At 41.7% G+C, this 207,767-nt stretch overlaps 2 protein-coding genes across 11 annotated transcripts in view; one reads left to right on the top strand and one right to left on the bottom strand.

Annotated features, from left to right (window-relative positions):
• Positions 1–19,921: 19,921 nt before the first annotated feature.
• On the bottom strand, positions 19,922–149,255 carry ETV6 (ETS variant transcription factor 6). Of its 8 annotated transcripts, none has more exons than XM_085233415.1 (8): positions 148,879–149,255; positions 105,939–106,068; positions 50,233–50,419; positions 46,461–46,595; positions 44,973–45,515; positions 30,068–30,210; positions 27,231–27,331; positions 19,922–23,881 (listed from the first exon to the last, which is right to left on the bottom strand). In XM_085233415.1, the coding sequence occupies exons 2-8, from the start codon at positions 105,999–106,001 to the stop codon at positions 23,776–23,778; spliced, it is 1,278 nt and encodes a 425-aa protein (XP_085089541.1). In that variant the 5' UTR covers positions 106,002–106,068; positions 148,879–149,255; the 3' UTR covers positions 19,922–23,775. The 8 variants fall into 8 exon arrangements, with proteins under 8 accessions (XP_085089541.1, XP_010714392.1, XP_085089514.1 ...); XM_010716090.4 differs by having other exon boundaries at positions 50,233–50,397; positions 148,879–149,253; XM_085233388.1 differs by lacking the exon at positions 148,879–149,255 and adding an exon at positions 147,978–148,378.
• A 45,913-nt stretch (positions 149,256–195,168) lies between these two features.
• The window catches only part of LOC100543750 (protein mono-ADP-ribosyltransferase PARP12-like), a 25,102-nt gene continuing 12,503 nt past the window's right edge, over positions 195,169–207,767 (top strand). The window contains exons 1-7 of one of the 3 annotated variants that reach the window (XM_010716069.4): positions 195,170–195,552; positions 198,074–198,206; positions 202,481–202,724; positions 202,807–202,938; positions 203,290–203,358; positions 203,939–204,040; positions 206,489–206,612. In XM_010716069.4, coding sequence (XP_010714371.1) covers positions 195,263–195,552; positions 198,074–198,206; positions 202,481–202,724; positions 202,807–202,938; positions 203,290–203,358; positions 203,939–204,040; positions 206,489–206,612 — 1,094 coding nt within the window. In that variant the 5' untranslated portion in view covers positions 195,170–195,262. Of the gene's footprint in view, positions 195,553–195,730; positions 195,904–198,073; positions 198,207–202,480; positions 202,725–202,806; positions 202,939–203,289; positions 203,359–203,938; positions 204,041–206,488; positions 206,613–207,767 lie in introns of those variants that run through there. The other 2 variants (XM_085233382.1, XM_085233377.1) reach the window with 2 other exon arrangements.

Here is a 207,767-nt window from a genome sequence, read left to right as displayed (position 1 = left end):
GCTCATGGTACTCCCTAAACAGGCCTATGAAAGACAAAGCAATGCAGCAAAGGAACCCCTTGCTTGCTGGCCAAGGAAGCAATGTTCTGATGCCTGTGTCTTTTTTATATGCATACTTTTAATTTTTTACAAAAAATGAAAGACACAGCATTGCTGCACTGGAAAAGGTTATGAACATCCAACAGACAGGAGACTGATATGAATTAGTTAAAGAGAGATTAAAGAGTGGGTGGAAAACAACAATACAAGCTCAAACTTGGAAAAATGCAAAATATGCAACGGGAATAAATAACACTGAAAAGATCTAGGAATGATAATGGCTAGATGATTGGAAGTGGTATTTCTCAACCTGCAGAAGTGGGCAATGTGTGGGCTGGCACCCTCTTACATGTGGGGAGACAGAGTGTGTGGCAGGCTGCCCTGAGTTTTGTGCACTGTACTTCTAGCCAGGCAGAGGCATACTGGTGGGGATTCAAGAACAACAACCCCCCAAAAAGAGAGGGGGAGTTTGCTTGTGAATACATTAGCCCATATTTTTTCTCTATAAAGTAGTCAAATGATGCATAAGAGAGAATGTGGTAACTGTCACCAATTAGAAAAAATGCAAATGCTTAAACGTATTCATTTAAGACTGTATACAGTGGATAATAAAGAATAATGGTAGTGCAATGAGAAAGGAAACTTTTAACTGAATATCAAGAATCTCCTTAATGGAGGGATGTGCAGTGCCTTGCAAGGAAGTGGTGAAAACTTCATCCTTTGGGGAAAACTAACACTTGACCACACAAAGCACTAGGAAGTTTATTAGAGGAAATGACTACACTGGATAGACGGGGGAAGTATGATACAAAAGATCACTTTCAATTTATCTGAATGTATGATACAAATGCAAAAATATGTATCAGAATGTTTGTGATTTCCACATTCAACATCTTCAAGCTGCCTTCCATTTATAGTGATGATAGACTGTTCTTTTTCCATTCCACTAACTTTACCTTTCCCATTCATGCTGTGGAGCTGTAACCTTAGAGTACAGAGGGCATGGGAGGGTTTTTCTCAGAATAACTAACAGTTTCGGTGGAAACTCTACCTTTCTACTTGGCTAATATCAAAAAACAGGGAAGAAATCCCCTTGGATTTGTGGGTGTCATCTGGTGGGATTCTCCTTTACTGTCCAGGAAGGAAGATCAGTGTTTTCCTTGGAGCATATGACTTTCGTAAGTTCCTTCATGGGTTATGTGAACCACTTTGATGAATTGCCATGGTTATTTAATAGGAATGCTTAAAAGCACTGGTGTTTGTACAAAAAGGCAACAAAAAGATGAGCATTCCCCAAAAACTTTCACAAATGCAATGTTTCTAAAAGCACTCATCTGCCACCACACCAGTGCTTTACTGGACTTTTCTGGCTGGTGGGGCTACAGCAAGCAAAGCAATCCTGCAGGCTCAGGGGACTTCTATTTCTGCCTAGATATTCTGAGATTAGGTGGTCACATCATAGTTTCAGAGCAACAGGAACTAATGAGAGAGGGGGAGAAAACAGATGTAAACATGTATATGTGCTGGAAATTCAGCCCAGTGCTAAGCAGCTCCTTGAGCAGTGTACTATTGCTGCAGCACTGGTCTAACCCTGTGCTCATTAGCCTTGACAGGCTCTCTTGACAGTCTGCCCTCACTATAATCTAAAGCTGTGCTTAGAAGATAAGGGCTTTGTGTACTGGTTATAAACAGCAAGATTGGAGTGGAAATTCACAGGGCTGGAAGTCAGGGAGCAGCTTTGCAGCTATACTGAGAAAACTTCATAAAGTATAAGGTCTCCCTCTCTCTGTGCACTAAGAGCAGCTTTTCCTCAAGTCTCTTCTGGGGTTTTGATACATTTTTGTTCTGCCTCCACTCCTGGATGACCTTGTGTTGAATGGGTCTTGTCATTTTATTATGGAATCACTTCAGATGCTGTACTCTGAGAAATGCTTTGTGCTTTTGACAAAGAGAGGTATCTGTACCCCATGACCAAGGTAGAGGGAAGACAGTAGGTGGGGAGGTGAAACACTTACTCTGGGAAACTTTTAAGGATCTTTATGTGTGTTTTTTGTTGTTGATGGTGGTTTTGTATTTATTTTTTTTTTTTCTTGGAGTAAATACTGATTTCACTGACTGTCATAGTTTCCATGATCTTTGTCTTCTTGCACCTCTTGACTCTTAATTGGTTTGGAAAATTCCAATGTTTATTTACTAGTGGAATACTCAGAGCCTTCCCAGCACCCTTCTTATTCTGTATGTTATAGGATATTGGAGAAAATCTGAACTCCAGCATTCTTTTTCATTAAAAAAAAAGAAAAAAATAGAGAAAGGAAAAAAAAGGTAAATCTACTCACTCCTTAGAAATCTCTTCCATATGGGTGGTATGGTGAGATGAAAAGAGCTGCAAGGGATAATGCACAAGTGGTGATGTTGGCCATTTACAAAAATTGTTTAGATTTGGTGAAAGAATATCATCTAGTAGTCTTAGTTTTCTACAAAAACTGCAATGAAGCTATCAAGCGTGAAAGAGTGCACAGTCTTTGAGCTTCCTACCCTTTTGTCCTCTAGCCTTAGTTTTGTCCCAGATTAATATTCCTTTACACTCACCCAAATGCTTGGGTATTTCAGTGGGCAAACTGTGAAAAATACGGGAATATAGAGAATAAGTTCCCAAGAAATCTCCTGTTTGGAGCAATATCTTATGGCCCTGAAGCAGATGCAGTGTATCTCTGCTCAGTTCTATCCTAGTGAACACATACCAAGTTTTTCAAAAGCAGCTGTAGCCCAGCACCTGGTGGGACATAGGAAACGAATCTGAGGAAATATTAGAGGTGTACCCAGGTGCACAAATGGCCTGGGGATGTCACCAGAGAGGGAATTTAAGTAGCAAGCTGTTTGCCTTTGGTTCAGCTTTCTTGACAGGTTCTACATTCAGACTGTTTTCCATTCTTGGGGTTTCTGCTGGCATTATCTCTCAAACTCAGCATCTCCTTTGTCTATATGCCAACACAACGAAAATCTAAGCTTGATATTGTCACCCTTTACTACTACAGTCTCTCTTGCTGAGAGACCTGTTCTCTAGTGGGAGCAGACTGGCATTTGGAGCATTCAAAATTACTCCTACACAGAACTTTATCCAAAAACCATTCTAACAACACTTCTGTAAAATTTATACACCTTCAAAAGCCAGCAGTGTGTCCTTGTGACCAAGAAGGCCAAGGGTATCCTGGGGTGCATTACAAAGAGTGTAGCTAGCAGATTAAGAGAGGCTATCCTCCCCCTCTGCCCTGGTATCATGATTTTGCCTGGTTCAGTCTAGAATCCATGACAAGGGGGTAAAGTGACCCACAGATCCACATCCTGGGAAAGTGCAGGGGGAAAGGTAGGGAGATAGGCCTAGACTAGGAGAACATCTGCAACAAGATAAGGGAAAAAAGCTTAGTTTACTACATATAGTAATGGAATGCGAGATAATACAGTATAATACAATATGATTGGATCTAATAAATCAAATAAAATGAGGAAGAGAGAGTTTGCAAAACCAAATTCCTTACTCTGCTGCTGTAGGCAAAGCAGCCAGGAAAGGCAGAGGGAAATCTTGTGACTCCCAGTCACTTTTATCTTTCCCTCCAAAGGGAAAATGGAAACGGAAAAACAAAGTCTTCTGGGAGTTGTAGTTCATTCTTCTCTTCTGAGAAGTGGAAACTGGAAATGTCGACAATTCATGGAGCTGTAGCATTAACTCTTTAACTCCCAGTGAACTGCATGATGTTATGATGCAAAATATCTATAAAAAACCATGAAAATCTTGACAACCGATGAGGCCATATTTAGAATACTGTGTCCAGTTCTGGGCTCCCCAGTTGAGAAAAGAAAGAGATCTCCTAGAAGAAATCCAGGGGAGGGTCACAAAGATGATAAAGAGCTGGAGCATCTCCTGTATGCGGAAAGGCTAAGTAACCTGGGTCTGTTCAGCCTGGGGAAAAGAAGACTGAGAGGATATCAGATAAATGTTCATAAATATCTAAAGGGAAGTGGGAGGCAAATGGATGAGGCCAGGCTTTTCTCAGAGGTGTGTAGTGATAGGACAAGGAATAATGACCTAAAACTTGAACATACGAAATTCCATACTAACATATGGAAGAACTTCTTTAAGGTAAGGGTGATGGAGCACTGGAACAGGCTGTTCAGAGGGGTTGTGGAGTCTCCTTCTATGGGGTATTCAAAACCTGTCTGAACACCTACCTGTGAGACTTATTGTAGGACATCTGCTTTAGCGGAGGGGTTGGACTTGATCTCTTGAGGTCACTTCCAACCCCTGTGATTCTGTGATTCTGTGAAAACCATTCCAGAGATAGATATAGCTCCATCCCTGCCAATCCTCGCATTATAAAATCTTAGATGGTGGCAGTTTGGACTGACTTGGATTTGTGATCTCCAAGTACACAAACACTGAATGCCTGTGTTGTACTTTGCAAATACTGGTATCTCTGTGGACTTAGCTCCCAGTGAAATAAGTGTTGGGCAGGGTATCATGGAGCTAGCCTTTGGGGAATATCCTGCAGAAAGGTCCTCCATATGGTGTTCTTAGCATGCAGCATATTCCAGCTGTGCTTCTTTAATGATTGAGGTTTTGAATAGTGATTTTTGAAGGCTGTTACCTGCTGGATTGTTTTCATTCTTCCTTTCTTCCATCCAGTAGCACTCCTTCCTCCTAAAGAATGACCAGTGTGCCTCTAAAAGCAAAGAAAGCACAGGACAGGTCTGGCAGGACCTTTCAAAAGAAAAATATTCCCCATCCATCTGAGTGGTTGTGAATAATGATCTCTGCAGCACATTTAGTTCAGACTTCAAAGGCTTTGTCAAGGTTGTGTCAAAGCTGATTTGAAACACAAACTGACATCAGTGAAAGAACTCACAGCAAATACAGTTCTTGCCCAGAAGAGACTGTACCTGTAACCATCTGGTTTAAGCAGTTTTTTAGAAATGATTAATTTCCCTTTCTTAACACCGTCTCCTGGCCTTCTAGCTATTGTACCACCTCCAAAACAGCGCTTGTGCTTGTGCTATGGTTTTACTACCGTAGCACAAGCAAAAGGTGCAAAGATGACAAATAAAAACAGTGTGACCACAGCTCCTCCAGGCACCGCCATCCTAGTGCAATGCTGGCACTGACCCTGTGCTTCTGAGGGCTGCAGCAGACTTGCTTGCTTACTGAGCTGCATTTGATGAACATCAGAGTAGTAACAAGATGAGATGGAATCTGCTAGTTTCTGCACCCCACCCTCTGTGAAGCACTCACTCTTCCCCCTCCATGTAAGGAAGAAGCTGTTGTGGGTAAACCTTTGCTAAACCAAAGATGCAAATGTTCAGATGCCAGGGTGATGAACATGAAACAAAAAGCACATGAAAGCAACCACCCAGCAATCCTGCCACTGCTAGAGGGAGCCCAGTCCTTGTTGGGCTAACCACATGGGCATGGCATTGTCCTTTCCAAACTCTGGTAATGAATTTTCCTTGTCAGAGCCAAGCACAGCCACCTCTGTCTGAACACACCAAACAAAACCCCAAAGGGAAGTGTTGCAGAATAGTTCAGATTGTTCCGGAGACCACCTTGCTCCAAGAAAAGCTGTGTTATTAAATCTTTTTTATTTTTTCCCCACAGAATAATGGCACTGATGGCATGTGGACTAAAACACCTCTATTTGCTGCAGCTTCCCAGTGTGGGTTGGTGAGCACTTAGTCATGAGCAGCCCTGCATGCTGTGCATCAACAGAGCATCAACAAGCATAACTGTCAACGTAGACCTCATAGCATGATGGAAGTCCATGAGCATAATATGGGCCTTCTTGTTAAACTTTGGGGCAATCTGCTCTTGGCAAAACCTCATGATGGCTGCTGTAGGATGACTGATTTTGTACTTGTATATGTGTGTGCATGTAGAGATGGCCCACAGCAAATGTGGAGAACTTGAAGTACTTCTAAGTTGCCCAGAAAAGTTGTGGAGTCTCTATCTTTTGAGATTAAATGTTTGTACATTATCCTGCTCTAAGTGGCATTGATTGAGCAGCAGGGCTACCTCCAGAGGTCCCTGTCAACCTCAGCCAGTCCGTGATTCTAGACTCTAGGAAAAATGCCTCAAACCATGTGATAAATAAAGTACAAAAGAGAGAGCAAGAGGTCAACTGGAAGCCTTCAAAATTGTAGGAGGGGCTCAGATCTACATTTTTACATCTATAAGTTGAACTGGCTCCTACCAAAAGCTGTTGAGACTGAAACCTGCATTTGATTCAATGGCCACTCCTGATGAGGGATGCAGACCCAGATTTTTGAAAAATGCACAGAGTTTGCTTGCCTCCAGTTCTAGATGCCAGCAACCTGTTTTTGCAGAGGCACTGAGCTGTTTTTTTGATCTCAGTAGGAGTTCTGGGTGCATAATATTCATGCAAATCAGGCTGCAGGTATCTGAAGTCAAGCAGCCAAAAACACAGGCGCCCCAGATTTCCAGGCCTCTTAGTATGTAAATACAGCTCAAAAATCTTTCTGCATTTCAGTTTCCCATGTTGATAAAGCTGCACCTCCAAAGTATTTCTCAAATAGAGCCTGGGAAGATAGTGAAGAGATCATCTATCAGGAGAAAAAAGCATCCCAGTCAGAGCCATCCAGACCTATTGCATTATTGTCAAGAAAATGAGGATCAAAGACCTCGATTTACTTCTGGCTCTCCTTGTTCATCATAAGTCCCTGAACATATTGGGTATTTTTCTGTGGTCCCAGCTGTCCAGAACAAAAGTACACGCCTTGAAGAAGTGCTTTGAGCTGTCATAACGTTTGCAATTTTTTGTGATCAAATTTCTGCTGATGTGGCTAACTTGGCTAAAGGGAATATTCTGGGGAGAAGCAGTGGTTTAAGTCAAAGAAAATAGTTTTGTTTCCTCTGGAAAAATAATTAAAACAAACAAACAAGCAAAAAACAGTAAGAAATTCCCTACTTGATCCAGAATGATATATTCTCCTTACCTCCTTACTCCTGTTACTCAAAATTCTCCTTGTATGAATTCAGGTCAATTTTTGAATGTTCATTTCTACCCTGAAGTTTCCATTTGACATTTCTGTATCTGTATATCTGTATTTCATTTTCAAGTACACCAGACTAAAGTTTTTCAAGGCTACAAAAATCTCCCCTGCCTCTTTTTTCAGCTGGAACTATCTGCATCATTTGACCTGTATTTGCAACACTTGTGAGTATCTCTGAAATTCCTTTTTTTTTTTTTTTTTTTTCCCTAGAAAATATGCTATTACCAAAAATATTTCACTCAGCTGAACCAAGGCAGAAGATTTTAGTCTCATCTAGTTGATTAGCGATTTGCAAACTTGATGGCAGCTTACAGCCTGGCAGCCACGCTGCCCAATTGTACTTTATTTCTGCTGAGCAAGCTTCTAGAAACTGCAGTGAGTAAGCAGGGCCCTGCTTTGTTAGACACTACGCATATGTAAAGCTAAGACTGCCTGCACTGCAAAGAGTGTGCTTGTACCAAGTAACAAAGTAAGATGGAACAAAACGTTTTTTGTGGGACGCAAAGGAATGAGAAGTTTCTGCTGGAAAGGTAGTTAAGACAGGAAGTACCTTGTCCCAAGTCAGTGGAAGCAATGGAACAGTAAGGGGAGACTGGGGGTAATGTGAAATGGATGTGGGTCCTGGTTTGGTGTTTTATTATGCAGGCAATAGGCATCAAGAAATGCCAGCAAGTTTTTCTGCACCCCTCAAGAGGAATATCTTCCTGCCTTCTGAACAGCATTATTTTTTTCCTCAGATGCCTGCCTGGAAATTTGATTCTGGTGATAGAAAAGCATGGATGCTTTTCTAATTTAAAAATGGCCAATTTAAATGGCCTTTTTTGCAGTTTTGTTTCTGTGATGTTTCTGAAGCAGTAAATACAAAGGGATTTTGCTGGGTGGGGGAGATTTTCAAGTACTTTCTGGGATCCCACAGCATGTTTGTTGGAAGCCTGGGTACCCCCACGCAGCACATCATACTGTGGGCAGTGCTGGGCAGCATACCCAAAGCAGAGGGAGAAACCTGCTTCACGTCCTCTGAGATGCCACAAAAACTGTGGCAGTGCTGCAGAATGCTTCTTCAACCCCCCTTTGATGGAAATACTACCATGGAAAATCTCCATGGTATCTGGTGCTGGCAGGCAGGCACCCCATGGACCTGGGCATGGCAAATCTCTGTGGCATATATGGGTGAGGAAGGACCTGTTCTGGATGGCAACAGATAACAGATGCTTGCAAGCACCTCAGCTGCATAATTGTCCTCACCTGGGGTGAAACCCATCTCTAAGCAACCCATTCTCTACAGTGTGTGCTGGGTGGCATGGCCCTGGGTGGTCCCAGTCCCCTGGGATCTGATGGTGCCCAAGGGGCCCTTATCGAAAAGCACTAAGGAGCGGCAGGACAAACCAGAAGCTGCAGCTCCTCACAAGCATGGACCTGGCACAATGTGTTCCAGAAGAAAGGACATGTCATGCCAGGGAGAGGGTGGACTAGATTCTCAGTCTGCATACCACTTTGGAAGTTACAACATGGAGCTGGGCTATGAGGAAGCTAAGCTTACCATGGTGTGTCCTCTTGTGCCCTGTGATTCTGTCTGTTTCCCTCCAGGCATTGTGTGAGAAGTAAGCATGGCTTTAATTGCTGTGGAGGCACAACATCCAAATGGTTTGAATACTTGTGTGGATTCCTCCTTGTTTGTGATGTGGTTAGAGTTGCAGGCAGAGGTGTGGAGTGCTTTGCTTTGTGTCAGAGGGGAGAAAGTGATAACCTGCTTTGATAGAACGGTGCTTGCCACTCATTAAGCCATGCTGGGTGGGAGCATGCCAGTGTTGGAAGAACACAGATCCCAGAGGCTCCTTGGCAAGGTAGGGGCAGCAGCCCCAGGGTGAGGGATGCTGGCTTAATCCCAGTATGAGAAAAGGTGGAGATGGAGAGGCAGAGAGTGAGAGCTTCTGCCTTGCTCAGTTCTACTGCACCCAGATGTAGCTTCTGCATAAAAATCTTGCACATATTTAGTCTTGAACCAAACCTGACGTTTGTCAGGACACCAGAGGTGAATCTTCTGGGACTTCTCTGAGCACAGAGCTGAAGCTAAACAACACCTTTCCAGCCTCATTTCCAGCCTGCCCTAGGCAAAGAACCTCCCCACTCAGCCCATGGCATTTCACATCCAGCCCTCTGCCCCATGTTGCTGGTGGTACTGACTCTCATAGACCACAGGAGTACAAACTCCCAGCCTCACAATGGTGATTGAAACACCCTGGAGTCCTGCAGCATGTAGACAGGGCAGCAGGGGAAGCTAGCGTTTGCCTTTTGTAGTTGAGCAGGATAGGCCCAAGGATTAAACACCATTAAACAATGATCACATGAAATACAATTAAGCTCCTGTTCGAAATATTTGCTGCAGTTGTCAGACAAGTACCCTCATGCTTACATCTGTTGAATTTCTACTTCTGCTGCTATGGTAGTAATGGATGTTGTGGTTCCCTTCTTGGGTCAGATATTTGATTACTGTCAATTCAGTCTTGTTCTCTGCCTGTTTATCACACTGAGGTATAGGGTCCAGCTCCCTGGGAAGGTGCTTTGGGGAACAATATGACGATGCTTGCAGAAGCTGTTGCAGAAAGAATGTACTTTCCATAATCTGCTTCTGTAGTGAGTGTATATAGGTGCAACTTTCAAAAAAAGCTCTTTCTGGTTGTTTGTTTGTCTTCTTCACTAAATAAACAGCTCCAGAGAATCTTTTTCTCCCTTACTAGGCTTGGAAGAACAGCTTTGCTATAGCAATCACACCAGGAGGCTTCCTCACCTTATCAGCTGAATGAGTTCCCTGAAAATCAGATGAAAGATCATGCAAGAGGAGGTTTTTCTTGTTGTTCTAAGTTTTTTAAGCAGAAAAAAATATTTCTGTACTTCATACATCGTCTTAGAGCCCACACAAAGAAATATTTTCTAATTGTACTTGATGCAATATGTTTTGGCAGTGAGAAAAAAATGTGGGTGGGGAGCACACCTATAGCAATATCCTTCTCACCTCCTCATTGAGGGGCAGAAGAAAATGAGAACAATTTGTCTTTGGCAAGTATGTGTGTTTTTCTGTAGGGCTCAGAAGAGGAGACTGAAGAAGTTGAATGTAAATGAAAGCAAAAGTCTGCACACCTAACTATAACATCTGTGCAAGGGTGCAAAAAACCTAAGCAGCCTGCAGGGCTAAATTAAATTAACATGTGATGTAGTCAGGGAAGAAACAGAGCAGATCAGGAGCAAGGACTATTTGGTTGCCGTGTTTAACTGCAGTCTTGGCTAAGTCAAGCCCAGGAGGTTCTGGGTGCTCAGGCTGGAGGTGTCAGGGTAGTGCAGCTCAGCTGGCCATGCCCAAATGGTCATGCTCAGGGGAATTCTGGAGGAAGCTGTCACATGAGGTCCTGGCCACGGGAGCTACCCATGTGATGCTAGATGGCAGAACTGAACCCCTAAAATCCCCTTTCTGCTGTTCTTGGACTTCATCACCCCATAAAGAGTTGGGAGAGTTTAAGGCAAGGGGGAATTGCTCAGGGGCAGTCGGGGACATTAGGAAAGTACCCACTGCCTCTGTGAGCAGAGCTTGCAACATCCATCATCTTCCCTTCATTCATGTTCATGGAGGCTGTGAGGATCAAAACAGCTGGCAAATGAATGTCTCGGGGATTTTAGAGCCCAGGAATTATAGCAATCTTTTGTGGAGGTGGTTACTTCTGTGTCTAACCTCTGATCCAAGACGAAAGGGCTGATTTTCATAGCGTGCTGGAAGTGCACATTGCAGTGCCAACGCAGCAGCCTGGAGGCTGCGATGTGCATGGTGTTATCAAATAGAATGTGCACTGAAGTGAACTCTTTCTGGTGGATTTTGATCTTGTGAAGGATGGGGTTTCTCTTGACACTATGGTGGTCTTGAGGCAGGAAACCACCAGAGAGGGAAGCAGTGCTGACTGGAGAGATCCAGCGCTCCCCTTTGGGATGCATGTTCCTGCTGTCCACCTTGCAGCAGTAATAGGGTTTGCACAGTTGGCAGTGAGTCAGATCAGGGCATTGAAGTAGGCGAGAACCAGCCTGCATCTGTTTTTCTGTTTGGGTTATTTTTTCCCAGGTCAGTTTGCTTGGTGTCTGCCAAAGGGCTGGTGCTGGCACTGGGAGGGCATTGGGAATGAGGGAGAACCTGGGTTTACCAGAATAACATCTGTGGCTAAATATGCTTTAAGCCATGCTGCGTTGGTTAGTCCAGAGGATGGGTCACAGGAGTGGTCAGAACTGGGAAGCTGGTTCTTTGCAATATGTTCATGCTTTTTGTTTGCTTTTATAACCTCAGTTGCAGTTGTGCATGCATCTTGTAGCTGCAGTTGCTCCTGGAAGCAGCATGTTATCTCCTGCCACTTTACAACAGCTCTCACTTGGCTGGTTGGCTGCCACTTTCTTCTTCCCTGTTCAGGTACATCCATTCCTTCATTAGGATGGATTTACTATGCTGTGTTCTCAATTTGTTGCACATTAAGATGTACGGATGGGAAAGGTGGTCTACGTGCTAGAGACATTGCCTATGTCCCTTCTCCACAATTTATATTCCATTTTGGTTTTTTTTTCTGCATTTGTAAGATTTACTAACATCTTGTCTTGATTGGTCATATAATTACTACAGCAGCTGAGATGCTCTATGAAGCTGGAGTTAACACCTCCTGATTTGAGTCCCCATGAGGGATAGGGGGCAGATGTTACCTCTCAGTCCTTGGAGACTGTGAGTTAGATCATAGACCATAGATTGCAGACTGTAGAATCATTTGAATTGGAAAGGACTCTTAAATGTCATCTAGTCCAACTCCCCTGCAGTGAGCAGGGACATCTACAGCTAGATCAGGTGCTCAGAGCAGAGTTTCCCTGTTCATTGCAGGGGAGTTGGACCAGATGGCCTTTAAATGTTCCTTCCAACTCAGATCATTCTATGATTCTACGATTCTTAAAGACTCTCTTTAGATACTGAAAGGCTGCTCTCACATCTCCCCGGAGCCCTCTCTTCTCCAGGCCAAATAGCCTCAGCTCTTTAATTCTTTCAGGCTTAGCAACATTACTGGCCCTCAGTTGTAGCATAAAGCTTGTGAATTTTTTGTAGCTAGGGATCCTGGACACATGACTGGGAGGTGAGAGAGGGAGGAACAGAAGGTTATTTTGTGAGCTGGAAATTCTCACTTAATCCATACATATCCATGTGACTGGGACCTGCAGGAGGCTCCTGTCTTCAGTAACAAGTAGCAAAGTGGAAAAAATAGGAGTGAGCAGGAGATACTCGTTTTCTCAGACTAGGACTGCTTAAGTGGCTTTTGAAGAGATGGATCAATTGTTTTCCTCTTCACTTTTTCTGGCACTAAGAAACTCATTACAAAAAACCAACCTAGTGTTCATCCAAGAAGAGACAAAGGATCTCACTGCCCTCCATGCCACAGCTGTGGTTACAGCTGTTCAGGAAACCTTCACAACACTTTTTAAAAATTGTTATTATGAAAAATGACTTCTCAATTTGAGACACAGGACTTGGATGACATTTAATGGAGGATGAATGAAAAAGGGCAGAGCTGAGACTCTTCCTTTCTTTTTGTAAATAAAATCCAGGAGAAAAACAGTTGTTTTGAATTTGAAGAAAAAGTTTTCATTTGAAAAATGAATAATTTCCTGAACGAGTTACAACTAAATGAAAAATATCCCCTTCTTTCTAAAACTCTCTCAGATAAATATTTATCCTTTCCCCATCAGAGTCTCACTCTCACAGTCCTGATCTGTGGTCTGCCTCTCAGCAGGGACTCTTGCTTCACTCCTTCCTGCACTGTGCATGTTTCTGGCTTCAGTCAGAGATGCTGCAATTAAGGTACACTTCCAGCCCTCCTGACAATGGTCTGAAGCAGAAGTGCTGAGTGATGATGGTGGTGTAGGAGTCCAAAGCAACACACTACTTCTCTAAATGACACTTAAAACCATGTTGTACCTGTCATGAAGGTGAAAGCGTGCCTTTATCCTCTTACCAGTGTCACCTGTGCATGAGGAGCAGCTGAGGTCCTTTGATGTGCTCAGCCCAGAGCAGAGGAGCCGAGGGAAGGCCTGATGGCTGCAGCTCCTCACAGGGAGCGGAGGGGCAGCGCTGAGCTCTGCTCTGTGTGACAGCGACAGGGCCCGAGGGAACGGCATGGAGCTGTGTCAGGGGAGGGGCTGCTGGGGGTGAGGGACAGAGGCTGCGCCAGAGAGTGACTGGGCTTTGGAACAAGCTGCCCAGGGCAGGGGGCATGATATCAAGCTGCCAGAGTTCAAGGAGTATTTGGACAAAGCGCTCGAACATAGATTTTGAATTTTGGGTAGTCCTGTATACAACCGGAGGTTGGAGTTGATAATTCCTGTGGGTCCATTTCAACTTGGATATTCTATGGTTCTACAGCTCATAGAATCATAGAATCACAGAATGGCTTGGGTTGGAAGGGAACTCAAAGGTCATCTAGTTCTAGCCCCCCTGCTGTGTGCAGGGTTCTATTGTGTTTTATGTGAAAAGGAGCATATGTGGCTGTTTCTCTCGCTGGGCAGTCACTATCCCATTGGTGTTGGTTGAAGCAAAGGTTTGATACAGGAGAATAGCACTCATGCTGCGGGTGTTGGGCTCAGATGCACCCACTGGATGGAGAACCTTCCAACAGACACTGCTTTGGGCTGCTAAAATCCTCTCAAAATACCTTTCTGATATCCTGGCCAGATAGATCACCAGTGATGTTTGGGAAAGGGAGGCACTGTATCTGGTCCCTGGAAGGGCTTGGGCACGTCTGATAGGGACACTGCCAGCCCTTGCTGCAGCCAAGAGTGAGTGCCATCTGATAGTTTGCAGTTCCACAGCATGTAACCTTTTTATATAAGCAGCAGATAGATGCGCAGGAACCAAATAAACTTTCGGTGTGAGATTTAGTTTTGTGAACACAGGCGTCATAGTTCCTCACTCCTCCAGCCAGGCTTCTGCAAAGAAATCTGCATGTGCATGTCACAGGGACTTTACGCTGGTCAGTGACAATTTTGGAAAACAATTTAGAAAGTATAATACAAGGTATGGCTAAGAAAGTGCACAAATCAAGAATCAGTGGATTTAGGAGACTAGATGAACAGCCAGATTTCCAAATGAATGGTAGCTTCTGTTGGCTTCAGTGAAGACTGAATAGTTAGTTCTTTTGTAAATTGGCCCTCATATTTTTCTGTTTTGAGTTGAACTTGGCTTGATTTTACAAAGGCTTTCTTTTTTGCACATCAAAATTACCCTTCAGTGTGAAAACATTTCTAATGAAACCCTTCTAAATAGAAATACATGGATTGACAACCCTGGGCACACGAGTCCTTGATAATTGGGTTTGAATCTGATTTTATGCTGTCAGTTCATCTGTGTTGGGAGCTCATGGATGTCAGTACAGAATCCAGATCTCTGCAAATAACCATCAAAACAAGTTGTTGTGGTTTTGACTCCAGGGTGGTAACTGGTATGGTTGAAAAGGTTGCTGTGGGAGTTAAGTGAGTTCTAATTTTGTAGCAAACCCTCAGGTTTCTTGTGTAGGCTATTTTCTGGATACTGCTCAGACCTCTGTATTGCACAGATTTTATACAGTCCTAATTTCCATTGGCTTTAGCAAAGGAAAGTTGTCTCTTCATGCATGAAATTGTTGTCGTTGGAACAGCATATCTATCTAGCCTGTTTTCTCCCTGTTCTGTGCAATGGTGAGGAAATTTCAGCATTGGCTTGGAGGATTTGAACTGAATGTTGGGTGAAGTCTTGGATACGTGAAATTCAGTTGCCTGATAATTCTTTCTGCTTGCTGATTTCCCTAATTTTTGAGATTGAACTGGTATATGAGATGAGGAAGAATGAGAAGAGGAAGAAACCTTCATCTTTGAGTCAGCGTGTTCCCAAAAGAATTTACAAACACTAAGAACGTTTTGAAGAGAAATAAGGAAACAGACGCTCTCCTGTGCTGATGTATTTGATACTCTGTTTTCAGGCATTCTCTCCAGCGTTGTTCTTGGATGGGAAGAAAACCTCACATCTCAGGTGAAGGTTTGGAAGAAGTGTGTTTTTTGGGTTACCTGAGCTCCTCGGGAATTAAATGGACCTGTGTGGACTTCCCTTTTGCCTTTCTATTCCATGTCAGCCTGCTCCAAGGAGATGAACTGTGCAGCCCTTCCAGCAGGAGCAGCTCCATCAGCACCCAAAGAAGCAAGTGTAGCTGCATTCTGTAGCTCTGTGTGTTGGGTGGAGCCCTCTGGGAAGCAGTGTTGTGATTGAGCTTCAGTTCTTTCCATGCATTTCAAGCATATTTAGTTGAAAAATGTGAATATGAATTGAGCTGATTGCAGTTGGTAAGAATCTTAATGTATGGATGGGAATACTACAGTTCTCAAGAAGCATAAGCAAGAATAATACAGGAAGAATAAGAAAGAAAAGCACTATCATGGAATCAAAGAGTTGGAAGGGACACTTACATCTAGTCTAACTCCTCTTAAAGAACAGGGAAATCTACAGCTAGATCAGTTTGTTCAGAGCCCTGTTTGGCCTGACCTTGAATGTCCTCAAGGAGAGGGCATCCACCACCTCTGGGCAACCCGTTCCAATGCTCACCAATATAACTGCAAAAACTTGTTCCTCATATCCAGTCCAAACCTCCCCTCTTTTAGTTTGAAACCATTTCCCCTCGTGCTATCACAACAGACCTTGCTAAAAAGTCTGTCCTCTTCTTCCTTATTGCCCTGCTTTAGATACTGAAAGGCTGACATCAACTTTCCCAGCAGCTTTCTCTACTCCAGGCTGATCAGACCCAGCTGTGAGAGCTAGGAAGCAGAGTTGAGAAACAGTTAAATAGAAAGGAAGGCACAGATTTGAACCCTGGGGATGATTAACTCCATTTCCTTCATTGGGGCTGGAGTCCTTATTCTTCAACTCTTTGAATGGAGGCTGGTTCAGGTCCTGCAAGAATGCACGGGCCAAGCAGAAGCTTCTGTCCTTGGCCCTGACCTTGGGAAGGAGAGACTGAACATACTGGTTTCTGGTGCACAAGGCATATGGTGACCACTCTCAGGTTTCAGCTTTGTGCTGGTCCAAACTGCCCCCCTTCTTGCCTCAGCTTTCATCTACCTATCTGCTTCTTTTCCTCACCTTCCTCTGAGGGGTTATGCATTCACATCCTTATGGAGCCCAGGGAAACAATACCTGCTTTGTTCAAGCTGTCTTTGCTCTGGTTCCTTCCTTTTACCTTGTCAAACACTGGGAAGGGTTCACCTGAAAACTTCGTCCATTTAGCAGAGCTTGGCTTCACACCAACAACCCCAGGCTAGTAGTGTTTATCAGGCGGCACAAGATCAATTCTAATTCCTGAACTGTTATCGCTCTTCCTGTTGCGGCTGTTCTCCAACACTTTGAGATGCTGGGAAACTTTATGCACAGGTGTTTGCAGGAGGCGGAAAGATTGATGTGTCCCTGCAGGTTTTACAACTGATCGTATCGGTCATAATGACCTCTATTGTCCTACATGAGGTCTCTATGTGTTCTTTTTAACCTAAATGTTGGCTGTAGTCTTCAGGTGCTGAATGCGTCACAGACACCGGGTCTGCCTGGTTGTACCTTGATGTCCCTTTCTGATTTCTGTGCTCTGCAGAGGCTGGCAGAGCTACACACAGTCTCTTTCACTGGCAAAGGGACAACATTGAAGCAAACATGCACTGCCATAAGTCTCTGTAGCAGCTGCTCAGCTTAAGGTGATCAGCAGTGGAAAAAAGTCATTAAGTAACATTTGTGTTGTACTTTTGGGCTAATGAGGACAGTTACATCAAGGATAGAAGATTATTGTCACAAGGGAAGAAGAAAAAAGCTATTTCATTGACAGACCCAGCTCCAGCAGAACGAGCAGATGACTATTCATCATCCCCCCTCTAATTTTATTAAGGCAGAGAGGTGAGGAAAGTGTGAACTGGAAGGAAGAAGGTGGGAAGACAGACTCTTTCTCCTTTTCTTCCACTTTGCCTGCAAAACAATGTAATTTTTGAGTAGTTTTGGAAAAACAGGTAGGAGGAACATCATGAATGAAGAAAGTTTGATGCAATTTTGTTGATCGAACCACTCCACTACTGGGGTTGGCAGTGATTTTTTGGGCACCTCATGCTCTTGCTTCTTTTGAAGGTAGGTGCTGGGAAGCTCAGCCTCCATCATCACCGTGCGCTCTTTTGGGCCCCTCAGAGGCCTCTTGGTGAGAGGAAAGCTTCAACTGGTCTTCATCCCTTTCCTTACTCCCTCCCCACCCTCTTCCTCCTTGCTGTGTCTGGCAGGATGGCGGCATGTCTGCAGCAGTTTCTTCTAAATGCTTTGTGAAGGAAGATGGCTTTCAGAGCCATCCATGCTCCTGCAACATAGCAAATATTTTGTCCCCATGCCCTCCAACATTTTCCTCTCCATTTTTTAGATCAAGAGAGGTTCTCCTCTCCCACCACTCGGCCCTGGTGAGACTGCAGCTGGAATATTGTGTCCAGTTCTGGGCCCTTCCATTCAAGAAGGACAGGGAACTGCTTGAGAGAGTGCAGGACAGAGCCACAAAGATGATTAAGGGAGTGGAGCATCTCCTTATGAGGAAAGTTTGAGGGAACTGGGTCTCTTGAGCTTGGAGGAGGCTGAGGGGTGACAAACATTCATTAATGTTTGTAAATACGTAAAGGGTGAGCATGAGGAGGATGGAGCCAGGCCCTTCTCAGTGACACCCAACGATAGGACAAGGGGCAGTGGGCGCAGACTGGAACACAGGAGGTTCCACATAAATATGAGAAAAAAATTCTTCATAGTGAGGGTGACAGAATATTGCAGTGGGCTGCCCAGAAACGTTGGCTCTCCTTCTCTGGAGACATTCAAAACCTACCTGGACGCGTTCCTGTGTGACCTAATATAGGTGTTCCTGCTCTGGCAGTCCAGGGAGATTGGACTAGGTGATCTTTCGAGGTCCTTTCCAGCCAGTGACATTCTATGATTCTGTGATTCCAAGTATTGGTGAAGGTGACTTTTTCTCCAGTCCATCTGAACAGACACACCTCTCTGTGCTGCAGCAAGCAAGCATAACACATGTGCACACTACCACTGACACTTCAGGATCTTTCTGGGGAAAGAATAATGTCCTTGCTTGCATGGGCCTCACAGGTGGAGCCTCATATGAGAGAAGTAAAAAAGTTTCTGCAAAGTATTACTTCAGTATAGATTTCTAATAATTAAGTGCTGAAGTTAGTACTTCACTGGTAGCCCCACTAAGTCCTGGGGTGCATGGGCTGTAACCAAAGGACTACTTTGCCACCCTTGCCACTTCTCTTCTGGTCATCACTGTGGAGTCTGTTGCAGCTATGGTCTGCAAGCACGTGTACCAGCTATCATCCTGGTGGTGGTACTGGCACAGGAGCTCTAGAGCTGAATTAATGCTAGAAAGGAGAGGTAAAGATGTACTGAGCACCTGCTTTTAGAGTGTTCCTTTGCTGCAGCCCAGAAAGCATATTCTCTAAGGTCTCTGAGTTCAAGAGGTAGCTCTGAAACTGTTGCTCAAGGCAGTGACAGCCAAAAGCACCAAAAAATTCCTCCATACACTTTCACCCTGCAATGTTAGCTGTTGTTTAGAGTGCACAGAAAGCTGCAATAGTATGTAGGATACATTTATTTCCTCTTCTCAAATGAAGGGAAATAGCCTGGAGGGGCAGAGTTGTGGATCAAAACACATTGTTTCCTTCTCATGTGATGTCTTGGCTCAAAAAGGGGTTTGTTCAGTGCTTATTCTTTACCTTGTGGTTTAAAAACAACAGTGAAAGAAAAGCAAGAAAAAATACCAAGTGAGAAGCAGCTGGGCAGATAACTCCACAGATCAGCGAGGTTATCGTGGGTCCATCCCAAGCTGTAGTTGGAATCCGCATGACTTCACCCAGCACAGAGAGTGCCAGATGTGGCCTCACTGCTTGTTGTGACATGGAAGCGACTACTCTGCTGCTATACATGCTGATAGCTTGCTCAGCATGGGAAAGGGCTGTCCAGGGAATAACGGACAGCAGCAAGTGCCTGATGCCTTGCTGTGCTGTCCCCTTGCCACTGAGAACATGGTGTTACTGGGGTCCCTGCATTTTACCTGCTTCAAAGTGAAACAGGAAGATGAGGACTCCCTTTGTTGGAACAGCAGCATTTAGGGGCTTTGTTTCTAGACTGGCTTGCTGAAATGAAAGCTATGGAAATTGTTATTGTTCTCAAAATTGAGCTGGTCTGTTTAGCAGGATGCAATAGCTGCAACAGTTACCACACCTCCTCACTTCTATGCTTTCCCTCTGTACAATCTGCAAGACAAGGGGAGAGAAGCAGATGCTTCCATCTTGGCACTCATGCAGTACTCTGCTGATTGCTAAGGGTGAAGGCAAAGTAAATACTTCAAGGGACAGCATTAACTCTTCCAAACAAAGCTTCCCAGGGAAGATGCAGGCTTCACTCATACACGTTTGGGCATGGAAAGCCCGCAGGTTACTTTTCCTGACTGAAACCAGCTGCTGTGTACTGTACCTACTCAGCTACCAGAGTTCTTAAAAAGAAAGGATCTTTTTTAGCAATGATTGCACCAACAAAATTTGTTATTCCCATTTTTATATTAAATTTTTTATTGAGATGATGTAATTACAGGCATTTTAAAAATTATTTGCAACTCACTGGCCCTGAGATTAGGCTTTTTGTTTTTGTTTTGTTACATTCGATTCAGTCCCTTAAACCCACACCTTAAAAAAAAAAACAAAAAAAAATCACCATCGATGAAAGACTAGAATTTTATTGGGGAAAAAAAACAAAAACAAAAACAAACAAACAAACAAAAAAACAGAACCCAAAAAACCCACAAACTGATGCATTCTGGATTTGCACAGGGTTGCAGTTTGACAGAGATCTGGAGAATGCACACATGGATTTGTGGATTTGCAGTCTGGGCAAGAAGGTCACCGGTAGTGTTCTTTGGATGGAGAGGCCATCAAAAAACGTCCAACATCAATCATGAAACTCAAGAAAATATTTAGCCGTGGAGCTGCAGCACATCCTACTTGGCTGCTTGCAGGTCGTGCAGCCTTGCAGCACACTCAAGGCAATGATGGTCCCACTTAACTGCAGCGTGGAGATCCTTTGCTGAGTATTTCTTGAGCTTTGCTGGGTATTTCTTTTCCCACTTGCTGGAAGAAAAGATAGGAAGCTTGGTTGCCATGCTGCTAGCAATTTCTGTGCTGGGAAATCAGAAAGTGGGGAGGGGAGGTGATTTTCAGGGCTGGTGAAAAGACAGTGTTGCCTGTGGTAGCCTGCACATTCAACAAGTGTTTCTGTAGCTCTGAACATGAATGCAGTTTGCACTCCTCTGATCTGCCATTTGGAGGTGAGGTAGAGGGGAATCTGCTTACTGCAGCTGTTGTAGCCTGTTTCTATAGTTTTTAGCCACTGCTGATAACCTTGCTTACAAGACGCTAGGAACAGTTCATGTCTCGCAGGTCTCCACACAATGTCCCAAGACCCAGCAGTATGTCATCTATGCTACAGCCTGCAGCACGCAGACTGGCTGGAGGCTAGGCAGGGTCCATGGGAAAAGCCTGCTCCATGTTTGAAGGGAATTTTCTTTCTGGCTGGTCTGAGACTTGGGAGAATTTTATGACTGGGAGGGAGTAGTAGTTGTCCTGAGATGTCTTTACACACGAGCAGGTAGTTCCAACTTTTTTTTTTCCCTTTGACTTGATTCTGCAAGTGAAAACGATTGTATTTTTGGTAAAGGTGAACATTCTCTGTATTAAATTCCCTCTACAAATTTTCCCACTGGGACAACACATGGGATTTTAGGATTCCTTGCTTTCTCCTGCCTTACCAGTGCGGAAGACAAACTAATTGCTAGCTTACCTGGCAAGTGCATGGGCTTATGCTGGTGGACTGTCTCTACTTCCCCATTGTGCACCTTGACCATAACAAAATCTGGTGGCTCAGCAAAGCAAAATGCTTCAAATAGAAGGTACCTACTGTCTTTCTTCCCCATCATAACAGCAGTTGGAGCAGGGAAATGATGCAGTGCATGCAGTCATCACAGCCAGAGAAGTAAAGGATATCAACTGTGCTTTTTTTTTTTTCTACTGCTGTACATCCTAAGAAACAGAAGAAACTATCGAGAGACTTCCTTTACACTGACACTCACTTCATCTGTCACTCACCATCTTCTCTGAGTTATTCCTTTGACCTCTCCAGGAAGATGTATTCCAATGCTCTCTGTGCTCCAGGTTCAGTTGGAGGACGTATACCCAGTTTCCAAGGCACAGCTGCAACCCTTGGGTCAGTATCATTGCGGCCCCTACGTTTTGAGTTGGAATGATCGTGGCCCCTCTGGTTTCAGGCCTGTGAGCAGGGGACTTCTCCCTGTGCCTCCATCTCATGAGCTCTAAATATTTCAGAGCTGTGGCAGTGATGGATCATCTGCTCACCTTTCTGATGCACGTTCATGTGCCTTTTCTTCTGAGGCAGAAGTCAAGCACTTTGTGTGCTCAGACTTCTAACATACTATAATAAAAATATATGCCTGGGAAGAGCTCAGGGAGAGATGTACACCCTGTTGCTCCTCATCAGACAATGGCTTTGCAAAAATTCTTGTTGTATGATGCCTATCTTTACCCTTAACAAAGCCTTTCCTCCTGCAGTTGTGACTCAATAACGTCTTTTGTGAGACTGGACTATCTTTGTTTAAACATACAGGCCACTGTTCATTGCCAAGTGCTATTTTTTTCTGCGTAGAATAACCCTCTTGTTAAATATGTGCTAAGATCAAATGCAGTGCTGGTTTACAGCTAATAGAAGCGCTATCATAGGAATGTACCTTATTTTTTTGTTGAAGTTGATTAGATTAATCCTTTTTTTTTTTTTTTTTTTCCTATTTCTAGTATGCATTTTCCCATAAAAGAAGCTTTCTGTTTTTAATGGACTAGTGTGGACTTGTTTTTCTCCAGTAATCATGTGATTCCTGCACAGTTTCTCTGTACATCTTCACTCTTTGCAAGTATCATTTCTGCTGTTGCATTCTTTCCTCTACGTGGATCACTGTTGATGGATCATTGGATAACTGGACACCACAGACTTTCCTGTCATGGCAGACCAAGCAGTGTGAAATGCAAAGGGCCAGTAGTTCCTCCAGTACTGAGCATTAAGGACTACTGAGCTTCTCAGCCTGAGTAACCAAAATAGGCATGGCTCTTGCCTCCTGCAAAGCACCCTCATGCTGCAAACCAAATAGAATGTGTAAAAAATAGGGCACCTTGCAAAGAACAAAAACAAAACCAAGAAAACAACATAGACCTGGGATTTCTTTTTTTCTGGTCTTTTAAATCACATTAAGAACAGGCAAGCTGAGACAAGATTCCTAGATGGGAAAGCCATGAGGTGGGGAAGGGTTGGGAGGCAGGGAGAAAATCAACTCCAAAACAAAGACAAAATCAATTCCAAGGCATCACTATAGCTATTTGGTTTCTAGTTCTCTACCATTGGTTTTTATATTGGTGAATCATCTATCTCTCCAGGAGCACAAAATGACCCTGGAGTGATTTCTGAGCAGTACAAACCATGTGATGGGTCTCTCTGCATTCTCCTTAAGATGGAAAGTCCTTCACCCTCCACCCCACAATTGCTATCACACGTAAGAACAAAACCTTCCTTCTGTGATTTCAGATATTTTACCCTTTGCTTTTTTATCAAAGCCTTTGAGCTAAAATTCTGCATTGTGCATATGTTGTGGGGTTTACATATATACATATATATTTATACTTGCCCCTGTCCCTCTCCCCCCCACTCCATTCTATCACCCGTTTGCTAGAGGGAGGGAAAATGTCAACATCGGTCTATTGCAGAGGTTTGCCACATTTATTTCTCTCCTCCCTGGAGCACTTAGGTGATTGGTTTTGGTCCATATGCCCGAAGTTAATAGCCACTTAAGGATTCATGAGCCCAAGCTATGTTGGGATGCTATCCCAGCCTGCACATGAAGGGTGACTCCTCTTCGCTTGACAGATATGTGTGGCAAATTCTTTTGGTAGCTTCAGCACGTTTACCAAACACAGCACACAGAAATTGATCCAAGCAAACTGGAACCCTTGAGCAAATCCCTTCTGTGTCACTGTTGTTTCATGTGGTGTTATCTCATGAGACTTGGAAGTAAGAACACTCTGTTCCCAAAGGAAAGCCTTCCAAAGGAAAAAAAGCATAATCTCACGTTTTGCCCTATGTGAGAAAAGGGAAGTCAAACTACATGTTTATTAGGGGAAAAAAACAAAAACAAAAAACAAAAAACAACAACAACAACAAAAACCCAAAGAAACAAAAAACAAAAACTTAAACGAAAAAGAAAGAAAGAACTTGAGGGAGGCTTTGTAGGAACAGTGAAGTAGTGCGTAAGTCCAGGCTTTCTCCCATTTACTTTTCTGCCAGCACCACTTCTGCCTGTTAGTTTGTTTTGTTAAGGTGCTTCAGGTCCTGCATGGTCTTCAAGCTAAGCGGAGACCCCCACTACTGCTTCTGTAGGGTTGCTTCCCCTCCCAAACCGTGCCAGCCATCCGAGCAGATGTTTCTCACATAGACCCACAGAGGTGGTGCACCAATTCCCTTCAGCACTCATCTTCTTGGTATATTTGTTCATCCAGTGCCTGGGATTCAAGGTGCTCAAGGCGGTCTGTTCGGCCACTCATAATCTCATCTGGGGTTTTCATGAACCTGAAAAGCACAGAAACAAGAGTGATTTTCCAGTGCTCTCAGCCCTTCTCTTCATAAGGATGCTGAGGTCTCTGAGCTCTACAGCTCCCCAGAAATATCTTTTCTATATCCTCTGATATCACTTGCTATTTCCCAGTTTCTCCATAGCCCACTGGCTTCTTTCCTCCTCCATACATGGAGAAGAATTAAAAAAAAAAAATCACAAGCATTTCCTCCTGCTCCCCTTTTTTGAAGGTCCAAATTTTAACCAAATCCCACAGTCTTTTCCAAGGCATGATGTTTACTTCTTGCTCATACTGTTTGCTGTTGCCATGTAAGATGACGGTATGCCACATGTCCACTCACTTATGCAGTCTGGTGAAAGACATGTGAATGGTCTTTATTGCCAACACATTTCAAAGCAAAAGCACCTGCAAGACGTAGAGGCAAAAGACTACTAGTTTGTGCTGGCTTGCATGTAGGTGAGTGAAGGGGAATATGAAAATCTGAAGCAGGGCTGGAAAGGTTCAAGGATCGAGTCAGAACAAGCTCTGGGAAATGGAAAAAGCCTCAAGAGAAAAATCTTTTAGGCTAAACTTTAACTGAGAAAAGGGAACTGCGCGCAAAGACAGTCTTCTCCTGTGTGGTTAGAGGCAAGTGAAATTGTAAAATCGCAGTGTCCTCTGTAATTGAATGCCACAGCTCCCAGTACTGATGCCTTGCTGCAGTGAAGTCTGCAAAGGGCTAGAAACAGAAACTGCCTCTAGGGAGGCATGGCAATATAGGAAATGGGGAAGGATATTCACCAGCCTGCAGGTCAGGTCTGCAGTCTTGATCTTTGCCAGGGTGCTTTTGTGTACCACTGCAAAGAGGCAGCAAGGAAGATCTCTGCTTTTTCTTTCTGGATTTAACAGCATGGGAAGAGAATGGCACAGGAAGGATAAAATCATAGTCTAAACACAAATCACTTTCCTAATTCGTAAGTACTTCTCGAAAAATTAGAATGAGACATGTTTATACTGGAAGTGTTACAAAATGTTGTGTTTTTTTCATTAATGAGGTACTGTCTAACATTCAGCAGTACAAAATGTGTTAATCAGAGAAGTTGATTTTATTTCAGGCTGATGAGACCCTTGATATCCTGGCTCCAGTGAAAACAAAACAAACTGATATGAACCTTGTTACTATCAATCAGTGCTGAAGCTCATGGGTTAAGACTTGCCTCCCCCTTCTGCTTTTGAGGTTATGAAGCTTCAGGCTTTCAGTCTGAAAAATCCAGAGCCTCTTAGCAAACACACAGCACAGCCTGGAACTAACCTCTTGCCACCTCTTCTAATTTTGGAAATCATATGCACATATGCATTTAGGAAAAAGAAACTGTCTATGACTCACTGCTGTGTCACTCCCATTTATATGCTGGAAGAACTCTGCTGATATAAATGGTGTTATGGCACTGAAAAACTAGCATACAGAAGTGGTGAATCAGTCCGTGGCTATCCAGTAAAAGCTCATCAAAGCCTACAGGCCAGACTGTGCCCCGATTTAAACCCTGTGCTTGTCCAATTATCTTACATGAGGATGAAACCAAAAGAGAGAACAATCTCACTGTCTTCCCTATCTTCTGCTTGTTCTGTTTCCTAAACCATTTGGGAGATGGGCTGATAAGAACTGTACAGTAGAACTCTGAGTATTCCTTCTAGTCTGTGTATTAATTCACAGTGAGGAATGCCAAGTATGGATGTTTATTACAGCATCTGAATAAATTAAAAAAATAAACAACAAGCAGCCCAGAGCTTCATGCTAATGAAGAAATGGTATCTATAGTATCTATAACCTCTTCAGTTGCAGAAGGTATTCAGCCAAACTACTAGGAAACTTTCCTTCACTCCATTTTACATAAAGCTCTCTATAGATATCTGCACGAGACAACTGCCTGCATGTTTCTTAAAAAGTCACATTTCCTATTCTTTCTTTTATGAGAAATAGCCAAGAAAGGCACATTAATGGCTTGATTTTCTGCAGCTGTTCTTCTTTTTCTCTACAGATATAAATTGGTCTAAGAAAACAACATCAGTAAGTTTTTATTGGGAATTGTGCAAAAAATGCTTTGTTTTGTTTCCCCCTCCAGTTTCCAAAGGAAATGAAGTTTATATGCTCATGTTTTTTGCTGCTCCGTGACCTTTGAATCCATTGGTCAGTTTTGGGCAAATCTGACAGAGGAACTGAGGTCTCCAAAGGTAATAAGTTTCTACAATTTAGAGAAAATAGGCAGCCTGGTCAAGGAGAGTTGGACTCCTGCTTTATTTGTGCTCCCACCAAAGAAAAGTTTCCAAGATAAGTACATGCATTATTCAGCATCACAGAATTCCCCCAGGAAGTGTAATCTTCACAGAAGGCCACACCAATCCAGGCTCCTTTGGTACCACTCCTTAGGGAGCAACTCCAACTTTTTGCCAAAAAGAATTAAAATAACACAGTTGATTTTGCTTGCAATCTCCTCACTTGCTTTTTTTTTTAATTCTCTTTCTAAAATGAATATCAATAAGACATTCCACAGAAACCTCTTCAGCTATACATAGCCAATGCAATTTTGTTAGTTTCTTTTCTTAAAAAAAAACTCCAAGACTGCCTTTCTAATGATAGAATCTCCATGAACATTACTGGATCCAGACAAGCAATTCAGACTGAATCCAAAGCAGTCGTTGGGCTGAGTTCAGTGTTCTGTGGGTCAGGATTACACTAGATTCCATTGTCTTTCCTGCAGAGAAATGGAGTGCTTACACTCAGTTGTTCTGCCAGTTGTACCCAAGTTCATACAGTAACTCCCTGCTTTGTGTAGTTTAGGGACCTACTTCCTTACATTCTTGGTCATATCATCAAATTTGATGCTTCAGGCTTTATGAACAGCTCTTTCAGGTCCCTCTCGTCTTTGAAGGCACCTCTACTAAGATGTGTTCGTCGGCACGTCCCTTCTGCGATGTTGATGCTCCTGAGGAAATGCCAGATCCCTACTTAGCATTTGACAGCAGCTGTATCTGAGAAGTTGAATGTGGACTGGACTTTCCAGGGGTTTTGATGAGATCACAAATCATATAGCTAAAGTCTTAAAAAATAGCAGGGCCTGCTTAAAGTGAGTGAAAGACACTTCTATTGACTCCACTGATAACTGAAAAATGCCTGTATTTTCCTAAATTGGTGCAGTTACCTTGAAAGCTGGGAAGCACTGGTCTAAACAACTTTTACAAATCTGTGCCCATTGTCAATGATGTTCTGACTGTGGTAGTGAAATATCATACACACAATTCCATCTTCCACCTTCAAAATCTGATTGTCTTTCAAAAGGAACAGCAAAGATAACAACAAAGATTACCTGAACAAAAGCCTTTGTCCTGGCTCCTTCCGGATAATATTTAGTTTGTAGTAATGGCGTAGGGCTCTGGACATTTTCTCATAAGTCATATTTGTTCTGTTCTGTATTTTTCAAAAGAAAAGGGGAAAACGTGGTGAGATGACTCATTAAAACCTTCCTAAGCCCCCCAGTGAATTGCAGAACTATTACAAGCTAGCTAAAATAACCAGGTCAGTTCAAGAAATCACATGTTTCATTTTCTGCTGTTTGCAGGCCCATTCTGCGCCTCCAGCCCTCATCAGGAGAAATTTCTAGATCTCTTTTCATACAAGGCAATTTAAGTGAGAAAGTCTACCAAAAATTCCAAGTGACGTTTTTCTACACTTTCTTGGATTGCATGAACAAAAGGCTTCATCAACTACAAGAGACTCTAGGTGGAGATGCTCACTCTAAATGGATACGTGACAGGCCTGTTCTTAATGAAACCACCTTTTGTAAAATGTAAGAACAGTGGCTAATAGACTGCATTTGTCAGCAATCCTTGCTAAGAGCGTTGTTCCTCTGGGAATCCCCTCCATTAACTAGTTAATGCTTACAGAGTACAGAGTGGAGATTGAGAGCCTGTTTGTCCTCTCCTTACAGGGGTATAAATCAAGAAGTACATTAGGTTGTACATCTGCCACTGTGGCAGAGCTTCCCCTTCATTTTGGAAACTGTTGACCCCACAGCCAGAGCACTGCAGGGCGACTGAGGTACGGCTCTGCCCAAGGCAGCAGGGAACAGGCACAGGCAGAGCTGTAAGTGGGCAGCTGCCATCGTACCTGCCTGGCTACATCTGCATGAAGAGCATTTTTTTTGGTACAAAGAGCACTAGTTACCACACTGGCGAAGAAACTCCCAGTTGAGAGGGCACCATACTGTCAAAGCCATGTTTGCATGAGTATAGAGCAGCTGCCCTGCCGTAGGCAAAACAAGCCAAACTAGCAGAAGCATGCTTTTAGTCTGTGAGCCTTCATGTAAGAGTCTGGCTTGGCACAGCAGTGTTGGTCCAAGATCACCTGTGGTGTTCAGCTAGATTTATTAAATGAGTCTGAACTGCCTGTCTAAAACGGCCCTTAGGTCCTGCCCTAACCTCAGCTGCTCTGCTAAGGAAAGCCTTATTAAGAGTTCCTGTAGTAATTAAACATAAAGAATTGATTTCTCTGCAAAATCTAGACTGTGATCATTGGGAAGACCCCTGAAATTCTGTATGTGCTTTTCCCATTTTTGAACACTAAAAGCTACTACGTCCCAAGTGACTAGTAATTTAAGTGGCTTCAATTTTAGAATTTTAGAATTTAAAACAAAACCTGATGGCAAGACTTGATTATTGGCATGAAGGTAGAACTCTTCATTTCCAGTACCACAGCCCAAAACCTCTAAGAGAGATGTAAATCACGTCACAAGAGAAAATCTTGACCTTATCAACATTTTAGATTACGTACACTCGTATACAGAATCACAGAATGGTTGGTGTTGGAACGCATCTCTGAAGATCATCTAGTCCAGCCACTCAAAGAGGGGACAACCAGAGCTGGTCTTTGGACTAGTGTCTATTCTGGCTTTGAACACGTCCAAGAAACTCCAAGAATGGAGACTCCAGTCTACCTGAGCAACCTGTTCCAGCATCTAACCACCTTCCTGGCAAAAACATTCCAAATGTAGGGTCATTCCTCCCCAGATGTGAAACTCTGCATTTCCTCTTGTTAGGTTTCATGAGATTCTCATTAACCCTTCACTATGTGCAGGTCATGCACAGCAGCACAACTCTGTGGGGATATCAACCACTCTTCTCAGCTGCTGGTTTTTTTTTTGAAGTATCAACTGAAAACTTGCTGAGGGCGCATTCTGTCCCATCATCCATGTCATCAATGAAAATGTTAAGCAGTATTGGCTCCAGAATCAATCCTCTGCATAATACCACTAATAACTGGATTTTGTGCTGTTGATCACAACCCTTTCAGACAAGCAGTTCAGTCAGTTTTAATTTACTTTCCTGTTGTCTTTTCTAGTCTATACTTCATTTGTTTGTCTGAGGATATTATAGAAAGGATGGTCTCAAGAGCCTTTCTAAAGTTAAGATAACCAATATGTACTTTCTCCCTGCCTCCACTGAGCTAGTCATTTCATCATAGTTCATTAATCCCTCGTTGATCACATTGGTCAAGCAGTTCCTCTTTTATACGCCTGTGCTGACTGTACATATATGACTGTAATCGTATGCGTACATTCATAAAGGTATGAGCGTGTATCTGTATTCATACAGATATATCTGTACTTACTCAGCTCCAAACTGCAAATATCAGTAACTCTTTTCCAGTGAACAAAGCAGAATCAACCTCTTACAAAGAAATGCATAATCCTACAGCATTTGTTGTCAATCACAAGACAGAAGCCTTTCTTTTTGTGAAATCTGAGCAAAAAGAAACATAGAAAGGAAGCTCCTGCTGAGGTGTTGTACACAGCTCCTTGCAGATCACATCTTAACCAGAACATCCTTAGCATCAGGTTTCAGGAAGAAAAGAGATGCTTTGAGAGAGAAGGACCGTTAATTCATGCATTCGTCATAATTTTATAATTAAATGCATTTATAACTGAATGCCTTTGAACCAAAACAACAGGTTCTTCATGTGAAGGGTAAGTTTTAGTGCTTCAGGCTGGATGCTTTATACTTCTAACGTAAGTACAATGAAAGATTATAACCTTCCAGGAGTGGTTTATATGCACATGCTTCCTTCCTTTTCCCTTGTTTATAAGTGAATCCTCTGATGTTATAAAAGCTGCTGTACCATAGGAGGAAAAATACATTGCTCCCTTACCTTGTGGTTTCCCCACAGCCGGGCCAGCCCATTGGGATCCACTATCCGAAAAATTTTGGATTCTTTATCTTCCCATCGGATGAAATTTTCGTACCGGCTGTCAGAAAGCAGCTGATAAACATAATCCCAAAGCAACCTACAGTCTGTGAAAATAGAAGAAAGAAAATATTGTTTTTTTCTTGGGATTAATTCTGGGAAATTCTGAGTGGATATCTAGTGAAAGAACAGTGAGGGTTAGGGCTGAAACAGCTGCTGCAATCTGAAATGCAGATAGCTTGATTGGTATTGACTAATATCTGCAAAATGTATTGGAGTATATAGCTTCTTCTGATGCATCCTAGTCCTCCTGCCACTGACTGAGCATCTTTATCACATTATAATCTGTGCAAAATGACCTGCTGATCTTTGCTGGGTGTTTGCTATTGTAGTGACGCACATAAAACCACCACAGTTGGCCCTGATGCTGTTTCAGGCTGTTTCAGTGGGAAAATCAACAATCTGCAACCTGCTTTCCCTGCTTGAGGCTGCTCCTTTCTGTGTCAGCTACAGGGGTCTGAGGCATGGGCAATGCTGCAGCTTTCCTTTCAAACAGAGAATTTCATTGTTCCATGTCACATAAAAATGATGCCTCCTATCATTTTTCAATTTGATTTTCGTTTTTTACAGTTCCTGAAAAAAAACAACACAAGCATTATAATTACTTGAGTGCTATTGAGAGGTTAAATACTTTCTATTTGGATAACTGAATTCAAATTTCCTCTTGGCAAACACTCTTTAGGTCGCTAATTAAAGGTCTAACAGATACTTAGGTTATAGTTTAGTGTTTTTCAGTTTCATGGCAGTCTCTTGAGACAGGGGAAGACAAGAGCTGAGCTGCTCCTACTTCCTGCTTGCAACGTGCGTGTGCAGAAGTAACTATGAAATACAGAAAGCAAATTGCACAGAGTAAGAGGTTCTGCTGCTGTCAGAAACAACAGGGTTTTTATAGATGAACTGGCCAGATCACTCAGCTGGTGATGCATTTGTATTTCACTTTGAAAGTAAAATCCGAGACAAAATATCATAGACATGGCTTGTTGCAATAGTTAGAGGACTGGTAACCAAAAACATCTAGATTCCAGGTACTAAAATAGATTCTTGCCAGCCTACCTATTCCTGTCCATCTTGGTTTGGTATGTTTCACAATGGGGATATGATGATATGTTCAGTCTGAGAATGTAAAATGCTTTTTGAAAAGGCATATGAATAATACATTCAATGAGTGTACCTGAAGTGGTTAGATATATTAACATTATTGATGGCATTTCCCACTTTCAAACTGTTATTTCTGAAACCTGTATTGTCTCTAAAGAAGGCACAGGAAAGGAAGAAGACATTGAGGATTTTTGACTGGAAAGAAGTACTGCTAGCTAGGACCAGGACTGGATCTGAGAAATGATTCTTTCCCACTCATTCCCTGATGATCAGCCTAGACTGGCCCTTTCTCTGTGCAGAGATACATAGAAACTTTCCTCTCGCCCCAGCTTGCATACTTGGCCCAGGCACCTACATCAAGGCTGCAAATACAAAGAAGGTGGTTGGCTAAAACTAAATGCTGTAATGTTGAATGCTGTTGCTTCTAACAGCTTGTACAGCACTGGGAACAAGCAATCACAATCAGCTTTCCACTAATTTCACATAAATATATTTAATCTCTTAGACATGCATGCATTTGAAAAAAAACCCTATTTTCTAGATTTCATTTACAAGGAATGAGGGAAAGGAGATTATATTGCTGCAGTGGTTTGAGCCTTTTAATAATGTGGGAGGTGCTCGGGTAATATGGTAGGAAGAGTCCACATAAGTAGTTTCAGGACACACGTGCAATTCATTTCTGAACTCTTTCACTGAAAGGCTGTATAAGGAAAAAAAAAAAAAAGGATCAGGAATCTTAAGTAAGAAAAATAAAAATCTTTAAACACCACTTTTCCTTCTTCAATGCTACTGGCTCTGACTCCATATTTTGCCAAACGATCAGAGTTGCACTGTAATACTGTTACATTCAAAAATCTACAATTTTTTTTTCCCCTGAAGATCTCTATGTTTACTTCACTAAAATCACTTCTCATCTGCTGACCGGACACCAAACAGATGTACCTACCTCAGCAGCTGGGTAGCTAACAACTGTTACTGGAGTTGGATTTGAGGGGAGAAGGAATGGTGCTTTGGCCAAGAACAGTTTCTAGAGCTCAGGGGGGCTTAATTAAGGTGGAGCAGGGGACTCACGTGGATCACCAATAAACTAGGAGCTATGAAAATCCTCTCCATAGGCACGCTTCATGGCTTATTTCAGTCAGTTGACCAGGGATGTATACAAATAATTCTGGCTTCTGCTGAGGCTTACAAAGTGCAAACAGAGCTAAAAACCTGCAGTGCACTCAGTCACACCCCAACTCATCTCTACAGAGGTCTGTCTTGCTGGGAGCTGCTTCAAATTGGAAAACATTCACTTATATTAGTCAGATATTAGACTTATTAGATAGTAGACACAGTAAATATTAGACATAATATATTAGTCAGGGAAAAAAGAGACACCTTTTGGTCAAGCCATGAATTTATTAGAAACTTGTGGGGAGAGGAAGGATATGTAGCTCTGTGGCTGCAGCAGTGCTTTCAGACTGTGCTACGAGGTTGCTGAGGTGCTTGACTGGTACATAGCCCCAGCATAGAAGTGCTATATGGTGTCAGTGTCCCACTGTCAGTCATTTGGATTTGATGATGTCACTACTGCCAGTCCTAGGAGAGACCTTCATTGGTGCCACTAGAGGGATGGTACTCCCACACAAACATCTGAATGTCATATGCAACCTGTGGCAGAACATGCAACATGGTTGAATACGCAACCTGTGGCAGAAATCATCTGATTATATTAACTTATAAATAATACAGTTCTGCTGAGATATCATTTGCCTCAAACTTTACTTTCAGGTCATTATTTGCAATTTGCAATATTATTCATAATCAATAGAATATTGCAGTAACTACCTCAGAAGAGGACGAATTCAAGTGCAAATTTGTTTTTTGTTTTTCACTTAATTTTTACAATGGATTCAGGCTAAGCTTGAATATTAACATTCCTCAAATGAGAAGAACTCAGATTTGCATCTTGAGATCTTCACAAGAAAGTCCCAAGCAATCAAGGGCCTCATCCCATATTCAAAACCAACTGAGCTGCTCAGACTTGCAGAGGTATTTAGCAGGCTGATGAAATTTGCAAAAAAAAAAAAAACAACAAAACAACAGCAACAACAAAAAACCCACACCAAAAAGTACCTTAGGTCTTTAAATCTTTGTTTGCTTCAGTAAGAAAATTGAAAATTCTTGAAAATTCTGCTTGGCTCCTACGAGTTACAAACTAAAAGCTACACTTGTCAATCAAAAACCTATATAACTAAATTGCAATAATTTAAGGAGCTGGCATATATCAATTCAACAATGGCTATTATGTCTGCATACACTGCAAACAGGAAATAAAATGTAACACTAGTAGCTTGGTAGCACTTTGTGAAGTACTTGCACCAGTTTGCCTTAATACAGGTTTCAAACAGTAGACCTTTATTAATGTGAACACTTCAGTGTGGTTTTTTTTTTTTCTTTAATCATAAATTATTTACAGCCTGAATACCTTTCTCCACAGATTGCAAATTAAATAAAATAGGAGAGTTAGAAGGGGTCTGCCTGACTGAGGTGCAGCAAGTAAATCACAGAATCACAGAATCATTTGAGTTGGAAAGGAATTTTAGAGGTCAGCTAGCCCAACTTCCCTGCAATGAACAGGGACAGCTACAGCTAGACCAGGTTGCTCAGAGCCCTTGATCAGCCTGACCTTGAATATTTCCAAGTATGGGGCATCTACTACCTCTCTGGTGGCAATCTGTGTCACTAAGCAGCTATACAGAAGTACTCCTTTACACCCACTGCCTGTGGCCTGCCCAGTGCCTAACCTTTCCTGCCCTCTCTCCACTACCGACAGGAGTGCACTCCCCTTCAGCTCACTCCCAAACAACCCTAAGGCAAATGACTCCTGCCTGGCCAGGGGCTGCATGTGCTACCCACCCTGTGTCCTGCTTCTACCCACCCACAGTGAGGAACAGCTTCTTTGGGCTCCACCTCACTGCCGAGTGCACCACAGCCATGTGCTGCGTGCCAGGTTATAGGTGGAGTGGTGAGGGGCCAAGCAGTTCCTCCACCTCCTTCCACCACCCTGCCTTTGGTGGCCTGCCCCTGCATGGTGCTGCTGAGGAAGCTACCCACAACTATCTTTAGTAGATCAACAAAAACCATGGGTCAAAGACCATTTGATATCTCTTAGCCAGTGTAATGAATTTAGAGTAAACCAGAACCAAGTGGAGTAGACTGCAGCCTCTGAAATTCATGAAAATGCAAGAAAAGGCAATGCTGACAATTAAAAGGAGCTTCTCAGCTGAGATAAGAGACGCCTCCTCAGAAGGCCAGTAAAGACAATACCAAAAGCTGCAGTCCCCAGGAAGGTCAAAACTGTTAAGTGTATTTTCAGGAAGGATGAAGAAACCGAGAAAAGCAGTTGTTTGTGGATACTGTTTCCTAAGTTTTAACCACTTGCTTGAAGAAAGTCTGGATGCTGTGAATGCCTCTAGGAAGCCTAAATCACTTTTGGCTATCAGGAGGCTTCCAAATGAGCAGTTAAATGGCACGACTCTCCACAGGGTGTGTGTTAGCTAGTGAACTACAGCAAGAAAGCACAAGGATGTTTCTGAGGCCCAGCAACTTTAAAACTGTGTGAGACTCAATAAGGGAATTGAGTCAGGGCTGGTATCGAAATTGTTCGGGCATGCTGCAATTTCCCTGCCTTTTGGTTTATTACGGCTTACTTAAAAAGTATGTCTGTGTAGCACAAGGAAACATCATTTCCCCCTAACACACACTTACTTTTTGTTTAAGTGAACTCAGATGGTTGAAATTTGTACAATCTGAAACTAAAGGGATTTTGTTGAAGAGAGAACTGGGACTGAGAGGCTTAAAGGCAATGTAGTAACAAACAACCCAGCCAAAGTGGGAAGGTAGTGAACTGCTGTGGCCATGCAGCAGGGCTTCTGAAAGCAGATGTTTCCACATTCTGCCATTTTCTCAGCAGTACTCTTCGGCAAGACTGAGGTATGTAATTAGATAGGAATTAGAGCAAGCCATATCTTCAAATGGAGAGGAATGGCTGGAACTTTCTTCCTGTGGTTAATGCTTCTAGGGGGATTTTTATACTTATGCACAAAGAAGATATAAGTTGTAGTTAGTTGGCTCTCAAAACATCCTCCATAAAGACTGCCCTACTTGTGCAAGAGGCACTTAGGCTAGTAACAGCCATGTGTTGTAAAGCCCTAAGCTCAGCTGAGAAGCAGGAAAACCTGAGGGCTGCCAGACCATCCAGATCCTGGCTGCTGCTTGGCTACCAGGACTAAAAGGAGACACAGGAAAACAAAGCAGTGGCAGAGCCCTGGAGAGAGCAACTAAGAAGAGACAAGGAATTTTTGGGGCTTGAGGAATGGGACAAAATCTCTTTGATAGCAGCAAGTGTGCCTCCTCACTCCAGTTTTAAGACTCTCTTCCATGAGGCAGAAGCACCCAAGCCTCAGCCACTCCTCCTTGGCATAATAAAACTCAGTTTCTCCTTTCCAGTTTCTCAGCTCTTCTGGCTGAGAAGCTGTTTACTGCCCACATTTATAGCACTCCTTTCAGCAGTGTTACAAAAAAGAGTAGACATAGTATTGTTAAGAATCCCTTATGACAGTCAAATAGTCACTGTGTGACTGAAATCATGGATTACAAATTCTTCTTTTCAAATATCCTTAAAGTCTATGGGCACAGTCTTCTGAATACACACCTAAAGGAACTCCGGCATATAAATAATCCCTAATGGCTACATGATAGCAATACATATATTCCTCAGACTTAAAATACCATATCATCATGATCTATACATTCAACGTTATTGATTTTAGGTTCATAACATTTTGACACTGTTCAATCATTAAGAAATGACTTCTGCGGTACCAGTTTTCCAAGACAGACACACAACCAGGCAGTCTTGATATTGCATTGGTGAGATAATTCTTAAATCTGCACCCTCTTAGACTAAACAGTACTGCTAACAATATAGGCATGCATATGCTAAAGACCTTTTTTGTTCAGAATATCGTGCTCATCTGCAATGTAATATTCCCTAAAATATACACTACATCTAAGACCTTTGTTGTTTGTGAGGCCCATGACAAAGAAGTAGAGCTACCTCTCTTCACATATCAACAACAAAAACCATCTCTTAAACACAGAAACATTCTACAAGACCCATCCACAGTTTTCCCTGGAGATCATTATATAAGATGCATTAAATTTGACTATTGACTGACTTGGAAACAAACATAGCTTTAAGAAAAAGAGATTGTGCCAAAATAATCATACTCCCTCTGACATCAGCTGATGTTCTACTCCTTGCTGAGTAGGTTAGCCTAAAATTTCTCCAGCATATGATTATCATTTGACTTAAATGGTTCTGTGATTTCTACTAGCTGAAAAGTTTTCCCAAGCTCAACCCCCATTTTTTATAAGGTGGTATGTACTTCAACTGCATTTGTTCACAGAGAAGCAAACATCACATGAACAGCTGTTCACAACTGAGACTAATGGACAGAGCATATCCAGAATTAATTCTGTTATTCTGGTTTCTATAAGCACACCTGAAGTGCAGTTAAGATAGCTAACATGGTTATACTTATGGTATCAAAACTGTGAACTGGTAAATTTCAGTTGGCCATAGCTGCTAGGAGGAAAAAGTCTCATCTCCCTTCCATTTTTTTCTCCCTTCCTCCTGCTGTCTACCTCATGCTGGCTCCTATTTTGTTAGATTTCTGTATGCTTTGACTTAATTCGTTCAAACAGGAGAAAACAAACCCCCCAAAAAACACTGGCCTGCTTTCTGCTATTTGAGAGCTGAATCTGCTTGCAGGAAGATCTGGTGAATGCTCCTGCCAGCACAAAAGGAGGAGGCAAGACTACACTGGCAGAGTTGACAAGGTGGAGAGGAAAGAGGGAGAGGCCCCCCAGAAGGTGCCTGCAGATCTACAGTCTGTGATCATTCCCGTTGTTTGAGAAGAGGACACTACTTTGGAGCATCTGGATTTGTTTAAACTGTAGCCAGAAGCAAGAAATCATTAAGGTTAATGACTGTTCACTTGTATGAAAAAAATAAAGGTTGGGAGAGAACTCCTGAGTCATAGAATCATGGAATGTTCTGGGTTGAAAATGACCGTAACGATCATTTAATTTCAACCCTGCTGCCACGTGCAGGGCCACCAACCACTAGACCAGGCTGTCCAGAGCCACATCCAGCCTGGGAGCCACAGGAGTCCTGACTCCTGACTTGTTTTAGGCTCGCCTTAGAGTTAAGCTCCAACTGCATTTTAAGCACATCCTCAACTCTGCAACAGACAGAGCTTTCTGCATAAGCCAAATGGACCTTCAGGCTATCAAAGTGGTACATGATGCTCACCAGGTTGGCTGATATTATAATTCATTTCAGGAGTACAGTGACAATGATTTTATCAGCTTTCCTTTACCACACAAATAGAGAGGGATGAAATTTAAAGCTTGTGGTAAGGACAGGGAAGGCATATGGCTAGATCATATCAAATCATCTACTGTGTATTTTCTGAAAGGTTGTTTTTTTCTTTTTTTTTTTGTGGTGAAAGACAGTACAAGCAGAAAGAAAGAAATGCTACAGTAGGGTTACTGTTGTGCTGATACAGTTAGGAATAATACAGTCTCAGTATCTAAGAACATCACAAACTTATTTTAGAAGTCAAAACTACAAAAGAAAAAAAAAGGAAGTAAATAAATCTCACAAATAAGGCTTTAAATGGCTCTAAGGACTGTTGGGTGATAAGCACTAACACTATATGGTAAGTTCAGGTTACAAAGAGAGAAAGTGTCTCCTTTCCATTAAAGTTGGCTGCTGTTAGAAGCATGATGGTAAGCTGGTGCAGTAAAGTTGATGTTTCTATGTGGAGAAACCTCCTGACAGACAAATGTTTGTTCAGCTTTGTAAATTCAAGCTGGCGCTGGAGAAATAGGTTGCCAGATCACACAATGCAACGGTTGTATGTTGCTTCTGTCTTGTACCCAAATGCTGATCAGGCAGAAGCAGAGCAGAAACCTGAGATTATCATGCTGTCATGCATGTAGAAGTAACAGAGCAAGATAGGGCCAAGCTCTGTCTTTGGCAATAAAAATGTATGAGGAAGAGGAAGCTCCAAAAGGTTCATATTCCTCATATGGTTGTAGAAAGGAGCACTCAGATTCCAAAGGATATGTAATGAATGGGTCAGAGACTGAGAAAGGATAGTTTGATAGATGAGGATCTTGGAAGACAAAGACTATGTTATTAAGAAAGGTGATTTTTTCCCTGACCTATTCTTCTGTTCCATCTCCATCAAACAGACAAGCATTTTCAGTACTAAGTTTCAATTGTTCTTTATACCTGCTCCACCACAATGGCAGGGTTGAACCCTTCCATTTATTCTGATAACAAAATCTGCTTCTGATCCTCCCATGGCTTTTCCTCACCTTAATTGCTTATGAAGGGCAACAACATGAAAAAGGGGAAGAAATTCAACCTCTGCTTGTTCTCCTGTTCACTGATATCCTACAAACACCTCACATCTTGTTTGACACCAAAGAACTGACCAAACACTTCAATAAGGAGAATTAAAGATTAAGGATGAACATTCGTCTTCTGAATTCTACTTCATATAAGCAGGCAAAAGTGGAAGTGATTTTACTATGGTACTCAACCAGGGTAGTAATTTTTGACTTCACAATGTGAGAAGCTCCAGTATCCTTTGTCACAAGCTCAAGTGATCTTTGACTTGTGAAGTATTTGAGCTGTTTTGTTTTCTTTCTAACAGTGGAGAATCATTTTTAGCTGGAGACCACTGTCCAAGAAACTCACTTCTCTGCTCCGACCAAAAGCCAGAGCTCTTTCGTCAGTGTGAGCATAGCTGGAGGCTATGGCTTCAGGAATTTCCTGCTGAAAGGACTTCTTTATAAGTTGTAAACTTGTCTCTTCTGATGGGTCTGACTGAATAGTAGTGCAGGGTCTGAGTTGTTTCAGTTTTTAAATAGGTTAATTTATTTTTCAAATGAACTGGAATCTGCAAATGTGTGGCACTGTAGCATAACAGAAGGTGCTACTGGTAACTAGAATCTGGAAGTACCCTTAACTTATGATTCTGAGTAGGGGACTGGTCAGATATTGTCTACTGATAGATTTTATTTTGCTATACGGTATAGCTTTCTCTTCCACACTGCTTCCGATCAGTGCTGGAACTCTTGCAAACACCTTTCACCTTTGTGTGCCCTTACTTTTTTTTATTTACCTTCTCTGTTTGGACAGTAAACATTATGGGTAGGGACTTCAGCACAACAGAGCATATAGACACTACCATATAGCAAAGGAAACAGGAAACTGCATCCCTTATGTGAGGGCTAACAGTATTAGTTGCTGCAAAACTTTGAACTCATAAGTTGTGCTTAGTTGTAGGATTTTAATTCTATTATTAAACAGGTATAACTATTTTTTGTCTCCTTTCCCACTCCTTCCCTACTACACACCATAGGTTGTTCTATAGTAACCATGCCTGTAGAATCATTTTTGAACAGGAAGGAAAATAAACTGATGTTGCATAACTGCAAGAGATTTTGGTAAATTACTTGTTAAAAAAAAAAAAAAAAGGCATCATCTTACAACTTGTCAGATTGTGAATGCCACATTGACAAACATGGAGTAAACGTGAATGCTGGGACACCAAATCCCAGTGGATAAGTTGAGGAAGAATGACCATGCTGCAGTGTTTTGAAGTACAGTGACTTCCAATGTATAAGCTCTAAATGTCTAGTGTGATAAATCTAACAACTCAATCAGCTGAATTTTTCTTAATCTCCTTTAAAAGAAGCTTTCCAGCTCAACTCTGAAGTAAAAATAAATAAATAAATAAGCATTGATTAAATGATTTTTTAAGCACTCTGAGAAGATTCACTAAGTTAACTTCTCCAGTCTTTTTTACACAAATTTTTGGGCAGTGATTAAATTTTTCAAATAAAGGGAGAGGAGAATCCCTGATTCTTTTCCCCCTCCAACCTTTCTCCAGGCACCTCTGCAAAACTTCTGTATTTACAGGGCTTTGAGGTGGAAGACCTCCCTGTGGTCAGAACCATCACAAGGCCTATGCCCATCTTAAGCACTGTAGACTTTTGTACAACATGAGTCATTCATGACTGATGTGTTCTCAACAGAGGACTGCATTTTCAGCTTTGACTATTTATGCAGAGAAGTCAGGTACACAAATCTGTTGGGTTCAAGGCTATGCTCCTGCACTCTCTGGACTTTTGGCACACTGAGGGATGGGGCAGAAATCCCAAGTCAGAAGTTGAGTTGGAGGTGGATCTCTTTCATGATTTCAGTAGGGCAAGAATCTAGCTTGTTTTTCTTCCTATAGCGGTCGATTGTTTTATGGGCCAAACCAATACAGTAGTAGATAATGTGCCTCTGAGCTGTTTAAACATTACTTGGCTTTTCCTTATACTACTGATGGGGAAGAAACAAATCTGGCAGCTTACAAAGCTAAATACAGACTCGTTGCTAAGGTAACTCAGCTGATAAGAATAGCATGCTAATAGACAAAAGCAGGCACAAGAGACTTACCTGCCTTTGAATTCTTTTCCCTCCTAAGTGCAGAGCAGAATCAAAAGCAATGTGCAAGGTGGGATCTACAGCTATGCTTGTCCTACCAAGCTACTTGTACAAGGTGGATAGGTCTGCCTAAGGCATGCAAAGAGCGCCCTACAGATTCATGGTGTTCCTTGGTTTCCAGCTCCAACAGTATCTGGAACACCTGGGAGGAGTTGAGTCGCATCCACAGTCATTCTCTGGCACCTCATCCTTCCTATTTGCATAGTCATTTGGTTAGGTTCTGTACTGGACAAATGGCAATGCCAAAGCAAAGGGTAGCACAGTATGTAATACCCAAGTTTCACTGCCACAGATTGCCTGGATTCATGGACAAGCTTTTCTGTCCCAGAATTCTAGTAAAGAAAACCACTGGAGAACTGGAAATCTCAGAATCTCAGAAACCTGTTCAGCAAAATATTTCCTCTCACAAAATAAAAAGCTCAGAATTGTCCCAGTGAGTTTTAAGTGACTGAATTAAAAGCAAGGTATTTTGCAACACGTCATTACATTCTCACATTCCTAAGTCAACTTATACGTGATAAAAATAAGGGTGAAACCAAGCCTATTGTAACTGAATAATCCCTTAATTGCCTCTTGCAGGGATTCCCCTATCTCCCTTTAGGCAACTAACAGGTTTCTGGTTAGATCTGCTACGTCAAGTACCCATTTTCCTTCCCTCTAGCAAGCTGAAGAGTATCTGGCTATCTTAAAAAATATAGTTTTGACACCTAAACATAGGTGTATGTTGACAGCCAGCTGCAGTAGAAGTTGACAGCAGAGCACTCAGGGAAGCAATGGGGGCAGAACCTCAGCATGGCTGCAGAGAGAGTTTCTGGTGGCAGTTGTTCCACCACGGGTGCTGTGCATGTCTCAGCCCTGATGCATCCAGCAAACCTGCCAACACAGGAACACTCATCTGTCCTTGTACCTTGGGAAAGTACCTTAATGAGATATCAAAGTCCTAAAATGTTTGATAACAAAACCCCTCCTAGTCAGAGGTGCATAGAGAGTGGAATTTCCATTTTGCAGAAGAGCTAATTTCAAGCACCCTTCTTGATTAAAACTACAACCGAGTTTAAAAAAAGAGAGATGTGTTTTTCTATTTCCACAGGGTGGAATTCTTTGAGAGAATCTGGGTGAACCAAGAAGGACTGGTTTTTCAGTCAGCCAGGTGGAGTGTCTGCTTGCAAGAGTTCAAGTCAGAGGCTGTCTACCAACAAACACTGTCATTGCTTTGAATTTGCAGTTCCAAAGGGAAAATAGTCTGTTGCACTGCTTTATTAAACTCTCTTTTTAAATGACTTTTTATTTTTAAATGATGTCATAGCTATAGATGACTACTGATGCCTGAGTTAGGTAGCTTACATCTTGCCAGGAATACTTACAGGGATACAAGTCCACCTTTGGATCATCCAAGTCTAATGACTTCTAGTTCTGACAAAGTTACACTGAAGACTCATGCATATGGTGTTAAGATAGCTAAACGTGGGTTTTTAAAATCAGCTCAAGCCACTGATTAATAATAAATGGGACCTTAACAAGTAACATAAAGATACTTTATACCTCTTACCTGCAAAGAAGTGTAAAATGGCCTTAGAGTAAATGAAAGCAAGGCCTTCAGTTTTAAACTCTTTGCTGTAAAAGTGAGTTACCGGTAAAGTTAATATCTTAAGAAACGATATTACATGAAAAGGTAAGATTTATCTACTGGTAAGTAAAGATCATTATTTTGTCTGACAGCCAGAGCCTTTTTTTTTTTTTTTGGTGTCAGAAAGTCCACAGCTTTAGTGACTGACTTTCTGAAAACAGAGCACAATGGACAGCATGAAGTGAAAATATTGCTTTCTTTCTCAGCATCAAATAATTGCACACTGCATTTAAAAACAGACTCTATCTCCAAGTTAACAGGCTTATGAGTCTGTGAGGTATCTTGAGTCAAGGAAGAATTTCTTTTACAATTTAAAATATCTGATTTGGGAATAGAACATGTTTTTGAGCTCAGTGTTTTAGTCAGCAGCACATGAGGCTTCCCTAGTAGCTGTCCTTCATCACTGCTTCCCGTGAAAATCACTGGCATACAAATAGTTAACAGAAATCCAAGGTTCTCTTCTCACCCTTGTAAACTTAAATATTTAGCTCTGTGACTGAATTATTGATAAATCTTTGCATTACTCTACCCATCAGAATTTCTCGTTCAAAAAATGGAAATAATACCAATAATGCCAATAATTTCTAAAAAGCTATTTTCACCAATACATCTGTACTGATGTATACTTGCAGTGTTAAGAATGAAGTGTTATAATTTTTATGGATTCTCTTAAATCAAAGCAGTGAGCCATGGTTAGTCAAAAGCTTCCCTGTTAACTATAGCAGCATTAGTGAAGATAAGGACACTAACATCTGAAAAGATTTATACGGACACACAGAAGAAATGCTTATACAGTGAAAACATATAATGTCAAGATCTCTAAATGGAAGGCTATGAGATGGGGCAGGGAAGCAGGTAGAAAGGTATATGTTTTTTTGCTACTGGACCTAGCTATGCTGCCATTGAATTCAGAAGCACAAAGGTGACTTCAGGTATGAAATACAGCCTGTTTTCATTTTTGGCACTGATTCACATTTGGCTGCTTTTAAATAGGCCGTGAACCCCTTACAGGGTCCAGCTACAGTTCAGAAGCCATGAGAAGTCAACCAGAATAACACTAACTTGTGCTAGTGAATCCAGTGCATACAGAAACCAAAGATTCCTAATTATGTAAGAAGGCCCCTTGGTTTAAATTTGAAAACTGAAAAAAGAACAAAACCACATTTTTTTCTTATACTCTTTCCAGTCTAGGCTTCATTCTTGGAGAAAGTTTTTCTTCTAAAAAAAAAATTAACAACTCCCCTGATTATCCAACTCTACTTAAGAGAAGGAAAACTCCAGAGATGCAATCAGAACAGAGCCCCTCTGCCACAAAATTAGCTATAAATTTTAATTTGCTGAGATTAGTGGGCAATAAAAGTCAAAAGAAGAGAGACAAATGTCAGCCAGTCAAAAATTCCAAAAGATTAGTTTTCATAGCTCATGCCTCTATTACATGAAAGGATCACAGCCGTTTTTGTGCTTGACTGTCACTAGCCAGTGAGGCATGTAACTTTTGAATACAGAGGGATAAGTCTCAAAACAAAATCTTCCACATTAAAGTTGAGGCAGCACATCATCTGTAACAAGTTAAAGGCACATAAAGGACTGAAATGAACAAGGTGCTTGAAAATGTGCCCATGTAGACATGCATAACAGCCTACAGGAGCTGAGTATCACATTAGTTTGCTGCTGATGTAAATGTATGGAATGTTTTTGGGTGTGTTGTTTATGGTGTGCATTTACACTCCTCATGACATACTAGTTAGTGGGGCATTCAGCACATTTCTGAAGTGGTTCGATTCCCCTTCCCACTCTCCCTATCTATTTACAGTTCCCTTTCAAGTACAAAAAACATTTTCTGTAACCTCAGCTTCCTGATTCAGCTGTTGTGATGTCAGTTATTTACGATAACAAAAGTGAGACAATGACTGTGGTTTGTGTGGGACAAAGGCAACCTTGTTTCTGTAAAAAGGGACAATCCTAGCATGAGAAGACAGGAAAGCCTACAAAGCAGGACTCTGAGGTGAGATTTCATTAGTCCCACTGTCTCTGTAATAGCAATTTGACTGCACTGTCTCAAATACAACCGACAGAAGGCGCCTGCCTAGAACTCATAACTAAAGGGAATGCAATTCTTGGAAAATTATCTCTCTGCAGGACAAGGCTTTGGAGATAAGCATCTTGGGAAACAAATGGATTGCTAGTGGCTAGAGAGACAGCAAATGTCAGGACTTATACGTTTCAGTAGTAATTACGCATTCTGTGGTCACAAGCATGTCACTGCATCTTTGCTTACCCGTCATGAAACTGTTTTAATCATACTTAACTGCCTCAACTATAGATGTGGTGAAACTTGCAGAATGCCAATAATTGCTGAGGTCACCATGTGGCAAAAAGAAATGAGAAGCTACTAACACATGTCATGGTAAGTTATAAATGAAAAATTTCAAATCTGGTGCAGCCTAGAGAAGGTCACTTACCTGCTATTCTTCCAATTGGCATTGCATGGTCCTCAGGAGGGGATACAGACACCATGATGTGGTTCATATAAGCTAACTCTTCTCGGTGGGACAGGTTGATTGGCTTTACTTCCCTGTGCAGCCCATCCTCAGACAACCTCGGTGGTTTGAAATCAGAGTGCCTGGGGTTCAGTATCAAAGGATGCATGATAGGACTGGGCATCAGCTGGATGACCCTGGTGTTCTCCTGGCGAGGGCTGGAAGGCTTCTGAAGAACCTCAGGAGGAGGTGGGCAGTGGTTGTTTTCTATCGGGGACACTGAGAGAGGATAGGGCTCCTGGTGGTTGTTCTCTTGATGATACCTTGCCCCTGGCACCCTGTCAGCTGGGGAGAGGTGACGGACAGTGTTGTCCATAGGGGACTTCAGTGGCCGCTGATCGGAATCTGGTGATGGACGGTGGTTGTTGGTGATGGGTGATCTAGAACGATGCAACAGTTCAATGGTTGGGGTGCTGTGGTGGACTGCTTCTGTGGATGGTCTTGAAGGCCTCTGGACAAAGCTATCTGTGGAGAAAAAAAACAGATCGTCTGCACTGTGATCAAGCTGAAGGATCTAAATGTTAAACTCAAACTTGAGTGAAATCCTAATCTAATTCTGTTGCTTTCTACCTTAAAAAGAAAGGAGTAACACTACTTTTTCCTGTATTTTTTTCTATAAAAAAATCAACAACAGAATTATATTTGATGTTTTCATAGAAGAGATCTCTTAAAAATCTTAGGCGTTGTTTCTTTTCATTTGAAGGCAACATTTTGATCTGCACTGAAAAAAGAGAAGCCTAAATCTGCAATGCTACAAGCATATGTCTATTCTTTCTTTGGCACCTGTAACAGGCACGGTGTGTAAGTACACTACTAGGAGGCTAACTAATAACCTAAGCAAATACTTCTACTGATGGTAAAAATGGGAGAAAACTGCAAAAAAACCTTTTCTCAAAATGAGTTGCTTAACCAGTTAAAAAGCTGAGCAACAAGATGGCCTCAATGCCAGGAATGTTAGTACAGTGTGACAACACTGTCATTTGAAGTGACTCTGTGCTAAATATTCCTCTCTAACATTGCCTTTTCTCCAGCTCTGCAAACCATTGCATCAAGCTGCATCTCCAGGACACTAAAAGTCCATGAAGCACCTTTGTCTACCCAATTGATAGTGAGGAAAAACGAATCAACGCGGTCAATAAAACTTTCTGACTTTTTGTTTTTTTTAACTCTACATCTGTTATACCTTTTAAGGCAGCTTTGGAAGTAGGACAAAGCAATAGAAAATATATGGAGAGCAGACAGTCGGCTCCTTAGACCAACTGACTGTTAACAGCTACAGAGACAAATGGAGAACAGCAACTTTATTTAAGTAACTTTGGAGCCAGAAAATGACAACATTCAGTACAGCCTTATTCCAGTCACCCAGTCACCGTTCTATAATAATAGTTCCCATAAGAACAAGACAGTTACCTTCATCATGATTCTGATGTAATAAAACCTCTGACTGAGCATGGATAGAGTTCCCAGGATGGAAGAAAGGTGAGAACAGCATACGAGATTTCCTTTGCTTCAGGATATGCTGAAGGAGTTCATACAGAACATCACCTGAAAGACAAACAGTAGGACTCATTTAGCCATCTGATGCATTAATTCATGCTCCTGGCTGCTATTTTCATATCCAAACAGGCCTGTTGTAAAATTTTGCATTTCACTGTTTTGCAAGGTTCTTCTCTGAAAGGAAAAAAAAAGAAAAGCAGCATGTCACACCTCTGGAAGAATGGGAGAATGAAAAGAAGTGGCTGTTATTACACTGATACAGTTTTTCCAGGCTACACAAGTGTCTATTCAAAAGTTCACACCCTTTGTAAGCAATATTTCAGTGTTCCACCTTCTCTCATCACAGTCTTTTTAGAGAGACACCTCAGGACAGAGAATTCTTAAATGCACAGTATGTGATTATGCATTGAATCGCTGAGAGCAAACAAGGTGTATTCCTTAATTACTGAACAATTCAGGCTTTATGGGGCAAGGAGTAAGATCTTGCAAAGCCTCTCCATGCAGCACTAGTGCCCCAAGGGCAGAGGCAGTATGTTAATGTGATATTCCAATCTAGGAAATACATAGGAGGAAGAACTCTCACTTTGAGAAGCTATTTTGGGCTAAACTCAAAGACCTGCAAAGAATGAAGAGATGTAACCCCTGCTGTGGTGACAACTTCTGGAGATTCTTGAGTGCTATAGCTGCCATAGGATCTGCTGTCTATCACTTCTGGTGTCCTGAGACAGACTTCAGGAAAGCCCAAAAGGATCGCAAAGCTAATTATTTCTAGACACTAGGATCTGTAGAGAGCTCACTGCAACAGGTAGTATTAGAAGAGGGACATGATGCATACTAAAGAACTTAATGCAGTGGACTTGGTGATCTGTATGGGTAAATACAGTCTGTTAGTTGCTGCTGGATTGTTATTTTACAGAAATGTCTGCAGTGAATTGTACTGCACCACATTATCATGTTTTTGCATGACTCAATCCAAGGCTCATTTCTTTTTGGGGTAGCAAGCAGCCTGTACCTCACGTTTTCCTCCCAGTCCATGTTACCAGAATTGTTACATCCTTCCTTAGTGGAACATGTCACTTCAGTGACCACTGCAGATCAATATTAACTGCTTATTTTGTATCTTCTTATGTATTCCATCTTGTACTGATGACTTCCCTCCAAAATCTGCATTAAACATTTACGTACTTACATGTTTTGTGTGATGTAACTTGCTAGACATTTCAAAGTAAACAGGTACAATGCAGGGCACAAAGTCTCCCAGCTTCTAATTTTTTTTCCTCTCTTCTGTGTGTCTTACCTCATAATACAGAGGAACAAGCTACAGCAGCAGCATATTATCTGAAAAGAAACTTAACAGAGTTTCAACTAGGAAACCTTGGATTTTCCAGGAGAGTTTTCTCAAATGTGTGTGGGGTTAGTAGTTGTTCCTGTGAGATTGCAAGTTGTGTGCCATTCAGCTGCTGTTTCTATAACATACCAGTGTTCTACTTGCAGTGAAGTTTATTGTCTTAGTATGAAATAGTTAAAGCTATCCTGCTTCCCATAGTTCATCTTCCTTTATTTTTAGACTCTCAGCTGCTTTCACTGTCTCGGTAGTGACTTCAGGGCATTTTTAAGAAGTGACTGCAATACCTGAAAATCCAATTAAAAACAAAGCCTCAAGAACTCAGTTACCTTTTCCATGTTTACTACATGAAAGTCTAAAAAGTGATTTTACCTCATAATTTGCATCTTTGAATGCAATACTGCCATAATCATAACTAGTACTGTAACACTCCAAGCAATAAATTTTTTCTTTTTTCACCTAACAAAATATTTACACTTCTGCATCGCAAAGACAAAAATGTATTAGTTACAAAAAATAAAGTCTCTTCTCACTCTCTCTCTCCTCTGTCCTCTTCCTGGGCCAGTGCTAAAGCGGAGTATAGCAGGTGGCTGTGTACCCATTTTATTGGTACAATCACTGGGAGGAGTGGATGCTATTTACTGGTTTAATCAGGAGTGGAAAGGATAGAGCCTTTATATACCTACACACTTTGAAAAACTTAAACTCTGTAGCAAATATTATTTCACAGTTTTTACATTTCACGTGTAGTTATTTCCGGAAAACACTGAGGCACACTTTACCTATAGTCATTTACATTTACAGAGACTGACTGAGATATCTTCTAAAATGTTTATTATCAGTGAGGAATAATACCAGAGAGAGAGAGGAGAGAAAGAGCTGGGAAGAGGCCATTCTAACCATTTAGGTAAACAAGAGTTTAACCTTCTGCACAGTGTGGATTTGCAAACCAGAGGCTCTTCTCTGAGAACACTCTATCTCCAGACAACAAACATTTTAATCCTACTCATTTCAAGTGCCCTCACAACACAAAAGGGAAGAGTAGAGAAATAACTGGTAGGCAGCAAGGCACTGGTATGATAAGGGGAATAACAAACAAGGTACACAGAGTCCTTGCCCACTTTCAATACTTCTTTTGCCTTAAAGCAGGGCTAATTTTTGCAATGAAATAATTCAAAATGAGTACCAAAATAAAACAAAGGATGTTTCCAGGCATCAGTTTTCACTACTGTATTATACCAGTGATTATACCATAGATGTTTGGCTCTTCCTTTTATAAAAATTATTCTTGTTTTAAAGTACATGCTTTGAAAATTTTGTATAGAGTAAGCATAAGCCATAGCACGAGAGGCAGATTCTGCAGGAGGATGGTTGAGTGCATTCAAGGGAGTCACAAAGGAGCTAGAAGCAGAATTAGTGCCATTTCTTGTTTATCAGCCTGAGCTAAACTGCACCAGCTGTGCTTCTGCACTGAGTGAGCCTTGTGCTGCAAGCCTGGTAACAGCAGTTCTGTGACCACTTGGTCCAAACATCTTGATCATCTATTGTGATTGAGTAAACCTTTTTATTTAACAGAAAAACCATGTATGGTCATAAAAAAAAGCTCATTAACTCTTGTATAGAACCAATAACTCATATTTAGTTAAACATCCCCGACAAAAGAGGGCAGAGGCTTACTCTGACTGTAAAGCATAGCAGAAAGACTGCAGGGGATCTAAGTACAGGAAGACCACATAAGCATTTCTAAATCATTTGTGTGAATAAATGAAGACATAATTTGAGCAACTGGCCAACTGATTCACACCTATCTGTGTTGTACCTTGGGCCAGCCTCAAGCACATGAGAGAATATGGTAAAGTAAACCAAACCCCACAAGGGTTGTAAAAAAGAGAAAAGGTCCCCCAGGGATGAATTTTGCAGTCACTCTTAGCACGTCAGCCAAGCCAGCTGTGAGACAGAATGCTAATGTCAGCTTCTTAAGAGGTTCAAGCATTTGATTATCTTGCTGTTGTAGTTGGGTCTGCAAAAAGATAAGCCTTTATGGAGAAGAGCTGTAAGTCATGAAATGCTGCCAAAGAACCCTCCTTTCTGTGAGTTCAGCAAAGAGTTTTAATGAGAGACATGTTGCATCTTTGGGTTTGGAGTAACACCCAAATTTATCTACAACTTTTCCCTTCAGTCTTTTCTGTCTTTGCCTCGTATAAGAGTTTCTGTCTCTTCTCTGCTCCACTGCCCTGCCCACCCTAACAAACATGATTCTGTATCCTCCTTTGTCGTGCTTCAGACTTTCCTGCAGTTTCTTCTCTCCTTTCAACTGTAGCTTCCGTAAGAATTCCTCACCTGAATGAGGAGATCTGTATCGAAAGTCCTCTTTGGTCAGGAGCAACAGAGCCTTGCCATTCATCTCAAAAGTGTTGCTCTCGATGGGCCTCAGGGAAAACTCCTTCTCCGCCCACCTGAGCCACTGTGCGACATCATCTCTGCTCCAGTAAACGGGCTGCAGACCTGCACCAGGAAGAGACCAAGACTGCATTATAAAATTAGACAAGGCATGTGAATATAGGCAAATACCATAGAATCTCCATTTCTCCCCTCAGAGTAACATGCAAAGTCTCCAGACAAGGTGTGGGAGAGAGATGTCAGGATTACCCTAAATACTGGGCTGTGCAACACCTCATTAGTTTAGGTATCTTGGTTTATTTTGGACATCCCGAAAAACAAGATGCCTCAACATCCCTTCTATGATATTATTTCATTCCAGGTTTCCACTGCGGGATGGGGTTGTCCCCCAGCTACTCCTTCTGAGGTGTAGAGGAGACGAAGCTGTTGGCCCCCTCCATGCTCACTGTGCAACCTCTCACAGAAGCAAGGAGTGCCCTCCCTGCATGCCCCCTCCAGTCACCCTTACTGGGCCTGGGCGGAAAGACCTGGGAGGTGTGACAATTCAGTATCTGTTTTACAGATGAATTTAAAACAGCTTCCTTCCCCTGGAAGGAAGGTAGCATGGTGAAGAGTTGTTTATACCTAGGTAGGCAGATTATCTCCAGTCTGCTGGGAGATAAAAGCTTTCTTTCCTTTTCCCCCTTGTGGGATGACTCATTGTTTGACTTGTTACAATTGTTGCGTAGAAATGAAAGCTTCACGCTGCGCAGAGGAACGTAAAATTTGCCATATCTGATCATATCAGATCTCTGGTACACAGCCTCTGGCAGGGGCTAATACCTCAAGCTTCAGAGGAAGATGAACCTCCCTTCCTCATCTTGCACCTGGCTGATTGTATGCTGCACATGGAAAGAAATTTCCTTCCTGGCATACCATTCTATGAAATCTGATTACCCTTGTCTTACCAAGTCAGAAAAGAAACCCAGGAGATTTGTACTGTTTTGTTTTGCTTTTTTTACTTCTTCTGCAGATAGGCAATCTTGTTTTCTGTTTCAGCAAGAGGTCACATGCAGCGAATTGCATTCTGCTGCCACACCAGATTCCCAGGCAGCGGCTTTGGAAAGCCCCAGACCACAGCTGCACACAGAACTGAATCTGATCCTGAGTGAGAACTGAGATCAAGCTCAAGGAACAGTTGGGGCTGACCAAAGGAAGGGGCGTCTGCATGGCAACAGTAAGTCTCCATTGGCTTCAACTACCCCTGAAGCACTGTGCTACACTGACACAAGAAATAGCATTTATGAAGGACTTGAACTATCCTTCCTCCTATTGAATTAGGGGCTGAGGTCAGAGCTTTCTGTAGGTTCTTCCTTTTTGCAGAAAGTGCAGTCAGGTGAAGATCTTCTCAGAGACATGCAAACTGTAAGCTAAAATGCCAAAGTGAGGTTCACCTTTTGCTGAACACAGAATCACTCCTGCAGAAAACACACTGTGGACCCTAGGCTACTGCTGGGCAGGGTGCACATTGCAGCTAGGCAAAGGAGAACTAAGTGAGAGCCAGACCGCAACGTATAAAAAGGTTTAAAAAAAACATCTGAGGAGAGCTTGAAATGTTCACATTTGGCTTCTGTTCCCACCTTCCTCCCCATCTGCCACACCATACAAGCAGCAAGCTGCCCAGAAGAAAACTGTAATGTGGAAATTTAATTGGGAGTTTTGGTGTGTGCTTCACAGGATCAGGCAAGAAACAAAACATTACTGGGAAAATCAGGCCAAGGACAGAGCTGAGTGATAACTACACGTGTTCTGCATGCACCCTTACTGATAACAACACAATAAATAAATCACTCCCTGTATGAACACTGATCATAATTTCCTGTATGCTGTGTGACTATGTATTTTTGCTTTCTGTTAAATTAATATAAAAGTATCGTGTCTATAAAGTGCTTCTATTGATCAGCACTAGACTCAGAACAGCCAAATAAGCTACAGAAGCAGGGCTTAGCCAGGTGCGCCATGCTGGTGACTACCTTCACCATGCCCACCAGGTCTCTGCCGGGTATCAGCTTTTGAAAAGGAGAGACAGAGTCTTCAAGGAAAAGGAAAAAAAGCCAAAAAGCAGTATGATCTATGACAAACAGCATGTAGCCTTTCTTGTTCAGTTTGGCTAGTACTAAAGCGAGTGGGTGGAGGAGCCAGATCTCTCCACCCATGGGGTAATATCTTAATTCAATGCTTGCATTGTGTTTTGAAGATATAAAATGTTATAAAACACGTGAACCGCTTTTGTCTAGGTGGACTGCCTCTTCTCTCATTTCCCTGTCTCCCTGCCCTGTCATCTTCCCAGGAAGCTCATCTTCCCAAAAGCTCTCTGTAGTTGCCTATTCCCCCACCTGCTTTGTGAGGCTGAATCAGTTCTGTCACAGCTTTCCTGGGGGTGCAGAACAGTGCTGCTGAGAGTGCTTCAGAAACCGCTGTTCAAAAATAATTCTTTCATGTGCAGCACCGTGTTTGCTAAGCTTGTGTGCCACCTTCTTTGCCCTTTCTTAAAAAGAAGCTGTTGGGTTTATGAAAACAAGGGAATGAGAGGGTTGGCTCTGCAGCTGAACCGATTTTATAGCACAGCGTACACAGCTGTCAGTAGGTCCTCAAAATGCTCTTCTGTACTCTCAGTGAAAGAAAAGACTAATCCTGCTTATATAAATTTTCTTTTATTGGATACTGTTTTTTTTTATTTTCCCCTCTTCATCTTTTATTGTCATATTCACTGTGGAGGAAAATGGGCTCTTTTTATCTCTCCTGTTTTCTTCTCTGTGAAAGCTAACAGCATTGTCTTGAACTAACAAAGATATTTACCAATCAGAATAAAGTGAGGAAAATGAGTGCTGTGTAACAAAATGAGAACAGTGCTGTGCCGCCTGAGCGGCAGGAAGGTTTTGCTGTTTGCAGTAGATGCTGATGGAGCCACAGATCTTGGACGGTGACTTTTGACTTGAGAGTCCGATCTGACACTGTTCCCATTTCCATCATTGCTCTGCTGGCTGGAATCTGGAGAGAACTGCCACCCTCAATCTCTCTCTCTGCGTAAAAACAGACAACAACAAAAACTTCTAAACTTCCCAAGGCAAGCTAAATTTACGCTCACCTTTCTAATGCTGCAGGCTGGAGCACTGGTGTCTTAGCAGATTATAAGTTTCTGTTGCTTATTTCTCACCTGAAGTCCTGCTTCTAGTACCTGTTGCACCAGCCGGCTTATGAATGGGGAGAGTGATCAATTCTTACACTCCAGGGTACAGACTGGACCACAGAAGAAATCCACCCTCTGTTCCTTTATCTTCTTACAGAGCAAAAACAAGCACAAAGAAGAGGTGCTGGTGGAGTAATTTACATTTTCTACTTCAAGTAGGTAGTAAATTTTTTTACATGTGTTTAAGCACTCATGCATGCATGCACACAGCAGAATGCATTGGTACGTCGAAAAGGAGTTCAAGATGATTGCCTCCAAAGACTTCACTCCTGTTTTAACAGAGAGTCCTTCAGGTAAATCGGAGGCAAACTCGAATCTTGTGATGCACCCTTGTTTAACATCTCTTTCTTTCTTTTTGAACAGAGGGTATGCATTTTACAATATGTGTTGCTACGTCCAACAGATACAGCAGATATACGTAAGATGTGAAGTATACATAACGTACTGTGGGCTGTTTTCACCTTGACTCACTTTGGAAACAATCTGACGACATGAATCCAATGTACGGGGCGGTGTACAGTAAGTGAGAGCTGCTGTCATGTTTTAGTTTCGATATGAGGACGCAGCCGTACTGTAGCCCGCACAACGGAAACAGTGATCGCAGTGAGTGTTGTGAAAATTTTGTTCCACCTCAGCCCTCTGTGCATACACCTAGTTAGCTGTCAGGCAGGATAAGGTGAGAAGGGTTTCAGACAGCCCCCCACCCCTCCACCCACTTATTCCTGCTTCCTGGAGGCAGAGAAGATTGTTCTTGCTCCCATGCCAGAAGCTACTCAGCTCAGATGGGCAAACAACAGAGGCCAGAACATGCATATCAGCAGCTGGCTCTAAACACTCAGGGACAGATGTAGCATCACTGGCAGCAGCAGGCAGGCTGACTCCAACTGCAGGACAGTGCCTAAGTCTTTAGTGGAAAAATGATGCTGGGAAAGCTCAGAGGATTTGTATGTCTGCTACCAACTAATTCATTTGGAACTGAAACTCTCTTTTTTGTTATTAAATATATTATTCCATGTTATCCATAAAGTGTAACACATGCTGCTACATGAAAAACAAGATGGGGGCATGAGGTTCTGTTTTTCTATCCATTTCTGTGTAAAGGCAACATGGTCTGGAGGAAAGACATACAATTAGATTCAGATATTTCTCCCACGCTCTGCCCAAGAGACTTTTAGAGGTCCCCTCCTCCAGTCTTGCTGCTCCCTGAGATGGGCTGCAGCAGAGAGCTCAGCAGCCAAGAACCGATCATGCTGCAGGAAGTTTCAAGTTCAAGCACAATTTAGGCACCAAAGTCCTCCTGGGAGTGCAATTTCACACTGTCCCTGCTTGATCTTCCACCACAAGACCCTTCCCTTCAATACCAGCGCTACCAGGCTCCCACCACCAGGTGCTCTGCAGACTCTTAGCACTGCCTGTACTAAGGAAGGCAAAGACAGACAGACTAAGGACTCAAATTCCTCAGGGTTGGGGAATGAGCTACAGGATAGTGCTCAGCTACTTCCATGCATGTGGACAGCCTTAATAAGTGCCCCTAAGCCAGGACACATGTGAATGACACAGCGCAGCGGCAGAAACCATTTGGTGCTGCTGGCCCACAGAGATTGCTTCACCCTACAGTAGGAAGCTGGCTCTATTTTGGAGGCCAAGAGATAAGGAAAGGTAGAAAAGCATGGAAAGGTTAATCCTGGCTAATCCTTGAAGAGAATTACTGGGGAAGTGAGTACAAATCAGCACAAGGGAAACAGACGGCAGCAGACAAAAATGCGTCTTTATAGGCCTTGTTAAGGAAAAAAGTGATCAGATAGGGAACAGAGAAGTCGTGCGATGGGCAGGAAGACATACCTCAGTGGGTCCTGTACGTCTTTTTAAAAGATACAGAACTGCCTGTAATCAGAATGACAAGAAACTTCCCACACTTACAGAATCAGAGAGTGAAACAGTTTTTTAAGTAGTAATCTGAAATAAAAGGAGTAGCTGTCTCCTGCTGTCCTGTTGAACAGGGTATTGGAGATGGAGCAGGACTTGAGGCAATGCCTTGTGCACAGTGTCTGCTTTACAAACCCTGTGCACGAAGACATGCTACAGAAACAAGCCTGATGAGGCACGGGAACTGATTTCTACCATGCTGATCTTTCTAACATTGCTCCCCATGGCCCAGCCCTTCTTTTCTCACTGCCTGTACAGAAACTTACAAAGTTGACACACCCTAATCCCTTAGGGCTTCAGGGTCATAAAATAAATAAAATTGCTTTTCTAATGCAGCCTTTGGAAAGCCTGTAAGAAACATATTGATTGGAAAATGCTTGATTAGAATGATCAAGTGCTGAGCTCTCATATGGTGAAATAAATCTTTTCAAGTCCCCACACCCAGTGCCAAGCTCAGCTTCCTGGAAGCAACTATGGCCCTTTCTGGAACTGAAGTGAAAATCCCATGTTCCATCACCTTTTCTGACCTGCTGACATTACACATGGTTTGCATTTCTGATCAAATGCACAAGCAGTGCTCTAAATTAGCTTGCTGGGTTGAGATAGCTCACTGATTAATGATGGCAGATGAAGTCACTGGTGCAAAAACCCCACAAAATCTGAAGTCAATTTAAGTGTGAAAGGAGAATGGAAAAGCCACTCTCTGTGAGATTTAACATGAAAAACATATTCTTTCTCACTCCATAGCCAAACTTTTTCTTTGCAGATACAGGTTAGCAAATGAAGTAACTCTCCTACATGAAATTACTCAGCCACACCTAAGATCCCTTGCCCCAAGAGCAGACAGAAAAGTCGCTGAACAATGCAGACCAATTCCTTGAAGTCCTCAGAGTTGTAAATGATGTCAGAATAAAGCTTCAAGCACGGCCCCAGTCATTTAACATAGGTCAATCATGCTGCACTTCCTGTTACTGAAATCAATATTTGACCCAGTGTGGATGCCCACCTCCTTTCTGTTTCTACTGCATCATCTGGAGTTTACTTGCAAACAAATCAGCCCTTAGGATTTAGCCCTCTTTCCTCTGTGAGCTGCCCCTGTATGGGATCAGCTGCAGAAAGGTTGTACTGCAGGCACAATCCACATGTTCCTGACAGGCAGACCACAGTCTGAATGAAGAATTCTTGCAGGATACATCTCTTTCCTGGTGCAAATCAGTCCAGATAAATGGTGCTGATACATGTGCTAAAGTGGCCACTGTTTTAAGTTCTGGAAGGGAAAAGCTACCAGCCAAAAACGCAAGCAACTAGAGGTGATGAAAAGACCAGCCTGTTTTCTAGGCACTCATTCCATGAGCCATGTCCAAGAGTTTTCAAGAACCATGCAGAATGACTCCAGCTTCCTTTTGCAGTGTTTGCGAAAAACCTTCCTAGAAGCCCAGCAAGAGCACTCCTTCCAGGGGGGAATGAAGGCTGGCTTTTTTGCATCTGGGTACCACATTTGGGGAAGGCCGGAGCATGACAGAGTCAGCAAGATGCTGCCAGCACACTGTCAGCCAGCTGGCTGTGGCTGCTACCACAGTTGCCATACGCAGAAAAATTGCCTAAGTGCAGGATGACTCTTCTCCTCATTCTCATGGTGACCACAGTCAGAGGGCAGGTGACCATGGGATTCCTATCAGAGCAGCTCGTGCAACAGAAACAGCTGGCAGGGGGATGGGGAATGGGGAAATGTTGGTTTGGATCTGCTCCCAGTTATAGTCTTAATCCACTCCTGACTGCTTCTCACCCAGTTTTTGGCCATTTTCCATACAGCAGACATTGCTTTCTTACTGCTCCCTTCCAAAAGGATCTGAAAGAAATGTCTTCTGTAGCTTTTTTCCTTGTATGTGCAAAAACTGTATCCTAAACAAAACTAGCTGAGCCTTGACAATGACATGGGTTAGCTAGCTCAAATGATCGCGCTGCAAGAAACAAGAAATGTAGGGGATTTTTAAAAGTTTAATTTATTTATCAGCACCTCTTTATTGTTTCAAAACAATTAATTTTAATCTAGGTCAAAATTCAGACCTAAAAAGATTCTTTAAAGTTTTCCTATATTGACTACAGTAACTGTTTCATCCATGGGATACTACTACTACTAACACTTGTGTATTTACACTTTCAACTGAAGACAGATCAGATTACTGTATCTTTTTCTTATAGATGTGAGGCACAAAATCATTGGACATCTGCCCTTACACCAAATCTGTTACAGTAGGAATTGAATATAGGAACCATATTTTGCTTCTCTTTACAACTGGACAAATATAAAGCATCATTACACCCTTAGCTCAGAAAAACATTTCCTTCCTACTTCCTGTGGCACTTACTCAGGCAACAGTAATTTTAACTCCAAACCCTTGTCACTTAAAAATGTATTAGAATGCATTGTTAATACACTGGAGTCTGGTTGTTTTTTTTCTTTCTTTTTTTTTTTTCCCCTTCTTTTTTTTTTAACATAATACAGCCTGGATCCCTGGCTGGGGTGCTAAGGATTTGTAAGTAATTAGAAATAAATAGATCTTGCTAATTTTGGCCTACATATGGTTTTACTTAAGTATTTTGCTTGCTGCCTAACTGCTGTATGTGCCATGCTTAGAATATGGAGAAGTCATGCTGGTGATGGAACCGAAAGCCCTGATTTTTGTGCATCCTGTCAGCACTCCAGAAAGATATGAAAAACTGAAGAAGTAATTGCTAGTTACAATCAGTGCAGTTGCTAAAATTAAGATGTCTTTCTGTAATTCGTCAGTTTAACCTAATATCAGCAAGGTCACTTTGATCTTCCAGCAGCTGCAAACTTATAGGTGACTCTACAGTTTCAGAAGAGAGGTCAGGAAGTCCTTTTTGTATAGCTGAATCAAGCGGAAAGTTCTAAAATCTCAGTCTCACATGCTAGCAAAACACCACCACCAACACACCAAGACATCATAATCCTCCCGTATTAAGAAGCTGCTTTCTTCTCACAGGGAGATTTTGTTCTCAGAGGCTCACATCGTGATGAGGCTGGGTCCCATTCCCTTGAGGAATTTTGGCTGGGACTTTGTTTCTAACTCAACCATGATTGTGAGAGCTGGAGGGGGGGAGCGTATACACAAAGAGCATGTTTTCCAGGCTGTTTCCATGGAATGTGAGGCCAGCCTCACTACACAACAGCGTAAGCTGTGACAGCAAGATGTCACATGTTAGCTTCTCAGTACCAAGTCTTCAAGTCTCAAGAGCTGCAGTTGCATTTGTGGTACTACAGGAAAAGCAGATTTTGGCAGCGCAGACAGTCCTATGGCTTACTTAGCCTGTAGTCATTGAGCAAAGCAGCACAGCGAAAAATTTACCAACAGCATTTACTTCAACTGATTGCACTTTTGGACCTCTGTCTATGCAGGGTGTCTTCTGTCTCTTTCAGACTCCTAATCCAGGAGGGCTATAAAAGACTGCTTCAATCCACCAGTATATTAGTGCCTCTGTGCTTTACAGAAAGACCTGCCTTCAGGTAACATTAAATATTAAATAACTAAGGGAAACAGTGTAAATTTCAGCTCTAGAGACTGTATGCTGTACTCAGGTTTGAGCCATATCTCGGATTTTGCAGGTAAAAGCCTGCTCTTAGTGTGCTGCAGACACCTTCAGCTCCCAAGATGCTGCAAGCCAGAGTTTCGACATGGTTAAAAACACCCAGATTTAGCTTTACTTCTTGATGGTTCCTTAATGAAGCAAATCCCTGCAGCTCTCATGTACTGTCAGTCATATCTTCAAGAAGACACTGCTGTCCTAGAGGAAGGTCAAAAGCTTAAAACAACGGTTCTATATGCTAAAGATCCTTCTCCACATGCAGGGGGATAAGGAAGCCACTGAGATGGACTTCTCAATGCCCCATAACACATTTCCCATACAAAAGTAGCCTCACTGCATTTTCATGGGGCTCTTTATCTCTACCCTTCAAGTGTTGCCTGTGCATAGGCAGGCTTCTTGTACTAAGGTACTTGTGCTTGAAATACATTGATAATGAGAACAAATTAAGTGTGTGCTCTTTGATTATCAGATGATAAATTATCATGATTATCTTTGCTGCAGTTTAAGAATTGCTTCCTCTCCAGGGTTTAACTCCTGCTTGCTCTGAAGCTAGTCAGCACATTCACTAACTTTTCATATTAGCCCCCTCCAAAAACAGGCTTCTGTAGAAGTCACAGGAAGTTAAGACATTACTTCTATTTGGGACCACTTAAGAATACTGTTTAAGCAATCAGCAATCAGTATTAATTAGGATGGAATGCAAGACCTCGTTTGCTGGCTCATCAGACTGGAGCCAGGCTGCTGTACTGTTTGTCTCAAAGATGACTTAGAGCCATCTCTGGGATGTCCTCTAGGGTGCCAGTCACAAGGGCCTGAACATCTGCTGCATGCTCAGAACAGCCACTTGACCCCACAGTAGCTACTTCATGCGGAGGTCTGGGGGTAGCAAGGCTTCAGCAAGTTCTTGGGCACACCGGACACCTACGTGCCTGAGCCTGAGATTTCAGAAATACATGGAATCACAGAATCATAGAATATTCCAAGTTGGAAAGGGCCGGTAAGGATCATTGAGTCCAACTCCTAAAGAGAATTGGCCCCAAAATGGAGCCCTGGAGAACGCCGCTAGCGAATGGTCACCAGCCTTATGGAACCCCATTACTTATAGTGTTGGGTCTAACACATCAGTCAACTGCTCACCCATAACAGTGGAAGGACATACTTCAATTTCACCCCTCCAGCTTCACAGGTGTCTTGTATGAGTAGTGTGCTGGAGGGAAATACTGCTAGTCCTCAAGTAGGGATATCAGAACATTTTTTTGTTATTCTACCTAGTACAAAGGAGTTGGTACAAAGATGGTAATTTCTACCTCAACACTGGGATGTCAGCACTCACTACATTGTCCTTCAAGCAAGCTCCTTGCAGGCCACTGCTCAGTGGCAGCTCTTTGCCCACCTCCTCTGATGTACCAGTGAAATTGGTAAGATTATATTGTGGTTTTGATGAGAGATAAAATCTGTATGTAAGTAGACACGTACACTGGCATCTGCCAGATCAGCTTTCTGGGCTGATTAAGAGCACAACTGCAGTAACAGTCAAGACTGCACTACCAGGTCAACCAGTTGAGACAGTGACAAATCACAAAAAGAGTAACAGCTGGAAGTAGTGACTGAGAAGGGAGGAAATGCTTCAACCAATATTTCTACAGAACACAACATGTCACTGAAAAATGCATAGGCTCACTATATTATCTGAGTTTAATCTTGATGATGTCACTGAGAAAGGTTTGCTTTCAGGACTGGAAAAATTACAGCAATATCAACAGAGGCAAATAATTTACTTATGCACTTTCAGTAGAGGATCAAACTTAGAATGAAAACAAATGCGTAATTCACAAGAAGTTCTATCTCATCCTGCTTTTTGGTTTTCTTGCAAAGGTAAAGGTGCTGTGTGAGAAACTGCATATCCAGTAATTAAAGCAACTGATAGCACCACTGCTTCCCAACTGCTAATACTCCGTAAACCCTTTGTGCTAGTAGAGACAGCTCATGACTTCAATATCAGTGAAGCTATCTTTTGCTGCCCTTCTTTCCACCCTTCATTTCCCACAAAGAATGGCCATCCCTATGCTTGCTACCTCCAGAAACCCACTGCAGATGTGAGGGACAAAGAGACCCGTGTCACTCAAGAGGAGCACTCTGTGCCACAGTTCAGTGTCCCAGAGCCTCCAGCATGGGGACGTATGTCCCTAAGCACAAATCAGGGATCCAAACGAGGTCAGACCAACTAGTGACAGAAGGGAGAGGTATGAAAGTTACCCTTTGCAGTCCCATTAACAAGTGGGACTCCTTTGAAAGGAGAGGAGGGCGAACAGCATGATTATCTTTCCTACTCTAAGTATTGTGAAAGACTCTAATGACATCTGATGGTTTCTGTATATTGCTTACAGTTGTGCCTGCTAGCATTAAAAAGGAGAAATCCCTGCCTAGAGGACATAAAAATATAAATAGACAGGAGAGGAAAGGGATCAAATGCACAAGCAAAGGGAACAATATGATGGTGTGCAGACAATGCTGGTCCCCTTGGGAACCAACTGAAACTACTGGAATCCCCATGTGCTCTTATACTAAGTGGATATTGTGAAAATGTACCTGAATTACTCTTTCATCAACTTGTCTGATTACAATTTTCATAGTAGCACTTCCTCTTGTTTTGGCAAACTTAAGCCAGTTCTATGTTGGACGCTTGTCAAATTTCATATCTTACCTGATGTGGAAATCCAGATTTGTAGGTATATCTGTTCACACACAATTTCTATTCACAAAAACTCAAGACTTTCACAATCACATACTAAAGTCAGGAATGCAAAAGAAGTGTCTCTCTATAAGGTAGTAATTTCTCTTCTATTCTTCCAATCCTTCACAACTTGCTTGGTTTACAAAGTCCAAACCAGTTTAGCATCAGTACTAAGTTTGGAAGTTATGATACTTTCTTCAGTATCATAACTTCCAAATCATCTTAAGTTTCTGTTCTCCTGGGAAGGCTGATTCATAACCAACTTGCACAAGAGGAAACGTCTTATTAAAAAGCCACTGTTTGAATCTACTGGTCACGCATCTGGACATTCTGAATTTGGCCATCTCTGATGCAGTGTCTTCCGCATTACTAAGAAATGCTTGCCTCTATCTCCTCTCTCTGTGCCATAAACTAAGCACCCATGAAAGCTGCTTTTGCCAACCATACTAGCAAGAGCAATTTTTGGAAAAGTTCTTCCATATTAGATCAGCAGGATGGCAGTTTCTGGATACCCAGAAAACAGGAGTCAAATCCAGATTTCAACTGCTTATAAGCTTCTCAGACTGGGGATCAAAGCATGCATTTGTATGAGAAGGAGATGGCAGGGACCAAAGAGAGTAGAGAGACTTGAGAAGTTAAGAGGGTAAGAAGCAAACATGCATATTAGTGAAAGATAGAAAAGCATGTTTTAAAAACAGATGCCTTCTTACCTAACTTTTTAGGTTGCCCCAACTCCTCATGCCTGTCTCTACAATTTCTACATTACATAAGTTACTAAACTAATGTTATCAGTGCAAAGCAATATGATATTCCAGTCTTTTCCTTAGCAAGCTAGAAATGGAACACTACTTCTGTAAAATGCTTTGCTTATTAACGTGATTTTTATTATTTCATGTGACTGGGGTCAACTGCCTTAGCACTGACAGCATGGTACAGAAATGCAGACATGGGCACGCTGTCAATTTGGGGGAGGTAGAAGTCTCTCTTTCAGCAATTTCACACAGAATGATATTAGAGAACGCAAACTGCCAAAAAATTATCTGTGAAACCCTGAAAAAATCGGCAGACTCTAGATGTCTCACACTACTCTGGCAGATAATAAACATATAGCATATGGATTCAAATACTGTATGTTCATGAACACACTGTCCCCCATGTTTGATACCATACAGACTTTCTGAGGATATTAATGCAATTTCTGAAAGGATTTATGCCCTTGCTATCCAGGTGTTTGGACAGTCAAACAATGGAAATTCAGAACAAGGTTTCTATTCCATAGCAAATTATAGTATTTTTTTCTTATACATTCCTTAGAAGCAATTGCAATGGGCAGCTCCTGTCCAATATTGCCTCTTCCGCAGCCTAAACAAATTTTTGAATTTCCAGGTCCTGAAACACAACTTGACTTTATAATTAATCTTCAAAAGAAAGCGTGATGACTTTTTAATAGCATGTTTTGTTGATGTCTCGTTTAGAACTTTTTCCAGATTTTTTCTTCCCCCAGCCTGAACCTCTGAGGTGTGCATACAGTGTGAAGAGGAGCTTTCTTTTGCCAGGCCAACCTCACCCTTATTTATTTAGTGGTGTCACAGTCATGCTTTTGCAACTTGGCTGATGGAACCAGTAGGAGGAGGAGGTGGCTGATTCGGCAAGAGGAGCCTTTTGTTTGCACATAAATACCTTGGTGTTATCAGAAAGTAAACAAAAAGTGAGCAGCATGCTTGAATTAAAAAAAAAATAAAAAATCACAGCACTATTATTCTGTTTTTCCATTCTCTTCCAGAAATATATAAGCCTCTGTGTGCATGAGAGGGGCTGGTGTGCGTAACAAGTGCCGCTTCACTGCCTTCCCTGTAACTAAAAAGCATCCCTGTAGCAATTACAATTGCTAACATAGAAAAACGATACAGGGAAACAGGTTGTTCTCAGTAGGGAGCATTAAAAATTCCACATAGGAACTAGTTTTGAAGAAAAAAAGATTTTGAAAACTTAAGAACAAAGAAGGGATCTTAAAGAATGGACTTGGATATGCACTGATAAGGTCCAAGAGTCCACAATAGAGCACACTGAGATTTTTCTGTGTATGTGAGCATACTGTTGTCTCTTCAGTTTGGTGTCCAGAGAAGGGATTTTCACTGTTGAGGGCAAAGTTACATGAAATATCAGTGTTTTTGAGGCATAATTCCTTTTTTGTTATTTTTGCAGAAATTAGATAAGCACACCCCAGATATCACTGATAAGAAACGCAGCTGCAGCACTGACCCCAACAGGGACGGAGGGAGCACAGTTCCCCAGCACCAAATTTTCTCTGTTTAGTTCAGTTCACTGACCATCCTGCAAGATCTGTGTACAACCTTTTGCAACAAGATAGACCTTCAAGGTTGGAAGCTTTGGTTGTGTGCTTTCCTGAGGAATGCCTCTCTCAGAGCCTACTCCATCCTGGTAGTTCCAATGCACACACTGCTGCTGACTGTTAGCCCCACTAAATCTTACTCTTCCACTCAGGGCTCTATTGCTCTCCCTCCCACCATAGTGGCAAAAAGAAAAAGACAAAATGTTTGGGTTCCCACTCTGGCATGCAGTTCTGCTTCAAGCTGCAGAAAGACTGCACTATTTCTTTTTTCTTTTTCACCCTTTAACACTACTCAGATAGTCATCCTTTCTGTCTGAGGAGTAGTAACTAAATCAAACCAGCGCTAACATAGGAGGTGTTAACCACCCTTGAGGTGTGCATCCAATCCAGAATTAAGCTCTTGAGCACAAACTTTCAGGCTGCCTTCAGACAACTCAGGTACACAAAGAATCCTGACAGACACGTAATATCACAATGAACTTATTCCACTCAGCTGAATGATAAGTGAGAGTGGATTCAAACATAAAGGATGAGAAAAAGAGGACAGTACAGCTGGATGGGGTAGGTAGAGCTCGGCTATGCAGCAAGAAGTGTTCTTTCTCCCCTTCTGTTTTCAGAGGGGCAGTCAGAATGGAGAGATGCCAATATAGAATATTCTGTGAAGCCTTCAAGGAAATGTGGAATTATTTCTTTACCCTGTCAAAGCCTGGTGGTCCCTTTGCTCCTTTGGGTTGCTAAAATACAAATGAAATTGAAAAAATAGTACTGGGATATCATCACAGTGCTTGCCCTGTCCAGGATTCATTTAGCATCCCTGCCAACCTCTTTAAAAGAAATAAAATAAGAGAATTTTTAATCTCCTTTCACAAAGTGGTTGCCAACAATGCAGGCTAAAGCTGCATCTCCTCAGGAAGAGGGAGCTGCATATGTCCGTCACTGTTATTTCCTAATTGGCAGGCACAATGGAGAAGCCTTTTGGTTATCCTGATAAGCTCATTTGCATAACTGTACCCAAGTGGCTTTGCATATATTTTTTCTCTTATTTTTCCTCCTTTCTCCACTTCATCAGTTCTCAGAGACTTCTCTGTGTGTCAGAGAAATCCTAGGAAAACCTTATCTGTTGTTAATCCCAACATTCATTCAGTTATACATTCTAGATTTATTTTTATTTCTCGTAAAGAGCCAGTATATTAAGGTAACTATTCTTATTTGCACAGCATTAAATAAAGAAAATTGCAGTGTTGGTGTGAAAAGAATTCCTTTTTCTCTGCAAAGTATTTTTCAAATTCAATCAAAATGGTTGTGGTTTATCTTTCTACTTTAAAATGAAAGCCTCTTGATTGTGTTTAAATGAAACAATTGAAATTTATTCAAAGTTAAAGCAATTCTACGCAAAAACTTAATTGAGATTCATACCTGCAGTGAAAAATTGAAATAGATTTGAAATTATAAAGCAAATCATATAAATGCTTGAAAGGAAGATGAATACTTAAGTGCATCAGTTTAAGTAAATATGGCATTAAGATATTAAGGTTTGCACGTTTAACTCTCATTCCTGTGAGCTTTTACTTAGAAAAGCAGTTCAAGTTATTTTAGTGAAATGCCTCAGTTGGATTTCTGTTTTTCAAGGAAAGAAGTGGCTGAAAAATCTGTCTTTCTCTTATTTTTTTCCTAAAGTGTGTATCTTTAACCTGGGAGATTATCTTTAATTCCAAACTCTTTCTTCTGGAAAGCATTATGCTGACATTTTGACACATTCTGAAATTCTCACTAACAATGCAATCCCTTGCTTTGTTTTGTTTGTTTATTAGTTATTAAAGCAGCTTACAAATATCCAGTAGTTATAAATCAGTGGAATTGATGCCCTACTTGTACAGAAGGACAGAACAGTTATTTTACCAACGACAGCAGCTTGCAAAATGAGGCCCTGTTCCATGTGAAGGGCCAGAAGGTATTGTCCTAACAGAAATCAAATGATCCTCATCATCTAATTCAATATATCTGCATTATTATTCTGCATAATTGTAGTCTTTCAGTTGCAATCACAAACCAGAACACCAGTATACTTAGTAATGCACACAAACAGGAGAGAAACGATATTTTTGTCCAGAGAGTTTCCTTAGATTGTAATCTTTAAATAGAGCTATTAAGATGATGTAATTTACTGGTATTTTACAGAAATTTCTGTCTCATGAAAGCTAAACAAAACAGAAACGATGAAGTAGAAACATAGATTTTGCTACAGGAAGCAACATCTTGGTCTCTACCAATGGTGGTGGGAAAAATGAAAAAAAAAAAAAAGCTCATGGCACTCAGGAGACTGGTGAGCCCCTAACAATGTTTGTTTGAATATGCAAAGTCAGATCCACTGAAAAAATAAAAAGGTAAAAAATGAAATATTCCATGTCTGTGGTATTTATTTTGAATTTGGGGCTAAGCAGTAAAAAATTTATAATGATGACTTCTTCTAAGAAGAATTTTGTTTCAAAGACAGCTACTTGTACAGTATTACAAATTAATGCCAAGAAAGTTTACAGATATATAAGCACTCTTAATGGTTTCATTTCCAAACAGCACTATTTGTACTTACAAATTAGCAGTGTGAGTTCTCAGTTTACAAATCTACCAACTGGATCATATTTTACAGCCTTGAGCTGTTTCACCTTACTTCAGTGAAAATACTTAGTAGTCAAGCTGTAGTGAACTCTAATTTCCCCAAGACTTTATTATGTTTACACAATATACTACAAAACATTTTCGAGTGCATTATTAAGCATTATGAATTATTAAAACTAAATTAGATTTCTTGAATGAACAACACAGTGCTTTATCCTGGATTTTCTGTAGCACACTTCCTTGGTATATCCATGTACATAGGGAGGTTTATGTATTACCACTACAGCACAACAAAACTTTACAAACATACACCCTAACATACATACCTCTCAATCAAATATCTTAGGATCAAAAAGGGTTTAACCTAGAGCCTTCTACAGCCAGTGAAAGGGCCTCCACTTGATTTGAGTGATTTTAATGACAAGTCTTCTTGTGAGTGAATTTCCAGCTTGATAGTGCACGCGTATGTTCAGCAACCTTTGCACTACCTCAGTTAATTTAACTTATCAATCCTCCAGCTCTGGCCTGCAAAGTGCATATTGGTGGTCTCCTGTAAAGCTGGCTCTCCTTGTTTTTTTCCATTTGCTAAATTACATTACAAACTGCTAAAAATATAATAAATATTTTCCTCCTACTCTTACTCCCATGTAAATAGTTGGAATATTTGCCACAGTGATACTGATTATGAATGGAAGGGAAGGTAGGTCAGCACACTGCTGCAAAAGGAAGATGCTTCTTGCAAGGGCACTGGACAAGGGACCAGGAAAAGCTGAGTTCAGCCACAGGCCTCCACTTCTATCTAATAAACCCACAGATACAGAATACAATCAAGCAGAAACTCTTACATGCTTCAAAGACAACCATTCCAGCCCAGCTGTAGTTACCAAAGCAGACGTGGTTACGGATAGCCTGTGACCTCTAAGAGTGCTAATGACACTAGGTATCAGTGGGCAGACTCACGGTTCCTCCAGACTTAACAGCCTTCTCCTGCAATTATCTGCTCTACTGACTATACGGATGCCCTCTTTCCTCCTTTTGGTAATTGGTAAACTTGTCCATGCAGAAATTGGAGTCCCAACTTTACTAGATGCTGCATGTATTAATGCATATGCAAAGCTTGTGTAATTGAAGGATCAATGTACATACAATGCAATGTTAATCTTGACATTTCCACACCCTTATGATATCAGTATCTGTAGCACAGAATATACATAATGACGTGTAATTTTTTCCCTTGTTTTTAAAGTATCAGTAATGGGGGAAAAAACCCTCAGAAATTCCACTCTGGCATCATAATGAAACCTGCATGGGTCAGCAGCAGGCCTAATGCTTTCAGGTCTAACTTACAGATCTCTGCCAGGTTTTGCTAAGGAGGTAACTGACAGCAGCAGGAATGTGCCGTCATCTTCCCTGGGGTCCAAACTCTTCTAATTTTTTCCTCTAAATGAGCAGATTCCTCTCCCATTTACAGTCCCTGCTAAAGGGAGAAGGAGAGCACATGAGAGACTCTTCCTTCACGTGTGTTCAAATCTCAGGACACTAAACCTTTTGAGAGTTTAATACCAATGTATTCTTCTCCGTCCTGGCAAAGAAAATATCAACCACAACAGTCAAAATATGAAAAAAGCTGAAAAACAATTAAAAACAAGTTCTTACCACGGGAAGTTCCTGGGAACCTGAAAAACAAGTAGTACTGCCATTCACCCCATAAAAAGAGCTAGTCATTTTTCCTGGATGCCTTTGATATATAGCAGGTTAGGCAAGACGGGAACTGATGGCTACATATAGCCCTAAAGTCAATTCTTCTCACTACCTGAAAACCAGAAGCAGTGTCTCACTTCTGTCTGCCCCATATCTAGAAGCAGCACTTGGAAATCGGGGTCCCCTATCAGCCAAGAAAAGACAGAGAGTTGGGCTGTCTCACAAATCCAGTGGCTGGCTGGTCACCTGGCCAGCATACGTACATTTATGAGTCAAATCCATTAATCAAACAGAAACAGTTCCTGCTGGCTAAATTAGTGAAATTATGCCCTATTGGCAACTGAAAGTTTAAAACATCTGCCTTTCCTCATTTAAGGGAACTGGACCTAAAGAAGTTGCTTGAGGACTTCTTAATTTAATTTATCTCAACTTAAATTTCTAAAATAACCAGAAAAGCAAGGAGGCAAATTAAATGTCTTTGCTAGATTCAAGAAGTTGAGCTCTGAAGAGAAACAGGAAGATTCAGATAAAAATGCTTGGAAGATTATTCTCTTGCTCATTTTTTGGTGCAAAATTGCCACAGATAAACAAGAGTTACACGCAAACAACAAATCTTGCTGTGTAGACAATATTTTGGCAACTGATCACAAATGGAAATGAGAGTACTATAAAAAAGATGTGTAAGCATTGTTATCAGAAACCAGCAGCACTGTAAGAATTGTATGGTACAGATGAAGACAGAAAACAGCATGGAGAGTTGAGGTGTTGCAAAAACATTTTTAAAGAGTTGAAGGGGACACCGTGGAAGACAGAAAGTGATTTGTTAAGAGGGAAGCTCAAACTAGTGTTTATGGAGCAAGTGCACCTCTGTGCTGACAGAGTGACAACTCTGAAGTCTTACTCACTCAGTCACCACTAATATTGACAAAGGTCACCACTGACCTTGGCATGGGGACAGGAAGAAACACTAGCATCTGAGGAAGCTGAAGCACTCAGAGGTTAAACAGCAAGAGTTGTGGAAGGATGAAGCTCATTTGTTGGCCTCAGTGTTCCCCAAATTCCCATCTAACCACATAGGTGACGTGATGTCCACTGGCATTATGTGCCTTTTGCTAAAAAGCACACCAGGGTGCTTTTCCCAAATACATTTCACAATGTCAGCCTCGGACTAACTGAATCACTGTTGCAGGTCACAGTTCCTATGAAGTAATCAAGCTTCAGTTTTGCAGAGCCATATCCCATGCCTGAAATGACAGGATATCTCTGCTGGAGTCTATGGTGCCTTCCTTAGTAATAGTCATTTGATAGTCAGGCAAATATTTATTTATTTATTTATTTATTGCACCAATATAAGAGCAAATGGCAGTTAGTGATAAGAAATCATTCTCCACAGACTGCCAGGGACAGCCATAGGATCAAAAATAATTCAGCTGCAGGGCCATCTCTTCAGGAAAGCAATAGGAGACCAGCAACCTTTTTGAAAGGTGGTGTCTTTTCACAAGACAATGGCTTCCCTTACTTGGTTGTGCATTTTAGGGTACAACCTAAGTAAAACTGTGGTACCCAATTCGCAGAAGCAGTTACAGAGCTTCTTCGGAGCCTCAGCAATGCTGGACTAGCTGATCCACAAGGAGTCCCATATTTCAGTTCCCCTGTTCTACTGCCCCAGATCACTCAAGAAAGAGGCTGACTTATCTTGTGACCCAGCCTCCTCTGGCAAAAAACACCCGGTGGCAATGCCTCTTCAGCTGCTGTGGCTTGTGGGTTTATGCCTTGCTGTTATCTGCCCCTAGCAGCATCTTGTCTGACAGGAAGTTTCCCCAGAGTTTTCCATCACAGGAAATTTCCTGTGGGGAAGCACTTAGCAAGCAAACAAAGAGTTCCTTGGTACAAAAGAAAAGTGTGCACACATGCTGTAAAGAAAAAAAAAAAGACAAAAAAAAAAAAAAAGACCAAACAATCACCAGATGAGACCATTAAGCTCAAGTTTTGTTCACAAGGCTACAGTTCAAATGTTAGAATCAGCTGCTGTTTGACACTTCTGGAGAGTGCACAGATCACAACCCTGAGCACCATTTCAGTGGCTTTTTCTGTGGCATCTTCTCCATTAAGGCCAGTGCCTGGTACTGGCAGCATGTGTGATAACCTTCCCAGATGAAGTGGGGACTATATTCTAGGACAAACTGTCATGTGGAGATCACTCTACCATCACCCAATTATGGGTTTGACACCTTCTGCCCCCACACTGCACCAGACCCGCAGGCTGCCTTGAAAATCCACTTTCCAAAATATGCCCAGGTAGTTCTTCAACAAAAAAAGCTGGTACCTAATTGCCACTGACTTTTAGGTGTCTACGTTTAACATGGCTAGACAAAACAACCTCTAAGACAAAGACTTTTCTTTACCTCATGTAGGATTTAATCATGCTCTGCACATACTCTTAGAATAACTACTTTTGTTTCCAGAATGCCTATTTTCCCTTTTTATAAAACTTGTCTTCTTAACATCTTTTTCTTTACCTCTCTTCTCTTTCTACCCATTGAACTACACACATTTCCTACTATAGTCCACATTCTTCTTTTCGCTATTTCATGGTAGCACCCCATACTCCCCTTTGTTTCTGTACCCCCACTCCTCTCTCCAGAACCAGTCTCCCTGCCTGCTGCAAACGTCAACTGAGGGAGATGGGAAAAGAGATGCATGTTAACCAGAGAGAGGCAAAAATAAAAATGATCTAAAAATAAGGGTCTCCTGCACTGAACACCCGGCAATCAACACAAGCTTCTGACATCAGGCAGATTTAATACAATATGAGGGATATGGTTCATTTGAAGTCTTAAATTTGCCTGGGAATTTATGGGAAGCTTCATGCAAGGTGCAGGGACAGTACTGACATGGGAAAACCCTGCTGACGTATGCATGCTGATCAGTAAAGTCTCATCAGTCCTGTGAGGTATCAGGCCTGGTGGTCTACAAAACACAGAGACCAAGGTGAGACTTAATTCTCAGGTGTGAGACCAAGCTTGAAGAGGTCTCCTTCTGGTAGCACCAAACCTTGGGATATTCCCATGTACATCACATTAATCAGAACTGTATAAAGTGGGCATGAAGTGCAATGCAGAGGTGACCCGTAATTCTGTATCACTCTTATTTGCTCTTTCTTTGGTTATGAGAGCAATCTTCTGCAAACCCACAATTCTGATTTAACATTTGCTCACGCAATATTTTTGTAAGTCTAGTTCATACTCCTGGTTTGAACTGCAAAAGGCAATGCTGTTTTCTACCCTCTTCTAGTTAATTGCAGCTGTGGTAAAGGGATTTCTGCCAACAGACCCACAATGCTCTGCTCCACAGGAAGTTCCCAAGATCTCTTCCTGCACAGGAAATTTCCTGTGGTCCAACAGACATTCCTCTTGGCTTTTATCACTCACATACATTTGTTTTGGCAAATATCTGTTCTTAAGAACAACAAGAAACGGACAAAGCAAAAGCAAACAGTGCTGAGGAAAAAAAAAAAGGCAACTATGGTTAGGGTAACAAGTATGATAACATTAACCTCTGTCACACATAAAAATATATGCTGCTGGAGCCAATTTGTGAAGCTTTCTACTATGAATGCTATTCAGAAACAAGGCCTACATGATTTGCACCAATGTGCTCTTTTTAAGAACCCACACACAAGTTATCTTTGCCCTTTTCCAACATTTTTTTCTGATGCAGTTTCCTAGAACACTAGCCATTGCAAAAGGAACTCTGAATCTTACATTTCTTTCTATACTTCATGCACTTATGGCCCTAATTCTGATTTTACCTCGTAACTGTTAACATCAGCAAGGTTAAAAGAATGATAAGACTACCACTACCTCAAAAAAAAAAAAAAAAAAAAAAAAAGCTTCAGTTATGTTACATTTCAGTCTCACCTTCATGTACTCAAAGCCTCTACAGATTCTATATCATTGTTCATAACTATAGGAAAGATGATACTTTTGGAAAGGAAAGAAATGTTAGCTTCAAGCTTCCAAATTACTGAAGTTATGAAGCCTGGGTAACTTTTGGTAGGATTTTCAGATGCACTTTCACACTTGAAAACAAAGGTACGGGTCTAGGGGGACATCTTTTGCATACCTCCAAAGGTGGAGATTCCAAAACTTTTCTCAGTAACATGTTGCTCATCCTTTCAGTAAAGAAGTTTTTCTTATGTTTAAATGGAATATTTCGTATCTCAGTTTGTGCACAGTGTTAGTGTAAAACAATGAGAAAAGTTTGGCTCTATCTTTCTTATTATAAATCATCAAGAAGAAAGAATAAGTCAGCTTATTTTTAGAGGTGATTTGATTTTAAGGAGGTCTCTAAAAAAAAAAAAAGAGAGAGAGAGAGAACGAGAGAAAGAAAGGAAACAAGAAAGTAAAATCAAGAAATCCCCCCCCAGGGCAATGAAGAGAAGTTATAGCAAACCTTGCTACCTGACAAAGTCTCTCAATCAACCAAGCAAGCCCTGACAGACTGTGCAGGTATCAGCATAGCACATAGGCTTCAGCTACTCTCACCCATCAGGGTAATGGTTGTAGCTTACTCTGTAAATAAACAGCCATTCAGTGCCGTCAGGAGAAATGTCAGGCAGTTAAAATAGTAGGTACTACAAAACACGTTTTCAAGGAAGTCACCGTGACAGAAAACTGTCCAGCAGGATAGATTCAGCCAACAACTGCCATTTGGACAATTTCAGTCAGTTCAGTGCTGACTTATTGTCCTGAACATCTAATATGACTGTGAAAGCTTTAGAGATCTCCTTATTATTCTTTGAATACACAGTTGCACCATTTCCTGGAATATTTTGCTTTCTGGATCAGACAACTTGTTATGTTGAAAGTGCCAGTGTTACACCCCATCCAGTAAAAATTATTACAGTTCTGCATTTTGAAAAATCTGCCCTGAGCACAGTACAATGTACAGAGGACTTGGAATTTCATAGGCAGATCATTTGTACACATGCACGTACCTGGGATTAGTTTCCACTTGGAGTTCCAAAACGTTTAGGGACATTGAGATTCGTAACAAGATTTTGTTTTCCCCATTACATCTCTCTAAAAATGTGGATGGTTTCTCACTATTTCCATTCTTCTAGCTTTCAGACACTATTTCCTCACTGGCAGCTCCCTATCTTCCTCTCCCATTCTCAGACAGTGAGACATAAAGACAGTGTATTTTTAATAAATACTTAAACACACCCATCTACAAGTAAATACAGAGAAAGAAAAAGGAACAGAGTGCAAAGTATCATGAGGGTGGCTGCAGAGAGAATGTGGGCATGGTACATAGTACAGATAAAATGCATCAGGTAGCCAGAATATTTGACCAAGATCCACCTTGCAAAATCCATGGTAGCTAATATAAAATTCCTAAAAATCATCAATAGTCGACAGAGCAGACATATAGAATGAATGGCTTAATTCGATAAGCACATCCAACTACATACTGGGAACCTAGATGTATGTATTATCAGGTGTATATGCTGATAAATTCCATGTGCCTTCCCACTGAAAAAAAATTGCCAGCTGACTCTGAGACTTGCTGTGATCTACATCACAAACAAATCCTTCTCATTTATCTATCAGCCTCCAATAAACGCAATGGTAAGATGATCAATAAGTGAGAAGGGTTATTGGCAGGGTGATCTCATTCAGTGCCTCATTCTTGTTTCAGAAAAACAAGCATCCTATTGTTTGAGTGAAGTACCAGTGGTCAAAGCTTGTTATTAACAATCATAAGCATTTCTAAGAGCAGGCCCATAAGCATTTCTAAGAGCAGAAAAATTGAACAAATGTTGAGATGTAATTTAAATGTGCCAACAGCTGTGATCAGGAGTTATGTTGCAAGAAGCACTCCAAGATGGTGCGCAGTAAATCTAGAGAGACGTGCTCTGCTAAGAAAACCATCAGGCGACAAGCCCAGTAGCAGAATATCCTATATATTTTTTCTTCTCTGTTCTCAACAGCATTCTACCAGAGAACTGCATGTGCTTTATAGTGATAGAGTTAGAGGGGACAGACAGGTGAGACAGACAGGTCCTGACATTTTCAGACAGCAACATCCCAGAGCCTTCACTAGCTGTAAACCCCACATCTACTGAAGATAGCTCACAGAGGTTCTAATGGCACAGAGCAACTTGCCCTGCTGCAGCCTCTATTCCCTGACCACCTACCACTCACTGCAACACCTGAACTCCACATTGCAGTTTTCTGGGAGTCATGGATGAGTTTAGGAAAAATGCACATGTTCTCCAGCCTCTCCTGGGACTGACTCTCCTCAGGTGATGAGTTATGCTACAGAATGCCACTTGGGAGCAAGTTCCTTGCTGTAACCTCAAAGTAATCACCTCAGCTATCTATTCTTTGCTTTCTAAAATCTAAAAAGTTTTCATCCTACCTGAATCAAAAAGTGGCCATAAAGCACACTAGTGGAGTAAATGTACCACCTTCCTCATTATACGCAGAAGGGTAAAAGCCAGAACCCTTGGCATTCAAAGCACAAGGGCCAACTCTGCAGTTAAAAACCATAATGCTCCTCATTTAAGTGATAGATGCTTGGGTGAGATTGATTGTAAAGTGAGGTTTGTTGCAAAGACCAGCATCAGGGCTCTGAACTCCTGAATTTTGGAAGAGCTTCCTTTGGCAAGCAGCAGAGGACAACTTGACAACTTCCTACACTGGCAAGGTGTACGGTGTCTGCATCTGCATCCAAACCAGAGGGAAGCAATGTTATTCTCTTAACATTAGCAGCAAAAGCTGGAACATTCAAAGCCAACGACGCATATTCAAATATGCCCAAGCACACACTAGACCATTCATACTTGTACCAACTAATGCTTTTATAATGCAGCAGAACAAGGATCTTGCCCGTATACCTGTATAAAGAAATAAAGCAGTATTTCTTTCCTGCTGTACACATTCAAAAAAAAAAAAAAAAAAGGAAAAAAGCAGATGTTGGCCAGATACATTGTAAAAGAAATCACTGGCAGAGTTTATGGACACTTGACTACTTCTAACTCTCCATCATGATTCTAAGAAAGTGAAATTGCCTCACTCTCCTCAGCTGTGCACTTTATTGATAGCTGCTATTCAGCTGCTGAGACTAGGAGGGAGGATTTTACAATCATCCAGCGGCAGGAGACATCTTCCTGAAGAGCCCTTTCCAGATACGTAAATTCTAACTTCCTCTAGGTTGATCTCAGCTTCCATGATTTTGAAGATTAAAAATATTTTGGAAAGCAAGGGTAGGAATCACTAAGACTTAGGATTTTTTATGAGATCTGACACAGCCTCTCTCCTTTTCTATCTTTCCTCTTTGGGTGTATAGGGAATTGGGGATTTAATAGCAAGTTTCTCTGAGAGGACAGTGACCAACAGTCAGTGTGCCCTGTTATTTAGGCTAAGGCAAATGCTCAGAGAGGTAAATACGTAGGGCTTCTCTCTGCCCTGTACACCCTTACGAAGCTGAAAACTAGGCCTTGCTAGGAAGTAAGCTGCAGGAAAAGTTCTTCCATGTCCCCTTTTTCCCTGGCTGCCCTTACATGTGAGAACCAGAGGCTTCACACCTGTAAATCAGTTGCTTAACGGAAGTAAGTAAGTAAGTAAGTAAGTAAGTAAATAAATAAATAAATAAATAGAAAGGAGTAACATCAGAGCTGATTAAATGCTATTACCAAGGCTGTGGGGAGTATGTTTTTCCCTGCTTTGGGAACACAAATGAGGATTACTGGATTCTGCATCTTGCACAACTGACAACTGTCTCTGCATGCAGCGTCTCTGCTCAGCACTCACTGCTTTGACTGCAGTTGATATAGCCTACCTGGGCTGGCCACAATTCTCCAAAAAAAAACTCCATTTGACCCAGACCCTAGACTTAAGCTGACTTAGAGAAACTATGAGAGTGGTGTGAATAGCCCTTGAACAGGCTGTTTAATTGTACCTTGGGGCTTAACTTTATGAGCACTTCAGGTTGGCTTCAAGTGGCACTGCCACAGTAAATCACTCCTACCCGCTTCCATCTCACATTCCAGTTTTCATACCACTTCCTTGAAACACTGTTAGTGTTCAAGTAGTTGTACAACAGTGTGATCAAGAAAGAGATTTAGTTAAAATTAACTCTTTACTGCTGACATTTGTTTTAACTCAGAGGAACCTTTCAGTCTGAGTATTTGAAGTGTGGAAACAGAAATTCTGTTAGCAGCCAGTAATCAAGTGGGAAGATCAACCAGAGCAATAGGACTGGCATTTTACAGCTATGGCAGTACGTGACCCTAGTTTCCAGTAAAAACTGCAGCGTCTGATTCCACCTTCTGTGGGCAAAAGTATTAATAACAACAACAGCAACAATAATGCCTTCCTGAGGTGAACCTGTAAAGGGTTTTGGAAGACCCTTTGCAAAAATGGTATTTAAGGATCTTGGGATGAAGAACATCATTACTTTACAAATTCACATACTTCTATTAGCAGCCAAATTAAGGATTACGTTAGCAAATGATCTCCTGTGAATGCTGTTTTGTCAATAACACGGAGTATTAACAAGGCTTTAATACTGCTTCTATGCTAGGTATTGACAATTAGCATTGTCAGGGTCTCTGACTCCTTAATCCTGCAAAAACAATGTCAAACAAATTGCCTTTGGCATACTAAAAAATTTATTCATAAAAGGCACTTAATCTCGTAATGGTTATTTGTTGAAGAGTGTCTTGCTGTGTTGAAGAGAATTATGATTGTTGATGGTTGGACTCCTTGTACGTGTTTTGTTATTATTGTTTTACTGATGATTAAAAGTCCTAACTGGGAAGGAAATGCCAGGGGGTGAAGAACTGACAAAATGCTGAATTTGTGCTTATTTTTTAATTTGTTCAGCTGACAAGTGGGTTTTTCTTGGCTTCTCTCCACACTGATTCTACACCACGCAGTTAGGTTTTCTCTAATGCTTTCGAAGTCACTTCCACATCAGTAGGGAAGTCAGTGCTGTGGGAAATCATGGAGCATCAGCTCTGAAGAGTGACACAAACAACAGGCTCTCTACCCCAAAGGCTAGAGAAGAGCTAGCCCGTCTTGAGGTGAGAACCTGTTTCACTCTCTGGATGTGCACAGACAGTTCTTCACTGAGGACTGGACAAAGACCATCTTAAGTGTTTATTTACAATCACTGCTAGTAAGATTTGGACTCGAACCAAATCTACTAACATTTCCCTGATATACTTGTTCTCCCTTCTCACCTCTTCTCATTTTTCTCCATAGATTGATCCATGACTAGAATAAAAAAATTATGTGCAGTGAGTATGTGATGTTCATTACATGGTTTTCATTCCCCATTTGGTAGACTACCTTGTGGATTTTGGAGAATGGGAGTTAGTGAGGTCCTGAGAGAACAAAGCCTTTACCAATACGGAGAACAGAATTACAAAGTTGCTTCTTTAACCAGAAGACTAGGATATAAAGAATGCAATCTTTGAAATACATATGGATCTCAGTGTATTTGAAGATATGGAAGGAGGGAAGGGTATGTGATGAGTCAGAAAAAGCTGCTGAAGAGGCAGCTTCAGCTCTTGCAGCCAGTTTATTTAGCTGAGCATGTTTGCTATCCCTGATTATGGCTGCATGAGAGACTATTTGTCTCTCATGGATCAGCTCACTGGAACAATTTTCTCCAGCGCAGTCTGAGATTCCCCATCTACTTTAGTATCTTTGCAAAGGAGATTATGGCTTCTGTATTTAGTTTCTCTCAAAACAAACATAGAACATGATGAAGCAGGACCTGGTCCAGTTCAACCTGGAGATGAAGTCTCAGACTGAACTTCATAACTTCCTATAGCCTTAAGAAACATCAGACAGTCTCAAGAAAAAGAGCATACTGGAACTGCTTCCAGAGTCAGCAATACTCTATTTTCTATAGCTTCCAAAGCTATCTGGACTACAAAAAACTTATGTCCCCCACATACAATGAATTACTCAGGATGGATGTTTTTTGTCTGTTACCGGCCTGATTCTGCTGAGCCTCACTTAAAGCAACCAAACAGCTCTCAGCTATCAACAACTTTATGCCAGTTCTAAAGTTGAAAATATCTCTTTGGCCCTGTCAAGGAACTTGGTTTTTCGAGGACAGCTACTTCCTTTTAACAGCTATCTGTTTATACTTATGCATTTAGCAGTCATCTTTATATTTACCTGCAAAGTAAATAACTGGAAGTCTATGGTTGATAGAAACCACCAGGCCAGTAAACAGACAACAATGTGAGGGAACAAAAAGGAAGTAATTTAATGCAATACATGTCATGGCTTTTAAAATAAAACAAAAGATTAATATTGGTACTGGTCTCAAATATAAAAGCTTAATTTTCCTTTCCTTTTTACATAAGCTCTGCATTGCTGCAAGTTTGCTCAATTGCAGTCTTTCTGAAAAGACAACAGTAAGATCGAAATCATCTTTACATCACACATAGTCAAATAAGCGCCAGTTAAAATGAAATAGATTACATTGCCTTTCATCCTACAGAAACCCTACAGAAAATACAAAATCTGCATTTGTTTTTTACATGCATCAAGAGAAATTTGCAACCAAACCCCACACAGGAAACAATGTCAGAGCAGCTCCTTCTGAAGTTCCCAGCATATGCATTTACCACTATCACCACTAGAAGTTAGAAAAACAAACAAGCCAACAGGTTTTGCTTACAGTAATTGAGCCGAAACATTTTCCAAATTACAGCTATCGTTTTTTTCACTGTACTCAGACTACTGTGACACTTTGGGGATGAATTATGAAAATTATTATTCTGCCAATAACAATGTAGCCATACTCAAAATCTTGATTACTGCAAATGAGGAAAGATCTCCCTGCATAAAATTCTGCTCTCTGCTCCCTGCTGAGATATTGGATGCTACAGGCTAATCATCCACCCAGGGATGGACTCTGGAAACACAGATGTTCCAGAGTCTGAACATAGCACAGAGCTACCCTTCCTCAAGTGGTTGCATATCTTCCATGCTAAAGGCAGGCTTTTCTATCATATAAGCTTCTAATTGTCAATGCCGTTTGACCTATATTCCCTATTCTTCCATCTTCTTCAGACAGATTTATTGCTAATACTCTGGAGACAGTGGAAAGAAGTACAGTTTGTCAGCAAATTTCAAAATATTTTTTTAAGTATTAATTTGCTTATCCTTGCAAAGGACCTTTTTCTAGGTAGGGAAAGTGAGTAGCATTATGCAATAAATTGTCACAATCAGTAAAGTATTGCAGAAAACTTGATAAGCCGCAGATCATTAAGCACAGGAAATGGGACAGGTTTTTTTTTTTTATACCAACAATGCAAGCCTTGGGCAAACTCACATAAGTAAAAAATGACACAGACGCTATGTTTAACATTCAGATAAAGAAACCACATCCATCATTCCGCTGATGAGTCTCACCAGTTGATTATCACTCAATAAAATGTAAGAGTATGTTGATTCATTCATATTCATTTCCTAAACCTTCAGAAAATCTGCAACTTCTGCTGAAATAAAGTGTTTTGAAAGCATTTGCAAGTCACATGATGCCAAATACGCTACTGTTTTGTCCCACTGCACTACATCAGTACCTGGATTCCTATTTTTCCTTTTTCACAAGGCAGACTGTGTACTCATCATGATTTCACAGAAAACTCCTGTTGTTTAACTCCTGTAGTTAATTCTTTTGCATTTCACCTTTTTATTCTCTTCCATGTCTTGACTCTAAACCCTTCCACTACTATGCATACCTACAGTCTACATGGGACAAAGGTTTTTGAGGTATGTGATAACCCCAGGTAAGTCATTAAACCTCAGTTTTTTCACACATCTTAGGCATCCTTGCAGATCTTGACACGGAAGTTTTCACAGAGCGCTTAAGATCTGTGTGAGCAGTACATAGAGCTTTAAGGCCATGGGGCATTGGTTAGAAGGAATCTCTAAGTGGATCACTCTTCAGAAGGTATCACCAAATTGAATCCTCTCTATAATAATCCCATTTAAAACCACCTCCATCAGCTGCTTGGACTGTTGGAGTCATCAATTCTTCTGAATGGCTCTTCCAAAATTGCACTCCTCCAATAGCTATATACCTTGCATATCACAGATCAATTTGTTCATGGCCAATACTAGTTTTGGTTTTCATTCATTCAAAGGCTGGTATTGAGTTTTTACTTACTTTAATCACTTAATTATCCCAACTTCTGTAAGACTCCTCCCTGCCGTAGCTGAACACCCACATAATAATATATAGTACTGAGAGACAAGTAAGTCCTTCTGGATTTACAGGCATAATATGCCTGATGTGCAGTTGTTATACAGTGATAACACCAATGAAACAATACAGCCTCAATAAAACAATACAGTTCATGTATGGGAGCATACGTGGAAGGCTGACGGGCAAGCTTAAGGTTTCTAGATGAGGATATAATGTTATTTGATTTCAGTCTGGCATGCTGATGAAAGGTGAAATAATGACCATTGCTAGGCTGGTGTCTGTGTTGCATCTTTCATAGAAGCTTTTGGGTTGGAGTTGAAAATTGGTATTATACCCTCGAGTTAGTGGTCTTCATAGACCATGCAGAATCTTATGAAAGTACAGGAGAATATGCAATGCACTAGGAAACACTTCTGAATCTCACTGCATAACTTTAATGCTTATAGCAATACTGGTAGTATCTCATGCACCAGTCCTCAGAACAACCTCTATGATTTGGCAACACACACATACACATACACATACAGAGGTACTATTCATGCCCACCTGTGTGTTCAGTCAATGAACAGGGAAGAAGAAAAGTATATTTATTCTCTCTGCTCCAACAGCTGCAGAGAGTGCATGGACTTCAATGTTAAGGGATCAGCAGTCACATTTATTATGTGAGATTCTTTCTTGAAATTGTGCAATTCAGACCATGGAAATTTCCTTGTTTGCATAATTCTGTCCTGATGATATTGTTGGGTTTAAATTCAAAGTAAATTGTTGTATGATGATGATTTTAAAACTTAAAAAACTCTTCTGATAAAAGTAAAAGGGGATGCAAGGAGATTTTTTTCATGGTAATTTCCAGTAAGGCTTTGAGGTCATTTTGGATTGAATAAATTGCTGTCACAAGTCATGCTTTTCTAAGTATAAGCAGTACAATTCCCAGACCTAAACATAACAGCTGAAACAGTATTTAGAAGTTCTGGCTTGTCCACTCCCAGATTTCCTGGACATTGGTTTAACACACCCTAGAATGATCTGAAGACATAAGTTCAGTTTTGCTGCTCTTCTCTTTCCTGCCCAGGCTTAAACTCCATCCTTAGCCCACAGGTAGGGACTACAGAACCCTCTGAGGGATGCCACTTGCCAGTACTTAAAGTAGGCATGTCCAACTCACAGCTCATTGGCCCAGCCCAGCACGTTCTGCAGCTGCGCCATTAAGGCAGCAGCTCTTCTTGACAAGTGGTCTGGCCCAGCCCTGGGCATGCACCCATCACTCAACAACAACCAAACCATCATTGTGCCATTAACATTGTCTCAGTTAAAATCAGAGCAAAATAAATGTGCAATGCAGTGCTAACTCCACCTCTCCTGCCTGATACACACACACACACACACACACACACACAGTTGAATTGAAACGCATCGATTGTAAGTTATGCCATTTGGTGAGTCCCTGCATGTGACTACCTATAACAACATTTCAACCTATCCAATGACATCTTAAAAGAAAACAGAACCCAAAAAAAGAAAAATAATAGGTGAAGTAAGTTCAACAAAAAACGGACAGATTTGTCAAGACAAATAGTATAGCTTTATGCTTAATTTGTAAGAAAATTGTGCCAGTTTACAAAAACTACATTTTTGGAATGACGTTATATGCAAAAACATGCTGCAAAACTGAAAACGAAGTATCATTTCAACAATTTTATTTTTTAAAGTTACAACTCAAATGGATTCTATTATAAAAGCTAGTTATGTGGTATCTAATTGAAAAAAATCTGATTGAAAAAAAATCAAAACCATTTCTGCAAGGTGAGTTTGTTAAAATGTATGGAAAGCATGGCAGATATAATTTGTCCTGAATAATAAAAAAAAAAACAGATTTTTCTAAGATCAGATTATCCCACCAGACTATCACCAAGCAAGTATAAGAAATAGGAAAATCTACTGAAAGAAATTTTAGAATAAAGCTGATAATTTGAAGTTTTATGTTTTGGTGACAGATGAAAGGACTGGTACTATAGATACGGCTCAACTTGACATTTTTATATAAAGTCACTGAAGGAATGGCTTCTTTGGTGCCATTAAAAGACACAACTAAATCTTTTTATTTGTATGAGGCAGTAAAGATTACATTAACTTGATTCTCTTTAATCTCTGTCAACATAACTGGAATAGCTACTGGTGGCACCCTGGTGATGGTTGTTAAAAAAAAAAGGGATTTATAAAATCAATAGAAGACAATACAACTGACCCAGCAACTCATGCTTGATGAAATATCACTGCATCGTACATTAAGAAAATTTATGTTAGAAAGCTTTAAAAATTGATAACAACATCCAAATTGTCCTCAAAGCTGTGAATTCCACGAAGTCCAAAAGACTGAATCAACACCAATTCCAGGAGTTCCTTAAAAGTAGGAATGTGAGTTAGAGAGAAATAGTTCTGAAGAAAGGTAGCTAAGTTGAGGCAAAATGCTAAAAAGATCTTATGATTTGTGAAATGAAATCAAGTCATTTATGGAATCAAAAGGAAAATCTGTGCCAGAATATTAAGATTAAAAATGGCTCACAGATTTAGCATTTTTGGTGCATTTGACCACTCATGAGTTAAACATGCATCTTCAAGGTGAAAATCAACTTTTTTTTTTTTATGCTTCAAAATGTAACAGCATACAAAATGAAACTTAAATCATGGTAAGCTCAAGTTATGGAAAATAATTTTATGCATTTAGATGCATTGGCTAAATACAGCCCTGTGAACAGCAAAAAATATGCAGCCGTGCCTTATGTTTTGATTAAGGAATTTGAGAATAGGTTTCAAGATTGCTGAAAAAAAATCATCAGTTTGTAGTGTATTTGTGTCTCCACTTTCAGTCGACATTAAACATATTAGCTGCAGATTTTCAAATGGAAAGTAGGGTTGCAATTGATATATTCAACTGAAAAATTTGATCATGTCTCTTTACTAGAATTCTATAAGAGCTATCTTACCAGAGAAAAACATCCCTTGACTCACAATCATGCCTTATTGACGTCATAGCTTTTTTGCAGCATATACATTTGTGAACAACTATTGTCAAGGATGAAGTACAAGAAGAGTAAAATTTTATCAATAATCTCAGACAAATGCCTTGAGAACACCGTAAGAATCACAACCATTTCCATTCAGATCAGACTGATGCATTAGGCTTTGATTTTACATTTTCTTTTAACGTTTTATTTCTTCACATTAGAATACTTTAGTATTTATGGCAATGAGTCTATAGGTGCTAATGTTGTAAACAGGCCCTATGACAATGGGTTTAAAAAACAGAACTAGGAAATGTCTAAGCTCTGTACTTTTAAAATACTCTTTAAATAGTTAATAGAAAAAAGCTACTTCTAACAGGCAAATTTTCATTAGTCAATGGTACGTCACCAACAGCCTTTTCCAGGAAATGTGTAACCAGGGCACTCCCTCAACTACACTGGATTTAAAAATAATTATTATTATTTTATATGACTAACTTCCTTAGAAAGGAAATTTCCCTAAGAAAAATACCACTTAGTGTTTTTTATGCTGAGGAAAACTGTTAGAAAACACTAAGTGAAGAGAGATTACTTCTTTTCACCTGCTTCAGGAAGGTTAATTGTTTTGTTAAAACAAAACGGGAAAGGACAAATATTTCCTTTTCAGATTCTACTTTCTGTTCTTCAGAGTGTCTTTTGATCTATTTACAAGAAGAGTTTGGAAGATAACTAAAAAAGTAAACCCATAGTCAATAACGTTTCCTTAGCTATACAGGGGATGTCACATGCCTTGGAAGAAAAATTGCAAGGTTAGCGTTAAAGAAAACTACAAATTGTTAAAGACTATGAAAAGTCTGACTCGGTTCATCTTATCTGTGCCTTATACTGAATTCTAATCCAGGTCTTCACTACTGAAAAAACTAGCATACTGATTCACTCTACTATCCATGCTTTAGTAAAGTGAGGCACATGGGGAGCTGTATTGTTTTTCCACTCTTTCCCTTAATGTAACATTTGTTCAAATACTGGGAGGGAAATTTCCAGAAGAAAATCATTATATCCTCCAGTGGTTAATAAGTTAAGCATTTTTATATACAATCAGGCCTAACAACTGAAAATCCCTAAGTGGGGATTGTGCAAGAGAGGAAATTCATGTTCATAATTTTCACTTTCAAGCTTCAGGTTTTCCAGGAGAATCTACTTTCTCATGGGAAGCAAATACAGCTGGTGTAGAGCTGTCTCCAATGCCATGTTGAAATGCAAATATTGTTGAATAGTGAGAGCTTGGGCAACATACCAACTAGTATTGCTACATACGTAATTCTCTCTCCGTCCTGATCCCCAGGAGGAGAACCTATCACAAAATCAGGCTCTCCCAGGACTCACTGGGAAGCTTTATTTTATTCTTGATTGAATAACTCCCTCAACACAAACATATAGATATTTAGAGGAAGTCAAACAGAGTCAGAGTGCTTACATTTCTTTCCTGTTAACATTTCTTGCTGCAGTAGATCTGTGATTGTGAATTACACTGAAGTGAAAAAAGAAACATTTCAAATGATCAGAGCAAGATTCAAATAAAATACCAGTTACACTCCAAAGGGCCTACAAGTTAGAGTAGGACATCTAGAATCTGAGAAAAGGCTACCCTGGAATGATCTTCAGCTCACATATTCTTCCCCCAGCTTTTCCAACATTAGATTTATGCTGAGCTTTCAACATAAAAAAAAAACCCTGCATTGCACATACATCATGCAACACTGAAAAAGACGCAACATAGTGAGAGAAATACCTGCAAACAGCTGGCATCAATAGCATGCAAGTAGAAATTTTGAGTGGTCCAAATAACTGTAATTCAGAAGAGGGAAACTTAATATGATGATAGGAAAACAGAGGCTGAATGCCAGCCTCCTAAAGGCAAGACCTGCTTGTCTCACACGGAAAGTCACAGAAGCTACACCAAAGTGGATAAGCATATAATAAAATGAACTGTACTGGAATGGGAACATGAACTATAGCCCTCACCACCTCCAGCTTCTTCCTCTTTTTAAGCAGAAGTACACACTATGCAAAGGGACAGGGCTTAAGGTAAGGCCATAGAACATCACCTGCAAGAGCAGAGGGATTAAGTAGTAAGATGTATCTTACTTCGTCTCTGCAGTCTTTCCTTTGTCCTCCAAGACCTTGAATTATAACAGTTATTCCTATCACAGAATGAATTGCCCACAATTTATTTAAACTCCATTGCTGCTAGTTCTTAGCTGATTAGAGAAATCCCAATTGACCCACTATTGCCAGAAATGAAATACAAGATTTCTATCTGCTGCCAAGCCAGCAAGAATGTCTACCAGGAATCTCCGTGCTTCCCATGTGGAAGTAGGAACAATATCCTTAAGAGATCAGTTGTGCAGTTCTGATTTTCATGTTCTTTTTCTACCTCATTTCCTTCCAGCACTCTTTTGATTCCATGCCAAGAACAAACAGTGAGTGTGTTTAAAGCAAGAAAAAAGAGCACAAAGTGTCCTCCCACCCGCATTTTACTGGAACTCACTATCGTTAAACTGAATTGTGAACTTGGAGTGGCACCTGATTAACAATGTAAACCTTTGTTATAAAGGAAAATAACAAACAAACAAACAAACAAACAAAAAAAAAGGAGTGATCTGTCCTACGTGCAGCTCAACAATTATCCCACTTCAATGTTCTCTTGGTGTGGACACAGCTGCCGTCACTGCAGGATATCATCTGTATTTTACTTCTGGCTAGATTGGAAGTAATTCAGTTTAGTTTTTGGTCAAAAAAAGAAAAATCTAAGAGAAATTCTGTGTTCATTGGGAAAAGATGAGAGATTAAGAGTTCTCAATTTGGGAAGCAGGGGTGGTATGTCACAGAACTGCATCCAAGTACAAAGAGAGGAAGAGAGTGTTCTAGAGTAAGAAAAGTAGGCAGTAAAGTTTCTTTAGGTGCAGCTGAACAAAATACATTTGCAAGTGCAGAAAGAGAAGCAACTTAGGTAAACTGCACATGGCATATTGATTTTAATCATTAATTTAATGCTATCTAAAGGTGGTGACAGCATAAAAGTGTTGAGTAGGGTGTTTATCCACCCTTTGCAGTCAGACTGCCTGGTACACTTCTGTGTGCCTCATAACTCAACAGTAGGAAACTGGCCAAGCAGTGAGCCTGTTAAATGTCCCATCCAAGACATGCCATCTACATTAGGTAAATGCTAATAATTTAGCCCCTAAACCCTTTCAAGCTGATCAGGCATTGTACCTGGCATGGAAGACGCTTCTGAGAAGCCATTCTCAAATTCCAAATCTACATCTGCAAGCAGTAGCATTGCAAGTAAAAAATCACGAAGTATCTTATGACACAAATTAAGAACTAAGTGGGTATCTTCATACTATTCTTTTCTGGTCCATATCTTAGTTATAGGAACCTTTTGTTTTTTAAACCAGCACTCCTTACAACTATGTTCTGTATTGCTATTTAAAGTACATATTCCCATACAGGGTTTTTGCCAGGTCAGGAAACTCAAAATACAGGGGATGGTAAGGATTTTTCTGCTCTAAACTGCTCAATTTGCAACCTATTCTGTCCCAGTGATACACCTGAATAAATGTGAAAGTCTGCACCTGCACACCAAACACTTGTTTCCCCCAGTAACAACTGTATGTTGTAGCTCTGTGGCTGAAACATCCATCGAGCAGGTTTTGGAGGACAGATCATTTCTCACTTTCATGTAAGAAGTACTGTCTTAGGACTGCTATAAGATATGGCCCTGGCCACAGCACAGTGCCAGATTTGCTTTCACAGTGCTGCCATGCATCGCATGCCAGTGGCACAATATGTCAACCACTGAAAACGAAGTTCTACATTTTGAACTTTACGCTTTACTGTACAATGTGAGGAAGGATTACACTGTGTTATTAGTGAAACAACCTCCCAAACTAATAATGGAGTTCTGTTTCTTGCAGATCCCAAATGTCTGAAAAGGAGACAAGAGGCCTTCAGTAAAGAGAAGCTAACAAACCTACCTAAGCTGTAAAAAAAAAAATCATATACATATGATCATACACATACATATTTTTCTTTGGGGTCCTTTGTATCCAGCTTCTGAATCCTGTGAACAACCTTTTCTATTTCTTCTTTATGCAGGCCATAAACTTGCTTTAAAAAATACAAATCTCAAATTCTTTCAATCATGTGACTCCAGAAGCTGCAATTTTAGGTAAAAATTTCCCCATACTTGCACATTCACTAGAAAATAACAACAGAGAGCAGTGTCTGCTGGTGATTCAAATGTTTCCAATCTAGTAAGAAAAATCCTAAATAAGAGAAAATGCATCTTCTTGGCAGATGGCACATAATACACACCAGTTCAGGGGACTCTTTCAAAGTATTAAAGCAGCTTTAATTACCATCCAAACAGGAGGGAGGGAATAAAGGCCCACTCTCAAAAGAAAAAAAAAAAGTGGATTCCACATTTTTTAGCAGTGAACATCAGACAACTTTGTACAACTAGGTATTACTAGCAGAATTATCAGTACATTTTACAGATGAGGTAGTTGAGACAGAGAAAAAGGTGCACTGAAACATTTGAATTTCACTTCCCTGTGCCATCTGAAATCATATCCTCCAATTCCATACAAAATGTGTTCAGCAACCTGTGCAGTCTCATCTAAGCTTTGTGCCCAGTCCATCTGAACTCAGAGCTGTAAGAATTCCATAGGGCACAAAGACTAGTACCTCCCTTCTCACTTTTCCATTGACTGGCATGGTACAGAGCAGGGAAAAAACACAAGCCAGTTTTTGCCTACTGAAAACTGCTACAACAGGCTGAGCTCTCTGGGGATGCCCTCCCTCCATTGTGTCTTAGCTGGGATGGAACAAAGGTCCTTTTTTTTCTCCAGTTTAACAGGAAGCACATATCTGCAACTCCTCCTCTCAACAATTTTCATGACCATACCAAGATGTTCCTTATTATAGGGACTGACTTAAACTCTGTCAGTACCCCTAATTTCTCCTTACCACAATCACAACCACAGCTATGGTACCCAGTTCTCATGGCAGCCACTTGCAGTTTATAGGTCCTACATCTGGAGCCCTGGTAACACCAGCCAGTGCAGCAGAATAGTGCAGCAGGACTCAAATCAGAGCTGCCTGCTCCATGGAAGAAGGAGCAGAGTAATAAACTTAATAAACCACCTTCAGCATCACATTAATCTGCCTTGGTGGTTGGTGGGGGCCATTTGAAACAACAGCAAGTAGCAGGGGAGAGAAGAAGGGGGAGGGAGTGGACGAAAGTGAGACTTACAGGGAGGAAGGCTGGGGGGAAGGATATGCTCCACTACAGAGAATCCTGTCAGGATGCAATTTATTTTCATTTTGCGAGGGAGTATAATGGTGTACTGCCTGAGCTCCCTCAATAGCTGTTTTGAAGTGAACCAGGCTGGTATGTCTTTAATTTATCATTTCATTATGAAACAGTTTCCCTTCCAAGAAGCCTTCAAGTCAGGAAGCTCTGTCTGCCCACACAGGAAATTCCTTTGCAGCAACTTCCCCAAAAAGGAAATTTCCCTCAGAAGTGAGCCCAGCTCATGCCTTTGAGCAGAGCTGTTTGAAGAGGCTCTGGCATGCAAGCCCCGCAAGCACCCCTGGCTTCTTGCTGCAGCCAGCATGCCGGGATCAGCAGCTCTGCTCTTGCGCTGGTGTGCACCGACTCTGCTGCACTCGATTGTTCTGCTTCCCCCTCCCCAAAGGCAACCAGGAGCACTGGGAAGAGACAAGTTTCTGAGCTTTCTACTAGTGAAGAAATCTCTAATCGAGAGGGGCACGTGATAGGCACACATGTAGCTAAGACTGGTGGAAATAGCTGGAGAAGAGAAGGGTGAGCTGTAGAAAAAAATCCCCAACTACTCCAAATCCCCAACTTGAAAATCACGGGGACAATTTGTGCTGTATCTTGGAGCATTTCTGACAGCACCCCACAGACTGCACTCTGGCCTTACGTATACTCTGTTTTTAATTCAGTGACCTTTTGCATTGACGATTTGTAAGCAAAAGGGAAGGGAGGGGAGAATATGTGGAGGAAAGGGGGGGAAACCGCATTTACAAAAATGAATCTCACAGACATCTTGTGAATCACTAAGTGGGAGAGAGCCAAGAATATCCAAGCTAGAGTGAATAACAACATACGGTATTTTATGAAGCACCTTAGCAATGGGGACATAGATCAGAAGCACTGCCAGACTTCCAGTAAGTTTTCAATTTATCACTTCAAATCACAAGTAATTACTGAATAACATCTTTTTTAAATGACTACACCCAGAAACTCACATTGTTTGGGGCAAGAGAGGAAGCAGAACTGAAATTCACGTTACACACTATGTGAATGAGACAGGGCCGAATAACAGGCACAGACTGAGCAGGGTCTTGGACTGGGTGACAACAAGTAAATAAAAGCATACCTCTGAGGGTATGTGGGAGAAACAAGTACTAGAGATGACAGAACTGCCTAGGGGTGATTACAGTCCATTGGCGGACTGTACGCTACATAGAGAGATTCTCAACCTTTCCCCTTCCATCTGTATTTAAAATTTGTTTTTCCAGCACTTCAAGAGAGATGTGGTCCTTGAGCCTGAAGCTCCAGCAGGTGGCTGCCTGCCCTCCTCTCCCATTCCCCCCCATCACCAGCTTTGCCCTGTTCCCTCGCCAGCTAATTTACATGACTTTTTTTCTGTCGCTGCCCTTGGCATTACATTCAGTGATTCAGTCAGCTGTTGTGTAAAGAAACTTTTGTCAGAATTGCTTAAAGGCAAATCCCCCTCACTGAACTTTTATCCGCAGCTTCTAGCTGATGAGTTAGTTATCACCTAGAAGAGACCTTTGGCACAGCAGATGCCAGCTGAATATTTATCTGCTTGGATGGCATCCACACTACCATCAAGTCACTGGAGGTAGTTATGAGATAGGGTGAAATTTAAAAACTGCCTCACTAGAAGAGATCATCAACCTATCTAGCCAAATGTCTTTTGGAGTTGCTGCACAAACAAAAAGTATACAGAATTAATCAATCTATTTTATAATATATTGCCTATCAGTCTCTGCCATTCTATGGTTTAAGGACCTTAAGAGCCATGATTGCATTCAGACTGCTGTTTCCACACTGACCTAATAAACCATACCCCCACAGGTTTATCCTGTTCCTTTCAGATGTATTTACACTTCTAGTCCCCTCATATCTTCCTGCAATGGTTTTCTCCTTATAGTCATGTACTCTCATTCACGTTTCTTTTAGATATGCTGCCCAATATCTCAGTTCTCTGGATTTGTTGTTTTGGGAGAAACTGCAAATAATCATTCCTGCTTCACCTTCTTTACAGCAACTATGACTTCACAGCCACATGGCAACATTCTCCCAGCCAACTCATTTCATTAGAAAACTATCCTGTTCTTGAAGTACAGAATCTTATCCCCTGTCTCTAGTCTCCTGGGAAAGAGGAAACTGGGAAAGCAGTGTGTTCTAGTTAGCTTCCTTATCATATTAAAAATGATAGTGTGGATAAAACCACCACATGCTGAGTGGGACGAGTTTGAACAAACACAAGGTGTTAAAAAAAAGCTCTTTAGAAGTTCACAAGACTAAGAAAGTCTGTATTAGAACTTCAGTTACCTAACAATTTTGGTGCAAAACATAAATAAAGTCAATTAAGTAGATGACCATAAATTAGAGAGGTAGAACAGACTAGACATTTTATTAATACAGAGAACGATGATGTCCCTGCTCTTCCAGCTGTCAGCATCTATTGAGGTGCAGCTCTCCTGAGACTTGAATTATATAAAGTATACGTGAAATTTAAAGCCGGTTGTACCCTTTAACTGTACTTTTAAAGCCTTTATATTGTTGATGTCACATTGAACTCATAAATGTTGTTTTAAAAACGCCTTAGAATGGGGGCCTAATATTTTCAAAAATAACAGTGTGAGCTACCTTTACTCACTCTGATTAACTCAGTGGTGCTAAGACAGTTTGTGGATTTCTCTTCGTGTTAGCAGCCTTTAGGAAATGGCTGATGGAATACATTCAGTCAGAAAGTAGTACACGCATATGACTGAGTCTCACTTACAACTATAATCTGATTTAGAGATTTCAAACCATATACAGTACTGCCAGTTCTGCATACTCAATTTGGTAAAAAAAGATTGAAAGACCAGTTCAGACCTGAGCCCTTACTGTCAAACTCTGGCTGACTCTCCACCATCTGCTTCTCATAGCCAAGGTTTGGGGAAGACTGTAAGCCTAATGGGGACAATGCAAGTACAAGAGTACACTATCTTTTTCATCCAACTTTTCTGATCATAAGCAATATTTTTATAACTTTACCTAAATGAAGTGGCTGCAACATCCTTTAAGTGGCATTCAACTTTAAGTGAAAAAGGAATAGTAACAGAGTCTCTGCATAAAATCTAAGTTCCTGAGCTAGCATCTTCTCTGTACTATCTAAATATTTCAAACACATACACAGAGACACCTTGTCAGATTGAAAATAAAAATAAAGAGACTTGTTAGATTTGAAATGAATTTTGACTGTTAACTCTTCTCAGAGTTCAAGCCTTTTGTAAACACACATTCACTATAAATAATGGAGGAGGTCCAGAAAGGCCCTGGGTGGGCATTGTGGTCACTTTGGACTATCGGACTATTGGGGTCCTCACAAGAAAATTACAGTTATGGAGGACTCACCACAACGCCACATATTCAAACAACTGGAGAGATATCTGAATTTATCTCCGGGTTTTCTTTTAAATTGAATCAAATGCCAAACTTTCTGAGATTCAGCCATCATTACTGTACATGCTGATAATGCCATGGCAGAAGTCCAACACTGGCCAAGCACTGAATCCTTTACCAGCTCAGTTGCTTCAGGTCTGCCCTGACACCTTTGCTGTCAGTCCCAGACTGTCTGCTTGTGCTTTACTCTGATTTTAAAATTGAAAGAGGGTATAAAAATTGGATGAGTACTGCAAATGTTCCAGCTCCTATAGACATGGAGTGCCTCTTATTTGTATTTTGCTGAGTTCCAAAGCTCTGATCCTGAACCAAACTCTGAACTACTGTGTGTGACCTACTCACCGCTAACCTACATGGTGTGTTGCATCCCTGAGAACAATACAAAGTGGAAGTATGGAATTACTCCTGTGATTTGGCTACACTAACTTTCAGCAAGAGAAAACCACCAAGCAAACTGTAGAGTAGTGATGAAACAAGTCTGATGTATTTAACAAGAATACATGTCACCACTGCCTTTTAGTATTTAAAGAGCAGTAAAAACAAACAAACAAACAAAAAGATAAAGGTGCCTTAAACAATTACACTCAGCAATACAGAGTAATGCAGCTAAAAGCCCTGAGGAAGTTTCCAAGGAAGCGAGACACAAAGAAGTATGACACAGAACAAAAAAAAAAAAAAAAAGAAAAGTGGAACAAAGAAGTGTCTGTGTACAGAGGGTGTTTTTTGACAAAATATCTTCACTAATGCACAGAGAGGAAGTGAAAGGTTAAAAACTGAAGGAGACAGATTGCTTGGAAGAAATCAGAACGGAAGAGAAAATAGGAAGGAGGAACTTAGATACATAAAGGGAGATTTCCCCCACTAGGAAATATACAAGGACACACTCATGCGGCAGAACTGAAATGAATAACTGGTTTGTGGACCAAAAGGGGCCAGGGCTACTTCCTTCTGCACTACCAAGAAGGAGGAAGTGGAAAGGGAGAAATTCTCAGTATTGCATAAGACCAAAGAGGCACAATCATTCCTTCCTCTCTCTTTCCCCAGCCACTGGCCAAATAGGTAGAAGCTCAGCACAAACCATTTACTTCTACAAATATGTTCTGGATAAAACTGTGTCAGCTGCTAAGGTGGTGAGACAACTAACGACTTCAGTGAGTCCAGAAGTTTGCTCTTTTTTTCATATCTACTAACATCAAGATACAATTTCTGGTTCAGCACTCAAATTTTCATCTAGGACTTGTGCAATTTTACTCAGGTGGGCAGATCCATAACTGTGTTTCATGAGCTCTCCTTTATCATTATTATTATTACTGTTATTAGTGCCCAGTGTGGCAGGATTTTAAGCTCTGGAGCGTGTAAGGAGGGAGAATTTAAATACCACAGCACCTCTCTGCTGGCTTGAGTTGATGGAAATGTTCTTTAAAGCTCAGCATCAAAGCATTCACTTTATAAGCTGGAAGCTTTGGTTCTTTTGCCAGGAGCAACTTCTCCCTATAATTAATTAATACCATATTAATTGTTCCACTGTCAAGGAGGCGTAGCAAGACCTGCATACACAGATCAACCTCTTCTGTGCTGGCCCAGAGCACAGGAGGGAGAAGGTCAAGGTGCTTCAGGTGCTCTCAAAGGAGACTGGACTACAAGCAACGTACTGAGGGTTGTGCAGCCTGCTTACAAAGAGAGCACACTGAGCTCTGCCGTGCCACCTCAACTAGTAATGCACGGCAGGGGCAAGGGGATCTTCACCAGCTGCAGCCTTGTGCAATCTATTGGGCTCCGTGCCAGCCCTGAATACAGCCAGCAGGCCAAGAGGAGGGGCCTGTGGCAGCTGAGTGCCCTTGTGGGTAGGATTTGGCTGCAAGTCATAAGATTCTGCGAAATTGCTGGAAGGGGAGAGGAGTGGAAGGAGAGAAAGGAAGGTTGTTCAATCCAGCTTCTGCCATGCCGGGCTACAACTCTCAGCTAACTGCCAGCGGCAAAGAAGTCACACTCAGTCCAGGGGCTTCAAACATGGAGCGACCTGTGCTCCCTCAGAGAAATCCGAGAAGATGAAGTAGAAACCAGGGAGAAGAGAGGATCTCTCACTGGCACCAGAGCTGCTTGTGGAGAGCCACCCTTTAGCAGCCACACAAGACACTTTAGCCTGCAGGCAGACACAAGGACGGAAAACAAAAGTGAGGTTTGCCTGTTGATCAGGGTGGTGTATGGTGTGGACTCTTCCTCAATAAAACAATCACGCTGGTGGACACACACATTTTCAATTACAATCTGAATCATGGATACTGGCCTGAAATCTAACCAGTAAAGAAGTTTTCACTCTATTGCTTGCACTGGATTTACTCGTCTCCATAAATTTATGCATATGTAAACAATTATTCACTTTCTGAAGGTACTGTGTGTTTGGGATTGCTAAAAGAACTACTTAAAAGAGCAAAGAAAAACAGGACTAGCAAGGGAAAAACTTATTTGGAGTCCAAAACTGAAGCCGTAACATTAAAAATACATGAAAAACAACCATTAAAATGAGGTAGAAAATACAGAAAATTTGGAAGGTTTACACACTAGCAGTACAAAATCGTCCCAACAAGCTGCTTTTAGAAAAAGGGGAATTTACATCTATTAATTTCCTACAGCACATGCATAGTTATTGTTAAAATAGTTTAAAAAAAAGTGTAGATACAGATGATGCTTGCTCTGACATGACAAAGCACTTCAGTAAGCTAAATATAGGAAAGGAATCATTAAAATGCAGGCACATAGCAAAAACACTAGATTCTGCTTAAAACAGGTAATACTTTTTTCTCAAAAAAGGAAGGCAATATGCAATTTTTGCTTACCATATAACAAGTAAGGCTTTTTTTCTTTTACAGCAGCATGAGAAAGACAAGTAGAAATAAACAGACACCTCAACTTTATGTAAAGTAATTCGTTATATAAATATAGATTAAAATATTAATCTGTAGATCTGAAGAGCTAGTGGGTGCCAAACATAGGACTCCAATCTCATACTGACCCTTTCTTTCAGCAGTTTGAAAGAAAGGCTAAACAAGCCTCTCCACGTTTTAAAAAATAAAAAGGTAGCTATTTATAGCTGCATTTATTGGAGTTCTTTCCTTATCAGGAAACATGTAGCTGGGAATTACTGTCTGCCTACATCGGAAATTCTTTCAGAGATGCAAAAACCCAAAAAGGAAATTTTCCTTCAAAAATACTCTTTCTTTTTTTTTCCCTGCTGGTGGGTTTAAAATAATAAGTCAATGCTTTGACCAGGTCCCTCTCCCTTTGGGAGTTCTGTTCTGCAAAGAAGAAGCTTTAAGATACCTGAGGGAAACATAAAATAATGCTGAGAACATAATTATTAAGCTAAGAAAGCAAGGCTTTTCTACAGGATACTGTAACAGTGCAATTTCATTACCAGCATTACATTACTTTCTTCTGAAACATGCAAGTTCCTAGAACTTATACTCAACAGAAAGCATTAGCAAAATTTATTACTCTGCCAAAAAGCTGGCTCTCATGATGCTGACTACAACTGGTATGTTCACACCAGGTTTATTTCATCTTCCCTGTATGCAGAATAGCCTCAGTCTCTCTGACATCTTGTCCCCCATCTCAGTCTATCTACTTCCACCTCAGGGCATGCCCAATGGTGCATAGTCCAAAACCCAATGAAACCGCTGCTCTTCTTTTCAACACGTGAAGCCAGAAGTCCATTCTGGGGTATGATCCCCTCTGCATGTTACAGCACTACGAGAAGGCAAAGGCCACACAGGAAATGTGTGTTTGCCCTTAGAAGACAGGCTCAGTTTCTTGCAGTACATAAAATACAGGGCTGTAAGTAACTGTGAGACTTGCAAATACCTGCAGCTAAAAGGATCCGCCCAGTAAACTTTCAAAAAGGTAGACATGCCCCGCTTCCAAATCAATACCCATCACTTTGCCACAGAAGGAGTCTCTTATCCTGTCTCTCCACTGAACACCCCACATCATGCCTCTGAAGGCAGGAAGGATGTGTTGGTTAATCATTGAAAACGTTCATTCCATTTTAACTTGTTGCAGCTTAATTTAACAGTTTTGTTTTTTGCTCTGGATAATTGCTGTAAAGTTATTCTGCCAGTGCAGAATGGACACTCCTTTTTTTTTTTTTTTTCCAGCAGGATATGGAAATACAGAGATCAAAACCACACAGGTATATGCAGTAAACAAAGCAGGTTGCTCATGGCTATTTCCAGGGTATGATTTTTATATATGAAGATCCATAAGCAAAGATTTGGAGCAAGTCCATCAGAAGCGACTGTTCATTAATTCCCAACATCATCAGTTGTATTCCTATTAAATATATAAACAACTCAAACATACTGAGCAAAGTTCAGTGTTATATTAATAGGAGTCTGCTAGTCCTCCACTGGGCATGCCTTGCACAAAACAAAGTTTACTCTAGACATGAACAGTGAACATACTCATTCATACACATTCATCCCATAAAAGATAGACATTGCACAAGAATTCACAGAAGAGGAACAGATGATGAATAAGTGCTTCCACCTTTCCAAATGCCTATGGGAACTTATTTAAGATGAAACTCCTAATTAAGGCATTGGAGACTGGGCCACCATACCTGGATGGAACCACTTCCACAAAAATGTCTTCTCCGAACTTAGAAATCATCACTGAGTCCTTCTGCTCCAGCAATAAAATGAGGAGCTATAAATCAGGCACAAAAGCCTGTTTAATCTGGGTGTGCTTGTATCAGGAGTACCAGCACAGAGGCAAGTAGTTTAAAAGGAAATCCAAATCAATAAAAGGGATGTCAAACAATTGGTATTAGGGTGAGTGGATATGTATACACGGCCTCCATTACATTAATCTCTAGTATCTTGAAACTGCAGTTGGTTTCTCCTCACATATCATAGAATCATTGAATCCTTAGAGTTGGAAGGAACCTTTAAAGGTCATCTAGTCCAACTCCTCTGCAAAGAATAGGGACACACACAGCCAGATCAGGTTGCCCAGGGCCTGATGCAGCCTCACCCTGAAAGTCTCCAGAAATGGAGCATCACCCACATCTCTGGGAAACCTGAACCAGTGCCTCACCACCCTCACTGTAAAAGACCCTTTCCTTCTATCTAACCTAAATCTACCCACTTTAAGCTAGAAGCCATTTCCCTTTGTTCGATCACCACAAACCCTGCTAAAGAGTCTGTCCCTTTCTTTCCTGTAGCTCTCCTTCAGATATCAAAAGGCCGCTATCAGGTCACTCTTCTCCAGGCTGAGTGTTCTGTTTCTATGATCATTTTTTTTGGCCCTCCTCTCGCCATGCTCCAATAGGTCTCTGTCTCTCCTGTACTGAGGACTCCACATCTGGATGCAGTATTCCAAATCTTGGTATGCCACATCCTGGTAGTCCCTCTAAGTGCTGGACAGGTGTGCTTTCTTCCAACGTTCACAGGCTCAGCTGTTTTTTACTAAAGGAGTGAATGCAGCACACATGCTATGTTGGTTCTGCAAGGTTTTCTATCACTCCTGTGTTCTGTTGCAAGGCACTCACCACATGTTATTGTAGAGTTCTTAATCATGGCTTACCACAGTCTCTCTTCTGTGCTTTCTTTAATTGTGTGGTTATTAAGAATACTGGGCTCTTTACATTAATTTTATTTTAAAAAATTAACATAGAAGATTTGCAACAAAACACAAATGAAAAAAAAAAGTTGACACATTTGGGATGGAAAGAGAAAAGCAATCTAATTTTAGAGTCACTGATTCTGACAGCATCCCTTTAAGACAAAGCTAAAAATGCTTCAAATCCAGCAATGCCATAAATGTCCTGCTGCTTTTGCTTCTTACTCCTCTCCACATTTTCCAGGGGAATTTCACAAGGGACCAGATGAATCCCACATTAAAGTGACACTGCTCCCTTTCCCCACTGAACAGAGGTGAATCTGTGTTCAAATACTTAAACCCGTAAGTGAAGCTTTCCAGGAGTGTAAGAGATTGGCTGAGTACCACTGAGACCCTCAAATGATGAGTCCTCCATGCCCCAAAGCAGAGGTCTCAGATTCCCACCTCAGAGCTGCTTTACAAGTTCCCACCAGGACAGGAAGGATTTCATTCATCCACACACTTCCACTTGGTTTGTCAGTGCAGGAAACTGCTGCACTAACTCACCTTGTGTATATATACACACACGAAAATAAAATATTTGTGTATATATAAAAATATATTTATATATCCCACATATAAATAAAAAAATGCTTGGGTCCAAAACACTCTCTCAAGAAGCAGAAATCAGTTCGTGGCACTGGCTCTTCCGAACATTTTTCACATTTGATCTGGGTGCCTCTGCCCCAGTAATTAGGCTGCAGTAAAGAACAAATAGATTTAAGGTTCAGCTCAACAGCTGATTACATCAGGTTGACAGAACAAAATGGACCCCGAGTCACCTTGATGTACACCTTGTGACAAGTCGCTCAGTTCCCTCCAGGAGATAAACAAAGATCATGTCAGAAAAGCGTAAATGAGGATTTTCATGGTGCAAAAGCTTCCATTTTCACAGCTGGATCAGTAATAAGGTTTCAGTCCCCCAGCCCCACATAACGTTCTTCTGAATAGAACAGCTGCATCTGTACTGCATCCAGACATGGTTCAAGAGTGAATGTGAGACTGTGCTTCCAACCTATCCAAATTGCCTGAGCATATGATTCCTCAAAGCAGACTGGAAACTTATAGCACGGAACACCCAGGAGCCAGGACGTGCTTTGTACCACACTCAAGCGGTCACTGGCTGGCTGTATTGATAAATTCCATTTTGCTAAGCTTTAGAATACATCCTCTGTTTCAGAGGCAAGATCTGAAGCAAAAATACTGACTGGTTTCCCTTCTTCCCCCATATCAGCTGTTAGAAATCCAATGAAAACCTGTAGATGAGTTAAATTCAGATAAGCCATGGTAGAAAATGAACATTTAGGTAAAGGTAAGTATAAATAACATATCCATTATTCACACTTTTCATTATAACATGTATGCAATTCACAATCATAAATCATTACTAAATGCTTGGGCTCTGCTCTCAGTAGCTCACAATGTAAATGTGCAAGAAAAGCCTATGGTGAAAGAAGATACAACAGCAAGAAGATTAAGAACTGCAAACAATCAAGGTGGTAGTGAATAGTGCAGAATAGTGCCAATGTTCAGGCTTTTTTTTTCTTTTTTTTTTTCTTTTTTTTTTTTTTGGAAGTGGATTTGGATTGCTTAGGAAAGAACAAGCTACACACAGAAAAAATATAGCATAAAAAGGAGATTAGAGGGAAAGACAAGCATATGAAGGACAGTAAGAGGGAGGAATTAGGTTTAAGTGGCCATATTGTCAGAGAAGAGCAAAGAAAGATGAGGAAGAAGCCAATCATCTGAGAAAGAGAACAGTTCAGATCCCATTAAAATCAGTGGGAATCTAAGTATTCATTTCAGCAGATTAGTCTCATAGTCATTAATTTGACATTTTGGCCACCTCTCACAGTCCCTTTGTCTTATGCAGCTTTTATTTTACTTTTCCTGCATGTGCGTCAGTCAGTTTTGTTCCCCAAAGATCCCTCCAAAGTAAATATTTTTATTGCTTGCTACTCTAAATGTAGCTCAGCGTGAAGGGTTTTTTTTTCCTGTCTCACTACATACTTCCAGTTCAATGCACTGAATATTCTAGTAACTAAGTAATAATATGTCTAACACTTCAAAGTGGTTTTCCATCTGCTAGCCAAAATTGTTGAATAATTAACAGGTGCCAAACGATTAATAAAAGGAGTAACAATTAATAGACACTAGGGAGAAAAAAATGGATCCTTGGCAACGAAGACAATGTTGTTGTTTCCTCCCTCTTAATCGTTTCCTGTATTCCTTTACAAAAAAGAAAACTGGTGCCCTTAAAACACAAATGATGCATACAAGCAACAGCATCTGATCATGAGAAAGAAACTCACAATAAATTTACTTTGGTGTCCGATGAGCGGTTTAGTTTACAGAACCTCCCATGTGAGAGCCCTTCAACATCTTGACCTGCCCTTCTACTCATGTCCAATACTAAGGGTTACACAGAAGGCATGTTTGTAGGATGTGGTATAGATCACAAAGATGGAGAACCAATACAGAGGCACTACACTGCTTTCCACTGAGGAGTATAAAATAGCAGTATAAAAAGCATGCAGAAAGATTCCTACAAAGCAGTCACTAAAAAGGTATGCCCTTAACACAATCACTGCAGAAAACTAAGCAAATTTCCCTTCAGACCTCCTCAATGAAGGCAGTGGAACAGACAGCAATTGAAAAGAACACAAATATGTTAAGATAAAAAAAAAGTGATCAGACTAGCAGAATATGACCAGACCTAAATGCACTGAAGTTCATCAAAATCATCTGTAGCCTAGAATGTACACCAGACTGGAAAACCAAAGACCAGAACCCAATTTTATATCTGAAACAAGGAATACTCAACCTTACAAACAGGTCCCCATCTTTCTTCACCACCACTCACCCAAAAGTGAGAGCAGTCAAAAAACAACAGCACAAAATGATGCATGTATCATGGTAACTAGAGTGTGTCTTTTTTACTCTGAATATTAGTGCAGGCTGTTGGGGGTTCAGAGAAAAGCAAGAACAAGAAAAGCTAGTTGCTGCCAAGAATAATTGGTTTGTGTGTACAGAAAAGTATGTGCAATGTGCCTTGCTATGACAATGGGCTGCAGGCACATGAAGGATGCCAACAGCAAAGAAAAACAAGCGAGTAATTAGTTCAGAGGAAGAAATGAACTTGTATCAATAGAGAACACTGTGAAATCTTTGCCCATGAGATAATGTCCATCTCCCTAAACAAACGTGTGCTCCCAAGAGAAGATGCCCTTTAGAGATAAAAATCAGACTGTGCAAACTGACAGATACGTGCACAGGGGAATGCTGCTTTACAGGCAAGGGCACAGATTAGACCATGCAACAAGTCCTTTTTCAACACTGATGTTTCTGTGTCTTGAAGAAGTTTTATGTTCAGAGAGACCAAAAGAAAATCATGAAGCCTGTAAGCATGTAATTACAGTTGCTGTTATAGATGGCAAAACACCTTATTTTCTTTCTGTGTACTATAAAAAAGGGAAAAACTGTTTATTCACTAATTCAGCACATATTAATAGACATATCCATATCTTACATGGAATACCTTCTTTCCAGATCCAAGAGGTTTTTTTTTTTTGTTTTTTGTTTTTTGTTTTTTTTTTAACCACAAGCAATTGGCCAGAGCATAAAATGAATAACTAATGTCATTGAATCGGACAAAAATAAGTTGTTTTTAAGAAAAAGAAAAAGAAAGAACTTTCTCTCCATGGTAATATGGATTAAGCTTCCTCAGAGATAAGGGGAATGCAAATAGTGTAATAGCTTCCATTTTTCACAGCATTCTCTATTATCATTTTATTAATATTTACAATTAAAAAAAAAAATTATGCACTCACAATTTTTTCATTTTAGAATAGGGAAACAAAATCAAGATATCCAAGGTCACAGAAGACACAAAGGGCAGAGACTTGTAGAAGAGCTGAAATTGCTTCTCAAGTCCTTTCTAAACCACTCCACTGTTCTATCTGATGTTAGTGTAGTCTGGTAGAGATCAAGCACGCTGCAAACCTACCACGCATATAAACCAGGGACAAAGTGCAAACTGGAGATTATTGTACTTTCTGTCTACATACCTCAAACACATTCTCTAGCATTGTACTGATAGTCAATTTACAGCACGCCCAATACATATTTTATAGATAAAAAAGTAGATATTAAGCAAATGAGCACTTTTAGATGCATGGGTCAAAAGTTACTTACAGAGAAGCATAACACCAGATAAAATTGTGTACTATCAGGAAATCATTCTCACTATCCCAAAGCTTCAATGATAAGATTGATTACATTGTAGTTCTATACTACAGGCATACACCAGGCTGGTAAGAAAACAGCTAATTAAAACAGGGAAGAATGAGTGAAAATGGGAAAAGTGTCTTCGTGTCAATCCTGGGAAAGGTTTCTCTACAGATTTCTATCTGTGTTGACCAAGGTGAAGAAAGAATACTCTGTATGCTTGTAGCACTAAGGGATCTGCATTCCACTCTTCTCAACTTTGCAGTTCTCCTTTCTTCAGTTTCTGGATCAAATATCTCAGCATAGCTAAGAATCATTTGCTCACCAAACACTGAGGAATAATCTATTGCAAAGGAAATTGTTCTACTTATTGTCCAGATAATATTGGGTATTAGCACCTTTAAAGAGCTCTTAAACATTAGAAACAATGAAGTTTCTAATAAGGAAGGCATAAAATACTATCTGAATCTACCAAGTGTAATTCATGTTCCATCTAAAACGTTTCTCTCTTGTTCTCCTTTCTCCTACTGCATTGCCACTGGAGCAAAATCAATGCCTGGGCCAACTGCTGCTTTCAGTGGTATCTGTAGCATGGTTCTTGAACTTGCAAGTTGGCAGAAAGGATAACATACAGTCTAGGACTAAAATTTGTCTTTGTTTTGGTAATACCAGAATGTCATGGAACAGAGAGTAAACGGAGATCCACTTAGCTACCAGTTCTATGCACAGCTGGAAACATCATATCTTGCTGTTGCACTGGAGTGAGGCTTCAGGGAAGTTACGCTTTACCTCATCAATAAAAACAAAATCAAAGCTGCAAACTAACAAAGTCTCAGATTTAAAAAACACTCAGACTTTGTGGAAATAGATCCAATCTTCACACAAAGTAGCACGGCCTGAAATATCACTCAGACACTTGCCATTTTATAAAAGTTCAGAATTGTGACCAAAGCTGTGTCTCAGATATCTCTAAAAAGTGAGAAGAGTACATGCAGGAACTGCAAAATCCCATAGCCTTTGAACCTCATGACTCAAGATCCAGAATGTACTAAGCTATTTCTATAGCTGGCACGAGGAAGACTGCTTCTGGAATATGATCTTGAAATCTGAAGTCTTCACCTTAAGAAGGATGTCTTAGGTGGGAAACAGTTTGCAGGAGATCATACCAACACAATCTGTAATCCACAAACTCTACAGGAAAATAAAGAACCTCTCATCCTAGATAGTTTAGTCAAGAAAAGGTTAAAGAATTACTTTATCAAAAAGCACCTATAATCAAGAGTAGTCTTTTGGCAATATTTAACAGGAAAGGTGATGATGAGATCCAGTAGTTTGAAACTGAGCTCGACTAATTCAAACTATAAATAGGGCACTTAAAAAAAAAAAAAAACAGCAAATAAGGAGGATAATTATGCATTTTAAGCACTGACAGAACTTAGGAAGAAACCTTATATCCTCCCTATCCCTTAAGTATTTACATGGCGGAATCTTTCTCTATAAAATGCTATTGCTCAAGCAGCTACTGAACTTAAAACACAGAGGTACTGAGTGAAATTCTGTAACTCGAGTAATACCAGAGATAATTCTAGAAATTCATAATGATCCCTTCTGGCCTTGTTATAAATCCATACACTCTAAACAGTGGTTCTGAATGTGAGTGTTTGGGTCAATAATTATTGCATACTGAGCTAAAAATACTGTATTGCTACAGACTAATAAGAATACTAGTAAGGCTATGTAAACGTGCTTCACATTGTTTATGATCTGAGACACTGACTTTGTCAAAGAATAGACAGATGTTTAATAATTAATCTTCTGTGTTTTTATAATACAGAAGGTCAGACTGGCGTGGAAATAATAACGGGACAAAAGCTTCCTTAAAAGTTTTAAAACGTGAAAATTCAAAAAAAAAAAAAAATCAAGGCAAAAGATTCAGTCACAGCCAAAACACTGGACAGAAATTGACTGAAAGGAAACCTTTTAAGCTTCACACTTTACCTAGCATGCTGGCAAGTTGATAAGAAGGAAGCTGGTAGTAAACAGTGCCCCACCCTTTCAGCATCAAGTGTCTCTGCCTTTCTATGCTGTGCTCATAGAACTCAGTTAGGAAGGCAGTAAAATTTGAAAGCTAGACATGATCCTCTGAGGAGAAGACAGACAGCAGTTCTCAAACCAGAATTAAATTCCACTAAATAACACAACAAGGGGAAGAAAAAAATCTCAGGGGCTAAAGCCACAGTGCGGAGAACTGCTCCGTGTTGACTTTTTTTCTCTACATTTTGGGCATAAGCTTCAAAATTGACCACAAGTTTACTAGCAAGTCTGCCCAATGCTGGGGAAACAAGCCAGCCAGCATCCACAGGCAGAGGCAAGAAAGCTCAGGGAGATCAGAAGTCTGGCTACTCAGGCGCTAGCCAGACCCACAAAGAAAGCTGTAGAGCCAGCTTGCATTCCAGCCCATCAAAAGTACAACCTGGGTTATGCACAGGCAACAAAACCAGGACTGTGCAGAAAGAGGCGTGGGCTTTAAGCAATCTTGGAGCACTGTAACTCACTGGCCATCAAGGGTGTGAGCACAGGATTACTGAAGTGCTGGGAGAACAGTTTGCATCCAGAAAAGGACCATGCTTGTTAAACAACTGAGGACAGGAATGAAAACTCTTTTTTCACTTTAACACAAACAAACAAACAAACAAACAAAAACCTGAAAGACCACCTCAGGAGACTATTTTCCAAAATCCCAAATAAATTTGTCAGATGGCAACATCTGACACCACTGACAGTGGAAACTACATTTCCACTGGCCCCGGTTGCTTCTTATTGCTCAAGTACTCCAGGAACGTGACACCTGATAAAAGTTTTCTTAAAATCTCTCAACTTGCATCAGAACTGCTTCCTCCCTAAAAGGACAATTCCATTCTTCCTCATCCCCACCCTATCTCACCTCTCCCTCGTCAATAGCCCTCGGCCTTTCTTATTCCTCAAACATTAAATCATCTGAGCAAGGAAGTGCCTGGCTCTCACCTTGATCCCAGCTCCAGTTTTTGTTATAAAAGCATTGTTGTGTCCTTCCTCCTTTGCACTATGCTTTCATGTACAGATTAGCCCTTTCCTCCTTGTTCATCACTGCCTCTGAGTAGTAGCAGAGTGCCTGAGCTCCAGTACTTACTCACAACAACTGGAAAAAACCCCACTGAAAAAATGCACTCCACTTACCACAGTTAGTGAAACTGACTTTGTGCCACAGCATATCAGTGAGCAATTCCTAAAACACGGACAGATACATAGTGCTTCCTGACAAAATAAAACCTCCACATTTTTCCCTGTCAAGAGAGAGAAGCCAAATCCTTGATAGAAGGTCGTGGTGGGGAAAGAAAACAATGATCTGAGGTGTTTAAAAATAACATACTGAAAATCAAACCAGCAAGAGCTTTAAAGAAAATTCTAAAGCCAGGGTACTTCCCCACATATCTTTTTTTTTAAAAAAAAAAATATATCCTCCCCCCTCACACTGCCCTGCACCCTCCTCAGTTCCAGGAAGTGACACTCACGCAGGTGTGCTGGCAGTCTGATCGTGTCTTCCTCCATCCTGATCGCTCGAGGCACTGGGACATGTAGTGGTGACGAGGAAGTGTAATTTGGTACTGGGCTGGCTGGAGGTGTGTACGAAATTCTCTCTTGCTGTTAAAAAGAAAGTGGGGGAGAGAAAGAGAAGACAATGTGAACTTTGGAACAGAGGTGTGAATTCAAGGCAGGGGTTGGGGGAGATGGGAAGAAAGAAGGAGGTATGCACGATGGGGGCCTGTGGCATCAGGCCGCAGCATCAAGCCTGCCACAGATCACAGCCGAAGGCCTGCCTGCTCCGAGCCTGAAACAGTGTCAGCAACCAAGCACCTCTGACACTACAGTTTTAATTTTCAGGAGAACCGAGAAGTTTCCAAGGAGTTTCTCAGAAAGTTGCTGAGGGAGAAAAGAGAAGTGACACAGAAGTGGGTAGCCTCAGTGGGTTTTATGTTGGTGAAAATATGACAGCAATTTCATTATACGTGTGTGCATACTGCTACAGAGACCGCTGAAAACGCTTAATCTTATGCTAACAGAGATCTGAGCATGTTTCTTAACTATTTAACACTTTAGAGCATTTTAAAGACATTAGTTTTACTTTTGCTGCACAGAACCACTCTATCACTAAAAATCACTCTATTTACCAGTGAGTAATGCAGTACTTTTGTATTCCTGCTTAAACTTGTTAATAGCACTTTCTTTGAAGTAGTTAAACTTGCAACCAACTAAGTAAACCAGCATACAGAAAGCAGCTAAGCAAGGACAGTCCAGTAAAGCTAAAGAGCAATTTGTCAATGCTGTGTTAGGTTCATAATTGTTATCATTTAGTTTATTTCTGAAAATATCTGCCAAAAATTTAAGATTTAAATTTCATCCAATCTAATGGGAAAACTCTTCTGCATTCTGAGCACGATCTTCACTCACAACGCAAATTATACCCTTTGTAAATAAACATAGGCACATCATGTTCGTAGAAACATGAAAAAAATAAAGCCATAATCATACACTTCTTAGAAGGCAATGTATTAACATATGTTCCAAAACCGGGCTGCTGACATTCAATGATGGCAGTGCAAACAGCATGGAGTTACATCCACATAGATACAGAAGCAAAAGAAGCTATCTTTGCTTCTGAGCGTTTGCAGGACAGTATATGTGTAAATCTCAACCCTCAATCTGTTCTCTAGCAAGTGGAGAGGACAAACCTAACATTAGAGTAACAGAAGGACATTAGAAACCACAACATTATCAGAGCTACAGGACATGGAATTGGACTGACACTGATAAAGGCACATCTACAATGTACCATTAGCAACCTCACTGCCAGCAAAGGAAAGGAGAGATTTGTATAATGTAAATAACAAATATGCTAAAGCAGAAAACTTTCTCTGCTCATGAAACAGGCTATAAAGAACCTACAGAGTCTCTCTCCATCACTGCTTCAAACCAAGTCCAGCTCAGCCTGGCATAACATGCTGCTATCACATGTCTACTGAGAAGCTCACACAGAAGCACTAGTCTCTCTTAAGAATCTGGGTTTCATATACTACAGACTTTCCATGATCCAAAACAGTAACTCTATGCCTCATGTTCCCCTGAAGTCCAACTCCAGCATGGAGCATGTTCTGCAACCTTGCAGAAAATGTGCCTGTTCTGTGGTGCACATGCTAGCAATGAGCAACAAGACTAGCCACTTCCCAGCATTTCCTGCTGCAAACCACAGCTCAGGTAATTGAACAACACTTAAGCTCATTTTGTTTATTGAACAAGATATTTATGAAAAGAGGAACACTTTTGAAATGCTTGCCTCTGCAAACGAGTTCAAGAGGACATATGGGAGACCTGAAGTCCTTTTCCCCCGGAATGTAAGATGCAGACTGACCTCAGGTCCCATTTCATGCTCAGAGAAATACGGAATGACCACTGCAAAGACAAGTGCTAAGTGGCCTCAAGAGGCCTTCTCGCTAGCCAACAGCAGAAGGAAAGTCAAATCAGCAGATAAAACCAAATCCAGAATCCAATGCATTTTTTATAATGCATGCACTGCCTTTCTCCCAGCAATGATTAATCTACTACAGGCATATGGTACCCATATTTATACCTAGACAGCTGCATGGAGATTTAGTGTTACAAGTCAATGTATTGCAATAACTGTTTCCTAGTATTCGTAAGAACAGGACAGTAGGAAACACAAAGAAGTTGTGGAAATGCAAACTCACTCATTTTGTCCCAGTTATTTTTTCCATGCATTTTAGATGTCCACAGTAATGTGCGAATTGGCAATATTTGCAGAAAACATTTTACAAGGCACAAAGGAGAATTAGCTCTCCAGCTCTCATACGTGCCTTTGAAATGTCCTCTCTCATGAATTCTGCATTTTTTCCAGCATCTTTAACCCAAATATCAAAGCAATCTGCAGATATTAGGTAAGTCTTTTTATTAGACACACAGGCAACCTGAGCCACAGAAAGAGCAAAGCTCAAATGAGCTAAGTAATTTCAGAGCAGAGCTGTCTTGAAACAGGACTGCATACGTCTCCCAAGGGCAAGAGACTTAACAAATGCATCCTGAAAGAATGATCCTTGTAACCGTCCTGGCCAGATTTCCAAAAGATGCAAAAGAGAAAAGTCACAGGGAGGTCAAGACACAGGGCTTGTGGAAAAAATGAAGTTCATCCCTGTTTGCAGCAAGGTGCAAACATCATTCCAGTTCTTCAGCTTACCATAGCTCCATGTTCCAATCACACACGGTACCCCACCTCCCCAGGAGTGTGAATGCAGAAGGTCACAGTTACTTTTCCAGTCCTATAGAGGCTCTTCAGAATCACACTTCCTGGAGATATCTGTTGTGTTATCTCTAAAATAGGATTTATTTGAGAACGATTTTTCATCTTCATATCTCTTGAACTTTTCTTATGTGATCCATCAAAGAAAATATGGTTGGTATCTCATGCTTTTAAGGTTATGCAACCAGACACACTGGTATTAGAAATTTTTCTGAACAAGTTTTGTAATCAGTCAGTTAAATATTTCCCTTTGCGTTAAGGCCAAGAATAGACAAGACGGTTCAACAGCAGGGTTGTTCAAGAAGAAGCCTGGGAGGCAGGACAAGCAGCAGAACCAGGATGAAGCTTATTGCGTGTACTTGAGTAAAAAGCCTTGATGCAGTCTGGTTTACTGGTAAAAGAGGTTAAGTTAATATACTTTTGATGTGGCCCTTTGAAACTATTAGTGATGAGTGTTAGGAAGGAACTTGGCATTACTGAGTTCCAGATCCACTGCCTGCCATGGGACTCTAGAAACATTTAAGCTCACAAGGGACCAAATGCTCAGCCCCAAAACAACAAGTATCTATGAGTAACTTCAAAATAGCAGTTTCTTAATGTTTCACCAGTAGCAACAATGAATTGGATAAAACAGTAGGCATATTGATCGTTGTCACAGTTTTTGAAAAGCTTTCTTTAGTTCACAGTGAGTCAAGGATGTATCCCTTTCAGTACCTAAAAGCGGGGGCTACAAGAAAGAAGGGGACAGACTCTTTAGCAGGGTCCACTGCAACAGGACATGAGGCAATGGTTTCAAACTAAAACAGGGCAGACTTAGACTGGATGTAAAAAAATAGTTTTTTACAAAAAGGGTAGTGAAGCACTGGCACAAGTTGGCCAGGGAGGTGGTGGATGCCTCATTCCAGGAGACATTCATGGTTCGGCTGGACCAGGGTCTGAGCAACCTGATCTAGCTGTAGATGACCCTGCTAATGGCAAGGGAGTTGGACTAGATGACCTTCAGAGGTCCTTTTCAACTCAAAGGATTCTATGATTCTATCAAAGTTTCACCATAAAAACTCATCTTAACTATGAAAGAAATGCATTAGATCAACCTTCACAGAGACCCTCCCCAAAGTTTGCTGTAGTGTCTGGTGCTCCAACAGGGCCATCTAGACAGCCACCCAGGTTTGCTGAAACTAAGGCATGCTTTCAGGTGCCCCATCTAGTAAGGACAGATTAACCACATGCTTAAGAACCAATACAAGCAACTGTTTTGTTCTTTTTGTACTATAAAGAGACAAAAAGAATGTATTGGGACTGAGAGAACCTTAGTCAAACTATCCTGTCTAAAAAAGTAAGGTAACTCGCAAGATATATTGATCATGACTACCTTGCAGGAGTGTATATAACGACTGATCAGACTCCCAGAGCCATTACACGTTGAATTCAGTTTGAAGAATGACTCATAGAATCTTTTGAGTTGTAAGGGACCTTCTAAAGATCATCCAGTCCAACTCCCACAGTGAACAGGGACATCTACAGCTAGATCAGGTTGCTCAAAGCTCTGTCCAGAGTCCTCTTGAATATCTCCAGGGACAAGGCTTTCACCACCTCTTCAGGCAACTTCAGGCATCCAGTTGCCTCATCACTCTAACTGTAAAAAAAAAAAAAACTTCTTTATGCCCAACCTTAATCTCTCTTCTTTTAGTCTGAAACCACTTCCCTCCATCCGATCACAACAGACCTTGCTAAAGAGACTGACCCCCTCCTTCCCCTCTATAACATCTCTTTAAATGATATCCTGTCCCTTGGGCATGTCAACCATGCTATGCAGCTGAGTGTCATCCACAAACTTGCTGAGGGTGACTCAATCCCACTGTTACTGGTGAAGATGTTAAACAGCACTGGTCTCAGTACTGACACCACTCGTTGCTGATATCCATCAGGACATTGAGCCATTGACACCAAATACCCTACACTGGATATAAAATCCAGATGACTTCTCAGTATGTAAAAGCCTATTCTTGTACTGTGTGCGATGATGCTACACAGGGGAAGTCAACCAAGACTGAAAGATGACATGCCTTTGCCACCCAGGATCCATGTGTGTCACTTGATGCCCATCTTGTTGAATTTCTTGTTTGTCCTGTTTTCTCCAATAGTACCACTAGGTGTAGACATGAAAATCTGGGCTGCCTTAATTACTGGGGGCCAACAATTGGAACTAAAGAGGCAGAAAATTTCCTGTAGTAGCCTCACAGTTTGTCTCTACTCAGAGGACAGAAACAGTGAGATGCTGCTTTGCAGGAAAGTTTCCAGGTACCTATGTACCATCCTATTACCCCACTCCAGTTCCTTAACTGTGGGACATATGCTCAGAAAGGCAGCACTAGCAGGTGCAAAGAGGTTTTGGTGTCCAACTTGATTTTGGGAAGGCCTAAGTTTCCCCTGCACTGGCTTAAAAAATGCTGGAGTAGCTCATCCTTGACTTGTGCAAATCTGGGTTTGAGAAGTATGGCTGTAGCTCTCAGGACTGCAGAAGGTGGTATTCTGCACACAAAACCACAGACCTTACATCACAGAGGATGTTCAGCCTTGCAGGGACAGATTACCAGGGTTTCCATCTTTTTCAGTGAGCACATCTAGAAAAGGAAAAATGGAAAGACAAGCCTTGGGAATTGGATCTAGGGAAAGCTTGAAAGTAGGGTCAGGGGGGTTGGTTAGGCTGCTGTGGTTCCTCTTAGGCATAGGTGCCTTGGATAAGGCAGAGGGGAAAAAATGGCCTTGGAGGAGAGAGTTATTGGTGCGAAGGAATGCCTCAGAATGCCCTTGATGTCCAGGTACCCAAAAGGGCTATGCCAGCAAACCAGCCAAAGATTGCACAAGGGCTGGCAGCAAGAAAGCAGGCAAGTTAATCATTAGGAAAGCAAGTCAGGTGAAGAGGAAGAGAAGGAAGATTCATCAGTGTTTTGCGTGCTAGATAAAAAAGTCCAAGAGAGCACCCACAGTTACAGGAACTGACACAGGAAAGAGGAAGGAAATCAGAAGCCCTAAGGCACTGTATGGCTTTGGATACACAATTAAATCATCTGGGGATTTTGGTCAGCTCCATAGCTTGCATACTGTAACTGCTGCCAGGGAAGAATGATCAAGAGAAAAAGAAAAGCAGAGTTCTGCAGTACCAGTGTACAAATTAAACTCTCTACTTCCCTTCCATCCCCCTGTTGCTATCATCTCCTTAATTTCCATGGCAGACTTCTCCTCATTTTTGATCCCATTAATATAGCTATTCACGTCAAATCTATAGCAGCCTAATCAGCACACTATCAGTAATTAGAGAAATTAAAACAAACACAGCTCTCTGGAATGGACCTTATGCAAAGTAGCACTGGGAAAAGATTAATATCTCATTTCCTGCACACAGAGAACAGAGATTGTCTTGGTGACCTTAGTGATTTTGTGAAGTTCAGTTCCTCCCTGCCTCCTCTCTTCAGCTTGTCTCCAACCAACTTCCCAGCACAAGGGCAGAAGATAACTAGCCTGTCACATCACAATCCTCAGTCAGGCAAATTCCAAAGCAAATAAAAAACAGTGAGGTACAACAGTTCATCACAAAAGGAAAGGGGAAAGAAGATGGTGGAGAATCCCATGCCTCTCCTAAAATGATCACAGATACTGCTCTTATTAAATTAAAGTCTTATAGAGAGCAATATTAATGCACTTGAGTATTGTGAAAAGATAGCTTGTGGAGGTCAATCCCCCTTGCATACGCTATGATACGGCTCCATTATTGTCTGAACACTGCAAAATAACTCAAGCTAGCAAATATAAATGAATCAAAAACTAGCAGAGCCACATACTCACAAAGTATTTCTTCACTGAGACTGCTGTTAATATGGTGAAATACAGAGCAGAAAGAGGCTAGGGGAAGATAACATCATGTAAAACTAACATACATTCAGGCAAAGACTTGAGTAAGATTCATGAAAAATTATTCATTTCTACAAACAAAAAAGACCGTTATCCACAGATAACCCAGACGGGCAGTGTAAAATGTATATGGGAGGCAAATCTTTGTTCAGAATTTGCATGTGGAATCCTCAGACATCAAGACAAGAGCAAAGCCTTATCGAGTCGAAGTAGGAGACTTTTCCAGGCCCACAGAGGCAATAAAGCTGGCAACTGGCCCTACTGCTCCAAGGCGAGAGTCAACCACAGATTCAATGGCCTGATGTTAGGAAGAAATTTTCTCCCCCATCCCGCCTCTTTTCTACTCATGACTGCAGAATCTGCATTACAGGGTTTTTACCACACATTCCTCTGAAGAAACTCTGTTCAGCCAAGGTATGGAGGGAGGTGTGATTCAAACAGCAAATCCTTTTGCACCTATGCCACAGTCCTGTTAGCACCCACTTCTAGCACCAACCACCACAGAAGGCTTGAGAGTTTACAGCAGAGCTACAAAAAACACACTAGGCTTTGAAGTAGTGTGGACAGCGAGTGGGCAGCACGGGGGTCAATGCATAGAAACTTTCCAGGCTGAAAGAACTGCACAGCAGAGATTTCGCTGCACTGTTTTTCCCCATTCTCTTTCCTAAAGAAGAGAGTGCTGGGTTGTCTCATCTATAACATACAGAGGCTCTGCAATGCTGCCTGTTTGTGTGTAGGAATTCATGCCCTAAACACCCATCATGGGAGTTATGCATTCAGCATAAAATTTCTGGAGGCCACAAAACAGAGATGGAAAAATGAAGGGGAAATATGGTGTACAAGGAACTGCCCTCTTACAGAAAAGAGAATCCCAGAGCTGCTCTGTGGTCCATTCAGGCTGGCACAGCAGTATGCATGACTCTACCTGGACGCATTACTGAGCTATCAGGGTATTGGAAAGCTGCAATGCCACTGTGTATTCAAATATATTTCAAGGATAAGAACCGCTACCAGTCATTCTACAAAATATGAATATTTTTAGTGCATCTACAGCTGCTACCAACAGGATCATTCGCAATGGGACTTGAAGGACTTCCATAGTACAAAGCACATGTCAGAACCATCATATGGACAAGTTCAGGTCACTCACTTCCATGGATTATCTGCAGGCCTATCAGTCAAATCGTGGAAATATCAGGGGAGAATAATTCACATAAAAGTCATGGCTGTTTTTAATCATCAGTCATTAATGGAAACGAATTCTTAAGCAGCTACAACATGACAAAATACATGTTTTTAAAATACCGTAGATGTAAGAAATGACCATTCTCAATCCCACTGCATGGCTAGACTCAGCTCTCATCTACACATACAACATTCCCCAGTGGCTTTTTGAAAGCATTCTGATCTGATTTACAGCAAGGGAAGTGAAGTGCAGATACGAGCCTCAATCTTTACTGTTGCCAGTACAGTCAGTCAATTTTAATTTCTCTCCTTATCTGCATGAAATCAATTTGAACTTGAATGTGAACAGTGTGCATACATACACGTTTGAAAACAACTTGCATCACAATATGCCATAATTATCTTCTATCTGTTACCATTAGAAAATACAGGCACGCCTAAATATCAGCTACTGTAACAAATCAAGAAAAAGTTGTTTATATTTGATCATGTAGGTGCCTGCCCTGGTTAAGTATAAGAACATGTCCTCTGCAAAAGGTTGTAGGCTTCTGAAGGAACTGGGATGGAAACTCTGATGGCAGACTTGGGTGCTAGCAAAAGAAAACACCATCACACCAGAGCACAGGTGCACTATGATTACCCTCAAAACTACAGCTTAAGCCCGCAAAGGTGAAGCCTCTGCATCTTTCCTCACCAGTAAAATGAAACACAGCATTCCATGTAGCAGCATTTCATTACACTTCAGACCTTCCATGAAAAAAGACATATCAAATACATGGAGAAATCCAGGGGTACTATGACAAGGTCCAGACCTACACCTTACATTGCTTCTCCTGATGGCTGAAACAGTGCAGAGGTAACAAGACATAGACAGAGTGTGTGCTGCTGTATCTTTGTGTTCAACACAACTAAGCGGATAAAGGCAACTTTCCAGAAGGAATCTAGAGCAGCTCAGGACTAGGAGAGCTGTAAATAAGGGCTGCTGGTGGTAAAAGAGGCAAGACTCACCAGGGTGCACAGAAAAATCAATCAGAATCCAGAGAGAAAGCCAGATAAAATACCCTTTCTCAAGGATTTTCTTAATAAGCCAGTCCAGAAACAAGAGGAGGTGGATGTTTGCCACTGCAAAATATCAGGTGGATTCAGATTATTTGATTCCCAGCAATACTGAATGCAGAGGGAATTCCTAAAAAGATCCATACTTGAACTGACTTCATCTGCTGTACAGGAACTAGATATGGAAGAAACAACAAATTACAATTCTCCCCTTACTATCTTTAAACTACTTTAGCCACTCACTTTAAAGTGAAAAACATGAGATTAGTGTGACTAAACAGGAAAATTTGACAGGATTACAAAAAAATAGCTAGGAGGTGTGTCTTGTAGAATATTGTATCCTGCACATTTGCAGGCTTTTCATTCTGCATTTTATCCTACACATATATAAATATACAGGCAGACACATATCTACGTTTGCAAGACAGACAAGTATTACAAGAGTCTGAAGGTCTAGCTTATAAAGAAAGAGTAAAGGAATTACAGAGACAAAGAGAGACATGACAAATACAGCAGTATCTGGAAATAAAGAAAATAAATATGAATGAAAGGGAAGGTATATCTGGAAGACTTTGCAGAAGGACGAGTTAACAAGAAGCTGTGATTAAAACATTCAAATGCAGTGGGAGACAACTGAAGGAAGCTGAGTTACATCAAAAGAAATAAAATCTGCAGGTGGGTTAACCTGTACAAGAAATATCTTATTTTTAACAGCTGCCCAACAATTTATTTAAGGAGCTATTTAACAGCTTTTTGAAGATCTCTCAGTCAGCAATCTAATGGTATCAGAATGCAAACTACGTGAAACTAAACCTTCTGCTGATCCAATGTATGAGTCATAAAATGTTATTCAGAAAAAAGAAACAAATCACCTTGGAGGATAGCTGGAGGCACAGCAAAAGAATGACAGAATCACAGAAACACCAATGTTAGAAAAGACCTACAAGATCATCCACTCCAACCATCCACCTATCACCTCAATACAAAATCCAGATGTTCCTTGAACACCTGCAGGGTCGGTGACTCCACCACCTCCCTGGGCAGCCCATTCCAGTGCCTGACCACTCTTTCAGAAAAGTATTTCCTAACACCCAGCTTAAATCTCCCCTGGCGCAGCTCAAAGCCATTCCCTCTAGTCCTATCACCAGTTACACGAGAGAAGAGGCCGACCCCCCAGCTCACCACAACCTCCCTTCAAGTAGTTATAGAGTGCAATGAGGTCTCCCCTGAGCCTCCTCTTCTTCACACTGAACAATCCCAGCTCCTTAAGCAGCTCCTCATAAGCCCTGTGCTCCAGACCCCTCACCAGCTTTGTTGCCCTTTTTTGAACCCGCTCCAGGGCCTCAATGTCTTTCTTTTAGTGAGGGGCCCAAAACTGGACTCAGTACTCGAGGTGCGGCCTCACCAGAGCTGAGTACAGGGGGGCAATCACTTCCCTGTTCCTGCTGGCAACACTGTTTCTGAAAAAAGCTTTCCTTTCCTCTAAAACATGGACCTTCCAGCACAGAACCATCAGCACTGGCAGAACTTTAAGGAGACTTTTAACATAGTTTTGTAAAGAGACAGTTGGGCATGGCATAGCATATCTGATTTTAAAGAAGATGCTTCTGAAAAGCTGAAGTTTCTCAGCAAGCTGCCCTTTTAAGAAGAGGTAAGTGACAAGATGAGAGTGGGGACTGAATTTAACACACCGCCTGTATTCCAGGGACAATGACAGGGTCGAGCGATGGGTCTTTATTAAATGCTTTCTCCTCCATTAATGCTGCACACTCTAATGATTTGGCCATTAGCATTAACAAATCTGCAATGTCCCTGCCTGGAGCTAATAAGTAATGAACTAAATGAGTGAATATTCTGTTGTGTAAGGAGTGCTATTAGCAATCCTTTCCCGACTGCTGTGAAAACAAGAGATGCCTTCCAGGTACGACCTGTCCATGTGACAGGGTACATCACACACCACCCTTATATGCTGTGGAAATTCCGCAGACACTCCCAACACTCAGCAGGGGAACAAGGAGTGGATCACCCACTACACAGTGCTGCCATACAGGGTTGGACAGCAGATGCTACACCAGAAGGTACTTGACAAAATGTGCTCTGCACAAGAGGCTTGAAGAAAAATGGTGAAAAGGACAGGAGGAGGGAAGTTCTGGTCCCAGACTCGCTACTCACTCGCTAAAACAAGTAGTGGCTTTATCACAGCACTCTGATCCTTTGTTGTGCCGTGGAGGTAACAGGATGATGCTGAGCCCACAGGCATATCAAGTGCAGGGACGGTTAAGTGCAAAAACCTCAACTTAGCTGTTTTTTCTGCCATAACCTTTCCTGTTCATTGTATTACCTAGCTTTTAATTCTTTTCCTTTCAACCTGTGCAAATTTTTTGCTCTTTCTCAAATTATTATTCTGTTTCAGCTCATAATCCCAAAGCACTGGCTGTGACACCACTCCTGGCAAAAGAGAAGTGCTAAAGTTTCACTTTGGTTGTCATTGGCTTCTTTTCGACAACTAAACACTTCTGGTTCACACCTGAATGGACACTGCAGCAAGAGTCCCATCACCACTACCCTGAGATTGCTTATGAACTGCAAATATTTCCTCATTACAGACGTGATAGGCTTGGGAACTGAACCAACTGAAATTGTATAAATCATAGTCATCACAAGAAAGAAGAGTGAAGTGTTTGTTCTGGGCCCATTTTAGCTCGGTATGAAAGTTTATCTATGGCCTACAACCCTACACTATCCACACATGCTTCATAAAACCATCACCATTTCCCTGCATTGAAGAGAAGTGTTATTGCACTCACCTTCACAAGCGGAGGAACCAAAACATTCAGAGATGCAATTAGCTCAGCGGCATAGAGCAAAACAAAAACCTACTTTCATAGAAACACAGAATCATCAAGGTTGGAAAAGACCTTCAAAATCATCTAGTTCAACTGTTCAGCTACCATCAATACTTCTCCACTAAACTATGCCCCTCAATACAACTTCTAAAAGCATCAGACATCTTAGAAAATAATAGTCTCTCCTAGGAAACCTATCAGGCTCTAAACCCACATGTTACAACTGAACAATTATACTGCAGTAGCACCCAGAAGCAACTTGAAACCCAGCACCATTGTCCAAGGCACTGCAGAAACAGATTAGAGGACAGCCCCTGCCCTGCAGAGCTCAAATACAAAGCAGCCAAGACAGAAAAGCACTGGAGGAAAGAACCTTTTGAATCCTATTTTACAATCAGGAAATGGAAGGACAGAAAGAACAGCAAGTTGTCTAGATCCAGTTCTGACTCTACCTGCAGTGCCTTCTTTCTGAAGTTACACAGCTGCTCTGAAAAGAGGAGAAATTAGGAGGAAAAAGCTGATTTTGATGAAATCAACCAGCCGAGGTGGCATGCAGATATCATGCAAAAGCTCTCAAAGGCTCTCACTTAGCATTTTAATATTGAGTTTAAATAACCCTCAACTTCTCTATGAACCCCTTCATATCAAGGCATTGCTTATAATCTTTTGACTCAAGCGCACAGCAGAGATTGTCCATGCCAGACGAGAGCTAGTGGACCTGTTCCAGAGACACATCCCTTCTGTGCCACAAGAACCAGAATAGAGGCACTGCAACCCTTCCCACAGTTACACAACCACACAGACCCAGTCAGCAAGGCAGGTTTCCTTACCCGACCCAGTCACCACAGCAAAAACGTCCCAAAGAGCAGCACAGCCTTTCACTAGCACAGCAAGAACCAGAGGACATTAATCACCCCATCTAATCAAGTAAGGTGTGTTTAACACCCAAGCTGAGGTGTGAGACTGTTAGAAGAGATGGGGGGAAAAAAAATAATAAAAAAAAAATATCAAAACAAACTGTTTCCAAGACTCATGACAGAACCCTTCTGCTCCTACAAGTAAGGAGGTGACTGGGACAACTGCCCAAGAGCAAGCACATTCCCAGCTTTGAAGACACACGTTTGTTCCAGCAAGCATCCCCCTAACCCTTTCCACTACACACCCTTCCCCACAATCCTGCTCACACGTAGCAATGGCTGAGGTTTTCATTAGGGGAAAATTAATCAGAATTTTTTTTTTTTTTCAAGCTGGCAACAAAGCCGTGAGACTTTTCCTGGCATTTCTCCTGTTTATACAAGACCTGCCAAACCGGTTGTGTGATTTTTATACTGCTTTCTTTTCCACAAAGTCCTTCGAAAGGCAGAATAGCAGAAAGCAAATAAGGAAAAAGTTTGGTTATACAGGTCCGAAGATCAATCCTTGGTGATACAGTTGAAAATAAAAAATTAACTAGAATTGTCCAAAATGTATATTCAATATCCAAAGAGCAGCACTGTTTATATTTATTAAGACTATGTCACAGCAGTGCAGTTGCTCTGCCTAGTGTGAGGCAGTCCTATTTCTAATGGTTTAATATCTAAATACATACGGTGCAAAGCAGATAAAATGGAAAATGAGGTACAGAGCAGTGAAACAAATCGTTCAAAGTCACACAGAGCCAGGGAAAAGATGCAGGTCTTCTGACTATCCACCAGGTTCCCTTGGTATAGGACCATGTCACTTTTCCTAAAGTATAAGTGTCTAACTCCCAACCATCCTTGGCTTAGTTTATGTGGGTATAGCTGCCTTACATAGAGCACCAAATAGTTTCTAAGCCTAGAAAATTCCACTGCCTTATCCTCCTATAACACACTACACAAACAATAACTCATCCATTTTAACTGCCCAACTACAAGTCCACTGCCAGGGACCTGAACACCAGAAGGAGTAACAAATTTTACAGCAGACATTTCCCGCAGCGCCCACAATCTTGCTAAAAATCAAAACATTCCACCAGCCCCTTCAATTACTACGTAGGTATTTTTTAATTTTTTTCTGCATTACTTCAGTGCAGCAGCACTTTCCAAGTGGAACATTTAGTCATCAATTCAGAAGAAAATTTCTGTTTCGATATTAATTTTGCTATCCACATTCAAAAACCCAAAGCAAGATGACAAAACAACTTTGCAAGGTAAGCTTTCCATTCCAGGCACTCTGGTCTTACTCTAATGTCAGAATTTCCCCACAGGATGAAAACTATGGGCATGAGAAATCCATGCAATGTACCAACAAAACAGTCACTACCTACGCTCCCTGGGTGCCCGCTGTTTGCTCAGGTGTTCCTATCTCCTGGGATGGCACAGAAAGCAGAGCTCTCCCCTCTCACACACAGCTCCTGCCTATGAGGCTACCTAGTATATGAGGAGCCTGCTTCTGATATGGCCCCGCTTGACATAGGAATATTCATTTTCACTGAGCTGTATAATAAAGGATGAGATAAAACCTTGAGCAAACAAATGGGCAAAGTTCATGCTTACAGCTGCTCCTCACAGGCCACTTCATACTGACACACCTGCTCTTTTGGCAAGTGGTTTTGCTCCCAGAGGCTCAGACTTTGCAAGGCTGCTGTGGCTGGGCTGGATAATGAACTGGGAGTTCTTAAATCAGCTTCAATGAGAATCATCAGCCCTCAGACCCTGAGAGTCACTTACCCACGACAGAATAATGTCCTCACAACAAACTGCTCTCATTGTTCCACTAGCAACCACTCCACCTGCCTCCTGCCTGCCGACCCATTTCTACTGTGATTAGTACTAAACTAAACAAATTTGTGAGCTGTCACAGAAAAACAACTTTATTTTCTCCTCCAAAAGCTTCTCCTCTTCCCACCCCAGCTCAGACTGGAATCGTGGCAATAAAAATACAGCAATCCAAGCTTCTGACCGGAAACATTTAAAAGCAGAGTAGCACCATTTGTAAGGAAAGCTGCAACTTTGTATTGGATTAGTTGGTGAAGCTGCTCTGAGTGCACAGGCTCCCAGGCAAAGTTTCATCTTTCAACACATGCCTTATGTGTGCACATTTGGGTATGTTATACATACATACATATCATTACATACCTCCACTGCAACTTTAACTTTTATGTTGAAATTCACAGTAATGATTAGAAACCTGTGCTGAAACTCATCTAAACCTGTGAGTCTGTAAAAATAAAAGCAAGATCTTTATCTTTGGTGCTAGATGAACTAATCTAAAAAAAAAAAACCTGTGAGTAAGCATATACGTTCTTACTGACAAAGGGTTTTGCTGAATACTGGAAATTGCAAAAATGGGAAATGGAGATACTGGTTTCTTTAGTGAGCTGAAGTACCTGCTCCTATTACTTGCAATAGCTGGCTGGTGACACAGGCTGTGATACATTGCAGCGCAACGATAACCCTTGCCATAGCTAAGCCTTTAATTATGGAACAGCTGGGTAGGGGGGGGGAAAAAAAGGAAAAAAAAAACCAACATGCACCAAGCCATGGGGAAAAGAAAATGGTGAGAACAGAGATGCATGCAGCAACCTCAGTGCAGCAGAAATTGTTGTTAGATGTACACAGAGCTCCTGTTTTGTGAGAGAGTAAAGAAACCTGTTAGTGAGAGAGAAGGATTTAAAAGCACATTGAAGATTTTCCTATATGGAAACACACGGGCACCAGCTGGACAGACTCCAGACAACTACATACCTAAAAAAGCCAGCAAGTCCCAATGAACAGAGCATGTATGCTCCTATAAATACAACGATGCAGTCTTTTTATTCCTAAAAGAAAAAATATTTTATTCCATTCTTGCACCCTAAAAAAAAATTAGCTGTTCTAAAACAGTAAATCACTGCAGGGGTCTGAATGTTGCCCCTTACCACCTGCCATCAGCAAGTATTACCTCAAGCAGACAGGCACAATGCGAGAGCTCTTTACTCATTACAGTGCAAAACTCAGAGCTTCGCTGCACCACTGGGGGCTCAAGCCCAGACAAAAGTGGCACTCGTGTTAAACAGGGGCATTAGGTTAGCAACAAAGGGACAGCAGCAGCAGAGTTAATGCAACCAGGGCTGTTCTCTCTCAGCTACGTCCGTAACTTGAGCTTCAACAACACAGAGGAGTTTCTCTTGAGTGCAAGGAGAAAGCAAAGCTCAGGTGGAGGAAAGTTTATGTATTTAAAAGGGAGAAGGAGCAGAAGAAAAACCAGAGCTATGAGATGAACTCTCAGAGCAATGCGGACAAATCTTGAGCGGCCAGCTTCCCTTGAGACCTTTTTCCACCAAATAAATGCTAGTTACACCTTGTAATCTATATCATGAAACCAAAAAGCAACACATCCTCCAACTCCAAAAATTCCAGTGCAAATCAGACAATCTGTGTTCTGACATATTATACATACATTAAAAATACCTTTCTCCCTCTTCCCCATACCCATGCCTGTTTACGGACCTCCTGACAGCCAGCTTGTACAGCAATGATGGTAACTCCAGGTGCCAGCGTTCAGTTCCCTCACTCAGATTTACAGGGACAATCTGTATTACAGCAGCCACCCCGCTACTTGCTATCTACCATTTCCTTTCTATCCTTTTCTACCTATCAATTTCAGAAACTGTGAACAAGATAAAAAGAAACTTTGTTCCCTTCGCAGGCCAACACCAGATCTAGGCCAATAATAAGTTGCACCCAGAGAGCAGCCCATAGTTAGCTTCTGAATGTACCCACAAAGGCTGCGGTTGCCCACTCTTACTGTTAAGTGTCACACTGATGCAGACAGCAATAGACTAAATAAGCTGTGATGGCCAAGCAGCAGGGCCTGACCGAGCTTTGCAAGCAGAGAGGTACAGCCACGTGGAACCTTTGGTCTGCATGTGCTGTGCACTAGGGTTACGACTCCCTGCTGCACCCACATAGCTTTTGGCAAAAAGGAGACTTCAGGCTTCCGAAAACTTTAGGTCTGCTCAAACAGTCCATATCTTGTTATTCTGTGTGATATGCAAGAGCTTTTGATGATGTTTGTACAACTAGCAGCTGTCACAGTTTCATTCCATTTTTGCTCCATTTCAGCTAGAATTTGGTAGCTTTATTCAAAGATGCTTGCAGACCAAAAACAAAACCAAAAACAACCTACCACTGACAGGAGAAAATACAAAGGAGTTATTCCGTTAAATTTTACTCATACAGATGCAACAAATCTCCTTCACTTCTGCAAATCCACCAAGCCTGACTGAACTTTTGCCTCATTTTCTTCAAGTTTCATGCAGAAAACAGGCCTCCAGACTACTTGGGAATGGTTTTGTCCTGTTAGAAGTACTTGAACCATAGATGAAAAACTTCAACTCCTCTTAATCTCCACACTCAGGGGATGATCACTCGCACATCTCTGCAAGGCAGCATACTGTTGCCAACTCATCTGCTGTCACTTAGGGTAAGCTGAGATTGCAGGTGGTGGATTAGCAGCAGGGACAGGCAGATCTTCAACAGGCAAAAGATGCTGTTCTCATGACAGAGCTATTTTCAAGGAAAAGCCTTGAGAGAAATCTCCCTTTCTCAATTATGTCAAAACAGAATTTTATCAAGTCAGAATCTTGTCCAACATTTCTCATCGGTGGACCTTTAGAGGAAATACAATGACACACTTCCTTTTTAAATTATCACAGAGCCTTAAGAAAGGCTCAGCACCAGGCAATTTCAGGAGACAACAGAACTGCAGAACAGGAGAACTGCCCAAGGAGAAGCCTGTGGTTACAGGACAGGCTACAGCTACCTCCTTTCAGCTGGAGCTGAAAGAGACCAAGCCCGTCTCTCAGCACAGCCAACCTGCTAATGCCCAGGCTCATTGCTTAATCCTATCTCAACATCCTGCACAGCGTCCTTCCTAGCAAAACATGAAATCAGCAGGAAACAGAGATGGCTTATGGACTACGTGCTGCTGAGTGCAAGCCTTCTCATTCACAACAACAGTTAAACATCACACAGAAGAAAGGGCTTGAAAGAAGGGACAGTTTGCCCCACCAGGCTGATGAGACCTTCTGCTTCTGGCTCTTCTCCTCACTTACGTACCCCATCCTTCTGGAAAGCGGGGTTGCTTTCTCACTGGTTAGAAGAGAGATGAAATTGGAGCTTGAACAGATGTTGCAGGGCTCGTGATAGTGAGCGATTTCCATTAACATACAGAGTACACTAATAATCGCTGAGGAGGCAGAGGAGCCCAGTTTGCATGGCAGCCCTCCTGATCCCAGGCAGGAAATATGCCCAATCAATTCAGAAGAACAGTGGTTGCAGGTCAGCAGAGTAACAGTGGGATTAGAAAGCATATCATGGCAATGAATTACCTGCTGATTAAAGCTGCTAGAGATAATTTCAATTACCTGCAGCTCTGAAAATCAGCCTACAGACTGCCTGAAGCCCATCTTGTGCTTTAGCCACAGCATGACGGGCAGCCCCACAGCACTCCAATGCGTGAATCAAGTCCCTCCCCACAACCTCACCAGAACAAGCCCTTCCCCAACAACAAATAGAGCAACTTACACTGCCAAAAATTCCTTCCATCTGCTTTTCATATTTCTCTACAATGGAAAAATAGATTCTTTGCTATTTTTAAAACAGACTTGGTTTGCTGTCTTAACTTCTTTGCTTTTTAATTAACATACTGACTTCAATATATACACACCACTAAGAAAGCAGTCTGTAAATACAGAGAAAACCTGGCTCAAGAAATCTCAAGTGACCCTATGACTAGTGGGAGGCAAATTCCTCATCTACTTTCTACCCTGCAAATACTCAATATACACAGTTGCAAAGGCAGGAGGGGGGAAGAAGTAGTAGCTTTGGAAATAAGAACCTCAATTTCCCCCAAAATTTCACTATTCAAAGAAAATGTCAACAAGGAAAGGAAAAAGGAAAAAGGAAAAAGGAAAAAGGAAAAAGGAAAAAGGAAAAAGGAAAAAGGAAAAAGGAAAAAGGAAAAAGGAAAAAGGAAAAAGGAAAAAGGAAAAAGGAAAAAGGAAAAAGGAAAAAGGAAAAAGGAAAAAGGAAAAAGGAAAAATCAATATCTAAAACATACTACTAAAAATTTTTAAAAAACAAAATAAACATATAATACCAAAAGATGTGGATTAGGAAGCAACTACAGAGGCAAACCTGAGAGTAAAAGCTGACGTGGAGTAGAAAAGACATAATACAGCAGTAAGTAGTTAAGCCCTTCAGCCTAGATAAGTTACAGTCAGAACATCACGTCTGACCAGGTCTTCAACCTGATTTCTTTCAATCCAAATCAGTGACATACTGATAAGCTTCCATATCTATTCTGTTTGGCAGGAGTTGAGGATGCTCAACAATTTTTAGGACAGATGTTCATAGCCAAGATCTTAAGATAGGAAGTAATACAGAAAAATGACTAATTTTCTGTTCTGATTAACAAAATAAGCCCTTGTGTTTATGGGGAAAAAAAAGGAAATAAATGTATTTCTTCTGTAAAAGGATGTAGAATTTTCTTTTTTATTATTATTAGAAAGGAAAATACATAAAAATATCATTTCTTTTGACATTTTTCAGGGGAAAAGCCACTTAATACAAGTCCTGTTCTTATGTAATTAACAAGCCACACTGTTGTAAGAATACACAGCACATTCAACGTATTTTATTAGTTAAAAAAATATATCAAAGAGAAAAAACACTAACTTGTCTCATGCTTCAAATCTGTATTCATGCATGAACTTCTATATCACACAGGAAGGGACTGAATAAGTTTTTTTCCCCTTCTTTTGTTGGTTATACTGCTGCTTTATTTCTAAAGTGGGTACTTTGTCATCATGTGGATTAACTACCAAAAACTGGACCATGAAGTGTCTGGAATTAACATCATGCATGTGTGTAGTGTATTAGCCAGTACCCACGTTAATGTAGAAGTTAGAGCTGTTAAAAGAACAGCAATGATAGAAGACAATAACATAGCAGTTTTGTAAATAAACCTACTATGCTTAGGCATACAGGTCTCATTAGAGCCATAGGATTCAAGCACCAATTATGGAAACTAAAATCTCAGCCCTGGGCTCTGCTCCAAGACCATTCATAGGATCCATACACATGTCGCAATATGAGTTAATTTACTGAGTATTTTGCTTCTTCTGCACTAGTGCAAAATGACAGTGGTAAGAAATCTTTCGTCTGGATTGCTTATCCACACCTCCATTAACAGAGCTGCCACTGAAATGTAAAAACAGGTAGGCTTGCTCAGGGATCTCAAAAATAGCAAAGCTCCAACGCTTTCAACCACCTGGGACACAGTCCAGCTTCCTTGCGCATTCACTCCTAAACCAAAAGCAACACCTGTGTTTTTTTAACTAGCATGGGGCCACAATCCTGCAATCGGATCTGCATAGGTGGGTACCTGCACGTATAGAATCCCTCTGAAGTAGCAGGCACAGAGGTCCACCTACGCAGATCTGATTGCTTGATCAGGAGTTTGGCTGCAGTCCATGGTAAGGGCTTGTCCACATTTGGGTTATGGGGGTTGGAGTTGTTTTGTTGTTGTTGCTTGATGTTGTTATTGTTTTATTTTTTAAACTATGATAACGATAGTTCAGTAAACATTCAAAGTAGGAAGGCTGTCCTGATATAAAAAGGGATTCATATCACTGCCTTTCACCTCTGTTTCACCTCACTAGACACCTTACTTACAGAGAGCAACTGAGCAGCACAACTACTGCAGACAAAGCTACGAAGCTGTTGCACCATTTTCATTTTGCAGTAGCTCCTCATGTGGAGACAATTCTGGAATCAACACAATATTATTATTTTTATTTCACAATAATTATGCTGCTAGTAATGCTGGCAACCTATTCCATAGTAACTAAATCACAGTAGGATAACATATATAGAAGAACTAAGACAGTTAAGCATCCCACCACCACTGTACCCACCGAATATACCAGACCATAAGGAACATGGGATAGACCTGAATGCCTGTTGAAAACAGTAGGAGGCTTCCCGAAGACTTCAGCGGGCTTTGGCTGAGGCACTGCATAAAGGAAATTGCTTAATTCTTGTGTATTTTTAAAAAGGAGTCTAAAAAAAATAATCACGCAAAACTGAGCTGCAAGCCTGCAGGCATTCAGACACATGAGTAATCCCCCCCAAACCCAGCGGGACCCATGCATTCGTAGAACTGTGTTCTTGGTACATCAAGAGCAGCCAGAGTAAATTATTAACCCTAAACTTTCTTACCGACAGGCAGCCCAAGAGAAAGTCTAGAGGACTGCTCAACCATGATATTCATCTTGCTTTCACCTACCACCCTCTCTGACTTTGAGCAATACGAATTTAGTAGTTTGAATTAAGTATACTGAGGTGACAAGCACTGCAATCAATTCCTTTCTAAATAGAGAAGTAATTGTTACTACATACAATGTTTGTTTCATGATGGATTTATTTTGTGGCTGTTTAAATTTAAGCATCAGTGAATTTTTTTTTAAAGAATAAAATCTTTCCATCTAAAAATTCTAACCAGATGTGGATTTCAGATTTCCAAATTTGGAAATGTTCAGTCCAAGAGCTGTTGTTTTAGACTTTTAGCCATGATCATCAATGTAAACATAAAAGTTCTCAATTATTTTACTCCCAAGATATCAAGAGACTCACCCTATATTTGGCCAAAACTAAGTGCAGGTTCATAAAAATCTCAGTAGATGTTTACAGGAGACAAGCTAAGTCATACAAGTTTTGCAAAATTCTACTAATTTGGTTATGAAAGTTCAGCAAAATTATCTGAGATAAATTTAATGTACCTGAGTATGGTAAAGACAAGTTTCAAAATTGGTTATATGCATCTTCCCTCGTCCATTTGCATCACAAATTGCAAGTTTGCAAGAGAGAAGAGTATATTCCTTACTCCAACAGGGTTGATAATTGCTAATCTTGGTCTTCCGAGATGTTGCAAAGATGAGCAATCACTTCCTGCACCACCAGTTCCATCTGTCCCATGCATCTCCTTCCTTAGCAGAATAGAAACAAGAAAATATTCCTTTGAATCACGGCTTTGGCATTCTACTAACCTATTGCAGGGAAGAGGGGGAAATCACTATGTTTCTGCTATTTAACTCAATCTGTCTGTCTATGAAATTATGAGGTCAAACTAACTTGATTATTACCAGTTCAGTAATACCTTTACAGCATAATTGATTTCTGTTCTCCTTCCACTAACCAGTCTTTTCTTTCCTTTTTCACTCATCTTTAGACACCAGTTCAATCTCTTCAATCCTTACAGAATTTGCTTTTCCTTCTTGGAAACTAAGTTACCTAATGTTTCAAACACCTCAGACAACAAATACAGACCACTCTGCCCTTTCATGTTTAAGGACCACTGCATACTGTACAGACAGCTAACAGTTAAAGCCTCTCAGTACAGTAAGACAATAGAGTAGCATTCCTCATTTATTGCCAGGAGAAACTGAGGCACAAAAGAGAAGCACGCAGGGCACTCAAGGAAAAATCTGTAAGAAAACAGTATAATATAACACACACCATATGATGATGTATATAATGTAGATACATAACATAGCAATATTAGTAACATACACAACAGCAAAACAATATGATTCCAAATCTATGAGCAGAAATCTATTTCAGTGGCAATTATTAATGAAAATTCCAATTGGTTTTAATTGTAACAGATTAAACCCCAAGATAAGATAATATTGCTCGCAAAAATTTTGGATTTTACAGATGAAAAGAAACAAAGTATGTATATTCCAGAGATAAGATATTGAAACTTATCCTTTTGTAAAAACAATCTCACTGAGCAAATCCAATGTAATGAAAGTTCTGAATCATATTTTTCCAAAATCAGCTGCAAAGACCTCAGTGATGACCAAAATGAACAGTGTCTCGCACAATGTATGAAAAGAACTCAGGCAACATATGGTTTTGTAACACTCCTAAACACTGTAAGCCTATCATCCTGCAAACAGCTCCAGAGTTGAGATTCTGGAAAAGGTAGTTTTCTCAGCAACAAGAAATAGCCTTTCATACAAACACTAGGCTGGCCTAGTGTCAAACCCTTGGGTTCATTAGAGAAGCTTCTCCTGCTGACCTAAGTCTGCCCCTCAGCATAATCATGAAACATTTTCTGCCAGGAGGATTGTGAAGACCAAAGCCCTCTTTAAAGACTGGCAAGCAGACGTACAGAAAGAGTCACGGCTTGTTTGGTTTGAGGTTTGTTGTTTGTGTTTTTAGGTTGTGTTTTTCTAAACTGAGGTATGACATCGTTTAAATGCTTAAGGCATGACTAAGAGGGGTCACAGCATTGCTGTACTGAAGTGTCTGCTCAGTGACCCCATGCTACCTCTGAGTGGCTTGTCTCAGTCCACCTGGAGGCTCAGGAACTCCTTTTCAAGTCAGCTCAACCCAACAGCCAACCACCAGGCCACAACTGCTTGTCTCCATCTCCCACAACCTAAATGGTATCACTTTCTTTCTGTTAAGGACTCTTTGATTCACATCCTGAATCCTTACTGGTAAGGCAGGTTCTACAGGCCAGATGTTGACACCCTTTACACCAGCAAGTACATCTTTGTATGGCCTGGCAGCTTGGGCGATGCTAATGGTCTGGTAAGTGGAAATGGCCCTGCAGTCTGAGTTCAGTGAACAGTTCTGCTCATGACGCCCTGAAAAGAGAAGGAACTGTATGGCAGCTATTGCCATGCCTATTGTTAAACACATGATTAAATGTGATGCAGGTGCCCAGAGCACTGAACTACAACAAACCAGGTTGCTATTTTCATCTTAGAATAGCACACTCTAAATAAGCTCTTCCCTTTTCATCACTGCTCCTCTCTACCTCCTTTTCCCAATTAGAAAAACAGAGGAAACAATATAGATTTTCTTTCTATACACCTTTAGGAATAGTGATGAGAACACAAAACCAAAGCTGCGGATACAAGCTCCAGTTCTGCCCAGCAGATCACTTCCCTGGAAGCCCACACTGTTTCCTGTTCCATGGTGCCCAAGCAGAGGCTGAGCTATTTTCCAAACAATTCAGAGAAGACAGCCAGCAGACTTTTGTCATCCAGCTGTTACACAGCTGCATAAGGGGGAAGGAAGGTTGCCCCTTTCTGACCACATCATATGCAAAGACAGCCTTGCTAATGCGGTATCCAGAATCACAGTGCTCCATAAAAAAAATGAACAGGAGATCACTCAGCTACTGGGCCATCCAGGAAAGGTTGGCAGTGGGGCAGGAAGGCCTGGAAAATCTAACACAGGAAAATAAGGAAAGTCTGTCCTATTAGCATTTCAACATCCTGTGGAGAACAACCCTTGGCTGTCATTTATGGATGAGAAAGCAACAAGAAAACTCTGAGAAGGAAGCTCAAAACAGTGATGTAAACTAAGTCTTGAAGGTTCAGGCTTGGCTGCTCCTATGACTGGAAAGCAAGTCCCCACTGTCCCATCAGCACACCAGGTGCCAACATGTGGCACAGCTGGCTTAGGGCAAGGAATTTCACCCTGCTCAGGAAATACTTACAGTAGCTGGAGGAAGAATGCAAGCACTGATGGACTAGCACCCAGCCTGACAAACCACAAATCTGCAGCAGAAAAACAGCTAGCTGAATATCCCACCTCTCCTCCCAGTTGCAGTGCCTTTACAAGACGTGCTCCAGGCTGTTCCTCACACCTCCTCTATAGATTAAAAGGGCTGCAGGTGCAGACCTACAGACATGTGCAGACTTACTGCTGTCTTCTGGATAACACAGCTGTACTAGCAGTGTGCTCCACGGGCCCAGCCACGCTGACAAAACTGCACTCCTGTTGTAAATGTATGCTTTGCTAGTGGACAGAGGTGATCTTTACAGTGCTAAAGCTTTGTCACATGGCCACATTTATCTTCAGACCACTCTGTCAACATGCTCTGTCTGCTATTCTTGTCCGTGTAAAGCACTGATACAGCTTCAAAAAGATTTTCCTTCCTTTCTCTGACTTGCACTCCTACACTTCAGGAAGCTGTTTGAGCTTCCCCACCTCTCATTTTCTAATCTGTGTGCGCACACTCACACACACTCCCCAGCAGCTCTGCTTCAAACCACAGGTGGCCAAAAAAAAACACCACTTCTGCAAGACTGTGGGAGTGAGGAGGGAAACAAAAAAATGGGCAGCATCCTTATGTGAGACATAAGTGCTAAACAAGCCCAGTTCCAAGCAGTGCAGAGCAAGATGCATTTATACTCACCACAAAATGGCTACATGCACAAGCAAAATTCTTCAGGGTTCCCCTGGGCAATGAAAGCTCTTCCAGGAACCTATCCCCCTGCCCTTTCTCAAGGCATTTAAGAACTAGGGATATTCCACAGGCAAGGAAGAATGCTCAAAATGAGCTCCCTCCCCCAGCACTTCTACCACCTTTCTGTAAAGCTTGGGTGTAGCTAACACGGCTCCTAACTTCCAAAGTAATTCTCAATTCCCCAGTAAAACACATGGAAACAACCTCTGGTGGTAAGGGGAGATGATAGAAAGAAGTGACCTAAGAGGAGTTAGGGATTATTATTTACAGAGCTGCAAACATCTTTAAACACACACACACACACACACACACACACACACACACCACCTTTACTTTTCTGCTGTCCTGGACCCAAGTAATAACTGCACAATAACACTGCTTGAGCCAATCTCAATTCAAGGATGGATCCAACCAAAATGATTCTCAGGTACACAACCAAGCCCAGCAGGGGCAGCTCCAAAAATCTCTGTCCAGCTGCTCAAACAACCTGACGCAGATCTGTACAAGCAACTGCTGCAGCTTGGAATGTGCCTGTTCTCAAACAAGGTGGCAAAAAACTTGCTACTTCCAACCTAGGAAAGAAAGGGAGTAATCCCTAGAAGCCAACAGCTAGGCTCTGTCTGCTAACAGAGTTGAGAGAAAGTCTACTAACAGTGAGGCAACAGTATATTTTGGATGTGAATAGGTTGCTCCAAAAGTGATGCCTCCTATTTATTTCCATGTAAACTGTAACAGATACAAGGAGTATAATAATACTATTTGATAGAGCAAATTCTTGGCTACAAAACGCTATTTTTCAGCATAGTCACCACCCTTAGCTACGCATTTTCACCAGTGACAAACAAGAACCTGCATGCCATGCTTGTAAAAATCTCCAAGGCCATCTGGGCCACGGCTTGTCTTCCATGTTGCTGTCGCCCCTGCTGAAATGCACCACTCACTCCCTCACTGAGGTTACATCCACTGTTTTGTCTCCATAAATGTTAAGCGAGCATCAATGAACGTCAACGCATACCATTTATTTCCACATGGAAGAATTCAATGACACACTGTTGCTTCATACACACTTCCATGTCAGACACCATTCTGTCAGACTGCCCCTCTGCTACCATCTGTCACACAGTAACAAAATGTAATGGAACACTGGTGGGAAGGTTCAGCCTCAACTGCTGTACCACCAACATCCACTTATAATGCCAATGGCCAACCTAATAAAATAGGAGGCATTACTTTCAGGGCAGCCCTTGTATTTCAGAGAAACATAGAGGCTACCACAGTCATTCAGCAGGGCTTGCATGGAAGCTACCTTTCTAAATCAGGTATTTTTATTTCCATCAAAATAAATAAATAAATAAAATCCTTTATTTCAGATGTTTAGGAATTGTTCTCGATGATTACAGCATTCCAAGAAATATCTGTAAATAGCCAAGTCTTCTAGCTAAGATTTCTTTTCTAATCTTAAAAAAAAAAAAAAAAATCATCACTGCTGGTACCAGGCAGTGAAGAGGTCCAGTCATTCTATCCACATTGAACTGGTCTGCAGTACTACTACTTTACTATCACATTACCTACGAATGGAGCACAATTGTCTATGGAGAGGTGAGAGAAGGAAATCATATTTCCAAGATGTCACCAAAGACAAAACCAAGAAAGATGAGCACTGTAAATATGCAAGAAAACAATTTAACAACAAATAGAGATTTCTTCCAATACATGCAAAGAACTGATAATAGAATAACAGTCAGATGAACAAGTCAAAGGTCAAACTGAACGGTGCTTTGGGCAACCTTATCTAGTGGAAGATGTCCCTGTTCAAGGCAAGGGGCTAGAAGTAGATGATCTTCAAAGATCCCCTCTAACCTAAACTATTCTATGATACTATGAATGAAAGATGGCTGGAGAACAGCCAACCAACCTAATGAAGTAGCTGCTGCACCAGTCTCATACCTGTCTGAAAAATCTCCTGAATGTTTCACATTTCACAAGAGACAAGAATGAAGAGAAGAAAAAAAATGAACACGCTCAAAGTATGTGAGCCTAGTTTTCCAACTTGCACGTAATACAGAGGCTTGGGAGGAAAATATGACTCCATGTGATGCACTGATATGGGGCAGTTAGGTAGCCTTTCATCACAGCCAGCATCCATCCCTTTCTCCTTTCTCCCCCATCAACAATGTACATACATCTAGGAGAGCTGACTTATCCAGGCAAGATCAGCCTTAAAACCTGCCGGGCCTGAAGTTGTGAAGTCTTGACCTGGTGCTGGAGAGAAGGCAGATAATCAGGCAGTGAGTCACATCTTGCAGCTGCAGGGAAGCAGCAGAGAGGATGCTGCTGTCCACTGCTCACGTGTAATAATATTCAGCAAGTAGCATCCCTCCCCAACCATCTGCCTATATGACAGACATCCAACTCAAGACTCAAGATAGAGCATCTGCACAGCCGTATGGATGTCACCAGCCTCACTTGAGGCTAGACATGGAATGGAGGCAGCTAGTTGGATTGGGAGTTGAGAACAAAATAAATAGTGAGGGTCTACCACCTGCTTGTCTGGCAGGTGTCATAAGGAGGATGTAAAACACTGTTTTACACTGGTTTAAAACATGCAATGGACTCCTGTCACAACCTCCCTCTGGCCTTCAATTTAATATATTAAAAGAAAGAGTAAAGCTACTTAGTACTGCCACCATTTCCTATTTTTGTTGCTGTTTGTACAGTCATCTGCAAAGCTAATGAGAAACTGTCATTATTAGAAAATGTCTAATTTCTGAGGGAAAGGTGTTGCTTCAGTCAACTTCCTTGAGTCTAGAAAAACAAATTAAGAATGGAATTCTTAAATGGTGATTCATTCCGCTTTGTACAAGAATACCTCAAAATAAAAACAAAAGAAACTGACTTTCCCCTTCGCAAATGCTTAGGAATCTGACCAGACTTCCAAGTTTTCTTAACCAATGACATTTTTTTTCATCCCACATTTGAACTCTTGGACAAGGAGTTAACTAAAAAGCAGTAATATTACCTGTGTATCAAGTCCCTCAGCTAGACATCAGCTGAAAAGCACTATTTCACACTAATATCTAGACAAATCTCTAGTGCTGGGGTAATATAAGCTGACAGCTTAACAGTTCTACATTGTAGAATTTTTAGTATTAATTTTCATTAAATTTTAAATTCATTATTCTGGACATGGCTGAGGCTTGCTTTCATGCCTGAACCAACAGACCAGTGCCTTTGAGAGTTTTCTAATAAGAGTTCAAAACAGAAGGGTTAAAAAAAAAAAAGAAAAAAAAGTGAACTGCCCAAAAACCACATCCAGGCACTGTTAAATCATGTGTCCTACTGACTGTAATCCAGCAACATTAATTATACCGGTAGGGGTTACAGTAAGATCATTATTAATTACTCGTGCTACAGAGGCACAAACAGTTTCTACTGAAGATCAGATTCCATTTTTCTAGGCATTACGCTTTATGGAGGGGCAATCACATCAAATGACTTCAAGGTCACAGAGCACGAAGTAGCAAAGCAGAGAGTGAACTAAAGCCTTCTGTACCTCTGTATAATACCTTTAAACCAAACCTATCCTTCCTGCCCAAGATAATGCATACATGTGCCAGGCTGGCAAATTTTTATAATCACATCACAAGGCTAGCATAGAAGATTTAAGAAAAATAAACTAAAACCTATGAGCTGGCCTAGTTTTCAATAGAAAAGATGTCACAAACACTCTTCATGCCAAAGCTAATACAAGGCATATATTGAGTTCACAGGAAAGCTGTGGTGAAGTGGCTCACGAAGAGCTAGCACTTATGGGCTGAATGCATAATTTCCATGTTTGCATGTTTCAGGGATACAGTTTTAATAGATAATTGAAACTCTGAAATGACCTCTGGATTAGGCACATGGGATGAACTTCCTCCCCTGACCCAGAGAAGCTTCACGCTTTGATGCATGGTTAAGCAGGTCCAGTCTGTCTGTCAGCCCTGGCAGTACAGTGCAGCATAAATTTGCAATCATAAAGCAGGAAGGGGGTAGTGTTTGCTGTTCTCAGTCTACCTCAGAAGACTCAATAAATGCAAGCACCTTCTCATATTAAAGCAGTATTCTCCTACAATTAAGGGTAAAAGGCACAGCTAAGATATGTTCAGAAATGCAAAACAAGCCACAGCACAGTTGGAAATCCACAGATGTCAGACAGCGGGGCCTGATGCCGATAGCAGAAGGTTCCTTCATACCTCCAGGCAACACCTCTACCCTTCATGCAAACTGCCCGTGCTGCTTGAGATGCTTGGCCTCTGCTGGTATCAGAAAAAGGAAAACAGTTTCTTAACAAAGAACCACATTTTAACAGCCAAAAGTTAACACTGACCAGTTTTCCTGAAATTACTCTGTTGAGTCTAAAGGGACAGTCCTTGTAATGAAAACAGGTGAGAATCTTTAAGAACGTTGGTTGTGATTTCAAGTGACATGCATCTAGCCAAAGCCTTACCCAGAATTTCGTCAGCACATTAATCCCAGATCAATTGGCACCGCCACTAAAAACATGTGCCCTGCCCTCCTGTACCCATCTCCATGTGCTAGCACAGGCTGTTCACCTTAATCCGGACCTACTGCCCTATCCAGCACATGGCTGCACAAACATCCGTGCCAGCACAAGGGAGGAGGAAGGGGAAGGGTGGGACAGATCCTGCATGGAGCTACCACCTTATCCTGAGCAAACGTCCTCAAACTACTTCTGCAGCAAAATAACAATGATGCACTGCTGTAATGCCTCTAAAGAATAGTTAGAGACCCCCATCAAAGCAATCAACTAAACATCAGCCTGAAGCTGGACATGGCAAATATTCCTTCACAGACACTACCCAAGGAAAGAGGGAAGGTGCGACTCCATACCATAAAAGAGTGCATGAACTTGCAGACCCAGTGAAGGATGAAGATCCAGGCCTCCTGATGTAGTCATAACTTTCCCTTGCCTACTGTATCTTGACTCTTCATAACATGCTAAGATCCCCACTTCTAGTAGTACCAAATCCCCCTGTGCTTCAGAAGGAAACAGTTCTATACAGAAGCCCTCACCAAACAGCTTACAGCCCAACAAGGTAGCCTGCAATGCTCTACCTGCACTTATCACTAACAAAGAGGGCAGAATTTCAGGAGAATAACCATAAAAAGGGAATTGACAGAACATGTAAGTAAGAGCCAAAACAGGAGACTAGACACTAGTTGGCCATGAGAGAAACAGATGTCTCAGCACAAATGACTCGTGCCTGGAAAAATGGTTGGTTTCTAGGGCTTCTTAACAAGCCATGGCCAGCAGAATTAACAATGGATGACAGTGAGACCTGAGTGCAAGAAATGGAGAGAAGGATGTTAATGACCTGGCCATGCGAGCAGCCTGCTACTTCTACACGTTGAGATCTGAGCATTGCCCTTTCATTTAAGGCAAATGCTATGCAAGCCAGCAGCAATGGGAAATCAGAAAGGTTATGATTACCCTTTCATCTAACAAGCTGTTAAGAAATCAAAGTTAAGGTACTTTCCATTAATGGTCTACGCCACTCCTAGTTTACCATTGTATTGCCATACAGGTTATCAAACCCTAGCTTTTTTTCCACTGGGAAGAAAAGATCAGATAGAGACTATCACCACTTTTTAAAACCAGGTGTATCATTTAACTCCTGTTTCAAGTAACTTGAAGAACAAAAGGACCTTGCAATTACCATAGGCTGTGTTTTCCCAGTTATTTTGCCACCACTATTTTCAGAGCTGGGCTTCAGTAATGTAAAAGAAGAGGTAAAAAACTTCAGCTACTTGAGAAAAAAAAACCACAGTGTGGAGTCTGTACATGAATGAGCATTTGGAAATACAATAAAGGAGAAGGTAGAGCACCAAAAAAGGCTCACATCAGAAAATTTAGTCCTGCTTCACGCAGACCAAAAATACAGTGGCATTACAGAGTGCACAGTTAACAGCTCATTTGTTCACAGCCATTGTTTCAAGCACCCAGTTCTATGATGCCTCAACAAGATTCATATCCAAGGCCTAAGTCTGAACAGGAAATCCAAAAGTCAAAAAGTTGAGCGCAGTGCAAACAGATATCAGATGTCATAAATAAAAGACAATCCACAGCACTTGGGCAAAGAAGATATTCCTTAACCAGAGGACTGCAAAATTACTGTGTTCTCACACTGAACTGGGAAAGCTTACATATGTGAGTCTGCATGTGGCACATGGACATACTGTAATTCTGCATGAAATTATAAAATTACATTCCTTGTGTTTAACACTGGACAACAAAATTCCCTCAGCTACTAGTGTCTTTTGAGAATATGCACAGGGCTTTTTCATTTTACCCATGTTGGTAGCAGGTGTAACATCTCAGATGTTCAGGCTATGCAGTCAAGAAGGAGCCCAAAGCAAGGGGACACAAGTTAGGTGGCACTTCAAGGCTGGCTTGCTTACATGTCAGCTGGAGGACTTGGCAGAGGACACACAGGTATTTGCAGGGTTTTTTTCCCGTTTAGCCAGCTCACTTTTGTAGTTTTAATTGCTTACTAACTGCATTAGCGCAAGACAAGCATGATTTGGAAAATAGTTCACTTGTGCCAAAGGAAAACATTTTGTCTACACAGCGTCCCGCGAGAAGGTCCTGTCTACCAGCTTACTCATTTCTTAATCATTAGTGTAGAAAAATGAAGTCTAGGCACTTGGTAAGTAACACTTCCTCCTCAATTTTCTCAGCTGTTAGGAACCTAAAAAGAAGAGTCAAGGGACAAAAAGCAAAAAGACCAAACTACCAGATTAAGATAGTTACTCCAAAGCAGGCTGCAAGCATGCTGATGGCATAAATTAATGGAAGTGCTGGACCTGTCCCTGTATTGTATAACACCTGTTCATCAGCAATACAGTCATGCAGCTGCCTGTTTGTCATCCAAACAAACACATCCTCATCTTGCAAGGAACTGTGTTCACTTGTCTCTTATCAACCATCAGAAGAGGTGTGGCTGGCACAGCACGTAGCATTTGGATTATCTAAGAATCTAATTATTTTTTCCACCCTCTATCAGCCAAATCTTAAGAAGAACCTAGAAAAATAAAACAGGTCAAAGCCCTTTATGCCAATAAATGGCATCACAGCTCAAGAGGAGAATCGAGGACAGGAAAATCCCCAAGAGTGTTCTGGAACAACATTCACTGAGAAGTACTTCATAATCTGAAGAACATTCATCTCATAAATTTCAGACGGTCAGACTGCCTCTGCTGAGGAAATATCAAAACAACAGCAAGAAACAGAGCAGTAGGCCTGATTCATGGGAGCGGTTTTCTCAACTACTACTTTTCCATCTGTCAGAGGTATCAGTGGAGAGTGCAGCATCAAAGTATGAGAAGCCTAAACAAAAACAGAAATACAGTAGGCTTGGTCAGACCAAGGGTCTGCAAAGGCCAGCACCACATCTCCAGTAACAGCCAGTAAGAAATGCTCAGGGCAAGAACATAAGAAACAAACTCTCTCTTGCATGCTCCTCCAGCAATTCATAAGTTTGGTGTTTTCTGAGCCAAGGACTGCATCTTTATCTTTGCAATTCATGGTCTCACACAGATTAATCTAATAAAAACCATCCACTGAAAAGCATCTCCTTTTTGGTCCTGCATTGTAACTTCTGGCAGTAAATTTGATAGCTTCACTGTACGAGGTGTATGCTGGATATTTCCATTTGACCTTTGACCCTCCTAGTTTGCTGGATTTCTCTAACAAAAAATAACCATTCCTGATTCAGCTTCTCTTTGCCTATTAAGACCTTTGTAGGAGAATGCTCATGATTTTCACAGGACTCTACAACAGGCCCCAACTTGGAGTTCCTGTCACAGCAAACTCTTTCCTTTTCCTTCTTAAATCCCTCACTTCCAATCCCGCCCTGTTTCTGTTGCTCCCGTTTTCCTTCCTCCACTAACTTGAGAAATTTGCTACAGTCCCAGAGGTTGCTTAGAGCAGGTAACTAGAAACATGGATACCAGATCCACATTTGGTTCCAACAGCTACCTATCTATCCAGATGTAGAGGGCCATCCCATGTGAAAGCTTGTACCTTGCAGCAACGCTGAGTAAATTTCTGTGTATTTAGCTTATCAAGACAGATTTGCTCAGAGCAGCATAAGCATGGAGCTCTAATGAAAATCAAGACAGAAACTTCAGCCTTGAAATGCTTGCTTACATAGACTCTTTCATCACCATACAACCCTTCGCCTCTTAGGCAGGAGCAGTAGGATTGCAAGGTACTCAGCCGGTACTCATCCCATTAGCATGAAGGGAAACCACTAGCGACGGGACTGACCGATCTAAGGATCACATAATGTCCCAAGAGAACAGTGAGAAGGGAGTCTCAGGCAGGAAGCGAGCAAAAGAGCCTGAGGAGACCATGTGGGAGAGCATGGTGTTATTTTTCTGCAGCTCTAAGTGCCAAGGAACTATGTGAAGACACACTAATGAAGAAGGGCAATCACAGCTCCCTCTTACTCAAAGGAAACTGGCTGCAGCAACAAACACATTAAAACACTGAGCTAATGGAGCCTTTCAAGTACCTTTGAAAACATACACCTATATTAGAGGATGAATGTTAAAATCTGTTCTTTCAAAGGTTTGTTTTTTTGTTGTTTTTTTTTTTTTAAGAGTTTTTTGTTTCATTTGGAACCTTAAAGCTTGTTGTGCATCTATGATGCCTTCCCCTATTGTCTGCAAAGCCAAATATTGAGGCTGAACTGGAGAAATACCCCTAGTGTCAGCTCATTTTCTATTGCTTTGGCCCTACGTTGCTAACGAAGATGGGTCATACCACTAACCATTAGAAAAATCACAATGAAGAATAACCTGAGGAAGCCAGAAAAAGCTTGTCTAATGCTGTATTTCTAATTCACTTCATCTAAATGTGAACCTAAACAAGTGTACTGAGACCCAGTCATAGCTATAATAGAAAAAAGAAAAAAAAAAAAAAAAAAAGGAAATTTAAAGGTAAATACCGAGTACAAAACTATACTAAAGCATGAATAAAAGTCGTATCATTTGAACTAGTGGGACCCACTGTCGTACACCTAAGCCCAAGCTTCCCATGGAGTCAAGACCGTTTTAGACAACAGATACAGAGAGTATTTTCTTCTTTCCATTTAGCCAATATACCCATTACAAAGCTGGAAAATGCTCTGGAGCTGCAGAAATGGAAGGCTTGTTTTCTTACTCCAGTCAATAAATAAATACCTCACTAAATCAGCAAGACAAGCAATCAGTGCAATCACAAAAAAAAAAATTTGCTTAAAAAGAAAACTTGAATCAATTAAAAAATATGTCAAAATGTACCAGATGCTTCCTTTTCAAGTACAAATATCAATTTATTTATTTAAGATCACTTTAATTTCTCAGGGTTTGGGGGACACAAAAGGTGGTTGTATACGTAATTACATTTCACTGCAAAGCCAAATACAGTCTATCATAAATATCATGTTAAAAATAAAAATCAATCATTCATCAAATAAAGTAATTCATTATTTTCCAAAATCAAAAGATTTAACAAAAAGCTAAGGAAAACTATGAGGCTATGTAATTACTTACATAGATACTTATGAACACTGTATAGGTTAGCAGAAAGGAGACCTAGATTTAGGCTAAAGACCATGTTTAGCTGCACATCAGTGCTTTAATGGCTCTCCACAGATATGAATCAGTCTTTCTTTAAGACAAAGAATAAAGTACACACGCAAAACTATCAAAACTGATTTGTAAATCAATTCCTCTCCTTGCTGCTTTAAAAAATTCACAAAGGTCTGTACAAAGGACAGCACTTCTTCATAAATGAGATGGTTCAGCAACTGCTCACAGCATTTGGCCAGGTAGCAAAGCAGCAGATCCTGTCCCCATCCCTGCAGCCTCCTGTAAGGACACCACTAGTTGCATACATGAAAAAAAAGAGTTAATTCTTCAGAAACACATTTCATAAGGGTGATAATGGGAACTGTGAGACTTTTGGAAAAGCACAGTTCAACCCACTTTTGGCTCCTGGAAGTAAACAATGTCTGTCCCTCAAAACCAGAAAACTTCTGTTTTTCAGCACTGATCTGTAATTCCCCTTCTATGTATTCCCTGAAGGTTTTCCCCTTTTTCATTTGAATCTGAATAATTAAAGCAACAAAACCAACCTCTTGCTACTCCAAGCAATCCAGACTTTACAAGACCCTCGAAGACTCACAGACAGATTCTTCCTCAACTCTCTTCACAAATAACAAGTGCTCTTGAAATCAAGACTGTTAGGGGTTGAGTCAGAGACTTCAGAAACAATTTGGAGGAGACTAACAACTACTTGAGACCAGCCTTATAGTTTGCAGAATTTTACACTGGAGCATCTACATGCCTGTATAATATCAAAGCATGTCTGTCTTGCCTGGGATCTTGTCTCTAAAGGATAAGAAGTCCATCTCAGGAAAATCTTAATAGAAAAAGCAATCTTCTCCCATGGTAATTACAGAGGTTTTTTCCCCCAGTAAAAGCTGTCAGGATTAAAATCTTCTATGTATTCCTCTACCCACTTTTTAAAATCCATTTGTATTTACAGCCTCTGCAGCATCCTGCAGCGGTGAGTTCCATAATTTAACACAGATGGAAGAACTTGTTTCAAACTTGCTCAGTGGTAATTTCATTGCTTGTGTAGTTGTGTACTATCAGGTAATTGCTCCCCATACACTACTACTGTGTGATTTTATAGATCTCTATTATATCGCCCTCAGCAGTCTCCTTTTCCAAACTGAGTCATTTGAAGAGTCACAGGCAATTTAGCTTCTCTTCCTATGGAAGGTTCCCCAGGCTTTTCATCAACTTCACTACACATTTCTGTTTATTTTCCAGTGCCACTACAAGCCCTCTTAATAATCAGTAAAATATGCTATAACCAGAACCAACACACAGCATGAATTCAAAATGCAATATACAGATCTCTTCTGTTTTGTTCTCAGTTCCTTTCCTGCTACAGGTTTAATTGCCTGTTTGACCTCTAGCTGAAACCTGAGCTCATTTTCCCTTTCATTTCTCCACAGAGTTGTTTCCTAAAATCAGGAAAAAAAATAAGGCCTATCAGCAGACAAACCAAGATCAATAGCACAGGACTGACTAGCTCAAGGAGACCTCACTGTTTCTGTTAAGCAGAAGAGCCATGCTCAAACCTGCCAGGGGGAAAAGAAAAACTGGAAATACCTCACTTCATCCTTCTCTGAGCCTGCAGAGCCCAGCTATTGTCCACGAGCATGATCAAGCTGGCTGTATATACTATTAATTCCCTCTGATAGTGCTTTGAGGTTTAAGAGAAGTTGTGATTTATCTCATCTGGGAGGTAACAAAAGCCAGCACATGGTCAGTCAACGGTGGTTCTGATGATTCAGCTGGTGTGGGGTGACTTACTAAGGCACTACCTTCGCTGTGTTTGAGCCCAGTGTTTACAGGGCAACACACTGTACACAACCCAGGCCACATACCATGAAATATTTTACAGCTTATAACTTTCTTCCCCTGGAAGCTACTCCTACACTTTCCCCAAATCCTATTCCAGTGAGCCCATTCACTGAACTCACTTGACAGTGCAACAGCCACTCAGACTGTCATCTGAGGAAAGCATTTTATCTCTACCCGCACCCCGGTTCTTGTAACTTCCCAGTACCCTGGGACACAGCAGGATCCTTGTCCCTCTCTGAAAAAACTTCAGCCCTTCTCTTCCTCATCTCCACAGTCACAGCAGCTACATGCACCCACACCAGGCTGTCCACTTTTAAACTGGAGAAAGCTGGTTCTCTAGAGCTGTGGTGAGCCACCGCTCCAAATCAGAGCCACCGCTAAGGGCAGCTCACCACTGACATCCTATTGGCCCTACAGGCTTCAAGCTGCACCTCAGTGGGGCTCACTGGAAATCTCCCAATCACTCCTTGCTGATGTAGCATCAAGGACCCATCCACTGGGAAACGATTCTTCCAGTGGCTTCTATTGACAAGCAGGAGAGCGGAGCCTTGCCCCAGAGCTTCTGGCTCCTCAAATCTGGCTCCTCAAATCTTACTGCCTGTAATGTCCGACCCTGGACAGGTTTGAGAAGATCTGGCTTTCATGTGCTTTTATACACAGGGCAGACTCAAAGAAAAGAACTTGCCATTCAAGGGGTAGTGTGCTGTGGCAATGTTCTGCGGTTCTGCTCTACCAGAAAAAAAAAAGGAGACATCTGTCAAAAGGTGCAATTCCAGCAAAGACACCAGATGAGTTTCAAGAGAGTGGGAAGGAGCTCCCCGATACTGCTGTTGTGTTGGGTTTACTCCATTCAACATTCAAGCACATCAGCAGAGTTTCACAGTGCACCATTAACGATGGAGGCTTATTTTACAGCAAGTCCTTTTAAGGGGAAAAAAAGGAGAACAAAAGAAAATGTGGTTTGCAGATTCTGAATGCCTCACCCTAACTGGATAATTCTATCCCTGAATTCTGGTAGTACTATCTCTGGCATTTTATTAAACATTTCATTTATCTGGTAGAACTCCAAGCTCCTGGATTTCCACAGGTTCCCATACAATTCAGAAAACATTCCTAGTTTCCAGTAATAGATGCTTTGGAGGAGCCCACTGAATTCATAATGGAAAAAAATCACTTCATCCGTACTTGGTTGAAAAACGAATGTTACAAACAATCTCGCTTTCTACCACATCCCATCAGTTTTAAGGATGCTCCTTTGTTGGTTTCCTCTAGATTTAACTCCCCATTTTCAAAACGAATAATTTAGAAGCTTGCTCAGACCCTACTTGGGCTAGCTGGGGAAAAAAAATAACAATTCACACAACAAGAAATCACTTCTAGTTCCTATCTACAACAAATTTTCATTTAATTATAGAATTGAAAATCTAAACTCTGCATTTAATATTAGCCAGCTGTTAATGGTTTAACATGCAAAATCCAGCTGTCACATTCAAAGTATTTTTGTGGGGCTATTTAACTCTCTCAGTCACACCCAGCGTTACTCTCAGCATCATACACATTTATAAAATGATTTACAATACCATTAATTCCCATGTGCAAACATTCCACAGTACACCGACCAACACCGACACTGTGATTGCCTGTCTCTCTTTCTTACCCACCTTGTCCTCTCTCCAGACTGCTTCAGTGCTGACACTATTTGCAAACTATACAAGGACAACCCTAAAGCAAAGGAAACTGCATGCAGCTTAACAAGGGATAACCTTTGGAAAATCATTTAGATGAAGAATCATTTGTAGTTTTCCTTAATTGCTATACCCAGTTCACTTTAGAGCTCAGTAGTATTACAGTCAAGAAGCAATATCATCTATCACTGAAAGGCCTAATTCCATTCAAAATGCATTATTTACTGCTGCTCCAAACATTCCATAAACAAACTTAACTTCAGCTAAGCTTTCCACATTTATTTTCTACCCAACAGTGGCATTTTTGAAAGAAAGAAAAAAAAAAACAAAAACACAATTATCATCTACTTTCGAGTTCCATGTGCCACTAAAGAAATACACGAGGCAAAAAGTTGTCCTCTGCTCTCCAATAAAATACTGCCCAAAGACAACTCAGCAACACTAGACCCAATATTGGCTAAATTTGGCTTGCATTGTAGTCCTAAAAAATAATCCAGCAAAAGAATCGATTGCCTCAACTCTGCTGTTAGATGCGCAAGAAGCTGTGGTAGCCTGTCTTTGCTCTTGCTCTCTCTGACTGCTTAGAATCATAGAATCATCAATGTTGGAAAAGACCTACAAGAACATCTAGTCCAACCATCCACCTATCACCAGCAGTACTCATTCATTAAGCCATGTCCATCAACACAACGTCTAAACATTCCTTGAACACTTCCAGGGTCGGTGACTCCATCACCTCCCTGGGCAGCCCATTCCAGTGCCTGATCGCTCTTCTAGAAAAGTAGTATTTCCTAAAATTCAGCCTGAATCTCCCCTGGTGCAACTTGAGGCCATTCCCTCTAGTTCTAATCACCAGTTACACGAGAGAAGAGGCCGACCCCCAGCTCACCACAACCTCCCTTCAGGTAGTTGCAGAGAGCAGTAAGGTCTCCCCTGAACCTCCTCTTCTCCACACTGAACAATCCCAGCTCCCTCAGCCACTCCTCATAAGACTTGTGTTCCAGACCCCTCACCAGCTTTGTTGCTCTTCTCTGGACATGCTTCAGAACCTCAATGTCTTTCTTGTAGTGAGGGGCCCAAAACCTCAACACGGTACTTGAGGTGCAGCCTCACCAAGGCTAAGTACAGAGGCACAATTACTTTCCTGCTCCTGCTAGCAAAACCAGGATGCCACTGGCTTTCTTGGCCACCTGGGCACACTGCTGGCTCATGTTCTGCTGAGTGGTGGTCAATACCCCCAGGTCCATTTCCTCTACACAGTCTTCCAGACACTATGCCCCAAGCCTGTAGCATTGCCTGGGGTTGCTGTGGCCAAAGTGCAGGACCTGACACTTGGTCTTGCTGAACTTCAGCCCACTGTCTTCAGCCTAGCAATCCAGCCTGTCCAGATCCCTCTGCAGGGCTTTGCTACCCTCAGGCAGATCAACACTTCCTCCCAACTTGGTGTCATCTCCAAACTTATTGAGGGTGCACCCAATGCCCTCATCCAGGTCATCAATAAAGATGCTGAAGAGGACAGGCCCCAGTACCGACCCCTGGGAAAGTTACAAGTCCCCCAACAAAGTGTCAACAGTCAAAACAGAACACCACCATTGCCACCTCACATAGTGTGTGACCTAAAAATCCAGGAACAAATCAGACCACTCACTCTGCCACTCATTTCTGCAATAAACATCATTGTTTCCATGTTGCATTACAAATACTTAGCCTCACCACTACCCTGCAGAGATAGGTTCATTATTATTTTATGCCTGTTTCACAGAAAGAGAAAGCAAAGGCCAAAGAGAACATTTTCAGAAGCACTTGCTTATGATTTGCTGCTGCTCTGGGGATACCCAGCTTATGGCACTGAATCACAAATATTCCAAAACAAACGCATGCAAAAAAATGCAAACAGCTAATTTTTGGACTGCAGCTCAGAACTATACTACTGCCCAAAAACACAGGTTGCCCCCGCTTTCCCTTCTCACACAGTAAGCAGATTATCAGGAAACTTTTTGTCAGAAGACTTCACGATGCAAGGTGTCATTGGGAAGCTCAAGAACCCAGACAACTTTCTAAAAGCCAGGTGTAACTGTGAGTTTACCTTCTGCTTATCACCACTTCTATCAGCAGAGCGTCGCTGAACTGCCTCCCTCCAAAAAAGCAATTTGAGATGCAAGGTACAAAAATACGTGTAAATTATCATTAAAGGATCCTCTGTTTAACTGGGGCATTTCAGACCGGGGCTGCTGTTTTAATGGGTTGCCTCCCAGGAAACTGACTTCTCCTATAATGACACAATGAATAGTAACGACCAGTGTTTAATTGGGACAGTGTTAGTAAAATCTGGCTTCAAAGGGATTAAATAGGTTGGTGGAAAGGAGTTAAGTAATTAATCAAATGTTAAATACGTATGTACTTTTATACTCCGGCTTTCTCCTATGCAACACACTGAACTTAACGGGAGTTTTCTCACTGACACTAACACAAGAAGCATCAGCCTTTTAGTAGAGGCTCACCACCAGCCTTGCAAGTGCACACTTGAGCACTGGTGGGACCAGACATTAAGTGGTTTTCTCTCTCTCGGAGGAAGAAATACGTATACACGTATCTGCCACAAAGCAAATATATACCGATATACAATCACACATACCAACTTGACATAAACAAAGATACTACTGCAAGTTTTTACTGATTACAAGTAGTTAGATATGTATCAAAATTTCATCACCTAACAGTTTTCCTAAAAGTGTTGGAGTGCTTCTCCAATAATGTAGATAGACAGTGCATTGAGCATCCAAAGCACAAGTAGAACCTGAGCCTTCACTCCCTTCATCAGAGCTTTCCACGGCTCATCGCCCAGCTGCTGGGGAATTTACGGCACACGGCCTTGCCCTGTGTTGGGGCAGGGAATAAAAACAGAAAAAAACCACCAAAATGCATTCACCATTACCACCTTGCCAGTTCACAAGCTCCTAATGCAACACCTCAGACGAAAACTACTTCTCAGAGCAACACACCAGCTCTCCAGCCACTCTGATAGGCATGGAGCTTGCTCCCGTGCCACAACCCACAATCTGCAGAAATAATGGCACGCTCATACAGTCACACAACTGCTAAGCAGATCTTCCGAAATCTGGGTGCCCACCGCAACCGGCTTTCGCTCCATCTGTCTGAAACAAGTGGCCAAAAAGCCAATGGTACTAAGGAAAACCAAACAGAAAGTTATCCAGAGTGGTTTGGCGAAGAAATGTTATCAGTTGAAATTCACTTTTCTGTCTGAAAGACTTGCTATATTTGAAACTATTAAAACCAGCACAAGGAGATGAGCCAAAAAAATTCTCTGTACCCCTTCTAACTTTTTCCTGTGTTCCGATGGCCCGGTATTCACTAGCACTCGGGACGATGCCTTAAATGCTGCACATGGATGGCAGCTTCTGCTTAGGCAAAGAGAGCTGTGAGAGCCCGCACATGGACAAAACACTCTGAGCAGTAAAAATAGGTCCAGACTGCAGTGCTTGGAACAGGTCACTTAAAACAGGCATTTCACATTCCATGTGAACCTGCCTAGTTAAGTGTAATGAAAAATCAGTGGTCAGTCATTTCAAGACCCCAGTACACATTTCCTTGGCTCTCTCCCGACATGGATGCATCCCTCTCCAGACAACTCTGGAAAACACTGCACCAAGGCAAGGAAAGGAGCACTTCTACTGTTCCCAAAACCAGCAGCGCCCTTATTGCTCACCCGCTGAGAACAGAAGCCTCCTATGCCAAAGCCACCCATCTCCAAAAAAAGGAAACGCAACCCACCCCACACTACTTGTCTCTGACGGTTGTCCACAGATCACTCCCCACATTCCCGTGGAAGTTACTAACAAACGCGCAGTTTCTGCGTGCGGGAGTTTGCTCGGCCAACTGTACGCGTCTGCCTGCGTTAGCACTGTGCCGCTCTGCAACACGCACATGCTGCTCTGTGACCCCGTGTGTCCGCCGTGCTGCGGGAAGACCAGCCGGACCCCGAGGTGTGGGACCCGAGCGCGTTTAATCCAGAGACAAAATAGAGCCGGGCGCTTCCCCGCCGCAGTCACGCCACAGAACCCGAAAGCCTCCTCGGCCCAAAGGCGCCGAGGGGCAAAAAGCGCGGTGCTGACCGCTGCGCTCCCTTCTCCAGCGGACAGGGACGGGGCGAGCGGCATGGAAGGGGGGGCGCGAGGGGCGGGCGCTGCCCTCTGCGGGGAGGGAGGGCGCCGGGTGAGAGGGACGTTGGGATCTGTCTGCACTGCCCGCGCGGTGCCAAAGGGACACGAAAAGAGGCGAACTAAAAAAAAAAAAAATTATTAAAAAAAAGTCAAAAAAAAAAAAAAACCCCACCTCGCCGGTAATAAAGAATAAAGCCAAATAAACAGAAGGGGAAAGCCGTGCCGCGCCCGCGGGACCCCGAGGAGCGCATCCCCTCTCGGCAGGAAACTTTCTCCCAACTTTGCGCCCCGACCCGAGGCACCGTCCCCGCGTGAAAGAACGCGCCGCACCCGCGGGGCCGGCGGCGGACGCGGAGGGCAGGGGGGCTCAGCCCCCGCCGGAAAAACACGCAGACACAGACAAGGCGACAAAACGCAGCAGAAATAAACTAAACCCGGCAAACAAAGCTAAGCGAAGCAGCGTGACACAGAGGGACGGCGGCAGCGGGCGGGGCGGCGGGCCGGCTCGTTACCTTGATGCAGCACTGGGCAGCAGGCTCAGACATCTCTCAGGAGGAGCTCCGCGCAGCCCAGCGGGCGGCCGGGAACTTCTGGGGCTCTTCCCACCTCCCGTTCCCCCGCCGGCCCCTCAGGAGGAAGTTGCGGCCGCCACCGCGGCCCGCGGAGCTGCCCGGGATCCCCTCCCCGCCGCCGCGCTCCGGGGGGCGCTCGGAAGCTGCCGCCCCCCGCCGCGCGTGGCCGTGTGCGCGCGTGTGCGGGACCGCGCGTGTGTGAGCGCGCGTGTGCGCGGGGCAGGGGGGAGAGCGCGAGGCGGGGGAAAGGAGGGAAAGGGCGGGCGCTGCCGCCACGGCCCCCGCTGCCCACCAGTGTTTTCCTTCCTGGAAGAGAAACCGAAAGGCGGCGCGGGCCCGGCCGGCCGTGCCCCGCCCATGAAGCCGGAGTTTCGGGGGCCCGAAAGTGACGTGAGTTCCCGGCAGCCGGCCCCGCCCCTTAAAGGTGCCGCCGCGGCGCGAAACGGCCGTGAACGGCAGCCGCCCGCGTGCGCCCTGGCGCTGAAGGACAGCCGAGAGGAAGGGGTCTGGGCGGGCGCGGCTCGGCTGGGGTCGGCGTGCTGCGTTCTGCGCCGCTCCGCCGGGGGGAGGCGGCGCGGGAGGGCCGTTGAGATGCGCCAGCGTGGGCGGAGAACCCGGCGAACGGGTGGAAGGTGCTGAGGGAGGCGGTGAGCGGAACGGCGACGACAACAATGGCCTTTGTTCCGCACGCGGGGCGGCCCCTTTAAGAGCGCAGGCCTGGAAGTGGCACGGGAAGTCCGGGCAGGGCGCAGCGGTGGCTCCGCGCGGTCCTACAGTAGGCGATGGAGGAGATGAGGAGCCCCGAGTAGGGCTGCGGAAGCTAAGGGGAGTCTTGCCGCCCCACGCACACACACGATGGAGAAGGGAGCTCCGCGCTTCGCAAAGAGCGAGCGTGGCACGACGCCCGGCGCCCAAAGGGAAGCACCGCGCCTTCTCCCAGCTGGCGTGCTGGGGACGCGGAGTCTGTTTTGTCGGTCGGGTCCCACACCTCGGGGTCCGGCTGGTCTTCCCGCAGCACGGCGGACACACGGGGTCACGGAGCAGCATGTGCGTGTTGCAGAGCGGCACAGTGCTAACGCAGGCAGACGCGTACAGTTGGCCGAGCAAACTCCCGCACGCAGAAACTGCGCGTTTGTTAGTAACTTCCACGGGAATGTGGGGAGTGATCTGTGGACAACCGTCAGAGACAAGTAGTGTGGGGTGGGTTGCGTTTCCTTTTTTTGGAGATGGGTGGCTTTGGCATAGGAGGCTTCTGTTCTCAGCGGGTGAGCAATAAGGGCGCTGCTGGTTTTGGGAACAGTAGAAGTGCTCCTTTCCTTGCCTTGGTGCAGTGTTTTCCAGAGTTGTCTGGAGAGGGATGCATCCATGTCGGGAGAGAGCCACTGGAGTCTTGAAATGATTGACCACTGGTTTTTCATTACACTTAAAATAGACATTTTACATCACATACAGTGTTTTTGCGGCCACGTGTGAGGTCATACCCCCCTTTGTTCCTGCTGTTTGTGTGGATATCTCCTGCTCTTCAGTCCCAGCCTTCACCACAAGATGTGGTGAGAAGGACACCTGCTCACCCAGGACAGGAGGCTGCTAGGACATGCTGGTAGGCATCCTGGGACAGGCTGCCACAGGCCATTTTGCAAACCAAGACCAACTAACTCCCTCTGTTGCAGCTTGTTGCAGCTTCATTTTAAGCAGTCCAGGAAACTAAAAAAGAGGAAGGGAAAATAATATTCTCCCTCAGCTTAGCAACTGATGACTTTTTAATATAGGGCCAACTCAATAACAAAGAAATCTTATCTACCCTGCTCTGCTCTACAGGACTGCACTGCTGGAGAAGAGTCATTGCATCTTGATTGCTTTTATGGTGCAACTCTCTCTGCTATTATTCTCTCTACTTCATCATTGTATGACATTTTCCCTTTCATCCTGCATGAATACTGCTGGCTTTCCCCAAGTGCTGAGTCATTATTCCGTACCTCATGGCAAGGGAGTTTTGTGATTCCTTATGTTAAATGTAGAAATTAGAGATGGAAAGGACCTGTTAGGTCATCCACTCCACATCCTCACTGGTAGGATATTTACAACATGTGATTGATCCATCCACATTAGTTTTAAGTTAGTTAGGTAATGGGACTTTCACCTCTTCCTTTTGGAGTCTGTTTCATGGTCTGTCAGCTCCCCTGGTTGGGAAAATATTTGGTCCATATTTTCATTTGTCCAGTTTCACCCAACTACTCTTGGTTATAGCTGTATTTTACTACCCTAATTTTTCTTTTTTATGGCTCTCTCTGCTTTTCACCCAGGTATCACTTCTTTTCCTAGCCATTGACATTTGTTCTTTTCATCTCCCTTTTTTTATCAGTCCTGCAGCCACTTTGTCACTGTCATTGGTCATTAATTCTTACCTATCTCTCACCCAGCCACTTTTGGAAACAGGTAACTTCCCTAGTCCTTTGTGAATGTAGCTAATGCTCTGCAATGGTTTAGTCTGTCTGCAAGTTGTCTCACTAGCTTCAAAATTTGTTGTCTGCCACCACCGTGAATCAGTGTTATGTACCCTCTTACTCCTCAATGTTTCCTCTTGCAATATAATTATAATCTAATGTTCTCCATGACAGTTATGGTGAAGCTGTGTGTCCTGGGTCTAATTTTTTTCTGCCCATCATTTTGACATCCGTATGTCCACTCTTTCAGGGTTCTCTGGTATCTATACAAATTTTCATCCATTTTGGTTCCTGTCATTAGTTGCCATCTCCTGAGACCTCAAACTACATGGTCCTGGCTGCTGTGCTGTACAGGAGACAGGAAATGTTACCACATCTCCTGGTGAGCAGGATGGTCTGTGGCTGCACACAGTTGCTCTGGGTGTGTGAGGAGAAAGCTTCTCCAGCTGTCAGCTTCTCTTTAGATCTGTTCTGTATGGAGATTGCCCAGAGCAGAATGGAAGTGCATTAGCTAATATTAAACCTTGAATGGGCTCCCAGCTGGTTTATTTCCCTCCTACCAAGAGTCTACTGCTCAGCTTACCTACAGGGAGGATCCTGTAGTTCAAAGCAAGATTTATGATCTCACAGAGTCACCTTTCATAGATGTCCTTGCCAGAAATCCCCTAACTTTTTGCTCAAATAGATGGTAGCAATACTAATTCAGGCAAAAGGTAATCCTATTCTGGCCTGTAACGTGACACCAAGTTTCTGCCTTGATTAGGGATGTCATGGGAAAGGGAGACTGTGGTATTGGAAGGCAAGAGCAGGAAGAGAAAACTGTAAACTGAAGAACGATCTTTTTGCTTGTAGTGGCCTGAAAATCTGGCATTGGGTGTTCATACTTATAGTTTAGAGTTTGTCCCTGAAAACAGAGCAAGCCCCTGCTTGTAGTAGGTGACTCCCTTCTTAAAGGCACTGAGGCTCGCTCCCCTCTGCTTGCCTGACATGGCTGTCTGGAGAGGCCTGCTGCTTCCCAGGAGCCAAGATCTGAGAAATTGCCAAGGGAGTGCCACCGCTTGTCAAGAGCATGGAACTACTATCCGCTACTGCTCTTTCATGTGGCCGTGAAAGGCAATGGAAACCGGAACATAGGCAGAATCAAAGAAGACTATAAAGCCCTGGCAGCACATGTGAAGAACACTAGTGCCTTAGTTAACTTCTCCAAGTGGTAAAACTGGAGAGGAAAAAGGGCAGCCAAAAATAGACTTATAATGCATATCAACTCCTGGATATGTGGTTGGTGCAAGAAGCTTTTGTTTCTTACGACAGTGGGACTTTCTATGAAGATTATAAGCTATTAGGGAAAGGTGGGATCCACCTGCTTAGAAGAGGCAGGACAACTTTTGGCACGGGCTAGCTAACGTAGTAAGGTGAGCTTTAAACTAAAGGACTGTGGGAGTGGGATCAAAAATGCAATTCTCATGGCACGCTCACAACTGGAGAATGAGCCAAGCCAATCAGAACTGTGATAAATGTTCCTTAGCTGCCTCTCGTGAGATGAGCCTGAAGAACAGTCACTTCAATGATGTGTATAGCTATGGGGAATGCTCCTGCATTTCTCAAGGGAAACCTGCATCCTCAGCTCCTTGTTCTTCTCTGAAGCGACTGTGTACCAATGTGCATGGTGTGACAAATAAGCAGGAAAAAATAGCCACGTGCAGTTGGCCCTTGATCTCATTGTGATCAGAGAGACGTGGTAGGACAGCTTGCATTTACTTCAGACCACCTGATCAAGGTGGAGGAAGTTGGTGAGGCCTTCTACAGACAGCTGAAAGTAGCAGTTTGCAATCCTGGGCTTCAGGAGTGTGAACTATGACCTCTTCAAGGACCTGTTGGAAGTATCCCATGGGTTAGAGCATTGGAAGGTAAGAGAGCCCAAGAGAGTTGGTTGACTTTCTAGTACCACTTCTTCCAAGCTCAAGATCGATGCATCCCTAAGAATTAGAAATCAAGCAAAGGTGGTAGGGACACACATGGGTGAGCTCATGGAAAAAATTCAGTGGAAGAAGATAGTCTATGAGATGTGGAAAGGGGGTCTGGTCAGTTGGAAAGAATGTGGGAACATTGTCTAGGCATACAGGATTGCAGTGAGGAAGGCTAAGGCCCACTTGGTATTAAATCTGTTGAGGGAGATCAAGGACAAAAGGAAAGACTTCTTTAAGTATGTCAGTAACAAAAGGAAGATCTGGGAAAATGTGAGTCCACTGCTGAATGAGATGGATGTCCCACTTACAGAGGACACTGAAAAGGCAGAGTTACTGAATGCCTTTTTTGCTGCAATCTTTACTGCTAATGTTGCGCCTCAGAAATCCCAGAGCATGGAGGTAAGAGAGAGAATCTGGGGAAAGAAAAACTTCCCCTGTTTGTGGAGGTTCTGGTCGGAAATCATCTAGGCAGACTCAACACACGCAAATCTATGGGCCCCAATAGAATTTACCCATGAATGCTGAGGGAGCTGGAGAAGTGATTGGCAAGCCACTCTCTATCATCTTTGAAAGGTCATGGAGAATGAGAGAGGTGTCTGCGGACTGGAGGAAAGCCAGTGTCACTCCAGTCTTCAAAAAGGGCAAGAAGGAGGGAATTGGGAAACTACAGGCCAGTCAGCCTCACCTCCATCCCTGGAAAGGTGATGGAAGAGGTTGTTCTGAATGTCATCTCCAAACAAGTGGAAGAAAAGAAGGTTACTTGGAGTAGTCAACATGGATTCCCCAAGGAGAAATCATGCTTGACCAGTCTATGATAGTCTATGATGTCATGACCAGCTGGGTAGATCAGGGAGAGCAGTGGATGTTCTGTACCTTGGCTTCAGCAAGGCTTTTGACAATCTCTCATAACATCCTTGTAGGTAAGGTTTGCCTATCCTTTGTGGGATAGACAAACAGGCAGTGAGATGGGTTGAGAACTGGCTGACTGGCAGACCTCAGTGGGTTGAGGACTGTGGCATGTGAAATCTATTTCAAGGCCTGTGGCTAGCAGTGTTATCCAGGGATTGTATTTGAGCCAAATTTGTTTAACATTTTCATCAGTGACTAGGGTGAGGGGATAAAGTTGTACTCTCAGCAAGTTTGCTGATGATATGAAGCTGAGAGGAGTGGTTGACATACCAGAAGGCTGTGCTGCCATTGGATGAGACCTGGACAGGCTAGAGAATTGGGCAGAGAGAAACCTAATGAGGGTCTGCAAGGCAAGTGTAGAGTCCTACATCTGAGGAGGAATAACCGCACACATCTGTACAGGCTAGGGGCTGATCTGCTGGAAGCGAACTCTGCAAAGAAGGACCTGGGTGTCCTGGTGGACAACAGGTTGACCAAGAGCCCGTAGTATCCCCTTGTGGCTAAGAACGGCAATGATTTCCTAGAGTGCCTAAAATAGAGCATGGCCAGCAGGTCAAGGGAGGTGATCATTCCCTTCTACTCTGCCTTGATGAGGCTACATCTGGAGTACTGTGTCCAATTCTGAGTTCCTCAATTCAAGAAAAATGAGAAGTTTCTGGAGAGAATCCAGCAGAGGCCCACAGAGATGATTAGGGACCTGGAGCATCTCCTATATGAGGAACAGCTGAGAGACCTGGGACTGGTTTAACCTGGAGAAGACTGTGGGGGGGATCTTATCAGCATCTACAAATATCTAAAGGGCGGGAGTGAAGTGGGTGGGGTCAGTGCTGTACAGTGACTGGCCAAGGGGCAATGGACACAAGCTAGAACATAGAAGTTCCATACATATATGAGGCAAAACTTTACTTTGAGGGTGACTGAGCACCTAACAAGCCGCCCTGAGTAGTTGTCTCCTCTGGAGATATTCAAAACCTGCTGGGTGTTTTCCTCTGCAACATGCTCTAGGGAGCCAGGTTTAGCAAGAGTGTTGGATTAGATGATCTCCAGAAGTTCTTTCTGACCCCTTTGATACTGTGATTCTTTGAAAAAGAAGCTAACTAACATCTCAGTGAGACTTTTAATTTTCAGTGTGCAGTGATGTGTCTGCATGCCAGCTGCCCCCAGTTCTCTGTCATCAGTTCTCTTTCTGCCTTCACTTACTCAACTGCTGGGCTAATTTTCTCAGATTTCCCTGAAGGATGTAACCCGTTTATCAAAGGAGTTTACACATTTCAGAAGCTACATCCAGAGTTTTCATTTGTCTTTTTGTGTATTGTTTTTCTAGTTTCAGCAATGTAGAGCAGTAGCTCAGACATACACAACAATCACGGATTTCATCTCACTTCTGAATAAAGTTTGTTTGTGTTCATACTTTTTATATCTACGAAGGCAATCACTAGTTCTAAGCGCCCATAGTTATCATTAACTCATTTTACTGTTCCTCTGCTGATATCTTTTCTTTGCTTTTATCTTTGCCCAGGAAAACTTAACTGATTCATTTATTTAGTTCTTGCTTCTTTCTTCTTTTTGCAATAATAGTTTCATTTTCACCTTCTAAAGTTTGAGCAGACACAAATAGCTACTTGATGGTTTTTTAGACACTCCAGGAAATCATTGCCATTCTTAGCCACAAGGGCATATTACTGGCTCTTGGTCAACCTGTTGTCCAACAGGACACCCAGGTTGTCCTTTGCAGAGCTCGCTTCCAGCAGATTAGCCCCTAGCCTGTACAGATGTGTGCAGTTATTCCTCCTCTGCCTTTAAATTTCCTGGATGGAAAGAGATGTACTGTTCCTCCAGTACACACTTTGCTAGGGCACAATCAGTCCTCATCCACATTTGGGTCTCCTTTTGTCCCTTACCTCTGAAGATCCTGACCCTGTAGCTCAGTCTACTGATGTTATTGTGTAATCTCAGCAGAGATTACTCTTAGAGATTCAGGCATAGCATCAAGTTCTTAAGGAACAAAACACAGTTGGAGATGGTACTAACCTCGAAGAATACGAAAGCAGTTGAGACAAACATTGATGTTAGAATGCAAGAGAGTTTTTGATCCTGTGGAAAAAACGAAATCCAAGCATGTTGATACACAGATGTGCTCTGGTAGAGATCCCCCATTGCACATTTAGCACTAAGATTCTCTTGTCCTTAGAAAACTGATTTCTGAAACTCAAGTGTGTTTTAATGACCTTGGTATGCATCAGTCACATCATTTTTCATCATTTGCAGTAAGATTAGCTTTCAGTTCGTACTCCCAGGCAAATCCTTTTCCCAAGATTCACTCAGGCTAATGTTTCCTGTAGTAGAAGTCTCATGCTTGGCTTTTCAGGAATACATAAATCCATATATACATAGGACATTTTGAATTAATGCCATCTATTTATCTCCATGGAAACTGCAACAGATACAAAACACAATAACGCTATTTGATAGAACTAGTTCCCAGCTACAAAACACCACCATTAGCTGATTTGTGTGGATGAGCTCATCAAGATGTTCTTCATTTTGCAGTCTGACAGGCAGCCATGCATGGATGTCTAGAACATTGCTTGTCTTTTCACATCCTGTCATCACTGCTGAAATGCACCACCCACCCCCTTACTGTGCTCACGTCCACTATGTGGTCTCTATAAATGCTCAGCAAGCGATGAAGATCAATGGGTGCCCATTTTTTCTGTTTGGAGGAATACAGTGACACACCTTTGCTTCATACCCCATTTTGTCAAACTGCCCCTCTGCTGCCATCTGCCACACAGCAACAAAATGTAAAGGACTGTTGTCAGGAAGGTTTAACCTTTCTGCCATCTCACCAACGTCTGCCTCTGATGTCATGGACCAACATAATGAAAAAGGAGGCAATTCTTCTAGAGCAGCCCTCAAAGCCCTCATATGTGTAATCTGTATAGAAATATATTCAGTCTCAGGTATTTAGAGTGAGAAATGCTGTGTTCATTAGGGGTTCTCATGTAGCCTTTCCTTTCCTGTTGTGGAAATGCAAAAGTCTTGGTATAGCATCTATTCCTCAAACAGCCAATATATGTGAAAAAACAACATTGAAAATGCTTGATGCTGTAAGCCAGGCACATCCAGCCCACAGCACACAGGCTGCATGTGGCCCAGGCCAGCTCCCAGTGGGACCTGCACCATCATGGCAGTGGCTCTGCCTGGCACGAAGCTGTCACTGAGCACCAATTAAACGTCAGTGCAGTATTAACCCTGTCTGGGCTGAAAGCAGGGCACGGGGAGGGGGCAGTGCAGTGCTAACTCAAGTTATGGCAAAGAAGTTTATGAATTTTGATTCCTTGGCTAAACACCGTCCTGAGAACAGCAAAAAATATGCAGCCATGCTTTCTATTTTGATGAAGGAATTTGAGAATAGGTTTTCAAGATTGCCAAAAGAATCCATTTTTTTATTTCTGACTCCATTTTCAGTAGACATAAATACATTACTTGCAAATTTTTAAATGGAATGTATAGAGTTGCAATCAAAAATTGGATCATATCTCTTTACTAGACTTCTATAACCCCTGTCTTACTGGAGAGAAATATCTCATGCTGCACAATCACACCTTACTCATGTCATCACTTTTGGCAGTACATACGTTTGTGAGCAACTGTTTTCAAGGATGAAGCACAGGAAGAGTAAAATTTCACAAAATGATCTTTGATGAAAACCTTGAGAGCTCAAAGAATTGCAACCACTGCCACTGAACCAGCTTGATGCGTTTCACAAAAACAAGGTTCTCACTATACTATTTTTATTTTTGTTGCTCTTTTTTATATATTTTAGTAGAAAAATAATATAAATTTTCTTACTATACTATATTATATATTTTATGAGAGCTGCTCTGAAAGTAATGCCTCCTATTTTATGATGTCCCACAACATCAGAGGCAGATGCTGGTGAGATGGCAGTAGAGGTTCAGCTTTCCCAACAATATTCTGTTACATTTTGTTGCCATGTGACAGATGGCAGCAGAGAGGTAGTCTGACAAAATGATGTCTGACATGGAAACACGTATGAAGGAAAAGTGTGTCATCGAATTCCTTCATATGGAAAAAATTGCACCCGGTGACATTCATCAATACTTGCTGTACATTTATGAGGGCCAAACAGTGGATGTGAGCACAGTGAGGTGGTGAGTGTTGCATTTCAGCAGCAGCAACAGTGACAGTGGGTCACCTCTGCTGATGTTGTGAGTATAGCATAGAATCACAGAATCATCGAATCGTCAGAGTTGGAAGGGACCTTTAAAGGTCATCTTGTCCATCTCCTCTGCAGTGAACAGGAACATCCGCAGCTAGATCAGGTTGCCCAGGGCCTGATCCAGCTTCGCCTTGAAAGTCTACAGGGACAGGAGAGAGTCTCCCCTTCTGTCCTGTAGCTCCCCCCTTTAGATTCTGAAAGGCCACTATCGGGTCACTTCCAAGCCTTCTCTTCCCCAGGCTGAACAGTCCCAGCTCTTTCAGTTTGTCCTCATAGGAGAGGTGTTTCATCCCTTGGATCATTTTTGTGGCCCTCCTCTGGATGTGCTCTGGAGGAGGTCCATGTCTCTCCTGTACTGAGGACTTCACATCTGAATGCAGTACTTCACCTATGCAGTATCACCTCCCTCAACCTGCTGGCTGCTCTTTTTTAGATGCAGCCCAGGATACAATTGGCTTTCTGGGCTACAAGGGCACACTGCTGACTCATGTCCAGCTTCCCATCCACCAGTACCCCTAGTCCTTTTTGGCAGGGCTGCCCTCAATCCTTTTATCTCCTAACTTATATTGATAGCAGGGGCTGCCATAACCCAGGTGAAAAACCTTGCACTTGGATTTCTTGAACCTCATGAGGTTCTCCTGGGCCCACTGCTCAAGCCTGTCTAGATCCATCTGGACAACATCTTGTCCCTCTGGTGAGACAACTGCATCCTCACAGCTTGGTATTATCCACAAACTTGCTGAGGGTGCACTCAACCCCACTGATATTAAAGAGTATCAGTCCTAGCACTGACCCCTGGGGAACGCCCCTCATCAATGATCTCCATCCAGACATTGAGTCATTGACCACCACTCTCTGAACTTGATCCTGCAACCCATTCTTTGTCCACTGAACAGTCTACCCATCTTATCCATATCTTTCCAATTTGGAGAAAAGGGTATTGTGGAGTACCATGCCAAAGGCCTTACTGAAGTCCAGATAGATCACAGAATCTCAGAGGTTGGGAAGGACCTCAATAGATCATTGAGTCCAACCCCTCTGCTAAAGCAGCCACCCTGCAATAGGTCCCACAGGTAGGCATCCAGCCGAGTCTTGAGTATCCCCGTAGAATGAGACTCCACAATCTCTCTGTCAACCTGTTCCAGTGCTGTCAGCTTTACCATAAAGTTCTTCCACATGTTAGTACGGAACTCTCTATATTCAAATTTAGGCCATTACTCCTTGTCCTATCACTACACACCACCAGGAAGGGCCTGGCTTCCATTTGCCTCCCACCTCCCTTTAGATATTTATAAAAATTTGTCCTATATCCCCTCAGTTTTCTTTTACTCAGCCTTTCCTCATAGGGGAGATGTTCCAGACCCTTAAAGATCTTTGTGATCCTCCGCTGGACTCTTTCAAGGAGTTCTCTGTCTTTTCTGAACTGGGGAGCCCAGAACCAGACACAGTAGTCTAAATGTGGCCTCACCACAACAAAGCAGAGGGGGAGAATCACCTCCCGTGACCTGCTGGCCACTCTCTTTTTAATGTGTTCCAGAATACCATTGGCCTTCTTGGACACAAGATCACACTACTGGCCCCTTGTCAACCTGTTGTCCACCAGGACCCCCAGATCCTTCTCTGCAGAGCTCCTCTCCAGCAGGAGAGGAGCCTAACAAGTAGTGATGCCCCTAACAAGTGCTGATGCGTGCAGATAACATCAGTGGCTCTTGCCTTGTCCACTGATGCAGTTATACCATCATAAAAGGCCACTAGGTTGGTCAAGCAGGATTTGTCCCAGGTGAAGCCATGCTGGTTCTTCTGTATCATTTTCCTGTCTTCCATGGACCTTAGCATATCTTCCAGGAGGATTTGCTCCATGATCTTTTCTGACATAGAGGTGAAACTGACAGGTTTTTTTTTAGCCTTCTTAAAAATGGGTGTGATGTTGCCTTTTTTTCCCCCAGTTGCCATGACTTTTCAAATATCATTGAGAGTGGCTTTGCGACTACATCAGCTAATTTCCTCTTGTTCATCACTGGTGAAAAATGCATAGCTAATGGTGATGCCTGTATTGAAAAAGAGTGTTTTGTAGCTGAGGATTTGCTCTATTAAATAGTACAGCTCTGCTTTTTGCATCAGTTGTAGTTTCCATAGAAATAATTAGGAGACATTACTTTCAGAGCAACCTTCATAGTTGTGGCCCTAGACAATTCCTCTTCACTCAGTGCGGCCCAGGCATACCAAAAGGTTGGACACTCATTCTCTAATCTGTGTCATCATCACATGTTGTCATGTAATGGATTATTTTGAATCATCTGGTATATTGCTCCGCAAATGAGGGAAACACCTTTCTATTGCTGTGAAAGAAAATATTCTGGTAGGTAACAGGGGAAGAGTTACTGGGGACTGTACTGATTTAACTCCTCTTCACTGTTCGCAGGAGTGCAGCTTCTTCCGAGGGACAAGTTTATGCTTACGTTTGGAAAGCAGGTATCGTTGTACAAGTCACAGCTTCAGCACGTGTTGACAGTGCTACTGTTGGAATGTACTTGGATGCTGCATCAACAAGTGGTCGTGACGGAGCTCCTGAGAGCTCCATTGATACCAACCCAGCAACAGCTAACTCTATCAGATTGGGTTAAAAGGTACGGGCCCAGCAGAACCCATGTCCTGGCTGAGAGCTGGAGAAGGGACAGTAGCTTCTGAGCTACTGCCACTGTGGTGTCAGGACAATAAGGGGGAATGGCTGAGAGGAACCAGAGCAAGACTGTGGGAGAAAATCAATTGCAGGGAGCTGCAGAGGAGCTGGGGTAGGTGAAACCTCTCCATTTAACCTACTTTAGCAGGTGTAGTTGTTTAAATGGAATTTAAATCTCTGAAGATATGTGGGGAACTTCCTGACATCACCCAAAGATGGGCAGGGGCCAGGGCAGGGCCATACATGTCAAGTATGTGCTTAACCATAACTGTATCCAAAGCCTTCAGTGCCAGTGCAGATTTCCACATGCGCGGGCTCATTTCATGAGCAGGCAGAGCTCCACAGGGGACACAGAATCACTGATGAGTGAATAAAGCACAAAGGTATACCAAAAATAGGATATTTGGAACACAGTTCTGGAGTGTGCTAGGTCTCCAGCTACCAATTTCAGACTTAAGCTGTACCTGCTTTGTTCTTACATTGTCTAGAACCGTGTAACATCTGTCCATGCTGTTATTCTCAGGAACTAAAAATAATTGTCTGTTATTTATAATTAGTTACTTGTCTCTCACTCCAACATTGCAGAATTTTGAAGGAAAAGATTGGGAAGAAAAAAATTAAATTCAAATGTATCTGCATGTTCTGATCTTGCTAACGAATTTAGTTTTGTAAACTACTATTTGCAAATTTATCCCCCAAATTTTGAATGCTATTACACTTTTTTCCCTTTCGTTATAGTCTTTTTCTTTTTTTCATCTATCTTTCACTCCCTCTTTCCCTTTTTCCCTCTTTCCTTATTTAGTTCTTTTGTCCCTCCCTGACTCTCTGCTTGCCTGTCTGCCCATTTCATATGTAATTACATGATTCAGATCAGGAGAATTAAGGAACAGGAAAACATATGATGAAACTGAAGGTAAAAGTAGAAAAGCTATCAAACTATGTGCTGTTACTGCAAAACATTCTAAACAAAAGTAAACAAGAAATAGAAGCTGGAGGGACAGAGTTCAAAATTTCTGCCAGATCACAGCAAAGCAATTTACATTTTACAGGTACCGTGGCTGATTTATCCTTCCCCTGTTCACTTACCTCAGCTGCAGAGGTGAAGCAAACTTTTCTCAAAGCTTAATCCTCTCTATTGGTAATATTTTCACAGTCTGGTTCCGCTTCTCCCTCCCTTTTTCTGCATCATTTTCTCCATAGAGTGACAGGATTACAGCTGTCGTGCCCATTTTAAGTTGTGGTGCACACTCTGTCATCCATGTCATTGTAACTCTATATCTTGCTCGCAGTAAAAGAGTGACACAAATTGTTTTCCTGCCAGATTAACATTGTCTAGTAGATTTAATGCTCATAATCTAATGTGAGGAATAACATTATATGGGCAACAGCAGTCAATCTGCTTACAACAATTGTCCAGCGTTGCTGGGGAAAAAATAAAAATAAAAATAAAAAAATTAACACTGCAATTCTAGCCCTGTGGAAGCAGAGCACCATTCTGCACAGTTCTGTACTTTCTGAGACAGTGGCTTATAGTTATAGCTGTGCCGCACAGCTGTATGACTGGTAGGATGACGTGGAAGTGCAGTAGAGGAGAAGGAGAAGCAATAAATAAATAAATAAGAAAGAAAAAGGAAATAAAAGAGAAGGAAAAGGAAACAGGAAAAGCAAAAAAGGAAAAGGAAACTCGAGGTCGAGTGCAAGTAGTGTGTACTTGGTAAACTGCAGAATGAAACCTTGGAAAATGAAAAAAAAAAATCAGTATGAGTACAGCTTGTTGCATAGAACTGTGATTTTATCTGCATCATAATGTAAGATTTTATAACCTATTAAATCATGCCTGATGTTTATGGTGTATTTTAGAGTGGATGCATTATAAATAGGCAGGAGCTACACAGCAATTTCTTCTCAGAGGTCTTATTCCATCCTCATGCCCTTTTATAACTTTAGCTCAGAAACTACCCAGTATTAACCAAAGATAAAGATTTTGGCCAAGAATCAAAAAATAATCAACTTTTCAATTACCTCTGAGTCATTTGGATTGCCCTGATCTGAGGTGGCCTTTATTTATGTAGTTGTCTTCTATTTTCAAAAGCAGATCTGCATACAAAAGGGTTAACAGCAGCAGTCTCTTTGGGCTCAGCAGTCACCTTCAGAGCAAACAGGTTGCCCTTTCACAGGAAAGAGGTGGTAATCAATCTAAGTTGCTCACCTTTTTTTTTTTTTTTTGTCTGTGTGTAGGGAGTGGCATAATTAAGACCAGAAACTTGAGTTGACCCCAATATTATGTTGGGAGATGGCTGAGAAAAGGCATAGAGGTGGGTGGATCTGGGTGCCAAGGTCATGTCCTTATCTGGCCCAACTCTCTGCACATTTCTGTTGCCTATAGAGGGCCCTCGTGATGTCAGCCTGGACATTGCTCTTAGCAGCATCCATCTCTGCAACTTTAGCATCTTTTCTGTATACCATTCACTTGAATGGAAGGAGGGCAGCCCACTGTCAGGGGAAGCAGCAGTGCCAGCAGTGGTGCAGGATGTGGCACTGAATGTTTGTCCTATGCTGGCTCTTGGTGCTGGAGGACCAGCTGCTGCCTCAACAGGGCCTCCACGTGTGTGCACAACAGGACAGAGACCTAACTTGTTGGATATGTTGCTCACACACAACACACACAAATCAGGGATGACAGCAGAAGCACCTGCCTGCTTGTGGTCCACTGCCCCTTCCTATACTCTTGTAGTCAGTCTTTCACTAGACAGTCTCTCTCAAGGCGCTCTCTCACCAGACAGGTCCATCTGTGTGGCAACATCTTGAAGAAAGCTGAGGCTAAGTTTCAAGTTGTACCAGTTGAGACAGGCTGAGAGAGCAACTGCAAGAAGAAAGAGGGTGGAATAGACAAGCCCTGTCAGCAGCAGAGAGAAAGGGAATAGTGAGACAGTGGATGAGGAAGGGAAAAGGAGTGGAGAGGAGATGAGGAGCAGGATCTTAGCTCAGGAGGGGCTTCACAGGCAAATTCAGGGGGAGAGAGATCAGCTTACCTGCCTGGTATCTAGGAGGGAGTGGCCTGCAGCCAAGGGATCTTCTCCATATTAGCGGACTATGGCACAGGAACTTTTGTGACCAGAAGGAAGGCTGGGTTTGTCTACACAGTGAAGATAATTTCACATTCTAGGGCCTGAACTAAGTGCAGGTATCAGTGGTCACAGCTACCATTCAAAAAATAAAGATATATTTCAATCTTAGATAGAATCTTACAAGCAGTAATTAAACTTTCACAACACCCATGTGAGGTAAGTGAATAATTATCATTCCTATTTTAAAGCTATGAAAGGAGAGAGGGTAAGTGGTTTGCCGAAGGCCATGCAATGAGTCAGTGGCAGTACTTCCATTAGCAGGCATCAGCTCTTGCTTCCGAGGCCTGTCCATGAGCCACAGCAGTGTTGCAGTCTTCCCATTGAGAGATGAAAGCAAGCTGATTTCTCAAGCACTTTGATGAGAGAAAGAAGGTTAGAAATAGCCCATGGCTGTTTTTAGAGAAAGAGTCGGGACAGAACGAGAATTTCTAAAGAGGACAGTGGAAAAGTGCCAGGCTCAGAAAAGGGAATGGTGATAAAGTAACTATTGATATGTGTGGTCATGAGAGGAATAAAGCTGGCAAACCAGAACCAAATGACAGGGAAGAAAAGCAGGTCAGTGATGAAGATAAATTTCTCAGAGAGCTTTGTGGCATTTGAGAGGCCTAGGGGAGAGGCGGGAAGGGAATGAGAGAGGGAAGAGAGATGGGGAGAAATTCCAGTGAAATGTGTACAGCAGCATTTAAAAGCTGTTGCACTTGGAGGCAGGGAAATAAAAGCCTGAGCATGAGGCCTTTCAGTGCCTGCCCAATTACAATCATGCTTTTGTCTCTCACACAGCAGCTGTGGATCCTGGAATTGTCTGCCAGGCTAGGTAAGTGTTGGCACCATCATCTCACTTACAGGAGGCTCAGAGCAGTGGTTGGTTACCTGTGGTTGTTCAGCAAGGCAAAAATATTATTACAATAAGTGGAATGTGGAATAGAAAGACAGATAGAAACACAGTTTTCAGTGGCATAGGAGAGAACAAGAAAAAAGATGACTGATGTCAGCAGCCCAAATCTATTTTTCCTAGCTCTAGAATACATCGTGCTGAGTAAAATGGCAGGTAGAGGCCGTGAGATGTAGATCCATAAGCTTTAAACTGCAAGCTAAAAAATACTGACAGGCAGGTACATTAATATATGCACATGCACGCAAATGCCCATGGAGACAACACAATTACCCTGACACTGGTTTTGGTATTGTACATGTCCTTATATCAGTTATTTCTGTAGTTTCTCAACTTTCCTCCTTTTAGCAAAATTAAGATAACCACTCTTACCTACAAAACAGAAACTCACCTATAACCTAGAAATATTTTGCAATGCTAAGTGTGCTTAACTTCCCAGAGTGCTCTGTGATCCTCATCTGGAAGCTGCAAATGAGCACCGTCCCAAGGTTTGCTTTTTTGGTTGTTTTGTGCCATAGAACACAAGCTGCATATCTGACAGCTGGTGGCTGCCACACCAGAATGAGCATCACCTGAAAAAGTAAAATCTCAGAAAATATCTGTCATCGTTACAAGTAGACTCTGAAAGATTGTCAGAAAGAGTAGCGTTTTCAAGGCCTAAGAAAGTGAGGTGCTTGAAAACAAAAGTTCCTCTTCATTTCAAAAACCGCCCTTTCTAAATTCTGCTTCCTCCTTTTCCTCACAAAAAATGAAGAGGCTACAGCTTCTTTTACCTTAGTTTGTGGAAGGCAGAGAAGCATCCTGCACTTTAAAGTAAGAAGAGGAAACCAACAAATCTGTCGAGTGAGTCAGGAAAGAGCAGCGTATAAAATAAAGCTTATTTTTAATAACACTCCTTTGATTTAAAGTAATTCCAACTTCACCTCTTCCTTTTCTTCAGCTTCGCAGGCAGATCAGAGGCTCCTTGTGCCACCTCTGCTTCTACCTGGTGCAGAGGGCCATGGTACTTCAGCTGTGCAGTGCTACCACCCTCTGGCCACTTCAATTCCATAGTCCTCAATCTGCAGGAGTCTCTGAACTCAGTCGTATGCCTCCTATGTCTATCTGTGGGATAAATTTCACCCTTCGAGAGTACCTAGTGAGAGTGATTTTCACCTGATGCAGCTCTACACAATGCTTATTTTGGCTGATTAATTTTGTAAAGGGATTTCATCTGGGCAGAGGAAGCAGTTTGACACAGCCAAATACAGCCATCCAGCACATAGAGCACTGCAGTTTTTCTAAAAGGCCGCCATCCATGTTAGATTGGTGACTGATTCCTGCTTGGAGGATATCTTCTGTGGGATGAGATGTTACTAGATCATTTTGATATTTAAGTGTTGGAATGGCATTTCCTGTGGTACTTTGACATAGAGATTTTATCTTTCAGCACCTCAGCCACACAGGTGTAACACAGATATCATGCACCTTAGCTTTTGCACATGGGTGTTGCTAGGATGAACTTATTAATTATTTTGATTACATGGGTGTGAGCTTATAAAAATTTCAAGTTATGTAGCAGTCCACCCAGATCACTCTATGCTGACACTACCAACACACTGAGATTTCTTCAGAGATAGTTGTCAGTGGTGTGGAGCTTCTGCCCACCATAAACTGTGCTGAGGCCACTAGCTCATTTCCCAAAGCACAGCAAGAAGATATAGGGTAGGGAGGATTGGAGGAGTAAAAAATAATTTGCAACCAAAGCCTGAAGTACTTGGAACATGAGAGCTATATACTGCTACTGCAATAGAAAAACAAGCTTATTTTGCTGAAATTGTCCCAACTTTTCATATTTTATGTAAGAAATTGCACAATAATAATAAGCACAGGGATAAAAATAGGCTCAGAAGCAAAACTGTGGCTTCAAAGTTGAAACACCATGTTCTAGTATTATGCTTTTTTTGTGCCAAGCAAATCACATCTTTTTAAACCTTTATGGGACAAGGAAGTGGGAAGAACATAAGTAATAAAGTATTTTCTTGCAGAATCTTGCCAGCTGTGTAGCTTTTTAGGAGTGATGGAGGATCACTCTAGCCATATCCTATGTGAAGGAGCAGTGAAAGCATCCATTGTTCTTTATAATTTCCTTGTTGCAGCTTCTCCTTACAGGTGATAGGTTGGCACACTCTTTCCTAGAAGCATTTGGATTAGGAGAGCTAAGACTGTGTAGAGTTCACTCTGAGACTTCGCCCAGTCTTCTCACCTGATCTCTAAAACCCGTTTGAAGATGCCATTATGTTTGCGACAGAAGCATAGAAGAGGGAGCCAAGAGGCAGCACACTAACATGAACCTTCACATGATTTTGTAAAGAACCTGTTCAACAAGATTTCAGAAATGGGCATTTTATCTGCCTCGAGAAGCCATTCAAGCCTATATGTAGATTTTTCTTTCGGCAGAGCAGTTTATGCTGGAAGTGAATTTTGGTTTTAATTTTGTTGTTGTTCTCTCCTTGATGCAGTTAATATAATGGTACAATCTCTTGCAAGGACACTTTTTGTTTCAGTAGAAATTTATCCATTGTAAGTGGTCTACTTTTTGCCTGACAATGGCTATATTGGCCTTATATACATAGAAAGTTGCAAGAAAATATTAAAAGGTTGAACTACTGGAAGAGTAGTTAAAGTCCCACAGTTGTTATGTGTAGACAATCCCTGAATGCCAGCAGTGCTGTTTCCTTTCTCAGGTTCAAAGTGGGAGGAGAGGACATAGTTCAATTTTATCTTAGAACAGTGTCTCATTTTATAGCAGTCAATATGTCTATGGAAAAGGGACCTACTCTATGTTCTCTACCCTGAATTCCTTATCAGAAATGGATCTGATCCAAACAGTTTATTCTGTAAATCTTAGTTTAGTCTGTAAATATCTGAATACTGAAGAGCCTACAGTCTTTTTTCACTTCGGAAAAAGAAAAAATAAAATGAAAACAACCAGAGGAGTCTGGTAGCATCTCTACATTTATCAAAAATAAATAACCCTATATTTTCTTCTTATCTACTCTCATGTCCATAACCAAGTGCTTATTTATATAAAGAACAAAAGCAAGAAAAAAATGGAAAGAAAGAAAACCACAACCACACAACTACTGTGCCTAATATTTTGCTATGAAAATGTGCTTCACAAAATTAAAAACAACTTTTAAATCTTTAGATCTTGACACATGGCAAAATGACACTCCTTGCATCATGCCTTTCAGTAACCAAAATCACAGGCTGTAGAAAGGAGAAAATTTCAAATGTGTAGAAACTTCCTACAAAGAACGTGCTTTACCTTTCATTTCTCTCTGAGGACCAACGTAAAAATATGTGTCTTCAATTGATGAAATCTGTGGTGAGCAAAGGTGCTGGCTGTTGGCTTAACAACATGGTTTGACTTTGGAGATACTGCGTCTTAAGCCATTTTCTAGTGTTTGTCATAAGTTGTCCTACATAATAAAATAAATATTATTAGCAAAAAACAACTTAATCACCCAGTAAATATTAAGTTCATAAGTAAAACTTTTGATTAAATAAGTTGCAATTTAATTTCCCAGCTGATTTGGATTCCTTTGGAGAGAGAGATGTTAAGCTACATTTGTCATATTTGATGGAAATGCCAACACGTATTTGTAACTAAGATAAAGGATCTTACACTATGGCTTGAAAGCTGAATGGATAAAACCACGTTTAAAGCCAACCAGCCTTCTGCTCCACAGATGGATGTCTCTTCCATCATAATCTACCCAGATATCAAAGGTGAGGAAGGCATGTCCTGGACATATCACCTTGATATAGATGAATCTTCCAAGACACAGAGAATCCTTTCTTAAGCTTCATTACAAGCTGGAAATCTTCCAGCAACTAACTTTGCAATAGAAATAACACTTTTCTTCTTTTTTTCCCCCAGAAGCTTGAGTAGTTTCTATTATACCTTTGTCTTCAAAGATCCCAAATCACCAGGCTAGCCCCTGTTTATTAAACACCAAATTCTTCTAGCTGCTCACTAGCCAGCATGTCTGACCAACATAGAATAGAGGAAAGAGAAAGGAAAATTGATATACATTACAGTTTGAAAGCATGAAATCCATAATGAGAAAAGTGAGGAAACTCACAAGTCCAGGCTCCCACCCTGGAAACACTTGTCACCAGCTGGTTCTATTTCAAATGCCTAATTCGATGCCAAGTGCCATATTATTGTATAATAAATTAAAAAAAAAAAAAAGAAAGAAAAAGAAAAAGAAAAAAGAAAAAATATGATGATTGAAAGGTTGGTTCCTACTTTATTAGAGACAGAATGCAAATAATCTGAAACTCCGGAGGTCAATACTGTGAGTGCTTGATGAGTGGCAAGACATTGTTCCAGAAATAATATTTTTGTGGATATGCATGTGCTGAAGTGAAAACAAAACTTTCATTTCAATTGAAAAAAAAAATTGGAAGCTGGCATCTGTGAGATGTTCAACTCTTCTACCAATCAAAAAGATGAAAGGGAGCGTGAGGATGTGAAAAGCTCTGAACTCAAAAATACTTATTGACTTAATTTAACTAAAAATATTTAGATATCTAAATTGGATGTGAAGAATTTGGGGATATTTTTTAAGAAAATAGGAATGTCAAAATGAGCTTTAGTTGCTCTTTGATGAAACAAATTTCAACTTCTTCCAGAGGCTAAAATGGTAGGCACCAAGACCTACAGAATCTTATTGGACTCATACGGTAAAATACCATTTATTCATACATCCAACTGCTACAACAAGTGAATCTCTTTGGCAATATGGCAACAACTAACTAGTTTGTTTCACAATTTAGCATTTTAAAATCCAGACTATAAACCCTCTGTTTATAGAAGATTCGGTGATAGCAAATGGAAAAGAAGCTGCCTAAAGCTGTTTATAAAAGAGTAAGTTACACAGATCTGTGAAGCTTCTCTCAAGGTGTACAAGAGATGATTTTTCTAAGCAGTTGGACTAATATGAATTAAATTAATCTTTGGGAACAGGATGACTTACAAGTGAAAATGCCATAATCTTATGTCACTTGCTAGAGAAGGAAAATTGAAACAGCTGATCAGATGATCTATTCAGGGCATTTTAATCTAATTTGCACAGGAGTAGGTCTAATTCAATGGGCCTCTTTTAATAAATTTAATGTTATTAATCAGTCATTTAAATCACAGTCCTTGCCTATTTATACCCCCTCTTCCTCCCACATGTACGTAATACTAGCTTTTCTGAGGCAAGGGCAAGGAGACTAACGGGAATAAATGTGCAAGCAAGAGTCACAGGCATAATGAACCAAGAGGTGATCACCTCCAATAGCCATATTTTCTGATTTCTTGAGCCTGTGGTCACCTAGATCATGTTCCTGGCCATTTGATGGGACAGGAGCCAAGTCCCTCCACAGTGGGTCACTTGGGAAGGGAAAAGCTGCCAGGGAGGTTTCTTATCCTGTCCCCCATGTGGAGTGTAACTAATCTGCATAACTTCCAGAGCCCACAGACCATGCATGGAAGGTCAGCAGGTCTGTGGTCACCAGCTCACAGCTAGGGGAAAAACGAAAAGAAAAAGAAAAAAAAAAAGCAGAAAACCAGCAGCCTTTAGACTCCAAAGGCCACAAGGGGGGGCAGATAAAACAGGGTTATTAACTCTCACCTGACAAGACTTGTCAGGTCTCTGTCCTTGAACCAGGTTGGAGTTCTGCATTAATTACTATTATTGCCACAGCAGTATATCTTTGGTGTTTACTGAGGCCCTAATTGGATTACAACGCAATGGATGCACACGTACCCTGATTCTATGGATAAGATAATAAAGAGATTGATCAGGCATGTGCATGTTTCACGTTCCCGCAGTGCTTACGCTGCTGCTTCCCACACCTATCTGTGGGAGGACGTCATTGGCCTCTTTACATCATGTGGAAAGTACAGGTCTTTGATTTGAGCTCCAGGAGCTGAGGCAATGCTGGTATAGAATGTGCAGTTATGTGGCACGATGAGGATAGACAAATCCATGCATCTGACAAATCTGTTGTTTGCTTCCTTATATATTATTTTCTGGATGCAGTGGGCCACAGTGGGTGAAGTTCCCAGCTGGGCAACTGTCATCCAAATTATGCTGGATGATTGATCAAAATAAAAAAAAATAGGAATGGCTCCTCAGCCCTTTCAAGAAGCAACCTGATTTCAAATCAAAGCTGCCACTTTACCCTCCACTGGTAACAAATTAATTCAATATGCCTGGACTTGCCAGTTGACTCTGCAGATGGTCAGATCATACAGCTGAAAATTCACTTGTTATCAGTAATGTGGTTCTGCAGTGCAATCCTTTCTTTCTAGCATCTCTGAGAACACAAACCTTGGGTTTTGGTACCTCACCAGGGGAATTTGCACATGAGAGTTCACCTGTAACAACTGTTACAGCAAAACATAAAAGAAAATAATGGAAAAGCAGCTGGGTACTTCCTGTGGAAAAAGAGAGCTATGGGAACTAGGTATTATCATTGCCTTGGAGAAAGGGTTTCTATTGTCTATTAATTTACCACCCTCAGAGACACAAATTCAGAACCCACATAAGCTGTAATACAACCAGGTCACATGAATTGAAAGGTGAATGTGTTTCTGTGGATCTGGCAGGTGTTAATGATGACTTCCAATAGGAAAAGAAATGAGGGAAGAGAACTTGCCCATTAAACAGGTCCAACAGCATTAATACTTTGTAACAGTGTTACTTTCTGTATCCAGGTGTTGCAAAAGTAAACATCCTGCTACCTTTAGGAGAAGATCCTCATGAATGTGATAATATTTTATGGCCCATTTTTATCATGCAGTGTGCTTCTATCTGTGTTTCCAATGTAAGGTTCATAATAAGATTAGCGGAGTGTAAATCTTTATGCAATTTAAATAAATAGTCTCTTGAGTGTCTGGCATTAGGAATACATTGTTCTATATTTCCCTACAGGCAATGATGTGTGCTGCAATTAAGATGTGTTTGTCTGTATCGTATTACAAAGCATTTGATTTAATTTTAAATGGAACTGTCCCATCTCTTCTTTGACTTGACTATCATGTAATTTGGTTAATTAGAATTTGTTGGATATTTCTTTGCATTTGCCACGAAAAGGTCGAAGTGTGTAATATAGTATATCAAAGGTAGCTATGTGGAGTGTCATTGGCACAGTGCATGGAACAGCCCGATACAGACACTATTGTTGTAACATCAAATTTATCCTATGAACCTTGTCTGTCTAGCTTTATATATATATATATATATATATATATATATAATTTCACATTCACTCAATCTGAATGGTTATTTCCCATATTAATATTCTTATTTTTTTGTTCTGATACCTGGATGTTTCCTGAACTTATTGACTCATTTAGTACTGATCAGTTCTTAATATGGCCAAACAGAATTAAACATAGGGAAAAAAAAAAAAAAAAATACCAAATACAGGTGCCCCGTCCTTTCTCAGATTTGTTGTAATTCTGTTGTCTGCTTTACTGATGGACACCAAGAAAAAAAACACCATTACAAACAATAGATCTGGGACACTCAAACCACTGTTCATCTATTGGGGTAGATCAGTAACTGGAAGTTCATCTCATCCCACTGCAGACATCTGAAACAGGACAGAGGAACAGGCAAACTACCTTTTTCTGTTCACTGACTCCAGAAAGATGTTAAAAAATTAACCGATGTCACGTAAATTCATGTTCCAAGCTGTCTGCTTGTGTTGTGTAGTCCTCACGTATTTGCCTTCGCTCTGCACTACTGTGTGTGAGATGGACCTCTGTTCCAAGGTGAAAATACATGAAAATACAACCAGCAGAGGTAAATCAGCCACCTGGTTGCTCCTGAGGTGTCAACAGTTCTAGCATCATGACATCTGTTGTAATAAGGCCAATGGCTTATCACAGAAGGATTTCTATCACTGTAAAACTGGAGTAAACTCTCCAATCATCTGCTGTGATTATTTCATCCACCCCAATGCATTTTACAGTATGTATAAATTTCACTTGATAATTCCTGCACCAAGCTTCAACAGTTCGACGCTCAAAAAGATTGACTTCAAAAGAAAATTTATATCCTTTCTTGATTCAAAGCTCCTCTGGCATCACTTAACTCTTCCATAATCTCAGTGGTAGTTTCCTATGGCTTGTTGCCCCATATTAGAAACCATAAGAGTACCATCCCAGTTCCCTCTAATATTCTGCTGGTAAATAAAAAGTTTTCTGTTTGCTTGTTTTTCAAGAATGTGCTGTTAGTCTTTTAATTACTACAAGTGAACAAAAGCTGCAAAGGCATTTCATGTTACAGGACATAGTTTTTGCAGAAGGACTGCCATGATGAGTTCAACAGTGTAAACTTTTCCTGTGATCAATCACAATAGCAGCTGGTCAGTGATAAAGACATTGCTCCTCATGCAGACACTTATTTTAAAGCAGTCATCTCTACAGCACCACCAGCAAAATTTACTTCATGGTTGGCACTGCTTCACCAAATGAGAGATCTGTGACAAACCTGCCCCTCCCTGTCTCCTCCCTGCTGAAAGTCCTCATAATTCACTGCTTCATAACTTGCTGCTTGAACAGGAGCCAGGTAAGGCAATGAAGCAAAGCCTGTGGCCAGGAGAGAGGGGAGGAAGAACACAACTGCCTTACTGAAAGGCCAGGCCTCCCTGAATGACTAGGCTTTCAGCATGCAGTCTGGCAAGAGACAGCACTTCTCTTCCTCCTCACGTGAGCAGGACAGGCAAGAGGCTTCACCATGTGTATAAATACAGAGGTTGTCTGTCACCGGGTGACCTGGTATAGGGACATGCCTCCCAGGATGTAGCCCAGTTGGCTGCTATCTGCCCCTCCCCAGCCCCATTCACCTGCCTTTCTCACACTTTAAAAATAAACAACATAAAAAACCTTTTCATTCTTGTTAGAATGAATATTTCCATGCCCCTACCTACAGCTGTTATTTTAACTACTTTTAAGGGAATAACTGAGTTTCTTAGGTATTTTCTGGGCTCTGTGATCTGAGGCTTTAAGAAAAATAAAAAAATACCATGGCAACTGATTGACAACAGATCCACAGCTACTTTTACACCATTAGAGAAATATAACAAAAGCATTAGAGGAATTTTTTCGTTTTTTTCTGACTCCTCATCTAAACAAATAGCAAGTTCTCTGAAGACATGCCACAAAGGCTGAGCTCTTGAAGCAAAGAAATTTCAATTTCCCTGCAAAAACCCAGGGGTTTGTAGGCCCCAGATGAACAGCCAGGGCTGGCACAAGTGCCAGTGAAGGGGACAGTCTGGCTGGCAAACTTACAGACACCTGTGCCTAAACACAATCGGATAGACAGGACTGGGAATCTTGTCTGCAGGTGGTTCTTCCTCAGCTGGAAAAGGCAGATGCTAAGGAGACTTTGCTAATTTCCCCTGCCTGGAAACTTGTAGTAAGCTCAGAGCAGGAGAATAGCAAAAGGGCACATCTGTTAGTTTCTCCTAAGCTGTAGAGGGCTGAAAGCCAAGAAAGATATCTAGGGGCTAATTTGCTGGCCTATCTACGGCACAGGAGAAAGTCTGAGTTTAGAAAAAAGCTCCATGCATTCTGTCTGAGAGCAAGGAAAGCTGGTGAGTGTCACGATGACCAGTACAGGCTATGGGACAGGATTTTTTTCATTTACATTCAATTAAAACTCTAGTCATTCATGTTATACACATCCAGTGGATATGATCTGTTCTTTCCCAGCAAGGTTAATTAGCCAGTGCATTCAGGCTGTGTCTGGTACTCTTGGGTAACATATATATCAGTAAATGCAGTGTTCTTGAGGCTGCTCTTTGGTCCTGCTACAACTAATATGAAGCAGCCAATAATCACATGCCCGTACAAGTGATGAACAAATTGAAAGGAAAGTAGTGGGAAGGATAAGAAAATAAATATGGATTCTAATTTCATGCCACTACTTCAATCTGTCCTACGCTACATTGACTTGGTGACTTCCCATATACCTGAAATCTTGTGCCTTCTGAGAGTGAGTGCTATCATAATCTCAAAGTTTTCCTCTTCCCTTTCAAAATTTTGCCCATTCTAACACATGTTCCTGTGCAAGTTTGCCATCACCCTAAAGCAAATGTGTCACAGCTGACCAACTGAGTCACCCCCTGGGATCCCCCAGCTATATCACTTAGAACTATATCTGCTATGGAGAGCAAAGGAGCACAGGCATCTGGCACACTTCCTACAGATGAGTCCCACCTGCAGCACCTTGTCACTGGGCCTATTTGCATCAGACAGAGCTGCACAATGTGTAAAATGCCTTTGTCAGCTAGTATGGTGGATTCTGGCTTATAATTTAGCCGATGGCTAAATAGAAAAAAGCTTGACAAAAATCCACACTACAATTTTAATTGCTGTTGGAATCATCAGAACTAACCCATCCTGTTCCTGTTTCTGATGCTCACACTCATCCCTGCACTTGGCAGGGCTTCAGAGCTGCAACTGGAAGCATACTTGTGAGGCTTGTGAGATCCCACAGCACCAGTATATAACTGCTATTCAATCTCAAGCCTAGTAGCAGAGACCTCTTGGAGAACCACGCAATGATATATTTTTAAACATGTTGTTGTTAAACTAATATTTAGAAATCCAAAATAAGTTAGCTGTGCTTCCCTAAAGACAGAGCTATTGCAGAATAATTGGGATAGTTTCAAAGCAAATGTGAAGCCTTAATCACTTGTGAATGTTGCACAGCAGTAACAGGCTGTCTTAACAGGAACTTGTGTCCTCCATCTAACAAATGCTTGCAGATCACAGAAAACAATCAAGCCCAAAGACTAGAAAAACCATCTCCAGCAAACACCACAGCGATTTCATAATTAAGTATAAGTTGTGAATGCATGTCAGTAGTCTCAATTTGGAAAAGAACATTTCTGCAGGCAGTGTAAAACAGTTTCATGACTCTGAAGAAAGAACTAAATAGGCATTTATTATTTACTCTTTTAGGAGGATTAGAAATGAGGTGATAAAATGTTATTTACTGTTCTAAAGTTATGATACTTCTGATCAAATTAATAAAATTCTCATTACTCCTTATAAACACAGTGTCTTTCATTTGCTGAGACTGCTATAACCCTGCTACTCTTTTTACAATTCATTTGCTCTCTTCATTTAATTTATGTCCTTATTTCTAAGAATACTGCATAAAGTCTATGGGGAAAACAGATTTTTTTCCCAAAAGCTGGAGCAAGGAGTTATTCATTTGTTAGCTTTTGGGAAACAGAATAACAGCATAGACCAAAGGCAGGAAATTCAGAATTCATGTGCAGAGCAAGTATTCGATAAAATAAATAAATGACTAAAGTAAACAAAGATGTTAAATCTATTCTCAACCTGAGCAACTCTTCTGACTGGTCTTCTAGTTGCTATCTTGCAAAGCAAAAGTTTTGCATCTTGCTTGAGGAACACTGCAAAAATGAGAAGAAATGCCAACACTGAAAAATGCAATGGTCCTAGATCTGTCTGCCAGTCAGGAGAAGTGGTTTTCTGGAAACATGGCACTTGTCATGTTTCTTTTTCTGTACCTGTTCTGTGTGAATGTTACTAAATTTTCTGGGTAATGTTTTATTTGGAGCTTTGCTATCCCAGCTGAATTTCATTGGCTTTTATTCCTCTAATATACACAGTCTTAATTTGGAAGACTAAATACTCCAAAAACTTAGAACTTATTGTTTTTGACTGCTCCACTATCAATTTCTGTATTTCATATAAGCTACCATTTAACTGACAAGTTAGATTATGAATTAACTTCCCTACCATCTGCCCTGCATACTTTCGGCAGTTAGCCAAATGTACTTGTAGGAGGTTTGGCATTTATTTTTCTGAATGACGAAATGCAATAGGCAACACTAATCTCCAAAAAGCAGACTTTCCTGCTCCATTTTCAATATTTTGATGGATTCCTGTCTTCTTGGTGTACTTTAGTATATATACACAAGTAGGTTTAAAAAGTTTCTATTTTCTCTATTTTCTATTTATTTGTTATCTATATCTGAAAACTTACAATCATATCTCATTAGTTACTGGTTATATCTAATTTTTGTGATTGAGTGTACCACCAAGCTGATGACACTGAGCTGAGAGGTGTAGTTGATACAGTAGAAGAGAGAGATGCTATCCAGAGGTACCTGGACAGACTCAAAACCTGAGTGTCCAGGCACATGAGAATCTAATGAGGCTTAACAAGACCAAGTGCAAAGTCTTGCACTAGGGTCAAGGTATTCCCAGATACATGTACAAACTGGGAGCAAAACTCATTGAGAGCAGCCCTGCAGAGGAGGACTTGGGGGTTCCGATGGATGAAAAGTGGGACATGAGCCAGCTGTGTGCTCCTGCAGCCTAGAAGGCCAGCAGTATCCTGGGCTGCATCAAAAGAGTGGCAGCCAGCAGGGAGAGGGAATCGATCGTCCCCCTGTACTCTGCCCTTGTGAGGCCCCATCTGGAGTACTGCGTCCAGGCCTGGGGCCCCCAGTACAGCAAGGATGAGGAGCTGTTGGAGTGGGTCCAGAAGAGGGCCATTAAGATAATCAAAGATCTGGGTCATCTCTCCTATAAAGAAAGGTTGAGGGATTTGGCCTTTTTCAGCTTGCAGAAGGATCTGGGGAGACCTAACCGAGGTCTGCCAGTGCTTGAAGGGAGCTTAGAAGCAGGGAGGGGACTGACTTTTTACACAGTCTGATAGTGATAGAACAAGGGGGAATGGCGGGGGAGACGGTAGGAAGAAATTTTTTACTAAGAGGGTGTGAGGTGTAGGTTGCCTGGAGAGGTTTTGGATACCCCATCTCTGGAGGTATTCAAGGCCAGGTTGGAAGGGATCCTGGGCAGTCTGATCTAGTGGTGAGAACCTTGCCCATGGCAGGGATGTTGGAACTACATGATCTTTAAGGTTCCCTCCAACATAAGCCATTCTATAATTCTATGATATCTTTGAAAGGCAAAATGATGTCAAGTAATACTGTGAAGCCTTATGCCTTCTACATGTTTTGAGGATTCAAATGTCTCCGTTTTGCTCTGTGCAACATGTCACAATATCACTTCAGTACAGTTAAGAATAAATAATCCTTAATGACTTCTGCAGGCTGCTAATTCATTTAGAGCAATACATAAAATTAATACCTAACTATTAGCTGATAAAGGGTTAGACACCAATATATAACACTGTATTCAGTGAAAAAAGCACAGTATTTAATCTTCAAGCATTGCTTAGGATATATATTTATTTTTAAAACTTCCTGTGTAATAGTGAGACTACTAAGTTTCTTCCATCTGATGTTCCTTTAAAACCGCAAACTACAACTTTTTGCTGAACTAACCTTTCTCCCAGTCAGCATACATGTATATGAAATCTCAGCTATGTTCCTACAAGCCACTTACAATGATGTCCTGGGTGAGTCATCAAACCATAGAATCTCCAAGGTTGGAAAAGACCTCTGAGATCATCCAGTCGAATCGTCCACCTATCACCATTATTTCCCCACAAAACCATGTCCCTTGGTGTAACATCTAAACATTTCTTGAACATCTCCAGGGATGGCAACTCAACCACCTCCCTGGGCAGCCCATTCCTGTGCCTGACCACTGTTTCAGAGAAGAAATTTTTCCTAACATCTAGCCTCAACATCCTCTGCTGCAAATTGATGCCATTTCTTCTTGTCCGATTGCTACTTTTGCAGGAGAAGAGGCTAACCCCCACCTCGCCACAACCTCCTTTCAGGTAGTTGCAGTGAACAATAAGGTCTCCCCTGAGCCTTCCCTTCGCCAGACTAAACAATCCCAGCTCCTGCAGCCGCTCCTCATAACGCTTGTTCTCCAGACCCCTCACCAGCTTTGTTGTCCTTCTCTGGAAACGCACCAGGGCCTCAATGTCTTTCTTGTAGTGAGAGGCACAAAACTGAACACAGTACTCGAAGTGAAGCCTCACCAGAGCTGAGTACAGAGGGATGAACACTTTCCTGCTCCTGCTGGCAACACTATTTCTGATATAAGCCAGGATGCCAGTGGCTTTCTTGGCCACCTGGGCACACTGCTGGCTCATGTTTGATCAAGTGCTGATGAACGCCTCCAGGTCCATTTCTTCCACACAGTTTTCCAGAAACTCTACCCCAATCCTGCAGCATTGCCTGGGGTTGTTGTGGCCAAAGTGCAGGACCCAGCATTTGGTCCTGTTGAACTTCAGCCCACTGGCCTCAGCCCAGCAATCCAGACTGTCCAGATCCCTCTGCAGGGCCTTCCTACCCTCAGGCAGATCAACACTTCTTCCCAACTTGGTGTCATCTGCAAACTTATTGAGGGTACACTATATCTTTTCTTCTAGGTCATCAATAAAGATACTAAACAGGGAATGCCCCAATACCTTGAGAAACATCACTCATGACCAGTTTTTGAGGAACACAGTCTGAGACAAGCAAGTCACTCTTCTAGGAGCTGGCTGGTAGGAAGACAAATGCATTATAAGAGAAATGTTGTAATGAGGGTTCTGCAGATCTGATTCAACTCCAGGCTAGACTTTGAATACAACATTAAGAAAAATGTTTTACCCACATTAGAAATATCCTTTGTTAAAGTATAAAGTGCTGTCACTTCAGAACAACAACAGAGTTATGGTAGCTCTACACTATTGCTGATCTACTCTTTTCTTTTTAAATTCCCTTATATAAAATGATGGTTTGTTTGCTTTTAGAAAGGCACTGTTTGCTTTCTTTGTCCTCAGGCACATTATATCTATGAAGACTGCAAGCTCCTCAAGGGAAGGAATTCCTCTTACTCTGTGTTTATACAAGGTATGATACAACAGAGATCTGATCTTGCCTGGGGCTTCTAGTCTCTGTAATACTGGTTGTTATTTAACAATAATTAAAATGTATTAGCTTCTGAAAAATGAGCAGTAACTCTTGTTTAGGTTGTTTGCTCAGCGGACTCTAAGAAATTTGGCCCGGAGCCTCCCTTTCTGCAGGGTTCGTGGCACAACAGCAGATTCTAGACAACTACATTTCTGTCTGCTAGTGCATACTGGCAGGATATACCCTTCCTAAGGATATCAAATCATTTCTGGAATAACATTCTTAATACCCAGCACACTTAGCTGTATATGGTTTCAAAGTTCACTTTAGCAGTGGGGAACAAGCCCCAGACAGGTTAAATGACTTACCCAAAATCACATGATGATAGTCTGCCTAATGGAGGATGCATCCCAGCACTCTTCATCAAGCCATCAGACTTTTTTAGCGTCATACACTGGGAACCAGTAACATTTCCGGAGTTTGAACATAAAATATTCAGTGTTCCTGCTTACCAAAGTGAATGAATTATTTACCCACATTTTGGGGCTCTCTCTCTTTATCTGTATGAGCCTTGTGCCACTGTGCACAGGTGTTAATACACGGCTTCCAGAACCACAATTGCCGAAATTCTCAACTCCCTGCAGCTGGTCGATGGAAAGTGTTCGGGTTCCACCTAGTGGCCACAAGCTTACCGGCAGCTGTGGCTAAAATGGGCTGCTCTTCCATGTCCATCTCCCAGGAATAGTAGAGAAGGCATGAAAAAAACATGTTTTTATATTGCCACCGCCACAGAATTGGTCCCTAATTTAGTTTCTGACCAGTCTTTGATCCCTTGCCTTTCTGGCTCAGATCTTCCACCAACCGATCACTACCTTAGTTTTACTCCTGTCTCAGGGCTCAAAACCTAGGAGCATCCACTGAGGAGAAAAGCTCCAGATTGGTACCACAGCTATACAGTATGCTGCCCCTGCAACTTGAAAAAGAAATTAGGAAGAATGAGGTGACAAATTCATGTGCTTAACAATGTCAGTATGAGTGTTAGCGGCCCTAATACTAACAATCCAGCCTGCAAATTGCCCAGACTCAGTGGCCTTTTATGATGGAGTTACAGCATCAGTGTAACTGACTTCCTCTACATGGACTTCTGCAAAGCATTTGATGCTGTTCCACAAGACATCCTGGTCAGTAAATTGGAGAAAAATGGATTTGATGGGTAGGCCACAAGCTGGATAAGGAATTGGCTGGATGGTCATACTCAGAGAGCTCAATGTCCAAGTGGAGACAGGTGATGAGCGGTATTCCTCAGGGATCAGTGATGGGAGATGTATTATTTAACATCTTTGTAGGAGACATGGACAGTGGGGTTGACTGCACCCTCAGCAAGTTTGCAAATGACACTAAGCTGAGTGGTGCAGTTGATGCACTAGAGGGAAGGGATGCTGTCCAGAGGAACCTGGACAGACTTGACATGTAGGTCCATACCAACTTCATGAGGTTCAACAAGGCCAAGTGCAAGGTCCTGTACCTGAGTTGAGGCAATCCCAAGTGGAGAATGGCTTGAGAGCCACGCTGAGGAAAAGGATTTGGGGGTGTTGATTGATGAAAGACTCATCATGAGCCAGCCCAGAAGACCAACTGTATCCTGGGTTGCATCAAGAGAAGTGTGACCAGCAGGTCAAGGGAGGTGGTTCTGCCCCTCTACTCTGCTCTCATGAGATTGCACCTGGAGTACTATATCCAGCTCTGGACCCCCTAACACAAGGACATCAAACTGTTAGAGCGGGTCCAGAGGAGTGCCACAAAGATTATCAGAGGGCTAGAGCACCTTCCCTACTGGGACAGAGCTGGGGCTCCTTAGTCTGGAGAAGAGAAGGTTTCAGGGAGATCTCATAGCAGCCTTCTAGTACCTGAAGAAGACCTACAGGAAAGCTAGGGGGAGATTTTTTGTAAGGGTATGTAGTGACAAGACAAGGGGAAATGGCTTTAAACTGGAAGAGAGTAGATTTAGAGTAGATATTAGGAAGAAATTCTTTCCTGTGAGGGTGGTGAAACACGGGAACAGGTTGCCCAGCCAGATTGTAAATGCCCCCACTCTGGAGTTGTTCAAGGCCAGGCTGGATGGGATTCTGAGCAACCTGGTCTAGTGGGAAGACAGAGGGGTTGGAACTAGATGATCTTAAGGTTCCTTCCAACCCAAATCATTCTATTATTCTATTATTTTGCATTATTTTTTTCTTCAATTTTCATCCTTTGTGACTCGAATTTTTGTGAATTATTTTTTAAATTGTTAATTATAAGACATATATTATATATTATATATACAGTATAATAATATAATGTAATACAATACATTATCATATATTTATATTATATATATGTGTATAATAAATATTATGTAGCAATATACATGTTATAATTACAAATTTGTGAAAAATAATCTCAACATTTGTTTTGGGTTGAAACTTAGTTTCGTTTTCATTCACTCTATTTTTCCTTCTCTTTAAATTCTTGTCATTTTCCTCTACTATTAGCTTACACCACAGGACCTAAATGGCAATAATCTTTCATCTATGCGAAAGCACTGCAAGCAACTCCTGCAGATTTTTGGATTCCCACTATCTCACAGCAAGGGGCATTGCTGAAAACAGACTGAGGTGCTCAGGAAACTCTCGTTGCTGCCATCTCTTTACTATTAACTCTTGTGAATTCAGGCTTATGCCTAAATATTAAGTAATGTTTGTAGAGATTACCAGTAGAGTGAATAATAAAACTGTAATAAAATGACAGCAGCAGAGCATGCTGGTCATTGTAATAAGCATCCTTAGCTGATGGCTGGAAGGTATTGGCCTGTGAAAAAGTTGAATGCGAGGAGGAATTTTGGGGTATTTTTGGGTAAATTTTTTTGTATTTTTGGGTAAAGCAGAAAAAAGAGACATGGCTAATAATACTGGAATACAAAGGTCAGTTTGTCTGTCCTTCAGAAGTTAATAAACAGATAGATAGGTAGACAGATAGACAGACGGACAAATAGGAAGAGCAGGATACAAGGTCAGTTGAGACCTTGGAAGACCAGAAAGAAGGTATCTGCTACAGGGCAGAACATAGGGAACTACAAAGAACCTGGAGGCATTGCAACACAGCAAAGGACAGATGTGGATGTGATGCTGGAGAGGGCAATAGGCAGCACTAGAAGCATTAAACCTTCTCTCAAAGTACAGAAGGTGACAGCACAAATGAGAACATGTCCTTTCACACCATACTCTTCTCTATGCACCTGTGGTGTCGCTGAAGGGTCACAGTCTCTAGCAGACCAGCTGAGGCTTCAAGCTTAAGTTTTTAATGGAGAGTGAAAGCTGTTATCATTTCTCCTCTCCTTTTAAAATGACAGAATAATTCAGGTTGGAGGGGATAGATCATCCAACCATCCGGCAACAGCAGATTCATCTTTGAGGTTAGATGAATTTTGCTCAGGAACTTGCCTAGTCGGCCTCTGAATACCTCCAAGGATGGAGAGCTAACAGAACTCTCTGGGCATCTGTCCTAGTGAGTGGCCATCCTCAGTGGGTGAGGGTAGCTTTTTTCCACATACCTAATTGGAATCTCTCTTGTTTGTATCTGTCGCCTCTTGCCTATTCCCTGTGCATCTTGGGAATCTGACTCCTTCTGTATAACCATCTCCCTCCACACCTCTGATAGTACAATACTTCACATTCTATTCTCTAGACTGGACAGACTCAACTCTCAGACTTTTCTTGTACAGCAAATGCCAGAACTTCAGTTAACTTCTGGTGGTCTCCCATTACACTTGTGCCAGTATGTCAGTATTCTTGTACTGAGGAGCTCAAAATTGGACACAGAAGTCCAAATGAGATCTCCCATGTGTCAGGCAGGCCAGCTTGCATTACTGAATAATCACCAAGGGACACAGTGTAACTCACTGAACAAAGCCCCTCAGTGGAAAAGCCTCTGTGGAGAACATGCAAGGGCAAAGGGCATGTGAAATTCAGAGAATGCAGTGTGTGACCAGCAGGTGAGGAGTGAATACCTGACTCAACTCAACTAAGCTAAAATACTGACTAAACTAAAACAAAAACTAAATGACAGGTCCCTCTGAATGACAAGGCTACTCTTCTGCATAGCACTGCTCCTCTCAGCTTCTGCTGGCGTACTCTCCAGTCTCCAAAATTTTTAAACTCTGTCCCATCAATCAGGTCATTAACAAAGATTTTAACCATTATGTTAAATTAATTTCCAGGAATGTTTACCCCACACTCTTTGCTCAGAAGTGTTGAGAAAACTCTGGGATGAAAAATTTCTCCCCTCTTCAGACAATACTTTCAACCACGAGAATGCTACCTGAATTGGGGGAAAAAAAAAAAAAAAAAAAAAAAAAAGGTTTTTGTTTTAATTCTACTAGCAAAAAATCCCCTTTGGCTGACATAAGCTTAATGGGAGGATTTGCAGCTGCAATATTGATAGCAAGATTCTTTCGGGGATGTACCTGGCCCAGCCTTGACAAACAACCTGGAGAAGCTCACCTCTTAGAATAAAAATAGAGTACAAATTAAATACCAAAACTATCTGGAGGGTAGGTGCCCAAAATTTTTAAACAAAGACATAACATGAAAAAGAAGCATGAAAATTTGTAATAAGAGGAGAGACCTTGCTCTGGAATCATCAGCAGTCAAAAGCTGGTTAGGCACTGGCAGAAGTCATGGCATTTCAGCTCCTGCTTAGAAGTGATGGATGCTGAGGGTCCTGCACCCAGGTAGCAGAGCCACAGCACAGGTACAGCCAGAGCAACCCACTCTTGGAGTGCATAAGTGAACCTGTGGGACATGGAGCTGCATCAAGGGAGATTCAAGTTCAGTAGTAGGAAAAGGTTCTTTACAGGGTGGTCAGGCATTGGAACACGCTCCTCAGGACAGTTGTCACAGCCCCAAGCTGCCAGAGTTCAAGGAGATCACTCTCAGATATAGAGTTTGAAATGTGGATGATCCTGTGTGGAGAGAAGAGCTGAACTCGCTGATCCTTGTGGGTCCCTTTCAAATCAGGATATTCCATGATTCTTTCTGGTGTATGGATCAGTGGGTTGTAGGAGGTGGCATGAGTACTCATGAGGCTTGAGCAACTTAGATACAAGCAGGGGAACCCTTACTCCCAGAAGGATGATGGGAGAATTGCCTGATCTGTGAAGGGAGAGAGGTTTGCTTAAACCTGTGTGCCCCTGTGTGTGTGTCTGTGTACAAACAGACCATCTTTAAATTAATAAAATTGTTTAGAAATGAGTAGGTAGTTACTGAGATTTCATGAGTGCCTAGTATTGTGGATTATCTGTCGCATCACCAATATTGCTCCTGAATGTATAGTTCACTGATTGCCAGTTAAATGTGCAATTAGTAAATTTATAAACCATTTTTATTCTGATTTTGATTTAAATAATTTGAACTGAGCACTTCTTCCCTGAGAGACCCCTCACAGCACAGATTAGCCCAAGAGCACTGATATCAGCCTTCTCTGATAGAAAGCAGTCAGGCTAACAGTGTTAAGAGTTTTATTAATAAATGTGGCTATAAACATTGCTGCTGAGTCTCTGCAGTCTGTATGCTTTCATCTTCAAAAAGAAAGTGAAAATCCCAAAACAATAACAACAGAATCTAAATACAGTGAAACAATGTTGGCAGAGGCTGGATAGATGAGGAGGGAATTTCATCTAACAGCTTATTTCAGCCAGACACAAATCAAAGTATTTCATTAGACTATATTCACCTAATTTGAAGCTTCAATCAGCTGTCTCAGGCTCCTTGTGTAGTCTCCAGACTTTCCATCTGAAGCACAGTTTAAGAAAGACTACATATGAAAGAAAGATATCTCCTTCAATGACTTCTTGTTTGTGGAATTGATGTTGGTAGTTGTGCTCATAACAGTCTCTGAAAGAGGGAGGGAGGAAGAGAGGGAAAAAGGAAGAAAGGAGACGCTGATGAACAAAAAGATTGGTTGGAATGAAATGCACAAAATAAATGCAGCTATTCAAATTTTCTTCCACCATGAAGCCAACACAAACAGTGACTGGAAATAGTTCAAAAGCAAGTGAGATATTTTTGAACAGACTTCCCCATGAACAGTAGGCTTAAATTTGCTCAGTCTTTGCTGACACAGCAGAGATTTACTGTGACTCTGGATTCTATAGAGGCTGGATCTGTTCTCAAGGCAAAGGGGTAGGATAAGCATAACTCCCCATTCACTGGGGTGGCTGGGATGATGTAGTACCAGGCCTGGCTGGCCCGCAAAAGAGGTTTCTGATCTAGAACTTCCTGCTAGTACAATCAGGGAGCGGCTGAAAACTACCTTAAATCTGTTTCTAGTGTTTAATGACTCTGCCTATATTCTCAAAAAGTGTATGCTTTACACTTGACACTATGTTTACTTTGGCAGAAAGCTGAGTTTGCTGAAAAGAGTGACTCTTTTTTATTAACAACAAAAGGAATGAAAACTAAAAATCAATTATGAGTGCCATAGCACCTGATCAGCCTTGTATTTGAGGGTTAATTCTCCTCTTTTGGTGGATTTTTCCATCTGGACTTCGTTTTGCATGTGGTATTGCTTCCTTTTTTTCTTACAGAGGATGCGCTGAACAGCCACAGTTGATGTGACGGCTCCTAGCTCTACAAGCCTAGCACAGGTACAGAAGCACAGTAGTGTCAGGACTGTGTCAGGCACAGGAGATGTCCCAGGGCATGGGAGAGATGGGGTAGGAAGCTTTTTAGAGAATAAAACAGAGTGGCTTGGATGGATTGAATCCAGCCTAAGAACTGTCAAAAGGATAAATTTGATGTGAGGGATCCCCAGACATAATGGAAGAATATCCCCAGGCAACTCAGTGGTGACTCACTAGTCTAGGCATGTCCAACCCAAAGCCCACAGGCCACATGTGGCCCATTCCCTGCCTTGTGCTATAAAGGTGGCTGCTCTTCCCAGCAGACTGGCTCCAGGCACCCACCCATCACTCAGCAATAACCACATCATCAGTATACCATCAACGCTGTGTCAACTGAATCCAGGGTGTGGGGAGGGCAGTATTGTGCAGTGCTGATTCAAGTGATGGTAAATAACTGTATGCATTGTGCTATACTGGCTTAACATAGGGCTCTGAACAGTGAAGAATATGCAGCTGTGCTTTCACTTTCGGTAAACAAATTTGAAAATAGATTTCAAGATTGCGAACAAAATCATTAATTCATGTTTACAACACTATTTTCTGTTGATAAAAAAAACAGCAACTGCAAATTTTCAAATGGATTGTACAGAGTTGCCATCAAATATTCAACTAAAAATTCTGTGTCTTTTTATCCGACTTTCATAGAATCATAGAATCATAGCATGTTTAGGATTGGAAGAGAACTTAAAATCATCTAGTTCCAAACCCTTGCTATAGGCAGGGACACTTCCCACTAGATGAGGTTGCTCAAAGCCCCACCCAGCCTGGCTTTGAACGTCTCCAGGGTGAGGGTATCCACAACCTCTCTGGGCAATGTGTTCCAGGGTCTCACTACCCTCAGTTCTTACCTTTGCTTTCTGCAACTTCAGTGCTGCAGCTAGAGCCCTTGCTGGTGAAGACTTTCATAATCCTTATTTTACCAGCGAGAAATATCCCTCACTTCACAGACACTCCTTACTCATGTCATTGCTTTTGGGCAGTATATACATTTGGGGACAACTATTTCCAAGGATGAAGTACAGGAAGAGTAAAATTTCATAAAATAATCTCTGATTAACACCTTGAGACCTCAAAGAATCACAGCCACTGCCAATGAGCAAGACTGATGCTTTAGTTTCACACACACACACACACACACAAGCTCAAATATCCCACTAGTTTTATGTTCTTGTTCCTCTTTTTCTTTTTAAATGTTTTAAGAAAAATATTAAAAACTTAAATGTTTTGTTACTTATATAGTAACTATATTGTGTATTTTATGAGGACTGCTCTGAAAGTAATGCCTCCTGCTTCATTGTGTTGGCCCACAAAGTCCAAGGTGGATGTTGGTGGTATGGCAGTATAGGCTGAACCTTGCACAACATTTCATTGCATTTTGTTACTATATGACAGATGACAGCAGAGGGGTAGTCTGACAAAATGGCATCTGATACAAAAGTGCATATGAAGCAAAGGTATGTCACTGAATTCCCCCATATGGAAAAAATTGTACCCACTGACATTCATTGAAGCTTGTTTATGGAGACCAAACTGTGGAGAACACTGAGGCCATGGGTGGTGTGTTACATCAGTGGCGACAGTGGATCACCTCTGTTGGTGCAGATCCTTTCTAGTGTGACATGCAAGCTCTTATTCATTACTAGAGAAAATGCGTAGCTAATGGTGGTGACTATGCTGAAAAATAGCGTTTTGTAGCCGGGAATTTGCTCTATCAAATAGTGTTATTGTGTTCTTTGTATCTGCTTTAGTTTCCATGGAAATAAATAGGAGGCATTACTTTCAGAGCAATTTATGTCCACGTGGCCCAAGACATTTAATATTCACTCATACAGTGGTTCAAACACTGGGGTTGATTTTCAGGACTGACTACTGGGACTGATAAAAGCTGCAAACAACAAAGAATTCCACACACATTCATTGTTGTAAGGTGTTAGCAATAGCCAAACTTTGCCTGATCACACTCACACAAACCACCACACTACAACACAAAGTAGGTTGCAACAGGCTTGAAGCTTGGTCATTTCATAAACTATAGCAAGAACAAGGATCTGGGATTTCTAGAAGGATATTCAGGAAAATCCAGTAAACACTAGGCAAAAACTCTGGATGACCATAAGCAATGAAGAGTGCCAAAGGAGTGAAAGCAGCTCTGGAGTAAGTTTACATCAAAGCCACACTATCTGAACACATGTGAATTGAGAGGCAGTTTTACTTCTCCTCTTTGTTCACAATTTTCCTTCTCCTCCAGGAGCTGCCACCTTGATACCTGCAATGCAATGCAGCAGCTGGAGTCCCATCACTAGCAGTTTCTGCATCCCATTTGATTGCTAACACTTGGGTACTGAGGTGCTGCAAGGTGCTCTGCACAGGCAGGGAGCCAGACACCAAATATAGTCCTCAAGGACTCGGTTGGAGCATGGCCAATCTGACAGAAACCAGGCTCAACTGAGAGTCCAGAGTGCAAGGTGGGTCTGCAATGACGAGAGAGGTCCAAAGTCAAGCAGGGAAATCAGTCTGTGGATCTGGGCCAGGGTCTGGCTTGTGGCCAGGTATGGGTGTGGCTGCACCGCAGCTGCAGCCTAGCCCCAGCAAGGGTAGAGGACACAACTGCCAGTTTAAACAGTACCCAGGAAAAGTAGGACAGCACCCACAGAAATGTCTGTGGTTCTTCCTACCGTCTCCCCTCTTTCAGTTTAAAGCCATTCCCCCTTGTTCTATCACTATCAGACTGTGTAAAAAGTCAGTCCCCTCCCTGCTTCTAAACTCCCTTCAAGTACTGGAAGACCTCGGTTAGGTCTCCCCAGATCCTTCTGCAAGCTGAAAAAGGCCAAATCCCTCAACCTTTCTTTATAGGAGAGATGACCCAGATCTTTGATTATCTTAATGGCCCTCTTCTGGACCCACTCCAACAGCTCCTCATCCTTGCTGTACTGGGGGCCTCAGGCCTGGATGCAGTACTCCAGATGGGGCCTCACAAGGGCAGAGTACAGGGGGACGATCGATTCCCTCTCCCTGCTGGCTGCCACTCTTTTGATGCAGCCCAGGATACTGCTGGCCTTCTAGGCTGCAGGAGCACACAGCTGGCTCATGTCCCACTTTTCATCCATCGGAACCCCCAAGTCCTCCTCTGCAGGGCTGCTCTCAAAGAGTTTTGCTCCCAGTTTGTACATGTATCAGGGAATACCTTGACCCTAGTGCAAGACTTTGCACTTGGTCTTGTTAAGCCTCATTAGATTCTCATGTGCCTGGACACTCAGGTTTTGAGTCTGTCCAGGTACCTCTGGATAGCATCTCTCCCTTCTACTGTATCAACTACACCTCTCAGCTCGGTGTCATCAGCTTGGTGGTACACTCAATCACAAAAATTAGATATAACCAGTAACTAATGAGAGATTAGATTCTCATGTGCCCAGGTTTTGAGTCTGTCCAGGTTCCTCTGAATGGCAACCCTCCCTTCTTTAACAACACTGTTCATGTAGTGATATAATACTAAGGTGCATTGCTCCTAGGCTACTATCTTCCCACAGAAAAATATCTACAAGTATATTGAGCACGAACTACCAACTGGGTTTGATATACAAGTACATGTGTATAAAATACACTTAGAGAATCTCCTTTCCTCTGGGGAAAGCCCCAACATACATTCTATTGCTTGAATTCACCAGGTCTGATAGAGTGCTCAGACCCTGCTATGGGTTTGGGTTTGCATGAGACCTTTCACAATGACCAGAAATTGTGCTAAGTTTATTACCCTTCCTTTTTGCACTGTTGTCATTACAGAAATCCTATGTGCTGCTCTACACCTCCTTTACTAGTTCCATCTCCATGTGAGCCTTGCCATCCATGACTGCATTTCTACATGCTTATATTACTCCCATTCATTCATGTATCCTGTTCATCAATCACCTTCAGCACAAAATTATCAGCAGTACATTCCAAAAATCGCTGGGACTAGTTGCACCCACACATATTGCCCTTGCAGCTGATGTTGTAGTGGTTAAATTTCTCCTTTAGCACCTAGGTCTTCAGTTGTGAGGTTTTATCCAGCTGCTTAAAGAATTTTTCATCTGTCTCCTTTTCTTTCTTAGGTGTTCTGTAGCAGAAACCTATTACAAAATCACCTGTGCGAGATGTCTTCTGAGTTTTACCTATGGCCTTTGCTAGTCTGGCACCTGTTCCTGGATGAATTTCCATATGCTCAAATTCCAACTTCACATAGAATACAACCACTCCTCCTCAGCTTCCTACTCAGTCTGTTCCACAGGGCTTATATTGACCCACTGCAGTGCTCTAAATCAGGAGAACTATCCCACCACATCTCTGTAGTCTCAGTGGGGTCAGAGCTCTGCAACTGTGCATAGATTTCGAATCCCTCCTGTTTGCTCCTCGTGCTGTGTACATTTGCATACAGGCACTAGAGCTGAGCCTCACATTGTGCTGCTTCTACAGGGAAAGTGTGTGCCTCACCCGTCATGCTGGCCCCCAAACATGCCCATCCTGACCCCTGTGCCCTTATTTCTCTTAGGGTTATGGTCACCTTAAGTCTAGCCAATGCTATATACTGATGCTTCTGGAGAAAATGGAAAATGTCACATAGCAGAATACATTAATCTGTGTAGCAGGCAATTGATTTCCCTGACGGCTACAAGTGAGTTCATAAAGTTATAAAGTGATACATTTATTTACAGAGAGTTATTAAGGATTTGCATTAATTTATTGTTATCCAAGCTTTCATAGTAAGAAAACTAGCAATTACCTAGAAAGTCACAACTATCAACTTTACTGTTTTAAGTGTATTTGGAAGAGAACTTCCATGTAAATCCCATAGGTACTAGTGGGATTAGGATTTCCCTCCCATTTTCTTTCCAGCTACTGCCCAAGATAATTTTTGAAGCCATTGATCCCTTTGCATATATAAGAGAAGACAGCAGAGAAGCTACGATTAGAGGAGAAAAGAGAGTGGGGGTTTCAGGGAAGATGCTTTTTCTAATGAATTAAATGAAGTGCAGAGGCTTGCTAGAGGAGTTCACACTGTAGAGTTTAACTGCACAGGATTGTCTGTCTCAGAGCAGTCATGGCAGCAGTGTCCTGGCAACACTGGTCTTCATTATCAATACAGACCATTCTTTTAACTCTTATTCTGCTGTTTTTTCCATTCCTGCTGCATTCTTTTCTATCTGCATATTTCTGAATAAAAGCTCCATGCATGTACATCTTTAACAGATTCACAGCCAGCCTTATGCACAGAGCTGCTTCTTCAGCAGTGAAGGAACTTCTCAGAAAAATAAAAACCTGCTAGGAATACATTCATGTTATTAAGTGGAAAATCAGAGTGCCATTCTGGTTTTAAGGAACATCATTTCCTTAGTAAAGATTTAAAAACCAAGCTATCCCTTTTGCCTTCTCAGTTCTGTTGCTTCCTATAAATAGATTCTGTTTGAAGAAGTTGGTGAGGAAATTAAGCACCCTGAGCATTTGCAAAGCATTATACCAAGAATCAGAATAAGTACAATGAAGTTTCTTCCCTTGCTTTTACTTAGGAATGATCTCAAACCCCTCCTTGAGTGTATTTTAGTGACAAGAATGTGCCTGACAAGGTTTGCAGCTTCTTTCAGCTTTCACTTTCCTTTCTCACTCCACACTGTAAAACTGTTCCAGAATAGTAACCAGAAAATATCTCTGCCCACATACTTCATATTTATGAGTGGATTAATGTGCAAATGCACACTGGAATTGGCTGAAAATAAATACATGTAAATGACTGAAAGATTTGCTTTATTCATGATTATTTTTTACTGTTTGATGCTGGCAATAGATTTCTGTCTCACTGCCTAATTACCAGTTAGTATTAAACTAAATCAAGTATGGATCTATGTTATGTCTGACAACCTTCTGACTACTTAAGAATGCACACGTACACATCTGGAACATAACCCAGCCCAGAACTACCCATTCACATTTCTAAAAATAGTATTGATACTGTTATCTGAAACGCTGATTCATTACGTGGTGTACAATGAGCCAGTTTCCACACACTCATGAGAGATACTAGCCTTTATTCAGGTCTGGGTGCTGATGGAAGTTTCTGCACATCAAGCACAATAATGCAAGGTTCTTTACTGTATTTGTACATTAAATTCCCAAGTATTCCACCTATCTAATACAGAAGAAACATCAACTACAACATATTCGTACAGTAAAGCAAGGATACACCATCCTCTTTGGGCTTCTTTCCCAGCTGCCTGCCCTTGTGCAATACTGTTTGAGCATCTTACGAGTCTCTCACTGGTCATTTCATGAATGTTCCCTTTACTCTTTTTATCTTTATGTGGTCACCTAATAACAAGCTCAACAATTCTCCTCTTGCCAGTTTTCCAAGGAGAGCAATCATCCTTGATTAGTCAGATTACATCAATGGCTAAGACATTCTGTATTAATATAAGCAGTAGTTGATCAAAGTATTCTACATTCAAGTTCATTAAGCACAGACAATACTCCCTTCTTTCCAAGGGAAAATTATTGTTTCCATTACTTGTATCCTCCCTCAGAATGTTTCAATATATCTACCTGGAATCAGTATCATACACTCCCCTCCTTCTACCCCTCCTTCTCTACTGTTTTATTTAAATTACTCAATTTGTTCAAATATCAGAACAAGAGGGCAAGCACGGGAAAACATCCCCAATGAAAGATCCTTCCACAGTTTCCCATTCAGAAAGCACAAGACCACAGGTTGTTGAACTGAAGAAATCGATCTATAGAAACTTAACGGCAAAGTTTTGGTAATGTTAAGTCAGGTATTCCTTATTAGTAGCACCAGGAAGCACTGGGGATATCTCCACTATAGGCACTTCAAGGATTACATGATTCAGAGTTCATTATATTTCCACTGATAGTACATATTCATCAATTACGTGTGAGACAATTAACATACACACTCCTATCTCAGGCAGTGATTTATGAGGTTTTTTTTTTTTCAGTCTTCTATTTCATGGTCTGTTCTACCATCTAGTGTCCTTTTAGCACCATGACAGTCCAATCGATAGTATTTTTACTTCATCCAGTGGTCTTCCTTGCTTGTCCTCTAGATGAACTTGCTTCATTGAAACATGCTCAGTAGGAGAATGCCTACTGTAAGTAATTGATAGGTACCAAAATTGTAACATTTGCTCACTCAGCACTCAGCCATTATTTCTGGACATCCGCTCGTCTTCGGATAGAGATAAGTTTGGCAACGCGTCTTGCAGTGATATATACTGGTGTGTTAGAAGATAAGGAGGATAGAGAGGAGTATCTTGATGTCTGCATGTTGCATCTCAATCCCAGAGTGAGATAATTTGGCCTTGTGTGGAGGCCCTGGCTTTCATTATTGTTTCTTTTGCTGAGGGTCTCCTGTCAAAATAGAATAGCTTTACAACATGCTTTCTACTCTATAATGCTACATCCATAACTATTCTAAAAGCTACTCCCATTTTGCAAGCAAGAACTAATCACATAATACAACAATTCAACAACTACATTTCTAAAAATACGCTACTAAAATATAGGTACATCTACTTTTTCAAATCAGCTACTTCTAAAAACACAAAATATACTGCAGCCTCCTTCTTCAAATCATTGTACCACCTCACTCCTGTTCTTTGAGGTGATTCTCTTTCTGCAACCTGAATAGGAAATGCTCACACAGTGACAGTGTGACAGGCAATGCAGGCTAGCACTCATTTTTTTTTCAGGGTAACTTCCTGATCTAGGGTGAGTAGTTGGTATTTACTCTTCTTTTGGCTTGCATTGCCAAAGTGTCTGAAGATTGAAATCAATCTTATATGGCTTTAGCACTGAGCCCTTTCTGATCCACTGCTTGCAGCACTTTGCCTGGGCCACAGTTGTAGAACGACAGCATCACAGAACGGCTTGGGTTGGAAGGGACCTCAAAGATCATCCAGTTCTATCCCCCTGCCACAGGCAGAGCTTCCAAACACTAGCTCAAACACTAAGTCAGGCTGCCCAGGGCCCCACTTTGCCTGCCCTTGCACGCTTCCAGGGATGGGGCATCCCACAACCTCTCTGGCAGCCCATGCTAGCGCCTCACTACCTTCCCTGTGAAAAACTCCTCCCTGACTTTTAATCTAAATCTCCCCTCCTTTAGTTTAAAACCTTTTCTCCTTCCCCAGCCCCATGTCAGCATTAGCAAGAATTGTTTCTCAACTTCACACTCTCTGCAGGGACACAACCGTGGCCGCTGGTATTAACGAGCAAGTAGCTAACTGCCAGCCTGGGGGAAGGGAAGTAGCCGCACTGCTACGTGAACGCTGAAATTATGTGAGCACGCGAACATTTTTTTTGCCCTTAACAAACAGAAACACGAAAGCGCTCAGGAGGCGGATCCGTGCCCCTCGACCGCTCCGCCCCGCGCCTTCAGTTTCGATTCCTGCTGCGTCCGGTCCTGTTCCGTCCTGCCACGCCGAGGCAGGCTGAGGCGGAGGAGCGGCTATGTGCGACCCGGTGGTGTGCAGCTACCTCACCGAGACCCTATGCGCCAAGGGCGGGCGGCTGGGGCTCGCGGAACTCCAGCAGTACGTCGGCCTCTCGGCGCAGCAGCTACAGGAGACGCTGCAAGCGGCGGGTCCCGAGCGTTTCCTGCTGCTGACGGGCTCCGGGGAAGCGCCGGAGGTGCTGGCCCTGACGGCCGTGCGGGTCTGTCCGCGCAAGCAGTGCGAGGGCTGCGACCGCTTGCATCTCTGCAAGCTGCACCTCATGGGCAGGTGCGGCCGGCGCGAAAGGTGAGGCGGCAGGACGGTGGCAAGGGTGGCAGGGGCGGCGGCGATTCCTCCCGCGGGCGTCTCCCCTCTATCGCTGAAATAACTCAGAAATGTTTCTTTCCGAAGGAAAAAGCCAAGTGTTTGCGTGCCATCTGTTGGTTAGGAGCCATCGATAGTTAGGAGCGCTTGATGTTGACGGAAAGTCACTGCTTCGCTCACAGCCGTATCCGTAGCAGCCAGTACCTACTTCCCGTTAGCATCGCTCTCCGTGTTGTGCCTCGCTGAAGGAAGGATGGGCTGCACGGCCTTTCTGGGAACAGTCTCCTTATTTTCCAGGCTAACTGAAGGCTCCTATTGCAAAAAGAAATTAAAGTAAGGGAAAACAAACAAACAAACAAACAAAAAAACAAATGCAGAAATGAAAATCAGATGCATTTGACAAGAATCTACAGCAATAGCAATCTCCTACAGACTTTTCTGCCACACCCCTGTGACCTGCATCTCACTCTGCTGCCTGGTGCTGCGCCTCTTCCTATTCTGTCCCACCAAATAGTTCCTCACACACTCAGATCTGAAGAAGCTGGGGAGGAAAAGATCTTTTGTGTCTGCAAATGGCACAAGCAAAATAACAGATTCCAGACTGGATGTGGCTCTGGGCAGCCTGGTCTAATGGTTGCTGACCCTGCCGATGGCAGGGAGGCTGAAATTAGATAATCATTGTGATCTTTTTCAACTCAGGCTGTTCTATGATTCTATGATAAAATTCTGTTTTTAAATTCTTAAATTTAAAATTTAAAATTCTTTAATTTAAAATTCTGTCTGCTTTGCTGACTCAATAAGATACGGTTATGTAGGATATGTTTGAATATATGTTGGCTTACCACTGGGTGACTAGAACGTGCAACAGTTTCCTTTGTAATGCTGGAAAAATGAGCTGTTCTGCCCTCTCAGTAGTGCTGTGCATGTAACATTGCTTTTGTGTATTAATAACAGATAAACAGAAGAAAATGTCTTTCAGGGTGTATTTACGGAAACAAGGGAGATCGGTTAAAATGCGGGGACAGAAAGAGTGGACCACATGGATTGAAACAGGATAGTTTTTAATTGATAGGAAAGAGTCAAGGCTTGCTTCTAGATCGTGCATCCTCTTTTTGGAGAGAAATTTGTCTATACTGGAGTCTTCCTGTTCAGAGATATCAGGAGTTTTATTCAAATTAACCTATTTTTAACTTGCATCTGTTCTACAGTAGCTTTCTACTCTTTTTTTTTTTTTTTTAAATGTATTACTTAACACAGTTGATTATTCATCACTGTATTCGTAGACTATTTCAACCTTTGACTTAGAAATATGTATTCAGGTGACATAGATCACCATGTGACTATTGGTGGAATCTGATGCTAACTGTGAGGGAAAACTGGGTGTCTCTCACCCTGGGGTAATCTGCAGTTCCACTACCTTCATAGCCATTAATCAAGTGGCTATCCAGTATCCTTAGAAAACCACTTCTCCAGACCAAAAATAGTATATTTCTGCCCCTCAAATCTTGTATTTTTATTTATTTTCTTACAAAGAAATGCATGACACATGGGAGTGATAGTGAAATGTCTGCATAAAAGTCTGTTGCAGATGGATGGCATCAAACACAGCATGAAGTAAAATGCTATCAGAAGTTTCAGTAGTTAACTAGGGGCTAACAGGATAAACAAAGCAGAAATGCAAGTCTGATAGAGTAGCAGGTACTTTTATTGAGTATACCTAGTGGTAATGCTATATCGAATCATGCTTTTCAAGAGCGAGAAGTCAGGAAACTATTTTACCACATTTTTGTAAGTATAGACCGTGTTTCTTCTCCTATCAGTGACATTGAAATATATTTGCAAAGAGATGCAAAGAAATTATAATCTCCCTCTCTTTGTAATTCATACTCAACAGGTTTGTTATAGGTTAGTGAGTGACGCCAACATTTTTACTAGTGTTATTTAATTGTCTTTGTCCAAAACTTGGAGTTCATTAACTTCTTTGGATCCTTCTTAAAATTTTTTTTAACTTTCCAGTCAGCAAAGATATCATTGTGTTGTGTTCAGCTTCATTATCTCTTTATTTGGGGCTCTCAAACTGTTATAACATTCTTTACATACTACCCCTAGGACAACAATCTTTTGTATGCGTAAAATCAAGGCCACTGCTACTTCAACCATTGCTGATGCATATCCTCTAAAATCAGCATTCTCTCCAGCTATTCAGATTGTGTGACTTGGTCTGCTACATACAGAAGTGGTTTTCAGTCTGTGCTGTCTGTTAAATGGTCTAGCTACATTTATGTTTAAAATTAGTGTAATAACACAACTGTATTTCACAGTGCTTATACTGCTTGTTTCATAATCTAGTTTATTATGAAGTGAGAGAGACTATCTACTTGTTCACAGAGACTTTTGCCAAAGTGCCTTTCTCTCCATGTTTTTTCTGAGGTAGCCCATTACCTAAGGCTCTTTAAATCAACTTGACTTAAAACAGCTGTTGTTTCTATCCATTTTCTTGCAGAGATTGCAAGTACTCTCATGACATCACCAGTGCTGAGAACAAAAAAGTTCTGAAGACTCATGAGTTATCTGGCCTAAGAGAGAGTGAGCTGCGAATCCTGCTTCTCCAAAATGACCCTTTCCTCCTTCCTGATGTGAGTTGTACTGATTTCTTAAGCTTTTTTTGGAATGGGAAAGGGCAAGAAAGAAGACAGAGAACTGATATTAATTTCAAGCTCTTAAGTTAATCAGAAATATTAAGATTGGCTTGAATTAACTATGAATGGGAATGGCTGTGATGGCTGTGTGTGAAACCATCAGAAGAAATAATATAGTGTAAGACTTGTAAAAGTGCCATATACTGATAACTATAAATATTAAAAAAAAAACCAACAACAAAAACACACAAAAAAACCACAACCTAAAAAAACATGATAGAAATAATAATATTAAATATCAAGGAGCATGTTGTCTGCTTAAATACCGGAAGGCCTACACTTAGGTGACGACATGTCATGTATTACTTGTCAGCAGAAAAGAGCAGGAAGTTGACGACAAAGTTCCAGCCTGTTCTGTATGTTATTCTTATTCCTGTTAGTGCAGCAGCACAGCCAGAGAGTTGCTCAAAGTAAGCAAACAAAAAATGTAAGCAACTTCACCAGAGATTTACAGATGGTCACGTAAAGAAGATGGAGATCAAAGTTGACAATCATCATACGTGCTTAGAAGGTATAAAAGGCCTTACAAAAAATAGCTAACAAAACAAATTTTTGGCTCTTAGCCAAGAGATAGTAGAGTCTGGGAAGTGAGTGCCCCTTCTTGTGTCCAACCTACGTATTTTGATGCTCACAGGCATGAGAAAAAAATCATGAGAAAATGACCAACCGACAGTAGTCAGTTCTGTGTAAAATCCGCCCCTTCCAAAGTGCACTGAGGCTTTTGTACATAAATTTCCTACAGAGCTTTATTTGTTTTTTATGCAATTAATTGATTTTGTTAAGTTTGGCTGAACAATCCAGTCTCCTTGTTGGCAGTGCCATCAAGGTACTATTTCAAAGCCAAGTGTATCTTATTCTGCCTACAGCTGTTCCTGGTTAACAAATGAGCAGAGCACTGCCTGTTGCTCTAGTCTTTTGGAAGTTATGGTCTCCACAGATCTGTTAGCCTAACAGTTCTATTATTTTCTTTCTTTCTGCTTTGACAGTGATGGACTTCAAGTAAATAGAGCATTTTTTGTAGTGTTTTAAACTATGTTTTGCTGGCACATTTTAGGAGTGGTGACGAGCAAGGAGGCAGAATAATCTTTATCTCAGCTGCTTCTAAAACTTATGTGTCTCTTGTTTAGTTACTCCCAGGTAGTAATAAATTAGCAAATAGTCAATGATAGCTATTATTACTCAAAAACTGTCTGTTGTTCTCACTGCTTGTGAACATCATTAATTGGCCCCTCCAACAGAGCACTGTAACTTCTGTTATGGATTGAAACAGTGCAGACTGTTGCAGGCCATTGCAGGCCATTTATAAACCCAAGAGTTGGGGTGAGGGTATAAAAGCCTGCTTTGCTGTTCTTGTTTAGAAATGCTAACTGGGACTGTGCATGCTGATAAAAATCCTCAAGTAAAAGGAGTATTTTTTTTTCTTCTGTGGTCTGAACTAGAATGTAATCCAGAATCAGGATTTTCTTCTATTTTCCATCACCTTCTCTCAGCCTCTTCTTTTTCTGGCAAATGCAGGGGGTAGTTTGCTTTCCCGCTGAAGCTAAATAATGCATTCCCAATGTAGTTAGGGCAATACTTTTTTCTGTTTTTTTTGGAGTTTGTTGTGATGGTTATAAGAAAAACAAATCTTATGTCTCCCTTCTGGTGCTGTGGGAACCCACTAAAGTATAGCATGAGACAAACCTCTTTAGAGGTGCTGTGGTATGCTGTGCAGAATCCCCATACACGGTGAGGGTCAACACTTGCTGTTCTTTACATCTTCATAGTATTTTTCCAAAATACTAGGCCACTATGCTGGTCAGGCAGGACTTTCTCTTGGTGAAATCATTCTGCTTGTCTTGTGTCACCTCCCTGTCTTCCATGTGCCTTAGCACAGCTTTAAGGAGGATCTGTGGAGGGGAAGATCACAGAACAGAGGTGAGGCTGACAGGTCAGTAATTCCCTGGGTTGCCCATTCTACCCTTCTTAAAATGTTTGTGACACTGCCTTTTTTTCCAGCCATGATTGCCATGATACACCAAGGTTCACTGAACAAGCATTATGCTGTTTTCTGTCACCATGGAGTATGCTCTTAGAAACTGTATATACAAGTTGTATTGTTAAAGGCAGTCCACTGTCATGGCTTGTACTCCTGCTGAATTGCTGTTGCTTAACAATGTCAGATGAGCCTCTACAGCCAATCCCCGCAGGTAAATGTTGCATAGGTTTGTGCAAAGTCACTGTCTCCTCTTTACAGTGTCTTCCACTGTGGTCCACTGCAGTGATGGATACATAAGCTAAAAACAGGTTCAGAATTTGTTTTGCCCATATAAGACAGAGATGGAGGTACTGGAAGAAGTTCAGCAAAGAATCATGAAACTGGTGAAGGGACTTGAGCATCTCTCCTGTGAGCAGAGGCTGAGAGAGCTGGACCTGGTAGCCTGGAGGAGACCCGGGGAGGTCTCATTGCTTACAAATACCTGAAAGGAAGGTGCACGTAGAATGGAAACGAGCTCTTTTCAGGGGTGTCCTTTGCCAGGACCAGAGGCAGTGGACACAAACTGGAGCACAAGAGGCTTTCTCTGAACACTGGAAAGCATTTCTGTGCTGTGGAGTCTCCTCCTTGGGGATCTTCAAAAGTTGTCTTCACATGAGTGTGAGGGCCCTCCTCTGGGTAGCTCTGCTTGAGTAGAGATTGGGTCAGGTTGACCCAGAGGTCCTTTCAACCTCAGCCATGCTGTGATTCTGTAAACATCCTATGCAATTTTATCTTTATTAGACTTTACAACAATTAAATGAAACTTTAAAACATTTAACGGGTATACATCAGTATAGGATTTCATTACCAGAATGAAACAATATGGGAATTGAAGAGTCTCTTTCCCCACTTTTGTGTCATTTCTGCACTGCTAGTTGTGTGCTTTTACTGCGGAAGACAGCTGCAGCCAGGGCAGAGGCCTTTTGCACTTGTAAATTAAATATGTTAAGCAAGATCAATTAGTATTTGTCTGTCGCAAACCTGGACATAAGAACAGCATAGCCAGCAACAGCATACAAACCTTTTTAGTATTGTGTAGTGTATTGGCCTTGGCCAGGTGCCCTGCCAGCCACTCTCTTGTTCCGCTCAAGAAGATGAGAAAAATAACGTGAAGAAGCTTAAAAGCTCATAGATGAAGATAAATACGGAGAGATCTCTTACCAGTTACTGTCATGGGCATGTCAAACTTACCACAGGGAGTATTAATCTAATGTGTTGCTACTTGATGCTGATGAAGACAAAGCTAAAACAACAACGTGCTCCCTACCCTTTTGCCCAGACCCAACTCCTTCATTTCCCGTCTCCCTATCTCTTTGAACCTCTGTCCCAAGCAGCGCATGGGGATGAGAGCTGTGGGATCAGACCTTAACATTCCTTCTCTGCCATTCCTACCTCTTCACGCTTTCCCCTGATCCAGGGTGATCTCTTCAAGATACAGGGGAATCTCTGCTCTGGCCTGCTGTGGCTCCTCCTTCTCTTGACACAAGTGTCTCAGGGATTGTTTCCCACAGTGTTGCAGTGTTGCATTCTGCCACTTGTTAACTACATTTTCCCAGCATTGTCAGTAGCTTGGCTTCAGCTGTGTCCTATGGTGGGTCCATTGAAGCCATCTGTATCTGGCAGTGAGCAGTGCCTGGCTTCTTCCCAGAGAGGTCTCTCTTGTGGCCCCCCTTGTTGCCAGCATCTCCACACCTACACCCAATATGCACGGTAGCACCCCAGTGATGTTTTGTGACACAGCTAAGCTTAAATATATAAATCTCCAATCTCAGAATATACTTCATATCCTTTTTTAGAAGTGCAATCTTTTCAAAAAGACAGTTTTAGCTCAGTGAAATACCACCACATTTGACCCTGTATACATGTTTGTATGGCAAAGCTTGTTCTTTGTTCTTTATTTATTTGTTTTTAAATGGAGTAACTAAACTGGGAAGCTATTATGTAACTGTCTTGCTCAGGAGTACCAAAAATTAGTGCTTGCTGGATTGGCTCTTCTCTTTTTTTCTTGGGTGAAACTGCATGAGTTCACTCTCATGCCTGTTCTTCTCTGCAAGAAATGTGGTCAGATTACAGTAGTCACAGAGAATGCATATGTTTTCGTCACAGTTTTTCTGCTGTGGAGGCAGAAAATTTAAAAAATGGATTCTAATACATTTTTCTGTTTTATATTGTTTATTGTTTATATTGCTTCTAGGTCTGCCAACTTTACAACAACAAGGCTAGTAGATGCAGCCAGCCATACAACTGCAGCAAGCTTCATATTTGTCGACACTTTCTCCATGGTGGATGTAAATTTTTTCCGTGCAAGAGGTCCCATAACTTTTTGGATTCCTGTGCACTGAGATTGTTGAAAAATGGAGGCATTGATGAGAAGATGGCTTCAAACATCCAGAGTATATGTGATCATAAACATGTGGAGCTCCACAAAAAGGAAAAACGTAAGTTGTAAGAAAAAGTAGGTTTAAGTTGAATTTTGAGTTTGACAGAAGTAGAAGCCTTTTTTTTTTCCTTAACTCACAGCTTATCACCATCATCCTGTCTACAAACCAAGGAAAACTTCAGAGGAAAAGCTAACAAATAAAAGTAGAGAAGAACAGAAGCCATCTTTTGAAACAGCTGAGGTCTCCACAATGCATGTGCCAACTTCAGAAGGTGACTAAACAAGTACCAACTTCTTCCACATGGAATCAGCTTTCCTATTTTTACCTCTTGCAACAGATGCATATTTTTTTTCCTTTTGCTGTTGATCTGCCTTCAGGAATGGGGTCTTGGCTAAGTCATGTGGGAGGGAGAGCTGCATTCCTATTGCATGCAACATTGCTACTGGTGGCTGTTTATAATTATGTCTAGCTGGGATTTGTAACTGTTACTGCTGATCTGCCAGCAGTGGAATGCCCTGTAAAATGATGTGTGATGGACATAATTGTCAATGCACAAATTGAGTGTTGCAGGCTAGTTGATGTTCTGGTCCAACAGTGCTATTCATTCAGCCTTCTCATGCAGATCCCAGCAGCAACAAAACTCATCAGAGCGAACTTCACTTGCTAACGGGCACCAGAAGTAAAGTCGAAGGTATGGTTTCTGACCCTCCATCTTTAAATCAGTGGTTCTAATTGGGATTTGATTTCATCTACAGTCCTACTGTTCCTCTGATGATGGGAAAGGAGCTTATGTCTTTACCCTACCATATGTTGAAAATCAGAGTATCAGCCTTCAAGGGAATACTGATATTTCTGCCCAAGCACTCAGCAGCATAGTATGTGTGTGTTCAGTCTGGGGAGCAGTCTGAGACTGATCTCTGATACTGTTCTGGACTCATTGCTTCCTTCCTAGAAACAACATATTATTGTAGGTGTGTGAAAACTTTTCCTTACCTTCTGTTCCCAGAGAATCGATACAACTTTGTCAGTTGTGTTGATATACATTCTACCATGTGAATAGGAACGCTTAAATCTCCTGTCCTTCTGGACAGAAGAGTGTTGGCTTCAAAGTCTTAACTCTTAATACTGAGATAGCCAAGTTAAACACTTTCAGGATATGACTACTATAGTGAACTTCTTGTTAATCATGGGATGAAATGGTAAATGCAATACCTTTCTTTTGGAGTTGTAGTTTCAGAAGGGTGAAAGGACTGATGTGTTTCTTGTTGTAGGTAAAAAAGATGATTGCTTTGTGAACTCTTTGAAGGACAATAAAGAAGATAAGTGTGACGAGATATGCTTGTTCTATGTCTGGAAGTATTGCAAACATAATGGTAAGCCTTATATGAAATATCTTTGGAGTGCATTATTTGCAGAGATGCTGCCCACTCGATGGCTCAGAGTAGTGGTGGCATGTGGAGTGTCAGCATCTCAGGATTGGCAGTGGTGATTGTGTCTTCTCATTTGTTTCCTTTGTAAGTCACTAACAAATCCTGTGAAAACTGCAAACATTATCAGAGTGAAGTCAGGTGGATACATGTAAACCCTCTCTCCTCTCCTTTGTTCCTGTTGTATTCTGTGTACATCTGATAATGGGCACGTTTCTTCTCCATTAAGAACTTTAAAAAGTGATGTTACAGAGTGTTAAGAAAACACATTAGTTATATCAGCTAAGCTAAAAATGGTTTTCATCCATCCTCTGTCTGTGGCCACTAAAAAGGGTCTATGGAAAATATAAGCATTTGTACTCAGAGACTGTCCCAGAACAGTTTCTTAACCCTCAAGTGACTTAAGTTTCCTTGGTTTTGAAGAGGTATCATTAGATTTTTCTTGTGGTCAACTTGTCCAGTCAATTTCTGAAATTCTACTCCCTTTCTGACCACCTGGTCACTTTGTCAAATATTTCCACTTTTCACTTAGGAAGTAGATAGTAGTAGATAGTAGATAGTAGTAGATAGTAGATAGTAAGTTGCTTGTTTGGTCTCAGATATTTGCATGTGTATTTGCATTTCTGTAGTGCATTTGATATAAATATGCAGTTCTCCCTTCAGAAGATCCTTTTCTGAATCAAGTGAGTAAAATACTCTTTCCCACTCTAGGGCTTTTATAATACCTTTTTTTCACTATTGCTTGGAAGAGAGGCAGTACTTTAAAAATAAATGGTATATTTTATGAGTATTTTATGAACCATAAAAATGAAATCTGGCCAAGAGAGACCAAGCATAGTTTTGTCTACAAGTTTTTAAGTTAATTTAAGCATAATGCTCTCAAGAAAGGATATGTTCCATCCCTATCCGAAAAACCGAAAAAAGGAAGAAAGGAATGAATTACAATGTCTTCTTCATAACTGTGATTAGTTGTCGTATGTTCTGTGGTCAGAAACATTAAGGGAAAAGAATGATGAAATTTTTTGGTTCTGTGCAGCAGCTACCCTAGTCTTGTATCACATATCTCAGGCTCTCTCTGCTTATTTAGGATGAAACTTGGCTTTCAAGGTTATGAACTTTTGGACTTGCATGCTATGAATTGTGCACCCAGGCTCAAAGCAACCCTACTGTGACCACCGAATAGCTAAACTCAAATAGCTTGGAGTGTTAATGTGTTTGGCCATACCATGTTTGGCTCAAAAGTTATGAAAAAGAGGCTTGATCCATCCTCAGATGTGAAGTATACAGGGGCTGCCTTGACAGGGAAGCCTGGAGGGATGGGAGGCATGTGCTCATGCAGGGATGTTAAGCACTAAAATGTGCAAACCTAAATGCATTGAAAGCATAGATGACTTAAGGAAAAATAGAAGTCTTCCTTGTTCTGTGTAAAGGTATGTGTAACACTGCTGCAGATCTTGCATGCAAGGCAACTGAAGTTGTTGCATTCCCATTTTCTGAGGAGCAGAGCAGCAATTTACCTGGGTTGATAGTGATAGGACAAGGGGGAATTGTGTTAAACTAAGATGGGAGACTTAGTTTAGATATTAGGAGGAAGTTTTTCACTCAGAGGGTGCTGACACACTGGAACAGGTTGCCCAAGGAGGCTGTGGGTGCCCCATCCCTGGAGGCATTCAAGGCCAGGCTGGATGTGTCTCTGGGCAGCCTGGTCTGGTGGTTGGCATCCCTGCACATAGCAGGGGGGTTGAAATTACGTGATCATTACAGTCTTTTTCAACCCAGGCCGTTCTATGATTCTATGATTTCATGAATTTCAACAGTGCCTAGCAGTCTGGTAGGTAGGGCAGAGTGCTGCCTGTAAAGGGATGAACGTAGAGTCTCTTTTGCAGGATGTTCTTTAGAGTATTGCAGTCCTTTATGCTGCCTTATTAATTGAGGTGGACCTGAAGAAAAGGCTCAGGCCTTCAACAATCCATTTTGTTAACTAATCCATCATCTCTAAGGAGCTAGTGGAATGAGAAACAACTGTGTTGGATTGCTAATGTTTATGTGACCTGTAGACTTATTTTTTTACAGCTGAGAAATATGATAATATGACGCACAAACACAAACTTGCTGTCTGTGGCACTGCTTTCCCAGCTGCCAAGGCAGTGTCTTAGCAAAGAGAAGGTTGTGAACTGTTTTTTTAAAATATGCTTGACAGTATGAGTGTTTACTTTACTTTCCAGATAAGACCAGAGAAACACACAAAACCTCTATTGTTCCAATACGTTTCTAGTTACAGTGATCTGTCTTTATTGTTCATACCAAAGAGTGTAAAAAAACATTCCTTTTTTCTCGTCTTGTCTTGCTCTTCTGTGATTGCAGAGCTCTTAACTATGTCTGATCTTGTTACAGAGCAATGCAAATCAGTTCATTACCATTTGCCATACAGATGGCAAGTATATAATGGGATCACCTGGAATGACCTTTCCATGATGGAGGAAATTGAAAAGGCCTATTGTGACCCAAAAAACAGCAGGTATACTGGTGGCAGATTGCTTCCTTAAAATGCTGTGTTTGAGCCTCTGATAGAAAATTCTTGATTTCTTCTTAGAGATCTCTGAATTCTGTAATTTCTTATTTGTGAGCTTCTCATAATGTGTGAGGATGTACAAAATGAGTTGCTTTTTCTTTCTAAAACGTAAAGGTAGCTGCATGGAAATATCACCCCAGTTTTATCTTCTAAAGAATAACGTGCCATATCTTGCACGTTCCACGGAGGGTGGAATTCATGGCTTAGACTATTTTAACTTATTTTAAATAATGGTTAGGTCTCTTAACAGCAGTTTGGAGCTAATCTTTCTGTATGACTTTTCCTTTCATAAGACAGCTAGTATCTAGAATGTGCCTAGAAAACATTTATGAAAGGCCCCTCGAACAAGCAGCCTTTTTTTCTTTCTTTTTTTTTTTTTTTTTTTTTTTTTTTTAAAGGGAATGTATGCTAGAGTCATTCATTTTCCTATTAACTCCTTTCTGAAAGCCACGTTGTAAGTCCACTGGATTGGTAGGGGACCGCAAGCTTGACCTTGACATTGTTATTTTGGTACTTGCCTCTTAAGGCAGCAGATATTTTGATTTGCTGCTGTACAGTGCAAATCACAAGTAACATTTCCCAGATGAGGTTGCTATCAAAGCCTTCCTGCCTGAGGAGGAAGAGTTAATTTTTCAGGCCTGTGAGAACTAAAAATCCATGTAGCTCCAGGAATGAAGATGATATCCAGAGCTCACAGCTGTGATTGTGTCCTCTGTTACCACAGACAAAAGAACAGAGCGATAAGCTGCAGATGTTTTTGTCAAACTGCCAAGTACTTACAATTTTTATTTTTCTACTGAGATACATTGCTGTGTGTATTTATTTACTGTACAAATATCTTTTGCTGTGTTATGCCTGTAGCATGCCTGTAAAGTCAGTCATCTGGCTTGTGCTAGAGAAGATAGTCAGTCCCTCATGGGCCATAGTTTGCTTCTGAACATTGGAAACAATTTTCCAAGCTGTCACGTGACAGCTTGGAAAATATTCCTATTTCAGGCCTCATTAAGTTTATACAGTCAGATTATACTAAAGAAAATTGCACCTATTTAAACTGAGGATTAGAGGATAGAATCTATGCTGGTAACAATAATAAACTCCTGA

This window comes from Meleagris gallopavo, chromosome 1 (genome assembly GCF_905368555.1).
Source record: "Meleagris gallopavo chromosome 1, MGAL_WU_HG_1.1, whole genome shotgun sequence".
NCBI classification, from domain to species: Eukaryota; Metazoa; Chordata; class Aves; order Galliformes; family Phasianidae; genus Meleagris; species Meleagris gallopavo.
Note: the sequence above shows the minus strand (reverse complement) of the source record. Positions and strands in the feature narration are given on the sequence as shown.

Excerpts from the sequence above, each read along its gene's own strand:
- ETV6 (XM_085233388.1), bottom strand. The coding sequence starts at position 148,363 with ATGCCGCTCGCCCCGTCCCTGTCCGCTGGAGAAGGGAGCGCAGCGGTC. Across the intron at positions 106,069-147,977 it reads TCAGAGACAAGTAGTGTGGG|CAAGAGAGAATTTCGTACAC; the intron begins GTGGGTTGCGTT and ends TCTTTTTAACAG. Across the intron at positions 27,332-30,067 it reads GGCTGTGGGGAAACCACAAG|AACAGAACAAATATGACTTA; the intron begins GTAAGGGAGCAA and ends TGAAAAATACAG.